Source organism: Falco rusticolus, chromosome 4, assembly GCF_015220075.1.
Source record: "Falco rusticolus isolate bFalRus1 chromosome 4, bFalRus1.pri, whole genome shotgun sequence".
NCBI classification, from domain to species: domain Eukaryota; kingdom Metazoa; phylum Chordata; class Aves; order Falconiformes; family Falconidae; genus Falco; species Falco rusticolus.
In genome coordinates this window covers 64,996,875-65,261,555 of record NC_051190.1, presented here as the reverse complement: position 1 = coordinate 65,261,555, position 264,681 = coordinate 64,996,875, and the positions used below count along the sequence as shown (strand labels likewise).

At 40.1% G+C, this 264,681-nt stretch overlaps 4 protein-coding genes and 2 long non-coding RNA genes across 19 annotated transcripts; 4 read left to right on the top strand and 2 right to left on the bottom strand.

The window, feature by feature from the left end:
* Positions 1-9,079: 9,079 nt before the first annotated feature.
* LOC119147667 lies at positions 9,080-15,042 on the bottom strand. Of its 2 annotated transcripts, XR_005104107.1 has the most exons (4): positions 15,007-15,042; positions 14,440-14,579; positions 10,954-11,047; positions 9,080-9,624 (listed from the first exon to the last, which is right to left on the bottom strand). It is a non-coding gene; the product is annotated as an uncharacterized LOC119147667 (long non-coding RNA). The 2 variants fall into 2 exon arrangements; XR_005104106.1 differs by lacking the exon at positions 15,007-15,042 and having other exon boundaries at positions 14,440-14,984.
* Positions 15,043-15,183: 141 nt separating this feature from the next.
* CREM (cAMP responsive element modulator) lies at positions 15,184-54,634 on the top strand. Of its 10 annotated transcripts, none has more exons than XR_005103590.1 (9): positions 15,218-15,368; positions 20,260-20,370; positions 21,015-21,138; positions 33,434-33,525; positions 33,668-33,813; positions 39,466-39,654; positions 48,099-48,255; positions 49,988-52,497; positions 53,434-54,634. XR_005103590.1 is itself a non-coding variant. In XM_037382853.1 (8 exons), exons 2-8 carry the CDS (start codon positions 20,330-20,332, stop codon positions 48,360-48,362), a joined length of 756 nt encoding a protein of 251 aa, XP_037238750.1. In that variant the 5' UTR covers positions 15,214-15,368; positions 20,260-20,329; the 3' UTR covers positions 48,363-49,981. The 10 variants fall into 10 exon arrangements, 8 of the variants coding, with proteins under 8 accessions (XP_037238749.1, XP_037238750.1, XP_037238748.1 ...); XR_005103591.1 differs by having other exon boundaries at positions 49,988-53,675; positions 53,830-54,634; XM_037382853.1 differs by lacking the exons at positions 49,988-52,497; positions 53,434-54,634 and adding an exon at positions 48,356-49,981 and having other exon boundaries at positions 15,214-15,368.
* A 25,235-nt stretch (positions 54,635-79,869) lies between these two features.
* CCNY (cyclin Y) lies at positions 79,870-208,770 on the top strand. Of its 4 annotated transcripts, none has more exons than XM_037385415.1 (11): positions 79,870-80,364; positions 155,934-156,008; positions 160,670-160,678; positions 161,829-161,863; positions 172,729-172,829; positions 176,395-176,430; positions 180,266-180,323; positions 180,422-180,541; positions 194,861-195,027; positions 199,599-199,761; positions 205,726-208,770. In XM_037385415.1, exons 1-11 carry the CDS (start codon positions 80,211-80,213, stop codon positions 205,840-205,842), a joined length of 1,035 nt encoding a protein of 344 aa, XP_037241312.1. In that variant the 5' UTR covers positions 79,870-80,210; the 3' UTR covers positions 205,843-208,770. The 4 variants fall into 4 exon arrangements, with proteins under 4 accessions (XP_037241312.1, XP_037241313.1, XP_037241314.1 ...); XM_037385417.1 differs by lacking the exon at positions 79,870-80,364 and adding an exon at positions 131,799-132,040; XM_037385416.1 differs by lacking the exon at positions 160,670-160,678 and having other exon boundaries at positions 79,871-80,364.
* A 14,544-nt stretch (positions 208,771-223,314) lies between these two features.
* On the top strand, positions 223,315-229,924 carry GJD4 (gap junction protein delta 4). Its single transcript, XM_037382460.1, has 2 exons — positions 223,315-223,470; positions 226,572-229,924. Exons 1-2 carry the CDS (start codon positions 223,407-223,409, stop codon positions 227,750-227,752), a joined length of 1,245 nt encoding a protein of 414 aa, XP_037238357.1. The 5' UTR covers positions 223,315-223,406; the 3' UTR covers positions 227,753-229,924.
* A 15,258-nt stretch (positions 229,925-245,182) lies between these two features.
* On the bottom strand, positions 245,183-247,972 carry FZD8 (frizzled class receptor 8). Its single transcript, XM_037386817.1, has one exon. The coding sequence runs from the start codon at positions 247,846-247,848 to the stop codon at positions 245,842-245,844; it is 2,007 nt and encodes a 668-aa protein (XP_037242714.1). The 5' UTR covers positions 247,849-247,972; the 3' UTR covers positions 245,183-245,841.
* An 8,080-nt stretch (positions 247,973-256,052) lies between these two features.
* LOC119145822 lies at positions 256,053-260,203 on the top strand. The gene is made up of 2 exons (XR_005103543.1): positions 256,053-256,334; positions 259,136-260,203. It is a non-coding gene; the product is annotated as an uncharacterized LOC119145822 (long non-coding RNA).
* Positions 260,204-264,681: the final 4,478 nt, after the last annotated feature.

Here is a 264,681-nt window from a genome sequence, read left to right as displayed (position 1 = left end):
CCCCTGCTCCAGCTGCCGCGGAAGGGTGCCCGCCCTATGCTCTGCCGTCTTCTCGGCGGAGAGCAGCAACAGAAAGTTTTAAACTCGAAATAACCAAGTGAAATCACTGTGGAGACAAAGTAGTTTAACATCTTCATGTGCCCTGAGCGCACGTATTTTCCGTGCCAGTGATGGCCTCTCTGGTCATGCAGACACCCTTGGAACTTGCACAGAATCAGGGCTAAACGGCAATCTGCTCTTCAGAGAGCGACCACAACTCCTTCTCACTTCTTACCTGGGGTAATTAAATCTGTTTCCTTACATTTTGCAGGAAAATGGAAGCCTGTTTCCTGAGCCTTATCCTAGAGACGAAAGGACAGTGTGCTTTAAAGCTGTCTCTAGTTTTCATGAGAGAAAGGCTGGGGCACTGACAGACAAGGTAGAATGCTTCCGAAGTACAATGAGAAAACACGTAAAACTGTAAAAAGTTAGGTGCAAAAGTGTAACTTTTATCAGTTTACCATGGCTCTGCAAGCTATTTGCCAGAGGGATACCTATTCTAATTTCTAAGAGCAGGAGAAAGACATCTGATTGCTGAAGTCTATTTCTCCCCTTCTCCAAACGAACTGTGGGTTAGTTTAACATGCAATGCCACAGAAAGTCACACTTGAATTTTCTAGGAGCAGTTTCTTGCCTCTTCCCCCTGGAAATCTGCTGCTCATCTTCGAATTCTCCTGAATCCATTCATTCTTAAATATCTGAACGACTTAAGTATTTTCTTTTTAGTAACTGTATCCCTTCCATAAGTAAAGATTGCTCTTCAGAGATCATTAAAAAGACGTTTACTAGATTACAAAAAAAAATGTAATATCTCCTTAGGCTATTGTATAATCTTATTATTTTTCTCTTATGTGCATGTGTAGCACTATATCATACAAAAGTCATATACTTTTAAGTACGGGCTTTTTTTTTTTTCCTTTTTAAAAGGTATCTATTGAGAAAATCTTAAAAATAGCTCACTATATAGCTGTTTGGATTTGGTTTTCTCTTAGGAAGTTCAGGTATGTGAAGCATAGGCCAATATGAAAATTAACCAGAAAAAATACCAAATTCAGTGTAGCAATTATTAATATAATTGCTGCATCACTCAAAACATAACATATTTATAAGTCTAATTTCTTTTTTCTTTTACTTGGAGTATGGTTCCTTCCAGTGGGAAATCTGTGTTTGATTTCAGTCCACATGTTTGTTTGTTTGTTTGTTTGTTTGCTTAATTATGGAAATGCCACACAGCTACTCTTATTACGCAAGGGAGTTTTCATACTTCTATCCTCTTTTACATGCTGTTTAAGTACTCATTTTTTTCCTTTCCAACTGAAAATAGAACACTGGAAATATACAGCTGGTACAGTGAGGTTGTGTTCTTAAAAGAGACTCAAAATTCTTTTATAGTTCTTGTAACTTCCAGAAAAAAATTCTTCAGGCCTGGATGATAGCCAGAGATCTGTTTCTATATATGCATGTATAAAACCACTGGCTTCAAATTCTTAAATATAATTTTTTCCTTGGTTGTGGAAAAATACTGCTTAGGTTATGTTTTTGTTAAAAGTCAAGCCCAGTTCCTCGGTTCTGCAGAAGCAAGCTTAAATACTCTTTAATAAAGAGCCACTGGAAAATCAAGTTCTAAAGACATATGATAAAGAGTGATAACTCTGTAGTCTACATTGAGTAAGAGATTGTCACAGTGCATATTTCTGTATCTTTGTAAGACTGTATGTAGGTATCAGGTTTACATTATTTTGGTATTTAAAAATATCTTAGTTCTATTAATATTCAAAAAGTATCACATCTATTTGACCTTAAGTTTTAAAAGACAGGAATATTTTAGGCTCTCAGTTTGGCAGTGGTCTTCACATGGGCAGCTGAAAAAAAAAATCGGCCAAAATTATGTAATAATCAGGCAATTACATCAGCAGGTAGTCCAGCTGATCAACTGTTAATGCTCACATTATGCTCTGAAGTAAAATTTCCAAAAATTATGTACTGTGGTTAGCAAGTCCTCAGCACAACAGTTCTTTTCTACAGATGTGTTCTATCACATTATTGAATGCAGATATAGCCAAAGTGCATCAAAATACAAAAATGCTTATAACGTGATAAGCACCCAGAATATTTTCTGGAGATCTCCTTACCAGCCATTTATTGCAGAAATTGTTCAGTACATTTGCCTTCAAATAGTGAGTATTATTATGGTGACATATAATTTTAAAAAAAAATGCACCAAGGAGATTTTAAAATAGGCTAATTCTGCACATGCAAAGTAGATTTCTAGAGCTGAGCTAGTCATTTTAAATCTCTTTTTATACTGAGAGATGTAGGCAAGTCATTTACCTCATGCTGGCTGACAGCTGGCTGAACATGAGCCATCAGTGTGCCCAGGTGGCCAAGAAGGCCAACAGCATCCTGGCCTGTATCTGAAACAGCGTGGCCAGCAGGACAAGGGCAGCGATCGTCCCCCTGCACTGGGCACTGCTGAGGCCGCACCTTGATACTGTGTTCAGTTCTGGGCCCCTCACTGCAGGAGGGACGCAGAGGGGCTGGAGCGTGCCCAGAGACGGGCAACGGAGCTGGTGAAGGGTCTGGGGCACAAGTCTGATGAGGACCAGCTGAGGGAACTGGGGTGGTTTGGTCTGGAGAAGAGGAGGCTCGGGGGACCTTATTGCTCCCTACAACTCCCTGACAGGAGGCTGTAGGCAGGTGGGGTCGGTCTCTTCTCTCAGATAACAAGTGACAGGACAAGAGAAAATGGCTGAAGTTGTGCCAGGGGAGGTTTAGATTGGATATTAGTTAAAATTTCACCACCAAAAGGGTGGTGAAGCATTGGAACAGGTTGTCCAGGGAGGCGGTGGGAGCACCATCCTTTGGAGGTGTTTAAAAATGCATAGATGCGGTGTTTAGGAAAATGGTTTAATGTTGGACTTGGCAGTGCTGGACTTGATGATCTCAAAGGTCTTTTCCAACCTAAATGGTTCTATGATTCTATGATTTTAGGTTTCTACATTATGATGGGATAAATAGCATCCAAGGCTCCATATAAAGGAAACCTAGCAAGACTGGTTCAGATAAACTGCACTTTAACTTTAAAACATTGTTTTAAAACATGTATAGTATCAACCTTGAATATGCCTATAGATTGTTGCTGTTAATGTATTTCTTGATACTGTCCAGACTTTAGGACTCTCTAATACCTGCTGCAAAATATAGCTGATCCAGCTTTATTCCTATCAAAGTAGAATAGAATCTTATGTTTCATCTTTGAAAATTTGAATTTCAAATTTTAAAAGTATTTGGGGCAGGTTTTCTGGAAATACCTAAGTGACATAGACAAATTAACCAGGGCAAATACACATGCTTCTACAGCATTTCGCTGAAAAATTAAAACCATGTTAATGTGAAAGATGTTACATAAAACCTATGCATAATAAGGAGGTTCTCCAGAAATGTCTCTGCATCAATGTTTATATTTTATTAAAGCTAAAAAAAAGGATTAATTTAGAGTACACAGTAGAAGTATCCACAGAGATGTAGTTTTCTGGAAAACATGTTTATTTTGGAAAGCTCTCAATTGTTTGAATTACTCAAAACTCGTACCAGAATAGTTGCTTCTCCTGTTTTCAAATCAAGCCCTTGCCCATTTCATTTCCAGTGCTTACAACTTTTTTATTAAGCCTTAATAATTTTCTCTGGTTTTTAATTAGTTATATTAACTCTGGCTAGAAATTTAAATCACCATTTAAACTTTCTCTATTTTCAATGTGAAAACCTTTCTTGTTCTATTTTGCTGGTTTAACTCTCTTGTTTGCTGGAGGGAGAGGGGTTGTAAGTTTTGGCTTTTGATTGCTTGTTGGTTTATGCGAGTGTTACATTGTATCTCTGGCACTTGCCCTGTTTTGTAAGACCAAAGGCTCTTTTTTCAGTGGTAGCATTAGCAACCAGCTTGTAAAAGTAAACTCTCAGAAGTTAAGATATATGCTGGCACAATTAAATAATGCTGTTTAGTTGTGCTCTGTGAATGTATTAATTGCACAAGATCATATTAAATACCTCAAGTTATACAGCAGTTAATGAAAAGCATCCTTATCTGTACACTACCCAAATTTTACACAGCGTATTATTTTCTAAATTTCTGTTATATTAGGAAGTATTACATGAGTTAACTGTTGTGAACTGGAAACATGGATACGGGAAGGAAAGTATTTTCAAATCTAATAATTTTGGGTGTTTAGCATGGAAGAATCTTGCTGATTTTCTGAGATGATAAATATTCGCTGTTCCCACAGACTTTATGTTAGGTATTAAATCCTTACCTCTTCTGCAAATGCTGTCCTGGAAGACTGCAGTTGAGGCACCACGATGATGGAAATATAATTAGGAAGAGGAATATGAACATTCATTATTACTTTTTATGTAAGGTATTTTAAAATTGTTCTCGGATTTAAATGTATTTAGGAAATAACAATTTCTAAGTCCCAAAACTTTGTAAAGTCTGGATACCCTTTTCATCAAGTTATTTTGTCAAGACTGGCCAGAGAATTACCACCTCCTAGAGTGGGCTATTGCAGGAGTCTGAGATAAGCTTTACTGCATGTGCTGCGCTCAGGTCACGCCGTCACTCCCACAGTGCTGCCTGCATATCCAAAAGAACAGAGAGGTTCTCCTGCAGTCCATTGAGAAAAAATTCTAATGTATCCACTCAGAGCAAGACTAAAACTTGTGTGTATGCACCAATACTTTACATTAGTGGATACATCATTTATGCATCAGTGAGTTGAATTCAGTGTTAACTCCACAGTGGAGCTGCTCCTACTTGATGAAACCCAGATGTGGATCAGGTGATTTAAGCCTTACCAGCTAAGAAAGTTGCCATTTGACAAAGCTTAATCAACTAATGGAGTGTTCAGCAACCGTAGCCATGTCTTACCACATTTCCTGATGACAGCAAATGTCCAGACCTACCTTAAATCCTGCTTAACCTCAGCTCAGTGTTACCTTTTAGCAGTTTAGCTAGTGGAGTCACAGATGGGTGATACAGACAGAAACTCTGGAAGTTTTCATAGGATGATCCTATGGACTTGTCAACTTCTCAGTAAATTCCCATAAATTCTTTACCAATTGTTGATTACAGCAGTGAGCTACACAGGTTAATTTGTAGTACATGCATATGCCACCTTAAAACTTTGCCACCATGTATACAAATTTAACATTTCTGTGATTACATCTGCTATCAAGTCTGTTTGTCATTCTAACTAGTACTGCAATATGTCCTGAAATGCCCCTGTTGTTTATATTCATCCATTTTCTCTTATCTGATACTTCTGTTTCTCTGTCTATTTGTATTAATTTGTTTTCTCTTACATAATAAATTCTTTTGGCAGGAGCTTTTTTTTTTTATGTTTATGCTACATCTGACACTGTATTATTCTGGTCCAAAATTAGGAATCCCACAGGCCTATGATAATACAAACACTATACGAATTATGCCACTGTATGATGTACTGCTTTATTTAAAAGCTGTTTTACAGACTACAGTCTGAACTGACAGTAAATGCTCTACATTCCCCACCACCACCATTTCATTTGCAGATGCCTTCCATGATACTATCTGCTCTTTTTGCCTCTGCTTTCAAATCCCATTTTTACAGTAACGGATCCTTTAGCCTTTTTCATGTAGAAAAAGAGAACATTTGCAAAATTCTGAGCAAGTTGCCTGTCCTTCCTTCCTTTGCAACCACACTCTGTGCACAAGGTTTATGCCGGATTATTTATACTATATTCATATTTAATTTTCACTGAATTAGTTACTCTGTATTAATGGTGCAGATAATAATATAAAAAAGCTTCTAAAATTATATTTTTTTCTAAAACCAAGATAAATAAAACCAGGAATTAATCTTTATTTCATTACAGCTCTTTTTAATCTAGACTTTTATTGTGGCTGTTTCATGTAGTGACATACAAAATATGAATATATATTGAACATGCATTTTGTGATGACAAAAATACACAGTGATAAAGTATTATTCTTGTAGCTTTCATTTCTTCAAGTTTATGAAGAATTTTAAATGTGTGATTCTTTTATCTACTTAAACTTCTTTAATTCTTGGTAAGAAATGGAAGCTCAGTGCAATCATGTCCCCTAGATGGCAGTGGTGAATACATAAAAAATAGCAGTTTAAGAGTTTAAATTTGCACAGCCTACACCACGACTAACAAAATCTACGTCTTTTTTATTCATGAAATAGGAAAATAAACAGGAGTTGAGCTCTCCCAATCATTTATTAGTTAGCTATCAACTGCTTAGTTCAACTCCCAGATTTATTATGTCCTTCCCCATGACCTGAGATTGCTTGGGAAAAAAATCACAAATGTAATTTTTATCCTTCATTATTAAAAAGGGCCACAAACTTATTTTCATGTCATTGCAGATAAGAGTTAAATATTCTTTACATATGAGCAACCCTAGATAATTTTCCTTTCCTATTCTAAAAAAAAAAATGTTCTGTAACAGTATTGACAAGTAAAACTGCATATTTAGAACTTGTATTTAAAGATCAATGAGTTGTAAAACTTTTGTAATGGAATAACTCTGAATCTAAATTATCCTGCTTGGAGGACTTTTCAGATATGATATAGCTTTATATGTGAGGTATCAACATAGTAAAAGCTTTTGGAGCTTTCGTTTGTTCCATTGCAAGGTTGTATATCCTTCCTGCTCAGTCAGTGTACTAAATGCAGACAGCTTAGGTACTTACTTGTTATGGGCTGGGTGGAATTAGATACAATAAATTTACTATCAAAAAAGTAATCTGGTATTTAAGAGGTTTCACTGTTCCTATTTATCATATTGCTAATCTAAGAAAAGTTGAAAAAGAATAAAAGAGTTTCTAATGAAGCTCTTATGTGACTTTTTTTCTGACTTGTTGAAAATAGAGTAGTCCTGGCTGGGTCATTACCTGCCTGGGTTTGAATTAATTATTGGGATTTTGCTTTCAGTGTTTTAATACGAATACAAAACTACTCCTGAAGCTTAATATAGTAAATAAGCTATTGTTTGTAGTTTTCATGCTTTAGCTTATGTGCATAAAACCTCAAAGATACTACGTGTTTCAAAAGTATGGTAACAGCGTTGAGTACACAGAACTGTTAAAACAGTGTATGTCATCTCTGTCCGCTGCATTAAGAAAATGAAGAAGCCACGTGGGGGCACTGTACGCAATGGAAGGGAAGCCCACAAGTTCCAGAATAAAGTATTTTACCTCTATAGCTTCATTATTGAGAAATACATTTGTTTACAGTATCAGCAGAGAGCCAAACAAAACGCTTCACCAGGTCAATGTTACTGTAGATCCCTCTCCTTCCCCTTTAACTCAAAAAATTGTGTAATTGCCTTCAGAAAGTGATTCAACCCCCTTTTTTAGCAGTGTGACCACTTTTAATGAAAGATACATAGATCATGTGCACCATAATAGAATGTTATTGAGAATCATATAAAAACAATCCTCACAAGGAGATGCTTCTAACACAATGAAAAGGAATTGCTCAACAGATACTGTGCGAGGAAGAAGCCTGCTTCTTTGCTAGGTAGAGTGTTTTGGAGACAACTGTCGTGTAAATCTTGAGTGGTTCTAACACTATACTAAAACTGTTAATCCCAGCAAACTGCTCTCTGACATCTGTGTGTGGGGTATGTATACATACACATAGATGGAAGAAAAGCATTTGAACTCGGAGACTGCACAGCCCTTAGTGATGATTATTCCTGGACAATACAACGTAGCTTTGAGACAATGTTGAATTTGCAGAGCTGTTGTTTCCAGAAAATAAAAGGACAAAATGCACAGAACGGAGCAAAAATCATATATGTAGAAATCATCTGTGTAGACTTTTATGCTGCGTGGTCTGGTTACTATCAAACTTTGTTAAATCACTGTTTTATACCAATAAGCATATTTCTACTTTTCTCTTACACGAGTGAAGTGCCTCAGTCCATCCATGGCAGCCCATTTCTAAAACATCATGTTCCAAATTAAACTAGACATCATTCCACTGACAGTTTCCTCAGGTTCTCTTTGAGAAATGATGTTAGAAATATATATATTTTTCTCTCAACTAGTTCAATAAAACACATTTTTCATACTCAATGGAGACTGAAACCTCCTGCAATGTGCAAAAGTGGTAGATAAATACAATGAGAAAAAACAGTACATAAATAAGCCAGCTGGCAAAATAGCATAATCAAGGAAGTAGATTAGTTCAGCTAGCATTTGATGAAAGAGATTTCCTCTTCTGGAAAAATATGTTGCTTTAGCCATTTATGTGTACTACTGGTAGTTGAAGAACTAAGAGCTCTTGACATGAAAGAAATAAAAAAGCTCCGTCACATAAACCACACTGTGAATAGCCTGATAATCTCCTGTTATACTGAACATCATTCCATTTAATTATTTTTCACTTGTATCCCTTCCTTCTTTTTAAAGCTCCCAAACACATTTACTTTGCATCTAGTGAACTCAATTTATTCAGTTGGTTTTGCTTTTCATTTTTTATTCTTCATTCTTGCTCTCCACTGCCATCTACAACCATCTACCACTAAGAAAATAATTCTGCTTTCCCGTCGAAAACAACTTACAAGTACTAGAAAATCTAGTCTACAGACAGACTGCTAACCAAATGCAAATTCTTCTCAGTATTTTTTTCATATTTTCATCACATATTTTTGAATGAATATGATATATGCATATGTATTTGTCTTTTATGCATTATCTGAATGGCTGATGGCATTCACATTGTGTGAGGTAGTTTCACGATGTCTTATTACTGCCTGCCACATTATTGCATTGGCTTACCTTGCTACAGGATAAATCTTTTGCAAAGCACCATCATGTGTAAACAGTTTTTGGTATGCGCATTCCCGTGGTACAGTATATTCACATTAAGCTACCTGAGATTTTTTTAAACCTTTCAGGAAGCTTTTCATACTGGCAAACTCCATTTTCTGTGTACTTCTTCTAACACAGCCTATTCAGAAGACTTTTAATAGTGAAGTTTTATGTATTTTAATTTTAAATAGAACTTAAGCAGTTGTTTGAAAAGTGACATCATTAATATTCATAAGTACAAAATAATGTTTTATACAAACCTTATACTTTTCACCAAAGAAGTTCAAAGATCTCTACAAACAGTAATAAATTGTACATGGTTAAGAATACTGTGAAGTACACATTATGTTCATGTTATGAAGAAACTATTATACAGGGTAAGTTCATTATTCAGTAGAGGAAATGAGAAAATTTTATGTAATAGATCTCAGTCACCATTCCTCTTTTCTGCTGCAGCAGAAGTACCGTCATGCATATATCTTGAACTCACCAGTCAATCCTTCAACCATTTCAGCCACCTTACACTGTTACCTAGTCAGAATATTATTTTTCCACTATGATAATTTCTCTCATGAAATGGTTAAGCAACAAATGAGTACACAGCAATTCATAGAATGTCAAGTTATATGCCAGACTATGGGTTTCCCCATTCTTTTCTTCATTCTGGCTCCAGTGTGCAGGGAGAAGACAGTGATGGAGTCCTCACCTAGGAATGGTAGATGAGGAAACACATTGTGAATTGTGTCAGTTTTCCCTCTCATAAAGCTTTTCTTAGAAACACCACACCAAATATCTAACTACACACTCTCAAATCATGTGAGTTGTTTGTGGTGTTGGTTAAGCAGTAATTAATAATGTGACCACAGTTTAGCTGCTAATGTACTCTGGTTTGCTTTGGCACGGTTTGATGCATCCGTAAGTACCCCTCCTTTCAAACTACAGGACATACCAGATAGTAATGTATCACTTGTGATTCCTGTTTAGTATGTATAAAATTAGATTTCTGATTACAAATCCTAAAAAAAGTTAAAAAAAACCCCACCCAAAACCCCAAAAACCAAAACCCACAAATAAACCACATCAAAATTTTGTATTTCAGACTGTACATCTGTGCTTTGGGATATAAAGTATTGTAGCATTACTGCAAGCTATTATCCAAAATCAAATAATTACTGTTGCGACGGAGGGAAGACACAGTCACTCAATATGAGTGATCAGCAGACTTCGTTTATTGTCTCTTACAGTCACCTTTTATGCCTTCTTATAATTAGCTCATACATATTACAAAAGTTAAGCTCATTATTGGTTAGTTGCCTAAATACCAAGCCCACCCCTAGTTTCTCTTCTGTAGTTTTCTGTTCCCACCTGCAACATTCTTTTCCCACCAAAATCTTCCTGTTATTGTGTAACAAGGACAGCCAAAGACAGTGTATTTTGCTTTACTTCAGATAAGCTGAGAGCGATGTGCATTTTTGTCCAGCCAGCTGGACTATGTCTATGTGACCCTTTTCAGCTAGCCAGTTATCCACAAATTACAAACCCAAGAAAATCAAAGTAATGATATTTTAAAAAAATTGAACTAGATTAGTACTTGATACTCCCTTCAACAATAGTGACCTCCTTCCACATAAAGAAGTCCTGTTATTTACATGACATAAGGTAGTGCACAGCTGGCTGAGGTGCTGCAAAGCCCCACAGCTGTTAGGCCAAGCTTCTCACTAAGCCACACCGAGAAATCCTCAAGGCTGCTCCTTGCTGCACTTCTGGCTTCTACAACCCATAAAAGTCAAGGTGGTACCTTAGCACAGCACTAATTTAGGCAGTATCGATTTTCAGGTGGGCAGTAGTGAAAAATAACAATAAAAGGATCAGTAATTTGCTCTTATACTACTTATATGGTCACTCAGTCTTACTTCCATCTTAATGTAGTTTAGGAGAGGAAACGTAACTAAATACTTACAAACCTACTGACGTGTAACATTTTTATAAAGCCTATATGCATTTGAGAAAAAAATACAATTTACAAAGCTTTTACCTTTTACAATATTGTTCAATCTTTGCCTTTTTAAGGGTGTGTCATTTCTTTCTCTATTTGTAAGCCAATGGAAATGGATATTTTTCTTGTGTTGCTAGTGGTTTTTAAAAAAATAATAGGTAAATGATTAGTCTTATGTATTTATTACAGTATTTTATATTTTATACTTTTTACTCATTTATATTTTATAAATATAAATATATATATAAATATATATAAATATATATATATAAATATATATAAATATAAACTTTTTACTCATTACTACTACAAGCGTAGTTCTTGCCTAATCTGTTGTGTTTCAGACAGATAAGTATTCTGTTGCAGCATGAGGATATTGGTTACTTCTGACTTTCATCACACTTACAAAATAAGTTGTGAAAACAGTGGCTATGTGTTGACTGCACTTTCCTGTGACCACTCTACAAGTTCTACACTTGCCCTTCTATGCCTTTAGAGGCAATGAAGGAATAGAGGTAGGGTTATTTAATGATCAGCTAAAACTTGAGTGGCTGCAAAGAGATCTGTGTTCTAAATATTTTATGGTAGTTCAGTCTTTTCTAGGTTCATATACCCAATAAGGAATTACTTTATGAGCTATGACAACAATTATAAACTTGCAGTCTTTAAGGAGACAAAGATGTAGACATCAAATATCAGATTGCATAAGTGAAGAAAAACAGAATGCTGTTAGAAAAGCCTAGCAGTGAGCTTCATTAAGTATTATGTGAGACTACATCTACTGGACATCTTTCAGCTAAGCATTCAGTGCTGGCATAATAAATTACCTATAAGTTATCATTTTCTTTTTATAAATAACAGTTAGGGCATTTCAGACAGAATTTGAATAAAGGTTTTTCTTTAACCTAGAAGTTCTATTTCACCATTCCTAAATGTGTAGGATGTGTAGGTGTGGAATGGGCTGAAAAGAGACGTAACACACCAAATGGCTCTAAGATGAAAAAAAATCACAGAACAAGTATTTAAACAGCAGTCAAGATGTCAATACTGGGATCATGTCTATAATGCATAATCAAAGCAAAAATATTAAATATCAGTATTATTTCAAATAGAATGCCAGTCTATTTTTGTCAGCCTAAACTATATTATCTTCAAATGTCTGAAATGTACAAACAATATAAATAGCGTATCCCTTTTTCTGTCTTATGCCATGACAATCTGTGAACTTTTTAACAAGAAAACTACATATGTATTTCATAAGATTATAACTGAAATGCACCAAGTTCTTTTAACCCTATTCCTTAAAAAAACCTACTCAAAAGACAGCTGTGAAGACCCAATATATAAAATCAGTTGTCTGAAGATTACATAGATGGCATTCATATTGATGTGATATGCATTGGTGAAGTATTTCTGTTCTCTACAAAAAACCATCATGTTTCTTTTGGTGTCAGTGCCAGCTGAAGTTGCTCCAGCTCCCTGCTCATGTATTACCCCTCCCCAGCAGAGGTAGCACAGCTGGTAGTACAGCAGACCAGACCTAAGAATTCATCCAGGTTAAAAGAAACTTTCTTTCCTGACACAGTGTTTCTAACTCTTAATTACTTCCCCAGACAGGGCTCGGGGTTGCCCAAGCAGCTATACCAATGTCACCGAGCGGGTGGGAACTGCCAAGGGCAGCTGCAGGGTGCTGAAATTGACAGTGCTTTTTCAGTTACACTTTGAACTTCTCCTTACAGAACTTCCCACTTTGCCCACCAAAGCCAAAAAAACTATTTAAAAAGTAACTGCTACTGAATGGTTGATACTTCCTTGAATCTGTAGGACGCAGTACCAGGTTGGACATTCCTGCTTACAGAGAAAAAATGACCCAGGTAGTCATTCTGATGGCAGCAAGGTGCCTGGATCTCAAATTTATGTTCAGAATCATCTTACATAAATTATGACAATCATATAGAATCCTGACCTGTGCAGTCTTCTTATGTATTGCTTTTGGTCTTAGTATTTGAAATTAAATTGGTTCATATCAGGGATTGATACCAATTTGATTAGAACCATTTTAAAATGACACACTTTTGTAGCAAAGGTCATTTTGTCCTCAGTTAAAAAATATACTACCCCAACCCTGCTAGAGTAGGAATGCCACACTTCCTTTTCATTGCCCTCCTCTTCCAGCCCAACTTCATTAAGCCATATCAAGAGCTGAAGGTGGCTAGACATCTTTATATTGCCAAGGATTAACTCCCTTTGGCAGTTCACTCACTCCTCTGATACACTTTATTAAATTATCAGAGAGAAGAGGTATAAACAGTAATCAATTCTGAGTTAAACATTTCAAAGCTGCTTATGACACATTTGAAAACTAATAGAAAATACCTGCTTTTCCAAATCCATGCTGTAAGAGTTCCATGGAAATTCTCAGCTTGTTTATAACTAACTCATTCCAGTGGTTTCCTTTAACACACTCATTTGAAATTTCCTCCTGTTTGTAATCCAACTTCTACCTTCAATAATATTTTTGAGGCGCTACTAGTATCTCAACAGCTACTTTTGGCTTTTTGAGTATACTAAGCAAAGACGGAATTTCTTCCAAAGGCTTTAGTAGAGTTATTCTCAGTAGTTTTACACTTGTCTGCTTGTTTGGTTATCTTATTATTCTATCAAATATTTTCTAATTGACCAGAGGTTTTCTAGTAAAGCACATCTTCTGATGAATGGGCATAACATTATTGCACCTAATGGGTTAGCTGTCAAACCAGGAGGTTATTAATCATGGGAGGAGAACCTCCTATTGAAAACCCTGAAGACATGTAAAATATATGCAACAAACAAAAGGAGGGAAGCAGAAGTCAAAACAGGAAGGGGGTGTTGTTCAATATTTCAACAAAGAAAATGTAGGATGAAAACTGACAACTTGCATAAGCAATAAGGAAGATAAAAATTTTGCATTCTTTGAGCTAGATTGTGATTTTGATAGCTGTGTTAAATAACTTTGGTGAGACAAATTAACAAACTTAAATAGTTAAAGGCAAAAACCTTTGCAAATAAATATAACCCATCTTTTATGAAGCCAGAGATAAGAGTTATTTGGCTTTTTTTAAACACAGGAAATCAATACCCAGGTTCTCTTCATTCCATGAATAAGACTGAATATTTGACCTGTACGGACATATCACCAATCCTGACACACACATCCTCCAATTCTTCAATCACAATGAGTCACATGAAATTAACCTCAAGTTCTCATTCTTATTTAGCACACTACTGAATAGCTTCTCACAGACAAAAAACACTAACAATGTAAGAATGGGTAAAAACATTACATAAGTTCAGGATGTAAGTGATGTATAGACATGTAATTTAAAATATACTGTACTACTAAAATACTGAACAGCAGTAAGGCGCATGATGTTAAAACACCACTAGTAACAGAGTTTAGGGCCCAAGCATTTATGGCATTTTAATGTTACTAAAACTGAGAATATGTGCCTTATACTTCCTGGAACAAGAAATGGTCACACATACAGGACCAACCAAACGTGACTCATGACATTTGAATGTATTCTTGTGGTGGTGAGCGGGGAAACACGCACCTAGCTCCTGTTCCTTATCTCTGGGCAATTTCTGATTTATTTAGCCGAATACATACGAAATACGATGTCACACTTCAAAGAGGAAGAGACGCCGTATTAGGAATAACTGATACGAGGGATGTGCTTTCAGTAAATACAAGGATTTACACCAGCTGCGGGCAGTAGCTCCGCGGTGGGGCCTTGCTGCTGCTGGCTGTCCCACCGCCTGGCTGCCTGCGAGGCTTCCTGTCCCTCACTGTGCGGCACCGCCACGGGGGCCGCCTGCGGCCTACGCGGCGCCCCCTTCCCCGGGATGGCGCCAGCCCTGCCTCAGCTGGGCCCCGCGGGCAGGCCTCTCCCCCGGCGCCGGCGCGGCCCACCCAGCCACCCTTATCGAGGAGGCCCAGCCGGCACGGCACGGCGCCGCTACCGCGCCCCTGGGGCACCGAAGAGCGGGACCACCCCCCCCAGCCCGGCCGAGGCAGCCCGGCCCCCCCGGCTGCGCGCGGCTCCGTACGACCTCCGCCAGGAGCTACCCGGGCCACCACCGCCCCCCGCCGGCAGCGGTGTGGCCGCCCCTCCCCCACACCAGCCGGCTCGTCCCGCCCCCCGGCCAATGAGAGGTGCCGCCGGTGGCCCCGCGGCGGCGGTTGGCCAACGCGTCAGCCGTTGGGCGCCCCGTAGCCAACCGGCGGCGCCGCCCGAGCCCCGGCTCCTCCCCTTTCCGCGGCCGCTGGGGCTGGGAGTCACCGCAGACGCCATTTCCTCAGCGCCCCCGCGGCGGCGCGGCTGCATCAGCGCTGACGTGAGGCCGACGTGCGGCTCCGCCCGGCCCAATCCCCCCCACCCACTGTGACGGGGGCAGCACGTACAGGGCGGCGGGTGAGTGCGGGAGGGGGCGGGGACACGTGTGCGCGCAGCCCGACCCCCCGCGGGCCGGGAGCGGGGGAGCGCAGAGGGCAGCGGCCGGCCCCGGCAGCGCGGAGGGCAGGGCAGGGTAGGGCAGGGCAGGGTAGGGTAGGGGGGCGCTGTGTCGCTCGGCTCAGCCCCTGCCGCCGGGAGCGCGCAGGAGGGAGTGGAGGCGCGTCCCCGCCGCCGGCCGGGAGCGCGCTGCGCCCAGGGAGGGCGGCGCAGGCCGGCGGCCTGGCACGGCTCTGTCGGGCGGCCCCGGGACGTCTCCGCAGCCTGGGAAGGGGCGTGTGGGGTGCCTCGCTCCGTCATGGGCCGGGAGCCGAGGTGCCCGCCGGGCCCTGGCAGGTGGTGGCTAGGGCCCTGCCTCCAGAGGGAGGCTGGGGAGGGAGAGCGGCTCGACTCGCCTGTCGGCGGCCGGCGAGGGAGGGGACGGGGCTGCGAGCTTCCCGCTGCGGTCTGGGAGCCCCGGCACGGCAGGTCCCGGCGGCCTCCGGGGTGCTGACCCGGCTGCCGGCGGGGAGAGCGCTGGCCGCGGGAGGGGGTCGGCCGTGGTACCCGGTGGCGTTTTCCCCTTAGTCCCGTAGCCCTGATCACATCCTTGCCTGTAGGGTTTTCCGTGCTGGGACAGGAAAACAGGTCGGAGATGACGACAGTGGGCTTCCCGAGCCCCGGGCCTTGCTCTGGGTTAGTCTACATCCACCACTGCCATGTCAGCATCTTACTCGGCGCTGAGTGGAGATGCACGTTACATGATTCCACAGATACTGATGCTTAAATGATCCTCTTACCTATTCAGGAACTGGTCTGAACAGGGACCGTGTGCCCTTTTTATAGCAGACTCAGCATTGTCTTATCTGGGTTATTGAGGTGGCAGATGCAGCGTGATGGGCAGCATGCTTGTGCTTACAGTAATGGCAGGTTGGGTTTTTAGATTTTCGTTGAGGGCTTTGTTAAGAGATTCTAGGAAGAAAAGGATGGGGAAGAAAATGAGGAAACATAGTTTAGGAGACACAAGAAACAGTATTCTGCTGATACTGAAACCAGAAAAATTACACTTTCAGAATCTGGTCTGTTGCGCTGTCACTTGTTTTATGTGGCTGAATGCTGTGACCACCTTGCCGGCTGGTGTGGTTCACAAAGTAGTGTAATAAAACAGATCATAGACTTCAGACTTGAAAACACAATACTCTTCTAAACTAGTGCATTCTGATAATTTCCACACTTACCATAGGTTCATCAGTAAATGCAAAATAGCTGTTTGTAAATTCACATCCCTGCTTTCTAGTAACTTCCCTCTGAATAAAAGCCTTCAAAGAGGTTTGGAGCAAGGGATGAAACATGTTTCTTAGCCCCTTAAAATTTCCTTTGTGTTAAGCCACCTTTGTAAACAGTCTCTGATGTATAAAGTATTGTTGAAATAAAGAAGTTGTCTTTAAAATGTCTCTGGGTATTTAATTAGACAATCACACATTTTGAATTATGTAAAATACTGTACCAATTTGCTTACGCAGTTTAATTTCACCAAAAGACATTAAATATTTATATCGATATTCAGCGATGTAATTATAAAACTAATAGTGGTGAGGGGGGAGTAAAAGAATTTTTTGTGCTCTTTGTTACACAAGAACACATCTTGATGGGGATGCTATCCTTTGCTTTTTATCTATGGACAAAAATAGAAAAGGTTCACAACTTCAGCTGTAAATGACTTCCAGTTATTTAGGTCACCTGGGCAGCGTTTTCCTCAAGCTAATGCTGCCTGTCAGTATTGCCCTGTTGGGGGTGCTGCTGCTATCAGCTGAAGAAGCTTTTGATGTGCACTATATAGTCTTAATCCTGTTTACCTGTTACTGACCTACTGTACATTAGTCTCAGTGACAGTATTAAATGTGTACTAACATATATTGGAATGTTGCTAGCTAGATAACAGTTAAACCTCCTGCCAGATCCTGAAGATGTATTTGCTATTGTGTAGGAATAAGCAGGTATCTCTTATATGTTACGGAAAAACATTTTTTGTCCCCTTTTTACGAGAGGTGTAACTTGTTTATTAATTCAAAAATCCAGATTAATATTTAAAACTACTGTTCAATGATGGTAGGCAACCAAGGTGGAAAATGTAAGAAATGAATGTCTTGATACTGAATATAAGATTAATTATATTCAAGCTTTAATCTAGGTAACATTTTTCTGTATTGTTACCTGATTTTAAACAGGACCTAAGACCATGTACTTTAAACTGCTTGGTTTTCCTTTAAAAAAATAGAAGGAAGGTAATGTAAACTCTGTGTGACATGTAATACTACTGATACACTTTTTAAAAGTATTTTAAGTGCTTGGCAAAAGGTTTTTCTTACTTTGAAAATTAAAGGCAATAAATATGTTAGAATTTGCTTGCAATGTAGGCTGATTGAATGTGATACATGTGGAAACTTTATGTTTGTAGTTCCTGGATTGATTTAATAACCATTTCTTACCATGGTCCATATTACTGATGTTTTAGAAAAAAACATAATCTTGCTCTGTATTTTTCAGTATATTTATTAAAAACAGTTGGATGCTGAAATGATATATGAGATAAGACAGGAAATACACAAACCTGTACATCTTAGGTTATAGGAATCTGAGAGTTTATGAAAGTGCTAAAGACAGTGATAATCTAGACTGGACCATGAAATTCAGGGGTTTTTTATCATGCATGGTCTTCAGCGGTGCACAGGCCCACATGAATTGACATGGCCCTGTACAGCTATGTCACTTCTAAACCTGTGGGCTCAAGTGACTGCAACTGACCTTCACCTGCAAGTTTAGAAACCCCCTATGGTTACATCTATTGATGTTTCATAATTTTGTAACATATCTGAATTATGATACTAGTGTGCTACATTTTGTAGATAACTAGTGTATCTTTTAAAATTACTTATGCCCTTTGTCATTTTTTGTTTCAGTTTTATAGGCTGTAGTTAGGTTTTTACATTTGAACAGCATTTTTAATTAAGTCTCTGTTTACAAACATACTAGGATTATGAGGTTGTCAAAAAGAAGTTGATTCTAGCCTCTCTAGAAAGAGTATTTTGCTCTGTTCTAGGGTAACAGTTGTATTTTATGGCAGCCAAAAAAAACCTAATTAAAAGCAGTATACAAGTTCTCAGATTTTATTCCACTTTGCTGAAGATTTAAAATAAGCAGTCATTTGTGTTAAGTCAGAATATACACAATTATAGATGGAAAATCTTTAAATTGTTGAGTTTTTTCTGTATGTCATAAGTCTTAACATTACTTGTCATTTTGCTGGCATGTATAATACTTGCTGTTGTTTTTCTGATTTAACATAAATAATCTGAAAAATACAGTCCTTTGTACTGTATTTTGTAAAATACTAGAAATAACTTTTGTTCTGCTGCGCTGACGTTCTTTTCAAAGCTATTTGCTAACTCAGTTACTGGGGCACCGCAGATTAAGACTTTGGGAGAAAAATCCTGATAAAGTAGTAAAAATAAATACTTTTTTTATAGTGTTCTGCGATCAGTGAGTAATTATAAACTAAATTTTTTACAACATGAAGAATGGCTTTTGCCGGCTAAAATTTCAATGGAATGCATTCAGTAGGAATAGAAGTACGTGGGTTTTTTTCCAGTGCTAGATTATCTGTGGCAGATGGCTTTGGAGAAGAAAATACTTCAGAGCCTGTATGAAGTCAATTAATTCTGACTATATACCAATCTTTAGGAAGAGATTGCAATTAATGTGTTGCCAGTACCTATGCAATATTTAATTTTCCTTGGGTTTTCATTACTTCAGCAGTTTTGAAGCTTGTGGAGGCATTCTTACATGAACCAGATAGAGCTTTCGTGTTTGAGACTGTGGATGGTCCTAGTTTACTACGAAGGAACTTTTTTTTTCCTTCTACTTTTTAATTATTATTGTTATATTGAATATTGCATATGCAAACCCAGAATGGTTTAATAACATGTCTTGTTATGGAAAATTATGGTGGAAAGCTTAGTGAAAACATTCTCCACAGAGTGGCTCAGCATTAGTTAATTTCACTAGATCTTTAATTAGATTGTATCTAGAGAAGAAGGTAATTAGTGGTAACTAACAAGACAGAAATGTAGAAGGACTTTAGGTTTAAAATGTCGCCTTATGAATCTAATCCAAATTGATATTGGTATAGAGTATGTAACTTCTATTGGCAGAAATACTAATGTTAACCCATAAAATCTTGAACTGTATACAGCTTGGCAACCAGTAGCTGTAGTACTGTTATGTGTGGTCAGTAGAATACCGTTGGAGGAATATAAGCTAGAAATACACTCCCCTGCATCATTTGACTAGATTCCTTCTCGTATTTTCATGCCTTTATTCTAGGCAAAAAGGGTGATTTTTAGAAAAAATAATTATTTAATCTCCTCAAAGATTGTGGAATGTTCTGTATAATAATGCTGCAAAAGGAGCTGGGTTTACATTTAATTTGATTTAGTATAGGTAACTTAACACGTGGGACTAAATTCAGGAGTCTGAGTCAGGTGCAGAGCAGACTTCCTTCCCTGTCTTTTCCATCTCCGTGTAAGACCTGAGAACTATCAGCCAGCTGAAATAATTGAAGTTTGAGTTCAGACGGGCTTGCCATCCCCTAGTTACAGTAGCTGAACCTGAGGAAGCAAGATCTGTTGCTTCTTAAATTCCACAAGTATATCGCACCTTCCTTTTGCAGCCGCGTTTACTTGTGTGGGTGGGAGCATGCCCACAGGGCATTCTGCCTGCCTCTGCCTGACCCTATCCTGTCTGTTCTGTTTGTAAACTGACCTGTTGCCATGGCAATGTTTGTGACATCACCTGTTCAATGTTGCACCTTCAGTGCAGGGTTTGGTAGGAGAGAAAGGGAGCCAAAGAGAGCCAAACTTCTGTTTTAAAACACACCTTCCATTATGACTAAGTGTGCCAAGAAATACGGAAAAGCAACCATCAGGTAATTGCATTTTTATGTAGCAGATATATTTGGAAGCTTTCTTGGTGGAGTTTAAACTCATAAATTGAGGCTCAGGGAGTTGCTTATTCTTCTATGAAACTTACCCTACTTTTAAATCTGCAAAACAAGAATTGTTGTGGGTCTTGAGCCCAGAGTAGTTCACAGACAATTGAAGTGTAGATCCCAGCCAGGGGTTGGTATCTCAGGAGTTTTGAGAGGGCTGTAGCGGCACATGGCTGCTGGTCAGCTTGAGCCTTGTGCTGTGGGAGATGTGAAGCACAAGGGACCTGCTGTGGGCAGTGCTGGTGGTCCACTCTGGAGTGCTGCACCCCCAGTCCTGCTGTCAACACTGCACGGGACCCAGGGATTCTGTGCTTATCCCTCCCCTGAGAACCATTTCCAGAACTGCCTCTCCTTGCAGCTTTCCAAAGTACTTGTTTTAGAGCTCGTGGCTATATTAAGGAGTATTTTAATATGGGGGAACGGGAAGAAAGGACATCAGTTAATCTGATAGTTTTGAGAAAAAAATTGTATATTTTCTGCTCCAAATATAAAATGGTCTGGAATTGCTCTTTTCTCCATCAGTGCCTGCTGATATACCTCCTTGTACTGCATTATTTAGATGTGTATGTGCTTACTTTTAGGCAGATGACCATGGAAATGGTTGAATCACAACCGGATGACAATGCAGTTGATTCTATGCCAGAGAGAGATGCTGGTCACCTTCAGAATCAGCCAGGCCGAAGTCAGATTTCCCGAGGATCGGAGGTAAGTCAAAATGTGGAAATATAAGAATCAATAAAGTAGTATTCAGAACTGCTATGATTTTTAAATTATCAGTTTGGAGTTCCCATGTTCTGTAAGTCTTGTTATTAAATAGGAAAAACATAGCAAAGCTATACTGAAAACTATGCCTGTAGTATTTAAGGAAGGGCTGATATAACATGAGGTCTGTTAAAGGGTAACACCTGTAGGAGACCAGGCTTTTCAGAGTGATCAGTAGGCACATTTTTGGTTTGTTGTTGTTTTTAGTGGGGTTTTCCCCCTACTTTTCCAAGATGGTCGTGTTTATTATGGAGATGGGAATAGTGTCATGGAGAGCTGGGGTGGCTGAAAGATCAAACATACCTAAAATGTGTGTTCCCTGAAGAGGTATTGTATAAGAAAAATGAAAAATGCATAAAAGTAAGCATGGTTCTTTACTAGTTCCAGTTTTTGTACCAAACATGTTTCATCTTCTTGCAAGTACATTTTTAATGTATGCTTGTTTTGTTTCATCCCTGTGCATCCAATGACAGTGTCTAGAGGTCTGAAAATATACTCTGTATGTTCTGTATGGTAGTTGTACCTGGATTCTTCTTTGGTTAATGGATAAAAAATGACATAGTGCTAATTCTCAGACATTAAAAATACGCACTGAAACGTTCAGCACTTGAGAGAAATAGTGTTCTTGCCAGTATGAAGATTTATGGCTTCAGAAAGCTGTATAGACTCTCTAGAAGGATCGTCAAAACCCCTTTATGAAATAAGGGAACTGATTTTAAAAAACATCTTACAGCATTTTTTCATCATCGGAAGTTAGAAATTAGTAAGTGTTGATGCCATATATTTGGTATGTTAGAAACTTGATTTACATTATAGGTATATTTTCAAGACTGAATACAGCTTTTTGCTGTGTCTTCAGACACAAAATAAACTGCAAAATATTTATAAACACTTGTTATTTTTGTTAGCTATGGTATTTGTTGTGGTTTTGATACCTACAGCATTGGGAATATTGTTTGAGGGTTTTTTTCTTTGAGAATGGAGCATGAAACCAAGAATTTTATTTGGTTTGCTCAGTTGATGTCATCCTCTTACTTGTTCTTTCTTTGATAGCTCTGTTCAAATTCTGCATTTAAACTTTACAAGGATGATTTACATGTAAACTCAGTTGGCTTGTGTAGTAGTCTCTGCAAAGTACCTGTGAATTTTGTCCCTTAGGATGCGTAATGTTGATTTAGAGACAAAGCTTTCACTAATGCTGTAGGATGGCTTCTGCCGGGTCCCCAGGGAAAAGTTTCTATGTTTATTGGCATTTAGTGCTTGAGCAGAGTGTGTGAAGGTTCAGCTGTACTGGCTGTGGGTCTCAGGACTTTCAGTTAAAATTAATAACTGAAGTAATGGTGGGTCTTGGTCAGTTAGCACTGAAATGAAACACACACGCTTCAGTTTGAAGGCTCAGGATAACAGGCTGGAGTGTACGTCTGGGGGTCCCTCTTTTTGGTCCGGCGGCCCAGAGAGCTGCCCTGGACCCGTCAGAGCTGCTGGGCGCCCATAGCTGGAGTCTGTGTCCATCTCCTCGGCTGTCCAGAAAAGTGGGGTTGATGGAGTTGTGGCACTGAAACAGTGCAGCAGCCAGGCCCCCAGCAGACAGGCCTGCCGCAGGCTGCCCCCCTGCCTGGGGCGGCTGCCAGCCCCTGCCCACCCCCTTGCCACCCTGAGGCTCAACTGTCGCACCATTTCTTTTGGTGAAACGGGCCCTGAAGGGAAAGTTTATTGCTGAAAGGCCTTGTCCTGACATTTCTTTGGCTTAAGATGAGGAGGACTTTCCTAGTTTTCATTCCTGCCTGGCAGGCTTAGAAGGTGAGAAGCTGTGCCACGGTGGGGGCTAGAGGCGGGCGCTGGGAGGTTAACCCCTGCGGGGTCCCGGACCTCGCCTGGAACATCTGTCTGATGTTGCTGGTACGGGACAGGCAACCCGGGGTGCCTCTGAGGAACTTGTGCCTGTGGTGCTGGTCAGTGCCTGTGGATTTTGACTGTGTCAGAGGGCACGGATAGCTCCTCCCTTTTTGGCCTCCGGAGCAGTGCAGTTAAGAGAAGACAGCCACTTAAAGGATGCCTGGTCACTGAAAATGAGGGCTCCTTTTCAAACATCTCAGGCTGTTTTTGTTGGTTTGTTGCTTGGTTGTTTTGGTTTTTTTTTTTCCAGACAAATATTTGTTCAACCTTGGTTTTGTTCAGTCATAATAAAGCATTTTAATACGCTCTCTTTCAATACTCAATATGTAGTTTTCTGTCTATTATCAAAGAATTGCAGAATGGTTGAGGTTGGTAGGGACATCTTGAGATCATCTAGTCCAAACCCCCTGTGCCAGCAGGGACGGCCAGAGCAGGTTGTCCAGGGCCTTGTCCAGTTGGGTTGTGAATATCTTCAAGGACGGAGTCTATACAACCTTTCTGGGCATCTGTGCCAGTGGTTAACTGCCCTCACAGTAAAAAAGGTGGAGATTTTTTATGTTGAGGCGGCATTTCACAGTTTTTTATTTGCTCAGGGTTTTTTGTTTAATTATGACTGGCCAGGGACTGACTAGCAAAATGCTGAGGGATGCAACTCCATATGAGGTGGGTGTTTTGTGGGTTTTTTTGTGGTTTTGTTTTTCCCTTTTCTGGAATTCAGGATTTTTAAAGAAATACTTGCCATTTAGTTTTGAAAAGGTGGAAAAGGTGTTCAATAAGGTGGTAATTTTTAGACGGCAGACATTGTTTTGCATTGTTTTGTGCTGAAGCATTCTTAATGTAGTCTCTTCTGTTGGAAGGGAGGGGAGACAGTAAGAATGTCTGGGCTGGAGCACTGTGGTGTGATGCACTAACCTGCAATGCTAAGGAGTACTTATTATACAGTATTAGTAGAGCGAATATAATTTTGTTTTTGTTTTTTTCCCCTGGCTTGTGTAATAGATACTGCTATATACTCATGCAGTTTTTTGGTGCTGAAAATAAAATTACTTTTTCTGCAAAAGCAAAAATTAGTAAATTAGGCATTAGCAAAAATGAGATGCCTATTTCATCCATTGAGGCAAAATCGACACTTGCGGTCTTTAAAGGGTTATTTTAAAAATAAAATAAATTAATGCAGAATAAGATGGCATTTATAGTTTGATTTCTTGCATCCCTTACTTTCAGCCAGTTAAGGGAATTGACACGGTATTAATTTGGTGATCCATCCACCAAAAGAATTGGGTAAGAAAATACAAATTTGTAAAAAATTTGGTCATTGTCTTTAGAAGCTGTTGGAAGTGTACAGAACACCTGTACACAAGTTTGATGCCTTCTCTTCAAGGAAGAACAAAAGTGCAAAGTGGAAGATTTCTCAGCCAGTTTTGAGATGGGGCTCCATGGGTTCTGTCTCACATGCACAGAACTTAGATTAATAAATATAGGGCTGTTTTTAAAAGGAAGTTAATTTGCATTGGAATATTCTGATAATGTTGATGACAGTCAAACTTGTGTCTTGGAACAGTTACATCTGCATTGATATTCAAAGAGAAATTAGACATACCTTTTGCAGGATTTCTAGAGTCCATATTGCATTGTGTTGCCCTGTGCTCAGCTGCACAAAATACAACTATCAACGTAAGAGCAATGTACTTAAGACCTTTTTCAGATTTGACAAAAATACTTTCAGTTATGGGTTTGTTTTTGTTTGGTTGGTTTTTTAATCTTACATCCTTAATGGGTTCTTCTTTGAATCACTTTTTTATGAACTTTGTCATGTTGTATCAGTAGAGCTGTCCGCTGTCTTGGCCTGAGATAGCATTGGTTGACACCTTGGTGCTGGCCATGAACTGAACATGGGTCAGGAGTTACAGTGTGAGAGGTGCTGTCAGAGAGCAGAGGGAGTTTTCCAGAGCCTGGAGTGCACAGCCATTGCAAGCTGGGACTGCTGAGGTTTAGCACTTAAAAGGTATTCTCCTTGTGGGCTCTCAGCTTAAAACTTTGTGTTAAAGCTTGCTCCCAACAGATTGAGTGCTGTAGAAGTTTGCGAGGCCATTGCAGCTCTAAAACCAGCCTGCCAAATGCGAGTCCAGGATATTTAGCAAAGCTGGTGTTTGAGGATTATAAGCTTGCAGCCTTGTTACCATTTTGTGCTTCCTCAAGGGTATGCTGTCACCAAATCGCTGCAGTCAGTCTGACCTTGTCTTCCTTAAAACTGTGTGCAGCTTTTTTGGCATTAGCTTTGGAGTTGACCAAAACTTCCTTGCCTTCAGCTTTTCCTCATAGAGGCTACTTGGTGCCTGAGTGTGGTGAGTCCTTTGCTCTTTTATTAGATGAATCCAGGATGGGTTTGCCTTTGCCTTTTTCAAAAGTACTTTTACTTTACTTCTGGAGACCTTGTATTGTTTAGATTCTACAGCAGGGACAGAAATTAGGTGGAGCTGTGTACTGCATATTTCGTATCTGTAGTACTTTGATAGGGAGAAGTTATCTGACATTGGGTGACAGGAGTGCGTACATCCACAGAGTAATTGTTCAGATGGACAAGGCATCTTGAAGTCAGATAACTGATGAATAACCTCTTTCTCTGAAAGAATGTGCCTCAGTATGAAGATAGTTCATGGTCTTTTTTTTTTGCTGGCTACTTTTCTCTCCCCTCTTGGAAGAGGGAGCACTTATATTTCCAACCGTATGAAGTATGGGACCGTACTGCTGTGGCAGAACGCATGGTTGTTATTTGTTGAAGCTATTAGACTTGGCTGTTGCTTACCTAAAAGGATAGAACCCAGAAGGACATTTCAGCATCTTAAGTCTCTTTGCCATTGCCAGGGACATAGCACTTGGTTAAACAGCGTAAGGGTTTAATGTGTTAAGCCTCCCCTCACCCGCTATGTTCCTGAGTCGCTTCTGTGGATTGTTTCCAGCCATTGTGCCAGACAGCCGTTGAAGTAATGATGTTAAAGGTAGCATTGCTCATCGCTGATGTCAGAAAGTAGGGTTTTTGCCAAGTTCGTTTCAGTCAGCATTTATGCATGGTAGCGTCAAAAGGTTCTAGTGTTTTGCTTAACACGGGAATATGCAATTTTAAAACAAAGCAAAGGGAAATGTGAATAAAAAAAATACTAATACTTTCTCATTATTAATAAATAAATAATTAATAATTTATAAAAGGAGACGCCAAATATGAAATTGGAAAGATCTTTTTCAGTCTTGGTTATAGAAAACAAACCTAATAAAAAGGAATCCTAACATCCAGTCTAAACCTCCTCTGGTGCAATTTGAGGCCGTTTCCTCTTGTCCTGTCAACATTTGCGGAAACTCAGCAAACAGGGATCAAACCAAACGGAGCTGTTTAAAAGAGATACAAATGAAGAAACAAATCACTGTTGGTTTGATCCAGTTTTAAAATATTACTGTCTCCACTTCCCTTAACCCTGCACCCCCATTTAGTCTATTATCTGAATTAATGGGAACAATTTCTCCTGTGATACTGTAAACTTTAGTCTAAAAGGGTATTAGCTGAGTGTTTCTTTTTTTTTCTTCTGTGCTTATACTGAATAAGGAGCTTTTAAATGAATGTAATGTTTCTTAATCTTGAGTACTGGATTACTTCCTGATTATTTGTGCCTGACCCATTGTGTACTAAAAAGAAACTCATAAACTGTTTACCTTGTACTGTTTTGTGTGTGGTTGTATGCAGAAAGTTCTTTCTGATACATACTGTGTCAGGTTGCAGCTCTCACAAAGATAGTAGTAAATCAGAAGGTTTGGTGAAATTGTGATTGTAATATTTTGAAAAGCTAGCATGCTTTGTAAACATTTGGATTTGCTCCATTGCAAAGTATGTGATAAAATTATTTGCAGCTGCTCTGCATGTAATATCCTAATGGCTGTTAACATTCTACAACGTGATTTAGTGTTGGACTTGGCAGTGTTAGGTTTACGGTTGGACTCTGTGATCTAAAAGGTCTTTTCCACCTTAAATGATTTTATGGTCTTTCTGTGAAGTCTGGGTTTAGGATGATGTCAGCTTTGGCACAAAATAGGTCATACTTTTTGGATCTTCAAGACTTTCTAGATCTCAAACTCAGATATCTGTTTCTGATAACCATATTTGTTTTATCTATTGGGAAGAAGGTTTGTATGTCCTATTTACATGTTGCTATTTAATGCCATTTAAAGAATGATTGTTTCCATTTCAGGGTTAGAAATGCCCTCAATTGTTCTATTTCCTGAAAAGCGGTTCAGTTTCCTATAACAATTGAACAATTACATAGTGAATGTTGACAAAGTCCTGTCTCTGTTTCCTAGAAGCATTGTTTCTTTAAGTTAATTGGAGCCAACATCTGGGGTTTTTGATAGCAATGCATCTTAATAGTAACAAAACTTTTTTTTTTTTTTGCCTCAAGAAAGTAATGTTTCATGGACAAGCCATGGTTTATGGATCAGGAATGAAAGAGTCTTTAATATTTGAAATTAAAAAAACCCAAGCCTTCAGTATAAATACAGAAAAATAGAAAACTTCCTTTAACTTTCTTTTGTTGTAGGCAGCATTCATCATGTTTTTCTTCTCACTGTCATTTCTTTTTACCTTTACTGCTCATATCAGATACCTTTGGGGGCTGAGAATAAAGCTATGAAGGGAATAATACCAGAATTTTAGATATAAGTCTGGGTTTATTCTTGTGTGTGCAGAATATTGAAATAAGGGTTTTTTTGTGCAGTTTACTTGGAAAAATCCCTGTTTATTGTATGATTAATATTTGCCATTCTCCTTCTTTCCTGAGTTTAGAGATACTTCATCACACAGAACTTGGGATCAATCATAGTGTTTTCCTTTTGCTTCAGTATTTGTTTCTGTTAATAGACTTAATGGTAATAGCATAAATATTGAACTGTTTCTTAGCCTGTAGTTGTTTTAACTGTTTCTTAACCCATTCATCCTCAGTACTGATAGCTGAGAGCCAAGAGCCGAGGAAAGCTGTGGGTACTCTTAAAATGTCATCAGAAAAAGGGATCGGATTATTCTTAAACAGAACACTTTCTTGAGCTGTGCTAGGCTTAAATAAGGTTCAGCTGTTCTTTATTTTGTTGTTGTATTGAAGCAGTGATACACTCCAGCTCTGTTTTGCTTGATGTATAAATACATATATGTAAAGAGAATTTATTAAACTAAATCACTTTACAAAGCCATGCATTGCTTTATTGAACAGGGTTTTTTTTCTGTCTGAAAAGCTCTGATCTCTTGAGACATCTGTCTGAAAAGCATAACTTCTTGCCTAAAACAAAGCAAAACCAAAGCAGGTCTGGATTTTTTTTTTTTTTTTTAATTTATTAAGAGCATTTTGCCCTGTATGCTGTTGCAGCACCATACTACTTCAGTGAATACTGGTATTTTTGTAACATTTCTTAAGGTTCTTCCTAACCTTCATGCTAGTGAGAGAAAATTTAGTGTGTGGTAGCTTAGAGTTGTTTTTAACTAAAAAAAAAAAACCAATAATGAAGTCCCTGGAGGAAGGAAAAAAAAATATATTTACGGTTTGTTAGGGGACAATTTTAAGCTTTCCATACCATTTGGAATGGGCATACACACCAAACTTTTACTTGATAAAACTAGTTTATCTCTACGTCTGATAATTACACACATTAAGCTATTTTAGATGTGGCATCAAAACCAGTTTGTTTTAGCATCACTTCTAAAAGCATTTGCTGAAGTCTTAAGGCATGTTACTTAAACACGATGATTGTAATTTTTGCAAGTTTCTGTAGCTGTGTCAAGTGCTGGAAGAGTATGCCCAGCTGTAATGCTAGTGCAGTTGCCTTTTGGTCAAACTGTTCATGTCCAGGGTGTCATTCAAGCCACACAGCCCTCAGTCATTCAGTCACCACACATGCTAGCTGTTCAGGTTAGCTCTTCTATTGTTACATTTTCATGAATTATTTGGTGCCTCATAACTCTTCCTCTCAACCCCATCTTTAGTTTCTCTTCATTCCTACCAGTCAGTGCTGCAAAATATACTCGTATGGTGCAGGAAATGGCAGGGGGGAAGGTGGCAAACTGCCAAGCAGTAGCAGCTCTACAAGCATTGTGTAGCGATTCCTTAATGCTTCCTGTTTATCTTTTAAGAAATTGTGTCTTGGAACCCTGAACTTACACAACAGCAAATTTGTGTAATAACATGCCCTTTCTTCAGCATATCTTGCAGTTTTTCAGTTTTCTTAAGTTCTGTGAACATGTTTCTAATGAGTCTACAAACTCATAAATTTGCAAATATCTCATACTCTGTTTTTGAAGATGTAATGTAAGTAAACATATTGTATTCAAGTGAATCCTTGTTGATTTAAGCAGGCCCTGTTAAAGCATCTGCTATTGCTTTTTGTGGGTGTGGATATGTAAAGACCAAAAATAAGAGCAACCTCAAAATAAACATTTGTTTGGCAAATCGTCACATGTTTAAAGTTGCTGATGGATCTGTTGGAGCAAGTCCAGAGGAGGGCCATGAAGATGATTAGGGGGCTGGAGCACCTCCGCTGTGAGGACAGGCTGAGAAAGTTGGAGTTTAGCCTAGAGAAGAGAAGGCTCTGGAGATAACTTGTAGTGGCCTTCCAGTACTGAAAGGGACCCTACAGGAAGGATTGGGGAGGGACTTGTTGTCAAGGCGTGTAGTGATAGTACAAGGGGTAATGGCTTTAAACTCAAAGATTTAAATTAAGATTAGCTAGAAGGAAGAAGTTCTTAACTGTGGAGGGTGGTGAGGCACTGGAGCAGGTTGCCCAGAGAAGCTGTGGATGCCCCATCCCTGGCAGTGTTCAGTCCCAGGCTGGATGGGGCTTTTGGCAACCTGGTCTATTGGAAGGTGCCCCTGACCATGGCAGTGGGGTTGGAACTAGATGATCTTTAAGATCCCTTCCAACCCAAACCATTGTATGAAAACAGGGACCAGTGCAAAATGCTTAAGAGTTTTCACAGCTTTTAAATAGTGAAAAAGACTAGAGAGAAAGAATTTACAGTGTTTTGAAATTGACTTGGCCTCCCATTGGTGTTATTCTTTGTAGCTAGGAATGCTTTTCCTCTAGTTTTCTTAAAACCTGATTGTGAAATGTCAACCGAATTGCTTTTTGCAAATAGAAGTGATATCTCTAGTAAGGGAGACTATACACCTGTTATGTGTGAACTGTTTTACCTGCAGTCATCAACATGTTAAAGAAAAGACGTGTTGTCAGTCTTCTTGAGAAGCTATCTTTAATGTTTGAGACTTCTTAGTAGCTTTCAAGTGTAATAGATACAAAGGCGTATGGAAGTATCATTTATCTCAGAGATTTGAGAAAAAGAATAAAACCTTGGCCAGATACTGAATATTTTATTTGTAAGTTGTAGGTATTGATGGTGGGACCTGGTGAGGTATTGAAACTAGATCACTATTGAAACAGGTGCAGTAGATGTTAAGAGAGTTGGGTTTGGTCAAATTTGAAGTAAAATCAGAGTATTCAAAATAAATATTTTTTAAATAGAATTCTAACTGTAATTTACCAGAGTGAACTTTATCAGGTAAACATATTATAGTCGTTCCCAGTTTCCATCAATGCTTTTCTTCAAGTCAGTATAGTCAGAACTTAGAGGCAAAAACAGAGGTCTCACTCCAAATCTCAGAAGGAGGAGTTTCGCAGGATTCTCTTGCCAGCTGCTGGTGTGTCATCTTAGGGGAGTGGAAGTCAACTATTTGTTGTACTGAGTGAACTCTGTCTGTCTTCCTTTTGCCAGAGGAATAGAGACAGGGAAGCTGTGTCCGATTAATACTGACTAGTTGGTTCCAGGGTTTCGCTTTTGTTATGTTTGAGCATGCTAATGGCAAATAAGGTGATTCTATAAGAAGGACTTGAAGATGCTGTAAAAGACTCCATTACAGAGGTTGTTCAGCCTTCTGTGATCCTCTTAGGTACTATCCTGCCACCTGGCATCTCCTCCAGATAATTTGGCTTTAACTTGATATCCTGTCTCTGCCAGACAGTGGGGAACTTGGGAAGTTATATCAGTTTAAAAAAAAAAAAAAAAAGTATGCTGAAGGTTGACATTAAAACTTGCATGACCTCTCCCTCAAACAGTTGTAGCTTTAAACCAGAAGGTGCTCAAAATTTTTTCTTGTAATGCTGTTGCTTTTTGGATGAAAAAAATGCTTACCTATGTAATGTTCCTTACTGTTCTGTTACTGTCATTTTACTTGTAGGAAGGTTGTTCATATTGTTATTTGACTTTTCTACTTGCTCACCACCCTGTAATGTATAATGTATTGGCAGACTAACATGAGCTCAAAGTTATATTTGTTCAAATGCAGAGCAATATGTTAAAGTTGAAGTCTGAATGATGTCCAGGAGAAAATGACAATGGTTTCCATTGATTAGCATTGTGAATGTGGTTGCTTGCTATCGGAACAAACTGAAATGCTAAATTTATCTTTGTCTTGATGGAAATTACAACTTTCGGAGTTTCGTGCAGAAAATGTCTTCTTCCACATTAAAATGCTTAAATCATCTTGTGATTTCCTTACCTTCTTCCCAAAGTATGACTGTTCCTGGCTTTGGCCATCTTGACAAACTAGTTGTGGCTATTGGTATAACCCTTAGTGGAATGGGAACATTTCAAGGCACTAAGGTCTTGCTTTCCTGCTATTTGTCTTGAGACAAATAGATTTTTATTTTATTTTTTTTCCCCCTGTAGAATGAGAGTTCTGTTTTGAGATAGGATGCCCAGGCTTTTGCCTGTGTAGTACTGTCTTAGTTTGGAAGGTTTATGTATGCCAGAGGCTTGAAGGTTGATCGACAAGCACATTGCCATAGGGCACTGGAGAGAAATGCCTTTCAGAACATCACTGTGCTGTTCAGCATTGGTCCATCCCGCGAAAGGATGCTTACGGACTTCTTGAAGCTTTTGTATTTCTGTCAGTCAGCTCTGGTTTGGTTTGGGGCTATACATCTATAGACATGCAGAAGTACCTCTCATGATTTCTAGGTGGTCTTTGTTGTTAAGCTGGTGTAGAGTTTTAATGTTATTTCCTATGTATTACCCAGCTACATTAAATAATAATATATATATAATAAATAAATGAGGCTACATTAAGTATTTTTTACACAGAACTGGAATGTAATAAAACTAACAAGTGAAGAGACAATGTCATTCTGCAATAACCTGTAGTTCTTTCAAGCGTTCTTTGAGTTGGGGTGACCCAGGCCTTTAAATTTCCAGAACCTTCCAGCCATTTTCTGATGAGGTCAAGCAGGTTTTGTTTCTAGCACCAAGCACTCAGGCCTGGCAGCTGCATTAGTTCTAGAGGTCTTTCTTGTCTTCCCTGAGCTGCAGGGAAGGCTTTGCTGCACCCAGGTCAAACACTTGAGTCTTCTAGTCACATAACTCAAGTTGGTTCAGTGTTAGCTTAACACGGTGCTGAGTCTGAAACTGCAGTCTGGTCTGTCTTTATGTGAAAAGGTCATTTTCCACACTAACTTTACAGCAGTGTTTCAGTTCGGAAATCTTAGACACCAGTAGTTCGGAGAAATTGAATGAATCAAGAAAATAGTGTGTTTTTCTTGTTCAATAATTGCTTTCAGTCATGTGTAATAAGATAGTTGCTGGTAAAGTGTGATTCAGTTCTGGGCCTTAATGTCATCTTGGGTAATTTTAAGAGAAAAAGAACCTGTGAAAACACTGCTAATAAAGGTCTGAGAAAATGAGACATTGTGGACTTGTCAGGGGTTCCTAAAACTTGCAGAGTGTTGCTAAGTGATGTATATGTATTTATGAATATGTGTTGGTAGTGTAATAAATGTATATATTTAAATAAACTTATTTTCAAAATAGCTTTTGTGTGGTTGTGAAGAGGCTTTTGTATTGTATACTATTATTTAAGGTGATGGACTATTGCATTAGTGCAATATTCCATACTTCAAATGTTTAATTTCAGTTTAAAAGCTAATTAAATTGTATATTATATTATACTTAAATCATCTGTTTTCAGTAGTTTTTGTAGGTGTCATTCACAAAAAAGTAACCTGGATCACTTTGATTTTTTTTCTTTTTCAAATGGAAGATGTCATCTAAGTGGCTATGTGTTGCTAACCTCATAATTTGTGATTTGCTTTGGAAAAAGGAAGGCCAAGATCACAATTAGTGATAAAAAAGTGCACAAACTTCCTGTGTGCAAACATGGAAGGAGTTTTTAGATATAATCTTTTACTCTGTTGCAATCTTTTCTTTCTTTTTTTTTTTTTTTTTTTAACGAAGTTACGAATTTCAGAAACTTTGCTATTACAGGTAGCATCGATTGCAGATGAATCTGCAGAATCAGAAGGGATAACTGATTCTCAAAAACGTAGGGAAATACTTTCAAGAAGGCCTTCATACCGGTAAGGGCTTTTAATTTTGGTTTTACTCCTTTTTGAAGGCAGCTTATATATTTTAGCAAATCTGTCTGAGAAAAGCCAGTGACTTAATTTTCTCATGGATATGGAATTTCAAATATATAAAATAATTTACTTTTTTTTTTAGAAAAATTTTGAATGAACTTTCATCAGATGTTCCTGCAATACCAAAGATTGAAGAAGAAGAAAAGTCAGAAGATGAAGGAGCACCTTCTGGAATTTCTCCAATGGACGTGCCAACCAGCCTGTACCATACTAACACAAGGCAATACAGTATGTTTGCAAAGATACTATGTGATGTTGTAGAACACATATAGGAACACCTTTGTTTCTGAGTTCCATATTTAAGTAGACATGTTTGATTTTGGTGAAGAAGAATGAAAACTTCTGTATTTCCAAACAGTTTCAATTTTTATATTTGATTTCTTCTAACATGGGTGTGTTAGACTTTCAGTCTGTTTCTTGTAATGATTGGTTGCTAGATTTTGTCCTAGAACTTGTATACATGAAAAATGTGAAGGTGAGGCTCAAGTGAAATGAAAAATGTTGGCAGTTTTATGTGAATGTTTAGTGTTATAAATCACTGCAGTTTCCAGTTACTGTGATTTGGTATGTATTAGTGCTGTCTGTTATATGGAATGACAATTAGCGACAGGCTTTTTTTTAACTGTAAGGGTGGAGCATCAAATTATTTCTTAACTTTGAATTTTCTTTCTTAAAAGAACTATGTCTTTTCCTCTCCTAGTTATCAAGTATGAGCACTCTAAGTATTAACCTGAATTCAGGTCATCCAACATCTGATAGATCCAAATGCAAGTTAAAAGTTAAGATTCATGCTTCTGTTCTGTAGACCTGTGGGTTTAATACCTTCGTTTATGTTAAAAATATCACGTAACTCGCTCCCCGTAGCTGCTTTGGGCACAATCGTATGTCATCTAAGGGATAACTTTCTAATAACTCTTTTTTTTCTGTTATATATTGGATAAAGCTTCACTCCTACATTTGTTTGGGTTGTGGGTTTTTTTTCATGCCTTTTCATGTGTCAACAGACTGAAATGCAGGTATCTTCCCTTTTGATAATGATGACAGGAAAATTGCAAAAGAAATGTTGTGAGTTTTCTTCCTGAAATGAAAGAACAGAGGAAGTCTGTTAAAACAGTGCAATGACAACTAGAGGGCCATTCTATCCTCTTTTATATGTGTTCTGGTCACCCTCTAGAATTCTTCAGTTATTTTTAATGTATGCAACTAAAGTAATCGTCAACCCTGAGAAAGCAGAATTTGTCTATAATATTATCTACCCCTTCACTATAGACAGTAATTTTACTTGGGCCTCTGAACTGCTTTTCTTACCCTTTCTGTAAGTTATAGACATAATGTCTGCTTCATGATGTCCAGCATCTGAAGTGCTCTCTTCTGTGAACTTGTGGTCATACTAAATTAAAGTGATCCAGTACAGAATCTGGCAGGTATTCTTGACCAAATTAAATTGTTTACTTCTATTTTTTAATTGGTTTGGCTGAGGTTTAGTTAAAATTAAAAATTAAAAAATTTGGCAATTTCAAGGCATAAAAAGAAGTGCTGTGGTGTCTGTACTATGTTCTAGTGAGCCTTCAAACCTTTAGGATTTCTAAACAATTAAGAGTTCAGGCTTCTTCATCATAGGTTGCTCTAGAACACCAGAGTTGTACTTTTACTAGCAATGTCTTGCAGGTGGTGATTATTAACTGAGGATGTTTTAATTGGAACATAGCTATAAGTCATAGTGACAGAGTTCGTATAAAAGAATAATGAAATTCACCATTTTTGCTTTCTTGTTCAATTAGATACTTCTGAAAAATCAAGAAAAAGAGAGCATCACCAACAATGTGCTAGAATTAAGAGTCCACAAAAATTTAATAAAATCTTATTTACCTTAATTTAAACTTGGCTTTCACATGAGCCAAGCATAGATTTCTGGTTTATGCTGCTTTTTCTTTAAGTTGTACTCGTACCTAAAACGTCCTGTGTATTTAAGGTAATTTAACTTGTTAAATAGGTTCTCAGCCCTAATGAGGCATACTTCAGCATGTAATGTCAGCCTTCATGGACTCTCCTGATTGTGGCTCAAAAAATTTGTTTTGAGCACTTTGTCTTCCTGGAAATGTTCTTTCTTACCTAATTTATTAGTTCATTAATTTGATTTTATTTTTTCTTAACTTCAACTCTACAAGTTAAAATATCACACATCTTTTGCTTCAGTGCAGTCTCTGTGTTCTCCCCTAGTTCTGGTTAGGAAAAATTGGTACCAAGAGGTAGCAAGGATGGTCATCTCCTTGTAGTAGAGGGGGTCTTAATTTGAAATTTACCAAAGAGAGCTTGACTGTTGACTTCTAGTCCTCTAGGTGTATAAGGCACAGATTTGCACCATTTCTGAGCAGCCAGCCCGTTGGCTGACTGTGGTCCTCAGGAACTACTGTTAGCTAAAACCAGGAACACAGCATGGGATGCTCCATCTCCTGTGTTGATTCCAGTCTGGATATGATGCAGGTCACTACATGTATCTGTTATCTTTATGTCTTCTGTCAATAGTTCTTTATTTCTACTTATCACTAGTATATCCAAGTTCTGCTCTCTTCTTGGCCAGCACTGATTGTACGGGTTTACTGGTGCAGGCATCCAGCAGCTTATGCATTAAGCTTGTACAGTGTCCATGGCAATGAAGAACTGGTCTTGCAGTGTCACTACAGCCATATATACTGTGCCCTAGTTTAAAACAGATACCATATGTTAGTATGTTTGCTGTTTCCTTGTTTTCTCTACTGTTCTCTCTATTCCTGCATAGCAAAGGCAGTTTAGTTGAAAAGATAATTCTGACTGTATGTTGGTGTCTGGATGTCTGGGATGACTGACTTTTGGAAGAACTTAATGAGTATTTTTTTCTGAAAAATAAATATATTTTTTTCTATTAGCAACATCAATGGCTGTTCTGTACTTTTTACCAGCCAAAATGGTATGTTGCCATGGTTTCCAAATACCTTTTTCCTCTGAGCTTCTTGGCTTTCGCTTAAGGAAGCAGATAGACTGACAGGCAGGACCAGATAGATTTAATGTCTTTCCCAGTTACCTCCGTCAACATACGTGTTATCTTTCTGTAAGGGCAATGCATAGTTTTGCATAAGGTGGTGTCTTGTATAGGAGCCTTTTAGGGTGATCTGACTACAAACCTATTCTGTTGGCTGTAGTTCTGTCATGTTGGTTATTGAATACTGGGAAAAAAACCCAAACCAACTGGTTTGCCTCACCTGTGGTGGTGGTCTAACCATGCAAGAGTTGTTTGTTCAGTTGGAGTGTGTGAATCAGCCACTCCCTCCGAGCCCTTTGCCTACTTGTGCATGTCGTGATGTTCTGTCTGAAACAATGCAGAGGAAATTAAAATTACTAGTTCTTCTGCCATCTGTTTGGGTTGCTTGCTGTCCTAGGACAGGTTTTTAACAATGGGAGAATTAGGAAATCTTTTGGGGTAAAACCTTCAGTTGCTTTTCCCAGTTTTGGAGAGGAAAGAAAGAACAGATTTTTCTGATTAGAGCTGTTAATCATACTCAGAGAATGGTATTAGTATTGTTTTCAGTCCTAGCTGGAAAAGAAGATGCCACTTAGGTACATCCACCTGCATGATGTACAACTCCAGGAACTCTCCAGGAAAGTCCTACACTCTTTGTAGAAAGTCCAGTTTCCAGTAGAGCTCCAGCACAACAGAAGTCTGTGCCGTGGTTGGGATCAGGACAGTGAATGGAGTGGGAGCAGTGTCGTCTTCTGTTAATACGGCAAGACCCAGTCCTGTAAGGGAGGCAGCTGCAGGAGTTAATTCACTTTTGTTTGTCAAGTACTGGATTGAGATCTGAATGAATAATTGCAGGGCAGTTGTGACATAATTGTTTACCCAGGCTTACCGTGGAGCCAAGAACCTTGTATGATTCTGTGCTGATATTTTACTGCTGAGGAACCCAAATGGACTTTTTTTATGTGGTTTGGTACTATGATGGTGTAGACGTACAGTTTTTGATGCTAACTCTGTGAGAGGCAGAGTTCAGCTGTGTATAGCTCCTCTGGGAGGCAAAGGTGCAAACCCTGCTGGGAAGCTCGCATGCTGCTGGGAACCTGCTTTTGTTCTGGATCTCATGAAGAATAGAGGAGACTATTTATTTTTCTTGCTTCTCCCTCTTCCACCCTGCCCCAAAATAGGGCATTTTCTGCTTTGGAGGCCAACTGAAGCATCATGTTGCTCTTTTGTTCTTTCTTCCACACACCCCCACACCCTACCCCAGCCTGGCCTTCCTTAATGCCTTATGGAGCCTTTGTGCTCAGCTGGTTCCTACGTGACATGTTCCCCATTCCAAGGATAGGACTGAAGATCCATGCTGAACCCTGTTCCAGTATTTCAGGTAGGGCTCTGCTTCCTTCAGCATGAGAGGAATTCCCCATTTTCCCCAAAAATAAGCTGATTTGGCAATTTTGGTAGATAACTACTACACTCTGAAAAAATCAGTTACTGTTGTCTAATTTACTAATAAACTGTTAGTATCTCAGTGCTCTTGGAAGTTTTATTATCTGATGATGTACTTTGAAGGTAACTTACTGTTGTCAAGACAGAACATTTGAAATCAGCTGTCTCCAAAACTCACATGGGTGTCTAACAAATCATGTATGCAGATAACCAGAGCTGAACCTTCAAGAATGTCATCAAATACTGTGAATCTGACAGTGAAATCAGAGGAGTTTGCAGTCCTGAATCCATACTTATATATGACTTGTTCCATCTCAGACCACTTTAAATACAGTGTTTGTAGTTTAAATTTCATTTGGGGGAGAAAGAATTTTGTTACTTCTTGGGAATTAGGTTCTCATCTAAAAGTTCCAGGAGTATTTTAATTAACATAAGAGACATGGATTTGACGGGTGGAAAACTTGGTGGATAAGGAATTCGCTGAATGGTCACACTCAAAAGACTAAATGACAAATGATGGCCCTCAGGGGGTTGTATTCAGACCAGTATTATTTAACATCATGACGCCAAGATGAGTGTTGTCACTGATATTCTAGAGAGAAGGGATGCTATCCAGAGGGACCTTGACAGGCTAGAGTGATGGGCCCCTGCAAACGTTGTGAAATTCAACAAGGCCAAGTGCAAGGGCCTGCACATGAGTCAGGGCAATCCCAAACAGGCTGGGCAGTGATTGGATTGAGAGTGGAGAAGAACTTGGGGTACCAGTGGATGAAAAACTGAATGTGAGCTGACAATGTGTGTGCACAGCCCAGAATGCCAGTTGCATCCTGGGCTGTATCAAAAGAAGTGTCAGCAGGTCGAGGGAGATGATTCTGCCCCTCTATTTGGCTCCTGTGAGACCTCCCAGGGAGTACTGTGTGCAGCTCTGTGGCCCCCAGGGTAAGGCAGACACGGACCTGCTTGAGCGGGTACTTCTCTGTGCAACTTGGGCTAGACTTTTTCTTACACTAAGGAAAGAACTGTGAGTTTCAGAGGACTTGCTCTTCCTTTGTCTTCTTTCTTTTTTTTTGTTTTTAATAACATTTTTACATTAGTGTTTAAAAACAACAATGACTCTGTGTAGCTAGGAGCTCTGGTATTAAAATTATTTTGCTCTGGTATTAAAATTATTTTAGGAGAGTTAACGTTTCTGGAAGCACAGGGAGAAAACGTGGAATACTGCTTTATATCTGTTACATGCGTGCCATATACTACACAATAGGCTTTATATTTGTGGAAATCAGTATTAACATTATGAAAGTTTTATTGTACGATTGACCTTTAAGCAAGGAGAGGACCAGGGGTCCTATCAGACTTTATTTTAAGAAGGCAGATGGGCATTTTAACGTGTGTTCTGTTTCTTTCTATTGCTTAACTTTATTTTTCCTTTTTATGTTTAGTTACTATAACTCAACGTGGTACAGTCCAGATTTCTAATCCAATTTCTGATGGTGCCCATGGACTACAGACTTTAACAATGACAAATTCAGGAGCTCCTCAACCAGGTGCTACCATTGTGCAATATGCAGGACAATCACCTGATGGCGCACAACAGTTTTTTGTTCCTGGAAGCCAAGTTGTTGTTCAAGGTATGTTTTATTAGTCTACTGCATTTTGGGTTTTCACATAAAGAATTTTTCTTAAAAGGCTTTTTATTTTGTGTTGACATTATTGCACTATTAAAATATTTATGCATAACAAGATGAAAGACAGTCTTGGAGACTGTTTCTCTGCTCAGTAAAGCAGCTGCTACTAAAGCTTAAAAAGTTATGAGAAGGAAATAACAGTATAAAATCACTTTCTGTTTTGAATTCTGTTGTCCAGACTTTGAGAGAGATGTTTAATTGCAGTAAAGGTGCTGTTACAGTTTGAAATGAGATGCTGAGGATGCATATGAAACTGATTTTTTTTTCAGCAGTTAATCAATTGTAATAAAACAGAAGTTCTAAAGTTCTTTGGATATCTTGAGGGCAGAATTTTCTTGCAACTTATGACTCGTAGTTATTAGAAAGGAGATCCCTTACTGAAACTAGTTTTGTCACAGAACACTTTGTAGATCCTATAAAATGTATGTACACATGTGAATTGAACTGTGAATAGTGAATTCTTTAATCTGACTGTAGTGTATGCAGAACTACTTTTTTTTTTTTTTTTTTTTTTTTCCCCTCCTCCCCCCCACCCACCCCCTGCCCTGTTCCCAGCTTTTGGGAAATGCCAAAGGTATCTTGGATTCTTCTTGATACCAAGGGAAGTAGGGCTGGGATTTGGGTTACACTGAGGAAAACATTTGAAAATGGGGAAGAGATTTCTTTATGGAGACACTAAATCAATGGCTACCAGGAGGACAGAGGGAGTTTATTTTCCCTACTTTTTGTGAATTAGTACACAGAAGTAGGGAGGGGAGGGCTGTGTGAATGCTTTAAACCAAAACAGCTATCTGAAATAAACCATGACTAGAGCTAGGAGGACTTTAAATGTGTATTCATGGAGTGGATGAAAGCCATTGACTAAATGTAGACACAGATATCTGAGTTAGTTTGTGAAGTCCAAGCTGAGGTGCTTTTTTGCCCTAATATGGATGTTTGAAGTAAGTTCTGTCTTTAAATGGCAGTTTCTCTCCCTTTGCTGTAAAGAAAGCCCGGGATGTAAGTAAAGCTAATAGCTTGTAGATACCTGAACTTGTTGAGACAATGCTAAATAATGATACCAAATTTGAATTCTCCCATTGCCTCTGGTTAATTCTTTGCTGAAATACATTGTATTCCCAAGACTTTTCAGAAGCATTTCAAGGAAGCGCTAAAGTTATCATGTGAAAAACCCGTAGCTAAAATGTTAGTTTTCATCACACAGAAAGTACTGTTATAACTTCCCTGAATATTATTATGAATACATTCTTAGCGCAAAGCCTTAAGACTCAAATTTGGCTGTCCCCCAAGCAAATTTCCCACTCTGGTAGTGCATGTTTTCTGAGTATGTCTAATATGTTTTCTATACATGTGCGTACACATCTCTTAAATTAGAGGACTTTTCTGTCTCTCCAGGTTGACTGTAGTATTTTCTATGTATTGCTTTGATTCTTCAGAGCTTCAGGGGCAGAGTGAGTAGCTCCTCAGTTGTTTTGTAAAACCTCCCCAGTCTGTGAAGAAGCACAGGATTTAGGATTGTAGTTGGCAGAATTTCAGTCCTCGGGAATTCCATTTGAATGGCCTTCCTTTACAGACTCGGTGTCACAGCATTATTCTCTGATAGGGCTGTCCTCTAATATCTATTTAATAGTCTCAGTGATGGGCTTGCATAGTCCATTAAGTGTCTTGCCTGTGATGAAAACTTTCAAAACTGATTCAGAGACAGTTACTGAATATCTGCTATACCTGCTTCTGGAAGCTTCTAGATACTTTTAACTAAATTGGTTTGTTCTCTGTCCATGCTTAGAGAAGCTGACTTCCTGGAATTCTCTATTCCTTTGGCCCAAACAAAGCCCAGTGCTTTAGCGATGCTCATAGTTGTTGACACAGAAGAAAAACGCTACATAATATGTACAGGGAAAAATAGAAAGGGAATACTAAGTGTGCATAAACTCGGAGATTATGAGAAGATAAAAGGTTTCAATTTATTGTACATGCTATCAATATGGGAAAATCTTAAACAAAATATTTTATAAAAAGAGCATGAAAGCATCTGACAATGATTATGGGAATATGAATCTCTTTAAGGTAATAATTGCATATTGTCAACAAACCTGACTTGTTTAAGATGGAGTAAGACAATTGAATTAGTTGGATATACAGATTTTTACTATAGGTAATCTTGCCTATGCTAGGAAGTCTGTGGGAATGTAGTTTATGAACATCTGTTATTTACATACGCTTTGTAGTTGATTGTTTACCTAATATTGTGGTAGCATAGATTATAATAGGAAAGCAACATTCCAATTAGTAACCTTTCCACTTATGTATATTTTTATAACTATTTTGGGTAGACAGCATGTAAATTTCATTTGTAATAATTGTAGAAGTACAAGAAAGAAAGAAAATATAAAAAATGTCAGTCCTAGGGTAGAAAAGATGTTTCAGAGTCTTTCAGATACCGTATGTATTTATATTTTTTTCTGAAGTATTTGTTGATGAATTTCATGTAATAATGGATGGCATCACATGAACCCTGTGCTTGATATTTTCTGATAACCTGTGATAGGGAAAAAGCATTAATATAAAAGTGCCAAAGGTGTTGATCCTACTGAGTGGTATTTCATTTGCTACAAGTTTACATTCATAGGCAAAATAAGAGGCAGTTCTGATGCCCTGACAGTTTCCTAATAAGAGATAAGGGGGTTTTTTTGTTAGCTGAAGCAAAAGAAAACGTTCAATTATTAATGGTAATGAGCATAGAAATGTTGTGTCAAAAGTCATTCTGTTGGGATCTATGTGTGTTTTCATAGTATGTCAGTAATATAAAGAGTGATATTTGAGATAGGTGGCTTGAATTTCTTGTGTGTTTCAGTTCTGATCCTCTGTTCATATGATCCTGAAGTGGTCCTGTAATCACAGGGCACTCCTTTTTTGCACCGATGCTTCCATTATTGTTGTCCTTGGCATAGTTTCACAGCTGACAAATCACCAGTCTGAATTTGTTTATTACAGACAAGAGCCTTAGAAGTTTGCGATGACCTACATACAGACCCGTACTTGGACTGTTGGTCTGAATTTCATGTAAATTGATGTAAATAAGGAGTAAATGTGTTAGAACTGAGGTGTTTGGGGTTGGTTGGTTGGTTTGTTACTTTTTAAAATTAAGTCAACCACAACCAGGTCTCTTGGACTTATTTTGAAAAAGGGGGGAACGGGGGAGAGGTAGCCCTTACCCCGAGTTACTGTTCTGCCTGTTACAGCATCTGAAATCACTAGCTTTGGGTTGACTTGCTCTGTTGCAGCTTTCTTTGATCGTTTCTGCAGCTTTTAACTGAAATTAAATGAGTGGGTTGTGGGTTCCCCCCTGCAAAGGAAGGCACTTTAGCCTTTCATTTAGCTGTTTATTATATAGCTTAATAAACTTTCCTGTCTTGCATGTCTGTCTGACAGAGTTCTCTGCCCTTTAGTGGAACTGCTCCAATCAAAACTTTGCATGTCTTTCCAAAATTTCCCTATTTTCTATCCCATCATGACTTTATCATTTGGATTCATTCATGGATTCTAGAGCCACGTTTTAATTTCTGTCTGTCAGTGCTGTGAATTTTCAGGGCTTGCTTTACAGCCAGCTTTGTGGTGAGTGCTTTCTGCAGCTGTATGAATAATTCAGGGCAAAAGAACAAAGCTAGGCTTATAGAAATGTGGCAGAGGGAGGGAAAAGAAAAGGTTTACTGGAAAAGGAGTTCTTTGGGCTGCAGTTTCAGTGAGCTGTTCCAGTGACAGAGCATATTAATGACAGTGGTAAGCAAGTGAGGTCACTGTGATGTCAGTGCTCCTGCTTGTAATCCTGCACATGCTTGCTAGTTTGGAACAGTTCATGCTGAGCTCTCTAGAGGAACAGGAGAATCGTGTATGCACAAGCTGATCATGGCTGTAACAGGAGATGAAACAGGTAAGAATTTTGTTGGTGTCTTACATGATATTTTTTGATGTCTAAGCAGTGCTTGGTTGGTATTTGTTACGTTTTCTTTTGAACCTGTTGCTGTAACTCTCATCTTTCAAAACTGGTGCAAATAGCTTCTGGCTATATCTAATCAGTGTAGGGTTTCAGGGCAATTTTAACAGTTTCATTTGGGGGGAAAAAGATCACTGTTAGTGCATGAGTTCTTGCACAGAATGATTCAGATAACTAATCTTTTTTTGGATTTTGCTGAAGATCCACCACTCTTCCTTTAAATTCTTCTTTATTGTGGAAGTAGTCAGATGTTACTATAATTGGTTTTTTTATTTTGTAAAAATGACAGGGGTTTAGTTCAGCAATAAACACTTCAGATTTGATAGCTAAAATAGGCTTAAACATAGGTGTAAGAGAAAAGGTGTGCATTGTTTCAGTAGTGTAAATAAACCCTGTGCTTTCATTGTTAAAGAAAATACTGAACGCAAGCAAATTTGAGAGGGCAATAATTTTAAGTATTGTAATGCCTGCTTGTTTTCTCCTTCGCTGTTAAAATGGTCTGTTCCTCAGCTAATTGAGTTCAAAAAGCTGACGTCATTAGGTTTCCTGGAATCGTGTTGCAGTAGGGAACTGGAAAAGTTAAACTCCAAACAAGATACACATTGACGTCAGCTCCAAGTCATGCTGCGATTTAGTCAGTTCCTTTCTGCTTCGTCAATTGCCTCCGGCAGATCTGTAATGTTAACCAGTTCACAGCCGGTACCTACGTGCTGTGTCGTTGCTGGTATATATTGTTTCATTAATCCGAAGATAAGTATCTTCTCCAAGTCGACGTTTTGGTTTTTTTAAGCTCACAGGGATAATGATTCATGCCTTGTTTAGCCAGTTTAGTGGTGAAGTTACAAACCCTTTGATAATCTAGTCCCATCGTTATGACTCACAGAAGGGAAGAATAGATGGACTAATTCATAGCATGCATCAGGCTTTTTTTCTCCTGGGTAGTCACTGAAAGAGCTCAAGTGCAGGGATGCTCTCTAGTGTTCAGCAAGTTACTTTTTCCAAGACCCTGCTGATACAAGGTGGTTGATTTTTTGGAACTTATTTTTATTTAATTTCTCACAGAGCTTCATTTACAAGGTTAGTTGTAGTCTTCCAGATGTGGTTTGTTTTTTGTTTGTTTATCTTCCTGTTAATAATTGTCTTTTTATAAGTCTCAATTTACAGGTTTTCAGTGACTTTTTACTCCCTTGTAATTTTGAGGTGGGGGGAGGGAATGGCCTGGGGCAGTGTGTTAGGGAAATACACCATCTTCAGGTTTGTTGCTTTGTTAGTGTCTCAGTCCTGCGTCTGGTAGGTTAGAAATTACTTTAAACGTCCATGGGGTTTCATTAGAAACAACCACAGTGGTTTGACAGTCTGGATCAACGTGTGGGATTTCTGACTCAGATGCTGAAATGGAAGGTACCCTTCTGTGCAACATGTGCTAGACATGTAACATTACTAGGTTTAAACTGATTTTTTTTTTCCAGGGGTATTTGTTTCATCTTTTCTGGGGGAAACAGTGTTTTCTTTACTTTTTGAGATATTATACAAAAATTTGCAGACTTTGAAATAATCTATTTGCCATACCGTATCGTACAGCACATACTACTGCGCAGCTAAAAGATACTTTGTCAGTGCTATCCTTTTTTTCTTTTTAAACCGTGGTGTCTGAATTTACAAGCTCTGTACTGCCAAAATGGTTACTTATCTCTAAAACCTACCACGCTGGTAGGTTTAGAAGTGAGCCAACTGTTAGGCAGGGACAGACACTATTGAAACCTGCTCAAATTATTCATGTAACATGTTGTTACTTACCTGTTGTTTGCTGATCCCAGCCGAGATAGGGACTCACTTTTGTTAAGCTGTGTTGCAGGTACATTATCACACAGAGTCCCCTTAGCAGCAGCAGCAGTAAATCCTGTTAGCTAACATCTGAGTGTAAATCAAACAAAGACAACAAAGTAGTTGGTCTTGCCAGGCTGAGGTGACCTGGGTTATGGGTCTTTCCTCATGACTGACTTGATCTACAAAATGGTTCACTTGGATTTCTAATGCATTGTAGCTAATGCTGAGATAACATCTCTTTTTTTTTTTTAACCTTTTTTTGTTTTTTCCATTAGAAAAAGGTAGTCCTTACCATACAATCTATAAAATGTATGTAATGTGGCCAGCATAAAGGTGAGGCTGAAGTCTTTCTAAAATTCCATTTTTATAAACAGTGAGCAGAGGTATCTATATGTCCCATTGACATAGCTGGGACTGCTAAGAGATGTGGAGAACTTAAAGAAGGGGTTAAGTAATTCTCTTGCAGATGTACAAGAAGACCAAGCCCTGTATTCATAGTGGCTGCCTGTTAGTGCTCACAGGGCTGTCCTGGGCTGAATTCTGTCTCCCTGCCCCCAGCCCCAGGGGTTTATCTGTAACCCAGGTCAGTTCACTGGTCCAGTTCATTTTGTAATATCGCAAACACTTCTACCTGCAGGACTGAGGCAGCGGGGAAGTACGAAATGTTTAAGCTAATAATGATTTCAGGACGTGGTGGTAGAATTGTAGTCTAAACACAGCTTGATCTTTTTTATTTAATTAATAAAGCACTGCATTAACTTAATAATGATAGTTTTTGTATCAAATTTAGATTTGGGGGATTTTCCCCCTGTAGTTGACTGATGTCTCTTTACTGCTTTACCCATCAGTCCCCTCAAAATGTGTTTGGCTACATTTTATTTTTCCAAGTTGTCCTGGTTTTGGCTGAGACAGAGTTAATTTTCTTCCTAGTAGCTGGTATAGTGCTGTCTTTTGGATTTAGAACAAAAATAATGTTGATAACACACTGATGTTCTAGTTATTGCTGAGCAGTGCTTATACCAAGTCAAGGACTTCTCAGCTCCTCATACTGCCTGGCCAGCGAGGAGGCTGGGGGGCACAAGAAGCTGGGAGGGGACACAGCTGGAACAGCTGACCCCAACTGACCAAAGGGATATTCCATACCATATGATGTCGTGCTCAGTACATAAACTAGGGGGAAAGCTGGCTGGGGGGCGCTGATCCAGAACTGGCTGGGCATCTGTCATTTGGTGGTGAGCAATTGTTTTTCATTTGCATCATTTCTTTTTCTGGGGGTTTATTTCTCTTTTTTTGTTGTTGTTATTTTCCTTTTCATTACAGTTTATGATTGTTATTTTTATTTTATTTTCAATTACTGAACTGTTCTCATCTCAATCCATGAGTTTTCTTACTCTAACCTTTCTGATTCTCTCCTCCATCCCACCCCTGGGGTGAGGTGGGGAGTGACTGAGTGGCTGTGTGATGCTTAGCTGCTGGCTGATGTTAAACCATGACACAAGTTTTTCCATTATTTGAATATTGCTTTAAAGACTTCAACTATAACAGCCCCTGAAATTTCATCTTTGAATGTTCAGTTTGTATGTTCATGTTTCAGTATGTTCAGTTGCTTTAATGATAATTTGAAGTTTTGTTCTGTGATAATATAAAATGTTTGTGGAAAGGAGTAGGAAAAATACTTGCTTATAATTTGAAGAGGGATACTTTTTTCTATGTCAGACAAGGTACAAGTACTTAGGACTTTCACAGTGTTTTAAAGTTGGGGTGCATCATGTAGGAATAAAGGTCCTTAGAAATAAAAGAAATAAGGTGAGACTATCAGAAAGGTATTGGTTCCAAATAACGTCAGATTTCAGATCTGCTTGTAGCTTGGGGAGAGCTCAAAACTGGTGGGCTCAGGAGCTGGATCTGCACTTTTGCACTGCAATTTACTGTGTAGCTACATCCCTTCCTGTGCAACCACCACTACCTCCTCTTGCCTGCTAATGCTGTAGCATCCTATATGTGGTCCTTTTGCTCAAAGAACATACTCCTGTTCACCATGAGCACTTGTCTGTTCCTTTTCATTTTAGTAACAGCAGCTCTCACAGGGTTCCAAGGGCTGGTGCTGCTGCTATCATAGCAAAGGAGGAGAAAGTTGACTTCTGAGGCAAGCTGATTCCTAAAACCTCTGTTAGAGGACAGGAGTACCGTATAAAACCTCAGTGGCTGCAACAGCAGGACCTCTTCTCATGGGATTGTGCAAACAGGAAATAAGTGTGGATGCTCTGACAGTGTTTCCCAAACAGCCTTCCCTACGTGGTCTGACGAGAGCCATGTGGAAGCTTTCATAGGCTTCAGACTGGCTGGCTAGTGGGGCCACATACTAGAGCAATTTAGGTAACTTATTTTGCAGCATGGAAGTAAATGCTAGTAAGGTAACAAATACAGTTGTGACATTACAGGCCTGTGAAATATTTTATGTAGCAGGGATGCTGGATGACTCATCAACAGAAATCTTTTATTTCCAGAGAGACTTTTGCTTTGTTCTTTTTTACCATCAAGTTTTAAATATGGTTATTTTATGCAGCTGCCACTGGAGACATGCCGGCTTACCAGATTCGGACTCCCACTACTACCTTACCTCAGGGAGTGGTAATGGCAGCCTCGCCAGGGACTTTGCATAGCCCTCAGCAACTGGCAGAAGAGGCAACACGCAAGAGAGAGCTGAGACTTATGAAAAATAGGTAAGACTGTGCAACATTTAATAGTCAGTGTTGGAAAAAAAAACAACAACAAAAAAACAACCACAAGCCCAAAACATTCTAATGAAGTTTTCTTCTTAAGGTCATGAGCACTGCCTGTGATTGATGAAGGGAAGGCAAGGAATTCTTTGTCAGTCATCCCACATCCTTATAGCATTGAATATTGGCTGTTAACTCTGCAAAGTTAGAGTTGACCGTACCACCATGGATGATTAGTTCAGAAATGTTATGGTAATTCAGAAATCAGTGTTGTCCCTTTCTGATAATTTTTGTGATGATATGGAGGTATACTTATTGTTGAAATTTCTCCCTGCCACTCCTACTGACAGTAAAATGACCGGTAGGGGTTTGGTCATTCTAAAACATCCCAGCAAAAAATTGCTTAGGAAAATATCTGAGAATCTCATTAGCAGCTGTCCATTAATGATGCTGTGAAGAGGACTTATTCAAGGATGGAATGATAATTATAGACTTTCCTAAATAGCTGACTACTGGGATAAGTTATTGTGCAGTGCTTCTGTCATTTTGTGAGGCATGTTGTGTGAGGTGACTATATATTTATTTTTTTTAATAAGTTTACATGGACTTGACTGTATGCTGTAAATGCCAGTCTTTCTCTGTGCATTCTTCTTGTTGTTCTTAGGGAACTCTTTCCTTTTTCGAGTGTGTAGCCACCACTATCAATGGCGGTTAGTTTAATGGAAGAAATAGTCTGTTGTGCAGATCTTAAATTCACTGAATAGCTGTTTGCTTTATGATTGAATTAATGGTATTGCTTTGCTCTCATGCCTGTCCTCTATTTTAAATTACTCATGAGGATCATTGCATTGTTGTGCCTCCCTTTTGTTTCTCCTCTCTTCAGTTTTAGAACTAGTATCTATGTTATCTCTCATATAACTTGCTGGAAAGTTACACACTCACAATTTGTTGCGTTCCAAGATGTTAAAGGAGTGGACTTCCACTTCTAAAACAACTTCTGGAACGAATGCATGTTCAGTGACATGCTTCTGAAAATACTACCTAAAGTGTTTAGTTTCAATATAACAGAAATCTGAGCAGAGCTGTGATAATGGCTTCAGGCTGCCATTTGCCGGCAGCAAAAAAAAACCCCAGACACATGTGACCAAAATGTGCCCAGGTGGAGAGTTCTAAAATGCTAATAAATTATATTTTTTTGGACTTGAACTTTACTGTAGATTGTTACGTTAAGGTAATAAAATTACAGCAAGTTGTAAGATTGGCATCTAGCTTTTTATCTGAAGAGAGTAGTGTTATGCTTGTATTTTCTGAAAGGAAATTCTTTGGCTTTGGTTTTAAGATTTTGATTGCAGATGATGATACTCCTGATAAGCGCACAAAACGGAATGTGACTGGAAGAAGAAATGCTGCTTTCAGTCTTAATGTTTAGTAGAATTCAAGTCAATATGTTATCATTTGCTTGCTGCTTTTCTCAGTTCCTCTGTGTGTTATTAATTCCATCTTTGTATTTGTTGATGCTGAATTTGTTTCGAGTTCTAGTTGTTTTGAATTGTATGTTAACGATGTTATTGCTTATGGCTGTTATTTGCTGTTCTGTTTGTGCAATCAAATGGTGGTTGTTGGTTGTTGTTGGTGGTGTTATTGTGGAACTGCAGGGATTGCAGGTAATTTCATTTATCCAGTCTTTGCCATATTGTGGCTGTTCCTGTAGTCATTTGCCTTGTATTGGTTCCAGGGAAGCTGCCAGAGAATGTCGCAGAAAGAAGAAAGAATATGTCAAATGTCTTGAAAATCGTGTGGCTGTGCTTGAAAACCAAAACAAGACTCTCATTGAGGAACTCAAGGCCCTCAAAGATCTTTATTGTCATAAAGCAGAGTAACTGTCTTTCATTTGGACCTCGTTTATTATGAACTTTAATCAAGGCATGAGAGGAAGCAATTCTACAGATTGCCATATGAACTTGAGAACGAGACACTTGAGGCCCTTGTGGAACCCAGTTTTGCTTAGTGTTTTCAGACTCATTTGGGAGCTATTCCAAAACTTGGAATTCTGTCATAGTCTCCACACTCTGCTGAGCTTTCTAATGGCATGCAAATGGCTTTTTTGTTTGCACTTTTTACTTCTGCTTTTTGCAGGGAAGCTGCTAAAGAATGTCGTCGTCGGAAGAAAGAATACATAAAATGTCTGGAGAGTCGTGTTGCAGTGCTAGAAGTTCAGAACAAGAAACTTACAGAGGAGCTTGAAACCCTAAAAAACATTGGCTCTTCCGAAACAGATTAGTGAAAATATTTATTATACTGTGAACTGACTAAAGTATGTCCAGTTGCTTTATAAGGCAATACATAGCCAACATGAATTATGGCTTTCTCTTTGTGTCATTTATATTATATTCCAACTCCTAACATTCCTGAAATGCATTTCTGCTTTTTGTCAATTCATAGCTCTAATTTCAGGTCTCTCATGCTCCTCCCTTCCATCTCCCAAGGAGCCAAATGTTAAAAAAATGTAACAAAGTGAAAAAGCACGTAATTTCTAAGAGCTGTTTCTTTGCCATATATTTACATACTACTTTTTACATGTTACTGAGCGTCCTGCACATATGAAATATTTTACAATTGTTTTAGATGAATCATAAAAGATAATGCATCCAGTAATACAAGAAAATCAAACAACCCAAGGTATCTCAGGAAAGAGTTTATAAAAGAATGTTATGATTACATGTATGTACTAGTATACTAGTCTAGAGATGATTTTATGGCATATTTTTATATTAGTTGCTTTGCAGAAAAGGAGTATTGTATTGCTGTCACTGAGTGCCATGGTTAAAGATAGTTTTTAATAGAACTATGTTGTTTAACCTGTGTAGTGTCTGATTTCCTTTAAATACCTGGTTATTTGAGATGCTTTAAAACCCATGGGTATTTGGAAGAGGACAAAGGAAAAAGGCATACCTAAACTCGTGACGTGACGCTAAGTATATTGTAAATACTTGAAAGAAGCTGCCTGTTATATGGCTGCTATTTACTGAAATTTTCTGTAGGATATTTGATTTGTTAGAAGTCTGTATTTCAAAATTCAGTTTTGCATCCTGAATATTTTGTGTTCTAGATTCTGAACACTTGCCTATAGTGAAGGCTGATGGTGTAATTCTTCTCACACTGTGCAAAGTACTGAGAGGAAATAAAGGTGACTTAAGAGAAGGAAGCTTTCCAATAAACAGTAACTATCTGCTGATTCACAGGGTTGCAGAATAGCTTATAGGTGAGAGCTGAAGATTTTTTAAAATAAACCCACGCTTAAGCCATATTACAGTTCTGGTAAATGCAGTATGTGCCAACTTTCCATTGTGCTTTGAAAGAAAATAATGCTTATGCAAAATTGATCCTGGGTATTTCTTTAATTCAGGGATGATCTAATTGTTTGTTGGCCGGTACAGTCTTTGAGCAGAGTATTCGGGAGCTTTGCTGGAGCTAGCTTACTGATGTGGTAGGAAGAAAGGCGTAGTTCCTGCTTAACTGGCTTTATAGGGGGAGTGTGTGTGTGTGGAGTGGGGGAGGGATGGAATCATACCATTACTAAAGCCGCTGAAACTTCTTCACTTAATTTAAACTGAACTCACATTTAACCCAGTCTTCACTCTGACATTGTTGGAGTGGGGTGGGGATGTCCTTTTTTTATGTGTGTGTGTGTTTTGTGGTGCTTTTGTTTGTTTGTTTTTGTTGTTCTTGGTTTTTTTTAGGTTTCCCAAATTACTTGAAATACACAGGATAACTTTCTCAAATCTTCTGAAAATCCTGCTAGGTACCCAGTTGAGACCATTTGTAAGAAGAGGTATTCTCTCTCACTTCCCACAGTTGTATCAGTTGGTTTAAAAAGGAAATGGGCTCCCTTTTGGCCCACAATCTTTGCTGCAGGTCTGGAACAAAAGTAAAGTAAACTTTGAAATACCTGTATCACTGTGAGAAAATACATCTTTAACAGAACCTTCGATTTCTGCTGACTTTAGCAGTTAAAGTTGGACAGGATGGGTACAGTCTGCAGGTCCATGTCACAGCCTCTAGACTGCAACAAAAGTGTCCATCAAATTGTTTGTTGTGGCTCTGTCACTAGAATCTTTTTTTCTGTTACAGGTAGTTATTGCTCCTGACTCTCAAGGGATTTTGAAATTTAAGCAGAAAGAAACTTGGGCATGTGGTGGATGTCTCTCCAGTAAAAACTTACCTTTATCTTCCCAACAGTATCTGGTAGTAACTGTAGTTAGAAATTTGAGCTGTGGTACAGACAAGGATTCGTCCTATATGTAGTCTACAGTAATTTCTTTGCTAATACTTCAAAAACATTTGGTTAATAATTAATTTTATATAAATAATGACTTGGGGGTGGTGGTTTGTTAATAATGGGAGCTAAACCCAAATGCTCTTGGCATGTGTCGTTTAGACCAAGACTAGGAAAAAAGAAAAGTTTATGACGTATTATTTCATTCTCAATAATTTAATTTGATATAGCATTAATTTTGACAGAATTAGAAATTTCTGTATTTTAAAGTGACATTGAGTGATTTTGTTGGTGAATAAGAACATTTAAGATGTACAATTGGTACATTAGAACCAAGATGCATCTTGTGGTGAAGGAAATAGCATTTGAAAATGAGCAAAGACAGGTCTGCACAAAGGCCAAGAATTTGTTGTTAAATTGGTACTGCAAGAATTACTACTTAAAACATTAAATTCAGCTCTAAATTGGTTTGGGATGTACATAGAAAACTTTGTGAGAAACTTCCCTGAGATTAAATGAAGATTTAAAGGAAAAGTCAGCGTACCACTGGGATTTATCAGAGAAGTAATACCAAAATCTTACATGAGATACATACCAAAATACTTAGGTGAGGTGGGACTGCTGGAGCCTGGGTCTGTGATATCTCTGATACACTGTTCAAGCAGTGCATCGGATGATTAAAGTGATAGATAAAGATACATGCTAGGGTATACAAATTAGTTTAGATTACAAAGGAAAGTAAATCATATTAAGTCTTCCTTCAGTTTATTTTTTCTCTTTAAAGTGTCATTTTATCCTACGTCAGTATCATGTTTCTAAATGTATGTCAGCACTGGAATCCAGAGTAGATGCACATGTGCTATGAATGAGAAGATAATTTTTCTTTCAACTTGCTGTCCGTCTAGCTTGCATTTGTGCATGTAAGACCTGCACTTGCTAGTGCTCTCTCCAAGGGCAGAAGAAGTGAAGATGGCTGGAACTATTCATCATTACTTATTACTCGTCATGGAAGAAAACTGAAATTTTATTAGGGTCTGAATTCATTAACTGCCAAAGTTCTTGGGAGGGGACACTAGCACATTTTAGGGGCTGTACTGCCTGTGCTTGTATAATGGCACCCACATTCTGGATACCAGACCATGAAAAGGTCAGTTTATAATGATTGTGTTGAGTTTCTTAGGTTTTTATCAAAATCAGTTACTGATCTTTTTTCTGATGATACACATGGATGGGAAAAAGGAAACTGCTTTCTGTATTTTGTTTGTCTCTTCACTTTGTGACTATTTCTCATTCACCCACAGGCCAAACAGTCTGTTTGCAGAGAATTACCAAGTGGATCAGATACTGAGCTCAGAGTGTTTCCTTCATTGACAATGGCTGGAAAACCTGTCCCTTTGAGCATCTTCACCTCTCATTCTTCATGTAAATGATAGATACATCCTTTTTCCTAGAAGTATTATCACCTAAAACTGTACAGTGCAAGTGTGCAAATTAGCTTAATTTTTGTGAAATGTCTGTGATGTGGCCGTCAATCACATACCTAAGGAAACACAGTGTCAGTGGCTGTTGTGCTTCATGTGAGTACTCTGGGGCTTGCCCGCTGTCCCCATCTTACTACTACAGATCTCAAGTTGAACCAGGCTTTGGGTTCAGTTCTCTTTCCAGAGAACTTGACTGCAAGATCAAAAACCACCTTCTGTCTCATGGCATGTGTGTGGTGTTAGTTTTAATGCTTTTTCCCACGATTTGGTGCTGTTTCTACTCTCAGAGTTGCCAAGAGTGTACAAACAGCAATGGAAGAGGTGTTTAGTCTTAATTATCTTACTCAATGGCTGCGTCACAGTCTCATTTGACAAGGCTGGGAAGAATCTACTTCTCTAATAAAAACATAGCTCTGAGCTTTGGATAACCAATATAATTTCCCCAGGAATTTGATTCCAGTTCAGGTCTGTGGAGCAGGGTGCTTGATGCAGTGCAGGAGAGAGGCCTTTTGAACACAGTATTATTCGTAGTGCAGAAATATTAGATGAATCTGATTTTGTTTGTAACAAGAGAATTTGAGCACTGTCCAAGCTTTGATTTATCAGAGCCAGGATTTATTTTTTTTTAAATATGAGAAAAAAAGCTGCAATAACTGTGGTTTGCTTTCTGTAAGAAAACTCTGTCTCTATGGTATGAAACTGTTCTCCCTTCCTGAAACCACACAACTGTTTGCAAATTTTTTTGAGACGGGTAGAGGATCAACCTCTACTTTACACAAGACTGCATGGATTGTGTGGGGGTTTTTTTGTTTTTTGGTTTTTTTTTAAATGTAAAATCTAATGTAGCTCAGGGGAAATGGTCTCTTGAAAAATGTCTTCAACCTCCTAGAGTTGTGGGTGATGAGGAATGTAATATCCAGCTTCCTCTAAAGGTACAGCTTTGAGTCAAGCAGTTTTCTTCCCCAACTAAATGGAGTGGGGAGCAGAGTTATAAAGAGAAATCTCTAGGCTATGCAGGCAGAGCTGTCTCTTGACTGTCTAAAACAGCTTCAGCTGTTGTGATCTGGGAAAAAAAGGATTGAAATAAGTGTATTGTGTGAGTAGGTGCGAGTTAGATTTCTTTGGGTTTTTTTTCAATTGTTAGTTCCCATGGATTTTTCTTTCTGCAAGAATAATTGTAGAATTTTTTTCTGGCATTAATACAATCCTTAGGAGTGCGTGCAAGCTTTATTGTCTCCCACGTTTTCCTTCCATTCTCATAAAACGTATTTGCTGATCTGTCTGCTGATCCTGCAGACATCAGTGTGTGATCTTCTAAATGAAGTATCACTTTGAAGAAAACAAATGGGTCTGCTCAGCTTCTGGTTTGGGTTGACTCATTTTGCCCACACTTTTTTTCTGTTTTATCTACTTTGTGTTTTGTGTGTGGGTGTGTACATGACAAGAATGTGTTGAATGCTGAGCTGTTAAGCAGCTGATAGAAGTAGCTGCATTTTGATTGTCAGCATCCCTGTATAAAATATTGTCTTATAGGGAGTAGGTTTAATGTAGTTGGAGATGAGTATTTTTTTTTCTCAAAGGCACTGTGAAGCTTTTCTGGATGAGGGATAATGATGATTTCATTATTCCAGCAAAATCTGTGTTAGTACTAGTATTTGCTTAATTTAAAATCTGAAAAAAAATGACTTAATTTATAGGGCTATTTGATAGTATCTCATGCAGACTGGCAATGGCAGGCAGCAAAAATCTGTTTATTCTTCTGTCTAATGAATCTTTGCTAGTCTGTTTTCTCAGGTTTCTCTTTTTTGCTGCTTCTCACATAGAGATTTCTTCTTGCAACTCGCTTGTTATAGTTACGAAACAGAAGTTGTGTACAAAGTCTCAAAGTGAAGGAGGGTAATGTGAGAGTTGAATGCTGTGTGTAGACTAAGGAAAAAAATAACTTCATTGTGTTCTGTATGACTTGAATGGAAAAAACAGTGAAGGAAGTGTCATTGTTATGGTAACTGCTGAGGTTTTTCCTCTCCATTAATAGCCATATCAGTGGAATCGGGTGTGATTAATACATCTTGTGAACGGAATTACAACTGTAAAAATGTCACAATTCAGAAATCTGGTTACCTAGCCAAGTCATTGTTTTTCTTTTGTGGTTTCAAAAAATATAATTTCCAAATGGTCTTGAATGAGGCTTTTAATGGTTTCATTTTTATGATCCACCCCCCACCCCCCCCCATCCCCCCCCCAATGTGTTTGTGCTCATACCAGCTAAGGACTGCAGGCTGCAGCAGAGCTGTTTACCAAGACCAGCCTGGACCATAGGATCTGCTTCTTCTAGAGTAGTTCTCTTAAATATATTATTTTTTAAAATTTCAGCAAGGTATTTATTGCATTTCTAGCTTTCATTAATTCTTACGAAGTGAGAGAAACGCAGACAACTTTAATGCATACTGAGGTGTTTTGCTTGATGGAGTTGGTTTTGAAGAACTAGATTCTCAAAGATCCTGGTCATGAACTATAAGCTTTCAGAACTTTGTCAGCTGCTGTACCAACAAGAAAATGCTTAAATCCTTACACACTTGCCTCTCTACCAGTGAAGTTGTCAGTTAATTCAAAGATCTGTGCATGAGCCTGGAGCTGCAGCCTTCTTGACACAAGTGGGTAACAAAATGTGTTGAGATCTCCAAAATAGACATTCTGCTGTTTCTCTCATTTGAAGCCTGACCTAATTAGCTTTTCTGAAGCATGTCTATTAGAAATGGGCCTAACATGTAATAGGTCCAGGGAGAAACAGGAAGAAAAAAATCAGGATAGAGTGAACAAAGTGTTTGAAAGCTGTAGTGTTACAGAGTAACACAAGCAGGCAGGTATTGTCAATTTGCATGTTGGACTTTTTGTTTGTTTTGTTTCTGTATTTTCTGTGTAAGAATCCTCTTGGTCTATGCAGGGGCGAGAGCTCTGCTGTATTGAGCAGAGGCTGAAAAGCATTAACACTTCAAAATTGCTTCCAGTTTCTATTGTATTTTGTGTAAATTGTCACCGATATCTATCTCCCTCATAACAGATCTGTTCCATACATTCTGTGTCTTTTCTCGTAAATATTTTCATTTTCCTGAAATGCTATTCTTGCTTCCTGTGAAATGACAGCTAAACACTCATGTCTGTGTCTGATTTCTTCCAATATGTTTTGAACCTGACGGTCAGGTTCAATTAAAGTTGATAGATGTGTCAAAGCTATCTCACAAGTTCATGAGAATAGGTGATTACCAAAGAAGGCATGGACTTACTAAAGAAAAACCTACAATGTAAGTTTTGTTAGATACAAGAAAACTAACTTGGAATTCTCTCGTTAGATTCCAGAGCATTAATTCACCAACTACAGGTGAACCATGAGCTTTCGTTAGTTTTATCACTGATAACTATTTGTATTTGGGGGAATTTTAAAATTCCTATGGAATACACCATATTTATTTGAAAGGACAATATGTTTATAGAGAAAGTGTGTTTTATTAAAAAGCTTAAATACCTTGCAGACCCAACCCTTTGGGGTCTGAAGTTGTTCTCTGCCTTTTCACTAAGCCAACAGTAGTTGACTGAAGGGCAGTGGAATGTATCCTGATAAAATACTTGCTGGATGTTGTCCCAGATTTTAAACGGTTGCTGACAATTTTTGCACACTTCAGCTAGGCAAATGGGTTAAAAATAGACTGGCTTTGAAATACACTATTTACAAGAAAAAAAACCAACACTGCCTTTACTGTTGCGTTGCAGTAGCTTTGAGTAGAGTCTGGTAGCTCAGTGTTAAATTTGAAATGCTAGTCGTTTCTGACCTTTCGGATTACGTCTGAAACAAAAAGACATGATTTTTTCCAGCTGTTTTACAGTGACACCTTGTGGAGTATAAATGTCTAGACTTTACGTCCAAACCGAGAAACCAAAGGATGTTACAGAAGTATAGAATTTCTTCTGCGTCTGTGTTCTGCGGCTATTAAGGACACAAACTTTTCCTGCTGTTCCTATGTTAATGTAGTTAGTAATAAGTGATTTGTAATTTGATAGCCTTCTAACAGGAAAAAATAATTGTATTGACAGATTTTCCATTTGTAGTGTCTTTTTGACCAAGTCCCATTTAATGAAAGAGAAAATGATAGTTATTTAATCTTGATCTATATAAATTCTAATAGTCATAGAATGTTACCTGAATACTTTAAAATGATACTACAAATGCTGCTATCGAAGCACAGTAGTTACTAATTCTAGGTCACAAAAATGAAATACAATAAAAAATGTAGCTATCTTTTGAAACATCATGGTGTGAAGGGAAAAGCAAATATTACAATTTTAATCCAGACATGGAAATACCGTTTTGGAAATGGAAGGGGGTGCGTTGGATAAAAAGTGGGAATACAAAAACCAGGAAAAGACAAAAGGCACAGTGATGAAGAAAAGCCATTCTTCAGACTAGATAGATTTCACATTTCTAATACATTACTTCTGCATTACAACCACGGATATTTAGTATTCCATTCTATAGTCAAGTCTGCAAGTGTCTGTCTGTATGCATAGACTATGCAAGACTGTGTAGTGTTTTTCCATAAGTCCCATGAACTGAGCACTTAAACAGAATTTTTTTTCCTCATTCAATAGAATTAGCCAAATACATGAGATGTGATCTCAAGATCTAGAACAACAAATAAATCCATATTGTAAGTTAATGGGCCTGTTCTATGAAAAAAGAGATGTGGTTTCAGAGTTGTTGGTACTAAGATACTAATTTACATATTTCTATAATTAACAGTTAAATCAGTTACTAATACCATGCAGTTTCCAGTCATAAATGTAATGTTAATTTGGTCACAGTTTAAAGCTGCTCTTAAAGTTTGTGTTGCAGCTGAGGCAGTCCGAGAAGGGTCAGTATCTGCTCTCGCGGTAGCGTTTGACTGCAGAGCTTACCAAGCTGACCGGCTGTCCCGGCTGCTCTCAGCATAGCTGGCTTGGCCGATGTTAGCTCTGGTTGTGTGTATCTTCCCCAGAGTGGAGCATTCCTGAGGTTGAAACGTTACGCTCGAGCAACATTTAACATCAGCTCTTGCTGTTTGAGTAGATCAGCTGGTTTCACAGACAAAGCCCTTCTGTGTGTGCATCCCCCACCATCTCTTTATTTCTAGAATGAAACAAATGCTGCATTTCTTAAGTGTTTCCAGGACTAAAATATTGGCTAAAGGCTTCTGCTTGGTCTCCTGCATCTCCCATTAGCACCCTAGGGATCAGAAATAGTTTTCTCCCTCATAACACAGCTGAGCTCTTTTCTTTTACTGACAGCAGAGGTCTCACTGTCTGACTTGAAAACGTGCGGGGAGAGCAGAAACCTGTGCAAATAGCACCGCAGGATCTGCAGGCCTCGGGTCAGAGCCATCTCCTAGTGGCACACTGGTACCAGGTCTCCTTAATAAATGACTGACAACAGAACCTCAGCTCTCTGCTGGACGTTCGCCCAAAACCAGAGATAAGGGAACTTGAACAAGTTATATTTATTTCTGCAGGTTTCGCTCTCTATCAACTCCTTTTAGTTGGTTTTTCAAAGTCTTCTCTCAACGTGATGGCTCTTGTAGTATTTAGTCTTCTCTCAAAGTGATGGCTCTTGTAGTATTTGAGCTAGCTGCCTCTAGGTAACAATGTTCAGGTTTGAATTTTTCTCTGGAAAGGGTGTCAGCTTCCACCTTTGGCAATGGAACTTGTTATTCTTTTTCATACACACTTCACACTAAGAGAATGGCTACAGAGATGTTGAAGAGCTTTTTTGAGTGTACGAAGGTAAAATAAAGGCATATGCTCAAAATCGAAAGTAGGAAAAGGTTCTTCCCAGGAGGAAGGGCACCCTCAAAATTATCAAAGCTGTGCTCTAAAGTTTCGTAACAGACTTTCAGTCTGGCCAAAGCATTTCCTCACCCGCTCCTCTGCCCCCTGTAAAGGTTTCAACTGTACAGCCAGTCTAAAGAGTCTGGAAGAATCAGTTTAGAGCAGACTGTGTAACAAATCTGGTATCAATGCCCACCTTTGCTGCAATTCTAAGAAAATAAACCTACTGCTTACCTGGGTTTGTTATGCACTGCATAAAGACTGTTTTTAGGACGCAGGAAAAAGATTAACAGTGTGAACATAAACTTAGGTTTTTTTAGGATACAGGGCAATTTTATCTGTCTGAATTACTCTTGAAAAAATTGTTATATACAGAAAAAATGACTGAAGTATAAGGATTTACACACTTGCACAAGAGAAATTGTGGATAGATCAAACAGAAAATATGATTTAATTAGTGTCCCTTATGAATGAGCACAATGGTTAAGTATGTAGGTCACTTTTTAGAGATTAGTTATCTGGGCTCTTGGATGGATGCCCAGTAAAGTGAAACACACTTAATGAAACTGCTGATATAAAACCAATCCTATTAAAATAAAACATTAAATTTGCAGTAATATAGAGAAGTGGTGTAAAACCAGCAGCTTGTTTTTAAAATACATACTTTATAAGGAAATTAAATCGATCAAATGAGTAAAATCTCTTCATGAACACAATGGCTAAACACATTGAGAATGTGACTAAAGATTATATTTCTGATAAATCTGCTTTGAATTCTTTAGCAATATAATGCCAGGTAAAAGGTGTTAAAAAATAGAGGGGATGTAGCTGATCTGTGAACAGCAGGTGATGCTTGGTATGTGACATGTAGCTCAAATCAGGTTTTGTGTGCTCCAGTCAGTCGATAACCGTAGCAGAAAGCCTAGCTGGACCTGACGGCAGCTTCTTCACATGAACCAACAGGTGCTTTACTGAAGTTGTCTCTAAAGCTACTTATCTAAGCCAAAAAACCCCCACCAAACTAAAACTAAAATGCCCAGACCCAAACCAACACACCAGCTCTTCCCCAGCCACAAAAAAACTCAAAGCCAGGGGGTACCCCAGGCAAAATAGAGTTTACTGGAACAAATGGGATTGAAAAAATGGTAGTGCCTACTGTGTTCAGTGGGAGTGCTGTGACACGAGTCTGGAGTGCCATACCTGGTTCTCCTTCAGCGCTCTGAAGGTCCAATGATGAGAGCAGCAGAACTGCCTGAAGCACAGAGTGCTTCACATCCAGAACCGAAACTGCAGATTTACTTGTGCCTCATCACCGCAGAGGCTCTAGAGGGGGTGAAACCTCAAAGAGCATCCCATGCTGATGGTACTCAAGGGAACTACAATGGCATTTGTGAACCTACTGTGGGAAATAGCATTGCCTTAACAGCCAGGCACTAGATCATACAGTAAAATGTTGTATGTCTAAACTCTAAATTTATCTAAAAGAGATATTGGTCCTGAGTATGGTAATGGGATCTCTCAGTGTGCACAAGCTGTCCACACAATATGTGACTAACATTAAAATTCAGAAATGTTTATAGGAGTAGACATGGAGAGTCCAAAACTTCTTTCTTCAGACTCCTGGCCAGATTTGTTTATTACCTGAAGTAATATGTCTTATCTAACAATGGTAATCTAAAATCTAAGCATTCCTCTGTAGTCTAATTATTTCAGTGGGACAGCAGGTAGCATTTTCACAGTGCAGTCCGTAGCTCTCTGAGGATGCAACTGTTTGTCCTTGATGAAGTCCCTTTCCTTCCACTGAGCATACAAGCGGTTCAGAGAAGAACTGGGAAGAGAGGGCTGACTTTTCAATGGTTAAAATTGTCGAGATACACCTGGCACCAAAGTTATAAATTCCTGACCTTTCTGAAAACACATCAACTTTTATCTCGAAGAAATCATTCCGAGAGGAGCAGCTATGGTAAGGAAGTGGAGATTGTATTGTCCGAAAGCAGGCCCAACTAGCATGGCAGTGAACGGCTCTTCCCAGGAGAGGTGAGGTTGAGTGTTCTTGGGCAGAGGAGGAATCGAATGCGGCTTCCACACATCTGGGAGAGTGATCCAGATTCTGTGCTACAGAAGATGCTCCTTAAGCGTCCCCGGCTTGGATTATGTAATTTTAAAGGGCAGTAATAGCTTTGTTGGCCTCCTACGCAAGTTCAATCTGAAAGCATGAGGTAGGTTTTGCAACTTTGAAGCTAATTGAAACCCCTGTTGGTATCAGGCCGATGTTCTGCATTCTGGTCAGGCTGATGTAAGTGGCCCTATGAGGACGGAAAAAATTGTAGCTGTTACCAGGACCAAGACTGTATCCCATTTATCTGTATCATGTGATGTGATACCCTGTATCATATCCCATTTTAAATAGCAAAACCTTTCTTTAGGTCTGACCTTGTTGCAGTATGGTTCGCCAGATATCTCATCGTGTTCTCATTAATTCTTCTACCTTGGTGAACGTGGATATAAATGCTTTCGTAAGTACATAGATACAGAAAGTACAAAGATACCCATGACCATTACATACTAGATAATGATTATTTTATTTCTCCCTTCTTTACTTTTCCTAATCAGCTAGCATATTTTACCTTATTTAGCGTAACCCATGGTTATTTCTGAGTAGTTCTTAACCTTTTGAATATATTCTACAAGTGTCTTACGGATATTTACAGAGTGGAATTGCAGAAGAATACAAACAGGGCTTAAACTAACGTGTGATTCTGAAACTCTTGGCAGTAAGTCAAATTTTCATTTGGAACTGAAAATACACAATCCCAGAAGAAGATTCTGAAGTGTTGTCAAGCTATTTTTAAAAAAAAAAGTTGGATTTTTTTTCAATAATTAATTGTCAGCAATGGTCTATAAATAAAAATTCACTATTACTAGTGAAACAGTCTCACAGTAAACCCCCAAAACTCTTCACAAGATTTTTTGTTTTGCTTTGTTAGGGAGGAAGGCTTAAAATTGAACTTTGTACAATATACATATTGTATATTTCAACAGAGTTCCCCAACCCATAACTAGTCTAACCTAGATAGTTATTTAGTTTGTTTGGATTCCAGATGTCAACTTCAAAAGTTGTGTTATTCAGATGAACAAAATAAATTAATGATCAGTGCAGATCTGAAAACGTTTGAAGTTATTTTTGTCTTCATTTGCAGTACCACTTGCCACTGATGCTGGCAGCTTTAGGACCTGTGTGATTACTTCTCTGTGCAGACAGAAACCTGTTTGTTATCCTGTATTTAAGCATATGCTTACAGTCTTGCCAGTACCTCACAAAAAAGTCTTGAGTTACAGGTCTTGCTTCTACCATTCTATATGCCTATGACCTATTCGATCCCATCTGGAATCCAGCAGTTGTCTTATGCTCTTGCAGTTTCTGTATGTTGTCCTCTGCACCTCACCGTTGTGTTTACTTACACAATCTGGTTGATTGAAATTAAATTGATTTGCATTAGTTGGTAGGATAGCAAAGTCTTTTTATTGATGGTGCCCAATACACATGGATAAAGAAATACAGATCAGCTCGTTGAATTAAGGCTGTTATGGAAGTTTTCCCTAAAAATGGGTGTTATTTTGGTTCATATAGTCCATAAATTACACACATAATGGGGTTCTGGCATCTATGTGCAGTAAGTGTAGGACTCCTGGATACTCGGTAAGATCAATGATGGAAGTAGCAGTGGTATGAAGTGTTACAAAATTGAGCTTAGTTGCAAAAGGGAGATGGATCCATACACCCCTCCTCCCTCAGAAAATTGTGCAAACACTGAGTTAGTCTCTACTGGGAACCCATCTTTTATTATATCAAGGAAAATGGTTAGTGACAAAGGCAGCTGCTATGGGTGGCTAAAAGTACTTGGTTTGTGATGGAATAATGTTTCATCTTTCAACTAAAAAATAAGTCAAAACAAACAAACAAAAACCCGCACACACAAGAAGCCCCAAACCAAACATATGATATCAGTGAAGGCTTCTGATCTGACAGCCCTGGAGTATGAAACCCCAGAGTGTGTGTAAGAATGTAAAACTTCCCTGTGATATCTCCCATTGGCCTCATTTGACCTGAAGAGACCAGTGGGTGTGATGGTTTATGTTTTTTCATAAAAATGAACTCTGGAAAGTACAAAATGAGATGAACAGGGTACTCTTGTCAGAAACTGGCTTGTTACCACAAATATCATTTAGCTTGCATCCACGGTATCCATAATGCAGGAAGTGAAGGTGGGTGGTTACAGCGCCTGCTCTGTTACAACAATTCATGCATTCCCCTTGGATATATGATGAAAGAATAGGGCTGTGCAATTAACAGGCATTTCAAAATAAGATTGATTGGAACAGAATATCTTGTGTGCACACTGTGCTACATTCTTTAAATGCTGGGAATTGAAGCGAAAAAAAAAAAAAGGCTGAACAGAGATTTTGCTGGAACTCAGGAAAAAAGAGCATTTACAACCTTTGGTAGAAGGGGCAGGCAACTCAGGAGGACTGTAAAGATGTCTGAGGTTAGGCAGAGGGAAGATTAGAAAGGCAAAAGCCCTGCTAGAACTCAGGGTGGCCACTGTTGCAAAGTGATAACAAAAAAACCCCCAACAACCATGCCACCCCCACCCCCCCAAAAAAAAAAACCTGTACACATACATTAGAAACAAAAGGGGGGGCAATGATAATCTTCATCCTTTATTGGAAGGGGAGGAGGGAATATTGCCACAAAGGATGAGGAAAAGGCTGAGGTGCTGTCATGGTTTAACCCCAGGCAGCAACTGAGCCCCACGCAACCGCTCGCTCACTCCCCACAGTGGGATGAGGGGGAGAATCGGAGAAGTAAAAGTGAGAAACTCAGAGGTTGAGATAAGAACAATTTAATAGGTAAAGCAAAAGCTATGCATGCAAACAAAGCAAAACAAGGAATTAATTCACCGCTTCCCACGGGCAGGCAGGGGTTCAGCCATCCCCAGGACAGCCGGGCTCCATCACGCTAATGGTTACTCGGGAAGACAAACGCCATAATGCCAAATGTCCCCCCTTCCTTCTTCTTCCCCCGGTTTACATACTCAGTGTGATGCCATGTGGTATGGAATATCCCTTTGGCTAGTTCAGGTCACCTGTCCTGGCTGTGCCCCCTCCCAGTTTCTTGTGTCCCTCCATCCCTTTGGCTGGCAGGGCCTGAGAAACCGAAAAGTCCTTGACTTAGTGTAAGCATCACCCAGCAACGACTGAAAACATCAGTGTCCTGTCAACATTGTTCTCAGATCAGAGCCAACACCCAGCGCTGCACCAGCTACTGAGGAGAAAATTAACTCTGTCCCAGCTGAAACCAGGACAGGTACTCAATGTTTTCTTTGCTTCAGTCTTTAATAGCAAGACCAGTTACCCTCTGGGTAGTCAGCCCCCTGAGCTGGAAGACAGGGATGAGAAGGAGCAGAATAAAGTCCCCACAGGCCGGGAGATGGTCAGTGACCTGCTGCTCTGCTTAGACGCCACATGTCTATGGGGCCAGATGGAACCCAGCTGAGGGTACTGAGGGAGCTGGCAGAGGAGCTTGCCAAGGTGCTCTCCATCATTTATCAACAGTCCTGGCAAACTGGGGAGGCCCCAGAAGGCTGGAGGTTGGCCAGTGTGACACCCATCTACAAGAAGGGCAGGAAGGAGGATCTGGGAAACTACAGGCCCGTCAGCCTGACCTCGGTGCCAGGGAAGGTTACGGAGCAGATCATCATGTGTGCTATCACACAGCACGTGCAGGACATCCAGGTGATCAGGCCCCACCAATATGGGGTTATGAAAGGCAGGTGCTGCTTGATGAACCTGATCTCCTTCTGTGACAAGATGACCCTCCTAGTGGCTGAGGGAAAGGCTGTGGATGTTGTCTACCTGGACCTTAGTAAAGCCTTTGACACTGTCTCCCACAGCATTCTCCTTGAGAAACTGGCTGCTCCTGGCTTGGATGGGTGTGCTCTGCCCTGGGTTAACAGCTGGATGGACAGCCGAGCCCAAAGAGTGGTAGGGAATGGAGTTACACCCAGCTGGCGGCCGGTCACAAGTGGTGTTCCCCAGGGCTCAGTATTGGGGCCAGTCCTGTTTGATATCTTTATCAACAATCTGGATGAGGGCATCGAGTGCACCCTCAGGTGATGCCAAGCTGGGTGGGAGTGTTGATCTGCTTGAGGGCAGGAAGGCTCTGCAGAGGGGTCTGGGCAGGCTGGACCGATAGGCCGAGGCCAATTGTGTGAGGTTCAACACAGCTCAGTGCCGGGTCCTGCACCTGGGTCACAACAACCCCACGCAACGCTACAGACTTGGGGAAAGGTGGCTGGGAAGCTGCCTGGCAGAAGAGGCCCTGGGGGTGCTGGGTGAGGGCCGCCTGAACATGAGCCAGTGTGTGTACTTGATAATGCTTAGTGGCTTATGCATCTCTCATTGTAATGTTTACTTCTGTGATTTCTATTCTTACCATCTCCAACAACTTCTTGGGTGGATCACAAATATACTGTAAGTGCTACACCAGTACTGAAATCCTGATACCTTAGTTTGTTGCCTAAGCTTCCTGCACAATGCCTGAGGACAACAGTCTTGCAAATAAAATTCCGTAAATCACATGGAGTTCTGCAGAGTTTGGTGGCTAGTGAAGACAGCACATCTTTATGTGCAGGAGCTTGAGCTGAAAGCAGTGTTCTACCGTCAGTCCCACATCTTATATATGGATATCACATGAAAAATGGTAATGCAAGTTGTGCAACACTTCTCTGTTTCAGGCCTTATTAGAGAGCTGGGTTTTGTGTTTATTCAGGCCAAGTGTTTGAATCCACTTTTCTACGTCAGGTTAGGTTTTGTACCACCACAGTCGGAGGGCTTGCATTCTGTCCCTCATTTGTAAAAACTGCATTTTAATTTTCTAGGGGAGTGACTCAGTCTGGTTTCCTTTGACTTTTTGTTGGTTTTGGCTGGGATAGAGTTATTTTCTCCACAGTAGCTGGTACGGGGCTGTGCTTTGGATCCGTGCTGAGAGCAGCGCTGATAACGCGGGGCTGTTCTCGTTCCTGCCGAGCAGGGCTTGCGCAGCCCCAAGGGCTTTTCTGCCTCTCACCCCCCACCAGCGAGTGGGCTGGGAGGGGGGCACATGGGGCTGGGAGGGGGCACAGCCGGGACAGCTGACCCCAGCTGACCGGAGGGACATTCCGTACCACATGGCATCATGCTCAGCACGTAAAGCTGGGGGAAGAAGGGGGAAGGGGAGACATTTGTGTGATGACGTTTGTCTTCCCAGGTAATGGTTACGTGTGATGGAGCCCTGCTCTCCTGGAGATGGCTGAACCATGGGAAGCAGTGAATGAATTCCTTGTTTTGCTTTGCTTCTGCACACGGCTTTTTGCTTTACCTATTAAACTGTCTTTATCTCAGCCCACGAGTTGTCTCAGTTTTACTCTTCTGATTCTCTCCCCATCCCAATGTGGGGGGAGTGAGTGAGCATTTGTGTGGGGCTTAGTTTCTGACTGGGGTTAAACCATGACAGAATTGATAGCTAATTTCACAAATGAGGCAAAGTTCACTTCTAATGTGGGATTCTATTGTATTCCTGAGAGATCTGCGCTAAAGACGGGATGAATACTGGAGGTGGTGGACTCCCGTGCAAAGACAAGGATGGCAATGTGCCTGTGCTGGGAATTCTGTCCCAGGACTGTTGGCCAGTCTCTGCCTTATGCAGCTTCCAAGTTCTGCAGCAGAAATTTGACTGTGAAGGCAGGAATTGTTTCTTTATTAAGTTACATTTATATGGTCCAAAATCATACTGCAGATGGACAAATTTATTCTAAAAGTTTTATTTTTTTTCCAAATAGTATTTTTAACTCTCTTTTTAACTCTACTTTTCTTAGTCTTTATAATTTTTCGTGTATATATAGGGTATGGTAACCAAGACAGCCGCTACCCAGCACTGTATGTACCGTGGGTGAGAGAAGCTTCAAAGATGTGAATGACATTAAGATGAATAAAATAGAGATACTAAAGAGGGCCTGTTTCCCTCCTATGTAAAAGCAAAAGAATTGGAATGCATTAACAGAGAGAAGAAAGGTTTTTCCAGATCTCATGGGCAGGAAGAGGCAAGTATACTTGGTATACACACCTGAAAATGCTGTGAATATCCATGAAATGTGAGAAATTAATGCATGCAGAGTTGACAGGCAGGTGATATGGACAATGCAGTAGTCCTATCTGGACATATCTGGGCCTAGAAATCTTGGACAAAAGCTGAAAACCCTTGACCTCTGCTGATAAAAATATTTCCAGGGGAAGTCCCAAATGTGTATAGTAAAAAGTATGTTTGTAAGTAGAAGTATTAATGAGATACTTGGGATAATATGCAAGTACCCTTATCTCAAAAATACCCAGAACTAAACCTGCCCACTCTTAACCTAGACTTCAAGAACTGAAGGAGTAATTTTTCTGTTCTTTCAGGTGGAATTCAGTAAACTTGCAGACAACTGCAAAGAAGCTAAGATTTAATTCTTCCAGGCTATGCTTCTATGCTTGTTCTGTAAGTGTGTGAAAATTATTTCTCTAGGACTCTCATGCCAATGCTTCTCATAAAAATAATATGGTATGATCTCAAAGGCAATAGTAAGAATTGAGAGAGCTTTGCATTTGTAGGCCCTTCCTCAAAAGGTAGATAACCTCAAATGTATTATAATTGATTGTTTCCTAAGGTAATATATTTTTGTTGGTTTTGTGTAGGGAGCAGCCGTGTAACATCCTTCTCAATCTTCTCTACTGCATCCCCTCCTCTAACTCTCAAGCACATTGCTAGAACTCAAGACTAGCATGACATTGCAACTTTGGATGTAGAATCCAGTAGCTTGCAATTTTCACATGTCTAACCAGTAGTAAGCTGGAGTGGGTGGGTGATGGTGCAGTAGCTGTAAATATTTTCTTTCTGAGAAGTGGCATGAAAACAGACTAAGTTTCACTTGGTTACACAGACTTTCATTTCCAGCTGAACTTTTTTCTGTTGTCAAAAATATGCAACTCCTCCTCTGACAGAACACGACAGTTCTAATTTTCCTTCGACACAGCAGAAAGCATTGCATCTTTTACTTGAAAACACATTTCCAAAATTACAGAAGCAGAGATCCAGCAGCTCCACTTATGAAATGAGATAATTCAGAATTACAATTTCCAGCACAATAGATGAAGATAACAGGATTAATAAAAAGCCAGTGCTTGTTTCAATATCCATATTGTATATATCTGATTCTTAGTCTGTGCTCAACAATGCTGTCTGATGTTCCAGGTTCTTGAGGCAGAAGCAAATGGTATAACCAATATAAAGAGAACAGCACGGTGGAAGATTTCAAATAAAGTGCTGAAGCTACAGTTGTTTGGCACTAGTCAAATTTACTTGATTAAAAATACTGTCCTACTTTTATTTCAGCACCTTTCTTAGAAGAAACATCAAAATGTCCTGCAAAAGGAAGTGGCAGGGTAGGAGTAGTAATAGAGAGGATTGGTGAGAATACATTTGCTCTCAGACCCAATTCCCAAATTTAGGCTGCTGTCTCAGTCACTTAAACCCCTCAAGTGCGACCATGACCCAGAAAAACAGTTCTGTCTTTCCCCAGTTGCATATTTCCACCGCTTCTCTTGAGCTGGTAATAAGGTTAGCGCAACTGCATGGTAAGCTGCGTTAGAAACTGGCTGAGAACTTTTTTGGCTGATGTAGCTTCAACCAGAACAGGCTCCTGATGTAGCTTCCTATTCGGCCACACAAATAATAATACTGGCAGTGGGGAACACACATGAGCACGCATACAGGAAATCAAGACAGCCAGCGTCGTAACAGTGACCACTTCTGGTTCCGAGTGAGTTTCAGATAGCGTATGTTGGCTTTTTGGGGAGATCGGTGTACAAGTTAGGAAACCGCATCCTCAGGGCAGCAGAAGTTCCCAACTCACATGCATGCGTGTGCAGAAGGGAATAACACACAATGATTTTCCTTCCTATGGTTACTTAATATGCTTTGTCCCAGGGAAAATAAAAGAGGGACCGTTTCGTGTCTTTCTGTGTTTGCCATTTTGAAATAATTTCTGTATCATTAGTAGGATCTAGAAGTTCTGTGCATTGGAAATTTCTGTTGTAGAATGAGATTTGCAATGGTGCAAATGAAAGTTAGGCTGTTGGTTCTTGTTTACTTTCACTGGAAAGGAGGCATTTACCTCCAAAGTTCAGGGTGGCAAATCTCCCTTCTGAAATAACCCTCTTAGGTACGTGCAAGTGTTGCTGTCATTGGGCCCGAGTGATTTGACGCAGCATCAGAGGAAATACACTCTTTACAATATGACCTATCCTCTATAAAAAAAAAGGAATATTCTTGATAAATATGGACTTGCTAAAACTGAGCAGTGATCGGTAGAGTGAGGATGAAGGAGCGGTTGGTGAGGTGAGGCTGGTCCTGGAGGTGCTGGGACTCCTCTCCCTGTGGCTGACCTTACCGTTCAGTTTTTAGTGATGCATTATCCTACAGGGGGGCCTGACACTTTTACTACTTTGATAGCATCTGCAGATTTGTACATTAAGTTTAAGCATGTATAAAAGCAGGATATTTGGGGGAGTGAGTGCTTGCACTGAGACAGTTAATTCAGTGATTGTATTTCTGTTTCTTCCAGTGGCTGCTTCTGGGGAGTTTTGGTTTGGTGGTTTGTTTGGTTTTTGTTTGTTTGTTTATTTTTTTTTTGCGGGGGGGTTGTTTGTTTGAATTTTTTTTATTTTCTTTAAGTCTTGTCAATGAGGTTGTGCATGATTAAGGATATAGATCAAACTCAGAGTCTGTGAGGCCCAATGCTCTAGATGAAAGTTGAAAAATGTATTTTGCATTACTTTCATGTGTAATTTTTTCTCTTTTTGTTGGCTACACTGTGGCCAGCAGCGTGATTTATCTTGAACCTAAACACTTTGGCGACATGTATTTGATGAGAAATATTAGCCACCACCAGGACACATACTGTAGCTGTGTAGGCAGTCCCATACCAGCTGTGAATACTTAACATATCTTACTTGAACAACTGGGAATATTATAAAACTGGTGAACAGACTCAGAGAAATCACTGTATTATCATTATGGATAAACTACCATATTTAAACAGTGAGATATATCTTTAGCGACTTCATTAAAGACAGAGACAATGAAGGTTGAGGTTAGAGACTGTATAACTCAAATACATAAAGTCCAAAGACTAGATTTCGCCGCCTTTAAAGCTTTAAGTGGCAACTGCAAACATCTGACCTGAATTGCCTAAGCACTCCAAAGAAAGAATTTTGCTTTGTAATCTTGTGCAAAATGGTGCAATTCATGTAATTCACCTAGTTTCAGAAATTACTTTTAACTCAGGGCTGGCAGAAACAAAAAATCTTTTTTCTATTGTGCGGTTGCTATTTATTGACAAGATCTTGCTGCTATTTTAGAAGTTTTATAATAAAGTTTGAAGAAAAACTGCATATGCTTATAGACAGATATTCTGTCCTGTATTATACAAGATACCTTTGTGTTGTAAAAAATTAATTTGAGGTGGCCAGTCTTCTCAGTTTGGAGCCAGACGTATCTTGGAGAGCTGCCATTTATAGTCATATGTTGTAACAGGCTTTTATGTTATTTATTAGAACTTAATTGTCAAAATATGTGACAGTTCAAAGTTCCTGGAATATGAAAATCTGGTGTCTCTAAATCCTTTCCAGTTAAGTTGCTTTAAAATAAAGGGACACTCATCACCAAATTAGTCAGTGTTTTTGAACTGTCATGTTCATGAGCGCAAAAATATTATGCTACAATAAACCTGGCGATGTAGTGAACTGGGCCTAGGAAAATACCTGTTGGAACGCACATATTTTATTTCCTGTAGCACTCCCCACGGGGTGTTTTATGAGTGACAGATGTCTATCAGCAGAGGACACTTTGGTAAAGTGTTAGCTGAAGTGTTCCAGCAATGAAGGGCAGCATTAAATTAGAAGGAAAACCAGCAAGCTAGATCCTTATTTGAAATGAAAATATCTTCATTAATTACATTCTCTTTAATGTGAAGTATAACTCAAATTGACTAGTCAGCAGTTTTCTACAGAAATTGCTGTGCTGGGTTCCCTGTTGAGCCACGTATTGCTAGTTGCAACGGCAGATCTCAAGGCCGCCTGGCTGGCCAGCTGCTAAAGTTCCAGAGCTGCCACAGGACAACAAGATAGTGAAAATATCTAATAATTTCTGTATTAAAAGTTTAAAAAGTATTCCCTGATTTTTATTTTTATTTAAAAGCAGCTTTAAATAGATAATTTTGCCTTTTGATTATATAGAATAATTGCACAATAGTATTAATGTATTTTTATTACTTCTTCATTTTATTTTCATGATTGCTAGAGCATTCTATTCTTAATTTTACCATATCATCCTGCTTCTTTATCTCCTTTTCTTCTTGTCACTTGGAACTGTGTGAAGTGGATTCACAGACATACAGCGGGAAGCGTTTGTAAGTCAGTGACTAATTTTCCCAGGCCCATTTTGCAGACTCTGGTGATTTATACCAACTCTATTTATAGAGGAAAGATGACTTTTTTAACCTATGAACTTACTATTCTCACGTTGGCATTTCTTCTATCAGCTGATGCATCTGCTTGTTGAGTGATGATGACAGCAAAGTTAATAAGCTACACAAGTGGCAAAATGCATTACAACATACAAGAATTTCTTTCACACTTAATGACAGGTACAGGCACTGTCTGCACCAAGCAGCGTTAGTGTGCACATCGGAAGTACCACGACTGGATAGCGTATCTATGATTACAGAGTAACCTAGCCATTTTATTTATTTGGTCCCCTTTCCCGTAACACAGTAACAACTTGCTGGTTTAAAGATTTTAGTCTTAAAAAATACCCTTTTGTACAGTGAGATTGTATTTTTCCCAGTTCACTGAAAGGGATCTGAGAAACAGGGATGAAGGGATTTTCAAAAGTCTTGCACAGCCTGCAGTGGAGCAGAAAATTGAATTTGGGTTCCTTGACTGTGTGCAGATCAGTGGGTGGTTATTCTCCAAAAATAAAACAAGCAGTACTACTACCTCTGTGATTATGTAGTCTGAAATATAGTAAATGAATAAGCAGGAGTTCAAGCTTTCCCTTCAGATCACTTACGATCCGTCTGACTGAAGGCTTGCTGATAGCAACTGAAGTAAAAAAAAGCTCACTTTACCTGCTTAAAGGAGAAAGCATTCTCTTCCTTTTTTTGCCAAAGTAATGGAAACTGATTCTAATGATTATGTCAGCTTTTGCTGTATTTGAGACAAAATTTTTTAAGTGTTGATGCGGGAGCCTCATTTTTAATTCTGTAGGCTTGCTTATGTCTTGGGTACTTTTTCATTGAGAGGGCAAGGACTTTGGAAATCGTACAAAGAGGTTAACTTTTTTATGACTATTGTAGGCTAGCCTTTCTACTCAAAGGTCATTGATACCAGTGCCCTTTGACAGTGGACACAATTCACTACCCAAATAGAAAATAAAGAAAAAACTTTTGGCCCATTTAGGTGCATAGTTTTCAGTCATATTATTTTTCAAAGGAAAGGGTACTGCCTAATACCATGTAGAACCTGAGGAAGCAGAACAAAATCTTTAAGTACACACTCAAAATTACGTATCTGCTGTTCATTTTTTAAGTGCATTAATTATTTTTTGGTTCTTTACCTCTAAGATCCGTTATTTCCATTTTCTGTATTTTCCAGTCATATACACAGGGAATTTGTCTTGAGAAAGGTGATTTTTGGCCTCTGCAATTCTAGATGAGTTCCTACAGGTTTACAATGGTAGTACCTTCCTAAAAAATCAACAAGGTTCATGCCTGGACACTTCCCTATTGAAAATCTGGACACTTCAAGATATTTAATTTTCATACTGAGAATTTCCTCACTTTTCCATTTCACCTCTTGATTTGAAAATTAACTGAGGAAAGTCTATTTTCACTCAGTATAGATGTTAATACTTAGGAGAACTTTACGCAGTTTGAGAATGTGTTTCGCAGGAACAGTTCTTGAGATGGGTCTGTATGGCTCACCACATTTAGCTTGATTCCCTGCCTCTGAAACATTTAACTTTTTTTTAAAATCTGTTCTTCAAACAAATATCTGAATTATTCTAGTTAAAAAGGCTGGTCTTCTAGGGAGCCGTAGTTTAAAGTATTAAACTTCCCTGATGCTGCTCTTCATATAGATGCCTCAGCCTCAGCAAATGTATGTACAGACACATGGTTTTCTGGTGAGTTATGTTTTGGAATACTTGAATCCCTTGCATATTAACCTATATTAGCTCATATTACAGGACTTGTAAGCTCCTACTACACACAAATGTTTCTAACTGCAAGCTGCCATGACTGATACTCAAAATTGCTAGGTATTGAGAGCTGGGCAGAAGTGGTTTTTTTTTTTATTTTCTTAGGATTAATTTGGGAGAAAATAGTTCTGTCTGAACAGGCTATCTGAAATTGCTGGGCCTGGTTCAGATGTCATTCTTACTGTAAATTAGGACTAGCTTCATTGAAACTAAATACGTTATACTTGCCTAGACTTGTATGAAATCAGAACAGATTAACAGATATCTCTTTGTAGAATGGAATCTTTGACAAGCAGAAAGGACTAAAACACAGTAGGCTTTTATTCATACTCCATATAGACTCTAGCTGGCGAAGTGCTTTGTGGCAACACTGTCTGCTTTTATACATTATTTTGTTTTGTTTAGTTAGGCTTTTCTCTACAAGGGGTTTCATTGTTCAAGAGGGGGCACTCCCACCCTCATTCGTAGTCATCAAGCCATACTATCTGGTAATTATTGCTCTTTACGTGCCAAGATCTCAGGCCAAGGAAAGGCAGCCTATCCTGACATAGAAAGACACACGGTGGCACAAAAAAACTAACTAGGGAGACAATGAAGAGAGAAAAACACAGAAAGGGAGACTGTATGGGATTGTGCTCTGCCTACAACAGTAGCATCAGGGGCAATGTTGGTTTTCCCCAGTAGCTTTCCAATATAGTTACTACATTCACTGATGAATTAAGAGTATGTGAAACTGTGCCAAAGCTAATCAAATCAAATTCCACCCAGCTGGCTAAATCCAATTGCCTGTGCCTTCCTCCACAATGCAAGAGCATCCATGGTACAATTTGCTAAACTGACTCCTCCCCTCCCAATTCTCATGGCAGATCTGTGCTGTATGGGTTATATTACCTCATACGCAGAATGCGTGGGTTTCTGGCTGCTTCCAAGTACAGATCTTATCTGGTTCTATTCCTGAAGAAATAAAAAAAAATATGAGGAGCAGTTATATATGTTTTTTTAATATTATTGCATAGTTGTTCTTGAAGTGCTTCACCTAAAACAATGAACAATCTTTCCCTAGTAAAGGGGAAATTGCCTTTTTCTGCAGTGATTTCAAGCTAGTGAATAACATGGTAATAATAAACATTGTAAGAATATAATAGACACTTATCTGAGCTATGTACATTTAGGGAAGTATTCTAATACCTGTTCTCCAGTGTATCACCTTTGTTCTTCAATCACTTATTTCCTCCTGTATAGTACATGAAAATAGATAGGCTCCTCTAGCTGCCATGCACTTCCGAGCAGGACCTTGACTTTGTGCTCTGAATTACTGCCTAGGATTGTATTTCTTCATCGGCTAGCATGAGATTTATATCCTAATTATTGTACTAAAGTTAAATACATGAACTAGGTACCCCAAATTTCTCCCTTGATCTTCAAAAGAAATCCTGATTTGCTCTTTACATGTTTCTTTCTGCTTCAAAGCAGTTACTTGATTTCTGAAAAACAAGAGTGGTATTCACCAAAGGACTTTCACTGATACCACTTGAGTATTTTTAAGCTAGGTAACGCTAAGCAGTAACTCCCATCTGTTACATACTTCTTGTTAGATCTCCATGTCTTTCCTGTGAGCAGTAGCTGCAGCTATCTGCTAAGCACCACAAGAAACCTCCAAGTATCTCTGACGGCAGCGCCATGGTTAGGGTAGGCACAGAAAGAGCTTCAGGTGACGCGTGACAAGGCTGAAAGGATTTTTTTTTCCATGGAGACTGGATTTCTCCATCCAAGAAAGAGGAGTGCCTTAATCGTAGAAGAATCCACACCTTAGGCAAAGGGGAAATCTGCAACAGTGGCCCGTTCAGATCCATTGGGTGGGAATCTAAGACATGATCCACCAGCACATTCTCTTGAGGGGCACAGCAAAAGTCTTTGCTGTATGGGTTGAATCAGAATCAAGTATGATGCATTCTGGACTTGATTTATGAAAGTCTTTTACTGCTGCTGGAGTTTAGGCTTGTAGCAATAAACGTAAGTAATAACAAATAGAATTATCAGAGGGATAATAATGAACATTCCTCAGTTGGGTTCATCACTGTGGTTTTAATCGATTTGGAATTTAATATTATAGTCAAAAGAAATTTAGCTATTACAATAAACAGGGTTTTGGGTAAGATTACGTTTTACATAGGAACGTTCATTTAAAGCTTATACTTGAACTCCATACAACATTTAGCTCCGTGATAAATTTGACAATATGACATTTTAGAGTGAACGTATGCCCAAGTTGCTAGTAGGATGCCTATTAAACATTAGATGGCGGTGTGGGGAAGGTATTTTGTGACGCAAATTTCTCAGACTGTATTTGAAAGACAAGCAGAATCAAAAGATCTGTTGCCACCAATCATTTACCTTAAGGATATTTTTTTTAAACTGTGCTTCCCATATCATTTGGTTTGCAAGCAGAAAGTAGTTTTGGATAAAATAATATTTATCATTTTTATCTGCTCAAAATAGATAAAAATCTTATCTAAGCAAAACTGTGACCTATATCTGCTGGTTTGAAACACACACATTTTTCTACAATGTTCCAGGAAGATCTGAAGCACAAAATGTAATGGGTCACATCATTAATATTTAACCTACTAAATTAATTGTCTTCCATATAGTGGAGATGCTACAGATTTAAAAATATCTTTGTGCAGGAATAAGGTCTTTGTAAACAGAGGTACCTCAGCGCTGACCAATCTTGAAAGCCATGGCCTGAGTTTAAGGAGCTTTACGATGTTCCTCAGCTGATGCACAAAATTGCTCAGCAGAGCAAACTCATTAAAATACATAATCTTAATCCTCAAGAACAGAATGGTCTCTAATCAAAGACAGACATACATGACATCTAAGCATGCCATTCAGGTACAGTGAGCTCTTCTTGCTTTACTGTAGCAAGATTTATCAGATAATAGAGTAACACTTGCATCATACACTTGACAGAGCTGAAATAAAGTAATCATAACTGGAAGCCAAATATGCTTTCCTGACATATATTTCACCTACGTACTTTTCTCAGCTCTTAGATACCAGCAGGACACTATTATCCTAGAGTAGTGTTCCTTTTCTTTGACTTTATCTTTAAATATATATTGTAGCACCCTTGTCACTGTAATGTACTTCAGCAAGGTCTTAGGGTGACAGGAGGAGGAATAAAGGTATAAGAAAAATTTAGAACAAAAGACTGCAAGTAAGAAAACAGGGAGCGACGTAGTGATTACATGCTCACAACTGACGATCACAAGTTTTAATACTTTATATTTTAAAACACTGTAAATATTTACTTTTAGAATATTAGTTTTAAATATAAACCAAAGTTTTACTCATTCCTTTTTTATGAAGAAAATGTCTTTTTAAGCTCTGCTTACCTACTTTAAGAAGCAGACTTTGCAATTAACCCATCTCCATCATTATATCATTACCTGGGGGTTTTTTTTCGAAGCTTATGAAAATTTTGGAGTAAGTATAAATGGAAAAATTTGACTAAGGATTTGCTACAACAGTTTTAGAGCTGTGAAAAACTTTCTAAATAATTAGGGGTTATGAAATGTTTGCTGTAGGGCCAGAAAATTTACTGGGATTGGTACAGCAAGGAAAGGCAACACAATGGCTTCCCAGATAACACTACCCAAGCATGTACTTAAAAAGACAATGGCACTGATGCCCTAGGAGGAGTCATGCCGGGAGACTATAGGTCAGGAAGGCCATAAATGGGTAAGTGTCCCGGATTCCTACAGGAAGGTAGGATTTAACAGGGAGGGTCAGGGAGCCATGGCAGGCAAGCAAACAGATAATTCTTCCATAGAGGTCTCTCTAGCTCTGTGGCAGTCCTCCTGTGAGATGTGGTAAGCTAGGCATTTCAGTAACACATTATTACATTGTGTATATCTAAAAATATATATATATATATATATACACTAAGATGTTTTGATTGTTACAAAATTGTGGTTGAAATTTTCCGATTGCTGTTTAAGTCCATTTGAGATTACTGAACCCTGCCAGCAAGAGCATGCTTGATGCCCCGGCCTGGTCTGAGCAGAAGGGCGGGCTGCAAGCAGGCTGAGCTGGCAGCTGAAGAGCAGAGTGTGCTCCAAGGGAGAAGCCCAAGGTACCCTCAGCAAGCAATGACCCACGTGGTGGTGGAAAGCACTAGTCAGTATGACATCCTACAAGGTAACGTTTCTAAACCAGAGCACCAGCAAATATTTAATTTCCTTTTGTTTGGATGCAAAGTACTGAAGACACTAATACACAAGAGATGCTAAATCTATTCTTCTTCATCTTGAGTTACGCAAACACAAAAGGACAACGTAACTCATGAACCGTTGCCCATCCACGCTTGTGGGGGTGTCACAAAATTAGCAACAGAAAACATCCTCAAAGGATTTTTTTTTAAAAAACATTTTTTCTTCTTCTTGTTTCTTTGTACTTCACTAGGGTACGTACGCATCAAACAAACATTCAAAGATAGTTGAAAATTAAAAATTAATTTTTCTTTGCAATCTGTGATCTTAAAAAACTGTAGGATGAATACTTGTCTTTCATGTAATCATCTGATTCAAGCAGATCTTACAGAAACATCAGTTATCATGAGATGCCTGGTAGAATAATAAGTAACTGTTCCTTGGACATGGGGCTGTGTTTTATATCTTTTTATAAGAAGCATTTTTTTTAAACATACAAATGTGTTTTTCTGTTATCAAATTATCAGTGTAACCAACTACCATGACTCAGACCTCCAGCAGTCACGAGATATGCTTAGATTACAGAGATTTTACAAATGAAACAAACCACCAACCGCTAATGGAAAGCATCCCATCTTTAGCATTACCCCGACACCAAAAAAAGCAGAATGTGGCTGGGAAAGCTGTGCGCACAGGGCGCGCGGCACGCAGGGGCACACTGCACACCCCCCTTCCCCTACGGCCAGTTGTCTTTGACACCCTCAGCCTCACGGAGTTCTTAACAGCAACTTCTCAAAGGAGAATTCGTACGTTCCGTACAAAAATCTAAGACGCACCGGTGCCAGCTCCCTGCCGGGGCTGCCGGCAGCGCCCAGCTGCGGGGCGGGCCGGGCGGCGCTCCCCAGGCCCAGCCCAGGGCCAGGCTGGGCACGGCCGGCGGCGGGCGGCAGCAGCGGCCCCTGCGGGCCCGGCCTGCGCCGCCCTGAGGGGAGCGCCCCGCGCCCCGCCGCCGCCGCGCCTGCCTCCGCGAACAACGCGCTCTGCGCTCCGCTCGGGTCAAAACGCTCCTCCGTGCGCGCAGGGCGACCGGGGCCGCTCCGAGCCGGGGGGTGGGCTCCCGCCAGCCCGTAGCCCCCTCCGCGCCCCGGGCGGCCCGAGGGCGGCCTCTGCCAGCGCTGCCTGCCGGGGCGGCCCGCTCCGCCGAGCCGGGCACCGGCGTCCCCCGGGAGCGGGCACGGCTACCGCCGGCTCTCTCGCAGCCCGCCCGGTGGGCGGTGTTACCGCCCCCTTGAACCGGAACCGGTTCGCGGGGGCCGCCCGGGGCGGCTGTTGCTGCTGCTGCTGCTGCTGCTGCGGCTGCCGCTGCCGCGGGGGCTGCGGCGCTGCCGCGTGGGTGCGTGCGTGGAGCGGGCGCGGCGGCCGCGCGGGGGCGGGGGAGGAGCGCGGCGGCCCCGCCGCCGGCGATGGGGCTGTGCCTCGGCGGGCCCTGCGCTGCCTGCCCGCGGAGGAGGGCTTAGCCTGCCGCAGCCCACGCCGGCGGGCCGCGCTGCGGGGCCGCCTCCGCGGATGAACCGCCGGGGGAACCCGCCAGCGAGCGCAGCCGCAGGGCGCCGCAGCAGCCGCCTCTTCCCCCGCCGCACCCCCTCGTCTCCGCCGCTGCCCATGGCTTCCCGCCGCCCCTGCTGACCGGCCGCCCCTCGCCTCCTCCCGGGCCGGGCCGGGGCCGGGCCGAGAAGATGGGGAACACCACCTCCTGCTGCGTCTCCTCCAGCCCCAAGCTGCGCAGGAATGCCCACTCCCGGCTGGAGTCCTACCGCCCCGAGGCCGAGCTGAGCCGGGAGGACACGGGCTGCAACCTGCAGCACATCAGCGACCGGGAGAACATCGACGGTGAGGGCGGGCGGCCGGCCCGGGGAGCCCCCGCTTCCCCTCCCCTCCCCGCGGCAGGGCCGGGCTCTGCCCCGAGCGGCTCCCCCGCGGGTGGGGCCGGCCCCGCCGCCTTGGCACCGCGCCCCTCCCGCCGCTGCGGCCTCGCTGGGTCCCCGTGGGGCTGGCGGGGCCGTGGACCCAGAGCTGCCGCCTGCCCCGGGGAGCGGCGTGCGGGACCCTTCCCCGCCGGGAGGGCTGGGCGGCGGCCCCCGCCGCGTCCCCTGGCGAGGTGCAGGGGTTGGCGCGGGCCCGCGCCGCCAGCACCCTTCTCCCTGCAGGGCGGCGTGGAGGCCCGGCTGGCCCGGGCACAGCGCTGGGGGCTGGGACGGGGCCCGGGGGAGCTCCGCGTTCCGGCAGGGCCGGGCAGCGCCGTCGGGCGGGCGTCACCTGCCGGGCATGTCACCTGCCGGGCCGCTGCGGGGGTGGGCACGTAAAGGACAAACCCAGGCAGCAGTTAAACTGGGAGAAGTGTCTCCCATGACAACCTTCTTTTCCAGTGACTTTTTTCCTTCCCCCGTTGCTGTCACGGCGCGGCGCTGCTCCAGGGAGCCGTGGGCGCCTCCTCGCCCGCTCTCGCCGCAGCGGTGCTCAGGCAGCCGCGTTCGGGGGCTCGGGGTGACGGAACGTGCGGCTGTTCTGGCTAACCAGAATGCAGCTTAGTCTGAAGGATGCGGCTTAATGTATACGTGTAATTTAGTTTTTGATTAGCTGAAGGATTTAGGTTTAAAATTTTGCTTGGTAAAAGGTCGGCTGTATCGTGCGTTAGTTTAGGTGAACTGCCTTTGCTAGAAAGCCAGGAAGAGGGACCTCGGTGTGCTTTGGTTCAACTTGCACCTATTTTTCATAGCTTACTCCATCGTGATTTTATTAGACTTTTACGTTAACTCAGTTTTTGATGCTGGCAAAGTTAGGAAGCCCGTGGGAGCCGATAGATTCCCTCTCTGGTTAAGATTATTTCTTTTAATGAGATACATTCTGGAAATTCGAATGTTTTTCAGATGTCTTTGCTACATGCAGCTGAAAAATTGGAGTGTAACAGGATCAGGAGGTGGAAAAAAAATACATAATGGTCTGGTCTGAGAAAGCCAGGGAGATGAAAGAACCAATTGTTGATCTATGAATGATTACTTCTTCCAACACCAGTGTTGTCCAGCATAGCAGCATGCAGCTCTCTCTGATGGTACCAATTTCTCCATCTATACCAACACAGTCTGCAGTAAAGTTTCTGGTCAGAGATGCATGGCTTTTGTGCCTTGTTCCTGATGTGGGGTTTTTTTCTGGATGGGAAGAAGGGCACAGGTGGAAATAGTAAATGCATGTGTGCCTGTTAAGATGTGCACGTAATGCAGATAAATTCCTGCATCTTAGTAGTTGTTTGCAAAAAAAATAAAAGAATAATATTGGTTAGTTGGCTCATTTGTTGGATCAAGGCATGTGTGTGCGCTGTTTCCCTTTTCCGTTAAACTGTGGCGTGTGTCAAGCCTAGAGTTATGACCTGTTAGAACACGGAAAATAACTTGTTCTATTTATTCTTAAATTTTCCTGGTTTTGATCTGGGATTATTGTCAGTGCAATGCTGCATTTTCAAATGGGAAAGCTGTCTTTTAATTCCAAAAAAGAGCAAGCAGTTTTGGGTTTCCTTTTTGTGCCTTACTCTAATCTTTCCCCTTTTTATGGAGAGAGTCTGAGAAATAAGTTTTCACTGGGGTGACTGATGTACAGTAAATGTATGTTTGCACAAAACAACTGGAGATGCTTTGGGTAAAACAGCTTTTTGAAGTCTCCTTTGTTGCAGGTCTGTTAACCTTCATTGAAAATCTTTCGGTCAAAGATGACAGACTGATTACTAAATGTAATAAGATGGTAACTGTGTTTCTAAATTTCTGTTTCCTGTTAGACTAGCTATTATGTTTTTGTTGTTAGGTTGTTTGAAGTTGTATGGCATACAAATGTTTACAGATGGGATAGTGGGGTGGGAAAAACCCTTTACAACAGAGAACTCTTTAACAATATTTTTACCATTTTACAATTATGTTCAATGAAAGAACAATAGTCTGGTTATCTGTGTCGTGAAGAGAAAATGCTGGATGTTGATTCTTTAGTGTTCCTACAAGTCATAAAGTGTTTCCAAGAGTTTCTCAAATTGGTGGCGTTGCTAAATGTGCTTATTAATTTCAAAAACCCCAAACAAACACTAAGCGATGACAGACTGATGTACTGAAAGGCAACTTTTTTGACACTTCAGACTTAAGTTTCTCATCATTCTTCAAGAGAGAGCCCTTCCATCAGGCTCAGTACACGTGGCTGTGACAGGCTCTTGAAGTGCAGATTCGTGTCCCTAGTTATGAGTGGTGCTTATGGGGACTGTGGCAAATCATGACATAATAGTGTCTGAGCTAGTATGTTTCATGTGCAAGTGGCTTTCATGGTCATATTCATGGAAATGCGTGAAGTGTTTTATCTTTTTATAGTGAGTAAAGCTGCTTGAATAAAATAAGAACTTTTGGAACCTTTAAACCAACTGTGGGCTGTTTAAGCTTTTAAAAGAAATGAGTGGTTTTCACTGTTACAGGCCCTGTTCCTGGCAGTATGAAAAGGTGACAGAAAAAGAGTGGAACTGTTTTACATTTGTCAGCCTTATGTACTTCATAAAGAAATACTCGTCAATATTGGCCTTCAAGATCACGCCTTTGAATTGTCTTCTGTAATTCAAGTACAATAGCCAGTCCAGTAGCGGTTTTTCAAAGAATGGTTGGAAGAATTCTGCTTCAGTAGGAGTGGGTTTTACAGCAAGATTTTACCTCTGTCTCTGGTACCTTGTCAGAAAATCTCAATTTCTGTAATATTTCACAACTGTTCATGAAGTGGTGTCTGAAACAGGAGGGAATTTTGAATGAGGTTTGATTAGGAGGAATTTATCAAATCACATATTCTGGAGAATGATAAAGGTGAATTTCTTTCTTTCTCATTTTTTTGCTTCTAAAATTTCTGAGAAGATAATGGCCTTCTATAAAAATCCACACGTGCAAAATTGCCTTTATGCATATTGTGCAGTCACCAGAATGCTTCCCCCTCCCCTTAATTTTTTTTGTTTGTACAGGCTCATGGTAATGAAGAACACCTAACAGATTTTTACTTCTGGGTTTTGTGTTTTTTTTTGAGAAAGAGCAAGAGGGTATTTGTAATATACAGAGGTTACCGTCTATTTTTGATGATTTATTGCTAAGTGCTTCACTTATAAAAATCTGAGAAAATTATGGCAGCGGATCCAAGACTTGCAGATTCCTAGCTCTATCAGTTTGCCATCAAGACATTTTTTTTACATAAGTTAATGATAACAATAAGTAAAACTGGTAGAAACCTTTATGTATGATATTCTGTATCTTGTTTGCATATAATTTTTTGTATGTGCAAGCTGTGTAAGCATCTTGTTGTATGCATTATTTAAATCCTGGCTAGCTGGACTGACTGTAGTCTAGACTGCGCTTAACTCTTTACATCAGTAGGTCACACAGTCAGACCCACTGTTGGTTCAACTTGTGAAAAAGCAACGTGTGCTTATGTGGTCAAATATGGCTTCTCTGTTTGAAGCATGATTTCTGTAGTAAGCTTTTCAAGTATGGAGCTGTAGGGAGAGGGCAAAGGGGATGTCTTATGACAAGTATGATGGCATGAAGCAAAGCTGATACTCTGTAATGAAATTGGCCAAGAGGCTGTTCTTGAAATAGAGACTAGATGGAGAGTTCCTAGGCTGTGTCTGACTGTGCCCCCCCTGCAAAAATCAGATTTAGTTTATTTCTACCTCTTTGTAAACTCCTGCTAAGTCACTAGGTCGTTTTTCATTGCTAGCTCAGATAATGTCATACTGTGCAACTGTGCATCACTGATAAACCTCTTCGGGCCTTTTCATGATGGGCCAATCCTTAATTTTTTTGCTGCGTAATATACAGGCTCTTAAGAATGGATGGCCTCTTAAAAAGCCATTTATTTATTAATTTACATATTTTTTTTTCTCTACCTTCTTGAAACTGGCATATGGGAGTCTCTGAAATGAGATTAGTTAGTATTTGTGTGGCTCTGTCTACTGGGATTTATAAGACTTGTGAGATTTTAGCAAAATACAGGAAAGTTGTAAAATGTCTGCCCCATATACCTAATGAAATTTTGCTGAAATGGGATATTGGTGTTTTCAAGAGTGGGGGCATGATGGGTTGCGTGTTGTAAAGGCACTGACCTACATTCACAGAAGTCAAGATAAAAGCACTTCAGAAGCAAATTAAAGATCTAATATGTTGCATACACATTCCTGCTAATACCTGGGTTGTGAAAGAATAGACCTTCTTAAAAAAAAAAAAAATTATCTTGTAGAAAAACCTCTTTCAAAAATTTTCTTGTTCCCTATGCCAGAATTGCAACACAGAGGTGATCTGTATGCTTTTCAGCACTGTTGGTCGCGTTGCCTATCTAAGCGTTTGTCAGAGGTCACGTATTGAGGTACCACTGCAGCCTTGTGCCTCAAAAAATTAAAAATAGAGCCTGCTCTGGCCTACATTGCTGAACTTAGCCCTGTACTGCATGCTGCTAGTGATGCATACCTCACAGCTTGGGTTTTTTTCTTCCACTATCAGCTTTGTGTTTATGCTGTGCTATGCCCCGCTTCTCCTAAGCGGCATGGTCGTGTTGTACAAAGCCTCACTTTCACATTGTTCACATCAAATCACTAAATTTACACCTTTTATAAAGTCAGTATTTTCAAATTTAGCTATAGAAGCTTTCAGATGCTAGCTTAGCACGCTTAGACTAATCATATTGGAACTTATTTCAAACAAATTTTATTAGTGCACTGCCATCTGATTAACATTTTCTTTGAAAGCGAGTTACACAAGATCAGCAATCTTGGCTGACTAAATTGGTACTTGAAGCAGAATGACAAGACTTAAAATTATAGGTCTCTGAAAATGGAAGGACTGCTGTATTTTGAGGTGGTCCCCTCTGTGTCCCCCCCCCCTTTGATTTTACATGTAATGTATTTAAAAGAAGTGAAAACCTCTCTACTGTGTGGCCATAGCTGTTTTACCTCATTTGATGGGTTTACTGAAGGTTTTTCAGACTTTCAGGGTGTGCTTACTGCATCTTCAGGCCTTGTTCAAGGTCAGACAGTACAAAAAGGAGCCCTATAGTTGAGCACTTGAGTGGTGGCACACCATTTTCTGAAACATGTGAGATGCTGTTTGCTGCAACTTACTGACACTGTGAATGCCTTTTTCTAAGCTGCTCTCTGTAATGTGTCATAATGTTGGAAGGGGAGTAAGTGAGCAGTGCCCAGCGCTACCTAACAGCTGTCCTTGTCCTGCCAGCCAGCTGCAGGCATAAATATCTTAAGTGTTCGATTTCTTTGCAAGAATATGAAATACACTTTACGAGCTGAACACATAAACAATGTGTAGCTTTTCTCTGAGCTTTCTATGCAGAAATGAGTCAGCGTTACTTTTGCTTCTTTACTTTTCCTTTGAACTTGGATAAATAGAGCTTTTAAAATCTATTTATTTTCTATGTGCGTTCTGACATATGGAGTGATCTTTTTTACTTCATCCTGCAGGATATTTAATATATGTGCCACACATCTCTGAAATGTATGTGAAAAGCTAAGTAAATGTTAATAAACTTTTTACATTTAGCAATTTGTTATTTAGATAGAATACTCCCAGTGGTATGCTTAGGTGGTACCTCCACTAGAGTAGTTTCTGCTTCCTACATATCTTCTGTAACAGTTTTGTCTCCTTACAATCCAACTTTAAAAGCAAATATTCCAGGATTGCTGAAATGGACTGTTGGGATTTTCATGTTTCCCAAGCTGAAACTTTTTGCCAAAGTTGACCAGAGTTCAGAGATGGTTTTCTTGAGCTCAGCTGAAACTACTTTTGTTGCTGATAGTGTAGACCCCATATGTTACTGTAGCCCATCTCCCAGGCAATTCAGTTTGAACATCATTAGCTCATGAGCTTCTTCTGGGAGGACTAGCTTACATTTAGAGCACTCATTAGCCTGAACTGGGTGGAGAAAGAATTTACAAGCAGCAGCATTGTCCTGAAGAGTAGCCCTTAGCCTAGTATAGAAGCTGGCCAGGGGGCTCTGATTGGCATTAATAGGAAATTACTAGTGAAAGCTGGCTGGAGAATTTGCATTAAATCTCTGTTTCCCCCCTTTTTGTTTTGGTTTTTTCCTTTCTCATCATGCTTTTAACATTTTGGGCCTGCAAACTGTAAAGGATTTATTAGACCAACTACCATTCAGCTAAGACAGATTTCTCAGATCAGAACGTACATTTTCCATTAACTGGTGTTATTTACTTCTCCCTTTATGTCCCTGCAAACTATTCTATTTCGGTTAAGTCAGGCTACTGTTGTAACTGTTCTACTGAAATACCTTTGCCGTCATAGGTGCGGTTTGCACTGCAAAAGCTGTGCTCCTGTCCTAGCCTATAGCTTATGACAGTTTGGACAAAATGTATCAATAAAAGCAATGGTGTTTTTTTTTTTTTTTTTACTGCCTTTACTTTATTGCTATCTTTGGTATAAAAACATTGCAGAAAATTGTATTATGTGAATCCTAAGACAAGTTTGTGGAACAGAGCTATTCGTAGGATTAAAAGTGAATTGTCATCCATTTCACATAACGTTTCTGACACTTCTCCAATGTGACTCTTAAGGGGGAAGATATCTGCGCTGGTACCTGTGTAATAGCCTTCTCTTTGCAAGAAGGGTCAGCCTTCAACTAGTCATTCATAATTTTCTTTAAAAAAAAATCCCACCCAACTTTAGTTAAAAAAATTGTGTCTCAGACTTCTTGCTTGCTTGTTTTTGTGTCCCCAAAATGATTCTTATACACCTGTGGCTGAGATCCAGAAGATACCAGATTGGAAGTGAATAGGTTTTCTTTCAATAGTATTGAAACCAGTATGAGACCGTGTTGAAATTTTAAAAGCTTCTTATCTTTGCTGTATTGGTATTTCATTAAGTGTGGGAATTGATGAGTTATTCCTGAATCCAAAAGTTGGATTGTAAGGAGGCAAAACAGAAACAAACAGATGATACAGAGGAAGTGTGAACTGCTCCAGGTTTTTGTAAAGCCAGGCTACCCAAAATGTCATGATAAGGTGCATTGTTATTAAATGAAGGTGTCAGACTGGTGGTACAGGGATCCTTTTCTAGATTTGGAGCAAAATTAGCAAGTTATTGGCATGCTTAAATTTTTTTCTGGTGTGCAGTTTACCCCTGCATATTAGTGTTCTGGGAAATGGTACCTTTTTGTAGCTGTGGCATTATTTGTGCTATGACGTTTTACTGAATGCTTCCAGCTGATAAAGAAACTTAGGACCATCTTTGTTCCTGGAAAGAATGCATTGATTTCAGATATTGAAAGACAGGAGAAAGAAGTTATACTTGATCAGCAAAGATTTTTTGAAATACTGGCCTACATTTTCTCACTTCTGTGCAGACTCTCTAAGGAGGGGGTAATTTAGGAGTTGTGAGTATATGTGAGGTTGTGTATGTGAAGTGACTGGCACTAGTTACGCATCTGTGCTTGTAGTTGTTTTGGTGGTGTTTTTTTTTTTTAGTATTATCAGTAGTTCTGTTTTACACCTAAATATACTGTGGTTTCTTAATCCTTTTTTCTGACCTTCCTAAGGAAGGAGATTGCGTTGATCCGAGTTCCAAAATTTGGGAACTGTAACTGGTGTTCAGCAAGGCAGGACATGCTTCCCTGCTGTGGCTGAAAGAAACTTTCTGGCTGTGGTCAGTGAGCTTTGCGAGCAGTAATTACATCTCTGAAGTACTTTGTGAGCTGTGTTATTCTGTAAAATGATGCAAGTGATGTAAAGACCTTGAAGAAAGTCTTTCAGCATTTGAAATTAATTAGACCTGTTGATTCCTAGGCTGATGTTCAGAGTTTTAGACCTCATCTGATTTTCGAGCTTGAAAAAAAAGGTGTCTGTGTTACACAGTCATATATAAAGTTTACATTCAGTAGCTGTAGTTTCTAATTTGGTATGTGTCCCTGACTTCCTTCTCCTCAAAGAATGCTGTTAAAATAACCCATGTGAAATACAAGTTAGAAAAAGTTAAGATCAAGAACATGCAGACAATCCTAATAGAAATAGTTATTTCTAGGCTGTTGGTTGGTTTGCTTATTATAGAATTGCAGTCTCCTGTGTGTCCGGGAGATTGTATCACAGCTGTTAGGAATCAGGATCTTTATAATCTGTTCTGATAACTGTTTGTTTTGTTTGGAGGAGTTCAAAGGGCTCGTTTTGGTTTAATTAATTAAGTTTATGGAACTATGTAACTGAAAATAACAGAGATAAAATTCATAATAGTAGGTCCGGTTATTGCAGAATGTTTTGCTGAACTGTTCAGTGCATTATTCTGCTGTGTATGTACTTAGGAAAAAACCAGTTTCAGATCTTTTTAGAAAGAATTTTATTTCTAGTTGCTAACATAGTTTCAACCACAGCTATAGGCAGGATCTTCAATTTATTGGATCCCCAAACTTGGTAAAGTCTGTTGAGGATGATCTTACTTCAATTTCAAATTAATCTGCCCTATTCGCTATCCCTATTATAATAGGGAGTGTAATTAACCTCTTGACATAGTTGTTCATATATATGGTTTAAAATTCTAGTGTTTTGACTATTATATAGTAATAGATTTATTTGCATTTGGAGTGAACAGTTCCTGAAAGGGGATTCTGAAATGAGTATATGTGAGCTTTCTTCTGATCAGTATTTTGATATTTCTTGCTGGTCATACGTAGTAAATCTGAAGTTCAGATGTTAAACATCAAGATGAAATCCAGCTTCATGAGTGAATACCATCTTTTGCATATGTGTCATATGCAAGTCCCACCTCTTGCTCCCTATGAATGCATAGCTCTCGGTGATACTTGCGAGGCTTTTTGTTGTGACTATTCCTACCTGGCAGAAATCTCTATGGATTTTATTCAGTCAGTCAGTGGAGGTGGAAAGGGAGTGAACAGTTTGGAAGTGAAATTTTGTTTTAAGCTTTCAAGTCATGCTTCCTGCGGCTAAATGTCCTCCTTCCTTTTAGGATAATTAATTTGGGATGGTAAGTGTCTAGTATATTGCATCGGCAATATACAGTTATCCTCTCTGTGTCAGACAGAAATTGGTATTTTAATTTTGCAAAGGGGTGTGTGTACTTTTTCAAGAGTTTAGGTAGGAGGATTCCTGTAACTGAGATAGTCCTAGAGATCCAATCTGTGTTAAAAATAATATGCAGTAGGAGGGATTTAACTGGTGGTCTTGTGGAGAAAACCAAAGTAATACCAACTTTGAACGCTAAGGCAAACGAAAAATATCGTTTAAAATTCCGTATATAAGCAGTGATGTAAATTCTACATCTAGGAACTTGTTTCCCCTTGGCAAAATGGATATTTAAGTGAAAGGGACGTTGCCAAGTTGAACTGGAAATGAATGTTTTGTGAAAAGTAAGCTTGCGTTAAGTCACGTTTCTTTAAAAAATAGTACAGTAAAGAGTTATTTTTATAACAAGTATTTGAATCACAGTTTATGCAATCCAAACACTGAATCTTTATGTTACTGCATGAGAACCTGAACTTAAATTGAGTAACTGGTCTTTATTTTCACATATCTGGTTATGTTGGGTTTTTGGTTGTTCCCCCCCCCCCTTTTTCTTCCTGCTTCATGCTTTAATTTTTGAATATACATTTGTCATTCAACAGCAGTGACATTATGCATGGGTACGGGTAGAAAAGGAGGAGAGATTTTAAAGGAACACATCAGTCATTCTTTCGTTTCTGATTGTGTGGGTTATCTCAAAACGGGTTCACATGTATCTCAACATATTTGTTACTCTAGGAAAAAAAAAGTGTATTAATAGTGGCTTATACGCAGTGTTTGTTCTAGTGAAGTATGGTACTTTCTGAGATTGTGACTTCTGCCAAACATTGCATGCTAAAGAGAGGATAGTTGCTCGCTGTGGGTAAGCCACTGCGTGATGGAGCTGGCGTGTGCAGTAAGGTCGTGGGTGGGCACGCTGCTGCTGTCTTTGTTTCTTCCTGGTAGCTGAGGTTAGCTGAGGGCCTCTTCTGTTAGCCGGTTGCTGGATACCTGTGATGTAAACCCAATGTGGCATATGTCCTTAGGATATTTGTGAGCTTCAGGAAGTTTCAGAAGAGAAGGCTAGACCTCCTGGCTTTGTTGGAAACACAGACTAGGGTTAGGTAGCAGGGTCTCCCCGAATTATTATTATTTTTTTTAATTTTCTTGAATGAAATCTTTGTACCTAAGACTATATTTAACAAATGTTTTGGAAAAGAGCATTTTTTCAGTAAAATGTTATTTTCTCTTTTTTCGTCTGGTTGCTAGCATAATGTTAAAACTAGCATTGATCTGAAAGATACATATATTCCTTTTTGCTCATTGCTGTCCTCCATCTGTGTAGATTTAGCAAGACTGTCAGATTTTTCTCTTCTTTCCCCACTCCTGCTTTTTTTTACATCTCATAGTCCCTCTTACTTGCCTCCTGCCTGTGCTTCTCTGCCCAGCCTTTGTCTACCCACAACATACAGAAGTTCCTGTCTCTGATCTCATCTGCTCTTATTTGACCCTCTCTGTTTTGCTGTGCTTTTTGAGTGGAGTACACAATACATACAGTGTGTTTTAGAGCAGGGTCTGTGTGATGACTCCAGGATGGCATCATAACTTTTGGTGTTGATTTCAAAACCCTGTTTTAGATTGCATCATGTTTGCATTGCTGCAAACAATTAGTTTCCTACTTCTCCTGTGTGTTTGACAGTCAAGCAAATAAAATAATCCTTGTTCTCCCAGATCTGTGTGACAATTATCCACATATTGGTAAGATTTCTGTGTTTCCTCAGTCTATCTTTGGACTTTTAAGTAGCATTGAATATGTTTTTTGATCTCTACAGTTTTCTTTGTGACTTTTGGAAATGCGTGCCTTACGATGAATTCATGTCCTGGATTACAAATGAACCATGGTGCATGAGTTGTAATTCTTAAAATAGGTTTTGAGGCTGTGTAGGTTTTTTTCTTTTTAAAGAGTAGTGGAATGCATATACAGTGCTTTCTTCTAAATAAAAAGCTGAAAAGAGATTTAGTAGCAGGATTAAGATTTGCAATTTATGGCAGAAATTTCTTGGTAATTACAATCTCTGTAATTGATACTCTTCCGATGCTTCAATGTGTCCAGCTGTATGTAAATATTCTCTTGACTACACATTTTTGCATTTCTTTCTTCATGTAAATGAGGAATCTCCTTGGTTTCTATTTGGGGACTCAAATGTGATTAATTTAGCATGTCTCATTGAAAGGCAGGATCTGTTGCTGGAAAAGGTTTTCCCTTCTGTTGAGGGTGTGGGAATGCATGACTTCTGAGCTCAGAGGTGGTTGTTGGGACTGGCAAGCAGCCTTTCTGGCCAGGGTTACCTGGCAAACCAGGTGGCTTCCAGAGGGTGAGCAGAGTGAGAAGGGCTGTTGTGCTGTCACTGTTGGGTTGCAGGGACCCCGTCCTGCTGGGTAATGGTGGAACCAAGAGGGAGTTTTCATCTCCCACCTGTGGCCCATGTTGGGTACTTTTCCTTCCCTTGCTTCTGTTGGTCTGTGGCTCTTATCCACGTGAAGGTTTTAGTTTGTAGCTCTGTAGGTCAGAAAGGCTCTCCAGCCCTGCTGTCTATTTTCATTAAAAAGTGTTTTACAGAAAGTGACTGAAATGGTCATGAGTGCTTCTTGTGCTCTGCTTGCTGGCCATGCCACAAGCAGCTCTGTCAGTCTAATCATGCTATGCTAATCAGACCTGTAGGGAATGTCACGTGTTAAGTCAGCATACTGCCAAGTGTTGCTGTAGCTGTATGACTTATTTATGTGATGAAAATTAGTGAGGTCTCAAGGGAGTGTGCTGACTTGCTTGAGCCTTTGTCAGTTCTTACGTGGGGATTTTAGTGCTGTTTTTCATCCCAGAAAAATAATGCAGGTATACCAGAAAAAATGATGCAGGTATACCAGCAAGAGCTGTTAAAGGTAACTTACCAAAAGGGGCAGGGGGGATAACACCCAATATAACCACTTCGGCAGGGGTGCAGCAGTATATAATTAAGTATTGTGAAGCTTCAGTTCAGCAGTGCATGTAAACTGTATGCTCGAATCTGTTGCTAGCTGTAAAGCATTTATTTGCAAGGGTATTAAAACATCTGAGCTTGTTTTCTTGCAGTTATGTCCTATGATAAGTTTGTGCTGGACAGGACCTGTGTGAGAATAATGCTGGTTAAAGTGATTCAAAACCGGGAGCCTGCTCTTGCAAGATGCTTAGTATTCAGTTGTCTGTTCAGCAAAGCACTTGAGATAGGATATTGCATCCGATTTATAAATAGTCCTGTTAACTTCCTGCTGCTTGCTGCTTGCTACAGTTGTCTTTCCGCAAGTAACTCAGGTACTTCTTGTTCTATATCTGTTAAAAAACAATAGGGAAGGTGTGTGCTGATAAAGTTTTATTGTTGATGTCTTCTGGACAGTTGGTAATACCTAGCTGTAATCTGGGAAATAATTTGACCCAGGAGCCTGTTTGTTCTCTGGAAAGGTCTTTGCAGCATCTTTCAAGTAAGTGTCTGACAATATTTACTTACCGTTTGGAGAGAAAACCCGAGGCTTGGGTCAAGAAACCAGTTTTGTGTCATTGCTAAATGGCATTACCTCTGTCTATCTTGCTGTCTGGATCTGGTTTCTTTGTTCACCCACTATATTTTCATTGGGTCCTTCTCTTTTGTCTTCTGTTTATCCCTTTCTGGCAGGGTTTATTGTTTTGCAACAAGTAAGCTTTCTTATCCTAGCAGGCTGAAATTATTATCCAGGATTTGGTCATGATACCATTTTTTGATCCCATAAATAAACTTGTCGTTAATGTATTTTCTTGATGGAGCTTAAAACAGATGGGAGGAAAAAGCTGCAGTTTCCTTATGACAATATATAGCCGTTAGCCCCTGGCACATACCTATATATCTTAAATAAATAGCTAATACATTGATAGTTACCATTAATTATTTCCATTAACTTCATTCCTTTGATTAAAAGGTGTCATTATCATCTCCATGGTGGTACGTTTACCTAGTAAACAATGGAGAATCAAAAGGTACTTGCAAATGAAAGTTGTTGTGATGAACAACACTCTTTAGGTGTTTATGCCTGTGCTTATTGATATATTAATAATGGGTGACTTACTGTGTTTTCAAGCTCGGACAGCAGTAAAGAAATGTCCTCAGCTCTCTGTTTACCAGAAAGATGGAATTAAACACAAAGGATTGATAAGATTTACAAAGAAAGGTGGAAGCGATTTGGATATTAAATAATCATGCAAATACTGTGCCTGACTCTTGGGAACAGAATGTATTTTTAAGTTAATACATGTGCCCTTCCCCTTAATGGAAATTCTTTTATTTCCCTGTTATAAAAGATATTTTTTTTTAAGACAGTTATCTTGATGCCACAAGCTAGCATTAAAAATAACAGTAGACATTTTTCAAGCAAAGCAATCTCCCTGTCAACAGGTAATATTTGTGAGAATTACAAGCCCTTGAAACTCATTAGAAGACATAGGGTGAATGGGTAGGGAAATACTCTTTTATTCATTGGTACTAGATACTGTGGTAGGAATTTCAGTGTTCCTAAATTGCTTCCTTAAATACCCTTCTCTCAGCTTTAAAACTTGCATAGGGTTAAATACTAATCTATTTTAAAGAAGCTTAACTGAACTCAGTGGAACTACATTTAAGAAAATGTATCTCTTTATTTTCTAAGGTGATGTATCAAGACACCTCTTAAAATCAAATCCAAGGTTTTGGAGTTCCTTCAGGCTGTGTCAGTTTTCTGAGGACTGTAAGAAAAATACAGTTTTCTGCCAGTTGAGACCAGGTTAAGAGTTAATCTAGTTCTTGTAGTAAAATTGCTTCCTTGAAAGTAAAATAATGCTGTAAGATTTATGGAATAGGTTTGGTTTTAGTTATGGGCTTGTGGTGGGTGGTTTTTCTTTGTGTGTATATATATATATATATATATATATGAATATATATTAAAAAAACACAGCTAAAACCTTTCTGTAAAGGAAAACAGTGATTCTGTGAATGTAGAAGCCATTGAGACATTGGTTTCTACCAGGAGCATGCAAATCAAATAGAGCTGATATTGGCAAAATAAGTCTTTGGCTATTTTCTTTATGTCTCTGTACAATAGTCTTCTTGACTCTTATTCTAAAAAAAAAAAAAAAAAAAAGGTGAAAAATGACCTTCCTGTTTGCAGTCAGAAACTTGGTATCCTTCTGGGTTTTGGTCCTTGGTTCATGGATCACACCAGAGTTTTTCACTCCAAGCTGAAAGCTTTATTCAGTGGAGCGTGTCCAGAGACGGGCAATGGAGCGGGTGAAGGGTCTGGAGCACAAGTCTGGTGAGGAGCGGCTGAGGGAACTGGGGGTGTTTAGTCTGGAGAAAAGGAGGCTCAGGAGGGATGTTATTGTCCTCTATAATTGCCTGAAGGGAGGTTGTAGCGAGGTGCGTGTTGCTCTCTCTTCCCAAGTAACAAGTGATAAAACGACAGGGAATGGCCTCAAGTTGTGCCAGGGAGCTTTAGATTGGATATTAGGAAAAAATTCTTCACTGAAGAAAGCACTGGAACAGGCTGCCCAGGGAAGTGTAGGTATTTTAAAGATGATGTAGATGTGGCACTTAGGGAGGTGGTTTAGTGGTGGACTTGGCAGTGCTAGGTTCACAGTTGGATTTGATGATCTTAAAGGTCTTTTCCAACCTAAACAATTCTAAGATTCTACCGCTGAGGTGTGCAGGATGGATACTGAAAAGTGCCTTACAGGACCTGCAAGGTCAACAGCATGTGGTGTGCTTGTTAGGGCAGTTGGTTGGGATGTATGTAAGGCAAGATCAGCAACTTTGCTCTCCTGTTGAAGGTGAATTTAGCATTAAATGATACATCTGACATGCTGTTCTCTTTTGAGTGAAGTTCAGCAGTGTCTCTGCTTAGAGCTTAATTTATAGTTGCTTTAGTAATAGTTACAACCTTGAGCTATGGAAATCCTTTCTCACCTTTTCAACTCCCTGTGGGTTTTAGCCATGGACAGATTTTTTTTTCCCGTCTCAAGTATTTTCTCTGTGAAAAGCATATTTAAAGTGGAGCTGTCCATCAGCTCTTCTGTCTCCCTTCCTTCAGACTACGCGTCTGTTACTGCCTACATTATTTTTTGATGAGTACTTGTATGTGTGTAGTATGCTATGTTATTCACTATACAAGACTGACTTTCAGAAAGGCAAGCCACTTGATTAAGATTAAAAAAAAATATGTAAAGCGAGCCTTTATTAAATTTTGCCTCCTTCCAAAAAGTGTTTTACGTACTTGTCTTCAAGTGTTGTATCAGCGTGTAGCAGAGAATTGGAGAAATCCCACAGCTGGTGAAGCTGATGCCCCTGACAGCAGTGGCTGCTCAGAGAATGTGCGTGGCAACATCTGCACTGTGCTCGGCTAAGGAAGAGCCTTACAGAAGTGAAGAATACCTGTAAACATGTAAAAGACAGAGACAAGGAATAGAACTGTCCTTGGATGTGGCCGCATTTTTAAAGGAGAGGTAGTACTGGCCTAAACAAAAAATAATAATAATATTACATTGCTTGTTTATGAACTTTTGTATTAGATTTGGATTACTTCTGGTACAGGAAAGTAAGTTTGTCCGTGGGATTGTTTTGGAGTGGGCTGCTGTTGTTTCCCAGGCAGAAGGGCACATGCTGGAGCCCTACAGAAATGCGCTGGTACGTGAGCAGCAGATGTCCTTGGTTGCTTGATGCTTCCATTTTGCTGGGCCTAGGCTGCGCTGAGGGTCTGTGAGCACACTGTGACAAGTTTTCAGAGTCAACTAGAATGTTGAAAAACACCAATTGTTTTTTGTTTGCTTAATTTTTTTAACAAAAAAAGTGATTCTGAAATACAGGTACACCATACCGATAGATTTTATAAAGACATGCAGATTTAAAGTTAGATTTTAATGTGAAATATGATTTTAGTGCTTATACAATTGCATGCCCTTACAGATTGACATTTGCTTTTAGCCTTAAAGGGAGGAGCAAGGGGTCAATGTTCTCAGTCAGTTACGGAGATGGCATAGGCTTTCCAAAACGAAGTTATTAGGCGGCCAGAACTGAAGTAAACTAATTTCTGAAGGAGCTACAGAAAGCCTTATGGTGTCTATAGTTCTTAACTTTTTCTATATAGAATACTGGGGATGATTTGGGTATGACATGGCCTACAAATACAGTTTGGTAAAAAAGGCAGTGAAGCCATCAGCTGTGCTTCATAGTCTGGGTTTTCCTTGACTGGTAGCAGTGTGCATAGGGGAAAAGAAACTGGAAACATGGAACTTTTTTTTAAGAGTTCAATTTTTGCTGCTTTGTGTATTGGAGAGCATTGTTAGCACACTGAAAAGAAAATTGGATTTATGTTAGAAAATAAATTACTACTGGATATAAGGAAGTGCTTTCTTCTGGAAAGGATGTCTTCCAGAATATACTGTACTTGATTATATAGGCAGATTTAGTGGTTGCAAAAATTAAAATTGAAAGGTTAAACTAAAGCTGAGGACTAGCCATATGGTGAAAATAAGTGTGGATATCAAATCTGATGGTGCCTTAATATATTAGGGGCAAAACCAATTCTAACATTCCCCTCCACACTCCCCATTCCGTACTGCACTTACTCACAAGATATTCAAGGAGGAAGCAATATTGCAATTTGAGACCACAGTCAAGTGTTCATGCATTTGTGGTATTAGCGTTTCAGTTCCCTTTAATTTCCAATGAATAGAAGAACCTTTTAAAAGATTGCATTTCACTAAAGATTAGTGTTCACAATATTCGGTTTAGGATAGTCAACAGGTGACATTCTAAGACCATAAATTTTATGTCTTTCATCTAAAGCCTATCCAGTACACTGATCAAGAAAATACTTTTACTTTCACCTTTTACCCCAGCAATTTTGGGCTAGTTAAGAAAAAAATTCATTTCTGGACGTGTCTGTTTGCGTATCTTGATTTGAAGTCTAATGAGGAACTCAACAGATAAAACCTACAAAATGTTATGCTCTCAGTATTTTTGAAACTGCTCCTTACCCAGCTCAAATTCTGAGGTTTCAAATCTTGGCCATTTTTAATATAGTTTCTGTCATTGTTTTAAAACCCTCCCCAGTAATTTCTGAAATAGCAATAAAGTCTCTGCATTGTCTGATATTACTTTTCCAAGTCTGGATATGAAAGTAAATAGGCAGAAGGTGATACTATTCTGTCATCTCTCTGTTACTGCTTGCTGCTACATGCTTCTAGCCACTGCCTGTGACTTCACTGATGTCTCTGATGCTCCTTTGTGCTTGTTTCCTCAAAGTAAAAGTTTTATGCACACGTAACAAACAACTGTTTGGTCTTCTGCAGTTTCTTGTATCTAAAGATGAAACCAGCTGGTAAGTACTTTGGGTGCAAGTGTACAGTGTGACATGGAGTATTATATGCAAAATGGCCATTTTTGCAGAGTAATGCCTGCCCAGTGGTGGGTATTCTCAGTTGCTTTTGATGGAAGGACGGCAGAGAAGGCTTTTAGATTTAACAACATGAAAGTCTTTGCTTTGGCATTTATCATCTCACTTCTTTCTTCTGTTTTAACTTTGTTATTAGGGAGTGGAAGAAGGTTGTTCGAATTAAAGAAAAATAATTGCAATCAGATGTTAACACTGTTAGTTCTGGTTTGTGTTTATCCTTTCAGCTGTATCTGCTAACCACAATATATAAGCATTTTTTTTGTGAGGCTGCTCTTCTGTCATTTTGATAAGATTAAGTTAGCTCTTAGACTATTAGTAAGTAATTCCAGTTTTATTTGTATTGCCATTGAAATATTCTTCATTCATTCATTACAGAAGAAATTTTTCTGTTATTCATGAACACTGCTTATTTTCTGATTCAAGTGGACTTCCTTACCTCATGCTGATTGATGTATAGAAATCCCTATACACTACTGAAGACTTGTCTGCTTTCTAGAGTGCTGTTCTTGGGTTTTTTTCTTGTTCTCAATAGTTGAATATTCTGGTTTTGAAATGAATATATTTTCAGAAGCTTCTTGTTATAATAGAAATCCTACCAATTTACGTTGACTATTTTCCATTTCAAGTGATCCTTTATAGTCCTCTTACTTATTTTCTGCTTTTCTTTTTTCTCTGTTGCTATGTGAAAAATGTCCTTTTGCATAGGGTAAATTCACTGTTTGTTGATATGCCTAGCTGTGTTACAATATGCTTGTTTTTAATGTATTAAAAATTTGAATACTCTAGTAACACTGGCAATTCCTACATATGCTATTTGCATACATGCATATATATATATATATATGCTTAAGATAATGGAGAATGGTTTTGGGCTTCTGATAGTTTATATACTGCGGGATATTGAGAACTGTAGGGTTACATGCAGAACACAGCAAAGTTGTGCAGAAGCCAGAAATACTGTTACAGAGTTTCTGAGTAAATATAGTGTCTCTGTCCCTCCCTTTCTGTCCTCTCTGTTTATGTATTACCCATTGCTTATTAAATGTTTGATATAGAAAGTTAATATTTAGAAAACAGATGCATCACCTTGAAATGTAAGTGTGCTAGAAAGTGAGATTAACAGTGTTTAAATGTCATATTAAGAAACTGATCTGAACTAAGAAATATTCTTTTAATTTTAAATTTGATTAAAGAATTGATGCCTAATAATGCAAATTAAATTTTTTTACGACTGTGAATCTGCTGTTTCATTATCATAATTTTGATTGATTAGTTATCTGAATTAAAACTTTAAAAAGTAGTTACATTGTATTTCCAGTTTTGAAGGGGAACACAGTTAGGAAAGGCCAGGTACATGTGCCATTTCTAACAAGTGCTAAATCAGAGTGATTGGGGTCTCGTTTTTTCAAATAGAATTTTCTCATTTTCTTCTGTTGTGCTTCAGCATTCATAAAATACATGTCTGCAAAGGGAGGAATCAAAATCTCTCAGTAAGGAGTGCAAATCAGCAAGAACAATACAAGTCTATTATTAGACGTTGGAGAGGACCTGCTGTCTTAAGAGATGCTTATTAATGAATTTAAGTAACTTGCTGGGATGGCACTGTGAAATTAAGACACAGAATTCAATCTTTAAAACGTCTGTTAAAGCATTTAATTACGTGAAAGATCTGACTGGGTTATTTCCCTGTCCCCTTTGAAGAAGGCAAATGATTCAATAGGCTTCAAGCATACAATTGAATGTTTTTGGTTTTTTTTCAGGGAATTTCAGATATGTTATTTTTAGGGTAACACCAGATCACATCTGTATGCCTTCATGTTTAAGTGTTTAAAATACTAGTTTTGTATCAATTAATAGTATTGCTGGAAAATACTTTTTTCCATTGCAAAGAAATGAAATTTCTCTCTTTAAGGCTGATTTAGCGTGATGCTCCATGCTGTAGTGCAGAGATTGTTCATTTCCTAGCAAAACTGAAGTCAGAACAGAATTGCAAGTGTGCTGAGAACAAAAAAGCTTCAGGGTTAACCCTGGTCTCTGTGGGCACATTGATCCCTTGGAAGGAGTATCTTTGTGTGTTTTGTCTAGCTCTAATCTTTGCTTCTGTGGTGGAGAAACTTTACCCTTGAGTAATGAAGTTCTTTAACAGGTTATTTTCCTTCACTAAATTACTTTATTTACAGACTTTTAAACATTCTAAGTTTTTGGAAGTCCCAAATTCTGATGCTGATTTCAGATAAACTGGTTACACCTGTGCTCATTTATCTCAACACTGTAATCCCATTTAAGGGCCTGAATTTTCCTTTTTAATCTGCAGCCTCATGGCATAGTGTCTCCTTTCAAAGCCACTCATGCATCCACTGAAGTTGGTCACTGATAGCATCTGAGGCCATGGCAGGCTGGAGCCTGATGAGTTTTATCGCTGTCTGCCATAATGTGCCCATAGTAGGCAAGATTTCTGGTGTAATCATTTTACATTTGTATTCTAAATATATTGTGCCATTCAAATAACCAATAAAGAAACAATACAAACCTGTATTTTTAAAATAATGTTTCTTGTGCGGTTCATACAAGGCTGCCATGTAAATACTGGACTTTAGAAATGTGTGAAAGGCTTCAGATTTTATAATATTTCTGAAATGACTATGCTGTTTATCAAGCAGTGGTACGGTAGGGCATAAAATGTATAGCATGCTTTGGTTTTGTCTTGGGAGCGCGTTTGCAGATTCAGGTCGTGTATATTTGTTCCCAGAGTTTTATGAGGTGAATGAGACAGTGGGCTTGGAGTCTGCAGCCTCATGGAGAATTCCCTGCCGCAAACCCAGCAGGATAGAAATACAGCACATTTGCATCCTCTGTGTGTGTGTGTTGGTCCTGCTGCTTGGAGATAACAAGGGTCTTTCAGTCCCTAGAAATACTAGCAAATCAGAGCTGGCCTTAAGATCTTGGCAAAATGGAAAGGGGACTCTGGCATGCTCTAAGAGAGAAATTGGATATTTTTTCTTTACTTTGCAGTTGAAAGCTCCTTCACATTCGTCGGTGAAGTCATGGTGTTGGTGTTGTAGGAAAAGAGCAGTTATTTTCTCTTTTTTTTTGCCACTATGAATGTTGAGTTATTGCTGCTTCCCTTCTGGGAATCAGTTGAGGGTGGACTTGAAGGGGAGACCCTGGAAAGGTCCACATTTAGGGTTCCCCATATCCGAGTCTTTATCGGAAGGGAACTATATAGGTTCTAAAGTTCATGTAAACCAAGAACAAATCCTAAAGCAGTTACATCTTTTTACAAAGGTGAATGGATAACTAGTAGAGGCTGTATTTTATGTTGTAAAGCAACACTCTTGTCTAACAGAGGGGGGTGAATAAATAATTTCTAACAGATATACAGCTTTTAGGTAGAGAGGAACTGTAGTATCCTGCTTGGGGCAAAAGTAGATACTGACCATTAAAATATATGGCAGATATGATAACCACAATGTTAAAAAATTCTCAAAAAATTATATTGGATTTGTGGGTTTTTAATGTGTTTTCTGGGGTGGATTTTTTTGGTTGGTTTCAGTAGTTGTAAAAACAACCAGGGATCCAAAAAGTGTGTAAGTGGCCTCTGAATGAGCAGTAGTGTGTGCCTTTTCTTAAGAGATCTTCTGCATTTAGTCATCTATGTTTGTTTTCCATGTGTTAGAGAGAAATATTTTCAGAGGCTTTTTCTAGGGCTATATAACTCCTGAATTTTTCTTCTACCCAGAACAATGCTGTTAAAGCTAAGCAGCGAACAATCTCCAGTCTGATTTGTGGAGTCAGTTTGTTTCATGCCAGAACTTGTTTAATTCTGAGATATTTCAGGTGTAGGACCCCATCAATCTTTCAGTTTTAACATAAATGAAATTTTTAATGGTTTGGTAGATCATGCATATATTATGGCATGTTGCACATCGAGAGGGTTGAAAACTGCCATCAGCGAGCTGACTATGAGAAGGACGTTTTTTGAAATAACTCTTTATACAGCTGAGACTGCTGCAAAATAGACCTGAGTGTAGCTGGCACTAAAATGGAAATGTTGGAGCTCTGTAACAATCTGTGTTTCAGCTTTGTGCGAATAAGCATGGGCAACTACTGAACAAATGGGAAGAAAACTGTCTAAATCACAAACCTCTTGCACAAGTGTGATATAGTGTCTTACATGATACGAATTTACTGTTGCTTTTACTTAATCTTCCTAAAACTTACCTTCTGATTTGAGGATTTTAACTTTCTTGTGTTTTTCTTGGTCATTGATTTGTGGGTATCAGAGGTGTATAACTCGTGCCTGTGAAGTTACATCAGGCCTAATGGGACAGGTCACGTTAACTTTTGGCTTGCCTTTGGCTGCCCTCTTTTCTGAGGATTTTGCGAAGTCCCTGCCAGATTTCCACCGGTTTGAATAGGTAGTTATTAAGGCCACATGAGTTGTGTGTGCTTTTGAGTTCCTCAGGTAGGATGTTCCTGTATACAGGAACATTCTGCTGCACCTGTGTAGAGAAATAGGAAATACTGTGTCCTCAGTGATGTGAAACTGAGATTTTGTTACATACTTGATGCTTAAAATCAAGTTACATTGCTCTAGCATATTTATTTACTTAGTTGTACTCAAAATTACAAACATTTAATATTCTCTGAACTAATGTGGTTGACGAGCTTTCTTCTTTTTTTCACTCTGAATAAAAGGTCATTGAAGTAAAAAACTTGCCCTGATTCTTTTGCTGTTGCATTGAAATGTAACCAGTGCACTAGAAATACCTTTGAATTCTGATTCTGAATCAAGGTATGTTGTCATCTTATAGTTTATTTTCCTCCAGTTATTGTGTCTTCTGAAAACAAAAGTGCTACATAATTAGATTTCAGGAGTTATCCAATGGAGAACTCTGCATAGCTTATTCTTTAAATTTGACGAGGTTGTTATAATTTTTAAGAATGAGCAATTTGAAGCTGAATCTGTTTCCGATAGGCTGGTCATGTTGGGAGGTAAGTGACTCAGTTCCAGCCTTTCTGCTGAATTTGTATTTTCTACATGTTTATATCACTGGGAAAGAATAATATAGAATTATTTGCTGGTTGCAGAAATGCTTATTGTTGTTTCGTAAATCAGTTTAGCTTTTTACCAAATTACTTTGAATATGTATCCTCCTTCTCTCCCCTGTCCTCAGATAATCCCTCTTCCAACTTTGGTGCATTTTAACTTCATTTTTGATGTCAGTCTTAGTAAGAAATAGTATTTATTTCAATGCTACAGTGACAGGACTGTTATATTTTAACTTACTGGTCATGCTTCCCTTGGCTGAGCACTTTGTGACGGGGAAGAAAACTGTCATGTTTGTGCCTGGCTGATCAAGCGTGCTTAACCAAAGTGGACCAGTAGCCTGAGCAAGCCGCATTCTTCTGTTTCTTAGGGATGTGCTCAGTGCTGATGCAAATCTTGGAGACTTCTGCTATGGGCTAACTTTTGGTAACATCATAAGGATATCTCAGGTGCCCAGTGGCACGTTACATACACTTGGAAGATTGTAGCTGTATCGTGTTTTTACAGGGGGAGATTGTAATTGGGAAGACGTTTGCCATTAGGAAGTGTTTGTCTGGAGAGGTCCCCTCCTCCAGCAAGTTTGTTCAGATGTTTGACCTTTTTTGCCTGCAAATGGTCACCCTTCCCAGTGTTTGCTCTTCCCTGTGTTGAAGTTTGTTTTTCTTTTGGGTTGAAATAAAGCCAAGTGTTGATTTGGCCTTGGCTGTCATTTTGTTACAAGTATTTTTTTAGTTTGTCCTCTCCTCTGGTTTTTGTATACAGTTTCAGCAGTAGTGTGATCTTGGAGGAGAAAGAGCAAAATAAAACATTTCTTGCATTTTTGTCTGTAAGATTATAGCTTGGATTCCAGTATCTGAAGCACCCATCCCTTCTTGGCCTCTCTTTTGTCCTTTGGTTCTCTGGTTAAACTCACTGTCAATGATGGATGAACTTTTTCCTTCTTTATCAGGGTAGCCTGACAAAAGAGAGGAGCAGAAATTAATAAATTTTTACTGTTTTCTAGTATGATAAAGTTGAAAACAAAGGAGGAATAAATATGTGCTGTGTGGTGGAAGTGAAGGACTTACATCACCGATCAGCATGTATCTTACTGATAAGCAGAGAACTATTCCTGTAGCTCGAGGGCGGTGTATAGCATAATTCAACATATATATATTTTCCAGTGGATGTCAACTACTGAAAATCACTGTTGTGCAACATCAAAAGTAGGATGCTGAAGGTACTATGTAATACATAAAGCAGGGTCCTCTCTTTCTTGCTTTGTTATAGCTAAAGCAGTTTTGGGGATGGTTTTGATTCAAGCATGGCCCCACTGTATACAGATGTTCTCCTGTGGGTCAACTGCTTCTTATTTCTTGTGGTTAAACCACAAAGTGTGTGGCAAACTGGACTGTTGTCTTGGTTTCCTTCATACTTAGAGAAATGTACTGTCAATATTTTACTTCGTTAAAAGTAGCCTACAAATTAAGAGATGTCTTGGCTCCCAAAACCTTTTCTGTACCTGAAAATGTCCTCAAATGGGAAGTATTTTTGTCGTATTGTGTTTAAATCCTGTTGAGTCCTATAATATCCTGGAAATGTGAATGTCTCCTGCCCCATCTTGAGTGGGAAAACAGAACAAACTGGAAGTCTAGTTTATCATGCTGTCTGAGATTGAAAGGAAACTCTTTAAGAGCAAGTCAAAGCTTAGTAACTACAGTCATATGATAATGGCAAGTATTCATAGCTTGTTGCGGTAATTTTCCTTTTGACAAGAGTTTTGGTATTTGCTCTTAATTCATGCACTTTGCCATGTGCAGTTTAACTGAAATGGCTTTCGTTACACTAGATAATAATCATCCTGAAGGGAATGATGTGATTGTTCTCTGTTCCCTAAACCAATGCAGACGGAGACCTCCTCTACGATCATTAGCTGTGCTGTAAAGTTATTGGTGCTTTTTTTTTCCTACCACCAGTCTTCAGAGAAACGCAGTTTCTTCTTTCACGCATCCTACCAGAAAGTCAGCTGGTCCAGATTAAATGAGATGAGTTTTAGTGGCATTTGGAGGGACTTGGGCTGAGACCACCACGCTTACTCGATTTTAGACTTCAAAGTAGACTCTCAGAAGTGAAATACCTTTCCACCCACACAGGTCCTGCCATATGGATTGGGCTTTTTCATTATTAAGTTAATCCAGAGGAGCTAGTTGCAATTATTTTTCTCTTCTAAATGGCTGACCACTGTGTTTCTGTACTCAGAATTGCAAAGTGAGCACTAACACACTTTAGTATCACAGACCATTTTTCATGCTTGAAGGTGCTTTTCTAACATTTACTTTGGTAAACGTAGGATTTGGGGTTAGTAACTCAAGGTTACATAAGGTTGGTAGATGCTTTTTAGTTACCTCTTTGTTTTTATTCCTTAGTAGCAGGTATGATGAGTACAACAGGGTGCTACTGTCCTTCAGAAAAACAGAAAACCTGTTACGTTTTAAAATCTCCCATGAGTTACATATCTACAATGGTTTTAATTCCATTTTTTTGTAACAACAGTCTTCCCTCTTCTCCTCCTGTTTTCATTCTCCACAAGCTTTTGTTGTTGTCAGAGCCTGTATTGGGTTTTAATGTTGCTTTTGCTTGTGTATGAGAGAAGCCAGTTTCGAATCTGTCATATAAATAGAGATTCATGCTTTCAAAGCCGGGTGCTTGAAATTAATCTTTTATTTAAAAGAAGCCCAGTTATTAATGGTGTGCTGAGTGTACATTACTTCTGTGGAAGCTGTGTATGACCAGCACGTTATCCCTTTTTGATTTACGATACTGATCTTAGGAAAGTATTCAACTTTGAAGCAGCTTGTTATGGTTACGTTTTAATGATGCTGAATATCAACTGTATTTTTGTTCCTATTTTTAAAATGCATAAATACTACAAAGGCTGTGCTTTTAAGTCATTTAAAGCTCTCTGTGATGAGGCCTTTAATCGTTTCCCTTTTACCTTGATTTGATAATGAGTCTCTGGGTTGTTTGGTGGAATCTGCTTAAATGTTAGTGTGCAGCAGGAGTAATATATGTAAATTTTTACAAATGATAATTTGTAGGCTTAACTCGGGGAAGCCTAGACCTGCTTCTGCTGAGTGGGACTAGGATGTCACCTCCCGTTCTTAGTCTGCTGTTTCTGTGTGTCAGGTGGCTGGTAATGTCTTTGGTGAGTGGTCTACCCACAAGATCGCAATGTAAACTACTCCATTAAGACAAAAGGAGGAATAGAATTACAACATCTTCTGTCTATTCACAGTAACATAATTTGGCTGTTACGGTTCTTTCTTAATGTACAGCAGCTAAGAAAGTCTCCTAATGCCCTCTGCAGCCTGGGAATTTTGTCTCCTGTCCTTTCTCATGATAGATTAATGGAAATGGGCTTTCCAAGAGCTGTGAAACAGATGTCAAAAATGGAGCTAAGAACAGTGACAAACTCTGCATTCTGTGTTTCTTGTTATCGTTGGATCTCAGCATGGTTTCAAATCGGGATGAAAGAAACCACGTCAATATAACAATTCCTTTTGCTTGTGGTGAGTGTTTACTGTAAGTGTTGCCTTCAGAATATTTTTGGTACATTCAGAAATATGTCAGTTGGAGCAGCGGGAGAAAGCTGGTTCGGGTGCATAGCTGTAGTGCAGTGAGTACACTGAGGGGAGTCTCTTGCCTTACAACTGCTAATGTGCATGGTAGTGTATAGGACATAAAAGTGCTGCCTGCGCTTCTCCAGCCTTACTTTCTTCTTGACTCTGGAAATGAAAAAAATTTTGGGAACTTTGAAAAAGAAATTCTTTCTAGAGTGACTTACATCTTAAACGTTTATTAAAAGCTACCATACAACAAAGTGAAGATAGAGCTCAGATCTTAAGGGATTTGTTAGTTTGGGAGTTTGCCGTTTGGAAAACATGCAAAGTGTAAAAAATACACTGCAAATTTGTCTCACTATTAGAGAATGCTTTTTCCTTGCATCCCCTTCAGCCCAATTTGTTCTTCATATATTATTCTGAAGCTAATGTTTGTAGGGCTTTGGGAAGCCCTTAAAAAGTATTCATGAAGTGTGTTCTGTTGTGAATAGCCTGAATTTGCACAGTGTTTTGATTTGTGGAACATTTGCACATACGTTACAATTATGGGCTAGATCATTGAAAGATATTTTTGTCCTTTGAGTCAATATTCAGTGTCTTGTTTCTCTTATAGTATTAGAACGTGTGAGTTGTTACACTGAAGTATATCTAAACAGAGAATTCCTGCAGTTGCTCAGTTTTATGTTCCAGCTAAAAGCAGCTCCATTATAATTTTATTTCTTGCCATGACTCTGTTCTCATTTACAGTTTATTTATTTTTAATTAAGATGCAAGATTTTCTGAGCCTGTTCAGTTTCAGTGGAATTTTTGCCGTTTCTGTCAGTCTGAGCAGGCACAGGCTTTTAAGTAGTGTTATGTTTGATGGAGATTAGATTGAGTTAATTTACCAAGAAGGAAAAATAATGCTGCAGAATTTACCACCCTTGCTGGTTCTCCATAGCCTTTAACTGAAACAGAACCATGCTACTAATAGGTTTGCAAAGATCTTCAGAGAGCCTGCAGATAAACATTGGATTATTAAACAGGTTTATGACTTGAGTCATGAAAGTCAGTCTCTGTGGTCCTGTATTGGTCACTAAGGGATGTGCCATGTTTTCCCAAATAAAATAAAGCATCAGTTTGAATTTATAGTATAACAGATTGTTTATATCCATTACTTGGATTTTATTGTTTTTAAATTAGTTTCTAAATTCCTGCCTTAAGAAAGAATGTTTTGAACCCATGTGGTACCAGGAAATACGTCAGTGGCAAGTGCATGGGAGGGAACCTCCTGAAAGTGTCTTACTGTTGTATTTCTAAAATCTTGAAGCCTGGATATAGGACCCGCACCTGCTTGATCGTCCTGTCAGGGGGTTGGCATAGAGGTGACTCGCTGCTAATAATTTAGTGATTCACTCTTGGTATGCAAATGGCTCAGGTTTTCTGAGGTGCTTTTTCTTCAGGCATCCCCATACCGTGTGGCAGACCCAGATGCTTTGAGGCTGTTTAGGAAATCCCTCTATCAGCTGAGAGGTCAGAAATACCAGTGTTGCCCCAGGTATACTTCTCTAACATGCAGTTACAATTCTTATATAGAAAAATACGTCTAAGTTCATATCATTTAATGGAGAAAGATTTTTGTGGCAGCACCATGTTCAGGTTGAGTCTGGATCAAGGATCTCATTTAAACAAAATGATTTAGTTTACTGTGCAGATCCAAGCGTGTATCCTCATACATTCCCTTTTTTCTTTGTCGTAGCAAACCAAAACTGAAGAAAGTGTTTACCCTTAAAATACATTGAGATGTTCAACTTTAATTTGAACACTTAGAAAAATCACCACATCAATAAATTGTTAAAGGTTAATGATTCTTCCAGTGAAGTTATATCTAAATTTATTTGTCACTGCTTCCAGCTATTGAGTTTTACTGTGGCTTTAATAACACATTGTATTGCATCTACTATGTACTTATGTGCCCCTTCAATTTCTGCTTAATTTTATTTTCCTTAAGAATTTTAGTGCTCGTCAAAATACTGCTGTCAGTGGTTCTTGGGCACTGTGCTTTCTCACGTACCAACCTGACTGGTAGATCTAACTAGTACCAGAATGGTAAATTATATTTTTTATTTCCTAGTCTTTTATTCCGTTAAGTAATCGGTAATCCGTTTGAAACATGATCAGTAATCTTTTCCATCCAGCCCATTTATTCAACTGCCTTTTCCCCCCACTCTTCCCGAAGGTGATGGCTGTATTCTGCACTTTTTCTGTCCTGTGTGCGCTGCTGTGATGATAACGGAGGGGAAGTTGTCTCATCCAGCCTCTGGGATGGCACTGGTCCATCGTCAGGCCTGTCTGTGCTCTCTCTTGTGCCAGTCTGCCCTTCATGTTCGTGCATTATGTCTGCCGGGTGTGCCGTAAACCCAACAAAACCTGTGAGAGCCTTGATGGCAAGAAACCAGTCCAATTTATTATTTTCTAGTTCTTAAAGGGAGCTGAAGAGGGTTTTGTGGAAGAATGCTTGTAAATGGCTTTGGGGGGATCCCGGAGACACACTGGAAGTGGTGCTCATGGGGCAGGTGGGAGCAGCCGGAGTGCTGTTGGCTGCCGCCGGGGCTGGGAGGGCTGGCACCGCGAGAATTTGGCCTTTTGGTGTTGGACTCTGGTTTGTTGTGTGAATAACCCTTGTCAGCCACGAAATGCACGGTAGCATCATGGGCACCTGCATCTCACATCTGGCGAGCCCTCAGCACAGCGGGGTTCTGGGCAGCGGTACCTGGGGCGCAGAGCTGCGGCTCGCTGTGCCCTGGGGAGCTGTTGGCTCAGTTCAAGCCGTAAACACCATTTCAAACGACTTGGTAAGGCAAGCTGCCAGAGGTGAGGTGGGCTCAGTCATACCTCTCAGGAGCGCCAGAAGCCATCCACGATCTTTGCCATTTGCACCGTTTTCAGCAGCAGTCAGGGCACTGAGGCGCTTACGGCACAGCACGTTTCGTCTGCTCTTTTGTGTAAGCCCGTGCACCACAGTCCTGAGAGGGAAATACGGTGGCAGCGGGCTCTTCCTCTGTTGTTATGCGTTCACACGGTTGGGAAGAAATCCAGATATTTGAATCTGTTTTCTGGCAGATTGCCCAGGAGGGAAGTTTGGTATTTTAACAGTGTTTCTGCCTTGTTCTGGAGGGAGGTTTTATCTTTAAGTGCACTTCTGATCAGGTGGGAATTAATTGCGCAAATAAATGCAGCAATATTGAGATTACACAGCTTTTTAAAAAAAAAAGAATAAAAGAATGAAGACATATGCAATGCTAATTTGGCTTTATTTTTAAATTTTCTCAGGTGTAGGGTTTTTTTTACTGCGTTCTTTGCTTGAGATGCTTTTAATTTTATTTTTTTTTCCTAACAAACTTTGGTACATGAAGAGTATGCAGCATAGACAAGCACAAAGCTTTTTGCTTTTCCTAACCCTGTACAAGTTTATATTAAGCTTTGATAGACCTTTGGGATTAATTAGTTTTCTTCAATAGGATACGATTATTACACTTGGTTTGAATTTTGCACTGAGGTTTCATTTTAATAAGGTGACTGAGGTGTAGAAGGAAGACATCTCTGATATCTGTCCCAGCTATGTTTTCTATAAATACAGTTCTTACAGGGCTAAACTGCAGATTGAGGCAATATGCAGGTTGGATCTGCTATATCAGCTATATATTTTTCATTTTAAAAGAGTTGGAACAAAAGCTACATTTTTCTTGAACGTTAAAGCAAAATTTTGCATTCTGAACATGCTTGCATTTTTCTGTTTAACTTTGGTATTTTTTTACATGTCTTTGTTGCTTGTATATTGGTTTTAGTTTGGAAAACCATGCTACATACATACATGATGCTTCACTGTTGTGTGATTCTGTGATCTTTCTGATATGATGTGGATACGTGGCCCATGATGATGCTGTTTTTAAGGTGTACATTAACTGCACATAGCAGGTGGTAGTTGTGGTTTCTGTTACTTACCTTGCAAACGACACCTGAATTGGCGTTCTTATCATTTTGTAGCGTCTTTGCTTGTTGCGCTGTAGACGAGAAGGTTGAGGAATACTATGCCTCTTGTGCTGTGAATTTCTGTCCTGCTTTGTTGAGTATGCCCGAGACTAAAGAAGTACCTAATTTTTGAAAAATGCTTGTCTCGTTTTCTGAAAATGTTAGACCCTAATATATAGCGTTCTAGCAGCAGTTGCCTTTCTGGTAAAGATGAGCAGTGATTACTGAGAAGGACAAAAGCTATCATAAATTCTATTAAGATCAGAACAAATGCTTGTAAGTGTTCTTGGAAATTAAAAAAAAAAAAATAATACCCCCTATTACTTACCATATGGCATTGTTTTAGATGTTTCTGGGAGGTCTTGACTGTTTTATTTTAATGATTGCATAACCCCTCACTTCAGAAGCTTGTTCTCATTAATAGCTGGCTGAGGAAAGGATGGACCTGTATCATCTTTAGGGTATATGGACTTTAAATTTTTGCTTTAATGTGATTCACAGCAAGAATTCAAAATAGCTTTCCTTCCCAGCTTTTTTGCTGAAAGCAGGGGTACTCTTCATCTGAGTAACCAATAGTTGATTTCTCTCTCTTCCCCACCCCCTGATTCTGGATGGGCTTGAGAGTATTTTAAGAAAAAATTAGGGTCTGAGATTTCAAAATTGTTTTTTTCTTTTCTTTAAAGGTGGGTTGACTTATATGCAAATAGTTGACGTAAGGTATGTGTAAAGGAATGAAGGCAGTGGGTTGGTTAGCATTGATAATATGCAGCTGGGGCCTTACCTTGAAGGCAGTGGGTTGATTGACATGGATGATGTGCAGCTGTAGCTCGTTCCTGCTAAGTAGTTAAATAGCCCTGAGGAGTGTGGGAGAGGGGGTTGGATGGAGGAGGAGCAGAGTGGTCTGGCCTCTGGAGGAAGGAGAAGTGGCACAGACAGTAGAATCTGGCCAACGGTAAAGGCTTGTTGCAGCCTGATAGCTTGCTTGTGCTGCAACAGGTATGGTTAATAGCCTCAGGTGGTTGACGTTTGCCTCAAAGGAAGAGAGATCAAAATGGCTTTTGTAGAATTATTACCTGCTAATTGTCTACTTTGTGTGTTTGTAGATGTCATATACAGCCTATTACTAGTGTTTTTACAGGAACTGCTAACAAAGAGGGTTTTGGTGAAGCTTGGGGAAAAAAACCCAAACAACTCTTCCAGTTCAGGGTGTTAAATCTTTTTGGCACTGGTATGTTTATCATCCTCCTTGGAGATGCTTTTCATAATTTTGAAGCATAATTAGTGAAATATTTTTTAAAGATTCCCCCCAACATCTTCTCTCCATCTTGCTCTCTACATACATCTTTTATAACTTGAATAGTGTTAGGAGTTGCCCTCGCGATCAAAAAAGCGCCCAAAAAGAGCACGTTGTAGGAGGAAGTGAACTGCAAATTACTACATAACTATATGCCTTTAATGGTAATATGGAATGTGGTTTCAGAGTCTGAGAAGACACTACACTAATTGTTGCATTATTTACTTTTAGATTGAGTGGTCCTGTGAAATGTAGACCAGGTGGCTGGGGTGGGAGTGTGTGTGATTTGTTCTTAGGGGACATTTAGTATCATTTCTTTTTTGCTCAGTGAAGAAGCCTTTGCTTCCATAACACAGATGTACATCAAAGCAGCATTCTCATTAGAAGTGCAATTATTGTATTCTTGATTTACTGCAGATTTTTTTTGTTGTTGGACTTTTTTTTTAAATAAAATATTTAGTAGCCTAGATACATAATACATTTTTACTTTGCAAGGCTGATAAATCTGCCACTCTGACTCTTGTTGAATAATTCACTTTCTCAGTAAGTGTAACTTTTTTTATTTAGTTTATACAGTTTATTTTGTAGAAATGCTTGCATGGTAAGGTACTTTCTAACATGACTAAACTTGCAAAAAATAAATCCAATGCCGTATTAGATTCACTCTTTATTATATGGGGAAAATACTTATTACAATTCCTCCCCTACTATCACACCTGCTTTTATTGATGTATATCAATTTCTTTAATGGAGTTTCATGATTCAGATTGTTTCAGAATTACACTCATGTCAGTAGGGATCTCTTCACCTCAGTCACTGCCAGCTACTGCAAGGCTTTTCCTGGGTGAAAATCACTAGCCATTGCAGGAACACCAATGACGAAGCAGTTTGAAGATTTGGGTGAATGTACCATGGGCTTCTAAGGCTGCGTGACTGGGCTTTTTAGCCCAGTGCTAAATCTATGCTTAAGTCTACGTCTAGTCATAAATTATATTTTAATCCTCATTGCCCACCATCTTAGACCTAGATTTAATGCAGAAGCTTGCGTAGGTGGAAGCTTGACTCTGAAAATGAATTAAACGGGCTCATCCACTACAATATGAGGCCAAGTAAGCAGTATATTGCTTCCTTATGTCTTGGGACTAAAATCTGTATTTACTTCCCTAGCAAGCTTCATGCTTCCCGCTTTTTCAGACCTACATTACTTGTACTCCTAGTGTGGACAGCGTTAGTGTGCCTGCTGTTTTATGTTGTGGCTCAGGAAACTGTTGGCCAACACCAAAATACAGGCTTGTGGTTGGATTGATTTCTTTTAGCAGAGAGGTTCCACTTGGCATGTTGTGTTTCCTAATGCTTGGGGGTTGATGCTATTTATAGTTAGCGACAGAAGAGAGAGACAGATTACAGTTAGTGGAAATCTTTCTGATGTAATAGTACCCAGCAGTGTTGTTACATCCATCCTGTTGTCATGCTTTGTCTGCTCTGTAAAAGCCATAGCCTTTCAGAGCGGCTTTGTGTTGAACCTTGATGTCTGCTCAGAGAGTCTCAATCTGTGAATATTGCTATTGTATTACTCTTAGGCCTTCAAGAACATCAAGTCACCTAAGTACTCTTGATGCGGAATTTTTATCTATTTTAGCTGGATTATGCAAAATCTTGAATAAGCCTTCATCCTAAGGAGCTGTTTTTCGTTTAAAATACTGAATCGGGCAGAAAAATCAACCTGAGGCAGGCAAATATGCCAGCATCCCATGCCATAGACCAAGATGATTCTTCAGAACATTCAGCGTTCTTTAAATTTCCGCATGCCTTAAAGGCTGTTCAAAGATCTCATTAAAAATTGATAGGGTTTTGTGGCTTCCCATGCTTCAGAATAAAGTGCAGGTAAGTATATAAATGTTACATTTGATTTTGTAAGACAAACCTTAGTTGTGTTGTTATTTTCCTGATTATTTTCTCCTTCTGTAAGGGTTATTCAGGTAACTGATCTTCCTTTTCTTCTCCCTTGTCCAAAGTGAATCTAACGTTGGGTGAAATGGACTGTGGCTGCCCACGCATTCTGGGGCTTACTTGAACCCACATTTCTCATTGGGTAGTTACTCTTATTACTGTTTTAAAGGAAGAATGAGAGTTGGGGGATTGGAAACATATACTTACTTGGTTATGGAATGTGTTACTCTAAAGAAAATTGACTTAATAGCAAGATAATTATATTGAATTATTGATATTTAGAAATAATCATTTATAGTGGAAACGATTGCAATAATTAATACCCATTTTTTTCTCCTTCTTACACCTTTTTGGACAGTTAAGTTCAAAGTTGTTCATTTGTTTGTATTTATGTTCTCATTTTATGTTTCTAATTATTTTCATCATCAGTTTTTCCCTGACTAAATCACTCTGTGAAGTATTTCTATCCCCAAACGTGTGATTTTTACGTGACATCCATAAATAGATATTTTACACATCAATTATGGGCCAGAGTAGATACTCGGTTCCGTTGGCTTTTGTATATTAGCAGTAGTTGAGCGGTGGTGTTGCTGGTTAGCTTCAGCACACTGCCAAGGGACAAAGCGGGTGTGGGGGGTTCTGAACTTGTGTAATTATTCTAGGGAATTGCTGTGTTCTGTGCTTTAATGGAAGTGCGGGTGAAGTCTTGTTGCATAAAATGCATGGAAAAAGAAAAAAGCATGAGGGCTCAGTGGGCTTCCTGAACGTTTACTTCTGTCCTTCAGTTTTCAAAAAAGGTCTCGCTGTTCACGGACGGAGGAGCGGGCTGTACAGCAGCGACTGGGTTGTGTCTCCCTGTGAACCCGTGCATATGTAATGCCTTGCGTTAGAGCCAGCGTGTGCTGGCATGAACTGATTTATTCATCGGGACTTGGCAGCAGTGGGGAAAGGGATGGTGTTCATTCTCCAAATAATGGGGTTTGGGTTTTTGGGTGTAGAGTTTGGTTTTTCTTGGTTTCCAGCTTCTCTTGGGAGAGAGGTGCGCCTGTTGTGGGTTTCCAACAACTATTTCCTATAAATAATTGAAAAATGTTGCGTGCAAACAGTGCCCTGTTTATAGCTGCTCTTCATTCTTTGGCTGTGACAAAACCCTACTGCTTTGGCTTTGTTGTGTTATTTGTTCTCCTATCTTCTGAGTTGTCTAGAAAAATGAATTAAGTGGTATTGATAGAATTGAATAGTCTGTGTCTTGGGCTTATGGATTTGGGGTGCTAGAGAAGATGCATATATTTCCCTTCAGCATGGGTTCCTTGTAGAAGTGTGTGTTGTCTGGGGAGACATCCTTCTGGAGAGGCTGTTTGGGCACTGCTGCAGAAGGTACTCTGCTTCAGGGAGAAGCTACACAATTTGGTTTCTCACCCTGCTGATAGAATGAGACAAAACACTTGGGTTCCCTTTTGATGCCAGTTGTTATTTGAAAATTTTTAAACTAAAAAAACTCCCAACAAACCACCCAGAGTGTTTTTTTCCATTGTTGTTCTGAAGTCTTGGAGTGTATTTATCTTCATTTCCACCAGCAGAAGACCACAGATGGAAGTGTTCCTTCAGGGCAGCACAGAGCCTCTGAAAATTCAGTCTCCAATTGCCTGTCTGCATTCGCATCTCCCAGGAGTTTCAGAAGGGGTATCTGTCATCCAGACCCCTTATTTATTTATTTATTTTATTCCCTTTCCTGACTGCTTTTCCTTTATATTTGTATGTGGACTGTACGTTCTGTCTGATATTCTCCATTTTTTCAGCAGTGCTGCCTGCTCTATGGAGTGGAGCTCAGCAGAGCTGGCTGGAGAGAGCTGTGTGGGTGTTGGCTCTGTGCAGTTTATTGCCACAAATACTTTTTGAAACATTTGCTTTCTGCTGCATGACGGGTTTGCTTCCCTTGGGCATTTTTCCATTATTAGAATGTTAATGGAAAACAGTTCCTGTCCTCTCCTGGTGAAGTTGGTATATCTGGAAGCTATGTATGTCTTTCCTCCTTCAGGTTTTTGTAAGAAAAGGTTTAAACTCTCCTGTGCTGCTCAACAAAATTTTCTGTGCTGCCTTTCTCTGCTTTTCCATAGATTTCCCATTGCTACCGTTTGCTCTTTCGTTTTGGTAATGTAGCTCCATTTTAGTAAGAAAGTGATCGCTCCTACCAATAGCCCCAGATGTTTTTGTCTACAGCCATTTCCTTCAGAAAGGGATCTTTAATTTTGCATAAAGATTGTTCCTAAAATAAACACTGCATTTCTGTGGATTAATTTGTTTGATTTCTTGTTGTCAGTAGTAATTCTTCTTGCGTTAAGATGTGAAATGGCGTGTGGGTAAGTGTTGTTCTTCCGTTTTGTTACTTTTTAAAATTTCAGTTGTGCAGAGCTCAGTATTTGACTTTACACAACATTCTCGATAGGTTTTTAATTTCATAATTTCATTTCTCATATATTCAAAGATGCTAGTCATCTTATTCTGACTCTTAAGTAGAAGAAAATTACCTTAAATATATATCTCTGACAAAGATCTTGTGCCTGTTTGCTTTACGCAGCCTGTAGTGCCCTAAAGAATGGGCCATGGTGCATGCCAGGTGGCAGAGATCTGTAGAGGTTCAGTGATATGTAAGATGAAATGTATTTTAAAAAAATATTAAATGCTTCTGCTTATAGGAAGGGGAGTGATAGAACTAGAACAAGAGGAATTGCTGGTGGGGTAATATATCTCTTTCCTCAGTTTGCCTCGTTGAAGCAAGGGCTTGTCCTAGGAGTTTGTGGCTGCTGTATGAAGCACGTGTTGCATACACCTTAGGTCTTCGATTTTTGCCTCTATTTGGTCAGTCAGTGCATCCTGCTGAAGGACAGCAGAGGGACAAACCAGTTCTATTTAGTAATTTCAAGTTTATGGTCCCCCTTTTTGCATCTGGTATGCACAGTTTCCTTCCTGTCTTTTAAAATCAGTATCTAATTTGGGTACATGTATATTCCATTTTCGGCTGAAAAAATGTTGAAGTTCCTTTTGACATCATTTAACAACTGAGCTAATTAAATTTGTTTTCTCTCAACTTTAGAGGCACTCTTAGCTCATTAGGAATATTTTTCAGTGGTTTAACATAGTGCTCTCTTACTCTGTTTTAAGCAGGCAGCATACAGAGTGTATTTGAAGTAATGTCTGCTCTTACCTCTGTAGAAGAACATGTTTTGTGGTTCAATAGTTAGTGTCTGGAGAATAACAAATCTGCCATTTCAAGTGAAGCTTGGTATAAAGACTGAGTTAAAGGAGTAGATTAAATGAGATAAACCCACGCTTGTTTGTTTAATGCAGCAATAAAATATATTTTTTTAAATGGTTCAGAAAGGACTTGACTGAACTTCAGTACACTCATATATTTTGGAATATATATATATTGAAAATACACTTTCAATACAGAATCTCAAAGGTGAGCTCTCTGAAGCAGTGATTTGTCGCCTCTGTTTTTCACTACTTGGTGAACACTGAGAGCAGGCAGCCTGGCTTTTGTAAGAAAAACTAAATATTAAAGTGATTTGTGACATGTGCGAAGTAGTAACAGAAGATGGATAGAATTAAGTCAGAATAGTACAAAACAAAAATATAAGCAGAAACTTTTTTTATGTGGTCTGCAAAATGCTTACTTTCAAGGCTTCTATTTTCTAGTCCAGGACTATGTTTATTGTGACTATTTTCTGGAAGGGTTTGTGAGATGAAGTTTTTAGCTCTGTTTGAGACACAGCTGCCACTAAAGTCTCTTGTCACCCCCAATGAGGTAACATTATTTAATCTTAGCGTGTGGAATTGCTACTCTGAAAGGTAAAAAGGTGAATCGAAATTGCTGAAAAATGTATTTTATGCTGCAGTATAGTATTCTGTGTCAGGTGGAAAACCTTGCAGAGCTAGTTAACCTTTTGACCAATTTATTAAAATGTCATTGGGCATTGTTCAAAGCAAACTACAACAGTAACCTAGATTATTATGGTAGTGGATACTAGTTTACAGCATTGTGTTTTCTTTTTCTTAAGATAGGCTACTGCCTTTATCCAGTATTTGCTCTCCTATTGTGATCTTCATCTGCCCTATGAAAGGTCTTCGTTGCTTTTTCCCCTCCTTTACCATCCTTTTGTGCAAGTTCCCAGCTGTGGATATGCATCCCTGCATGCCCACCTGCAGCGTGCCAGGCGGTGGTGGCTTTGGTGGGGAGTCCATACTCATCCTTGGTTTGTGTGGGGGCTTTGTTTGTAATCCAGTTGGCAGACTGAGCTGTGTACCAATTTCTGGTTCACAGACCTTGCTGAACGGGTGTGTTTTTCCTATTCTAAACAAAAGTCCGGTTTGATTTTGCTGTGTGCCTCAGGGTGTCCCCCTGTGGTTGGCAGTAGGAGGTGCTGGCGCCCATCTCTGCCTGCAGGACCAAACCCCGGTGGCTGGGTAGCACGATCATGTCTGTAGCTACCAGTGGGGCTGTACTGGGTCTGGCTGAGGCCCACAGCAGCCCTCATAGTGCTGTGCTTGTACTGGCAGCTAGAAAGGTGGTGATAACACACTTTTGGCTACTGCCCAGTAGCACTCACGCAGCACCAAGGCTGTCTCTCCAACCTTCCCCCCAGTAGGCTGGGGGTGGGCAAGGTCTTGGGAGGAGGGGACATAGCCAGGACAGCTGACCCAAAGTGACCAAAGGGATATTCTGTACCATATGATGTCAGCTCAGATAGAAAAGCTAAGGGAAAGGGGGAGGAAGGGGGGGGGGGGGGGCATTTGTATTTATGATGTTTGTCTTCTGGAGCATCTGCTAAGCTTACTGAAGCCCTGGAAGTGGCCAAACATAACCAGCTGATGGGAAGTAGAGAATAACATCTTCTCTTTTCTTTCACTTCTGCACACATGACTTTTGCTATTGTTTCGTTAAACTGCCTTTATCTTGACCCACAAGGGCTTTTTTCTGTCGTATTTTGTACCCCCCTGTTCTGCTGAGGGAGGGGAGTGATAGAGCAGCTTGGTGGGCACCTGGTGTCCAGCCAAGGTCAACGCACCACAGGGGCATTAGTCTTCTGCTGAGCCTGCTTGCTGTTGTAGGGAGATATTTATTGCAGGCCAAGTCTGCATGTGTACTGCCTCCTATTTAAGTGAAAAATGCAGTTTTAAATTTCATTAAATAATTTTGCTGGATTGTAACTCCCTTCAGAAGCAGAGAGTAGGAGTGACTTTGGAAGAGTCTTCTGCACCCGCTGCTGTTGAAGGGAGCAGTTAAAACCACATTGCTAGGCACAAGGAGGGGGGCAGGGACACTTCCCTTCCCTTGTTCGGCGGTAGTAACCTGTCAGTGTGTTTAATTCGTCTGCCAACAGGCTGTTACACAGTGACATTTCTAGTTCTCTTTATTTCCTGAGCAGTATGTGTTTTGGATAAAATTGGGTCTGGGTCCAGGTTTACAGTGCCTTGAACTTAATGTGGGATATTTAGGTCTGAGGTTTCCAGTTAGTGGGTTTTTATTTCTTTTTTGCAGTTTTCCACCAGTGGTGCTGTCCAGGCAAGGTCAAGTAGTGAAGACTGGTTTGGGTAGGCGTCATGTGTGCTGACATGCTGTTTGTGTGCCTGTCAAGGGCGATTATGTGAAATCTCTTAAATGAACAGAGCAGGTATGACTTCTGACGTAGCCTTTTGCAGCCTAGGAGGAAAAATGTAGAATAAAGGCTGATCTTAGACTTCTGGATGTACATCGTAAAGCGCGTAAATACACCTCTAGCAAAAAAATAGCAGAGGGACTCTGGAGCTGTCAGCTCTTTGCCACAGTCTCAGGGCCGCTTCGGGGCTTTCTCTGAGTTTTTCCCACTGGCCCATGATGGATTTCACCTCTCTATGTAGGAGAATACCTGCGGGACAGTGCTGTCACTTGCTCGTCACCTCTGTCAGTGACCTGGTAACAGGGGTGACAGTTCAGAGTAGATGCCCTGTGCTGTGAATGTTCAGTCTGTCCCAGAGCTGGTCTGAGATGGAGGACTGATTCCATGGCTACTTGTGTAATCCTTTTGGTAGGGGTACTTTGTTGTTGTAATTCCCCGTGTCACTCAATTTTAACCCTTTTGCTGAGTAAACAGGCTCCTTTTTGCTATGTAAGGTGTAGTGGTTCTCCTGCTGGTATTAATGTTCTAGCTTCATTGAAGCCGCTGACCAGCTGCTATAGAGCTAATAACTGGGACTGAATGTGAATGCAAGCCAAATCTTTATTTCCCTCATAAATGGGTAAGGAAATACTGGGGGGGGGGAAGCTTTTGTTTTTAGAGGAAAATCAGTAAAGATCGGATTTTTCTTTTTGTTTATTTTCTTTATAGCCAAAGTTTTGCCCTATGTAGTGCAAAAATGCAGTTGACATTTATGTGCTTGTACATTTTTTTAACTTATTATTTTGAAACCAGTGGGAGGTAGTTCTCCAGCTTTTATCGCTGCATTACAGACCATAATGCAAAACTTCCCCAGCCCTTGAGAGATTCATAGGATAAAAATGGTTTGAAACAGTAATTCCTCTTACAGGTCTGAAGCTTACCTGTTTCAATACAGTGTTGAACGTTGTTTTATCTGCTCTTTTGTATACAGAAAGCCATTATTAGATTGCATTAAGCTCAAAATTCATAACTATTTCCTAAAAATAGATTGTGGAAAATATCCTTGCAAGAGATCATCAGGTCTGTATTCATCCCACCTGATGAGGTTGCACAGGTGCCTCTGTCATCCCTAGTGTGACTTATTTTTAAGTGCCCATTTGTCTTGTTCAGAGTATTTTTCTCATTTCCCTTTAAAATAAGCAAACATTTCAGTCTACAGAACCTTTGCTGTTTTTATCCGTAACAAATACTTATGTGGATCTACATATATCTCCTAAAAATTTAACTACTAATTTAATAAAAAATATTGTCTTACAAAGATGCGAACTTTTTCTAATAAAGGTATTGTGACCAGTTTTAGTTGTTTGGAGGATTGTCAGTGAAATGCTAAAAGAAAATAAAATTTGAACGATGTATTTCAGTATTGCAGTAGTTGTTTCATCAGGGATAGGTAGGGTCTGTCCCCAAGCAGAGCTTTAAACCTCACTAAGGTGTTTGCTCTTCTGTCTCTACAGTCATGTTTAGCAACCTTCTGTAAATAGATTTTTTTCACCAGCAAACACATTAGAGTGGTTGTGAGTTCATAGGCGGCATGTGTGGTGTTTATTTCCCCCATGCATGGATGATGCACGTGTCAGCATGCAGAAGAAATGGCAGAAGACTCATCCCCAAGACTTGTGTTTCTTGATTTGTTTTTCCGATTGAGGGATTTGGCATTATAATATACAGCTGAAATACTCTGCCCAAGCATTAAGTTTTAATTCTGCATATGTTTTGTGGTACAGAACAGGAAAATGTTTCTGGAGCAGTATAATAAACCTGTCGTAATTCAGGGCTGTTTACTTGCCCTACAATTAGTTCAGAGTCCTTGTAGGTGTAACCCTCTATACTGTTTTCTTTCCCAAAGCAATTAGTTGTTGAGTACATGCCTTCTCAAATGTGCCCCTGATGAGTTTGCAGCCTGTCTGCTGTGTACGTGTGATTCTGTCTTGTTTGTACCAGTCTTTGTGCACAAAGCAGAGAAGGAAACAGTAACGTAATCTGGGACTTGCAGGATTTTTCTATGCATGCATTTATATGGTAACTTATTTTTTTTCTAGCTTCTGTTTAGTGTGTTCCAGCACTGAAAAAGAAAGTATTTGGAGACTTAAATACAGAAAAGCTTTTTTGTCAGAAGATCATATGGTGATAGATGCCTTAGAAATGTGGATAGGTATTCTGCAAAAGTACCTGTCACTCAGAAAACCATTTAGTTCTGCTCATCCAGTGGTGTATAAAACCCTTTAATTTAGCTTGATGTTTAGGCTTGCATTGTGAGTATAGAATGCTGGGAAATGCTATTGCTCTGTCTTCGCACTGAGAAAATCAGGAGGGTTCTAATTAAGATGACAAAACAGCAGTGAGTTGAAAGCTTGCAAAGTTTTGGACAGGAAGAAAGGTCTAGCGCTTTGCTGTTTGACACAGTTTGTAACTTGAGTGATGCCTGTGGAGGTGAAAACCTACATCTGCCTCTCTTATTTATTTATTCTCTCTTTTGGCTCCCTCTTTTCACTTTCCCCTGAAATTTTTAATGCTACTATCTACAAGATTAAAGTCTTGGTTAAGCGGGTAGTGTATCTGATGGTGCAGAGCAGCTCCCAGCTCTAGGCTGAGATATTTGGGAGGGGAAAAGCACCTGAAAATTTTCCTGAGCCATCTGTGTGAAGTTCTTACCAAGACAGGAGACAGATAATAAAATTGAATTATCAGGTTATAGTGATTTTGAATGCCTGCCTCCCTTTGTGTGAGATATATGAATTATATAAAGTATATATGCATAATATACACATTAAATCAAATATACAGTTTACCATCATATTTTATAAATGAAACATACTTGCGTCTCATTCTTTCTCTCAGGTATATTTTTTTTTCTAAATGTACTCAAGCACTCTTCTTCGAGGTATAGCGCATAACATGCGCAAGGGATACACGTTTGGTAGGTGCGTTCTGACTTGCCGTGTACCCACGGTAAGAGTGCAGGCAGTGTGGGAAGACTGGGAGCTTGCTAGAGAAATCGGAGCTGGGTAGGAGGCAAGGATCAGTCAGATCCACTGGGAAGAAAAGCGAAGGTGCTGCCAGCTGTCTAGGAGGAATTAAATTGATCTTTTTGGTCTTGGGTTGGGTTTTTAGAAGTAACTCTTCTCTAAATGTAGTCAATTTCTGTTTTGTATCTCCATGTTGGAATGTATGCAGAATTACACATAGGCGTTGGATTCATCTCTGTCAACTGTTTGCAGGGAGGCTGAGGTGAGCAGCTGATAATTTAGGCTTTATTTAGCAGGATGGGCTGAGTGTGTGGGAGCCTAGCAAAGGGATTTTGTTCTTTTTTGGGAAAACTAGTGATGTTTTAAGTGCAATTTAGTATTAGTGTGTTCTCTGTTCTCATGCATGTTCTTACTGTTCTCATGCAAGCCCCTTTAACCTCTATTTTTCTAGGCCACAACCCTCCTTTAAAGCTGCTTTATGCTTTAGCGTGCTTCCCCTACATAGCAACCTTCTATTTTAGCAACTGCATTTCTTATATTGAGAAGATACATATCTTGTCACCTTTCTTTGTGAAAGAATTGATGAGGCTTCCCTTGTGCCACCCAGCTTTGACATCCATGAGGCTCTCCACAGTTGATACATGCTCCTGTCTTTTTTTTCCAGAGTTGATCATGGTGTCCTGGGTCACCTCCTCTCCTTCACTCTGGGCCTTTTTGGCTACCTGAAGCCATCTGGCCTCTGCAGTAAAGGCGTTGCCCATAGACTGAGCGCACCAGTGCCTAAGAAATCATTGCCACTTCACCTTCTGCATGCTGTGGCCATTCCTGCCATTCTTCTCAGCGTTGAAGCCCTCGAGTGAGCCTTGCTAGATTAGTTCAGACTCTGATTTTGGTGCTGGATTAATGGATATCCAGGTAGCTCACCTGCTGTAGAGTGGGCAGCCACTGGTGAAGCTGCTTTTTGTTTGTTCAGTGCTACATGTAATGCTGGATGGGTGGAAGTTGGTAAAGAAAACATAGGAAGTAAATGTACCTAGTGAGGAAATAACTGATGAGTGCTCAATGTTGATGTTGGAGGAGCAGAGAGAAGCAAAGTTGTCTCCAGTTTCTTTTCTGCTAGGGAAGAGGAAAGAGAGAAAATATAGTAAATATTAAAAACGAAGCCCTGGGGCGAGAGGAATAAATACAAAAAAGGGATAAGATAAAAAATGTAACTTTGAGAAAAAATATCTGGAGGGGGAAAAATTGAATTGTGTAACTACAGAGCAGGAAACCTAAAATCAGAGAGAGAGATGTACAGATAGATAATACTGTAAGTTACTGTAGCATTAGTTTGTTGCAGAAGAAAATCAAACATCTGGAAAGTGAAGGAAAACTAGCACTAGGAGCAGGTTAATGGAAGTAGACACGTGGTGGTGTGACTTCCTAGTTGATGATAAAAAAGTAATTTATGGTGGTTACCAGCAATAAGGCCACTGACACAGAGGAAAACCAGATGCCGTTAGTTAAGTTCTCCCCTGTCTTTGCATCTGGAGATTTTGTTAAGACAGATCACCTTTATGACTTTGTTCCTACAGGATGTAAGAATAAACATGTAATTGCTGTTCAGAATGGGCATTTGTATGAAATAGCCTAATACAGTTTACCTCAATTTTTTTAATTCTATCTGAACATCATTTAGCCTTCATCATAAAATTATTAGTGCTAAGGGACATATTTTGAAGATTGTAAGGAGCACTTAGGGTCATTTTAGTTGGGGATGGATAAGTCCCCTTAAACAATTGAACTAATCTTCCTGCCAAGACAGAGCGTAGCATGCTATATGCAGATGTATATATGGTGTTTTATGAGCAGCAAGTCTAATGAAGTCTCTCTCTGCTCTGCCTCCCTCTTTCTTTGTCTCTTAATAGGTGCCTTTTACATGTGCCCTGTGCTGCTGTGCTCCATCTTCCTCCCTCTTTGACTTGACACAACTGCTGTCCCTGGGCTGGAAATGGCAGGGTGTCGGCCAGCCACCGCACCTTGGAGTGAGCCATCATGCCCTCCTTCCTTTTAACGAGGGCTTTAGTACACTGTCTTCCTACGCTGGCCTGTCAGCTTTCCCAAAATGTGCAGGCAGGTTGTATGTATGAGATATTTAGCTTTTTAACAAAATTTGTTGAAGCTGGTTGTGGGCTCAACAAATAGTAGGAGAGAAGGCTGAGTGTTAACAGAGCTGCATATGCCTGATTTCCTTAGGAAGTTAGCTAAAAATAGTATTATGCTTTAATACTTATCTACAAGCCAAGAAGCTGACATCATCTATTGTCTGTGAGCCCTGTTTGTGGACAATAAAAATAAGCAAGTATGGCGCTTCTCTATGTGTCAATTTAGAAGAGAGAGAGCTGAAATTTCCTAACCATTGGTTACTTAGAGGTAGTATGCGTCTCAGTACTTTCGTACTTACTTTTTTTACCCAAATGCATCCTATCTTTTTTGGTTTTAGGGGTTTTTTGCCTTTTTTTTTTTGCCCTTTCTTCTTTCTCTTTTTTTTTTGTTTTCTTTTTTTAAATAGATAACAACTGTTTTGATGTAGTTGACTACTTAGGACCTGATTTGTATATTAAAAATATTTTAATAAATGTGCAGAAATTGTGTGAGAACTAATCTAAATACACGCCCAATTAGAAGCACATCTAGAAAATAGTATGTTGCGTATATTAAATACTCTGCTATCATTATTTTATGTTGTGGTAGACTGCTTGGGCCTTTGGGGTAGGTATTGTACTCTGCATGCCATGTAGCACTTTGCCAAGTGGCCCGAGTTTCACTGAGTTCTAATGAAAGTTTCCCTATGGCAGCCAGTTTTAGCAGCATAATAATGAAAACTCTCTTCAGATAGTTCATACCTCTCCCTGTTTGTGTTACCCAAATCCAGAGCCTCCTTATGTGCATGTAGCTGCTGCTTTATTGCCAAGATGAATACAGCTGCTGTTTGAGCAACAGCCCTCATACAAACACTTAGATTTCCATGTAACTAGGCTTTTTGTCTAATGTTCTCTATTAAATACCTGCTAGTTCACAAACAGTGGAAAAATTGATCTCTTCAAGGGCAGTTCTACTACTAGTGTGAAAATATAGCACTTAATGGAACAAGCAATAATAAAATACTGTCTCTGGTACAGTTTTGTAATTCAGGTGCTTATTTTTATGCCTTGAATATTACCTTTGTGTGTTGTTCCAATCTTCTCTGTTGTCAGTGTCCTATTAGATGATTATAAAAAACATTTTTAAAATAGCCACATATTTTGGTTATAAGATTTAAAAGAAGGCTGCATTTTATCAATGCGATAATAGTGTTTGGTGATTTGAAGTGTGATTCCATGTTGAAATCTGCAGACATAAGCAGCTCCTCTATCAGCACAACTTAGCTGTTTATTCAGTCACTCTTCTGATGCCAGTCATCTTCTTATGAGTTCTAGCTGTTGTTAATAATGCTTAACTGTAAGCTTAGGGCAAATCAGTTTTAGCTGTTTAACCCCATCACAGGCAACAGATTTCTGATTTGATTAGAAATATTTGCAGTCGAACTGGAAGACGCATTTAAAGCCCTGCATGTTGCTGTTTAGTCTGGCACTTGCCACAAAGATGCAGAACAGAATAGCGATGATCTTGGTAGGCTTATAGGTGTGTTTACACAATATAACAGCAACATAACAGGCTTTGCTGTGCTTTGAGTGGATGGGATGCTAACATAGTCACAGTGCCCCTGGAGATGAGGTTGAGCAATCCTGCATCTGCCCCAGACATTCTATGTAGTTAAGTACAATCTTTAGTGGAACAAAACTCACAGGGAAATGAGCGCTGCTTGATATTTAATGAAGAACTGGAGATTAATGAGACCAACAGCTTAGCTACTTCATTTACTTGGTAAACACACAGTAGAGTAAGAGAGAACACATTAATGGATTTGAAAATACAGCATTGAAAATCTGTTCTGACAGCTTCATGGTTTTTGTTCTTCGTTGCAGACCAAATGATCCTGGGCAATCATTTGCCTATCTCAACTGATACTAAGACTTGATGTACTTAGGGTTTATTCAGAGTAAGTGTCTGTAATAGTTGCTCACTTAGCATAGTATGTTTCATCATTTACAAACAAGTAGTTCACAGACGTTTTAAAGAACTGTGTCAGTTATTGCATGCCTGGGAAGCTGACAGCCAGTAGCTTTTGTTGTGATGCTCTACCCCTGAATTCTAGAGCAGGAACCACTTCTTCTCTTGAACATCTTATTGCACCTGACAATAAAACCAAATACATATTTATCTCATCATTCTTGCCTTCTGGAGACAATAAATAGATAATCTAGAATGAAGTTTAAAAACTGTTTTCAGGGTTGAGCTTGTAATGAAGGATCTTGAATTCACGGTGAATATTAGAAAAATTATTTCAATTATTTTTTAGTAGTATTATGAAAAAATGCAGTGGGGAATTATTTACTTAATTTCATTCTGAACTAAGACAGCTTTTTTATTTCAGGCCGATACTTAAATAGAAAGAATTGTTCAGCTGGAAAACCAAAAGAGAAGAACGTGCTTTTAAAATCAGATAGTGGTCAGCCCTGAAGCACAGTTCCTGTTCCTCTAAATTTTTTTGTATAAAGCACATACAGTATAACATATCTTGAACATGTTACGAAGCAAGTGGGCGGTGGACATTCTCTGTATTAATTGTGTTATAAATGGTGCGTTCAAAGAATATTAAAGTCCCCAAATTGAACCCTCGAAAAGTAGGAAATGTCAGGAATTAAAGTTCCCTTTCAAACTTAATTCATCTTGCCATTCCCCTCGTGTTACACAAATTCCAGAACTACAGATTCTTTCCTGCCTTATCAAGTAGCACTGGGCACATAATGGGCAGCTTCTCAGCGTCTTTCTCATCTCTTCTTTGTTTTGTGGGCTCAGGTCTTCTGCTATTCAAATCTTGTTGCAAGGTAAGTTGCACAGTAGTGCTTGTGGACCTCAGTGTTTTTCCTAGTCTGTCAGGAGGTTTCTCAGGTTTATCCTTGCACTGCAGATGGTGAGTTGATATACAGAGTCATTTTGCAAAGGGCTGCTAATCTAGTGCTCTTTTCTAAGTGCCCAGATAATACTGAGCATTATCATAGAATTATGTACTGGTTCATTTTCTTAGCAAAGCTGCTGTTGTTGATTGAGGGTTGTAATTCTTGATTACTCCAGCAGTCTTTAAATCAAGCCTTAGTTAGAGTTGGATGTGCAGAGTATTGGGAACTTGCAGCCAAGGATTCCCTATGTAAAATTTGTGTTTTGCCTCACAGTGAACAAGCACTGTCTGGAGGCAGAGGAACCATTTTTTTTTTTCTGCTGTCATGAGAGACTTGATTTCACTTTTTACAGTCTACTGCACACCTTGTGTTCTGTCACGAAAGGAAGAGATCCTTCAAATAACTGTTATCTTCATTTCGTGCTGCAGATTTGCTCCTACAGCTAGCATATTTTATGCATTCCATCTAGTGCCCCTGTAAGCACTGGGGAGAGAGAGAAGTTTGTACTTCGGGTAAGTAAAGACTTGTCAGAATGAAGGAGGTCTGATTAAAGTTGCACATGGACTATGCTGCTTTGGCTGAACTTCCCAAAGTTTGAGCGCTGTGCGGAAAGTTTTCGAACCACGTAAAGTTTTCCAAAGTTGTTAGTAGTAGGTTAAAGTCTGCATATTGGAAACATAAACTGATTAGCTGAGAGCGTTGGGGAGGCTACTAGCCTAGCCAAATACAAGTTTTTTGGAATATAGTACATAAAAAAAAATTCATACATAGAACAGTACCTTGTGTATTGATTTCAGTTGTGAGACCGTACCTTCAGTTCAAAGAGTGGTGAAAGTTAGTCCAATGAATGGGAGGTACCTGAATATGTCAGGATATTTAGGGTAATAATTTAGAATATAATGATTAGGATAATGATCCAGAATATTTCAGGATAATAGAAATTAACTGGAACCTCATGCCATATACTTTGCACTTTTCACTTGTAGTGCCACATGCCAATTACTTATAATCCCATTACTGTATATTTTCTTGGCTCCCTTCAGAGAGAGGAGCCTGTTGTGCCATGTGTCCTGATCTGCAGATGCACAGAACAACGGCTTGAGGACAACCTCAGAGAGGTAGTTCATTAAATCCCCCTTGGCTGTGGTGTGGGTGTTATTCCTGAATTATTGAGAATTGTGAGTTGTCTAGTAACCATCCCTACTCCAAAATCCCTGTCCTGATCCTGATGTCATAACTGGCAACAAGTAAACGAACCATTCATTCTTTAGTCACAGAATAACACGGTTTGGCTCTGTTGGACTTTCCTCTATCCTTGTGAGAACTAGTTTTCTAGGTTCCTGCTCTTAATATTTCATATAAAGAAAATAGTAATTTCAGTACGGGAATATGGGGAAGTGTGATAGGAAGCAGGTGAAGAAATAATGAGGGAAAGCAGAATGGAAAGGAGCATTTATGAGTTTTGGGCATGCATCTAGTGCAGAACTTGGTTTTAGTAACAAAAGCATTCAGTAGTGTAATATTCCTTCTTGATTTCATCCCTATTGTGGAACAGAAATCTTTACTAGGGTGGTGTTGACCTCTAAGTGATGACCTTTTAAGACTTCATTAGCATGTCATCAGCCTCCTGACTGGCACCTCTGAGAGCAAAATTAGCTGTGCCACATCTTATCAGTCTGCCAGCCTGGGAACCCTTCTGCAGCAGCTGCTTAGTACTTCAGGGTTCGGAGTAAAATGAATATATGGTGTTCTAGCTAGAATATGTGACAAGTCAAGGGGAACTCTCTCCTGAATTTATGTCCTGTAGTGTGGTGCTCAGGTTTCCGGCAAAACATTCGTAACTGTAAATGTTATTAGCCTTCAGAGTATTTCATCTGCCTGAGCTGTGCTGCATTTATTTAGTTTAAATAGAAAATATGTGCATGTAGTGATTATGTCATGCATTAGGAATATTGAATTGTGTTTGAAATTCTGTTACACTAGCAGGTATTAAATGTGATTGTGAAATGACCCATGCAGGCTGTGTGAAATCACAAACAACTTTTTTTTTTTTTTTTACCAGTGAAATTGATATTGTTGTAGTATACTAATACTTACTCAGAATGAACGCAGAACATATCTGGAGAAATCTCAGATAATATTAGTTATTTCTGATTCTAAAGGCAAAAAGGATCCAGGTTCTCGCTGTGTATTATAAATATATATATATTTCCACTATAAAAATATGGAAAAAATTTCCTCTTAGTCTTATCAACTATATCTCTCATTTTAGAACAGAATTTTTTATTGTATTACAGTTTTGTAGAAAAATCTGTGTGGTTTGGCTGAGTCTGACATGCTCTACCAGTAGCGTTTATTTACTTCATTATGGAATAAAAAAATAAAATACACAGTTTGCCCTACTTAATGCATTTATACTTAAGGTATTAAAAATATTCTTAATATTCCTTACCAGTTTACATTGCCTTAAAATATTTTAACAATAAGGAGAAAAAAATTATTAGTTGTTGTTCAGAATATTTTTAAGCCAAGCTGTTAGAGTTTAACTCTTATGGAGATAAAAGTCACAGAGAGAATAGTGACATCTCAGTGTAATCTAGACAGTTATTTCAGCCTGTGTATTTAAGGAGTACTGTCCTGATTTGGCATGAAGGAGAAAGCGTTGCTACCTAGAACAGGGTAGCAGCTAAAAGAAAATAACCAAGCTACCCTGACAGCAGCCAAACCAGCTGACTTTTTATTAATTATTAATGAAGAATACATTCATGTGAAGTCCTTCATTGTCTGAAGTGTCAGACTTCTTGCTATTTCAAAATGAAATATAATAAACCTCTCAGTGAAAAGTTTCTATTTATATACCTTCAAGCTCCAGAAGGGATAATTGTGGTAAATAAGAGCCAGTATCTTTTTGAGTGCCTGATTTGTTATTTTTTTATAAAATCTGGTTTGTAATTGTTTTCCCTGATGTACTGTTAGTCTTTTGATTGTCCAACTAATCAACTGAATCTGTATAAATCTGAATAATTTCAGAATTATTCAATTGGGAATAATTCTGAAAAATTATTTTATGTTATTCCTTATTATTCTAAAAGGAACAGCTGTGCTGAGATAGTTTAGTATAAATTTTTTTCCCTGATGGCCAAAGGTGTTCTTTGTTCTTTATTTTTCTTAAGACCAAACCCCACTACAAGCAAGTGAAATTGTATTGTGAGGGGTTTTTGTGTTGTGTCAAAAAGACTTTGTCCATTAGAATAGCAATTTCTTCATTTCATTTTTGTCCTACTTTATTTCTTTATTAGCATCTTTGACATTTTTCCTTCTTTTAATATTGAAAACAAGTTAGTTCAGCTTCAGGTTTGTTTTATCTATCACCTGGCATATCGTATAAAAAAAGTCAATGAAAAAAGGAAGGAAAAAAAGAGGGAATGTTGGTGGATCTCCAGGTTAACTGCTTTCCTCAGTAACTGACTGTCCTAAATAGCTAAGTTACTTCTAAATTCTACTGTCATGGTTGTCTGATATTTTTTCTGTGGTGCCTCATTTGCTGTCTTCCACTTCTAAAATGGGAGGGGGGTTGGGGGGGAAGGTGAGATTCGGTAGAATATTGGTTTCTTTGAGTTTGTGTTCCAGATTCCAAGGCTGCATTTTCTTACAAGCAGAGCGGCAGGATGCAAGATTTTCTCAACCTTTGTGAGATAACCCAAAGTTTTAATTTTTGTGGCACTGAGAAGGCATATGACAGTCTTTAAATGTAGTGAGACGTGTAGTGAGAGCCACTGGCAGAACAGAGAGGGTGACTCGGGAGCAGTCCAGTGCTCTGTCCCGTGGGGAGTCTTTGCATTGTTGTTGGATCTAGTAGAGTGAGCCAAAAGCAAAGCTTTTAATTGCATCAGGAGAATGGGCAATGTTTCTTCATTTGCATTTTCGGTCACTGCAGCCTATTACGAGCTATCAGGATGATGAAAAAATTCAATTATTACAGAAAAGCTTGATAAGAGTTACAAATGAACCTCTTTTTTCCATTTTCCTTCATCCAGTCAGCCTCTGTTCTCTGTTGATTTTGTTCCTCCTGCTGTTCCTGTATATTGCAGGCACTTGTAATTTTCCTCTTGAGCTGTCTCTGCATACTTCTTGCGAAAAATAAAACAGAATGGAGAAAGCCCTCTCAATGCCTTTTTTTCTTTTTTTTTTTTAACTTAATATACTGTTGTTCTTCAGAGCTAATAGACGTGTGGGAATTCAAGCAAGATGAAAAGAAAACACCTAACAGGAAGACTATGTCATTTTTGATTGAAAAATGTTCCTGAACTAACTTGAAGATTTAATGATAGTTCCATTAAAACAAGGAGTAAAGAACATCTTTCACCAACACCTAAAGGGTCTAAAATGTTTTGGTGAGTAAACAAAAAAAGAAAAAAATATCAAGGTACCAGAGCTGGAAAGTGAGAACACCAGATATTTCTACTAATTTTCACTAATGGTTGGTGGCATCTCCCTATGAAATAACAAAGCCACAACGTGTTTTTTGCGATTTAAAAGTAGAACTGTTTGCCAGTCTACTGACATAGTAATTCATGTCATTGATCATTGCAGATCAAAACCAACAGCCTGTTCTCTAGTTGGTAATGCAGTATGGCAGAATGATAGTAGAATATCAGTTCATTTGATGCAAATTAAAATTAACAGGGAATTTGATGGTGTGGTACTGGTTGTAATGCATGATAAATTTCAAAGGTGCAATACAAGAAATGAGGTTCTAAATGGCAAGCTTTGTTTTCAACTGTATATTAATAGAAACTTGATTTTGGGGCAAAATGTCTTCTCTGGTAGCAACTGTAGCTAGTGGTAAAAATGTTTGAATAGGCTTTTCTGTGGTAGTTCTGAAGAAGGGTGTTGTGATCATTGAAGCTGTGTTGCAATGAACTTCTTCAAAGCCTGAACAAAGTCTAGAACGGAGTAATTAAAAATTGGGTGTTAGTTTGAGTAAGGCTTATTCTTATTCAAATAAGGAAGTAGGAAACTTGGATTTAGATTCATGTTTTACATTTTCAGTTTTCCAAGGGAGAATTGGTTAGATCTGGTTTATATAGTAAATCTTTTTGTTGGCCAGAGAAGAAAGTTCTACAGGTTAGATAAGCAGCTGTAGTTTTATCTTTATTTGGTTACATAGGTTAATCTTTATATTTCTGTTAGAAGGTGCTAAATGATTCTTCTTTTTATTTACATGAGAATAAGGTTTCCCAAATATGTGCATCACTCATGCATATTTTACTAATATTATCATATTATACTAATATTATAATCATTAATTCAGAATGGTGGCCTGTCTGATGTATAGCAAGGATAACCACTAGTAATATTTCATGCTGTCTTCCAAGGTGTCAGTAGGGCTAGCTGTGCTTGATAAAAATAAAAATGTATACTTGAAACACTGTGCTAACACATAACTCACTTTTAAATGTGATGTATTTCAGGCTCTACTTGCAAGGGATTTAGGATTTAAAAGAAATAGACAAACCTGTCACAGCACTCTCCAAACTATCAAGCTTCAACAAGGTCTTTTACCATCTCACACCAACATACTCTTCATGCCAGTCCCTCTGCTGCCTTCTCTTCATCTCACCTCATCCAGTGCTTGCTCTCTCAGTTCTCTTGCATCTTCCTCGGCTGCTCTCTCTTCATTGACTCTCAACCACTTAACTTAGCCAGTCACACCTGCACCTTATCTACATCAGCCAACCCGCTGGCCCTGAAGCCAGCCCACAGCTGTATATTATCAATGTTAATTAACCCAGCTTCATTCCTCTACACAAACCAAGTTAAAACTGTCTTACTGAATAAAGTAACCCATATACTAAGAATGGTAAGAAAGGGAAAGTATTAATATATTTCTTTAACTTGATAAGGAGGGAGATACAGCAAATATTATTGTCCTGTTTTAAGACCCTTTATCCTTCTGGATTTTTGAGCTAATGATTTAATCTCTGCTGGTTTTATTAATAGATTATGCAAGCTTTCCTATTTCAAATTGAATTTGACTTGTTCACTTGGTTTTATTAATGAAAATAGCTTCTGCACTGGCAGAAGAAGCAGTTATTGACAGAAACTAGTTGAACGTTTGGTCAGCAACTCGCATCAATTGAACCTTTTTAAAGCATCGGTTGAAAATATAAGGGAAAACTTAAACAAACACCCTGAGGGCTAAGCCCAGGACAGACAAAACTCTCAAGTTATTTAATAGTTAATTTTTTGAAGGAAAAATTCTTAATTTAAACACCTTCCTTTGACCCTTCCTTCCGCTCCCATTTATCTTGCACAGATTTCTGCCCCAGCTTTGACTAGGAGCAGCACTGCAGGAGTTCATTGTGGTGGTCGGAGGAGACTGTAGCATAATATTATTCACTGGCTTTTGGAAGTACGAAATTTATTCTTGCCAAACACCAGTCCCTGGCTTTAGAGCTGTATTAACAGCTGTGTTTCTGGACTTGTATCTAGCACTGAACAGGAGCAGTTTTATGTTCTGCTTAGACTTTTTTCCTTTCTGTTATTCTCCCTTCTATTCTCATTTGCACCTCACCTTGAATTTTAGGAGGATCATGGATTTTTTTTCTGAGTTTCTTCTCTGCAGGAGGTCTTTGTGAGGGCCTGTGCTAGAGCATCCTATCTTGCAGGCAGCCCTTTTGCAGAGCCCTGAGTGCTTCCCCACAGCAGCTGAGCAGAAAATCCTGGAAAAACCTCCAGGATGTAGCTGCTAGTGTAAGTTATATGGAATTTGTTCCAAATAGTCATCTGCTGTTGTTTGGCACCCTCTGACCGTCTTGAAAACGTATTTTCTACCAACTTATAACTGTTTACTTGTTTGATTTTCTCAGGTTTTTCCCTGACAAAATCAAGGCTGAGGTTGAGGTAATGGGGACTTGCAAAGTGCATGTTCCTCTTTTTGGTGCGGAGTGGAATCTTCTGGCTAAGATTCTCTGGCCCATCACGGTCCAGACTGTATTTAGAGGCACATTCTCCAAATGTTTTATTAGCTAGTAAGATGTGATCAGAAAAAAACATTCAAAGCCTGGCAGCGTTGGAAACTATTGTGAAAAGATGTACTAGAGCACATGCTTGAATGGAATGGGACATTCGTAAGGGGGAGAATGGTGAGGGTTTGGATGAAGTAACAGAGCAGCAAGTGATGGATGGTCGCCAGCTGCTACTAGTAAGACAAGTTAGTTGTACTTGGAGAAGTTATTGTATCGGTTGCAGAAGGGGTTACTTTTGATGACTTGAGTAAGGTCATCCTTTTATAATTTTTCTTGTCCGCTTTACTGAAGACCAAGTAATAATGTAGTCCTGTTTGAAGGGTAACTTAGCCAAAACACGTTGTTCTGCTGTCGGTAGTGTAGATTTAAAGAGTTATTTTTTCCAAGTGTGATAATATTTCTACTTCCCAAAATAATACGTATATACAAATGTCTTAAGATGGAGGACAGCAGCTGTGTGGACACCAGGCTGCACCAGTAGTGTTGAGAATGTAAATATTTTCAAGGAACGTTGGTGTGAACTAGAAAGAAGGTATTCTATAGCAAAATGCAAAATATTTCTTGAAGCTCTGCTTTTGGGCTGAGTAGAAGTTAAATAATAATGGGAAGATAGGCTTTTCTTTTAATTTAGATATAATCAAGGGTCTTTATTGATAATCTTTATGAACTTTTGTCTGCCTGTAAGTAGTGAAGGCTTGAGATAACTGACTGTGGTGGAATTCAGTTCTCTGTGCAGTGGTCTATCATTTCTTATGCCTTTACTGTTGAGTTCTTCCCTTTATAAACAGAAGATAATCGAAGCTTGGAGTTGCCAGTGTTGAAATGAGGAAGTCAGAAATGAAGTGAGAAAATGGGAAGTGGGGGTTAGATTCTGTGAGTGTAGTGAAGACTAGTGCAGCCTGGATTACTGATTTACATAAACTGACAGTATTCGCTGTTTTAAGGCTTTTGCACTTCATTTGCTGACATGTTCATTTGTAATTTTTTAAAACTTCTGTTGAGAGTTTTGTTCAACAGAAAAGTGTGCATCTTCAGGAAAACTAATATGCAATCAGTCATCTGTGTACACGGTGAAATTTGTAATGCTACAGAGGTTATACATAGCTGGCAAAAACTTGCATTCACATGCTTTTTTTCATTCCAGGAAATATGAAGTTGGCTTTAAGAATGCTCTTGGTGGTGTTAACTATTTTATTTTTTATTGGAGAAATCCAATAAGATATATTGATCCTTGTAAAAGAAAGGGAGGTAGATAAGGATATTTTGCAAGCTGCTGCTCTGTTCTAATCATTCCTTTTTTTTTTTTTTTTTTCTATTGCTTATTGCTTTCTGTGGTGGCTTGAAGGAAATGATTTTCCACTTGATTGTGTATGTGTTATTTTATGACAGTTGGAGACATACTAATTTATTACAGAATGGATATGAAATTTTTCTAGTGATGAGAAGTGGGAGGAAGAGCATAGAGAAAGTTTTCCTTATGACAGTTAAAAATAACGAGAAAAATTTGCTTGGGAAAAAAACCCAACATTTTGGCAGAACTTTAAGGCTATTTTGAGACACCAGCTTGTCTTCTCTTTGTTTGTTAAGGTCCCCTTGGAATCAGAAGTGAACAAAGCGGTGGCTTTTCTGGATGCCCTCTGTTAGTAAAAATATGATTCTTCTGACACTAATGTGACAAACTCAGAACAAAAGTGAAAAGAAATAGTTTATGTCTTATCAGAAGAAAAAAGGTGTAATTCTGTTAGATTTTCAGGGAAATAGGGAACAGTTTTCTGCTGTGGTCTGGTCTCACAAGTGTAAAAAAAAAATAAATAAATAATGGGAGTATGCCAACACGGGCTGCCTGTATAGTTACTTAACCCATAAGAGTAGCTCTTAGAGTGTCAGCAAAACAGAAAGTGGAAATTTACTTACATCATGATGGATTCACCCAATGGCAGAAATACAGTAAGTTTTTTTTGTAGCATCCAGTCTTTTCCAGAGCCGATTTGACTGATCAGATCTGTGGAGCTGACACCATTCTACTTGAACACTCCTTAGCCTGCTGTCTGAGGGTCTCAGCAGTGCTGGGACACCTGCTATGCTTTCTGTGTCTCCGGAGACTATGGCATTGCTTCTTTCTTGGCAGGTCTGAAAGATTTCCTGGGTTTAGGCTTTTTATTACTTTGTCCAAAATGGAGCTTCACATCCTGACTGCCTTAGACTCTCAGATCTGTGCTAACTTCCAGGGTATTTCAGGGCTTAAACACTACAGTGTCCTAGATCTCCATCCGTATTGGCTTTCTGGGGCACCCACTGCGTGTATAGGTGTGTGTTATGTGTCACCCTGTTTTAGGATGTCATTGCTATTTACTTAGTAGTATAAAATACACACAAATTAGGCAAAATTGTATACTCTCTGCTCTGTTTCCTCTTCTGGAATGTTGTTTGGCTCAGGAGGAAGATCCAGGATTCTTTTGTGAGAGCACATATGTTCATTCCTTCTCCACCTCAAACCCGCCCAAAGCCTGCCTGCACCAGCTCTGTCCTCTTGCCTCCTTTGGTAGCTTCCAGTCCCCAGTCTTCTTTTCTTAGACAGCTAAGTAGCTTTTTCAACTTTCGTTAGTCCTTAAAATATTTGGTTTAAGTACAGATGTTTTAGTTGGCTTAATTTGGTGGGTACATGCTAAGGTCATGTTTAGAAAGGATAGACTAAGGCACTCCAAGATGTGGCAGCTTTCTTAGTAGCAACTTCTTAAAATCTGAAGGTTTTCATAGGCTCTGTGTAAACTCTTTCCCTGAATCGTTACACATGGCTATTGATTTGAAATTAATTTGTGTTGCTAAGTGCAAACGGTCTCTTACAGACTGCTGTGTGAGCCTTAAGGTGTTATGTGGCGTACAGGAAGAAACAATCATTCTTCTAAAATGTTTTGAGTCTGAGTCGATACACTGAGGTTAGGAATTCAGGAGAATAACTTATGTAAATTCACATAGTAAGTTTGTGGCAGGGTTGGGTAACGCTTACCCTGAATCTCAGGGGTCTCAGCCTTTTGCCTCAACTATAATTACAACCTTCCCTTTGTCATGCTGAAGAAAAGACAATACCAGAAATACCAGTAGCTGATGGCCTGCGGGTGCTGTGGAATACAATGTATGTACCCAAAGCCAAGGCATGAAGCAAACCTTTTGAGATGAGGGTCTCAAAAATTGTTTTTTACTTTGTTCATCTTGGTATTTTGAAGAAATGAAGTACTGTGAACTCACAGAATATATTTCCATATTCAGTTGATCAAAATAATTTAGAGCATCTCCTGTCAGCATTGGTGAAAATTGACTAAGATCTTAAAAAGACTTCAGGAATGGATTGACTGTTTTCCACTTATTCATGTGGGAGCAAGGTGGTGTCCAGTTGTGGGAGTTTCATCTGCATATCTCAAACAAGAAACGTAAGGTAAACCACGGAAAAAAATTAAAAACTCTCATTAACTGATTTTCAGTATGCAGGTATAATCGTATTGAGGACAAATCATTGTCGTCTTTGAAGTTGCACAGATTGGAGACAGTGTCAAGTTCTAAAAGTTGAAAAAGAGAAAATAAAGTTGACGCTAATGATTTTTTCAAAGGCTGATAACTTTCAGCCAGATTCACCTTGCTAGTACTTGTGCTATAAAAATATGTCAAATTGAACCTTGTCTCCTTTCTGTGCTGTTCTTCAGTTCTGTGAGTCTTCAAATAGCATATTTGGAACTTTCCTTAATGTTGCAAAAAGTGAATTTTAAAACTTTTTTCCTGTGGTATTTTTGAGTATCATAGCCTGTTGCTGGTAAATGAAAACAGACTGACTCTGCTGATACCTGGAAGACTTCCAGTTGCCTTAAGACCAAGGCAGGCTGAAGAGTGATAAAGGGAACAGGCAGACCTGTCCAGTGCTGCTGTCACTTAACTACTGATGTGTTACGTGCCTGAGTGTTTATTGAAAAAAGGCTAAGGTTCAGGCGGGTCACAGATTCTCAGAAAAAGCTGCCAACAGCAATGACGTCAATGCCAGTTCTGATGCTTGTATTTTATGGTGACTGATCTGCTGGTATTTGGACTGAAACTACTGAGGTTATTGAATAGTATAAATTGGTATAAATCTATTAACTTCTTTGGAGCTCCTCTCATTTATGACAGGACCATAGCCCGAGTTATTGAATAGATGTCCTATATATTTTTAATTTTTTTTATTTTATCTTTTTTGCCTGTGTGGCTTTTGGATTTTTGGTGATTTTTTTGACAATAAAAAGTGAAGGAACTCAATTGTGATTTCAGCTACATGGATGTGTACTTTGGAAAAATATGCTGTCGAGCTTTTGAATGCATTAGAAGTGGCAGGTTTTCCGGCAAGCCTTCAAATCCCTCCCACATATCTGGACATTATATAATCAAATCCTCGGTGTGTTTCATGTCGCTAGGACAAAGTACAAACAGCAAAGTGAAATTAATTCTTGTCCTTATATAAAAGGAGGTTGTGAGCTGCCGAATTTTGCAACGTTATTACAGCAAAAGTAGCAAGGAATTTTTGGTGTTGGTGATGAGGACCAAGTACAGATTGGATCCAAAGTAAACGCGGGCAGCAGGTGGAACTGGTGATACAAGTAATTTTTCTGCACAACTAGGATGCAGATGAGGGGCAGGCAGAGTAAGGCAGCCATTGTCTTTTTGGAGGTGGTCAGAGGCCAGTTGGGTCTTCAAATCATAAGACGTCATTGTACCTTCACACATTTGAAGAAATTTAAGACAATGAGGGAACACTTAAACATCATAGTTTAATAAGAGTATTTTTTTATTCGCTTTGTTATGTTCCATTTTGTAGTTTGTCTCTCTCGCTGGCAATGGTCATGATTTACAAAGTGTGGGAAATCTCTATTTTTAAAAGTGTGTATAGAATGAAGATGTTACATTGAACATTTCTCTGCATCCAAAACCTGTTACTTTTTAGAAATGTGAGCTTGTGGTATTTTGACCAAAAAAATCATTCCACCAAGGTCTTGGGGTGTATAAAAAGTGATGGTGTTTTTGATCTGCATTTACTGAAGGGTTAGAAGTTTCTGTGGCTTTCACTGAGCAGTGATGTGCTTCAGGTGTGGCAGGCAGCCTGGTAGGCACTGGTGGCATCAGGATCCAGTCCCTCCTTACAGCCAAGGCTTTTTCAAAACCTCACTTTGTTGTATAAATGTGTGATAAGCTGTGTTGAATAACATATTTAATAAATATTTTCAAAAGTGTTCAACAAAGTTGTTAGATGCTAACTCATGAACTATTGCTTTGCCATCCCGTGATTTGGTGGTCTCCCCTGCCTGTTTCTGAGTAGGCTTTCAGGTTTTGGATATTTTCTTTTACTAGCTGTTGCAGCTCTTCTTTTCCCTGTGCTTTACACAGTATTGCCTGTCCAGTATAGTACCTCTTTTTTTTTTTCCAATTTCTGATACTGTGTTTCTCTTCTTTATTTCATACTGTGTTTTCCTGTTTCTCATGCTATTCCACATACCTGAAGTAACTGCCCACTGCAAAATGTAGGAACCATAATAAGCAAAGCAACAGAAATGAAAGCTGAAATCCCTCTTGTGTTCCTTTTGAAGACAGCAAGGGCCTACAAAATCCTCTGCATTTAGTCCATCTGCAAAGTGGAAGAAGAAAACTAGACCACCAAACCCTAAAGCCTCCATTTGTCTCTACCAAAAAGTACTGTAAATTTTTCCTGCAGAGCTAGCAACTCGTAATAATTGGTTTACAAATCGGAGATGTATGGTTTTTAATGTATAGCTTCAGTCTAGATATACACCAGTAGGAAAAAGAAAAGGTTAATGACCAGTTCTTCCTGGACTGGTCCAGATCCTTAGGCAGTTCTCAGTGGATCGATTTGTGTATAGTGTTGGATGGGACATGAGCATTATTCCAACCAGAAAAACTGCAACGTGGCAATCTGCTGACCTGGGAGTTAACTAAAGCTGTAGCATGGCCTGGAGCAGATGAATAATTGGGCCCTTACTGAAAATTTTGTTTGGACTTGCTTCACTTCTGACTCATCTGTATTTTGGTTCCTGTGGTTGATGCACCAGGCATGCCATACTGCCCTTTCCCGCTGCTTTCTAGACCCAGAAAGGCAGATGCATGTCCAGTTGGTGCTCTCTGAGGATGAAAGTCCATATGCTGCAATAAATCTCATGCTGGAAAACTGACAGAACTACAGCAGTGGAGGAAAGTTAGTTAATGTTAAACTACTAGGCAATGACAGCTTTTCTCCATACTTAAAAAGCACATGCTGGTCTAGTAAATTCGCTGCTTGGAGTTTAGTTAATTCAGATATTTTTAATAGCTCTCAAAGGACCTATTTAGTTTAATTTAATCTGTTTATTTTGGTAGTGTATCGGATTACAATGTAACAGGATTTTAATGTGAGAAGTGTTGGTTATACCAGAGTTCTGTCCAGCCCTCTCTCCTGTCTCCTGCAGGAGCTGATGCCAGAATGTAAAACAGAGAAGCGTAACAATATTTCTTCAGAATACCTAGTTGCCCTGAAATTGCATCCTGAGAACTTCCTGAGCAGTCACTGTGTATTTTGCAATTCTTAGTGAATTTGTCTTCCAGGAACCTGACTAATCCCTTTTGAACACTTCAGTAGAAGCTTCAGTGTCATGTGGAAGGCAGTTCCACAGCATTAACGTGGCTGAAGTGCCTCCTCCTTTTGTGTGGTTTGAATCTGTCTGTACTAGTTGCGTTTGTTCCCAATTCCTACAACATATTTTCTGAGCATATTTGAAGCTTGTAATTTTTGAAGATGAATTTAGATATTTTTTTCCTGTGTGCCCCAGTTTTTTGGCATTTATTTGCTGTTTTGTTGACCAGTAACTAAGACATTTTTTGTAGCCGATACTAGTATGCTATGTTATATCATCTGTAGACTTTGCCATCTTAGTAAATTTACTTCGTGGTTTTGAATGTGTTGAAAAACAACTGAGAACAGTTGTTGAAAAGTGGCCATTTCATCCTGTGCTTCATTTCCTATCTTTTAAGCAATTAGTGCCTGGCCTTTTTAAGCACTGAATGTCTGCTTAGTTTCAAAAGCAGGTGACCTTGTAAAGCCTTCTGGAAGCCCAGGTAGGTTGTATCTACCCAATCTCCCTTATGCAAATGTTTGTCATTCCTTTAAGGAACTTCAGAAAGTCTGAGAGACATTCCGTCCCATTACAAAAACCTGTTTAGCTTTCCCTCTGTGTATCCAGGTACTTTAAATATAGGACACTATTGTTAAAAATAGGTTCTTCAGGAGAGTTGGACCTTCAGGTAAATAACACGTTCACTTTATGTGGTTGTTCCTGAGTGTATGAAATTGTTTTGGTTTGGTTTTTTTCACTTTTATAGCACAGTCAGAGTTGGACTGGATATCTGTTTCTATACATACAGCACTTGCCAGTAAGACCTCTCCTGTGATGTCTGCTGTCCGTCGTGTTTTAATGAAAAAACCTCTGATGAGATTTGAAGTGAGGAACTGCTGTCTGGAGTGGAATGACTTGCCATGTTTAATTTTTTTATTGGCAGATTAGACATGGCCTTCAGATTGGAAAATTTCACGTCTGCTTAGCAATTGCTTAAAGATTTAATCTATGGTGTGACTAAATGCATTCCTGACAAGACTACAAATTGCTAATGATGCGGTTATTCTTCCCTGTCGGTAGATTCCCTCAGTAGATTGTCTTGGAGGAGACTTGATGAAATCATTCTGATTAGCATACTGCATTAGACGTTATCTTTTCTGATTCAGTATATTGTTTTTTTGATTCTCTTTTGTCGTAGCAACTCTGAAAGCAGTATTGTAGACTGACATGAGGTGATTTTAACTGTTCTGTGGTAGCAATTCACTGTTGTTACTTTCAGTTGGTTGAGGACAGGTCTGAATTTGGCAATGAACCTTTGAAAGTGTTGAGCTATTTAAGGCAAAAGAAGCTCAAAAGAGTTGAACTTGGTGAGTTAAATTAGCATTTCCCTGCCAGGCAATAATATGAAGTGTTTGTCCAAAACTCTTACGTTATGTATGATCTGACACTTGCATGTGTCTCTGCAGTAGCCTTAGTACATGAAACAATTCCCATAATCTGGAAATAAGCTACTGCTTAATAAATAAGCAGCACATAGTGTCAGTGTGAATGATTAAAAGCAGACTATAGCAAACTATGGCCACGTTAGTGTAGTGCTTTATTTTTTTGTATATTTTGAATGAATTCCCTGGTACCTTTGTCAAGAAATGTATTGGGAAAGGTGAGGGGAGGCCTAGTATGGCCATCTCTGACATGCCTGAGGAACAGCAGAGACCAAACTGTTTGATGACATTACTTGGCGCTTTAGGTCCTCTCCTGAATCTGGTCTGAGACTACAGCTTCTCAGGGCAGCAGGTTTTCCGAAGAAAACGATCCATGTGTTCAAGCAAACTTAATTTGTATTCATGGTTTTGAGAAAAGTCTTAGAAGATTAAGGAAGAAAAACTGATTCTGGAACTTTCAAGATTACACGGAATCGAGGAAATTTACTCTGCCTTTCTCAGTTTCCTTAGACTGGTGACCATCCACTGTTCTGGGTTTGATCTGGTGAGGTTTTGTCTGCCTGATTTTAGAATGGCTGCGGTACTTGTAGCTGATCAGGTCAGCCTCAAGACTTGAATATTATATGCAGTAGCTGTGTCCACATGACTGTGAAAAGAACAAATAAGTTGCTTTTATCTCTTTTTTCAGTTGCCCAGAGCTGATATTAAGAGCTAGAGACTGGATCTGAAACTAATTAGTGCTCTGGGGCTGAACGTTACTTGTCCCACGTATTGAGCCAATGTAATTTTGGGAATAAGTCCATGTTTGGGACAAGAACAAACCATTTTTGTATGATTTTAATTTAAAAGTAAATTTAAGACTTCTCTGTGACTGTTTAGAGCTAATCACATGTTGAGATTAATACGGTAAATCACAATGAAGATGGATAGCAGTGTTTTAGATCATTATAAATTCACAGCAAATAACAAGATATCGATATACTGCTTTTTATTACTCTGGAAATGGTACCTCCTGTAGCGACAGTTTTTGCAACATACTCAGTTGTTACAAGGTGGTGCTTCAAGATCAGCAATTAATAGTCTGATCTGACTGTTCTAAGAACAAATGTCAATTAAAGAACTCAAACACTGAGAATAAATGTCAATTAAAGATCTGCAATTGTTTTCTTCAAAGTTTAATGTATCCTTTTCCCTCTTCTTTGCCTGTTATGTAGGACATGTGTGAGTTAAGGGGAGTTTGAGAACAGGCAAAATACGTGGAGGTTGTAGGTTTTCAGGTTTCGGAAGCTGTAGTGTCTGGAGTCTGGGCAAGAATTACGTGGCTGCATCTGTAGTAAATATGTTTTGAGCAAGGTATATTGTATGCATTCTGTCGTAAGACTTTTAAGGAGACCAAGCCTCCTGGGCTTAGGGACAGCACTACAAGTTGGTAACGGAAGTGCTGAGTGGCTCATATACACGCGTATATACATGCACATGTGCTTTAGCTGTATGTGTTTGCATGTATGCATAAGTACAGAGTTTCAGTGATGAGAGAGTTTTTCATTTTATGTCAGTTGCTTTTCAGTTTTAGGTGGCAATCTGCATGCAGTACTGATTTTAATGCTGTACCTCGGTTGCATGTTAATTTGGTTGCCATGTGAATGCAAATCTGCAAGGGAAAAATCGAAAACCTATTATTGTAGTTTACCAAGTATCCTGTGGTGTTCCTCAAAAAAGATTGCAAATTTTTGCATATTAAAAAAGCAGCTGCTGCCCTTGGAGTCACAGATTTACCCTTACTTGTGCTAAATTTTCTGAGAAACCAGGATAGGGTTTTTTTGGTGGGTTTTTTTTTTTTTTCTCTTTCCTGTTTGTATTTCATGCATTACCTACTTTCACTTTAGGTCACACAGTTCAGTAGGGAGGCAAAAGGAAAAAGAAGAGACCCTGGAAAGATGCAGTTTTAATAGGCATTTATTAAAATAATTTCTGTAAGGTAATTAGGAAGGGTAAGCTTGTCCTGCTTTGCTGGGCTGGTGTGATGGCTCCTCAGAACTTGAGTCACTATTGTGAAGTGATTTATTTTTTTTACAGATGAAGAGTTGAGCTACAGCTTAAGGTCCTGTACCCTGATTTGCAGAACATAACATAAGGTCATTCTGTTCCTTACCAATTTGCATGGAGATAATGTCTGGTTTTTGAGGTATGGTGAAACGCATACACCTTGGTGCAAAGCTGCAGGTAATGCTTCCATCTAAGATTCCAGTTTGTAAAGTCCGCTCATCTGTGAAATGATGGTGATTATGCTGCTGACGTTCTATTGATCTGTATCTTCGTGTAAAATTGGTTCGCTTTGCCGTAGGTTAATTGGAAATTTCTGTTGACTGGTATTGTGTGTTTGACTCTGTGACAAATAATTTCCTGCCAGCTGCTAACCTCTGGGTTAAATTAGTGGCAAGGTTGGCTGAGGTCACAGCAAGCCTCACTTGGGGCATTGATGGCTTGATGGCTCTTTTGGTGTAGAATGTGGTAGTTTTGAAATGACAAGTAAAATAATTTGGTATGGCAATCATCTGTTTCGGTCTGTAATGGTACTGTGTTTATATCTCTAAAAGATTTTACATTTACCATGTTAAATTATTATCATAATGAGTGGTAAGTGCATTGTCACATAATTTTTTGATACATATATGGGAAGAAAAAGAAGATTTTTTTAAATTATTAATATTTTTTGAGTCATTTGCAACTGTATAGATTCCATTCTGTCTGCCTTTGGATCTAATAGGGTAAAGGAAACTTTCTTTGAAGTGCTACATATGTGCAGTAAAAATACATTGGGGAAAAAGTGTTTGTGGTGCTCAGTGTCACTGGGACATTAGAGAAATGCATAAATTTCAGTTTGAGGTTAATAGGACAGCAGCTTTGTTCCTTTTGTTGCCACACATGCTGTAAGTGGGGCACGAGTGCCATTGACAAAAGCAGGCAGTAGTTAGGGTGTTAATAAAACCAGCTGGAAACAGCTGATGAAGCAGTCCAGGTGGTGACATTCTGCTGCCTTGCATAGAAATGCACTTGGAATAGGGAGATGCCAGCCCATGTTTCTGAAGGGCTGTATGCCAGTACAATCACATCTACCATGTATTAGCTGGCTCTGCATCCTTTAATGGAGGAAGGTTATTAAGAGAAGGTGGAACTGGGAAACTGACGAAAAAGTGGTGTTTAGCAACAGAATGTAAAGATCAGCAGTGAGAAAATGAGAATGATGGGAGATACACAGCAAAGTGAAGAAGTGCAAAGCAAGATACTCTTTTTAATAGTCCGCTGCAGTTCCTCTCCGTCTTGCATTACTTGAGGGCAACCTTATCACATCCGATTATTGAAAAAAGAGGTTCTGTGGGAATAACGTATTCATATTATTGTTTATATTACTTAAAATATTCAGAGCAGACCATGCTTCTGAAAAAATGATGGCAAGCTTCGCCCCATCTTTGTATTCCAGCAGCAGAACTGAAACATCATGTGCATTTCCTTGCCTTTTGGTGAGAAGAATTAGACCAGCTTCACTTGGCTTCAGCTTTGTTTCCCAGACAGTGTATTCATCTGGATGAGCTGAGGCAGGTGGTTGGTTGTAGACCTGTGACCTCTGAGGGAGGCTGCTGTGTCTTGCTGTGGCTGCCTGAATCTGCTGGGCTGAAACCTGTTTCCAACTTGATGCCAAGGCGTCAGAAGCAATGTGAGTGAGCTCTTATGTATGCTGGACTCGCAGGGCTCCACTTGCTGTTCCAATGTAATTTTGTTCATTCTAGAAGACTGGTTATGCTCTCAGTATAATGAAAATTGTGTTTAAATGAAATTTTTGTCCATGAAAACCAGTAATGTCATAGGGAATGTTGTCCTCATCTATGGAGTCAGTTTGTCTGCATTCTGGCACGTGCCTGCTTTGATATCCTTGGATATCCCATGTGTGAACAGGTTTTGGGTCCAGTTGTAGTTCTTGGGCTGGATTCTGTTGAACGTGTCATGAAAAAGAATTTAATTCCTTTTGAAACATTAGTGGGAGACTTTCTGGGAGGATGGTTTTCAACTGAATACTTATCAGTGCTCTTGTGCTGTACCATATCTTGAGCACACTGGCAGGAAGGCAGGGAGACATGCTCATGCATGTGCTTGTCCTCACTCTTGCAGATTTTAACAGAAAACTGGAAAAATCTTAAAGGTAGCATATTTGAGTTGTTCCTCTTTGCTGACCTTAGATTTCCATTCAGGTAAGTGTAGGGAAAGTGATACTCTTTATGTCAAGATACTTTGATATCAAGAACTGGCTTTTAGAGTAGACTGCATTCCGCATTCCATTATTATTATATTAATCTATTAATATATTATTATTTACACTCAACAAGAAGTACAGGGTCCTGCACTTGGGTCGCAACAACCCCACACAACGCTACAGGCTGGGGGAAGAGTGACTGGGAAGCTGCCTGGTGGAAAAGGACCTGGGGGTGTTGGCCAACAGCCAGCTAACATGAGCCATCAGTGTGCCCAGGTGGCCAAGAAGGCCAACAGCATCCTGGCCTGCATCTGAAACAGCGTGCCCAACGGAACAAGGGCAGCGATCGTCCCCCTGCACTGGGCACTGCTGAGGCCGCACCTCGATCCTGTGTTCAGTTCTGGGCCCCTCACTGCAGGAGGGACACAGAGGGGCTGGAGCGTGTCCAGAGACGGGCAGCGGGGCTGGTGAAGGGTCTGGGGCACAAGTCTGATGAGGAACAGCTGAGGGAACTGGGGTTGTTTGGTCTGGAGAAAAGGAGGTTCAGGGGGGAACCTTACCACTCCCTACAACTCCCTGACAGGAGGCTGTAGGCAGGTGGGGTCGGTCTCTTCTCCCAGATAACAAGTGACAGGACAAGAGGAAACTGCCCCAAGTTGCACCAGGGGAGGTTTAGTTTGGATGTTGATAAAAATTTCTTCACCGAAGGGATGGTCGAGCATTGGAACAGGTTGTCCAGGGAGGCGGTGGGAGCACCGTCCCTGGAGTTGCTTAAAAAATGCATAGATGTGGCACTCGGGGACATGGTTTAGTGATGGACTTGGCAGTTCTGGGTTAATGGTTAGACTTGATGTTCTCTAAGGTCTTTTCCAACATAAATGATTCTATGTTTATATTTTATTTACACTTCAGGTGTTTTAGCGTACTGTAATGAAGAATCATGCTCTACGTTATACTCAAAGCCAGGAAAGCAGTATTTGAGTATGATGTAAATATAGAAGTGTATAGCCATGTATTTTGCATTAGGCACTTTTTACAGTGGAAAATTCTATTTAAAGGTGATGATGCTTCTGAATTAATAATAGCACAGAATTGTTGCTATCAAAGTCTGTGCTGAATTCTTCATTTAATGTGGAGTAATTGTCTTTTCCTCTCTGTTTTCCTGATGGGGGAGGAGGGAGGGAAATAGATATGTGTTTGCCTTTGTTTTTTTTCCTTATCTTCTGCTATCTTACGTATAAATAAAACTTTTAAACTTCGTTTTCATTACAGTTAAGCAAAAACTAATAAATGCAGTACTGGAATATCTGAAAGACATTCATGAGATGAACTTGAGAGGGAAAAGATTTCTTAATTGGCATCTTTTTCTAAAAGAATTTTTTTTAATCAAAAATTTTAATAAAAGAGACATGTCACATAATGTTAGATGATACAATTTGCTATTGAGATGTGTCTAGTTGGGGGAGACTGCTGTGAAAGGGACTGTAAATACTGAAAAATGATACAGAAGTGAAAATCCTGGATACAAACCTTGTTCAGCCTTGTTCTGTGAAAAGTTCTGTATGTGATTTTCCTTCTAGAAGAGAAGATAAATACAGCTGTGTCCATGAGAACTGCTCTGTGTTGTAACTTGGCTGACTGGTCAGGAATAGCTGTACAGAAATGAGCATTATTTGATACAGAGGGCTGCTTTTATTCGTGAACTATCTCTGTCTCCCTCGAAGACCAAGAGCAGAGCAGAGCCTGGAACAGAGTCACTGTGTAATTGGAGCTTGCTGAGAAATGTCATGCCTGTTGTTTGCTTGGCATGGTATGCAGAGAAAACCACAACTCCAGGGTAGCAAAGATCACATCCAAGTTTTTCCAGCGACCTAGCCAAACCTGAAGGAGTTTACCCTTCCAGCCAATTGCCTCTTGAAAGCCTTCCAATTTCCAACTTTCTTTTCTTTTCATAATCACTGTTAAAATATACTGGAACATCTTCATTAACATTTGTTCTTACAAGAATACTGCAGGCAGTAACACAACTGAGAGGCATTTTCATTTGGGGTAGGTTAGTTACTGGTTACACGTAACATGAAGTACTGTACAAAGGTACAGATAAACCTTGTGGTCTGACACTGATAAATCTTCATGCTGTGATTATGTGATGTTTGAATGGCATGAGCTGAAACTTCTATTGTAGACCTCACATCTTGGAAGCTTTAGTGTAAAAGCAGATGCAGTTATTGTGATTATCCTGTGAAATCAGCCTATACAATTCAGTCTTATTTTGGCTTGAAAGCTGTAAAAACTTCTGAACAGAAAGCATCCAAGTGCTTGCTTTATATATTCATCCCAGGGAATTATTTCAGTCCCAGTGCTTGGCACATCCCACGTTTTAGAGACATTAATGTACAGAAGTCTCAAATGGAAATTTTAGTACTAGATTTAGTCATACGGTTTTCCAAATGTAAGATTTTATCGTGGTTCCTCTGCATAAATTATAGTGATCTAAAATGAAGTCTGAGGAAATGGATAATAAAGGTGAGAGATTGTTTTCTTCAGTCTTGTTTCTTTGGCCTCTGCTCTTTTTCAGTCTTTGTTTTTTTCCTTCGTTTGACTAGAGAGAGATGAGGGTGATCCTCTTAGCTAAGGTATCCATTTAACTCTTACCATCTCCTGAGGGAATTATAATAACATAATGATATTTAAGGGAGTATTTTCATTACTGTACATTTAAATGGTGCTAACTGCTGTTAATAGAGGGGAGCAGCCCAGCAGAGTAAAAGAGAAGCAGAAATGCATAAGGTGTTATGAGACTTTTGAAATGATTTCATTTTGAAAACTATTTGAAGTCTACTTTTTTTCGAGGTTCGGTGTTGGACAAACTTATCTTCTGGTCTGTGCCTAGAGAGTACTGTTCCCGTTTCTCTTCTCACGGATGACGTCAGCTCATTCGTATGGGCTGGTACATGCAGAGCTGGAGCAACAACTTCACTCTTTCTGCCAGCCAGAGAAATAATGTCTCAGGTCTTGCCGGTATCCTGGAGGTGGCATAGGCAAGGGAGGCATAGCTATACTGTTATGCACCTGCATCATGGCACCGTGAAAGCCCTGCCCTTGACGTTTCAGTAAAAACCTTTCCCTTCCCTCGGGTCACCTCTGCTTCCCTTTCTGTCTGCTCCCCTGGCGATTGTTTTTTGTTTTCTCTTCCCTTTTGACATGTTTCCTGCAAGCATGTAGGGCTTAAACATTGCTTGTTTGCATTCTTTGGATTCCTCAACAAAACAACCTTTGTGGTGGTTTTGTTTTCCACCCACCAGGCCATATCAGACAGTTGCTCTGTAACATCAGGCTGTGGGTGGAGAAAAGACGGCACAGAAGTAATTTGTGTAGTGCCCAGTCAGCTGCAGTTTCCTCCGTGACGTGCCCTGGACAGGTCTATTCTCTTCTTACCTGAAATCCCTTTAAATAACTTAAAAAAACCCCCAAACTTCTGGGATGAAGAAACATGGATTTATTTCATTTCTGAGCATATGGTAGGTCATTAAACTGATGTGTGACACTATCTCTTTCCTTAATGACAGCAGTGGTTGTAGAGTGGTAGTGGTAGCCTGTGGTCCCAGGAGTGAAGGGGGGGAAGGAAAGTAATCTCACCAGATTATTTCAGAACTATTTAAATCCAAAACGAGTGTTTTACTCAGTTTAGACTTCAGTCCACTATTGAATCAGCATCAGAGCTTTGGCAGTGCAAACTTACCTGACTGTCATTGTTCAAAGGGAAGGAAGTAACGTCTTATTTTTCTGACAGAATTAACACATTTTCAGACCTGCTGCCTGTGCTGCAGCCCGTGTGCACTGTTATAAAAGCAGCAGCTTAGTTTTTCCTGTTTGTGTCATGGCATAAGCTTTGATGTGTGTTGCTCAGAAGATGGTTGCTACAGCACCCGTCCTTTATCCCCTTGTGATGCCTGTTTCTGTCTCGATAGACTCAGAAGTAGAAGCTTTTATTATTTTTGTTAAAATTTTGCTGTTAAAGATTTAGTCTCATTCTTTTGTGTTTTCCTATTGCATAAGGTGTACTGACCACAAGTCTGAAAGTGTAGCCCTTTCTGAAGAACTGCAGCAGAGTTCGGTGCAGTTTTAGAAAATTTACAGATGTGCCACTGGGATTTGCTGAGGTTTTGTGCTTAATAATTTAAGTATTGCTATTTCTGAAGACTTTCTAGACGTTAGGCTAGAGGCCCCTGGGATCATCTGATCTGACCTGCATATGAATCATAAGCCAGTAACTTGCATGTAGTTATTCTTAAATTGAGCCTAAATACTCATGCTGGACTAAAGCCTAGTTTTTTGGCTGAAACGATCTTCTAGAAAAGGAAAACATTAAAATAAGTTGAGTGCACGTTCCATGGGTGTGGAGCATCAATGCCTAATTACCCTCCCTTTTTTTTTTTTTTTCATCCAAGTTTGTAATGAAGATATTTCTGCTTTCATTTCCCACTGTTTTTGTTGTGTGGTGGGCTAGATTAAAGAAAGCTTTTAGTACGTACTTGTCTCCCCCTGTGAAGGTACATGGGAACTACAGACACCTCCTAGTTTTCCTTCTTGACCAGCTCAGCGGCTTGAACTCAGGCTCTCATTTGAAGTTTTTTTCTCCAGTCTCCAGTCATTCTTGTAGTTCTCTTCTACACTTACCTGAACTTTATTCTTACACTTTTAAAAAGTGCATACTGAGGCTGTATTCAGTGTTTTTGGTCTCAGTAATGCTTTTTAAGATCTTGTTTTGAGATTTAAAATCTTGGCTGGGCTTTAGCCCAAGTCTGAAACTGAACTGTTTTACAATTTGCTTCTTTTTATGGCTATATATGAATGTAGCTACTGCGGCTTTAGGAAGTAAATTTCTCACAGCATGCAGGATGAATCTCATTGTGGTCTTCTGGTGGTTGTCTTACACTTCAGCAGTTATGTACCAATTTGTTATATGCAACGTGCAAAATCTACTTTTTTTTTTTCCTTGGAGAGAGAGTGAATTTATTTTGACATGATAAACCAGAATGCCCATTATAACAACTGTTACTTTGGCATGCTAATAAGCAAGGAAGAAAATGCAGTCTTAAGTATATTTGCATGCATTTGTAACTGCTGTCACCCAAATCCTCCAAAGATGTGTGGAATCTGTTAGACAAACTATCTCTTAGCTGAAGTTTACCTGAGGCTGACTTTCCTTTGGCTAATCAATAATTAGGTTTGATTTAAATATACATCAATATAGATATATGCACATGTATGTATATATGTATTTATAGACACATACCTTTGGTTCCTAATCCTGAGATGAAAAAAAACCCTGAAATTTTTGTGGAGTATCACGTATTTAGGTGTTTACAGGATGGGAGTTATATTTTGCATAACCTGATAGTCTTTTGATACTGAAAAAAAGAAAATGTGATCTTTGAACAATGAAAAGATGTAGGAAAATACTCCACATTTAGGTGGAAGGAACTTCTATAGTGAAAGAGTTTTGACTTGGTTTGTCTATGAGAAGTGACTTTTTTCTTAAAAGCTGATTTTGGAGTGCAGGGTAACTGCTAGGAGAAGTACCCACTTTAAATCTTTCCTTGGTAAGGCGATGATGAGTCACAGCAGACCTAGCAATGGAGAAAATTTTTGTGCAGATTTCCATATTGAAATTCATTTTCCTCTCTTGAATAGTAGAGTGTTGCTTGTGAGTTTAAATCTTTCTTTATCTCTGACTATTCCATTACAAAATGCATAAACCTTTCATATTATGGCTGGTTTTCATGATACTTTTCTAATACTAGGCAGAACTACTGGTAACACTAAAGCAGTATGAATGTAGTATTTTCTTTAGGGTGGAGGTGACCTTTTGATGGATAACGTCCTTTGGTGATGAGTTACTAGCTTCAGATATTTGTATGTCATTTGATCTCTCTGTAACATGTTTTCTAGTGTCAGATTTGTATGTAAGTGTTGCCATATTGAAAAAGGCATTTGTTTTCAAGTTGTACAATAAATGAAGACATCTAAGATCAACCAGATTGAAATCTTACTTGTGTGTCGTGAAAGTTAATCCATTCTAATGCTCGTGTGTGCTAGCATTGGTGGCTTGATGTGATCCCACAGGTAGCCTGTGGGATGCTCGGATTTGCCTGATGCTTTTCGCTGGAGGGGCTGGGAGTGGATAGCGTTGCAGGTACAGGCAGTTAGTGCTTTCTTCTGCCTGCAAACCCATAAGACCTGTGCTGTTCCTCAGAGGGAGGTCGGGAGGCAGCCTCTCTCAGCATCACTTGTGTTCTTCTGGGTGCCTCTTGCTGGGTAACCTGCACTGTGGTGGGCTTTGCCACTCCCCATACCCATGTTCTGCTCCTCCAGTCTTTGTGCAGACAGTTTGAGAAAGACAGATGGATGTGTTCGATCGCTGTTGTTGCTGGGGAGGACGTGGGAGAAGGGATGTGGAGAGAAGAGGACTTGTGGTGCTTTGTGGAGTTCAGCAGTGGGAAGGAGCCACAGCCACTGCCTGGCAGTAGGTAGCTGCCTCTCCAGAGATGGTGCGGAATTCCTGGTCTGGCCTCTGCAGCTGCTGAGATTGGATTTTGCTGGCCTTTCAGCTCCTGTCAGAAGAATAACAGTTCAAGAGCTAGTGCTTTTTGGTAGTTCGTGCTTTTTTCCAGAAAGGCTTTTGAAGTCCTCTGTTGGTTTGTTGCTTCTGCGTAACAGACTTTCTTAAATAGTTGCAACTTGACTGCAAGATGTGGCAATTGGTTTTCCTTTCTATTCAGCCCTGCAAGCAGACTGTAAGCCTGTACCGGGTTGTTGTTACTCCCTGAACAGATAATTTTCTAGGCCTGAAGGAAAGGAATGTGTCTGTTCAGTGTTTTGTAAATTGAGTTCAGTTTCGTGTTGCTAGACCTATTTTGTTGACTGAATTTACGTTGCTGTACTTTAAAAGATTTGTAAAAAAATAATCTGTAGTGGTTTAAAAAAAGTCAGTTTTTGTTTGTGGTGATGTGCTGTTTGATAGAAGATAAAGAGGATGGTAGAAGACAATGTATTTTGCCATTTTAAAATGCTGATTACTCTTAATGAATTGCATCTTGAATTCAGCTTAATGGAAAAACTATCCTGAAATGGAAAACTATCTTTACCAGCACTGTCTGTCACAATGACTGATTTTTTTGTCGTCTTCTCTATGTCTAAATAAGATGCAGAAAGTAACATGAAAACATTCCTTCTGATTCACAGTCCTTTCAAGTCAGAACTCCTAGTAGTAAGATGACATTCCTAGAATCTTCTTCAAATTTGGTTGCAAACCGTGGTTTCTGGAAGAATCAAAATGGCTTTCCTTTGAAATTCCTAGATTTCTTTTCCATTGTGGCTTTGATAATAATAATAATAATAAGCCCCTTTTCCAACTGAGGAATTGCTCTTCTGTGTTTCTGGGCTCTTCCTTGTATGAAAGATCATTTTTATTTCAGAAGTTATGTCCTGGTAGCAACAGCATGTTGAGTTGATCATCTCATGGGCTGCAGAATGCAGGGAGGTGAAAAGGAAACCAAGAGAGCATAAAGGGGGAAAATACAAGTAGAAAGTACGTTTGTAGAGAGGTGTGTGGTCAGGAGAAAAAAGCAGGGAAGTGAAAGACCTAGTAAATCAGTAAATAAAAGGGAAAGGGATGGTGATGGATGGTGAAGGAACAGGGAAAGCTCTAGACAGGAGAACTTGACCCCTGGGCAAAAAGTCTTTGTTTTGTTTTTGTAAGACCTGGGGCTTGATTTCCAGTTTTGCTGAGCTTTCACAGAGGTATGAAAGGGGAGTGAGAGAAATGTAGAAAGCCTGGGATAATCACAGAAGAGAAACTTATCAGTGCTCGTATGTAGTCTCACATAAATGTCTGCTTCAAATGCAAAAGAATGTGTATCTAGAGGTCAGGAGAATGTAAGAGAACTAAGGCTGAGATAGCCACACTGGGAGAGCAAGAAAATGCTGAACAATTATGTGCTGTTTTTAGTGGCACGCTTTGAAGTGGATGTGGGCATGGAAGTTTTGACAAATTGATAAAGGAATGTAATCTGGGAACAAATAAATTCAATGGATTTTAACCTTGTTAGGGAAAATAACATTCATAGAAGTTTATATATAATATAAATTATACATTAATATTATATAAATTATACATTAACTTTGAAGGCCCCTTTATAACTGCCATAACTTAAGATTTCTTTAACTTTTTGACTGGGTATGGTTATAGTCTTTAATACAGATACAGGTATTTTAGTCAGACATATCATCATAGTGATGACTATGTGCAATAGATTAGAATCTTTAACCTGGTAAATGTTTTGTAGGACTGGTTTGGTTTCGGTTTTTTGTGGTTTTTTTAGAAGTTGTCACAGCAAGGAATATGTTCATCTGTGAACTATCAGGAAAGTTTCAGGTTTTTTGTAATTGTGACCGCTCTGGCCTAGACTTAGCTTGTTTACATTCAGCTGCAATAACTGCTTATTTTAATCACATCTAATCTTGGAAACCCATCTATCTACAGAGGGTTGCATATGTAATGCTTAATTCTTCTATAATTACATATAACAAGCTGTGTTCCTGTGCTTGGCAGTAGCTTTGGGGCATGGTGCGAAGAAATTGATTGTAAATGGATAATTCCTGACTTCTTGTTTACAGACTTCTCAAGCGGCTTTATCTGTTTTAATCCAAAAAGCAGCCCTTAGAACTGAAGTCTAATCCCAAAGCTGTGTTGATGTAAATGATTTGCATGCCAAAAGAACCACTTACGTGAAGGATAAAAAAGTGGGCCTCAAGATGGATTTTGTTTTAGAATAGCTGCTTAAGTATGTAAACTTGGTCTTATTAAAAATAATGAGAGAATCTGTGTATGCCATTGGATAATCATAAATGTTTTTGTGCTATTTTTTTTTTCTTTCCAGATTTGAACATGGAATTCAACCCATCAGATCATCCACGGGCCAGTACGATATTTCTCAGTAAATCGCAAACAGATGGTAGGTTACTGAATTTATTACAGTATTTGCTATTGCAGTTATCTCTAAACCCTTTGTTAGAATGTGTGTGATAGTCTTTTAATATATGTCCCTTGCCAAAAAAGAGGCTTTTAGAGGCATCATGTTAGAGTTTAAAAAGTCACACCTCTAATTAATTGTTTTGTCAGACCAGTAATAGAAGGTACAGATTTTGAGTCCTGTCATGTACTGAAATTGTGAATTCCAAGTAGTCATCATATCAGAACTACATATATGGAAAGGCTTAGTATAATTATAATTAAAAAATACTTTCCCGAAATCCAAAGTTTTCTGTGTAACTGTTTGTTTTTGTTTTTTAAACTGAACATTAGGCTAGGCTTCTGGAAAATGTGTGGAAAGTATTTTCTTGAGAAAATGCCAGTTTACATTAGCTAAGAAGACAGTCCAGAGTTTCCTCTAATATAGCTGATACTGTAAATGATCTCAGCAGTAGATTTTAATAATAAAACAACCCCCATCCCACCCAAACAGTCTCTCTTCTTCTCTCATTATGAATGATATATAATCATATATTTTCTGGAGGATTGTTTTTTTTATTCATAGACAAAATGATCTCTCTGGAATTACATCTGTTAAACAAGCTTCTTGATAGAGTTAGTAGAATAGAAGCCATTTATTCTGGCTCTCTCATTCTGTGTCGGACATGTATGATGCGTTGGTTTAGAAGTAGATGAATAATCTATGCAAAACACATAATTTTCTACTAAGACTTTTAAAGCTTTTTCTACATGGTAATTCTGACTGTTCAGTATGAATTCTTTGTCCTTCTTTCTGCTGCCTATAAATGCCATTTTTTATTTATGTAGTAAATTGCAGTGTCAAACACATCACTTAAAAATAATGTAGTTTTCACGTACTGTATATTTTTTGCTAAGTTTTGAGCATGACTAGAACAAAGAGGATGTACATTTAGGCTGTAACTGAAGAGTTGATTATGTGAGTACCTCTTTTGTCCTTCAGATTGTCCTTCTGAATTCAGCCCTGGTTCTGTCAATGCCTTATTACGTGGTTTTGGATGTGATTTACTATCTAATCTGGTTTGGTAGTCTGTAAAATGAATATGATAATATTTCTATAGTACACTGTATTATGAAGATTGATGTCTATTTTACAGTGGTTTTATAGTGTTTTGAGACTGTATAATCCCATATGGATGCCACCTGCTTCTAGTTAAAGCTTGTTGAAGGAAGGGACAAAAAAAAATTAAATCTGAAGTCCGAGAACTAAAATTTTGATCAGACCTGTTGATTATTCTTACTTGTAGTAATAGCAGTTAATTTATTATAGTATGGAGTTAAGTGTAAGCAGTTTTTAAAATGACAGTTTACACCCATGCTAAAGTTGGTCTATAAAACTTTGTTCTAGTTTAAATAATATGCAGGACATATTTTTCGAGTGAGAACAATGAATTTACTGAAAAAATATAAATGTTATCGATAGGAGTTTAAGATCTGTTCAGCTATCCTTCATCACAGTGGAAAAATTCCAAAGACTATTCTGCTTGTACAAAAGAAAAAAGATTCTGCAAACATTCAACTGCTGATGTATTGCCAAGAACCATCCTGTTCTGGAGGGACAGTTCACAGCAGTAAGCATTGTGCTTGGCTGTACTTTGGGCCTCTTGTGGATGGAACCAAGTGAGCTGTAGGAGTTATTACAGGAGTTACAACATTCAAGGATGTTGCCTAACACCAAAATGCAATAAAATGCTTGTTAAGGGGAAAACATAAGGGTTTTTTTTGTGGTCTGTGGTGGTGTATTCTGACAGCCTGCTGTGTAGTCTAGGGGACCTCCCAAGACTTCTTAAGACAATGTAGAAAGGGACAGCTGAGCTGGCAATGTTGGAAATGCCAAACTTGGGCATGTAACTACCTCTCTCCATTGCTTGTATAGTATTGGACTGGCAAACCTTCCTGTTGACAGTAAGTGAAAATATTTCTGTAGGTAAGACCTACAGACATTTGAAATATGCGTATTGGAGAGTTGAGGGGCATCAGGACTCAAGGTTTCATCTAGGATCTGCCTGTGACTCTGAAGTGTATGTCACGTGTTTGCACAATAGGAAATGGCCAAGTCCATTGCTACATGCTAGAGTGACTTGGCAACATTACCTTCAGGCAGTTCCATGTTTGGCTTTCTAGTAGCCCTGTATTCTTTCAGCCTCCCTAGTAATCTTGTAGTAGTGTCCTAGCATAGGAGCTGTGCTTGAGCTGCTTGCGATCGACATGTGAGTGAAGAGCAACAAGCTGACTACCCCAGATATAATGAGACGGGATACGGCACCTCTGGATATTATGTGGTCTGAATTTCCCGTTGTTGTGTGAAGCCTGGGTGCCATGCTAAGCATCTAATCTGTCCAGTCCCTCTCAGTCAGTAGTCTGAATGCATCCTTAATTACCTGAGAGTTTAATTAATCTGTAGAAAAGTTGAAAACACCGTAAATGTTAATTCAATTCCTAAATAAAGTAGCTCTTCCAAATGTTTCCAACTCTTTGTGGGAATTTTCTAGGTGCTAAATCTTGCATGAGTAATTCTCCCTGTTTAGGGAGCTAGTAAAGCATTTCACCTTTTATGTCATTTAATTTCTGTGAGAGCTTTATGGAAGTTCTCTTTTGTTTGCTTACTTTGGCCTGTAAGCAGCATGGTCTAGGTGACTACAAAGCCATGCACTATTTATTGTGTGGTTGTGGTTAAGCCAGGCTTTCCAAACCTTAGCACTCCAATTATGTAACTTCTTTTCCTTACAATAGCAAGAAGGCAACTTATAATAGCAAGTTGCAGCTTCAGGGGGCTGGTAATGGTCTTTCCTGTTAAGTGGGTTACAACTCTCCACCTCTCCTAACTTACATTAGGCTTTTACACTTTCAATGCGCTGGCTAAATTTTGGAGTATCCGTGCAACAATGGGCTTCAGACAAAGAGAATTTTGAATACTGATTTATATAATGGATGGAAGTGAAGTAAGCTACACTTACTCTTTAATGTTAACTAGGATTAGTCTCCTGTCTTGGACAAAACAAAAAGAAATTATTTACAAACTCCCAAAATGCAAGAAATTTTCATTGATATAATCGTTAAGGAGTGTGTCTTTGATCCTAATATGGGCAACCTTAAGATAGCGTATAGGAATTGCACAAAGTTTCTATTACAGCTCAATGAAAAATACATACATACACACACACGTACATATATGTATGTGTGTATTTCCTCACTCCCTTTTGTTTCAGGATAATGTATTTTCCTACTGTTGTAAAGTTTCAACAGTAACAGTTGAAAGTGCCTCCAGAAATAGGAGCAAGTCATTGACCTCAACATTAGCAAAACCAAGACAATTTGGCAGGATCTCAGTCTCCACTTGAAAAGTTCCATTCCAACTTTCGAGTTTTAAAATGTTAGAAAGAACGTAGAGGTCTAATTGTTTAAACTGACTCTAAATCTGTTCAGCTTCGTTTTGTCAAAAGCTCATGCTTGAAAGCCCAAAGCCTGGCATTGCAGTTAAGAGTTTATGCTACAGAATGGTGGTTAATTATAATACTATGGGCTGGTCTGCTGAAGACCATACTGTGCTGTGTGAGCAGCCAAGTGACAGAATTACCTCTTTATGGTCATTTTAGCTTGGCAGAAGTGGCCTTTTGCCTTGTGCAATAGTTGTCTTTCCCTTGTTTGGAGGGAGGGTTGTGATCACAAAAGAGAGCAGTTGTGACAAAATGGGTTTCTGCTGTGCCCAATTTCCCATTGGCATATGTTCTAGAAAGAGCTGAGCCTTACGCCATGGCAGAGAGCGCCAGTAGCACAAAAGCGCAGCTGCCTTCTTGTAGTCTATCACCTGAGAATCCAGGCTAACTGAATTTCTGTTATATGGGGAAAATAACAGAAAGGAGGTCAACATGGTGCTTAGAGGAATGTGCAGCATTAGCAGTGCTTGAGCAGGAAGAAGTGAGGGGTGCGTATAAATAAGTTAACATATTCTTCTGGAGATTGGAAATAGCAAATGGGAATGATCTGTGAGTGTTATTCTTGCTTGGATAAATAGATAATTGTACTTTCACGAGGAATTGAATAATAGATACAAGGGAAAATACAGAAGATAAAAACTAAGATAGGAGAAAAAAGGTGATTAAAATGGAATTTGGAGTGTATGTGCAGGCTGTCTTTATAGGATTTTGTCCATAAGAACTTTGTGGTATAATTGCGATTAAAACACTTAAATACTTAACTGTCTTCAAAATTTTGCAGTTAATAGGTGTTAATTTTCAGTTATGTACTCTTATTAGGTTTATATGCAGCTTATCAGAATTGTTACTGCCCTTATGTTGCAATATGCAATACTAGACAAATACTTTGGCTGTTCTTAGAAGTGAGTATCTACCATCATTTCGTTGTTTCCCTTTAGATCACTTATGTCCCTTGCTGGTGATAAATGCAGTGTGTGGAGCTTAAGTGTAGTGCAGTGTTTTAGAAGGATTTTAAGCAGTTTAACTCTTTACTAGACAATCAGAATTTTCCTGATGTTCCTGTTTAATTCTGTTTCTTATACAATGTCCGTAATTGTGGATCTGAGCATGTACTAAGTGACATGGCTAACATCTGTCATGTGTGATTCTCCTTTCTGCTCCCTGGGAGGAAAATTATGTAAGGATTTTTATAAGTTTTTTCTTACTTTCTTTTCATTTTATGTCTGCATTAAACATAGTTATTTCACAATATTCACACATACAGCCTTGTTTATGTGAGATTGCTTGCTTATAATAAATCACGAGTAATGGCTTCTCATCCAACAGGGAATGGACAGGCTATCCTACCATTATGAACACTCTTACTTTGCTGAGTGCGTTGGGTTGCATAGCTTTCAAATCATGGTGCACCAAAGTGCATTTAATCACCTACAGCATGAAACCATTATTATTTTAATCCTGCAGTTTGATTTATGTGTTAGTTGCCTCCAGACTTATATCCTAAATGCTGTGGTATTTTCACTGGAACAGAGCTCCACAGGCTCTCTATGGGGTGAGTTAATTGGGAAAGTGCTTTAAAAAAATTAAATACAGTATATTTTATCAGCTGTAATAAACATTTGCCTGACAATTAAGACTCTATACATCTGTCTCCCTTGTTGCTGTTTACTTTCTGAATATTTTGGCTAATTGTGGCTTTGACTTGCAAGCCTTGCTTGTGGTGACTGGTTCATACTCACCAAAGTTATCTATTTTCATTGTTATGTGCGACATGAGTAATAGTTTCAGGCTTGCATCTGATCATTATAGAAGGCAGTGGTCTAATGCATATGGTTTCAAGGCTCCTCTATGGGAGTTAGTGCACAGTAAGCTATGATGGGAATTTGCTAACTCCATGGTGTAGCTTTTTAGGTGCTTTCATACCTGCAAGGTAGCGTAGGTCACTTTGCAACAAGGTACCTTGCATGAAGGCACTGGTGGCTCAGGAGTACCTACACAGAGAACTGGTGAAGGATGGCTAATCCATTGCTGACTTGGACCGTAGCTTACTGCATATTAACTTTCCCATGCGGACCAACGCCTGGTGAAGTACCCAAATGGATGAGAATTTTAATCCATCACCACACTAGTGAGCATAAATGCCTTTATGCATACAAATATATATGTTCCTTCTGTGTTTGATATATAAATATACCTGGTTAGTGCAAAAGCAGTTATAATGTTGCTCATAGATAGCCTCCTGTTCTTTTTGTTATAAATAGTGTATAAGAAGCTTGATCGGGAAAAATAGTCATGTAATATTTCTATCATATTTTGTGTTTTTGCAGTGAGAGAAAAACGCAAGAGTCTCTATATAAACCACGTAAGTGAAAATGCCTCGCTATGCAGCTTTCTCCTTGTTGTCTATATTATACAGTAAATAAGAGTTATCACACGTGATTTCTGTATTGGTGAGAAGGTGCTGATGCTTCAAATGTCTGTTCTGCATCAGGATCCAGAAGTATAGGTCTCGGCTATTGAGTTAGTGGAACGGATCTGTTGGTTTGAAGACAGTATCATGCTCACTACCAGTGTACAGAGGTAACTAGTACCTGGGACAAAGAGCTGCACACATTAGTATGATTTCTAAAATTATATACAAAATAATTTTACTCCCAAAACTTCAAATGACGTTTGTATGCAAGTTTGCTTTGCCAGAGAGCTGCAGCACTGGATATTTACAAAGAAGTTCTGAAGTGCCTGACCAGTGTTGATGCGACATAAATGTGGATGACACGTGGTACATGCCGAGTATGAAGATGGGATTTTGATAGGCTTGTGTACCCCAGGCATTTTTCTGTGCAGTTCTCTTCTGTTTGAATCAAATTCTCAGTGAAGCTGAGAGCAAATTCTCTGTAGCCTGCTTTGGGTGCAGGACCAGGCTCTTTGCCCCAGTTAGTATTGTTTTGTACTACTGAAGCACCTGGAACCAGTGCGGTTGCCAGTTATTTAAGCCTTGTGCCGAAACGTCTGGAGTCATGCCTCAGTAAAATTGAGTAGGGGAAGAACTAATTGTCTTCTAAATGGTATTTACCTTCAGGGTGAAATGAGGAAAAGTTCTTAAACTTCCCTCTGTCTGCAAATATAGGCCATCATTTCATGAATCATTTTTAAGCTGGTACAGCTGTTGAAAAAAACAGATGTGGTTTATAGCCTCTGCAGCCCTTTGTGCGGCTCCAGGTAAACTAGATTGGGGCATGAATGCAGGTAGATTCAGCACAGCTAAAAGCTAAAACGAATATGCTCCTCAATGTGATTCACTTCAGGGCTTGTACTTGTAGAAAGGGAGGGAGGCACGGAAGCAGGAACGAGCCACTGAGTGGGGTGAGAAGGCAGGACTGCTTCATTTGTTGGCAGAAGTGGTTTGTGCTGAGTGTTTCTGGAACTACTGCCTGGCTTCAAAAGCAAGCTGAAATTTTTTGGTTTCTCTAGAGTTAAGATTTTGAGAAGTTGTGAGACTTATAAAAGCCTTAAAGTTGGCCCCACTAGGTTAGCGGATATTCTTAGTGCTTCTCGCCCTGTAAAACATTTCCATTGTTCACAGTGCATGTGAGGGTGGTTTCCAGTGCACTTGTGTTGTTACAGAATTACTTGCAAAGCTAATGCACTGGGTTCCTGCAAACTTAATAATGTATGCTCAGTAATTTCCAGGATGCTTTTTAGCCTCAAATTTGGAGGGTTCAGTGCAAAAAAAGTGAGGATTTAGGCAATGCAAAGCAAGGTACTAACTGAGATTCTGTGACTACCTTATGACATAGATGAAATTATCACATATCCAGAATCTTTTCATGCCATGTAAAAGATGTGTGCTGCATTAGGCAGACTGAGAGTGGATTCCTCTGGAAGACTGAACAAAGATGACTATTACAAATGCTGCTGGAAGCACAGTGCTGCAGACTCTGGTATGAAATATTTTTAGGCAGTGCTGGACTTGTTGCAGAAAAGGGAAGGGTGATCATGTCACGAAGGGGCTGTATTGTTGGGAGCGCAATACAGCAGCTTACACAGTTGGTGCCCTAAGCACTGTACCTCTTCCTAATTTTTTTGTTTTTTTCAAGTATTGTTCAAAGCATTGGCTAAGGTTGCAGCAGTGTAAACTTCCCGCAGTAGTCTGCTTTATTGCTACCTTAAGTCTGAACTCTTTGTACTGACAAAGTACTTCATTTGAGTTACAAAGCTAAAAATAAGCTTTATGAAGCTGAAGTCCTAACCATGGCTTTCTTTGTATGTCTTTACAAGTCAGTTAATTTTTTTTTTTTTAGACAATACTCATAGCTTGTTTTCAAACGTGCCCTGTGATATTTAAGTTGTTACTTCAGCACACCTGTGAGTATTCATTCAGCACCTCCTTAATATTCAGTCTGCTAAAGCTGACGCACAAACTGGTGATCGTTTTTGAAATGATTGCTGTGGCCTTTAACTGACAACTGTGTTTAGGTTTGTAGACTGCAGGGACCCATCCTAATTTTCCTAGACTGCCTTGTCTGGAGGAATTTGAGGAAATAGATTTAATGATTGTAATGTGACAAATAATGGGTAAAATTTACATGATAACGGAATTTATGGTATACCCTATTGGTTGTTCTGTTCTTTTCCACCATTTTTCAGTGTGTGCTAAGTGCATTTTGAACAGGAGCTATTGCTAGTTATGTGTTTCCCTGTTGATGTGAAGTGCTGGGTCTCCACATCTGCTCTGGAGGAAGCAAGCCAGCGGACATAAATTTTGGGGCATTGTTTTTTGTCTTCCTTTTACAAGAACTCCTCGCCATAATGCAGCACTCCTGTGGTTTTTCCATAACATCATCTTTCTTTTTTTTTCTCTTCTAATTCTTTTATACTTACTCTCCTTTTGTGATAAATAACCAAGATGAGCAACAAAATATTTTTATCCCTTTGTGCGGTATCTTACTGGTTACTTTGTAGGCAGAGTTGAACATCTCCCAAGTGATTAGGGTGGCTAGCAAAGAGAAATATCGAGAAGAGTTGTGCTTTTTCTTTTTTAACTGCTTGCCTAGTTCTGTGTAGTAGCAGATGAGAATAGCAGTTTATATAAACACAGTTTCAGAATGTTACCTATGAAAAAAAAATATTGAATTAATATTGACTCTTCCTCATTTTAAAATGCATTTTCTCAGTATGATCATGCCATTTTTCTTTTCCTTTCTTTCTTCCTTTTGTTTCTAGAATATTTTAATTGGCTGGATAGTTTCCTTTGATCCTGAATACAGATACTAGGTTCCTGCTTTGATGTGTTGCTCTTTGTCAAGGGCTGGCAGTTGCCATGTTTCTGATTCACCTTGTCAGTGAATGTCAGGTATGATGGAGGAAGCCAGCAGCTGTTCTGGTTTTGGGGTGGGGAAGGCAAGGGGGAGGGAATAGAAGTGGGGGGTGACAGGGTGCTATGAGAATGCTGTCATCAGTCTCCCCACAGAGCCCAGGGAGACAGACGCCAGTTTGGGGATGGTGCTGGAACCTTTGCATCCTTGTAGGTGCTGGAAGTTACCTACCCACAGTGTACCTGGCGTGTTTGCTTTCTTCCAGCCTATTTTAATTTCTGAACAGTTGCAGCAGACTCCCCTTTCCTGTTGAACTGGCAGTTGCAGTTTTTTGTTACGGCTTTAATGCTGCTTCAGTGTGCGCTTGTCTTTTAATCTTCTTGGTCAAGCTGCTGAGGGGATAAAGATGCAGACTGATACAGAGGCATTTCCTCTTGCAGAGAGGAGAGATTGCATCAGTATCTCTGTACAAGGAAAGCAAACAGGAAGACGTATTTTACGTTTTTTGAGGGGGTGGGTGAAGAAAGAGTGAAATTTTTATTATTGTTTGCAGTATCTGGTTCTTTGTACTGGGTGATTATTTTTTTGCAGGGAAGGAAGCAGGACAGGGGAGGCAAAAGTAATCTTGTCTGAAAGGGAAAACTTCTAGAAAAACTCGATGGAGATAAAAGTTCTCTGTTTGCCAAAGTACTTTCTCTTCTTGACAAGATATGCTCTTAAAGTCGAATCTGTGTTTATGAGCAGTAATGTCCAGTAAAAATAAGGAATATTTTTTGGACATTGGAATATTTCTGAAGGAGGATAAAGGGAAGGAAAAGGGAGGGAAGAAAAAGGGAAGGAAGATAAAGGGAAATTATAACTGTCTTTTTTTTTTTTTTTTTTTTTCTGGAGACTTTTCCTCAGCCTTGTAGAATCAGCTTCCTTTCAGCATCATCTTCTACTGTCTGCTACTCGGCAACTGGATGTTCAAATCCCAGCAGCCTAATACTGGTTTTATCATTTCAATTAGAAAAACTAACACCTATGTATAGACCAAAATTTTTTCAGCATCTTGGGAAGAAGTTTCTGGGCATCATTCATGTCAGAACCCCTTGGTCCCTGTAGTGATTCGCAACAGGGGAAGCTTCTTTCCAGGCAGTCCTGCTGATGGGGACTGGCAGAGGACAGAGGGGTCCTTTGCTGTACGTGATGTGGCACAAGCAATTTCTGTGAGCCTTTTTGTATGCTTGAAATGATATATGGTATTTGTTCTTGTGTAGTCCCCAAATTTTCTTGTCAGGTTGGATAATGAGGCTGTTCTGCTTCTCTATTGTAAAACCACTAGGGATGTGACTGATAATCAAAAACTTCCAGCTAGTGATTGAGAGTCAATAAGGAACATGCTGAAATGGGAACAAAGCCTGAAAAGTAGTTTAATCTGTGAAAAATGCAAAAGCACAACATAAAATGTGAAATGTTGGTTTTAAGCAGACTGCCTGAGGCTGGGTATTGTAAAGGTTTATAATTGCTGTCCAAATTCCTTAAGGTATTTTAATTAACATTCCTTAATCAAAGAGAAGGAAAAAGATAAACTGGAAGATAGATTAGAGGCTCCTCAGGTGCTCTTGAAGCTCTCCTAGAGATTGCTTAATGTAGTCTTTGCTCCTCTCCATTGCAAGATCACAAAGAAGCAGGTCTAGAGGGGGCCTCTATAGGCCATCTGGCCCATCCAGCAGATTCCCTATGCTGATGCTGTTCCTAACAGATGCTGTCTAAGAAGCTTTTTCAGGTTTCCAGTAAGTTGGAATGAGCAAGTTTTCTTTAATGGCTTACCTAAGCTTACTGTTTGAAATGTTTTTTTTTCTAGTATCTTTCAGCCCCTTGCTTTTTTCCTGTTTTCTGAAGAATTTTACCTTTTCTATCAGCCTCAAGGCAATAAGTTATATGAAGTGACAAACTTGTTGTAGGGGGAGGAACACAAGATAACTTTTGGGGTAGAATGAGAACATGTGGGAGGGTTTTTTTACAAGGTTGCTATACAATACTTGCTGTGCTGGGAGCCTAGTGAAGTCCCTCTGGTCAAATTGCACAACACTAGCAATTATATGCTATGTAAATACAAGCCTTTGAGCTGCTTTTAGCATTCAGAGAAATATTTAATCTTGCAGGTTTGTAAAGCAGAGCACTTTATCAGTGGTTAAGTAGGGCCTGTGGTGTGCTGCAGAATTTACCAGCGGTTGCTGAGCCCCCCAGGAGCTCAGTGGTATGCTGACATAGTTTTCCATAACTGACATGTGTAAGGACAAGCTTTGAGAGCAAAAAATGTGCAGGTACAGATCTAGGCTGAGGCATCAGTTTTGGACATTATCAAACACTGGTGAAGCTCATCAATTGAGGACAAGTTTGAATCATGCCGTGACTGGTGAGGTACAATGAGTGTTATTCAAGAGTGGCTGGACTAGATCTTTTTTTTAAATTATTGTTGTAGATGTTGGCAGAGAAAGGTAAGCATACAATGCTGCAGTTTCCTATGGCTTTTGTTTGGGTGCATATATCCAGATCGAGCCACTAAATGTAGACAATTGTGCTGTAGTATCAAATTATGCAAGATGAAGAAGATAAATGCAGAGCTTTGCAGAGCCGTGCAGAGAATTGTGTTGCATGGCTTGCTTGATTTTGGAAGCACTTTGTTGACCTGTAAAGTCATGTTTCTTCAGTGAAAAATGTTGTCAGAACTAAATCATGTCCAGAAGCAACAGAAGATTCCCAGGATAGGAGCCTCCCTTTTCCAAGTCAGCAGCAGTCCTGGTATTTTTGCTTGCTGTTGTAATTTGGCTCCATGTGTACTTGTACATGCCAGTTTTGCCTATTAGCATTTTGGCCAGCCTCTGCTGCCTGGAAGCTAACAGGCATGTCTCCACAGACGGGTGCAAGCCAGCCTCAATTTTTTCGATGGAGGGAGCTACTATTAAATGGTTAAAATCATGCAGTAACTTACACCTGGTTTGATGGAAGAGGAGACAGTACTATCATTATTTAGGACAGAAGCTGCAAATTATCTTTTGATGGACAAAAGCAAAAGAACACTGGAAAAGGCCAAAGCACCTCTGCCAAACTGGAAGCTGACTGGCTGAAGGCCAGCTCTGGTACAAAAGCTCTGTATAGCTTCATTAGGGGAGCGTTGCACCCAAATGAACAAATCCTGCTGAGCATCAGGGCAGAGTGCCATACTAGTGTTGCTAAAGAGCTTCCAGGACACAGCTAGCTGGCTAGTACAGTTCTGAGAGTGGCTTTTTGGTCCGCGTGTTTCTACCCCAGAACACCCTGAAATAACTATTTTAACAAAAGAAATAGTAGTGCTTCCCCTTTCCCCACAAATTTAATTTCTGAGTGATGCTAAAATGAAAGCTGAGAGAAATTAATCCTTTTGTGTATTCTCATTGTAAATTAGTTAGGAATTTGTTGTGATTCCTTTCACAGCAGGTAGATAGAAACAGTTCTGTGGAGCGAGTATGATTTTGATGGCAAACTAAGCCATTCTGCTTCTGGTAAGATGTATTTTATGTAAACTTTCAGTAAATCCTGTTGTTCACACATCTGAAAACAAATGTCATTTGGAAAGTTGGAAGGTTTCAGAATGAAGCATGGAGAAAAATGAAGCAGTGATAATTCCTTAGTACTAGTTGTACGAGAGGGAAAACCGGCTGTTTTTAAGAGCTAGAAACACCTGGCATTAATTTGAGGTATGTTGAATCTTGATTTCTTGGAGCCTGTTCTGTAACACATGTAAAAGCTTAGCAAGTTATAAAGCAACTTTTTCCATTTTACATCTTTTTCTGTAAAGAAAGAAGTTCCACGGAACAGGAATTATGCATTTATTGTAACCTATAATCCCTGAATTTCTTAATGAACATCTCTGTTCAAATGCGGAAAAATAACAACTGCTTCTGGAGTAAAGAGCTACAAATCCTCCCCACAAAAAAAAAAAATAAAAAAAATCACAGAAGTGATAGAGAACTGGTCCAGAATTCATCTCAAGAGGTTGTTCAGTCTGGTTTCCAGCCTAAGAGCAGAATCCTCAATCGAAGGTGTTCCTGGCATATGTTTGTTTTATGTCTTCTTTACAACTTTCAGTGATGGAGATTCTATCATGGCTCAAGTCACTCAAGGTGTCCCTGCTATTAGAAAAAAGTGGTGATTTGGGTTTGCTTTGGGGGTTTTTTGCCATCACCTCCTCTCACACTTTCATGTCCAATCTTAATTTTCCCTAGTTCACTATAAGCTTTCTCTTTCTTATCCCATCTGCAAAAGTCATGGAGAACAACGTTCTCTTCTTTGGAACTCCCTTCAACATGACTTAAGGTCATTATTGTTCCACTGTTCCTGGAGAAAACCTCTCCAGTCTTTTGGTTTTCCTTTAAGTCAGGTTTTTCAAACCTCTGATTAATCTTGCTGCTCTCTCCTCCTGACTCTCTGAAATCAGTTCATCTTTCTTGAACTGCAGTGGTCCAAACTGGACATAAAATTCCAGCTAAGCAGAGTGGAAGGGTGCTCTGCTTTGTTGTATGCATGGTAAATCTGTAAAACCTATGTGATATTTTCCTGTTCTATGAAAGAGTCTTCTGCAAGTTAATGCCACTGCAAATTGAGTAAAAAATACTATGGTTCTTATAACTTATCAAAGTTATTGCTCAAAATTTTACATTGAGTAGACCAGACCTCTTTGGAATGTCCCTTACTTCAGCCTTCTAATTTGAAAGTGATCCCTGGGTAACCAGAGTACAGTTTTCCAAGTAGTTTTTACCTGCTGTTTTGCCCTTTCCTTGTTTTGCCCTTTGGGAATTTTATGCAAGATGAAATCAGAGGCCTTGCTGAAGTTGAGAAGCATGATATCTACTGAATCTCAGCTCGGGTACAAAAATATCACTACTACAAGTTAAAGTATGTATAAAGTGAATCCACTTCATATCAGTACTTTTAATTTGTAAATACTTGTGATGGCAGAGATTGTCCAAGGCCCCACGTGTGTCCTACGCTCGCTGTCATGTTTTGTATGTCAAGACTTGCAAAGGAGCTATACCACTCCTTTCTTTCCGACATCAGCCCTGATGGTGGGGGCAGAACCTGAGAAGGGATCCCATTAATGTTTAGGGGGTTTTGCTAGTTCTTCAAAGGGTCTATATTCTTTCTCAGCTCATCCATATTCTTCTTGTTTAAAGCGTCTCTGACTTGTCTAAGTGGAAGGTTTTTTGTGGTCAGCCATGGTGGATTCAAAATGTGAATTCATTTAAGCTTCTGTACGATTTTGGATATGGACTTACCCCGTTGAAATGGACCCAGAAAGGGGTTTCTCTACAGGACAGCGCTGAATACTGAGGTGATGATGCTCAGTAACCTCTCTTGCCCTTTGCCAGGGTGGGGAAGGTTCCTGTGCAGGATTTTATGGAGGTTCAGAAAAGACTATTTGACTGGACTGTGGGACTTTAGATGTCTTCCAGCTTAGTCAAGGTAAAATATGAAACAGAGTGTTTTCCAGTAATTTGGAAAAGGCAGAAAATCTGTTACCTGGCATACTGTATGGCTGCAGTTGGATGTCAGGGTAGAAGCTGGGAATGTTGATCTACCCATAGGTTGGTTATTCACATGGCACAAATGTGTGTATCTACCCGTGATAGTAGGTTTACACTTGGCACCATTCTTCAGACTGGGAGAGGTACCCCTTCCTGCCAAACTGTTATGAACAGAAAGTGAGGCATGAGACACCACATATTTTTCTGAAGTGTGAAAAGTTCTAAGCTGAATGAAGTGTGATGTGGGCTGAAAACAGTGAGGAGTTCTGTGAGATGGTGGTTTCAGAAAGAAGGTGTGTGGTCCTCATTATTGAGTTAGAGTGTGTTTACATAAGAAAATTTAAATTGGATGGTGGTGTTGCTAGAGTTGTTTTCTGTTTTTACTCATATTACCGTAAATGAAATCCGGTCCATTATCTTAAATTTTATTTAAACCTTTAAGACTGTTGACACTTAAAATGTAGAATAAAACTTTCCATGTGCTTTTTTTTTTTTTTTTTATAATGATGCTGAAATGCCTGTACCTCTCCCTTTTTTTCAACCACTGGACAGCCTGATTTTTCAGTTGGGTTTAAGTTGATTTGCGTTTATCATGCCTGTGGAAGGTACTCAACAGACTAATCCAGAAATTTGAACTAAACTGTGGCAAATAAAAGCTATAAATCACCAGTCCCCTTGTAATTCTCTTTGTATACATCAGTGCTAGATAATACATTTAATGGCATTAATGCTTCCAGTGCTTTTACATTTTGTTTGTAACCTTGCTTAACATATAATAGTTGGAAGGTAGATGGATTGTGAGCTTCCAAAGTGTTGAAGTATCTTTCCAGACTTTTGAGAATTTTGGGAGGGAATAGTTCTCATTTTCTCAGTAAACTTTTTTCACTTCCAAGAAAAGCAGCTCAACCTACTACTTTATTGGGTCATGTGAGGGACCTTGACAGAATTTGTTGATGAGCTTTCAAATATTTGAACATAATGTTTCTGCAATTGTAACAGCTTCAGAAATTATGTGGTTTTTCAATGAACAGAAGACTTTGAATGCTCTTTCACCGATAGCTGGGAGAATTAGAAAGATGACTCAGATGCATGTAGGTTTTACCAGGAATCTATCTGTTCTCTGTCTAATGAGTACTGCTAAGAACTCTCTTGCCTATGGAAAATGAAACATTAGTGAGATGATGGAGTGCTGGGACTTGTGATAATATTTGTTTTGGAAATTAGGCAGGGAAAGATACGCTGAGGTAATAGTCACAGGACTTAGATAATACTCAGTTGCTCTGAGCTGGAAATGCCGGTGGATTCCCCCAATGGTATTGGCATTGGTCCTCGCCGCTGAAATGCTTGGAAACAACACTCATTGTAAGGCAAATTAAAATCTCCATGTTGATGTGCCAACTGAATTTTAAACCTATTCTGTTGTAAGTTAAACATGTAATTTGACTGGTCTTAACTTTCTTGACACAGGTTCTTGGTCAAGTTATTCACCTAGTGTAGTTAGAATAAGCAATCAAAGGGCATTAATGACTGTCAACTAGCTATAGCTGGAATGATGAAGCTATTCTCTTTAGACCAGTGAGTGCTGGCTGCTCTAAAGAGCTGAAGGAGAAGCCTTCTCAACAAAAAATCTCAGAAATAACTAAAGTTGTCAAAATACAGTTTTTGTGGCTGAGCTTTCCAATGTTTTCCTATGAGAGAGCAGAAATAGGATTGAAATCTGTTGAAAACTTTCTCTGTTAAGAAATCTATTTCTTCTTTATTTGCATATCCACTTTCTCTTATATCCTTTGATCAGTTTTCTTCCTGTCTAATAACAATTCATTCCTGTTTAATTTTTCTGATTTTTTTCCCTGTTAATTTTTAGAGGGTTTAGTAGTTTTAATGTAAAGACCTCTTTCCCCTACTTCATTCTGTTAAAATTTGTTTGGGTTTTTTTTAATCTTCTTTCCTCCAAGCATGGTTTTGCATCTGTTTCTAAATCAACCTTCATTGTTAACATGATTTCTTTTTCACTCTTCCATTTACTCTTTTGGAATGAGGACAGAAACAGATCATGTTCATATTTGCTTTCCAAATGTATGTATGTATGTGAGTAAATCTGCACATTTTTTGCATGGCTTTGGGGAATGAGGGATGGAGGGGAGACTGGAACTTGAAAGCACTAGTCAAGGTTCAGGTGGTGATTGTTGTGACTTTTCACTGGTGATTATTTCTGAACTTTCTGAACTGCTTCAAAACATGATCACATTACTCTGTGTGTCACTGTAAAAGACAGAGAAATTTGTTTTTTCTAAATTCTTACATCTCAGAAAAATGCTTTGGTATTACATAATTGCCATTGTTCTTTTGCATATTTTTCACAGCATCCTCCTGGGCAGTTGAGAAGGAAGTACAGTTCCTGCTCCACTATTTTCCTGGATGACAGCACAGTCAGTCAACCAAACCTCAAGTATACCATCAAATGGTGGGTTTTATAATTCCTTTTTTTTTTTTATTAGGACCTACATTATATATGTATTTATACATACCTATTTCTGAACCTTTACTAAGCAAGCTTCAAAGGTTTTAGGTTTTGAAGTAGTAAATTTATTTAATCCAGTTGTGTTCCAGAGGCAAGGAATAGGATGAACAAAGGGCATTACTCTTACTTTGGGTCCATGCAGAATCAACTTCCCAATACTGCCTATCTCAAAAGAAAGCACAGCAGTTAAGGGTCTGATCCAGCAGCTGAAATCCTTGTGCTTCAGTGTTCAACCGGGTGCTTGCTTTGCATGAGTCCTCAAAACTTACTTGGGTACTTGTTTATTCAGAAGTTTGGAATTATCTGAAATTGGAGAGCTCTTTTCTGTTCATGAGAAAATGCTCATTTGCTAAGTTTTCTTTCCAATTTTCTGTTTGAAATGGAAATTAATTGCTTCCAGATTCATTTCCTTATTGAGTACAGCAGCACTAACAGTTTATTACACAGCAGTGGGGAGCCTTGTATGTGGTGTGCACATTGGCTTACCTTTTTGTGACATCTCAGGTGATTGTTTCAGGTTCCACTGGTGCCTTTTTACATTTGGAGAGAAATTAAATTGGTATTTATAGAATATTGTTCTTTATATTTTGTACAGTAAGGGGAAAAATGAGAAAATGAATGGTCAGGCATTTTATGCTGTTTGTTTATTATGATTGCTGGTATACTCCCTTGAGTTGTTTGTAGGTCAGTTACCTTGGTGTACTCAAATGTAAAACTGCAGAGGAACTTACATGAGAGACAAATGTATTCAGACTAATGTGTCCAAAAGAGTTAGTAATGTTGATAGTCACCAAAGCATGTTCTTAATTTTTCTGTTTAAGGAAAAAAGAAGGGAGTGGAGAAGGGATTTGCAGTCAGACTGGCACCTAAGTCCTCATCAGCTCTTTCTCTCTGAAATACAATCTTGCTTTTCCTCAAGTTTCTTTAATCAGTAACTTAAAAATTATTCAGATTAACACTTGGAAAAAGTTTTTTTGGTTTTGAGGGGTTTTTTTACTCCTGGAATCTCAATACTTTTCTGCTCTAAAATCCTTGGAATGCAGATTTTGGTGAGTGCAGCCTTTTGGGTGGGTTTCAGGTCCATTTTTGCATCAGAACTGAACCTGCTCCTGGAAAGAAGAGATGGGTTCAGTTGGCTGCAGCAGCGGAGAGGCATTTTCAGCAGGCCATGGTGGCCAGCAGCAGCCTTATGAAAGAGGAGACAGAAAGATAAGCTGGGGGGAGCAAGGTGGGGACCTCTGGGAGAGGCTCAGGGTGTGTGTCGGGGGTGGGGGGGGGTGGGGGGGTGGGGAGGGGCATGTGGGCAGAGCTGTAGGGAGGGGAGGGAACATGTCAGGCTGGAAAAACTGGCTCTGGGTCTGGGCAGGAGGAGTTGTGCAGGGCTGGGGCCAGGATGCCAGCATGGGAAGGGCTGGAAGCTGCAAGGGGTCACAGGGTTTGAAAAGGGGTCATGTAGGGTGAGAAACTGCCCTCTGGCACATTAAGCCTCTGGGTGAGGAGTCTTTTTGTCCTCTTCTTGCCTGTCTGGCTGCACATTTAACAGGTTTAAGGGGTGGGGAGATTGTAGGGTTATTGCTTTTCCAGTACAGCTTCCTTTCTTGCCCCCATCCTGGCAGACTCTGCAGATGAATGGCTATTGCCTGTAGATATATCAATGAGGGATGTCTCTTGGCCAGCTCGTTTATTTCTTCTGGGTCACGTTATGCACTGGTGTGTTTAAAATATTAGCACATCAGCTGGAGATCTGCAGCATCAGTGGGGTGACCAGGGTAGGTGAGGGGAAAGCTCCATAGGATTCTTTCATGCACAGCAAGTGCTAGCTGAACCGGCATATGAAAAGCAGAATGAAGCTTGGATCTGAGTTAATCTAGTACAGCTCTGAAAGACTTGCAAATTCTGATACAGATGTCTAAATAGTAAATATTTTCTAAACTCGGTTTTACATTTTGTTACAAAAGCAACCATATGGGCACCAAGCAGAGCTCTGAATGTAGATTCTTGCATCTGCTTTCATAAAGTGAACTGGAGCTGCAAGTGTGTTCCTAGGGGCATAATTTAAAATTAAATTTTAGGGCTAATTCATTTTGTGAATAGCTTTCCGTCAAATTAAATTAATTCATAAATGTATTTTTTGTGTTCAGTGAAGACTTTGTCCTTGAAATGTCCATGGTACGCTGTATCTCTTAATTCCTTAAATACATATCTATAGAAAAAATAAAATTTAAAAAGCATTTGTGTTCTAAAAACTTCTAATGCAGCCAGGTAAAAGCTATAATGCTGATACAAAATTAGTAAAATATATTTACTTTCAAGTAAGAAAAAATATTTTTGAACAGTCATGTAGTGGAAAATACTCAAAAACCAAACCAACCAAAACCAAACCAAAGCAGAAATAAAATTCTGTTAACAGAGTAGCTCAAAGATACTGTTTTCCCAACACTCAAGTGTACCAGTTTTAATGTAAAAATTCTGGAATAAAATTACAGAGCAACCAGTTGACTTTCTTTTTAAAAGGCCTTTTATGGAGAAGAAAAGGTGGGGGTGGAATTTTGTGTCAGTGTAAGACATAAGCATCTTTATAGTGAATCACTGACAAGGCAAATGGTCAACAGATTGAACTGGCGAACTCCCTCCCTCCTCCTCCCCCTTTAGCTTTGACTGGGTTTTATGCTGCTGGAACAAGTAGGGAGGGTGCTGCTTCTGCCTTACCCTACTATAAAACTCATGTCATGAGTAAAGCATGCATCCTTTGATAATGCTGGAGTCATGAGTTGGAAACTGGAAAATGACCATTAGAAACTACGTCTTAATTTTCTTCAGATTCAAATGTGAATGAGATCAGTTAGTTGTATACATAGGTAAAATCTTAGCTTTCTGTGTACATAAGGACGCTTTTTGTCTTTATGCAGAATCTAAATGGAGGTACTTCAGTGTGTGGTTTGAGAACATGGGAAATGTATAATGCAGTAAGTTATTCAGGGAGTCATCTTTCCTGAGTTAAAACAAGTAACTTGATGACATAAAAATGTAGGAGCCTGGTGTTCAAGTCTGGTATGTAAGTAACTACATAGAAAGACAGCCAAAAGTTAATGGATTTAAATATAAAATCATAAGACAACAGTGATTAAAACCTTTCATGTTAGCCTGGCAGCATTAGCAAACAATAAAAGAGAAGATCTAATACCAGTGGTGCTTTGTCTTCAACCTTGGACATCAGTAGTTTTATCATTGACTTTAGTGGAGTAGGGCATTAAATGAAAGGTATGTTCAGCTTGGTATGTGGATTATGAGTATTTTTGTAAGTTCCTTTGTTACTATAGTGAAAAGGAGGTGCTTATAAAATTGTCTGTTTACAGCAGTTTTCTGGGTATCTAAGAGCAAACAGAAGAAAATAGCCTGTTGAGCATACTTTGTCACGCATTGTGTTAGGTTTTAAATTTACATGTTAATATGAAAAATAATATAATTTGACAGTCCTGAGATATTAACGTTGTATTTTTCTTTACAGTGTAGCTCTTGCAATATATTACCACATCAAAAACAGGTATGTTAATCAAATCTTGTACTGAAGATATCTCAGTTTTTTCATATAATCAAAACAAATGAACTGCCCAAACGCTAAAAATCCATGCTCTGTTTCTTTCAAAATGTTTTTGGGTGGTAGTTTTCTTATTTCCCATGCTAGAAATGAGAAACATATTCTTTTATTTTATATATTATTTTGCTTAGAAAAATAAAAATTAGAGGGTTATGTACCATAAAATCTGCAAGTACAGCTCAGCATTGAAAAACTGTGATGTTTCAGTGTTTGATTTTATGTGCATGGGTCACTTCTGCGTTGTTACATGTGTTGCAAAAAGAAATCTGAATTGGTCTTCCAGATTTATTTTTTTAGCTACGGTTTGTAAAGTTAGCTGTGTAAATCAGTGATCAGTTAATGTTAATGGATTTTGAAGTAAAAAACATTAATTATATGGTAAGAGTGACATTGAATAGATGTAATTCAAGATGCCTCCGAAACAGAGCAGCTCCTTGGTTTATCTCCTCTGGTGTAGTATGGTTTAGATCTCTGCTCAGTCAAGCTGATTGATATTGAGTAGAAAATAGTTTCTCTAAAAAGTAACTTAGTACATAAATTAGCTCTCCTCATGTTGAATTGGGGTTTTGTATCTTAAATTCCCTGTCCTCATGATATGTCACAGTATCATAAAATAATATATCCTGACATTTCTAAGGAGAGAGTGTATAAATACTTTTTTAAAAGACTTTTGTATCCATAGCGCTTCAAAGTGTCTTTTTAGAGAACTTGGCTTAGATCTTGATCTAACAAGCCACTTACTCGTTTTTAATTCTGGACTGTAAGGAGTCCAACTAGAACAAAAGGAATTATTTCTAAGTTTAAAGTTAAGCTGGTACATCATTTGAGACCACGTTTCAGGTCACTGGAACACATCATGCTTCTTGAAACAAGGCTGACATCTAAAGAGAAACCTTTAGAAGTGCACAAGGGCAGAAAGGCTTAGGGCTTGATCCCTGCTGAAAGCACCTAGAAGACTTTCCAAGACGTCAGTAGGCCTTGGACTGAAATGCATATGGCAATGTGCAAAGCAAAAGTTGGAGTGAATTCTTTTCACAAACTTTTAATCTTGTTTCCTAGGAAATGAGACATTGGTGATGATGCTTGGATTACTTGTTTATCCATCTGTGGTTCCTTTTTTCCCCCTTCCTTCCATTGTTCCTGGGTTAGTTTGCCTAACTAGTCAATTTTTACTACGCTTGACTAAATACTAGAGATCTCAAAGACAATCAGACTCTAAAGTTTGGTGGAAATAAGTTATTGTTAAATGCTCTGTTAAGTGTCATGCCAACTGAGTAAAAGGCTCAGGAGGATGGTGCACATTAGGAACTACAAAGGGTAAGAAACCGCAGAAAGAGCAGGAGGAATCCAGAGCCATTGCTTTGTGCCGATTGCCAAGGAGCTGATTTCTGTCTGCAGTACAATAATGCCCATTCGTGAGCCTACAGAACTTGATGTCAATTTGACGTACAACTAGCAGATAGAGAGGTTAAACCTTTATAAAATAAAATAGTGTTCCATATCAGTGTCTTGAAAACAAATACATGCCAAATACTATCTGCTTGGGAAACTTGCTATCTGTCCTTTCGCTTCTGAGATGGAGAGGTGGCTTATTCCAGAAGAACTGGTGGCTGCTTCTCCCTCTGAAGCTGCCCGGGGCGTGGAGGTGTGTTGTCTATGTGCCCTGTGCTGCACTCAGGACAGATGGTCTCAGCACTGATGCTGGAGCAGGCTTGCGTGTGTCAATTAACAACTGTGAAATCACTGTTCTGTCTTCGGTTGTCTTTGATTTAGGAACAGAGGGACAATGTGATAACAGCATTCAGTTGTACTGGCTGCTGAAAGAGCAATAGCAAAATATACGTTCTCTTTCCTGCCATTACAGGCAAAAAGGAAGTTGTTGATGAATGTGGTAGATTTTGGTTCATTAGGGAGGCTGGGGAGTAAGAAACCACTGCAACTCTTATATCGACTCGGGGTTGATTTTGACAGAAAACGAGTCAAGCATCTGCTGCACAGGAGAAGAATTCTTTTCAGACAGTATTTAGTTGTTCCATTTTTTTCGTGCACAGTAGACTTAAAACTAAATTACTTCATAATATTCCAAACTCTCAGCAGTCCCAGTGTTTTGAGAAACAATACAAGAAATAGAATATTCCTTCATATGTTTCCCAGATTTCATTTGACTGTAACATTCTAATTAGTTCTCATTCCTTCTTCTCCCAGTGTCTCCTATCATTGTTACATTGATTGGCTTTCTGCAGCTTTTGTTGTGTTTAGCTATTCAGCAACGTGATGTGGTAAAAGACACATCTATCTTGGTTTTGGAGGAATGCATAAGTATTGGTGCATTTGCTAAATAAATAAACAAAATAATATAAACCCCAACAAACTAACTGTGAAAAACAATGCTTAGATCAACTAGCAGATGGTTCATTTTTAAAAGATAACAATGTGAATTTGTTCTAATGAAGATGAAAACCTATGAGCTTTTTTTTCTGTGGAATAGATTTTCTTTAGGGTATTCAAATGTGCCTTCATAGCATGCAGCAGCTACAGCATAAAGAAATAAAATAGGAGATTTTTGTTTTGTCTCTTCTCATTGTGAAGGGCCGCAGTTTACTGTAGCAAATCTCAGTGACTCCAGTGAAACTACTTCTGCATTAAGATACTAGCCTTTTTATGTAAGGGTAAAAGAGTCTGGCATAAAATCCTTCCTGATGAGGATTTTTCTATCTCAATTATCTCAATCTGGTTTCCTGTTTTAATTTAGGAACTCCTTTTTTTAACAAAAAAACCACCAAAAAACCCCGTCTATTTCCAGTGTTAGCAGGCTTTATAGCAGAAAAAATGTTGCCATCAGATGTTGAGGTTTGAATGTTGGCTGCTAATAAATACATTTTGTAGATATCAATCCACTGTAAAACTCATGTTTGCATGCTGTGAGTCACGTGCTGTGAGCAGAAAACACATTCGGTGGTTTTTCTCTGAAGAACTCTATGACCAAAGTACCAGAGATGCTATAAATAAAGATGGGATTGTAATAAGTAGGTCACATGGATGCATCTGTCCAGAAAGTGTCCATTTCTAACTGGTACTGTTATACCACTCACTTTTGTGTTCCTGCCAAGATTACACACAGGAGAAATCTTACATTGCATCCTGGATGTTCGGCTTGTGAAGCTGCATCAGCTTGCATGCCGATCTTGAGCAACAGGGGGACCTGAGAGAGAAATAGCAAATAAAACCAATGAATAGGAATGTTATTTTGTCTGATTTATTTTTGTATGTACTACTTTTTGCTTTCAGAAATCATTAGTAGAATAACTTTTTCCAAATAAATAAAAAGTAAGTCTGTATGAACTAAAGGGTAACTGTAAAAATAGTATTGCACATTTGTAAATGTTCACAATGTTGGCAATAAAGTAGGAGGAGGAGGAATGAAGAGATTGCAAGGATTGACCTGATGAAGTTAAAAGGAGAGTAAGCTGGGCTGATTTCGTTATGGTTTATAGGAGTACTGCTTAGGCTGTGAAGAAGCCTTACAGCAGAGAGCAGAAGAGCTATGTATCTTTGGCATTGAAAGCTTTTTTTTTATTACTTTGTAACATGGATTTCATATTACATGTGAACCTTATGGCAGAACAGGTCCAACTTCAATTTGAAAATCACATCTCTGCAGTGTTTCTAAGCACCCCACAGCATGAGGAGTATCGGAATTTTAATGATACGCTAGTGTGTATGAGAGCTGCGTGCTGTTGTGTTCAGATAATGACACTACTTTGGTTTTAATACTTTTTAGGGACACAGACGGAAGAATGCTCTTAGATATTTTTGATGAAAACCTTCATCCCCTTTCGGTAAGTACATCTGCCTCTTCTTCCCTTTCATGTGAACTGTCTGTCTTTGTCTGCTTCGTTTTGTTTCAGTCACATATTTGGAAGTATTTCTTCCTTAGAAATCCGAAGTGCCACCAGACTATGACAAACATGACCCGGAGCAGAAACAGATTTACCGCTTTGTTCGGACGTTGTTCAGTGCTGCTCAACTGACTGCTGAATGTGCCATTGTCACCCTGGTGAGTGTCTGAGCGATGACATCAACCATCTGATAGACCCAGTTTTGTTCTCAAAGGCTGGGTTTGTATGATTTAATAAATCTAGGTGTTACCAGGGATTTCTTTCTCACCACGGAGACCAAGGAAATTTCTTGATGGGAAGAGATACCACAGTTCATTTTCTTGGGGAGATTAGGTGATGGAAGAAGAGATTGGGTGACGTGCAACACAAAAGCTGGGGTTACATCTTGCCCTCACAAAGTGATAATGTTACAGGCCACTAAGGTGAGTGATAGAAAATGCAGATGGCATAAGTGGTCTGAACAGGAGGGAATGTTAAAAGCAGAAAGGCTTCCACTTTTGGGGGGTTTGCTCTGTATCATTGTAGCTCCCAGCAGAGACTCGGGAACAGCTGTAGGTAATTTGATAGCACTAATAAGGATTGACGGGCACATGAAGGATTCAGTGAATGACTGGGACACGTTAGTGATGGCTCTTTTTTTACTTGGCCTGTACTTGTCTTTCAGGACCACATCATAGGATTGAACAATTGTACTCAAGGCTGACGTTTAGCTACTTTAAAAATAGCATGACACGAAAGAAGGCTCAGATTTTCAGTTGGTGTGGGTCAGCATAACAGTGTGGATTAAAGGAGCTAAAGTGAGCTCCGCCAGCTGAGAATGTCTTAATTTTCCTGAAATTTGTATCCTGCCAGCTCTGACAAGCCTCTTCAGCTTTCAGACACAATTTTGCCCGTGTTCTTGACTTGGAGATTTTAAAAGAACAAAATGGGGTTTTTTACCGCTACAGCATGTGGTTTCATAACCACTTTGTTATGCACTTCAGATAGAAGGAGGGGAAATTGGAGAAGGTGGATTTTGAAGCCCAGACCTACTCATTTCCTCTGTTAATCTCTCTCCCTTGGCTTCTAAGATTAGTTGGCAGGCTTTTCTCCTTCAGACAGTCAGAATTAATCGTACTAGCCAGTACAGAACAGGAATATGAGAGAAATAGGGCAAGAAACACCCTGCAGTGCTCCACCCTTACATTTTGAAGTATTGCTCTACCTAATTATTTGACCCAACCATTACTTTTCTAAAATGACATTTTGTCTCTCTCTTATGCATAATTGCACTAAGTACTTGTCCTTCTCCCTTTTCGTCCTAAGTGTTTTCTGCTGGAGGCAAGATATGTTGTGTGGTCAGTATGTTCTTCTATAATGTAATTAATCCACTGTCAAGTACAGTGGAACCTTCTTGCAGTTATTTGTTGTTTGGTCTTAGGTTATTTGATGAATGAGGGCAATATTTAGTAGAAAGGAAGAGGGCTCTTTTTATTAACAATATCTTCCTGTTAACTGCTGTGCATGGAAAGTTCTTCCCCACGAATAGTTAACCCAGGCATATATTTCAGTATCTTTCATTTGTAACTGCTTCCTTGCCTCTGCTGGTTCATACGTGGTTTCCCCGCAAGTAACTTCTGGTGTGATCTGCAATGAAGTATAAATGTTTTTAACTCATTTGTTGTATTGCAGAGGCCATTTCCATAGTTGTTAGTGCTTGAAAACTTAGCTGGCTTGGTTTTTTTACCCAGCACAATGGTAACAGATAAGCTGTTTTATAGCTTAGTTCTCAAAGCAGTCATGCAGATGTTTGTGGATAGGTTTGGTGCAAGTGATCAGCATTACTGTTCTGCTGTTCTTGCCCATGTTTTCAGCACCTACCTGACCCCTCTTCCCAGAAGGTTTCAGTTTTTAAATAAATAGTGGATTACAAGTATAAAATTTTTCTACTGCTGTTCTCAGTTTCCTCTCTACTTCTAAGTCCTATTTCTTTATTTGTTAGTGTCATCAGAAGGGGCCCCAGAGACAGATTGTGGTGTTTCTGAAACATTCAAATGTGGAAATGAATCTGTTAAAAAGCAATCAACCCTTCCCCCCTCCCCACACTCCTGAAATCTTAATAGTGTTGATATTGCTATTTATGAACCTTCCAAGTGCTTTCGATTTTGATACCCCGTCTGGGGAAGAAGAGAGCAGCATTCCCTGCTGGAGCTTATGTTTTCCTATAGTCTATCGGGCCATCCGTCAGAGAGCAATCTGATAGCCCTGTCTGTCACTTACTCCTGGTGGGATGGTTGCCAGAAGGCAGGAAGTCCATCTGTGGAGATCACAGTGCATTTTGAACAAGATGCTACAACTATACCTTTCTTTCGCTCGCCTCATTATTTTAAAATAGTCCTAACCGCTGCTTTTTACTGCCCAACTTATTACCACAGTTTAAGGTGTGTAGTTGAATGCACTCGCTGTTTGTCTTTTTACATGTCATTAGCCAGCTAGAAGCAGCAGTTACAGTTGGTTATATAGCAGTCTGTGTGTTCAGCACAGGAGCTGAGTAAATGTGAAACTTCAGACTGTTAGATAAGCTAGTCTCCAGCAAAAAGCCGGCATTGTGTTGCTTCAAGCACTTAATTAAAACATTTCAATTAAAGCCTCCACTATTACAGCAAAACCAATTTATAATTAAACAAAAAAAATTTAATCTTCACACAGCCTCCAGAGCTGCCAAGAGATTTCCCATACTGATAGGTGAAAAATTAAAATCTCAGGTTGAAACAATTAAATACTAATTCACATTATTTATTTATAAAATAATACCATAAGAATAGAATTAGTTTTAAGAATTGTGTTCTGATTTAAAGTCTTGTAGATAATGTTTTTTGGCCCAGTGAATAGCTGAACTGTATTCAGTGACCTGACTTTGTGAGAAAAATAATGTACAGGTGCTTCTTCGTCGACCCAGAGTATTCCCACCCTTGCTAAAACTGGGAAGTGCCTGTCTCATTTACATGTCTCCTCAAATACAGGGGTGGCAAGTTGTAATTACGTTCATCTACTGATTGAATAGCAATTAAAAACGTGAACAGGAGTATTATCCATACCAATAAGAAAACAATACAGTGTTTGCATATCGTGAAAATTAAATACTTATGCTTTGTTCTTTTGTTCTGTAAAAACAATCCTATTAACTAGACCTGAAGAGGAGACTGGTCCACGTTTTCTGCTTTGCCTTGGTATGACTTTCTGAGGGTTTTTTGCAAATAGTCTAAATCTATGGCTCCTGATACACTTCTGTGTCCTTAGTAGCTTCAGAGGATAACTTTTGCATCTGCAAATAGGCAAAGGTGCTAGGTCTGTATGCTGTAGACTGATCAGATACCGTGATATGTAAATACGTGCAGTACGTGAGCTGAATGATTTCTGTGAAGTTGAGAGGAGCATGCTTTTGAAGTATGTTGCAAAGTTCATACTGTGACTGAGAGGATTTGATACTGAGAAATTTGAAATTTGAAGTTCGTAAGAATAAATTCTGCTTATGAAAAATAGGGTTTTAATTAAATCCAGCCAGATGTTCCTGAGTTCTTATTGTACTGTTCAGTCGCATTTTCAGCAACTAGGACTAGGTAGAGAGAGAATTTTGAACTGTGTTGTGAAAATTACACTGTTTGAGGAAAATTTTGTTTTCTGTGTTTGTGGAGGAAAGGAGAAAGCTTTTATCTGAGTTTCTTTCGCTGAGATGTTTTTACTTTTACATGGTGATAAAAACCTTTCTTTTCCTATTTCAACTGAAGTACCAAAAATCTGATACTTTAAAAGAAAACAAAAACAGGAAAGTGATTAGAGTCCGTGGAGACACTTGATCTGCAGCCAGAGGTCTCTTTCAGCTGGCCCAGAATGAATACCAACCCTCGTGCATCTAAGAGAAGATGCAGATTCCTCTGAAGACCTTAGAGTACAATGCAAAATACTGTTTATTGCCTGGTTTGACGTTGTCATTCTCCAACCAGCGACTGTAAGGGATCATGAGAGCGGTTGGGTGAGCAAAGCAAAGCGTTGGAAGCTGGGCTCCACCTTGGTAAGAAACCATGGGGAAAGTTGGGTATCCAGTATTGTTGGTGTCACCTTTGTCCTGGGCTTCAAGCATTCCTGGGAGGTGGCCGAAGCCACCACTTTGCCACATTGAAGAAGGTCTCCAGGCACAGAGAGAAGGTCTCTCCACCTGTGCTGTGGACCTGAGCCCGGCAGTGGCCATGTGTCAGGGTATGCTCCAGAGAAGACCGAGAGGACCAGGGGCTTCATACTTGTGTTCCAAGCACTGGTGGGCGCAGAAAACTCAGATTCTGGTCCCTGGTTTTACGGCTGTTCTCATCTTTTGACTACAGTGTAACATGCAACACATGAATGATTATCAGTTAATACTTAAATGTCTGTTTAGTCAAGCCTTGCTTTAGGCCTGCTAAGCCTACACTTCATAAAAACAGAACGTTCAAGCTGGAGATTGCGAGGGAATTTTTTTTTAAATCCTCAAGAGAAGAGAACGTTCAGTTACAGAATAAGTGTCTGTTTTCTGATGCATCTCTAAAGGTTTCTGTGTAGGCAAGGAATGAATACTGATCCTGGTTTTAGACTGGAAAGTCAATGTTGCCTAGTAGTTTGAGAGCATTTTATTTGTATTGTACAACTGCGTCTTAAAATGAGTGAATCGGGGGGTAAACCTGGAGATGGGTGACTTTTCTCTCAGTTCCATTAGTGTTTCCTATAAATATCTGCAGTGGTACTTCGCAGTTGTTCACATTTTCAGAGTTTTGTGACTCTCTTATTCTTTTTCAACATTTGGTCTCAAAAATAAAAATTGGATGAATTTGCAGGGACCACGATGATGTGATGTCCTTTTCCACCGAACGGATGGCACCAGACTTCTGTGGAACATTTTAAATACCCAGCTGGGCAACTGCAAAGCACAGTTATTTCTGGAGAGTTGTGGTAGGGAACTGGCTGTTTGCTTAGAACAGCACATATGGCAATTTAGTGATTGGATGTGAGCAGTAATTTGGCTATATGGCACCCACTACCAATTATATTTTTTTTCTGTACAAGTATCTTCTTAGGTTCAAGGCATTGTGGCACACACTGAAGTTTTCTCATTAAAGAGGGAGGACTGTGTATTTCTTCATGATGTCTTGGGATGGAAACTGTCTCTGTTAGTTATTCTGTGCTCCTGCAGCTTGTGTGGGTTAGCTAGTGGATACATATGGAGTTTAAATGGGAGAGGCTGGGAATGAGGTTATTGCAAATACACGTTCATTTGCACATTTTCAGTTATGGTAACTAAAATACTGAGACCATAGTCTCCTTCCTGTCAGTGTAAATCCGGTGAGAAATAATTAAAGCCACTAGCGTTTTATTGGTAAAATAGAGACAGAATTTGACATAAAGCAATATAAAAGCAGCATAAGAAAAGATGTTTTCCTGTTGCTGCTGCCTCAAAATTCAGAAGTATTCTAGAAATGTCAGTGACATACCTTGGTGATTGCCCATTTCTTTAGTGTGCTGAGATTTACTGAAACTCCACTTAGCCTCCTTGGAGGCAGTGCACAGCTTCTGACCTCTCCATGTTGCACCACAGGAAACTCTAGTACTTCAGACAGATATAATTACAGAATAATTTAGGTTGGAAGGGACCTCTGGAGTTCACATCTGGTCTGGCCTCTTCTAAAAGCATGACCAGCTGGATCAGGCTTATTAGGGCCTGACCAGTTGAGTTCTGAATTTCTCCAAGGATGGAAATTTCATAACTTTCACAGAAAACCTGCTCCACTGTTTTAGGGAAGCCTAAAAAACTTACTACCATATTTTGGATGCTTAGACTGCATTGGAAGTTAATGTTGAACAAGATTCAGAATGAAGTAAGAAAGAGAAACAAAACTTCTGTAAGACTCCACAGCAAGATTTTGATAAAATTTTAGTATTCCTTTGGATTATGAAATATTGAATGAAATTATTTGATGCTTTCATATTTGGTATATATCCTCCTGAAGGGGTGGGAGTGAGTGGGGGAGGAAATAAACCTTCTCCAATGTTTTAACCTTTCTTTCTACTTGAGATTATTATATAATATACAAAGTATGCTGTAATGTCCCCTGAGATGGAAAAAAATGAGATCCTGTTTCATACTAATTAAAACTGAACTCGTAAATACTATCTTTAGTTTTCAATTTCTTCAAACGGATTCATGTTCTGTTGATGGGGATGTTGTGTAACCAACACTCTGCTATCCAGGATCATGGGGAGCGGGACATCTAGATAACTGGGACAACACTGGTTACTATCAGACACTTGGAAAATCTAGGATGGATGCACCCAACTGCAAATAATCATACCGGGGTTTAGTTCTGGCTCAGCAGTGGCTCTGCTCAAGCAGCGCTGCTGGAGCTTGGATGCTGTTGCTGATCCTGTTAGTTTGTGCCATGTAGCCATTCTGTGTCTGGATAAAAAGGGCCCCCCAGGACTAGCGGTGATAATGGATGGCTAAATGTTTCTCTACCGTGCTATTGCAAGTCCAAGTCCTGGGAGTTAACATCAGAGGCTGTAAACTAAGTCAGCATGGAGTCAGTTTGGGTCTGGCAGATTTATGAGCTCAAGATACATGCTGAAACGAATTGGTTCTGGACCTGAAATGGCATTGGAAGCCATTTAACTACATTCCTGTGGTGCTGCGTTTAAGTTAATGGACCTCTCCAGAGTTCATTGAACTCGAAGCAAATTTGGGATTATCTATACCCACAGAGTGGTAGTTTTGTTTAATTATTAGAATTAAATTCTTCTTAAGTCAGGTAAATGAATTCTTAACAAAAGCAGATCACCCAATTGGTTTCACTTATTATTAAATAATAATTTGCTGATATTCCAAGTGTAAAGGTCAATTGTTGCAAAATCTTGGTGTGAATCTGTGGGAAGTGATGGAAAATAATAATCCAGTATTGCTCTTCTGAAATCTTAATTCTGTGCAGTGTATCCTCTGATGTGTACTCAGGTTATTAAAATGTTGCCCATGAGGTGCAAGTGTTGTCCATGAAAGCTTGTTAGACTGACAGTCATGTAAAACCGTGTGGTTCATTCACAAGCACAGTAGACTAACAATGGAGGTATCAGACTCTGAGGTATTGTTTGTAAGTAAAAATGTATTGATGGACCAATGTCCATTGGTATTTTCCAGATCAGAATTGCATTTCCTTTTCAGCTAGGAATTATGTTAGAAATTAGTTTTGAAGATTGTAGTGTTGTTGGTATTAACACTGAGTTATACTTGTTCTTTGCAAGGTGTGAAAAATTCAGAATGTTACGTTTGACTGAAGCCACTGAGTGTTTCTGCTAATGTCACATCAGTTACTTTCATCTTTTATTTAAATAGTCTTGTTATCATTCTGTGAAAAATCTATAAACATAACAGTCATAGAATTAAGTGGGTCAATGATACGTGTGATGAAGATGGCTCTTGGAAGCTATTGAAGTGGTTGAGGAGAACAAGGTGTATTAAGGCAGAATAAATCTCTTGTCCTTTTGGGATTCGACTTCTGGATGTTTAATAGAGAAGTGCGCAAAAGTTTTGCCACAAAAGCTTGCTTTCAGAAGAGGCGCTGCAAAGGATATATTAAATTGTAAACAAGTAATATTGAGATAACAGCTTCAATTTGTTTTAAGCTTTAATTTCATTTTTAAGCATGGGTACAGCTGCTAAAAGTGGGTGATGGCAAATCATGGCATTTATTTTAACTTATGTCTTCTAGATACTAAAATCTTATTAGATCTGGTTCTATAAAGGAACACCTGCTGAAATAATCCAGAGGAGATGAGGTTTTCAGACTTGTTTAAAAAATAAAAATAAAATAAAAGGCTTGTCACATTTTCTTCTGCATTTTTTGGACTTTTGATGTATAAGTAAATTTCTTACATCATTCGGGGATACAAGTTACAATATTCTTTTCTATGCTGAGCTTTTAACATTCAGCTTTATTATATGACTTTACAGGAGCTAGTCCTGAAGAAAATGCAGAAAGTGTTTTGCTTTTGAAAATTAAGCCAGTGAAATTCATTACAACACACAATTATACTGAACCGCATAGTGTACACAGAATCCCAAGTTTGTTTGATACAAACCCCATATTTAAGAAGATGACCCCTGTACTTAAATACACTGTTCAATGTATAGACATAATTGCATACAAATGGCATTTCCATATGTCACACTTAGACAGAGGGTCAACATTTTCAGTGATTTTTTTTTTTTTTTTTTTTTTTTTTTAAATGAGGTGGAGCATGCCTGCCCCTGTGTGTGGGAAGACTTGCTCGCTTTTGCCAGCAAAAGCAGGTGCTGTTCTCCCACCAGCCACGAGTTTGTTTGGGATGAGTAGCGTAGTGACTAACCACGCACCAGCCTTCCTCTTCAAACAGGCTGAGAGCCACCTGGCCCTTCTCCAACAGTCTGCACCGATTCAGCACATCTTTGCAGCAGCCAGAAGCATCCCCCTGCAGTAGTGTAGGCTGCCAAGTGTGTGGCAGACTCTACCTCTCCTTTTTACTCTGATGTCTCATCAAAGTCAAAATCTTGGTGTCTGGGCCTAGTATACTGAAATGCTCTGAGATGGAAACAGTGCTCAAGAGCTCCATTTGTTAGCGATAATGAACTTTCTCACATTTGCATAGGAGACAGGGCTCGCTTGGCTGTGTGTATACTGCTCTACATCAGTACGGCGAGAGCTCCAGTACGTACCAGCCTTTTCTCTGTAGAGTCACCTTGTTCTCTCCAAACTGGAGCTAGGGAGAACTAGAATGAAGACTCTGTGCAACTGAGTGAGCTTGGTTGAAAGTTGAAGAACTACACCAATGTGACAGTAGGTGTATCTTTGGGATATTCCCACATTAGCCGAGGACCTCAATACACTTTTACAAATGTTTGGTGCAGGAAGAAGTCTTGTTCTTTTTCTGGCTTCTTTTAGTTGAACACACACACTTAAAACCCAAGACTGAGTCAGGGAGGACACTGCAAGTGAACAAAACATAATGCTGTCTTTTAAAGCATTTTCAAGAAAGGAGCCAAAAACCTCTCTCCTTGCGAGGTATTTATCATTTCCAGTTTCTTTGGATGATGATACAGAGCCTCCAGCAAACAGTATGTCTGGAGTTAAGCCCAAGTTATCACCAAGGACTCAAGAGTGATTATTCATATCCCTCAACATACTACTAGAAGATGCTCAAATATGGTAACAAAGGTGGTATAAGAATAGTCTCTTATCAAGCTCCTATTTATTTGAGAAACTAGCTTTAAAAATTCTTTGCTGGTGGGAAGGTAGTAGCAAGTGTTTGCTCCCTTTTTACTTCGGTGTGTAAGGTCATCTGCCATCCAGAGGGACCTTGACAGGCTTGAGTGGTGGGCACATGTGAGCCTCATGAAGTTCGACAAGGCCAAGTGCAAGGTCCAATGTCCTGCACCTGGGACGGGGCAATCCCAAGCACAAATACGAGCTGGATGGAGAATGGATTGAGAGCAGCCCTGAGGAGGACTTGGGGATGTTGGTTGATGAGAAGCTCAACATGACCCCGCAATGTGCCCTTGCAGCCCAAAAAGCCAACCGTATCCTGGGGTGCATCAAAAGAAGTGTGACCAGCTGGTTGAGGGAGGTGATTCTCCCTCTCCACTCTGCTCTCATGAGACCCCGCGTGGAGTACTGCATTCAGCTCTGGGGTCCCCAGCATAAAAACGACATGGACCTGTTGGAGCGAGTCCAGAGCAGGGCCATGAAGATGATCAGGGGGCTGGAGCACCTCTCCCATGAAGACAGGCTGAGAGAGTTGGGGTTGTTCAGCCTGGAGAAGAGAAGGCTCCGGGGAGACCTTATAGCACCTTCCAGTACCTAAAGGGGCCTGCAAGAAAGCTGGAGAGGGACTTTTTACAAGGGCATGTAGTGACAGGACAAGGGCGGAAACTGAGAAAGGGTAGATGTTAGATTAGATTTTAGGAAGAAATTCTTCACTGTGAGGATAGTGAGGCACTGGCACAGGTTGCCCAGAGAAGCTGTGGATGCCCCATCCCTGGCAGTGTCCAAGGCCAGGCTGGATGGGGCTTTGAGCAACCTGGGCTGGTGGGAGGTGTCCTTGCCCATGGCCGGGGGGTTGGAACTAGGTGATCTTTACCATTCTGTGATTGTCTGATTCTCTGATCTGTTATAAATTATTCTCCTTCATGTCCTTCCTTACAATATAATTCTTATTTGTTCTTATCGTTTACTTTTTCCTATCTAAATGCCTTTGAATTTGAGCCCAGAACAAAATCCTTACTTGTTTTTTTTCTACCACCACTTTTTTTTTTCTTTCTCTTTCTAAGCTGGAGCTGTACCTAAGAAAGGATGTTATTTTCTGATTTTTGTATGCTTTATGTATCTGTTCAATATTACTAAAGCTGCTTGTGGGAAGTTGAAATTTAAGAGGTTTGCATTGACAATAAAGGGTTAAATTCAGCACTGATGTGAAGCAAATTAAGTTAATCTCCTAATTTAAGAGTGGAATGATACTATGGTTTCCATATACTTTCTGCTTACAAAGCTCCCTGCATTAGTATGGTGTATTGCTTTAAAAGAAGTCTTTTGCTTCCTAGGGACAATTCCAGGGAATGCTGTTTGTTCGTAATTTAAGGAGCAGTTTAGCTTGCTAAGTTAAACACATTTTTTTCTGTGGTATAGTATGTAAGGGGTTTGTTTACACAGGCTGCCTGGAAAGCAAAAGGCGGCCTTTTAAACGGAATGGTCAGGTAGTGCAGCCTCTGGTGAGATCCTTGTGCCACCATTTTACTAAGCTTTGTGTTTCTGTGGTCTCCCAATACCAAATTTTATACACCAAAATTTTTTCAGAGTGATGCTTTAACTGAAAAGTCAAACTGTTTTTAAATAATGAGCTTGACATATAATTTGGAATTTTTGATTTTGTGCTTAAATAGCGTTTTGCCTTCCTTATGAAGGGAAATAAATCTTTGAACAATTAGTGATATTGTGTTTTACAGTATTATAGGATAATGTTATGGTTTTCTTCAGCTTTAGAATGGCAGGCGGGGCAAACTGTAACTAAAGAAGAAGTGGTGTATTCGGGAGTCTGGCATCTGGCCTTTTGAAAAAATGAGCTTTAGTTTTATGATACCTTGCTACTTAAATGTTTCTAATTTTTTAAGGAACAAAACTTAAAAGCAACAGTTCCATCTGTGAGGTTTTATGCTGTAAATATTCTGATTTTGTAGCTGAGTATAACTTTGTTTTCATAGATTTTTGAATGTTTATTATGCTTGTCTTTTTGTGCCTAGTGATGTAGCTTGAGTTCAACAAAGTGTCATAAACAAGATTAAGGTTAATGCCTCATTAACACAGAAAAATAGAGAACCTTTTGGGAAGTGAGAACACCAGAGGTCTTTTACTGATACGTTTTTTTTATTTGACCAGTCTGTAGTATCCAATATACTGTAACTATTCAGACTTTTTGAATATTCTGTGATTTCAAAAATTTGTTGAAACTATTTTGGCATTAGTAGTATCAGTGAAATCACGATTTTCAAATAAGATTTCTGTACATCTGCTATTTTGTATGTACACTCCTTTTACGTTAGTAGTTGTGACTTGTTTAAAGTTAGTCCAGTATTTTTTGAAGGTACAGATACCCCAAAACTTAGGATAAATCTTTTCTAAATGTTTTGTGGGTTTTAGTAATTACCTATAAATCATTCATAATTCATCTTAAAAATGTTTTAAATTGGTAAGTACAAAACATTATTTTAAAACAATGTTTTCAGTTTTCTTAGCAGCCCTGTATTTCTTCTGTTAGAGCAGAAGCAAATTTCCTTCAGTGTCTATAGAAGAATAGGTTAAGGTATTTAAAATTTAAAACAAAATGCTGGCCCTTCAGAATCTCAAGCAGTATTCTGTTTTTATAAAATATACAGTCTTTCAGGTAGGTGTAGTATTTTGCATGTATATTGTACTTTCATCAGAGTATCTCATAAAACCTGCTAGTTTGTCAGTCAGTGTAGACTTTTTTAGTAAGAGTTCTAGCAGCCTATGTAACCACCTAATTACTTTTTATCACAATGCAATGAAGAGGGTATTATAAGATGTATTACAAGGTGTGAAGAATAGGTTGGTTTTCAGTAAATGCAAACCCGTATTTTTATAGAGTAGCGTATCGGGACTAATTGTTGGTTTCGGTAAGTGTGTCTGTGTTGTCATGTTGAAGCACTTACAGTTTCAAGTTCTGCTCCTTCATGCACAGCAAGTTGTTCCACGGGTGAGAAGCAAAACTGCAGAACAACTCCACTTCCTTGATGCTAGTGGAGGCAGTAAAAAAAATTTGTTTCTGAATCAGAGCAGAATTTGCTAACTCAATAAATGACTGCACCTGTTTTTCCTTAAATCATTGCCAGAAGAGTGCAGTGAAACCTGTTTGGAACAACCTCACAGTGGACTGAGAAGCCTGTCGCTTGGGAGAGATTGGTCTGTTGAGGAGAAAAAATTTTATACTTACTACACATGAATTCATTGTAATACAACTGTATTAGTGACCATTACAGACACCGTAACTCGAGTTTTATTTTCCTTCAGTAAGAGTAGGAAGCAAAGAACTAATACTTTGTGGTGAGCACTTTGAATGAAAGTTGTCTAATACTGTGTATTTTTTCCCGTGATTATCTTGCTCAATACACCATTTATACTGCAGAGTGTCTGGGACAGTTCATTTTGTGGGCTGAATATCTGTGTACACATATTCAGATGTTTAATATTTTTTTCATAAAATGTATTTTTTTCTGTAAAACTTTAAATTATACAACAGCTGTCTACTGTTTTTTATGATCTTGTACCAAACTCTTAATTACTTGTACAAATTGTAATTGTGAAAATCAGTGAACAAAACCATACGAAGGATATAATTGGCCTTGATATTACTGTTGACTCATAAAAATACATGAGCTTCAAAATACATTAATTATTATTTTTTAAGTATGTAATATTTTCTGCTACTGCTAGACTTTCCAGAAGCACAATCCACTGAAAGACCTCTGTGTGCTTGTGTGAGTGTGCATCCTTATAGAAAATTACAAGTGAGGTGTTCTGGGTTGTAAAAGTTTTTCCCCTACGTCCCCCCCTTTCCCCTTCCCATCAAATCCCTACCAGCCTGCATCCTACGCTGAATTTTGGATATATTAGCTATTCTTTGGGTTTAGGTGCTAATAAACATTAACTTAGACTGCAGGGGATTTATTATGTGTCCCCTCAGGTAGTATATGAAGTGTTTAAATGTTGTGGCTTGCAGAAGTATTGGGTATTGTTCACCTGGCATGTAAGCATTCAGAATTGTTATTTCCCCGTCCCTAACTGGGGATAGGGTAGGGGGGCACACAGATCACCCCCAACCACTGTTTCTTCGAATGCATTTGGTTTGTCAGTCTGGTATTACTAATGTAATTGAGCTGCTGTTACTGATAGCAGGTACTGTTCACACAGCCCGTTGACGTAATGGCTCCCGTGAATCCCTGACAGATTCCCCCGGAATCCCCCCAGCGAATTCCCCCCAGCGGGGGGGCCAGCCTAACTCTGGGTTTGGAAGCAGAGGGTCGTGCTATACACCCTGCCTCCCCAGCAGCTTATTGGTGGGCCTTCAGAAAGTCCCTCCAGCGTCCCTTGTTTCATCAGGTGTGCATATTTAATCCTGTAGTTTTTGTAAGTGGTGCCCACCCCCCTCCTGGATGAGGTGTGGGCTATGTGAGTTCTGGTGGTGCTCGCCTGTGGTGGTGGCCTTGGGCAGGCGGTGGTGTCCCGAGGCTGTCGGTTCTTGTAGGTCCAGCAGGATTACTGTTATTTGTCTTTAGATCTTAACGATCCAGAGGGAACTGTTATGAATTACCTTCTTAGCACACACTTTTCCTCTCTCTTCAGCTTGCTGTTTCTGTGGTAGCTCTTTCTCCACCTGTCCCATAGGTGCCTGTAGAATCTCTTCACACTGGCTCGCCAGAGGGGCCCTGCATGACATGATGCCGTATCTGATAACTGTCTGTAAATTACAAGTATAGTTGTTTGTACGATAGCTAGTAACTTATACTGCTAGTGTACCCTTGCCTTCCTCATTAGTAATTAGCATTTTATTGTTTACATTTTTATTTTAATAATTTAGTTAAGCTATCATTTGAATTCATTCTAATATGTGCCTACGTTACCAACAGTTACAAGCAGAAAAATAGCAGGGGTTTTTAGTAGTATGATCAGAAGGCGACAGCCAACTAAAAAATGAATTTATCACTCCCAGTCTTGAGCTTGGCACAAATGTATGTATTGAAACCTACATCTTTCATAAAAGAGTCTTCCTGAGAGCAGATTACCGTTTTAAAATTACTGTAACGGGTTTATAAGAATGATTTTCATTTCTACCTAATAGCAAAATAATTAAGTCTTGATTTTAATGTGTTTCCACAGGTATATCTTGAAAGGCTTTTAACTTATGCAGAGATAGATATTTGTCCAGCAAACTGGAAGCGAATTGTACTGGGTGCAATTCTGCTGGCATCCAAAGTTTGGGATGACCAGGCAGTGTGGAACGTGGATTACTGCCAGATCCTGAAAGATATCACAGTCGAAGACATGTGAGTGCAATATGTTTATCTTTGTCAATGAATGCTATGATCTGTGTGTATGAGGGGGACAGGAAATTCTTTCATAAATTATATGAAGTTTGTATATTTGCATTGTATCTAAACATGGTGGATACTGATAGATGGCATGAGGTCTCCTTGACAGTTGCTTACACAGAAGACATGAATTATTTTTGTTTTCTCGTTGAAGTGTATTTTACCACTGGATGTTCATGCACAGTGATGAAAACAGACCTGCAGAATATTTAAATGTATGAGTTGACAAAAAAACCCACGCCCAGTGAGCCTGCATATATTCACTTCAGCAACATTTACTCTTGTGCTGGTTCTTCATACAGACAGTAGACTAACATGTAAGGCAGGAAAAAATATTGTTGTAATCCTAATAACCTTTAGATGATCACCCACCTATTTATTGCGATTATTCAAAATTAGTGCTTTTGGGATTTCCCCCCGTCCCCATATCCTGCTGAGTTCATTTCCAAGATGTTAAAAATCCAGTATTTTAACTTGCAAAGAGAAATTTCCATGTTTTTTTATCCGATGGCATTTTTAAGAAGTGCATATTTTAACAGCACAGGGCGTTGTGATATCTGGCTGGTTATTCCTGAGTCGTAGTAAAAGTATATTCCAGCAGTAATAAAAAGAACTTTGGTAGCAATAAACACAATTAAAAACCTGATGTTTACAAACACTAAAATGAATGCTCATGTTGCTAAATAATCAAGTGCTTTTTTTGTTGGGTTGGCTGGCTGGTATCACATACATTGGCTGAAGTGCCTGGTGTTTGTATCATTTGTGCATTCAGGGCGGAGTCACACACCACGGACACTTTCCGAAGTCCCCTTCCCTGAGCTGGTGCGCGTGCGAGAGCGGTACTGGGAGGGCTGCAGGTGGAATTGGCGCTGGGATGGTGCCAGGATGGGGGCAGATGCCTCAACAGGCCACTGTAGCTCATGCATTTGGAGAGTCATGTTTTCAGTCTACTGTTGCACATCATTTTTTATAAGAAGTAATAACGATAAAGTTATTAAAAAGATGTTCTGGTACAGTATCTGTGTGTTTCAAAGCTCTTAAGCAAAGTGTAGTGAGAAGTATATAGACTTGTGTTGGCTTTAACTCAACTGAAGTCAGGATCGCAGCCACTGAAGAGACTTTGCTGTGGATGACCACTCTGGGAGGAGGGAATTAAATGAGGAGAAATGTTTGTACAGACAGAATGTTTTGTGAATCTCAGTTTGCAATCTCAAAGTAGTGAAAGGCCAAGCATTTCTGCTAAAGCAGACTTAATTTAGTTTCTTAATAGTTCACTGTTTGTCAGATTTATAGCTAGTCCAAAAATAATCTGTGAGGGAAAGGTTGAATGTTAGGAGTCAGCTGATTGCTTTAAATTAAGCATGCTTGTACACAGCCAGGTAAGACATAAATTGTGAGTAGCTGTCATTGTTCAAATATTGTTATCTCTAAATCTTGTGTTAACAAGCAATTTGTAATAAGGTGGGGTTTTTTTTCCCTAAGTCAAAGTGAAAAACACGAGTCTTGCGTTTCTGTGGTATGCTGTAGGTACTCTCATTAGTTTCGGGTAAAACTCTCATTTCAAAATAGAGGTGGGAAATACCACATAATGCCATTTCAGTATCTGCTTTAAATATGTAAGCTACTTTAAGGATGGTTGAAGATACTTCTTTTGCCACATAACCCAGACAGAATGAGGTTTCCAAGATAAAAGGGGTAGGGGGGTGGGGGTGGTCAAGAAGCTAAAATAAGGCCCTTCACATTTCTGTGTGCAATGTTACTCCATGCAAAACAATGTGATAATGCTTCTTTGACTGTTTTGAGCGTTTTCGGAATGATTTTGCTAAGCCAGTTTTCCCTTGATCCTTTTTTCATGCTGTTGGTGGCTATAAGGGCCTCCTTCCATTCACTTCTCCTCCAAGGGAAATCTGGGAGATTTTAAAGTGTTTCTGAAGCTGGGACAAGCTGAAGTAGAGTAGTGAACAGCTTGAAGCATACTGACAGGTTTGACTGTGCTGTATGACAGTATTAATCAGGAATGGTTATAAATACAACTTTGGAAATCGCTGATTCTCAGGGCTTTTTTTGAAGGCAGGTGATGAGGCATACTGTGATGGCGTGAAAGGAAACAAAAAAAGAGGTTATTGTTTTTGACAAACACATGTGATGGTGCTACTGTTAGGAGTTGCACTTGAGCTATATAACACCATTACTCACATGGCAGACCCGTGCTCCCATGCTAACATCAGCCCTCTTTCTGCACTGCGCATTCCCTAAGCCAGACTGTGATGAGTCCTTGCCCTCAAAGTTTTTAGCTTCTTAACTTTTTCTTCAAGATTCGAGGTTTCTCACAAACTGCAAAACCAGAAACCTTAGGGGAGCCTGTGCTCTCTATATGGTGCTTGGTGATTCGGCTCATTGGGCTTTGTGTTTGGGGCTCCTTTTGTATCCTGTAGTAAAGATTTTGGTGCTTGATGACCTGATGTTTATATTCCTGCTGACAGTTTTTCCATTTTTTTTTTCCCTCCTTTGCCTAGTGTGTTGGATTTTTTTTTTCCTTCCTCATTTTTCAGGTAGTTGGGATAGTACAGTATTGTGGTTTTGAAGGGTCTAGTTCTGTATAAGATGGGGGCTTCTGTTGTTTGTATTAATAACACAGAAAAACTCTAGGTCAAAATCTTCAAGTGCTGTGAATCATCCAGCATAAGTGTATCTTAAAAAACATCGTGCAGACTTTTCAGTGTTTTGTAAGTCACCAGCAGTGCATTCAACTGTGCCTAAAAGCTAACAGAGGATTTGGGAGGATGAAGTGCAGTATGTATCTATAGTCATGTATGTATCATTACCTTAAATTTTTGTGTGAATTTGAAGAGAGGGTGTGGGAAAGCACGTGCTGAAGCAGCCTACTGTAGATGTGTGGGGGAAGAAGGATATGGTGGTTAGTTAAATCACATTAGTTCAAATAAGAAATACGTGGCGGGGGTTTTGTTCTTTCTCAGCTGTAGTTAGTGTGCTGATCTTAACCTTCAATCTGGGAGCTAGAGGATAGTAAGAATCTGAGGCTATGTGTTTTTCTTAAAGATTTGGGGAAGGTCTTCAGAAGAGGTGCAGCCAATGTTTTTCTCCATTAAAATAGGCTTTACATTATCCATTAACATAGATCTCTAGGCTTAGTTTGCAGAAAATAAAATCTTGGCAGTATAAAAGGATATTTAAAGATAATCTTCTGTATTTATTGATAGACGTCTTAAAATGTAACTTTTTTAATTTGGATTTTTTAAAAGCTAGAATCTTCCAACAATGTGAATTCTTGCCAAAGAGTCCATATTCAACTTTTGGATAGTCTTTTAATGTTAATATTTATCATTACGTAAACACAGAACTCTGGCAGAGAGTGTGTGAAGGTAACGAAGGACAATGCTTATGATGTAAGTGTGATGTAAGAGTAAAGAGTGAGAAGGTGAAAAATCGGTGTTGAAAAACTGCTGTACCAGTACTTTTTATTTTTATCCTCAGATCCTTCCTCTTCTGTTGTCAACTGCCTGCACATTCTTTGCACATTTACACTGCAGTCAAAATGTAATTTAAATGCAGTATCGTAGTCAGTCAATACCTGCTGGTAACACAGCTGTGCAGTCCTATACTTTTCAGCAAATATGTACAGCTTTTACCACACATTTATTTTTTTTATTTCTTATATCTTGAAATCACTGTTTGAATATATCCTATGTCCCTGTATAATTATTATGTAGGATGTGTAGTTACCATACAGTTTATGAAGATTTCCAGTCCTTGATTTTGTTAATTAGATTAATTCTTAGCTTCCTTTTTAATCTACTGGTGTAGGTAATAATGTATTGCTATACCAAAGTATTCATAGGGTGGGAGCTCAAACAGAACCTCTGTTCCTACAGGTATTTTGACAGACACATTTGTTGTAGGTACTGAAAAACAGCAATCACCACCATGAATTTTGATTGCACGACCTAGAGAAAAATTGCTTCGTTCTTTTCATAAAGACAAGACAGTATGCTGAAATATTCAGGTTTCCTGTGACTAGTTCTGAATGATTGATTATGAAAGGTTGAAGAAAGTAAATAAGTTATCCAGTGATTTAGGTGTTAGAGTAATTTGCAGCATTTATGAGAGACAAATTTAGGGCATGTCTGCATTTCGTGATTGCATAGGTGTGTGTGCAGATCCACCTAGTGGAGGCACAGCAGTAACTACAAGAAATTTTTTTTCCTGCTAGCTTTTCTTGCCCTGATTTTATGAGCTAAACTGATAAAGGTGCCCTTCCACTAGCAAAAGTTTGTGTCTGGATTTAATTGGCATCACAGTAGCAGCTGCAAGGTGCATCATCTTTCATACTCATTGGCATATGTACATCAATGGAACTTGGTAGACTAGGTCAGACCTTAGGCTAAGATAATTGCATCTAGCAAGAATAAGAAATGAATTTACTTTATACCATTTGCAATTTAAAGTAAATTACATTCAGAATGCACAGCCTGAAATATGTTTCCATATTTATCTTCTTTCTACAGGAATGAGCTGGAACGCCAGTTTCTTGAGCTGTTGCAGTTCAATATTAATGTTCCCTCCAGTGTTTATGCCAAGTATTATTTTGATTTGCGTTCCCTGGCAGAAGCGAACAACCTGAGTTTTCCTTTGGAGCCCCTCAGCAGGGACAGGGCATATAAACTTGAGGTAAGACACCTTCTTTTTAGATTGCTGAGTTGAATATATAAGGGGATTTGGGATTTTTCCATTGTTTCTTCCCTCTCTTCCAAAATATTCCCATGAGATATATTAGAATATCATATGCCCCAATTTTCATGACTCTTTGATTTGTGCTTTGGGTATTTGTGGACATGGGAACAGCTTTTTGGCCCAATTTGCTTCATACCTTTTCTTGCTTTCCAATTCTTTTTCAGTTCCAGTTGTCTGAACTGGCCTTGTGGAAGTACCCACAAGTTTTACAGTAACTTTATTCACGGTCTGGGTTTTGTGTGTTCATTTGGTTTCTTAGAACTGATTTTCAGCCTTAAAGGACAGAATATTAACAAGTACTGCTGAGAATAACTATTCCACGTGTTTGTTATCTGCTACTGCTCCGCTTCATGTGGATCCAAATCTGTTATCTCCTGTGGTGTTTTTCTCAGTAATGGAAAGCCAGAAATGAGCACACATCTTTAGTGAATAAGTCATGAATGCTGATGAGACCTGAATAGACCATGTGCAGAAAGCACTATGTGGGATGGTCTGGACCTGTGAAGTGCAGGGCACTATGAATTCCCACAGACACAGGAGGAATTTAAAATCATCAGCTAAGTGTGGACTTTTTGCAAGACTGGAATCTGTTTTTCCTGATAGGAAGTTTTTCAAATAAGGGCATTGTTGTATGAGTATGTACGCATTTTGTTACTAATTTTGAAATTTGTCATTAGATGCTAACTACTTTTAACATCGCACATCTTTAATTATGTAACAGCTTTGCACTGGAGGTGGTTTGCCTGTGGGTTAGAGTGAGCTTTGCATGTTCTGAAACTCCTAGCACTCCTGTAAAATAGGCAGGCAGGCAGAACTATACACGTTTTTGTGGGAGGAAATGGTGCGTGGGAAGGTTAATTGACTTGTTTGTGACTGTAATGGAAGCAGAAAGTGGTGGAGAAAGAATTAAAGCAGATTTCACTGAAGTTGTATTTCTCATTTTTTCTAAATATTCTTTCTAAATCTTACGGATAGCTTCAATAGGAATGTAACTTTGTGTATGGAGTATGGTGTAAATTTGCATCAGATTTTGTTTCTGTTGAAGAGAATCTTAAAAAATGAAAAGTAATTAGTATTGTAATCTTAAAGGAAGAGAGGTGGTTTACTGAGTTATGGGGGTCTTGAGAATAAGTGCCATTACATATATTAAAATTGAGGGAAGAGAACTTTTTTAAGAGCATTTAGTACACAGTTTCCCAACACTGTCAGCCTGCATCGTACACGATGTATAACAGTGGGGTACAAATGAAGGTAACAATGATAGATCCTAACACCTTAGAAGACAAGAAAATGGGAAATAATTGTAAATACCCAGAGAATACTGGTGAATTTTCTGTACTAACTAAAGAGAAGGCAAATTAAAAAATAAATAATGGAATATTTTTCATTAAACCCATATTATTAAACATTTTCTATGTTGGGGATTCTTTGTGCTGCTAGCAGAAGTAGGCCGTAAGCAAAACAGGCCGCTAGCCAAAAGGATGTCTTCAGGGAAGAGGAAGCATATCTGCTATGAAACCAGCTTGGTCTACCACCTCTTTGCCTCTGTTCCGTGGCCAGGAGGGAGGGAACTCCCTTGTTCCCTGTCAATACTTCATTTTCATTAGTGTCCCCTTGAAACCAGTTGACAGTATAATTTATAGCCTAGTTCCTTGAGCACAGTTAAGCATTTAGCTTGCCAAGAGTTATCAATGCACTTGCCACACTTTTCTAGGTCTCTCATGTGCCGTTCAGCCCAGAGTTCTCTGTTTTTAAAGCAATTGCCTGTATTGTCAAGTGGAGTAGATGTAGTACCACACAGGCTGTGATATTTTTGATACTGAGAGAAAAAGCTGCAGTCTGTGATGAAAGGCAGCAGACTCATAGCAAATGTATGTATGCAGGGAAAGGATTTGCCTTCTGTGGTAAACTGAAAGGACCTTGCTCAGTCCTAAGATTTAAAACAACTTATTTACTGGCATTTGAGATCACAAAAGGTCTTGCATAGAGGAATGGTTATATTACAACACATTTTTGCTACTTTTGCGTTTTCAAGCTGGTTTGTGTATGCAAATACCATGAGGTTGACGTACCTGTGATGAAAAAAAAGCCCCAAGAGGACTAGTAAATACTGTTCCTCATCAAATGGAAATGCTGGAAAAGATCCATAAGCTTAGAGGTGAAATGATACCGCTTTCTGGAGCATCTGCAGTGAACGTTTTTTCTTGTCTAATGTTCCCACAATTGACACTTAAGAGGCAGCTTTGTCTTTTAAATGACTAAATGAAAGTAATTTTTTCTTTCTTTTCATCAGCTTGTGGCCTTAAAGTGTCCTGAATTTGTTATACCAGTGCACCTAGTAGCCAGAAACCACTTTCTTGATGCCTCTGGGTTTTTTTTTCCCATTGAATGGAATCATGCAAGTTAAAAATGACAAATACCCTTTCATTAGATCATGTAGTCTCTCCACCTGCTGGTGCTGTTTGTTCCAACCAGCATATGTTGTAATGTGTTTTCTCCTTCCTTTTAATTATGTCTGTATTTTTTTCCCATTGTATGGAATCGTGCAAGTTAAAAATGACAAATACCCTTTCATTAGATCATGTAGTCTGTCCACCTGCCGGTACTGTTTGTTCCAACCAGCATATGTTGTAGTGTGTTTTCTCCTTCCTTTTAATTATGTCAAATGTCAAGGCTTCCTTTGCTTCTCCTGAGAACTGTTTTCTAATATGGGAGATTTTTCTGCCAAGAAGGTTGTTGGATATCCAACCTTAATCCACTATTTTGTAATTTCCTACTCTTGCACCTGGTTACTCTCCTGTGTGCTGAGCTAAATATGTCAGATTCTGCTCTTTGGGGTAAGTGTACAAAACGTGTCTACCTTACTTCTGCTTGTGATCTTAGCACTGTGATCGTTTCAAAGCTAGATTTTGTAAGGGCATTCATTAGCACACTCCCTGTCTGACTGTATGTTGTCTGAGCTTTTTATTGTTAGGATAGTGCTTGAGCACACAGTTCAAACCCTTTGAACTATGTGCTGTATTTTCTTGACCCTAAAGAGGTACAGCCCCATGGATCAAACAGACAAAAAAGAGGAGAAAAATAGTAAGTTACAAGTAGAGAGGTATCTTTATATTCCTCCAGCTTCCCATGGTCGCAGTGATTGATTGCAATCCTGTGGGTTTTGTATGTTCAGAACCTTCTTAGCCAGGAAGCAAAGGGAGAGCAAAACTCGCCTGCTCTTTTGTCAGGAGTAACCTGATTGCTGCTCTTGTCATTCTCCATAAATTAAGGAGAACCCCCATCATCACAACTTCTAGTTGTTCTAGCTATTTTAAAAATTTATTTTATTTTATTTTTTTACATCTTCCTTATATACAACCCTTCCAGACTTAGACTTAGAACTGTCTGCCCCTGCTAAGTTCTCAGTGGTTTGCCCATTGGGGTGTTGCAGCAGTCATGGTTGTGTGCCTTTGTGCATCCCATAGCCAGCCCTGATGCATTCCTGCCCTGCACAAACATGTACATGCAGCCAAAATTTATACTTCTACTACTGCCTTTCTCCCCGCTCCCTGTTCCTTACTCAGCCCCTTCACCAGTAACAGTCTCATCTAGAGTCATATAATTCAGCAGAGGAATGGACCTCTAGTTCTGTATGCATATATATAATGGAAGAATGTATACATATGCATTTTTATAGCTGATTACATGATACTACAACCAAGTCCAAAAAAAATTTCACAGTTGGGTAGTGTTGATGTTTTTAAGAACATTTTGATTTCATATGGGAAGCGGTCACTTGCAACTGCCAAAAATTAGTTTCTTTTTCCAGCAATAAAAGCAACTGAAATACCAGATGTCAGAAAGGTGTTTATAAGCTATTTGGATTTATTTTAACTGAAAGACAATAATAAATATTTACAATTTTCTGCTTTTGTCTTGTTTCCCCATATGTTATGCTAAAGTTGATTAACTTGCCAGGTAGGCTGCAAATGTCAATTTTGTAAATTATTTGCAAATGAAGAGGTGTCTTTAGATACAGGATTGCTTTAAACAGCAGCTAGTGTGTTTCATATCCATATGATTAATCACCAGAGCCTAGAGATGCCAGATATTGTGTCATTTCCAAGCAAAATTTCATCTTGTCTGACCAAGTGCCAGAACAGAAATTTTCCTTGTGAACCAGACAATTCTGAAGTCATTACCTTCTCTGGTTGTTTGGTGCCTAAGGTAACAGCTTGATACGGCAGCTGAAAGAAGCTGGGCTCCACCTCAGTACACCTATTTGCCAAGCCATACCTTGGTGTGTTATTTCATGGTTAAATGCTTTTCATCTGTTGCAATTCAGTCATATTTAGGATTCACAAACTTTCTTAGTTCATTGAGTTCCTTGTTAAATTAAACAAAGTGGTGTTAAGCAGTTTTAAGTGAGTTAAGTTATGGTCTACAAACCAGCGGGAGTATTTGCATTATTATAGTCTGTTGTTCTCTTCATGTGCACCAAGAAAGAAAACTGAGTTCAAGAATGGTCTTAACAAAAGGAAATTAAGTTTCCAGCTAAGAAGTTACAGCTGGTCAGCTGGTTTCTTGGTGGTGGTGGTGTGCTTTGTGTTGTTTTGGTTTTGGTTTTCGGTTTGGTTTGGTGGGTTTTTTTTTACCAATGTTTTGTGGCTGAATTGACCAAAGCATTAGGTGAACTTGCTCTCAGATGTATGAGTAGTGTACTTCTGTCATACCTGCCCCTGGTCTTTGCAGGACTATTAAAAAAGGACTCTTCAGTGCTACAATTTGGTGTGCTGTAAAAATAAAGATCAAGAAAGAAACTGATGATCAGCAGAGTCAGGCTGTTTATTTGTACTGCCTTGTTTTATAATCAAACACTTGTACTGGTTTTGTTTGTACAGTACTTTTTATTAAATGCCTTATCTTAAGACACCACTCAAAAGCATACCTGAGTAAATAAAAATCCTGGTTTAGTTCACCTTATTTTTTAATTTGACCTTGAGTACTCCTTGCAGTGAGCTTTCTCTGCAGTTCTGCATGTTTGATCACCAGAGTTAACACCCCTACTGATGCCAGCCATAGCCTGTCCCAACCATATGAACTCTATAACAGACATGCTATTTTAGGGCAGAGTATATTTGTGCATACGAGGTCCATAATAAATATTTGTTTTAAACTTGGCTAAAAACAGTAGAAGAAACGTAAAGCACTAACTCCAGTGTAGTATAATGGGAGTTGACATTTAAATAATGTTTTTCTCTCTCTTTAAATGGTTTTTAACATTTCTGTGTATTTTCAATGCAAATTAATTTGTTCTGAATGTGAGTTATGTTTCCCACTGGCACCACATAAGATAGCCTGATCACACAGAAATCACCATCTCCTTCTGAAAGGCAAGTAAACATCAGCTCTGTAAGCAAAGCAGGGCGAGTATTCTGACAGACCATTTATCAGTAGAGAATACAATCACTACAAAACATTTTAGGAAATAAAAAAACCAATAATCATCCTCTTTATAAATTCTCCAAATATCCTTACAATTTCTATAGTTGTTTTTCTGAGTTTTCCATGATTTTTCACCAATGAAGTGCTATATAAGTTACCATATAGCAGTGGGTAACCATCATCAGCTACCTCGATGAGATTTGTGATGGTTAGCCTGTAAAGAAAAAGCTTGGAATATGCTCACTGAGTCCTTCAAAAGCAGCTGTGACGAACAGTGCAGTGCCAGTGTGTTTCTTTCTTTTAGATTAATGAAATGAGAAAGACGATTTGTGAAGAAGCTCTCTGTGTGTTTCGCCTAATGAAGTGATTTTTTTTTTTAGTTCTACCTATATGTAGAAATCTGCATTTAGTTTTAATTCCCCTGTATAGCTGTGGTCAATGCTATTGAGGTTTTTTCATTCTTTTGTCTTACAGGCCATTTCCCGCCTGTGTGAAGATAAATATAAGGACTTCAGGAAAGCTGCAAAGAAACGGTCAGTCAGTGCTGACAATCTAACTGTGGTTAGATGGTCCCCTGCTATTATCTCCTAACAGAGGAGACTGGAATATTCCTACGGACGTACTGTTTCATCCATCCATTTTTTTTTGGGGGGGGGGCGGGGGGATAAAGAAAAAAGACTTTTGATTTTTTTATTTTTAGATCTGTCAAGCTGCCTTTACAGTGCCTCCCCATTGTGTAGCACACGAGTAAAATACCTAGTGGAAGGAGAAATGGAGAAATCGCTGTTTGGGAGAGAAGATGGGCAACAATTTTTTTTTTCTCACTTTTGCTAACAGCTTTACCCTTTTTATGAGGAAACAGCAAATCAGGTGCTTGGAAGAAACAAAAAAATGAAGTAGAGGCAGAAAAATATTTAAGAACTCTGTGCCATTTTCCAATGTGCTGTACTCATGAAGAGAAATGGCAGCATGAAAGCAAACCATGTAGTCAGATAACTGCACTAGAGGAATGAAGTTGTGAGAGTTCCATCTTAAAGGCTTTTCTTAGTATCTTTTTTATTTTTTGTTGTTCTTTGCATTCCTCATTGCTGCTTCCCAGGTTAAATTCTTCCCCTTGCACAGCAGGAAATACAAAGTCTGTATTTACAGTAGCACAAGCCCCTAGATAAATAGTGTTGGGTTTTTTCACTGCACTTTTCTCTGTAAGCTGTCTTACTAGCATTATTCTTCGTAATTATTATGCATATGTTATTTCTTGTATGCCTTTTATTGTATTTCAAAAGAGAGAACTTGACCATAGTGCTGAACCAAAAGTATGTACAGGGATCAGAAGATCTTCATAATTTCACGATGTGTTTTATTTATAGTATACTTGGGTGCGTGTGCCTTCCTGAGTTCTTGGAATCATTTATTTTTCCTTAATATAAAGATACAGTTATTAAAGTGTTCAGATGATGATGATAAGACTTGGGCCAAATCTCTGAAATTTGCAACAGATCTTGTGATTCTTTTTGCAGATTTTCATAGCGTTAGAAGTTTAGCAGAATTCATTTTGAGGGACTTGTTTGTTGGGTTGTTGTTTTTTTTTCTTCGTATGGCCTGACTAGTTCATTCCTTCACCTCCAGGTCCATTGTTGCAAGCAATATTCTCAATTTTTATATGTTTACTTTAAATCAAAGTGAGTCTGTTTGTATAAAATAAAAAATAATAAAAAAAATTGTTCCAGTGAGAAGGCCTGTAGAAGAGCAGAATGGAAATCTTAACAAGGTATTTGTCACAAGTAGAATCAATTTTGAAGCTAAAATACAAACCCTTGTGTTTTTCAGCATAGGTGCTTATAGAAACTAAAAGTAACTGAACTGTGAACATGATTTTCAACTCTGATTATTAAGCTCTTCTGTGGTTGTTACTAGTTCCCTCTTACTGTGGCTGTTGCCCCCTTGGAATTTGTAAGAACCTTTTATAGCAAATAACTTGTCAGTATAAGCATATGTGCTTTATAACGCCCCAGGGTGATTTCCCCACTCCCACCCCCACTCCCTTTTTTTTTTCTTTTTTCTTTTTTTTTCACAGTTTAGGAAAATATAGCGGAAAACTCTCAGTTCCCTGAAATATTTTCTTTGCAACTATCATTGAAATGAATGGCAACAGACGTCCCTGATTTATGCACTACTGTGGTAAACCATAAAGATTCTGTATTTGTTTTATTAAGCCCTATGGGCTTGTAGCAGACCCAGGGGCCCAGAGATACACACTTGATTTCCAGTGCAATGCTAATTGGATGCCTCCAGGTGGAGAGGCACTGACAGGATTGAAGTAGTAATACCAAACAGTTTTCTGTTAACTTTCTAATGTGATTTCTGTGGTTTGAGATATGAAGGCTTTGTCCATAAATTCTACTGATGTCTTTGGGCCTTTAAAATAATCTTATTCTCATCACTTCTTGTTGTGCCAATGCATCAGAACTGTGAGTATCCAAGTCCATTTTTCCCTTGAACATGGAATGTAAGGAAAGTGTTTATAACAATATAAATGCAAATTACAGCATTTGAAACCTCTTTACAGATAGTATCAAAAGAAACATTTTCAGAGCATTTGAAATTCATCCTTTATAAGCGTAAATTTAGGCTTTAAAATATGTAAGATATTTTGATTTATCAACACTTTGCTAAACTATTTTCCATTTAACTTGATATCAGGAATATTGGTTTTATCCATTTTGGGTGATAGAGATATGAACTTTGGATTATGTAAAGATCTCAATGCATCTACTATAATTTTTGTGAAGTTTATTAAACTACTTTAAAGATTGTATAGTCTATTTATTGTATGTATGTACATACAGCTGATACTTTAAAAAGTGGATTCCATAAAACCTGGCTCAGTCTTGTTTAGACTATTGAATATCGTTTTAGCCTTGTGCACTGGACTCTACCTCTGTATAGGATAATTTTCCATATTCTTAATTAGTACTGATTCTGTGATTAACTTGGTTATGTTTCTTGCACTAAGAATTAAAAAAAAATCTGCTGTAAGTGTGGATTTTTTCTTTAGTTTGAGTTTTGAGGTATGAATCCTCTACAATTAGATGGACATTTCTTTCCCTCATGTGGTTATAAAATGATTCTTTGCTTTTTCTTCTGGGTTGTTCCATGGTTGCCAAAAGATACAGTACCTGTCAGTAAATCGTAATTGAGTGTCTTTTGTTTGCAAGTTATTCTATACCATGTAATTAAAAATGAATTATTATTTAGGATTATGTTGTGTTTAGTGCAGTTTTTTAAGCATTACTGTATGGAAAATGCCATTGCAAGGTTAGAGACTCACCCGAGGTGTGAGAAGGGAGAAGAACCAAATAGTGTTTTAATTAACACCACAAATACATTGTGTTTTTCACTTCAGAACCTGAAACTAAGTTTGCTGTAAATGTTTTCTGTTTTGAGGTTTTCTTTACTGCTTTGGTCACCGGCTCAGAAATGAAAAGGTGTAGGAGATGTAATAAACCTGTCCCTTCAAGCCTCATTGTCTTAATGAATTATTTGCATATGTTGAGCCAGCGGGCCATTCATTTGGTCATTTATGCATTGGTAACTGGTTGAATATTATCTTGTAAGGGTTTCTATTCATGCATCCCTCTGCAGCCCAGACATGTTTGCCTAATTCCTGTTTCCATTTGCAGACTTGTTTGTGTTTCATTTTTTGTCAGTGATACGTGTCATTTTGACAGACACTGTTCTTTGGGACTGAGAACGCTGGAGTCACGTGATCAAGTGCAAAAAGAATTAAAAAGTCAAATTACCTTTTCCACCTTCCACAAACCCTATCAGTCTTTCAAAGGATACATTTTTTTTCTGTTGCTAAAAACATACAAAATTCTGTCCCATAGGAGGGTAATGGTATCCTTTTCAGGAATTGTCTGTATTATTTATCTTTCCTTACCTGTTTTTGAGAGAGAGATTGGCATATATGGCTTAGTTTCCCTTAGCTTATTTAGCTCAGTTTATCAGGTAAACTAAAACCATGATGGAAGAACTGTTTACGTTTATGGAGTCTTAGCTCAGACTTTGTTTTTCAACACCTTTTTCTCTACTTCCTAGCTTTCCTAATGCCAGAAACCTTAGATATAACCTAAAGATTAGAACTAGCAAAAACTTCATCCGGAAAGAGTGATGGTGTATTGGTGGCAGATGACAGTGACATCTGGAAGTGTTGGCTATATATAAAAATAACAGTATGTGGGAGGGGATAGAGGAACTGAAGGGCAGAACCAGAAAAAAGCCAAAACCTTAACAGCTGAAGCAAAACGTTATTTACAGTCATCCTTTGTGGTAATGAGCATTGCATTTTCCAATGACACGTTTAAACTACTAACTGAAGCGCTACACATCCACTTGCAGACTCCTGTTACTCTCCTTATGAAGACTTCTACGTGGTCTTCGTAAGGAATTCACTCAGCCTAGCTTTTAGCACTTTCCTCACTTTTGTTTGCAATACATTTCTGGAATCAGAATATATGTATATTTATATATATAATTATATATATATATTTTATTTTTTTTTTCACTCGAGTTGACAGTTGTTGATAACGTCTGCCTACCTCTGCAGTGGAGTGCCCACTTCATGTCTCTAACAGGTTGTGAGAAAACAAATATAAACACCAATGTACCTGCATGAATATGAGCTAGATGTATACAGAGTTGTTAGTATTGCACTTTGGGTGTCAATACTAAATTTGTGCAATACTAACAAAGTGCAATAAGTGTCTTTCTGCTGTTTCTGTTTTTTCTCAACTGAACTACATATTGGGGAAACCGTGAGAGTTTGAATTGCGTAAACTAAAGGTAATGTCAGAAGGTAAGCAGTGACAACTGTTAGGAGAAAATGCTTGAAAAAAGGAAACAAGATTTAGAAGAAAAGCTGCTGATCCTACACTAACCAAAAGTGATAGCAGAAATAGATTATGATGCTTAAAATGATTGTTTCACAGTGTGTATGAACTTGCTTTTGTGGGTCTTCTTATGAGAATCCATAAAAAGTGACTGGCGATTCCCAGAACCACAGCTTGAAAATGACTGCACACCTTAGCCAAGAAGACATGCGTGAGTTTACTTCTGTTGCCTGGGCTGGCTCATCAGGCTCTTCCCATTAAAGAAGGAGCAACAGCATGGCAGATTGAAGAAAGGCAGGTGACAGAGCAGTACAAATAGACCGTGTTGTGTTCCTTCTAAAATGGCTGGTCTGATGCAATTTGATGTGAAAAGAGAGAGTTGCTTTTTCATGCACTCTACACCACGTGTAATGTGCTTCAGTTTTATCAGCGGAGACTTTCAACTGTTATAGCTGGAGATACTCTTCAGTAGCGGTATGCTGAGCAAGCTGCTTGGTGTGGCGATAGTTGACAGTTTACCTACCTTTTCCATGAGTTGTCCAGAATCTCTGCAGAGTTTCTAAAGCTCGCGCAAGGCACTGGACAGTATTTTTTGTGAAGCAGTTGATGGTCTCTACAGATTGACAGCCACAAATGACAACAAAATGTCAAAAATTGTGTTTGTGAAATACAATTCACAATATACTTACGTAATTTAGTTTCAAACCTTTTTTCTTTGCATCTCTGACACTTAGACTGGGGTGCTGTGGTAACTAATGCAGTAAAACTATGAAGCTCGAAAATCTTTGGAACTAGCACTGCTGCCCCCTTTTAATTCACTGGCAGTGAAGTACATCCTCAAAAGGCAGATGAAGGCTGACTTGTCACACGAGGGCTTTACTAACCAGGCGTTAGGACACCTAAGAGATTCTGCAGCACACTTAAGTATAGAGCTAATTCTTCTCTTATCTGTATGTTTTCTTGCTTCACTGCCTCTGGGTTTTCATGCCCTTTTATCTTAGACATTAGTACAAATTATTCTCCATGGAAACCGTATCTTGGGAACTGGCAGCTGTGATACACTTACTGCCTTATATTGAAACAATACGGATCATCCTGTGACCACATACTTCTCTTTCCTGTATTTCAGGCAAGCTAAGCATTCTGTGGAAAAAATGGAGATGCCAAAGAGATGGGGATTGGTGTGCTAGAAGGATTATGAGGCAGAATTAGGTGTGCATAGTTTTAAAATAAACCGGGAAATAAAGACAAGCAAATGTATTTGTATCTTCTGTGGTGTTGATACCAAAAAGCACTGATGATGCTTTAGCGTGATGATGTTAAATTTCTTTGGCAAGGAGTTTGAGGGATAATTGTTTCCCTTCAATGGGACTGGATATGCAGGTTGTATTGCCATAAATCCTAGGAGGAGGAAGACCGGGTTGCGCGGAGCAAAGTGGCACAGAAGCAACACGTAAAATACATAAACCAAATAGTCTTGAATATCATGCATCAGAATTGCCGGCTCAGCAGTGTTTAGAAAGCATTGGTGGTCACCTTACATAATGTCATCCTGTTCCTTTTGTGGCCTTAAGTAAAAGGTCATCTTGTACATGCAAAAAGCATGGCAGACTTTATCAAGTACTAGAATGTAATCAACAATATTTGGAGGTAGACTTTTGGAGGTAGACTTTACAGAAAAAAAAGTAGAAAAGCTGCTGGGGGTAATTTGGCAGTGCTGTGGGCCTTCATCAGTATGAACACTGTGCAGAAAGAGTGGTAAAGAGAGTCTCATGCTTGTGACACCTCCCAGTACACGTTAGTGACACTTGTGAGGTCACAGGTTGGAAGGGTGAGAAAAGTTGCAGACCACCCCCCACCCCTGGAAAAAAGAAAGAGCAAATCCAAGTCCATTGCTGCAGTTACCGTAATTCTGCATTAGCCCTAGCTGAGCTGTGAACAGAGATGGAAAATTATCTTCCAACTCCTTTATCTAGTCACTCTGCACAAAATGGTATAAATATCCAGATAGCCTCCAGCATTTGTAACATTAAGTATTTCACTCACGTATTACTGCCAACAAGTATCTGCCTTACATTTTACCATAGGAATGACACCACAGTTGGAATGTGTACTTTTACAGTGCTTTATAGGGCACCAGTTCTAAATCTGTCCTCTAAGAAACTAGAGGAATGGTTCTTGTAACCTGGGAAAACAGTGGGGTAAATCTTGGAATTTTTTCATGCTGTCAGGTAAAGTGATTTTCCAGATCTGCTTGGATTTAAGGCTTGGAATCAACGATTTCTTCAGCTGAACAGAAATAAATACTACAAAGCATAAAGTGGAAGAATTTACTTCATCTAGAGAAATTATGGTCATGTCACCCTGACACTGAGCTTAGTGATCAAAGGACTGGCCTGATTCTTCTGCTTTCCCATTTAATAACAAATCTACTTCTGAATCTCAGCGAAAACATCTTCAGTGTATCTGACCTGTGAGAAACCTAGACCATGAAATCATTGCTTTTCTGTTGTGGCCTGGCATTATGGTACCTCAGAAACACTCTTCTTGTTCTGCTCTGTTTTGCTGGAATGTGGCAGAACAAAGTTGTTCTGCTCTGTAAAGCATGCAGATAGCCAAACCATGCGTTAGCTGGATCTGTGTGCTTAGATATCTGATTCACAGCTGTGACATTTTCCCTTTAACTTCTCTAAAAGCATTTTCTTTTGGAAAAAGAAAGGAGGGCAATGTATCAGTTGTGAATTGTCTCTGAAACACATAGATTGCAAACCAGCATCTAATTTTTCCTTTTCAGATTCTCTTTTATAATTTCAGACTCAAGCTGTGAATGTTCCTGGATGGTTTCAGGATGTGAGTGAGTGCGCAACCATTTATTTTTGGTATTAATTGCATTAGATAAGGAATTTTCTATGGCAGTTGCTAATAGAAAAAGCAATTATTTTAAATGTCATTTGAACCTGTTGTTTGCCCCCCTGAGGAACGCATCTGTCTGGATTCTTCGACTTACTAAGAATAGGTGAATCCGATGATACAAGATGGCAGGTTTTGGCACTGTCCCCTTAGTATTGTAACATGAACAATGAACTTGTTACAAATCAACAATATAAATGGGAAGCTTCAGAGGACTGGGGGGGCAGGGAACAGAAGAAAACTGGGGCTTCAATTTCTTCAGCAGGCTTTAATACCTGTCTCCCTCGGCTTTTCTTCCTTATAAAGTGTCCTTAAAATAGTTTCAGCACCTATTGCTGAACGTACTGTATTCTCCTGATTGGGTTTGAACAGAAATCCCCAACCTCATCAGCCCATTTTAGGACTTGAGGTATGCTCCCAGGGAAGTCAAGCTGAAATACAATCTAAAGTGGGAATACGGGGTAGAGGGTCTCTTGGGGCGGTGGAAAGCACCTGCAGGCTGAGCACCAGCACCCGGGCCAGGGAAGCAGGAGAGGAGGGCAGGCCACCCCACAGGCTGCTCACCCTTGTCCTTGCAGCTGAAATCCTGAGCTGGCACCCAGCTCCCTCTCCTGGGGACTGAAAACAGCTAATTCCACAGGTCCACGCAGGTCTGTGGTTACGGACGCGGTGCCTCTCAGTGAAACGGGGTCTGTATAATCGGGCAGCCCCAGCGCATCTCCAACCTGACACATATTTACAGCTGTTTCTCTCTGCTTGGGTCTGCAGAGATCCCCTGTGCACACCGGGCCACCAGGCGCCGTGGGCTGTGCTGGGGCCACAGTACCCTACGAGCTGGCCGGAGCTCCTGGCCTTTTTGAGCAGACCCAGTCTGGTCTGCTCCCTGCTCCAGTAGCTGATGTTTGCGTTAGCAGCAGTGCTGCTCTATGATCTCATATAGATCGTTGGTAATGCTGAATTTGGAGGTTAATCAGGAATTTTGAAATCTTGCTTTTGCATTTCAGAGCAGAGCAAGATTGTTAGCCGGTGGGTTCTCTTTGGTTTTTCATCTGCACGTACATCAGCAGTGTGTATAGCGTTTGTGCATTACATCAGTGAAAGTCCAGGGATGATGGAAGTCTCGTCGAGTACGATTGTGTGAGAGCCACCTGCCCCAAGAGCCGAGGGAGAGCTGAACTGAAACACCCAGCTCAGGGGAGCTGACACCTCTGAACCTGGAGGGTGGCCATGTCATTGCTGAAGGCAGGAAGAACAAGAAGGGCACGTGCCTTGAAAAGTACTGTTGCCTACTTCTGAGCATCGCAGTCTGGGACAGAAATTCCTGTAGGTCAGAAACTGGTGTCTAGGGGATTCAGCCACAAACAACTAAACGAAGCTTTAGTCAATATGTGAGTAACCATAATATTGAACAGTAAGTGAAAAACTTGAAGTCCTCCGGACTGTCTTCAGTGTGGAGAAACAACAGCATTACTGGGGGTGGTGGGTGGTGAGGGAATGCAGTTCAAACACATCCTAAAGGGACTCATGCTGATTTTCAAATATTTAAGATGTTAAAACCTTCCAACATTCTTTATTTTTTCAGATAAATTAATCTGGTCATTGAAGGAAAGATTGTCTAGACATACATAAGCATGCTGTAACTTCATTTGTCACATACAAAAGAGAATACAGGTATACTCAGGAACGCAGGTATTTAGTAATTTATAGGATTCATTTCAGAAGTGAAAATATCAGGGGCTTAAATACTTAAACACCTGTTTTTGAGATGTGGCCTAAGACTTTTTGGATGCCCTAAATATTTTTTTTCTCCTGAAGGGAAATGAAGGCAGCAAAAAGAGACAACAGCAAAATGTAACAAATTGGGGGGGCGGGAGGGGAAAGATAGGGAAACTGAAATGGTACCAGCAGTTGGGAGGTACGATGCAGTTCACAAAGGCATATATCAATAAATATCTGTGGCCAGTTAAAAGAACTAATGCAATTTTTAGATGTGTCAGAAACACAGTAATTGGTAGCAATTTTGTAGATTAGGTTGAAATGGGAAACTATCTGTCATAATGCAGAAGAGGCAGAAAGATTGAGCTAATAGTCCTGTTCTGTCTTTGCGTGCTCTTGCCTTGCCGCAGTAATGAAATTTCATTTCTGTTATTGGTATTAAAAGATCCTTCAGTGAAAGCTGTTTGATATCTTGGGGGTGGGCAAAATCACTTTACCCAGGTGAACTGAAAGGTTTTGCTGAGGCAAAACTGAGTTGGTTGGAGACATTTCTGAGGTCTGGGAGGAAACTACCTTTGGAGCAAAGCTATAGAAGAGTAAGTCTAGAGATGCAAAGTCATTTAGTCTGCATTTGTCGTTGGCACAGCTAATGGAAAGACTGAAGTGCTCTGCAAGTGGTGGGTAAATAAATGGAGCACAATCAGTAATCCCTGCTGTTTCATGGAAAATAGGCTGTCAAACTATCATTTAAAAACAGAACGCATTATTAATAGGGATGGTAGAGAACAAATTCTTATACGCTTATGGGTAAGGCTACTGATATATTCTGTTGAATCACATTTGAAGTATTTGTTATGTGTTTTCTTACATGTTATAGCCTAGACTGTGTCTCCAGAAGCTGTTATGTTTCTTGGCCTCCTCCAGTAGCGTGAACCATGTAGCACTTGAGGAATCACGCGCTTTTCCACCCAATTCTCCAGTAATCAGCTAGTGGACATCTACAGCAGTGCATTCCCAAGAGCTTTGATTGTAAAAGCTTTGATAGCTAAAAACAAAATAGCTGCTACCAATAAAAATAGCTGCTACCAGCACGAAGCCAACAATTATGTGCATCAGCACTAAAGCCAACAATTATATGTATCAGCACTGTCGGTCAGCAGCTCCATGGCAGACTGAACACAGGAATGGGACAGGCTGTGTTTCAGCTCCCCTTGCCTAAACAGGACCTGAAGCAGGACCTAAATTGGCCTCCTCCATTTATGCCCTGGTTTACTTTCCTGGAAGAATCTTACAATGTTTGAAGGTGAACGTACCGTGTGAAATTTCCCTGCCCCTGGGACCACACTGGGAGCTGGCCCCAGGGAGGCAGGCAGTGCCACTGGGCTCCCAGCTACAGCCTGCCTTGGGGATGGGGTCCTGCAAGGAGATCCACTCTTGGTTTTCTTTCGCTCTATGAAACATCAGAATAAATCCTTCAGGATCCAGGCTACCTTTTTGGGGTTATGGTAAACATTTGCAATAGCGTAAGCAAGAGTCAGGTATTGAACTCCTATTCATTTTATTGAGGACTGGCAATCTAGCGGAAGCTTATGGTGCTTTTCTCTTTAGAAGAAGTAGTCCTGGTTGATACAATATATGAAGTATGAATACTATTTCAGTTTAACAAGGGAATTCCTTGTGTACTTCCCAGTGTATTTCAAGTACATTAATGATGATCGTTGTTAAAAGTGCTCTTTGGGAGAAAACAAAACAGAAACAATGGGAACTGCAGACAACCAGCAAGGTAGGTCTGTATTGTAAAGCAAAGGGGGAGGTGCGGGGGGAGGGGAATTCAAATCCTGAAATTATAATTTGGGGGGTTTTTCCCAATGTTGTGGAGCTTAGCCTAGCTACAGTTTGCTTTAAGTGCTTTTTACAAGGCCACATTAAACTTAAATAAACAGACTATTAGCAGGTCACAGATTAAGGTCAAATCTTATAAAATCAAGATGACCTTTAAAAACTTATTTATGTATTGTCCTATAAATGATATCCTATGGCTAGATGTACATACATAAGTTGTACATCCTGATATCGATGCAAGAAATCTACTAATTTTTTTCCCTAGTAAGTTGCGAGTAGCAGCTCTGAGAAATATTAGATTTTTCCTTCATTGTTCTTTAAACACAGCTGAGGATCAAAGTCTCTCATTGTGAAATAGTATGACAAAAGTACACATTCTTTTTAGACAGAAATACTCTTTTGGATAAGGATTTTATTATGCGCAGGGTACAGCTTATTGGGGGATTTAAAGTCATCTTTTCAAGATGTAGATGAGATTTAAAAGAATGTGCCTTTTGATTCCTGCATGAGAATAAATTTAACTTAAAAATGACATTTCTTCACATGCAAGAAGAAATCCAGAGTCTGTACTGCCTGCAGTGATTCCTGAGGTTTAACACGTATGTGAAATAGAGTGGGGGAAAAAAAAATCACATTTCTCTTTTCAGCTCCTCTCTTTCATTTCTGTGTTAGTTTAGCCTTTTCTCCGTGGTGCCAAGTGCTTGGTTTGCATGACCACGTAGTTACAATTCATCTGTCCACGGTGAAAAAGAAAGCAGTGTCAGTGTTCAGTAACAGAGACAACAGTATAGGTTTTGTTTCTTAAAATGATCAGCCACAAAATACAAGAAGGTGTAAAGACCTCATGTTTTAATTCCACAGTGGCTGCCTGTATGTTAAATCTGAGATGAAAGATTTATTTACTGGTATCATGAACCGACACAATAACTCCTTTTGTTGTGCATGTTGAAAACAGGGATCTATTTGCTCTCCACATACCTAGCAATGTTTGTAGCCATAGCATGTAAATACTAAATTTAAAGCAGTCAGCCAAAGATATTCTTGCCATCCTCTGATTGTTATGGAATCTATTTCCCAGTTACTTAAGGCATTTTTTCTTATTTAAACAATTTCCATTATATCAGCACACCATGCTTTGTGCCTGCCTGACCATTGCTAGGTCCGGACCTGCTGAGCCAAGAACTCAGCCTTTCATTAATGTCAGGTGTTGGGCACTAATAAAACATGCAGTCATCAGTTTCATCATAAAATACAGGATCCCAATACTTTCCAAACCTTCAGATTTGTATTTGTGCTGTGCAAAAAGGTAAGTGTAAAACTCTGTGTCAAATGTTAAGTGAAAAATTTTTAAAAAAGCTGGAACCTCTCTTATACTACATTCATTTTTTTAGTTATAGCAGAGCAAATTTCAGTAATAATGGCATGGACTCATGTAGCTACCTATTTCAGTGGGTGTAAATCAGATACTAATAACGTGCTTTTGAAAATCCCATGGACTCGCTCGGTACTTTTACTGCTTAGTAAAATTAAATACTTTTGAAGGGCCCTGAGCTCCTGAATGAGCATATACTTCCCATTACTTAATCTCCCTTCAGATCAGTCTTGAAATGTTTATAAAGTTCTTGGTTGAATAGCTTTGAGGTTGCTGAACCAAAGTGTGAAGGAGAGCTGCTTTTTCCACTTGTTGTCATCTTAGAAGGAGGATCCCTTTAGAAAGATGACCTTGCTGAAGCTTAAAATATTTATAGTAAGGGAATCTGTTTGAGGCGAAGTAAGAGAATAGTCTAAATCCTTAAAAGCATGCAGTAAACCAGTCTTTTTTTTTAGATTTACTAAATTAGCAGAGGAAAAGGGAGACAACAAGACGTATGCCAGGCACTATAGGAACCAGGCTTAAGTATCGGGGACAGCCAAGCTGGTGTGGAAGTTCACGTCCAATCAATATGAGCAGTTAAAAGTGAGTGGAACGTCACTGTTCTGAATGTCCTTCTGTACTGTTTCACACATTCAGGTATAGGCATTTATATATATTTGAGCATGTGTGTGTGTACCTCCTTCCTGGGAGTGGAAGGTAGACAGAAACCGAAGTGGACGAGGGACATGTTCTTTGAAACTTCCCTAAAAGACCTTCTGAACTATGCCACTTCTGGGGACCAGTGGCTGTGAGGCTGAGCAGTGGCACACTGTTTAAGCTCCCCATTGAACAGTTCATGATGGAAAACATTCACCACTCCCCTGCCTCAGGGTGTGTAGGCTCCTCAGCCCTAATTCTGGAGCTGTAATTTTCTTGCTTTCTCCTTGCCTCTATAGCTACAATAGCTGCTTTGGGGAGAGGCCACTTTTGAACATATTCCGCCTGCAATGATACCCGAGTGGCAGACAGACAGAGGTCCCAGGGAATGCAAAGTGCACAAGTGCTGTGTGTGCCTGCAATAAAGCAAGGGCTTTCCACTCTGTGCTGGCTCCTTCACTCTGTGTACGCCATAATAGGCTTTTACATGCACTGTGGGATTACTTTGAAGATTGTCTGACATGTTTATGTGCATGCATATGCACTATGTTTGTCTTGGAAAGAACATTTGTTCCGGGCAGCTTTTCCTACTACATTTTTCCTGTTGTCCTTCATGGCTAACTTGTTTCCCTTCTCTCATCCTTCTGCTGTATTTCACAAATTTTAAAAATAAGGCCATCAAGATTAACTGCCTTTTGATGTTTACTGTCCCTTCTGAATATATTGTTTTTTCCCCTGAATTTACAGATCACCTTCTGAAGACTTAGATTTACTGCAAGATTGGTCACTAATATGTCACTTTTACTAAGTAGAAAAGTTTTAAACAGATTTTCAAGTTAGACTTTAAAATATTAGCTATGCATTTGTGTTTTTCTTTCTTAAATAATAATCTGCCAAAGAACCTGGACTGAAATGCCAGATCCCCTTCTATATTAGGGAAGCTGCTATGCTGACCCATTTTGCCTTAACATTAAGTAAATTGGTAGAGGGAGGTTGCTTTATTGTTGGGTGCTGTGTAGGGTGCAATCTCCTGTAGTAACTCCCACTTCACTGTACGTAGATGTCATTAGTGTAGGTGTTGCTGGGTAAGACAGATGTGGTTGGGATTTGCTGTACCAGATGAATGCCTCTAGTTTCTGGAGGCTTTGGATGTGTGCTGTAGACTGTGGCACCCTTCAGGTGACTGATTTGGTCCTGGATTGGGAAGCCCCGAAGTGGCTTGAAGCTAACTGTACCTTACCTCTGGATGTCATTCTGAGCCAAGGTCTAGGTGAAGTGTGCTGGGCATTGTGCCAAGCAGCCTGCATCTTAGCTTAGGGACGTGACACAGGTCCACAGTGAGATGCAGTTCCAGCAATTCAGAAAGCTTCAGTGGGTCACGCACAGTGACAGAGTCACATCTGTGAATTTTTGCAGGATCAAGCCCTGGATCTGCGGTAAGGGGTTAGAAATGTGCACAGCAGTTGTGAATTTTAAAATAGATTTAATTGCATCTTCTTATGTTTCATTGTTGCACTCTGAAAGTTTTCCAGTGGCTTTTAGGACCCCTCCTAAAATCAGACGTGATGAGATACCGCTGGATTTAAAAGTTTAGCTTAACTCAAAACCATGTCAGTGTTTTCTGCCAGCCTCTCTTATTTAACTAGAATTCAGTGCAAGTTTACAGATTTGACAGCTTTATAGCCTAGGAGTACTTGTCTGTGAGATTCTAGCACTGGAAGTGTGTATGGAGGGGTGGGGCTGTTCTCTGATGTGCAGGCGGTGCTGTGCTAACTGGTGGCACTGGAGCTGGAGTCCCTCTGCTACTATATCCGTGTCTGTGACATTGCTCTCCCTGTGTACTTACAGTCTTTACAGGCAAACAGGGAATACAGGGAACAGCTAAAGATAAATAATAAACAAGGAGAATTGTATGCTGAGTATCTCCAGGTACAATATGGAATACCTTCAGGTGGGAACCCTGGCCTGAAAGATAGTGCCAAGGCGTGAAGAAACTATGGTCTGTGTTTGGGCAGAGACCAAACGCTTTACGATGACCACCTCAGCCCACAGCCCAAAGCTGGACCGATGACAGGAACTTGCAGAGCAGAGCCAGCCCATGACCTGCGTTTTTGTCCTTCTACAGACACATTGCTGCTTCAGAGGCAGTTTTTGTCACTGCAGTGCCCCTGAGGGCCACGTCCTGACATTGGCGATGTTTATGTTCCTGCCCTTCCTTTACCAGACTGCTCCAGGTCACAGGCAAAGGAGGCCTCCAGGTGCCATAAATCAAAGTTTGCTCTGAAGTGTCCTCGACTGCTGGACAGGCTGGGTCTCCTCCAAGTTTAAGGAAGAGGACAAACCACATCATGGAGAAGTGTTGGACTGAACTAAGATACTAGCTGTCTGGAAAAGCTAAAGTAGAATTTAGGCTTTCTCATGTTGTTCCAGCCCTAAGTCAGGCTGCACAGTGACTCTGGAGGGTGATGCTGCTTGCTTTCTTTTAGAAGAAAATGGCCATCCTACCTCAGCACATCCATGCTGTGGGATCAGATGTTGTTGCCTGGTATAGTTCTGCAGGCAAGTTTGGGGGCTTAAAGCCCTAGCTGCTGTTCTTTCACAAATGGCAGAGGTCTTGCAGCAACAACGAGCAAGGATATTTTAACTGGCAGTGTTGACAGAGACCATTTATAGCCTATTGTGTGGATGCAGCTGCTGAGCATTCATATCCTGCCACCGTCTTGGCATTCCTGACTCTATTTTTGACAAAGGAAGTTTAACCAGGAATTCCTTCATATATCAGCATAATTTATATCTTGTCCATTTGCATCTTTTCTCTGTTCCCTTCCTCCAGCTTTCCCTCCATCCCATCCCTCTCCTCACACACACATCCCAGGGGGGAAGGGGTTGGAGGGGCAGGGCAAGAATCTAAATCTAAAATCTAAAACAAAATCATCATCACATACCATAAATAAAACTTGGTAAAAGAAGAAACAGTTGTTTAGCAAATACTTTACATAATTCTGAAACCAAGAAAACTCCTGTATTTACTACTGCAATTAAAAATCTCTTTTTGCCGTTAATGGATAAAGAGTTTTTCATTGCCATCCTTTCAAACTCTGCTTTTAGGGTTTCCTTAGGATGGGGCTTACTACAGAAAGGATGCTCAGTGTGTTCTGCCAAGGCATTGCATACCCTGTGAGCAGACAGCTGGGGAGAAAGTCTTTGTACAGTTACATTTTACTTTATTAAATTAGTTTTACCTTTTTTCCAGGTAACATGTGTTCAGTCACAAAGCTTAGTCTAGTCACACTGACTGTAACTCGTGCAGTGTCAGCACGCAGCTCCCTGTCTGACCTGACTGACCTTGTTCCCCCAGGAACAAAGTTGTGGGTTGTGGCACATGAGCAGGGTTGCAGTGCCAAGCCTGTGCCTGGACTGCTGGCAGCCCTCAGGTGTCAGGTCGTCACATCACTTTTCTCCTTTGCTAGATCACATGCACACTCATTTTTCAGCTGTTTTTCTGGTTACTGATACTATTTCCTGACTACGTGTTCACATAATGTTTGTCCCTGTCACAGCACAGACTAAAAAGAACAGAGTAATACCCCGTAAGTAGTTGAACAGTGGATGGAAAATGGTAGTAGGTTACTTTCTCAAAGGGAATTGGGTATGGTGGGCGTTAGGAAAGAAAAGTTTAGAGTCATCTTTACATCCATGCTTTTTTCCTGGGATACAACACAGTCACACAGTGTCTAGGACGTGCTGTGCAATTGCACCCAGCAGTCAAGGAGCATTTACCTCGTGGAGCATCCTGCTCCTAGGAGGCAGCTTGCTCCATCATTGCTGCAGCGGCTTGCTGGGGTTTCAGAATGCTGGGCAATCAGCCCTAGGATCCTTTGAGTGATGTCCAGGGTACCAAGCAGTTTAGGCAGGAAGAACTGATACAAATTAAAAGTAAGTGACTTTGGCATCTTGGAAACCAGCCCCACTATCCCCACGTTTTTGGGGTTTTTTTTTGTTTGTTTTTTTTTTCTTTAAAGCTTCTCCTGTTTTTCATCATGCTTTCTGGGAGGCTTGGCCCCCTGCCTGGCTCAGCACACAGGAGAAAATTTGGTGTGGCTGTGATTGACAGGGCCATGATGTCCTGTCAGGGAGGCTGTGTTTTAGAAACAAAATTGCTTTGGGAAATTGCAATGGGATAGCTCCCAGTGATCTAATCTGAAAGTGCCTTTCAAACATAGGGGTGCTCATCCTTTTCTATCTCGTTTCCTTTTATTACCCATCTGCCATTATTGTGGGGAGACAAAGAGGTCTCTGTTATTTCCTGGTCTATCCTTTTCTTCCCTCTCTCCCCGCACCCTGTCTTTCACCACTGAAATATCTCAGCAATGCCAGGAGGCTGGTATGCCCCGGGAGGGTAAGAATAGTCTACAATGGCAGAGATCACTCCTGTTGTTGTTTGTCTACTTGAAGTTGTCTGGAACAGAGGATCCCCACAAGAGGTAGGAGCAATCAGATTTGAGAAGCTAGAGCTTTTGCAAGACAAACTGTTAAAGCCTTAAGGAGATTTGTTCCAACATCCAAAACTAAAGTCCTGTTGAAATCATCAAAATAATCCTACATCCATACATTGTTGTGGCCAGGTTTCTCATTTCCATGCTTGACCCTTACCAAAAATTCCTTTTCCCCCCACCCCCCACCCTCACCCCCCCTTTTTTTTCTTCCCTGTCTAGGTCTGATCTCCTTTGGAAATGCCAAACTCATTAGGACGTCAGGAGCTGGAAGTGTTCTGAGCCGGTTCAAACATGGAGCGCTGGGACTCACTGGGATTTTTGGTTGTCACGCTGAACTATAATGTGACTATTGTTGGTAAGTGCTTTAAAACAGCTCTCTTCTTTCTTTTGCTGCTCCATATCCTAAAGCCACCCAAGTGTCCTACTGATAATCAACTTTAATTTCTAGCTATGCCTCTGTGATCCTTACAATAAGAAGTTGTTTTCTAGGTAAGTGGCATGAGTGGTTAATTATTGCTTTTCTTGTTAAACAGTTTCCTACACCTTCTCTGATATATGTTTTCTGAACTTCACGTAAAATATTCCGGCAAGGTTTTCAAATTCGTTTTTTCTCAGTGCCTGAGCTTCCATTCAGCTCTAATGGCTGTCATAGGGGTCCCGTTGAAAACACACAGAAGTAGCGCTTTATTTATACCACATTAAGTGAACAGTAGAATGCATGCAATAGCTTTAGTGATGAATTTAAAAGTTTGAGGAAGGGGGAAAAAACCCCTCTCTTTTATATGAAGAAGTTTGTGGTTTATTCTCGTTGAAGTTAATTACCATTGCTTTTCATTCTCTATTATTAACAAACAAAGTTAACATGCATTTAAAGACAAACAGACGAAATACAATAAGACACTGTTCCTTTTTCATGGGCTACTTTGAGCAAAGTGTGAGTCAGAGGAAAACTTCCAAGGGCCTTTCAAATCCCCTTTACCTCCAGTTTGCTGGCGGACAGTTTGCTGTAGCTGGTGCTGCACATCACAGGGACTATCCAACTAAGCCGCAGGGGGTCAGTGAAGGGGCTTGTTCTACTATGTTTAATCAAGATTGAGTCATTGGGGAAGGTGATGGGTGGAGGGGTTATCTTTAAAATGTATGTCATACTAAACTACTTCCTAAGGAGCCATTGATTTTTCTTAAGCAGCACTCCCTATTGTACATGTTCTAATTAAAAATTGATAGTGAAATAGCATGTAGTATTTTGAGCTTAATTAACTAATGTGGTTGAAACACTTTGAGGTCCTCACAGGGGAAAAAATGCTACCTAAGGATGAAACATCGCTTGCTAAAGATGACTGACTCTGTACAGCTGGTGCTTTCTTTTGACCCACACTGTGTCAAAAAGACACTAACAGTACAGCCTGTCACCCGAGATGCAGGAAGCTGAAAACAAAGCAAAACTACTGCTAAAGTTCGGGCGATTGAAGATAAAATGCAAAAGCCTCTATTTATTTATGGTTAGATAATATAGTCTTTTGTCAGGAGCAGCAGGTTTGTCTGATGATCTCTCATATACCTTATGTCTCCTTAACCTTTTTTCCATGCTGAAGTTTTTCCACTTCAGAGTGCAGTTTTACTGTTGTAGCCCATAATCAGTCTACTAGCCACAAATGGTTTATGTGGGGCATTCAAACTGCATGTTCAGTACAATAATAGGTATCACTCAATGTTGTAGTAATATTTGAATTTTTAACTCACACCAACTCCAGGGAAACAGTTTTATGGGAAATAGAAAAGAATGTTTTTCAAGACAATACCTGTTAATAATCATGTCTTTTTAAAAACTCAAGCATGGTTTTTTTTCTATAAAACCCTTTAGAATGTGCTGTTTCCCAGACTACATTTAAAACCTTGTGTGTATGTTAGATCACAATCACTATTAATGATGAGGTTTTCAGTGCATTTCTCAGCCAGTAACTCCATGTAACATGCTTCTCTTTAGTCACTGAGTCTTGCTGTTTGTTTGTGGTTACAGCTGGTTTCATAACCATTCCTGAAAGCACATAATTCTTTTCTGGGCTTTTTGTGGGGTTTTGTTTTTTGGTTTTGGTTTTTTTTTCCTTTTTGTTCCTAAGTGGGTTTTTTTTTCTGTTTTCTTGGCATATTTTAAAAATATGTGAAACTAAAGTAGGGGATTATTAAATTAAATTATTACTTTTTCAAAAAACATATAGGGAACTAGTGACAGGACTCAAAAGGAAACTTGAGAAATTCACATGCTGAACTTAACTTCAGGTGTTGAATTTTTCCATGTGTTTGTACAGATATTTGTATGTCAATATTTTTAATATTTGTCAATATAACAGTATATCTTTAGACTTTCCTGTCCTGCCCAGGAAAAGGATTTCTTTTTTATTTTCTTCTTTTTATTTTTTTTTTTATAAATAATTTTGTCAGTAATACAAAATAAAAACTTGTAATGAAATCCTACTCCATCCAAAAGTCTTCCAAGAAACTGTCAGGAACAATAGTCTCATTCAAAAGATATACATAAGGTACCAGTGCCTGATCTTTCACTGGTGTTGATGTAATAAAATAAGGATAAGGCCCGATCTTTCCAACCAAAGTGGATTAAAGCAAGCCCTACCTAAAGAAACCATGTGAAAGAATTCAGGGGAAGACTAAGTAAGAAGTGCATGAAAATGCCAAACTTCTAAAGCTTCACTTGGTGTTGGTATCAAGACAGAAGGGAGCTTTGGGTCTGAATAGAGAGAGAAGCTGTGCACCAAGGTGAACAAAGATTGAAAGACGTGATCAAGATGGGGCAACCAAAGAAGTAGCAGAGAGAAATGCCTGGGATACACATGTGCACACACAAATGTACATTTGTAGAACATTTTGCATGTTTCCTAGTAGCACCTCTCAACTAGCTCACTAGTGAATACTACTCCAGGCACAACAGAGAGATTTTGTTGGCTATAATAAACTTCACATACAATTTCATTGGCCAAGACCAAGAAGAAATGCTATGTCATGAAAAACTCTTTTGTATCTAGAACAGTTTCATATTGTATTAGCTGATCTATAGTATTGAAAAATTGACAAAATTCTGGTACAGAGGTATGACATCAACAGAAAGGAAGAACTGTAAGTAAAATAGAGTTATTAATTTTGAATTCTTTATCAGATCTGGACATGTTCAGAGTGGTTTTGTTAGTCTGAGGTTTTAGTTGGCATGGCCCATTGTATGCCAAACTCCTGTGCTGTCGAGTCTAGATGGTTATGGAATGTGTCAGCTAACATATTTTCAGTCCCAGTCAAAACAAAGCCAAAGACGAGCTTTTAGAGGGGAGATTAATTACAGAGGCTATTTCTTCAAATGCCTTGTATATAGAAAGCGCATCACTACAGTGCCTACCTTCCTTTCTTTCTCAGTGCTGACTCTTTTTCTCACCTTTTCCTCTCTTCTAGGAAAGATCTGGCTAATGTTAATAATTCTGCTGCGAATGGCAGTGGTAGTGTTAGCAGGCTACCCACTCTACCAAGATGAGCAGGAGCGCTTCATCTGCAACACCCTGCAACCAGGATGCTCCAACGTTTGCTATGACTTGTTCTCTCCTGTATCTCACTTTAGATTCTGGCTCATTCAGACTGTGTCCATCCTGCTACCTTATGCTGCATTCAGCATTTATGTTTTGCACAAGGTAGCTATGTACATTGTAAGAATGCACTGTTTGGTACATGGATGCAAAGGGAATAAGGGTTTATCAAGCCCCAAAGACCTGAAGGAGCTCTGTAGAAGTACCCTTGTCAGTAGATTAGATTGTGGTGCAGACAACCTAAGTGTCCTTAATTTTTCTGGGGCGTATACTATTCATCTCTTTATTAGGACCCTACTTGAGGCTGCCTTTGCAGCTGTGCAGTATTTTCTTTTTGGATTTTTTGTTCCTGAGCGCTTTTCCTGCTACCACTCACCTTGTACAAGCACAGTTGATTGTTACATCTCCCGGCCCACCGAGAAATCCATCATGATGATTTTCATCTGGGGAGTCAGCAGTCTATCCTTTCTGCTTAGCCTAGCTGATCTTGTCTGTGCTCTCCGGAGAAGGACAGAAAGAAACCAAAAGAACAAGCTGCTGGCAAACCTCCATGTAGAGAATGAATGCATTTTAAATCTTCCCCCTGTACAGCATGGTAGTTCTTCACCTCAAAATCAAGACTGTCCAATATCAAATAGCAGCCAGACCAGTGATGGCTCCTGCTCACTTCTCTCTGAGGAGGAAGGAGAGGTGGCTGTTCTTCATCCTGAAGTGGTCTCTCAGCAAACTGCCAGCACTAACCTCAACAGCAATAGCAACAAGCCCTGTATAGCAGGAGATCTTGCTGCTAAGCAAGATAGCACTGAAGAACCTTCCTGTACTGGAGACCATCAAGGAGCTACGTGCGGGCAAGTCAGACCCAGTCTTCAGCAAGACTTCATTAAAGATACTGCCCTGAGACCTCAGATCAAGTCTCACCTTAGAGGTTCTTCCTCTGTAGTTCAGAGCAAGCTTTTAGGATACTACCCTTCAGCTGAGCTAAAAACCCTTGATGCACAATCAAATTATAGCAGTACTAGTTGCTTGAGGTCAAAAAAGTCAGAATGGGTATAGAGCCCTGAGTGAACACTACCCTATGACCCTGGCAGAACAAATCATTTCATCACTGAGGAGGTTTCATGTAGTTCCAGCTGGATCCCTCAGCTGTGGTTATACTGCAAGGACACTCTACTATGCTGTGTTCCCCCATGGACAAGGAAGTGCAAACCATGGATAAGAGTTTGAAAGATATTATATATTATGTTTTTCTGAGTGCAAGTGACTTAAAAAAGCTGTGGACTGTCGCTGAGGTGACTGACCTGGCTTTCCAGGAGTATGTGTGAACATTTGTTTACCCTAACCTAGTTTTATTCAGAGGGTCGCAAGAACTGCTATTTGTAGATACTGCTTACCTACGTAGCACCTACAATGCTGTTTAGACACAGCACAGATCTAGTCTTGCTCTTAGTCTGCCATGTAGCAAGTTTCTGTAATGACTTAATGTCTGGCTCTTCTGTGCAGAACATCAAGGGACAACAGCTTTCACGTTCTTCCTTTTCTCTCCTATGGGTGCAGAAGTCTTTAAGACAGTTTGGCTCATAACATCTGTGTATCATTTCTCACATATGCAAGGTAAAGACTACTACTTAATCATCCCTCATCTTCTGCATCCCCTCAGAAATTATGTAGCTTAATAGATGGATGCAACAGAACTGCTCTTTGTGTCGGGAAGCAGAATTTACTTCTGCCACCAAAGTACTTTGGGATCCTGAGGTATGCTACAGAGGTTTTTAATTACTACCATCTAAGTAAAATGTTCCTCTCTATTAGCTGTGTTTGTTTCTTTTATCATACATGCTTGTTGTATGATTTGTCATTTCCAGGGTAGGAAATTAAATTTTAAACTTATCACAGGCAGAAAAAAACATTAAATATTTAAACCTCTCATCCTCCAAAGCCTCCTTAACGGGGCCTGGGCTGATTACACATACCATGACAAAACATTGCAACAATGAAACCTTTTATGATTCATTGCGTCTTCTCAGCTGTGAGAAGGAATGCAAGGAACAAATGTGGATTCAGTCTATCGCATACATCCCCCAGCGTGAGATATAAATAGGGTAGGATAAATAATAAATGTGTTATGGCTGGATACAGTTTGCTTTTTTGTGCCTCTAGTTAGGCATCTTATAATGACTGAGTAGTCTCATTCCAAATCAGAAAGATCCTGTTTGTGTTTGAAATGGGAAGTGAAATTAATTAACTTCTTTATTCTATTTGCAGTTTCTTCTTGTGAGATTGTGGCCTTTGGTTTGTGTCCCTCAGCTGCAAACTTTGCTGCTTTTAGGACTTGTGGACCCTTTGACTCATAATTCAGAGTCAGTGTAATAAACACTTAATGTGTTTATAAAAACTGTATATTAAAAGAGCAGGATTTGTATAGGCTTTTCACTGGGGAGTGAATAGAAACTTCTGGCATCAACAACCTGCTCCTAAGGGAATGTCTCTGAGTCTCTTCTAACAATTATATCCAAGTCACATTCATTAATTACAAACACATGGTTTTACAAACTGGGTGGATCTACTAGGAGGGGAAGATGAAAGGAAGATGTGCAAATGTGTTTGAACTATTCTGGGTTTCCACAGTGATCATTGGTAGGGGCATCCACAGTGGGGAGGAGAAAATGGAAAAGAAGATCTGTTTGAAAGAACAAAAAGGATCACCTCTAATTTGTCCTTATATTCAATATCACTGAACGTTAAGGTACTGTGAAGATATCTAGATGTCCTAGAAAGAGTGAGTGAAAGAAGTAATAGACGTGGAGCAAGGAAGCAGCATGATTTTCTGCTGTTTAAGCAAACATTTAATCTTTTAAATTTGTGAATTGGTTTTGTAAGTCCTTCCAGAACATATTTCATACTCAGGAAAATGTTACAATGTTATGTTTGCCAGTGCATCTTTCTATCATTTCTTAACCCATCTACTTCAGAAAAGCATCTTGGAAGAAGGGCTGAAAACACAATACTCCTAATACTGCCCTCAGGGAGCTTTGTCATGCCTTCAGACAAGTCTGCCATAGCTGCAGGTACCACTTGCACTCTGAGGTGGGTTTATGGAATGATACATAGGATACATATACTGCTCATCTAGTGTCGTGTGGTACTGAACATGAGACTACACAGAAAGGAATTGAGCTCCCTGGCAACAAGAGTTGGAACTGAGTAGGAAATCTGTGATAAAATAGCTTTCACATGGGAAATAAAATTTCTGTTGGAAAATTATAAATTGCCTAAAAAAATGTTTTTTCTTAGTATCTTCAACTACATCATAGGACTTCTTTTGCTAAACAGGTATCTATTGGGCTGCTGGTGACCTGGAATTTCCACGCTTTCCATGCAGCAAAATCAAGTATCACTGGGAGTTTCTGCAGTATCAGCATGATTTAAAGAAAAAAAAAATATCCATTTTTTTTACCCCTAAATAAGACAGATTTAAAAAAAAACTTTCTTCAAAACATAATTTTTCGATTTCTTTATTTTAGCTTGAAATATGAGGTTTTTTAATACCAAAATACAAGCCAAAGCCCAAGTTTCAATCAGTTATAAACACTTTATTCTCTTTCCTCACAGTCTAGGTTGGGTCACTTTGATTTATTCTCATCAGCATAATGGAAAGCCGTGACTCTCTCTTCTCCTCTGAAATACACTGTAGACAGGTGTCTAGGGAATGCATAATTTCCAATTAGCAGCAGTTGTTCTCCATGCATCTCTCAATTCAGACCAGAATAAGTATTAATCTGAAGTTAACAATGTAGAGAGATCATCAGTGTATTCTTTCAAGTTATTAAAATTATCTGCCCTTATGCGATACATCGTTATTGCAGTGACTGTCTTTCTAAAAGGGATCATTAAAGAGGATATTAATTGCACATTATTTTATTTTAATGTCATGATTACAATGGAAAGCAGATAAATTATTACTGCTTGTAGTATTTTAGGATAATAAAGAAATGCATCTCCAAAAATAGGGAAGTAGAGCAGTTGAAAAGACTGCTTTTTATCTTCTGTCTTTTGTACTACTTTTAATAGCCTGATGTTCAACTGATAAAGACATAATTTTACAATGTAATGCTCTTACATTGTAATTGAGTTGCTAAAATGTTCTGCAAATTAGATGGTCTCTGTTCAAAGTCATAGCATGAATTCTTGGCTCGTGATGCACAGCAATGATTGTTCTGAAAAATGAGTTCACCAAGGCAGAAATCTGATCGGAAAGTATGAACTGTATCTCTACAATTAAAATTATCCATCATACATATAGCTAGATTATAATCACAATCTACTTCACTAGCTTTTGCCTTCTCCCACTTTCCCTTCTGTTTTCTTCCATTGGGTTGGACAGGCAGGATGTCCCAGGCCATCTCCATGACTATAATTTAATTATGGGTACACATACAGTGATAACTCCAAGGACTCTTTTATGATCCTGTGCTATTCACAACACGGAAATGCCAGGAGATGGAGAGCTGTCTCTAATTCAGGTTCTGCAGCTAACACTGTAGGCTGAGTAGTGGATTAGCTTTGAAAAGCTTTCACTGATGAACAATTTACTGCGCAAAGACGATGACAGATTCTGAGCTATTTTTTAGAAACTTAAATTTATATACGATGCCCTCAAGAAAGATGGAGGTTTTGAGGTCAGCAATTAGGAGCAAGTCCTTTCACTTCTGGCTTTCCTATGTGTTTAACATTTTTTTTTGCCTGTGAGACTTCAGGCACCACACACCAGAGTGTGTTTGAGCATTTTCTTTCACTGGACATGTTACTTTCGGCAAAGAACTAACAATAATGAAGAGAGGCAGAATATTTTATATGGAATGCAAATGAAGTTTTGCATTTTTCTTTGTGATTTCCTGCTTTTTCCTCGTACTGAAGATAGACCTTTGCCCACCCCCCCCCCCCTTTTTTTTTTTTGGTAAGAAAATGCAGGATAAAATGCTTTTAGAGCCCCACTAGGCTTGTTAAGCAATGCCTTCCTTGTCCTGACGAATTAGACAGCCATTTAGACACCCACTCCTGCTCATTTCTCTAGAAGTCAGCGTAAATGATTCTTGCTTCTGACAAACCATATACAGTGCAATAAGCTCCTTTTTTTCTGGTACTTGTGTTTCCCTAAAGCTCTGTGCTTTCCTTGAAGGTCTAGTGGAGATATTCAAAGGTAAGCAGATGGACAACATGTATACATTGGCTAAGAAATGCAAGCTTTTTTCTGCCTCAACAAGCTTCTTTCTAAAGCTTGCTTTTTTTTTTTTTTTTTAAACATGAACATGGAATATCTAATGTGATGGACAGATACCTGTTTGTACAGGTTCACCAGAGACTTAAACGTACATTTTGGTGCACAGTCTGGAATCTTTGAATGACTGGAGAAAACCACAAAATTTGCATTGCAGCCCCACTCCTGTCTCCGACCAGTCACGCAGAACTGCTCCTACAGAGTGCAAACCTGTATGAAATTCAAAAGACAACCCTAAATTAAGGAATGATCTAAACACATATTTATTTATTTTTTAATAAAGATAGATAGACAGATAGAGGTGGTAACAATTATCCACCAATTACCCACCCCATGGCCTGGAGTTATGGGAAACACAGCTACTTCAGTTTAGAAGAGATCCATCTCAATTTTCAGAGTTCATAACAACAGACTCTGAAATGCGCAGATAAATAGGAAATAATTACTCCAAATTACCCATGTCTTAGAAACATATTTCATTACTTCTGCACAGTTATTGACAGCGCCTTAGAATAACTGTCCTGTGTTTCCCATTTAGTTAGCTCTCTGTACTTCAGCACAAATTCTTAAAATGGTACCAGCGTGGTTTAAAAATGGCAGCTGACATTTAATTCCTCCTCAGGACAGTACTTCTCTCACAAAAAACAAAAAGGAGTTGACTAAAACATCCAAGCAGTTGTTATAGGCTTATGTGACATTCCTAAAATATACAAGGCTCACTTACAGAAACAATTTGGCTCAGCGCACCTTAACTTTTGACAGTTTTTGCTGGTATGACCCAAAGATCCTAAAGATAAAGGCTTCAGTAAACATTTAGGTTGTTCACTTCTGTTGAAATGCTTGCTGATACCAGTAGGTAATATCCTCATTGTGTGGGACCTGGGGTCCAGCCTACTGGAAGCTAGGTACCAGCTCAGTTTAAACACTGTCCTGCACTGTTTCTGACACCAAATTCTACATAAATTTTGCCCTCATTTTGGAGTGTATGCACAGACTTCATAAGAGTAGTTCAGATGGGGCGCCGAAATACAAGTCTCAGGGCCTTCCAGTCCCTACAGAGCTGCCCACTGCATCTCTGCAGGCCCCTGCCAATACAGACTGAACACCTTAAACGTGAGGTACTTCTTCTGTTGATTCACAAGAAATTAGCAGATTATTTAAAATTAATCCTATGTTATGAGGTTACATTGAGAAACTGTTGCAAAGCTATAACTCCATCCGGCAACCAAGAACCAACGCAGCCACTTGCTCACTCCCCCTCACCCAGAGGGATGGGGAGAAGAATCGGAAAGGAATGTAAAACTTGAGGGTTGAGATAAGAACAATTTAATAGGTAAAGCAAAAGCCACACGTGCAAACAAGGCAAAACAAGGAATTCATTCATTGCTTCCCATCGGCACGCAGTTGTTCAGCCATCTCCAGGACAGCAGGGCTCCATCGTGCGTAATGGTTTCTCGGGAAGAAAAAACATCATAATGTTGGATGCCCTCCCTCCTTCTTCCCCCAGTTTATATACTCAGCATGGTGTCATATGGTATGGAATATCCCTTTGGCTAGCTAGGGTCACCTGACCTGGCTGTGTCGCCTCCCAGTTTCCCATGCCCCTCCAGCCCGCTGGCTGGCAGGGCCCAAGAAACTGAAAAGTCTAGTGTAAGCATCACCCAGCAACAATTGAAAATATCAGTGTCCTGTCAACATTGTTCTCACATCAGAGCCAAAATACAGCACTGTACTAGCTACTGAGGAGAAAACTAACTCTATCCCAGCTGAAACCAGACAAAAGCTAAGGCCACCTTGCAGCATAACCCTTTAGTAGATATGTAATACAAATGCACGCACCCCCCTGTGTCTGCAAAGTTAACTATAGATAAATTTATTTGAACTGGAGAATCAGCAGGATCTTCCTTGAAACTGGACTATATAAAGAATATAATGAGGGTATGGGTGCCTCAGTCAACACCTGACAGAAGACCTCACCTACTAGCTCTGTGAGGATTGAGCTCCCTTGGTTGAATCTTCCTCGCAGCTTGGCCCACCACTATGCAATGTGCATGCAAATGTTTGCAGGAATTAGTTTGTAAAGAGAAAACGTTAGTGAGTGTCAGCTGCTTCAGGTTTTGTCACTGTCTCTACGTTTTGTCTGCCTCAGTACCGGGGGGGGGTCTCATGGTGCAGAAGTCTGTGGTTTTCTAGTGCACCAGCTGGAGCCCACGTGGGGCTGCCCCAGCTACCAGCACGCATGTCAAAAAGCAAAAATGCCTCCACCACCCGCCTGGAGTACCGCTTCCACCATTTCCAGGATCTTCAGCCAAGTCTGTTTCCAAAAATGAGGCAGCACTTGTTTACCAACTTGCCTGTGCTGCTGTACTAGTTGTATCCCACTGTGCTGCCTCTACTTCCCAGCCTACCAGCAGAAGCTAGCCAGTGCCATGAAGAGGCAGTTCCTGGCATAACAGATGACCCAGGAATGGGAGAAATGTGGTGATAAGCACGGTTGTTAGCTGCATATGACGTACTCCCTCCTGCTGTCTTTCCCCTCTTTACCCAACTTGACCCGTCTCCTTCACATTCCACTGCCATGCCGAGATGAGGTGAGCGTCCTTGAGCTAAGCCATGGGAGGTATGTGGGCCCTATCTATCCACTTGTCAGCTCTTCTGGCCGCCTCCTCGTGGCAGGCCAGCCTGCCTGTACCCTGGCCTAGCCCCCCATATGCCCCAGCCCATGGCAAGTCCATTTTCCAGAAGGGATTTCAGCCCCTTGCTTCGGTGTGGCCTCAGCAGTAGCTCTTACACCGGCGATGTTCTCTGTCCACCCAGAGCTGTCTCCCAGTGCTCCTTTTAGCACGTTTGGCAGAGCTCGGGTGGTGGTTTTGGGGCAGAAGGTTCCCACTCGTACCGCAGTGCCGGGCAGTTTGAAGTGAGTGCCGCCAGGAGGGCTGGCAGCGGCGGTGAGATGTAGCGTGGGTCACAAAACTAAGGAAAAGCTGCTCTGCTTGCAGCCATAGGCCTTCTGCAGATCCTGGGTGACTTAAATTGGCTCAGTTGGCCAGGCTTACAGCTGAAAGGAACACTTTTGCTTGCAAAAGGTGCTTTAGACAGTTTTTAAGCATAGGCCAAGAAGCTTTACAGGCAGAAAACCTTGACCAGTGGCAAGCCTGCGAACACGAGCGTGTTTTTGAAAGCTCTTTTCTATGGGTTTGCCCCTTGGAACGAGTTTGTCTCGCTGTTAGGTCTGTCAGCTGTGCCAGTGCTTGGGCAGGCAGCTGGCAGTCTTGCTTTGGAGACCGACCTTCACGAATGGAGGGACCTTTGTCCTTCTTTAGAAGATTTATGCGTTATTTAGGTCCAAACACATGGTGGTATTAGTCTGAAGAGCTGAGAAGACCTTTCATTACTTTGACTGGTTTTCTTTAAAAAGAAATAATTGTGGCTTGCTGCCAGGTGCCAAGTTCCCTTAAACTCTAGTGCACAGCAGGAGACCGAGCCCCATCTGCTAAACGCTTACTGATGGCCATAAGGAACAGAGAATTTGCGGGTGTTTTTCAGAAAGTGAGTGCTTCCTCTTGGCTGACAGTCCTGTGTGAGTAAGGACGGGAAGCTTTACAGCCCACGGATCTGGTGGGCATCCAAGTCTAGTCCCTGGCCCAGGCTGCACCCCCGTTGCCTTCCTTCTCCTCTCTGATGTACCATGTTGGTTGGTGTGGGCTGGGCTCAAGCAGGGCTTTTAGAGGGCATCAGGGGCTCCATCCCCGCTAAATGCCAGGGCTAGGACAGTTCTCAGACAATGTCTGAAAATGCCGGCCTTGGGTATAGGACTTCCATTCCTCATAGTTCTTTGTTCTTTATCAGTACTTCGCTAGCTTAGTTAATAAAGATTGTGTGTTTCAGGGAACATTAGGCTGAAGCTGTTACTATTTTATTTGAACATATTTGCTGCTCTCTAGAGGAGCTGATGGAACTTGCATGGTTTAAGGATACGTGGTTATGCATTTTAAGCAGTCCTAAAATCTGGATAAATGAAGAAAACTGAAGAAAGGAAGGAAACCAAAGTATACAATAGCCTCCCTAAAATGTTGCCAGGGAATTAAGAAGCAGCAAAATAAATTTTCAAGTGTAAAGAACAGACAAGTTAATATACTGCAAAGAGGTAGAAGAAAGCACATGGATATCATTACAGGTGAGGGGACTGCCAAAAGAGGCCATACTAAAACAACACCTTTTTAATAAATTATGATTATACTGAATAAATTGTAATTATACCAATCAAAGGCCTTGTCAAGAATAACCCCTCCCAAATCCTTAGCAGGCAATGTGCAGAGTGCTTTTAAGGGAGTCAAAGATACCAGACCTGTGGCTAAGAAACAACCTCCCTATTGAACAATCAAATTGTACCAGCTTGTACGAGGACATAATAGAACCCAGAAAAAAGTTTAAAACTTGATGAAACAGCAATTAAGGAATACACCACTGAGAAAATATGGAAATCTTGCAACACAGATGTAACTGATGATAAAAAGAATCACCAGACTGTCTTGGCAGGGTTCAGCTCAGGATTAAGTCACCTACATTTTGTCGCGTAGCTCTGACGTAGGTGTCCAAACTCCCACTCCTCTTCAAGGACACCTGGTCAAATCCAGTCCTGGGCTCCGAACAGTCGTCCACAAAAGGTGTCCCATGTTACTAGAGTTGGCAGAGGGTAAATGAGCTATTTACCTGGGGCTTTCAGACATGACAGAAAATTACAGGAAATCCATGCTCTTTTGGAAAGGCAGGTAGAAACTGGGTAGGAGTTTCCAGGACCATCTGGAGCTTATGTCTGGGCAACTGATTTAAGGCCCGCAAGTTTGCTTTAAGAGGAAATGGACACACATTTCAGGACTCACTGAGTACATTACTAACACTGCTGACTGCAACAGGAGTTTATGTAATAGATTACCTTTACAAAGACCATATTTAGATACCTACCTGCATTTAGACGTCTTAATCTTGAGCTGAACCTCAGCTTTCACGCAAACGTGGCATTTGCAAGGTGGGAGAAAAACAGAAGGAAGAAAAAATGAAAGTATGAAAATATCAAGAAATATTTAATCAATGATCACAGCTGAAGTACTACTGTAGAAATTGTTAATTTTCACCAAATGTGGTATTGGTTTTGCTCAACAAAAGGACAGAGAAAATAAAGCCAGGAGAAGTATTGCTGTTGAACTGGAATATCGTATGATGTCAAACATTTTCACAGTAGAATTATTTAGAAAAAGAGCAGGAAAAACAAAACCACACTGGTCATATCTTTCATAGATTTCAAAAAGATATCTTGCAAGTCACCACTGCAACACTGTGAAATCTTCTAAAATGCCAAAAGAAAAATTGACGCTGAAGTTTAACTTTCAGAAGTGTAGCCATACAGCTGTAGACTGAGTTCTTTGAATTCTCATGTGTATTGCTGTTAATGACTTACTTAAGAGAAGTGCATAAAAAGAAGCGCTGTAGTTCCACAGCAATATGCTAGGAGATGTAAATACACAGTTGTACCTATGCTTCAATAGAAAGAAAAAGATTGTCCAGTGTTGACAGAGATATATGATCTCTTTATTATCAGAAAACACAGCACAGCAGAAGCTGATACCTCAACCATTGCTTCAAAAGGCAAAATATTTAAAGGTAGACACATTGCATTTTAGGAGGCATTAAATATAAAGAAAAGTTTGTTCTGCCCACTGTTTGCGACAACTGACTGAAAATGAAGAACAGCAGGAGTTTCTTAAAAGCAATTATCTTTTCTCAAAGACATAATACCAATTAATGTAAAACAGCATATCCATTTCCTTGCAAGAGACTGCTGTTATCTATAGAATACCTTATATTCAAAATCTTCCATAATTCAGTTGGGATGAAACCAGCAGAGTGTCTATGAATGTTCCTCTATGAACATCATTCACTTTCAATTTCCACAGAGTTTTTGGTGTTGGGTTTTGGACCTTACAGAAAATTCTACCCTGAATAATTCTATCCAGAATAATTCTCCATTACCTTATTTTAATAAATGCAGAAATATATTTTTTTTTTTTATTCTCATCTATCCTATTTTCCCAGAAGGAATTATGTTTGAAAGCACTGTATAAATTCATGAGGTAAACCCTAATTCAGAAAAGGACTCTTGTTCAGGAAAACATTTACGTGTATGCTTACTTTAAGCATCTTATAAAATCTCTCTGAAATCAATAGGCCTTTGGCATGGACTTAAATAGTCCTTACCACCCTACATGCTTATGATCCACTTCTATTCAAGAAAGCAATCAAGCACAAGTTTCTGAATCAGGATCTAAAGGTATTCTGTGAAAACCATTTCTATTCCAAGCCCTACTAATAAATTAGGGGTTTTGTGATTTTGCTTTTTTTTTTTCATTAAGAATGATTAATGTGAATGTGCTTTGCTTCATTTTAAGCTGCAAAGGCCCATTTTATATACTGCTTGTTAAATCAGATTCTAATGATTCTTTCCCTCATGCAAATCTTTCCTCTCATTCATGGATTGTATTTAAATTCTGCTCAGCTTGCATTCATGATGCCTTGTCAGTGATTTGCATTGCTCTGATGCGTTTGCCCTGGTTGCACCCCTCACTCACTTTGGCTTGAGAACATAGAAGCCATAAATAACTCTTTAGCTGCTAAAAACAACACACACAATTCTTGTACACTAATGAGCTAGAGGATGGCAGCAATGAAGCTCCTTGTGGGTCTCTGTGGTTTCCTGATCTGACTCCTTCCTATGCACTGCCCCGTATCCTGGAAAACTATGATTTTCCAAATTGTTATAGGCAAAATACAGCTTCCCTAGAGTTTTGCAAAAAAGTAACTTCAGCTTAAAAATCACAGCGGTAAATGTGTTTTCTGCCCAGCAGGTCTGGGAAAAGAACACAGCACAGCTCCCTGCGGTGGGGCTGGTCTCCCCTCTGCAATGCTGGGAGGCTGTCGCTCTGGATGGCAGCAATGCACAGCTGCAGGTTCTGCAGCTGGATGAGAAACATTTCCCTCTCCCTTCCAAAAAGGCAGTTTTCATTTTGTTCCTACCCTACATTTGGAGAGAAAGCCAAAGCAAGTAATTAGTTTCGTAAGCCAGATTGCTACATTATCTGATTTACATTGAAGGACACCATTTGGATTTCAACCACTGAGAAACGATGAAGGCATCATGTCTAACATACATTTTGAATCGTCAGTTCATAGCACGAAAATTATTCTTTCTAATTTCAGAAGGTGTGAAAATGGGACATTCTAGCTGTAGGCTTGTTTTCTGGCAAAAAATCAAGTAGAAAAAACAAGTGAGACTAATGCTTCTTTGTGAAAAATGTTAGGTGTAAGTTAGCAACCACAAGCATCTGGAGGAAAGAGCATATTGCTAACGCATTTAAAACATACATGAAAGCATCTAACAAGTTGTACATATGGCAAATATGATTGGGAAAGAACCATTTTCTTTCTGCAACATATTAAAACACCGAAAGAGCATCCAAGAGAGTCCAGCTTTCTCCTCTGTAATATAGCGGGTACGCATGTTAACTTGCCCACGTCTCTCTGACCAGTATTTTCTTGGAACGCTATGTTTAAGGAAGGCCACCACAGCTCCCTGTGTTCCCCCGCTGGGTGCGGTGGCTGTCACCCCCGCGCGGAGGTGACAGCACGGCGGCGGTGCCGCCAGCCGGCAGCGGGCAGGAGCCCGGGGCGCGCTGCCCCCCCGCAGGCCCGGGTGGGGGGTGGGGGTCGGCATCGCCCCCGCCCCGCGCCAGAGCGGGCGTGGGGGGGGGAGAAAAGGCGGCAAACGTTGGCTGCAGTGCCCTGCCGGAGCGGGGACCGGGACGGGCCTCGGCGTGATATTCCCAGTCTCTCCCAGTTGAGGGCAGTGCTGGCTGGCGCGCGGAGCCCGACCCGTCCTGCCGCCGCCCCGCTCCGCATTGCTGCAGGAGTTCCTCCCTTTGCCGGGGTTCCCTTCCCGCTGCGACTCCAAACCTGCTGTAAGCCCCCTCTTCCATGCCTGCTTGCCTTAGAGAATGGGAATAATGGCTCATTTTCCTCTAAGCTTTTAAAAGCCCATTAAGCTTTAGCCCTTCAGCACAGACAGCCCTGTGGCGAAGCCCAAGGCGATGGCCTCAAGCTGGCCTGTTTCTTTTCCCCCAGCTCCCTCAAATCTCTCGGTGCCTTCCTGCTGAAGAGGTTCCCGTCTCTCGCCCGGGCCCCATGCAAGAGCCAGGGTCTGTTATAGGTTGTAAAGGTTGCAGTGGCACTGGTGCTGGAGAGTACTGGCTTTGCTGGCAACCGGTGACACGGGTCTGGTGCTGTGCCTGGAAAACTGCGTACGGCCTGGGCGTGGGGGACCATGGCCTTTGGGGGGTTTGTTGGGGGGAAATTGGGGGGCACATCATAGGAAGCTTCATCAAGAGGAAGCACTTGTAAAATGGAGTGTTACTGAAAACACAGGACAGAGTCAGGAAATCCAGGGGGTTTCCCCGGACTTGCATTTAAGTGTCATTAGCCTGAGTATTACTATTATAGTTTTTGCCTCCCAAGAAAAAAAATTACTATTAATTCACAAGTGAATGTAAAGTGTTTTGAGATCAGAGATAAGAGACTTATAGGAGGGCAAAAGTATTATCTCAGCCTTCAAAAAGCTTGGTTCAGCATTTGACCTTGGGTACTAGTTTCTGAAGTGATTTGACTATCCTTAGTCACCTCAGATTATGGCTCCACATTTTAATACCAGACACTAGTTATTTCCATACCATCACAACATTTATGACATGTGATCCTTTCTGCTGAACTAGTTAAATTCATATACCTGATTACAGTAATGGGCATTTATAAAAGCTAAAAAAAATAGAGCAGTCTGAACATTTGTAATTGGGTCCTCTTAAAGGCTGCCTGCAACTCATCATGACCATGTGCAGGGAGTCTGTCCTGTTCGGTATTTCTTCCTTGGACCATCATCTGTAAATCACTTTCTTCTTCTTAGGCTTATCTTGTTGCTTTCAGTGCGTGACCTTTGTTGCCCAGCCTCTTTAATTCTAGGAAAAGCTGTGCTATCTTTTCCATACCATCGTTTTGGTATGCAGGACTAGAAAGGAGGGAACATGGCCAGGACGGGCAACAAAAAGAGATTTTTCCTCACTTGCTTCCTTGATGGGCCAGAAGCTGGGTTGGCCATGGTGGGAAGGAATGGAAGAAGTGTGTGTCTAGAGAAACACAAGGCCATGTGGCTCTGGAAATGGGGTGCAGGAGCAGGGCATGCTACAGGCAGGTTCTAACAGGCAGTTTGGAAACTGGTTGTGATTCTGCAAGCTGGTTTGACGGGCCCGCATTGAGCTTTCCTCCAACATGACCTTGAGTGTAGGTGAGCTTTCACTCCAGAAGCATCTTTTGTCATTTTTTCAACCTTCATTATCACCAGTTCTCTTTTTCCCTGTATTAGGCAGCCTGTCTATCCCATATAAAATTCCATGTCTTTATTGGTTAAGAATGGTAACTTACTGTGCAGGCTAGGTTTGGCTTTTGCATGGCATGTAGTGTTTGCAAAAGAAGTGTGTTGAGCACAGTCACTGGGATCAAACAGTGGTCTTACTTGTACTGAAGTTTTTATGTTTCAAAGCAGACCTGAGATTCTCCCAGGGACTCTGGTATTTCTCAGCTACTGATTCCATTTTAAATGTGGGCATTCTGCTTTGGCTCCCAGCACTGGTTTCCTCTTGTGAAAAATGGTTGTCAAATTTTCCTACGAGCCAACTTCAGCTGTCTGCCTGAGTGAATCTGGAAAGAACCTGGGCTCTGAAGCTGGGGTGAAGCACACTGTGGGTAGGGTGTAACATCCTGGCCTCCAGCTTTCCTACCCTACCTGGGAGACCTCTTAAGACTAGTCCAGCCCATTTGAATTACTCTTTAATGGGTGAGCACCTCAACACTCTGATTTTGAAATATTGTGTAAGAAAGAAGGAAAAAAGCCTCCTCGTGTGGCAGTCTTCATAGCCTTCCCAGAAAGTCTAGCCACACTGAGAGTATTTCAATATATAAGAATTTCCCTATTCCTCCCTGTTTGAAGTCCCTTCCATAACTAATTATCAAAGCTCCAGGGAAGCTTCTCCTGAACAAGGAAAACTTTGGAGCAGGTTGCAGGACACTTCCAGGTAGCTCCCAGGGACTCAGCAGCAGGGCCCAGGGGAGATGTGATGTCCCTCCTGAGACTCTGCAACACACCTGTGCTGCTCTGCCTCTTTTTAAAAGGCCTGCTGGCAGCTGGGCCAGCTCCTTTGGAGGCTGCAGGATTATTCAGCCATTACAGCAGCAGGAGAATAATCCATAGGATTTCCTTATGAAGCAGGAACATGTAAAGCAGAGAAGGGTCCTGGAAAGAAAAGGAACATTCTAAAGGTATGTTGTTTACTAGAGAAGAAAAAAAAATCCCAAACCATGTTTCTCTGCTAGCTTAGTCCCTCTCCTCAGCAGAGCAGTTAGACCTTTCTGTGTGCTGCAGGAGGCTCTTAGTTGCCCATCTATCCAGCTCTCCAAATGTCGCCATACAAGTCGTGCTACAGAGCCACATCAGTGATAACAGAGCTTTCCCTTAGCTCTGCAGAGCCAGTGTGGCTACTGGGGTGCTGCCCTATGCCAGCAGGGATACCAAGGGCACTCCTGCTCTGCAGGCAAGAGCACGGGCCACAGATCTGCTGTGACTATTTTTAGTAGCTCCCTGGCAAATTTAGGGAGAAGGCAGTTTATCATCAGACCTTGAAAGTTTACATTTAACTCCTACCACCTCACCTGTATCTTTTGGATCTTCATAGCAAATTTGTCTTTGAAGTCTAATAAAGGTTATCATAATAATGTGAAGTTCTGTGTAGCTGTAGATGTTTATTTCTTGTATACCTAAATGCCTTGCTGTTGGGTTTTCTGGCTGTTTTTTCCCCTTAACACAAATTTTATGTTGATTCACAAAAATCTGCACTTGTAAGTTAATTTCTCTAGCACCATTTCCTCAGGTTTGTGTTTCCAGTGATTTCAATGTTCCTTTTTGTTTAACCTTTGTGTTATTACTCAAGTCACTTCCAAAGCAGGTACCTTGTTAACCTCACTAGCTCTGAGACTGCTTTCCTGACCAAGTCCACCTGCAGCACCTCTTAGCTCATTCTAGGGTAGATGAAGCCACAGGGCTACTTCCTATCTTTTACTAGAAAAGCTTTTATCTCTGCACTAGCAACCTGCACCAGCAACCTGCGAGAAACTTACCTAAACAAATTCTCACAGAATAGTTGTGACTGTACCACCCCTCAGTCATCCTTGCTAGAACCTGCTGGAGGGGAAGGAACACAGATTTTTATCTGAAGAAGCGATTGTGTGATTGTGCTTCCATAGGTGGGACTTCCCCAGCAGGAAGAAGGTAGAGACCTTAGCCCCATTGACAGCAGGGAAAATTGCTTGATTGGTTTAAATGTTTCAACAACTGTTAAAAATTTAGTTTCCCAGCAATACAGGAAAATACTAGGGCCTTTCAATTTACAGGTATGTTAATATTCTGATCCTGGTCAATTGGTGTATAAACAGGCACCATGCATAAATCCTAGTGAAACATCCTTTACATTTGAGAAGTTAAAATTATTTTTCCCTCCATTGGCATTTTAAGTTCCTCCTTTTCATGATCCTGGTAACTTTGTAGAAGTGGAGGAGTCTATTAAGTTATGGGATCTTTGAAAGGGATACCAGTAATCAAGTCAGTGCTCAATGGAACAAGGTTTTTCCCACAAATCATGACTGATATCTGTGTCATTAGTAGGGTAGCTGCCCATCTCTTATCATGATTGACAGGTTAATAAGGGACCTGGGGCTATCTTTTCACTGCTAGCACACAACCCAACCAATTGCATTTAAATGATTGCTAATTTGACAGAATATAAGCAGACAGCATAAAAATATCTGGAATAATGTCTAATGCAGTTTTTACTTCTGGTATTCTGAGCAATTTTAGAAAGCAGATTAGAATGTAGTTGATAGATTTTAAATTTTTTTTTAGACACTGTTTTGAAAGAAAATCTTGTAGTTGTTCTTTGGTTCAATTAGGAGCAAAAGAGAAGGGAGTTTTGTAATGCAATTGTCCTGTAAAGGAAAATGTTTTAAATTGGGGAGATTATGTGAGCAGACCACCTGTAGGGCATTCATAGCTCTTTTCTATAATGCTCCAAGCTATGCCTTGCTGCCTGCAGTCTGGCTAACAATGCAGGGGAAAGCTGTTTAAAAGGCTGTTCTCCCTTTTCCCTCTGGTGTTCACTAACTGTTACAAGTCTTCCTCTTAAAAAAAAAAAAAAAAAAAAAAAAGTCCCATGTCCCTTTAATTGAAGAACTTTAAGGCTCCATGGTGGCCAATTGGTCTGCAACAAGAGGAACCAGGCAGCAGGGAAAGAAACTTCAGACTATACATCACGTTTGGTGAAGAGAAAAGATCAAAGTTTTCCCAAACTCAAAAGAAACCAAGTTCCCTACAGATTAACCCTATTCATTTAGCTCCTCTTAAAGGAATGATGTTCTGAGCCACTGGGCAGACAGGTAAAAAGTTCAACAATTGCCAAAGCATTCTTCTGTTAATTCAACAGCCTTCTGCTCAAATAAATTAGCTTAGTCCTGACAGAAGAACAATACCTTTTCTCTTGAAAAAGGACCATATTTGATATACAAAAGTTAAGATGTTAGTTTAATCTGTTAAGAAGAGATTGATCTAACAAATCTCAACTCTATGTTCCACTGTAGTATATGATCTATGAATTTAAAACATTAACATTTTACACTTCAGTACGCATCCCTGGAAAGGCAGGTGCTTATGGAAGTGTAGACCACAGATATGAGAGGTGTGTGTGCACATTCCTAAAATAACACCCATTTTAAAAGGATACTTAACATGCCATGTAAGATGACTCTTTTGTAAAGGCTCAGTTTAAAGGCACTGTCAGCTTTCAAAAAGCTGAGAACTATGGTAAGGCACCTCCCAGTTCTAGCAAACACTTTTTTAGAACAACTTGTTGAATGACTTGTTTTCCTTGTGTCTACCGATCTCGCCTCTTTAACAGCGGCAGCCATCTATTACACGGGGATGACTGGAACATGAATGTAGCTCATAGTTTACAAAAACCACCTAAAGACACAGCAGCTGGAATAACCAGGGCAGGAGTAGTGGGAAAGCTTGAAAAAGTCATTTATCAAAAGTCATTTTATTGTCAAAATAGAATACTCATATTTGCTCTTACAGGGGTAGCCTCTAAACTTTTTTACAAAAAAATTTACAGACTGTATAGCTTTGGATATATACATATTTTACACATCTGTACAAGGTAACAAATAATTATATAAATACATCATTTAATGTAGGAAACCCGTATTTAGCTGGGGTGTATAATTAAGACATGTTTTGATTCAGTCTGTACTGTAAGGCATCTGCCTGGTCATCAATATCCCAAAACCTGCAGTCCCAGCAGACTCCCACCTCAGGACGGTGGGGTGGAGAGGAAGACTCCCCTTCTCACAAGCAAAAAGCTGCTGTTAGTCCAGAGTGAATCAGAAGCTGCCGCACCTTGCCCTCTGCAAGACACGGGTGAGCCTCTACCCTCCTCTGCCAGCAAAATAATAAGCTGGCTCCTTGAAGTACATGCTCCCTGCATATGAATGGAGGGAAAGGAGGAGGGGGCTGGAGCCTGGGGCCTCTGCTAGCTGCATTGTTCTATACAAGCTGTGGCTAATAAGGACCATTAGGGGTTCATTAATGGCACCAAACAGTGAGGGGGCATTTTAGGCAGGCCAGTGTCCCTCATTCCTTAACCTTTGGCCTCCTTCCCCCTCCTCACACTTGAGACAGGGGCATCTGCTTGGGGTAGGAGACAGAGCTGGCAGTGCCCGATCTCCACGTCAGGCCAGTGCTGACGTCGCTGTAGAGGGAGCCACCGCCTCCAGCCCCAAGTCCCCCTGCTGCAGCGATTGCAGCCTGGCCACCTGCTCCTGCCCCTGTGCCCCCGGCCACGGCAGCACCTTTGCTGGCCCAGCAGCAGCGGGTGCAGAGGGCCCTCCAGGATTCCAGGGTCTTGCCAGACCAGACCCAGACACCAGAGGTGATGCCCACCACCAGGCACATGAAGTACTTGAGCATGAAGACTGCATAGTCCGGGCGGCGGGCCTGATCAGGCTGCTGGTCACGCAGGCAGGGGCAGTTGTGTGTGGCCTCCCAGCGGGGCCGGTTGTGCTGCTCATAGAAGAGGCAGGCAACCACGCTGGCAGCTGGCACAGTGTAGAGCACGGTGAAGAGCCCCAGGCGTATCATCAGCTTCTCCAGCTTGTGAGTCTTGGTGGGGCCGCCCTGCTGCTTGATGACACTGCGGATGCGGAAGAGCGAGACAAAGCCAGCAAGCAGGAACATTGAGCCGATGGCCAAGTAGATGAGCAGCGGCGCCAACACGAAGCCCCTCAAGTTCTCCAGGCTCTGGTTGCCCACGTAGCAGATGCCAGCGACGGGGTCCCCGTCCACGGAACTGAGCGCCAGCACTGCGATGGACTTGACGCTGGGCAGCAGCCAGGCGGCCAGGTGGAAGTACTGTGCGTAGCCAGCGATGGCCTCGTTGCCCCACTTCATGCCGGCGGCGAGGAACCAGGTGAGGGAGAGGATGACCCACCAGATGGAGCTCGCCATGCCGAAGAAGTAGACGAGCAGGAAGACCACGGTGCACAGCGCCGGGCCGGTGCTCTCATAGCGCACGTGCTCGGCCCCCGCCAGCTCGGGCTGCAGCTCGGCCGCGCCGCCCGCCGCGCCGCGCCCCCCCGCCGCCGCAGCCCCCGCCGCCGCGCCGCCGCCGGCCCCCGCCGCCCCGGCCCCCGCGCCGCCCGCCCCCGCGCCGCCGCTGCACGCCACCTTCTCGTGTCCGGCCACCAGGCGCACCAGGTAGCCGAGGGAGACGAAGAGGTAGCAGGCGGCCAGGAAGATGATGGGGCGCTCGGGGTACTTGAAGCGCTCCATGTCGATGAGGAAGGTGGAGACGGTGGCGAAGGTGGAGAGGAAGCAGAGCACGGACCAGAGCCCGATCCAGAAGGCGGTGAAGGCGCGCTCGTCGGGGCTGAAGTAGGGGTTGTGGCAGGGCAGGGCGCAGTTGGCGATCTGCCCCGTCTTGACGCGGTTGTAGAGCGGGTGCCGCTCGCTGGACACGGACACCATGGGCGCCCGGCACTGGCAGCCCGGCTCGCAGGGCGGCGGCGGCCGCGGCTTGCGCGGGGCCTCGGCCGGCGGAGCGGCGGCGGCGGGGGGCGCCTTGGCGGGGCCGCCGGGCTTGGCGCCGCGGAGCGGGGGCTTGGCGGGCGGCGGGGCGGCCGTGGTGAGGTCCGTGCGGTTGTAGTCCATGCAGAGCGTGTCCGGGCTGCCCTGCTCGGGGAGGCGGTCGCAGCGCATCCTGTCGGGCCAGGCGAAGCCGTACTGGCGCATGAGCGGGGCGCAGCCGGCCTTGGCCCGCTCGCAGACGCTGCGGCAGGGCGGCAGCGGCTTCTTGTAGTCCTCCAGGCAGATGGGGGTGTACATGCTGCAGAGGAAGAAGCGCAGGTCGCTGGAGCACTGGATCTCCACCAGCGGCCAGAACTGGTGCACCTCCAGCCCGGCCTCGTCCTGCGTGTCGTGGTTGAACTGGTTGGGCATGTAGGTGTAGTTGTAGCCGATGCCTTTGCAGAGGGGCACGGTGATCTCCTGGCACGACAGCTCCTTGGCGGAGGAGGACGACGCGGCGGCGGCCGAGGCGGCGGCGCAGCCGGCGCGCTGCAGCAGGGACAGGGCGGCGAGCAGCGAGGTGATTTCCAACAGGTAACTCCACTCCATGCTCGGCGGCGGGCGGCGGCCCCGGCTCCTCTCCCGTCCCGCTCAGCAGCCACGGGGAGCGCGGCGCCACAGCAGCCCCCCGCCCCGGCTACCGCTCGGGGGGGGCGGAGGGCGGCCCCCTCCGTGCCGGCCGCAGGTGAGAGGTCTCGCAGCCCCCGCGGGGCTCCGTCGCCCAGGAGGAAGGCGGCCCCGCGGGCACCCGGAGAGGGGAGCCGGCGAGCCCCCGCGCCGCGCCGAGGGAGGGAGGTCCGCTCAGGGAAGGCCCCTCAGCCGCCGTCGCATCGCTCCTGGCGGGGCTGGCTGCGCAGGGGGGGTCGCCGCTTCCCTCGCTGCTGCTCCAGCGCCGGCGGGGCACGGAGTGGCGGCTGCAGAGAAGTTTCGCCGTCAGCCCCCGCGCGGCGCGGTCAAGATGGCTGAGGCGTCCCGGGGACCAGGCGGTGCACTCCGCGGCGCCCGGCTCCCACCGCCCCGAGCGAGCGGGCAGCGGAGCGGCCGGTGCTGGGGCGGCCGGAGCGGCTCCTCCCGCCGCCCGCCCAAGCGCCCAGCTTTGCGGGAGACCGCCAGCCGGCCGGCCCTCGCTCGCCGCCGCCGCCTCCTCCTCCTGCCCTTCCGCCGCCGGCGGGGCGAGCCGGAGCCCCCGGCCGCGATCGTGCCACCTGAGCCGCGGGGCGAGCGCGGCAGCGCCTCCGCGCAACTTCTCGCGCCCCGGCAGCGCCACTCCGGCCGCCGCGCTCTCATAAATATTTATAGCGAGCGCCGCCAGGCCCCGCCCCCATCGCCTCGGCCGCCTATCAGTCCGACCCGGGCGGGGGGCGGGGGGCCGGCCCCAGCCCTCCTTAAGGTGGAGCCGGCGCCCCGGCTGCGGCGCGGCGGGCGCTCCTCGGTGCCCCGGAGCTGCCGGGGACGTGGCGGTAGTTTGGTTGTTGTCTATTTCCCCTGCGTTGCACGGGGTGCTGGCCGTGCGGAAAAGGCACGGTTCTGCAGTGTCAGACGCTCCCTGCCCGGTGCATGGGGAGCGGCACAGTACTTCTTTCCCCCTTTCAAGGGTTCCCGGTCACGTCAGGTTCGCTCCGGGAGCAGCAGTAGTTCTGCCACTGCCCGGAGTCCCCTCGAACGCGGTTTCCTTCCAAACGTTTGGGATCCGCGGGAGTCTGCAGCGATGCCGGTCTGAGCATCGCAAGCGCGGACCGTCTCCCGGCGTGTGCCGGGTGTTGTGCACCGCGCCGCTGATGCCGCGTGCGGAGCGGCTGCCGCACGTGCGCGCGTGGGAGGTGGCAGCGCGGGCAGGCGAGGGACCCGGCCGACACCTGGCCTCTGCTGCCCGGGCTGCCCGCGCCGCCGGAGCCGCCCGCCGCACGGCTGGCAGCACAGCCGCGGGCAGCGCTTCAGCCCGAGACGCGGCGCCGGCCTGCGAGGGGTCACGGCCCGAGCCGAACAGCGGGAGGGGAAGCGCGACATCAGCGACCGCGGGAGTCCTGGCGCGCGGGCAGCTGCGAGCGGAACGCGCCGGCCACGCGCGGCGCCTCGCGCAGCGGCACGCGCACGGACCCGCGCCGGCGGTGGGCGCGCACCGAGGAGCGGCCGGCGGGGAGCAGCCCCGCGCCCCGGCAGGTGAACGCGCTCCCGCGGCCGCCGACGGCGCAGCTCCCGCCGCAGGGGTGGGTGCGCGGCCACTCGGTTTGAGCCGCCGCCCCCCTGGCAGCGACCTGCGGCCCAGCCGGAGCCCGGTGCGGCTGGGCCGCGGCTGCCCCAGCTTTCGCGTCGGCGCGGCGCCGGAGGCGGCGACTCGCTGAGGAGCCGCGTGCAGCCGCCGAGGCCCGGGGGACCCGCCCGGGCCGGCTCCCGAGGGAACAGCGCCGGGCCCCGGCGCAGCTCTGGGCTGCGGCGCAGCGCGGTGGAGCCGCGAGGACCCGCCGGTGGCACCGCGCCGCGGGCAGCCCTGAGGGCGCTGGACGGGGCCTCGCTCCCCGCGCAGGCGCCGCCGCGCAAGGCCGCTAGCTGCCCCCTGCCCCGCCGCGCCGCTGGGGGAGTGGGGCGGCCCTGGGGGCGCTCGCCGCTCTCCCGCGCCCGCCCCGGGGAAGGGGGGAGGAGGGCGTTCCGGCGGCTCCGGCGAGGCCGGACCACCTTAAGGGGAGCGGCGGCGGGCGCGGGGTCGGTGCGCGGCAGGGCCGTCCCGGGGGGTTGTCGTCCTCCCAGGACGGGGCGTTTGTTTCTTAATTGACGCGCTGTTGCGCTTCGCGCTTGTGTGGAGCTCATGCTGGGGCTGTAATGACTGTAATCTCGGGAACACGCCGCTCGGGGAGCCGGCGGGGTGGCGACGCGGCGGGACTTATCTTTCGGCGGCGTGAAATTCGGTGATTCGCCGCCTTTGAAAAGCGGCAGCCGCGGGGCGGGGGCCGGGGGCAGCGGGCCCGCCCCAGGGGCGGTGCGGGAGCGGCGGAGCGGGCGCCGGCGGGCAGCGGAACGCGTGAGGCAAAACAACAAAAAGCAATCCCAAGTTTGTTGGCTGTGCTAACAGGATCCTCCCCGCTGCTGCCTGTCTCTCAGTTGAAACGAGCGCACGGATTACCCAGTTCGGAGGAAATGGGCAATCAGAGGGCGATAAACGCGCTCGCTGTGTAATCGCGGCGGTAATTTGCAAAACGCGTCCCCCGGCCCCGGCGCCCAGCTGGGGGCTCTGCGCTCCCCCGGGGTTCGCGCCCCGGCCGTGAAAGCGGCCCCGCTGCTGCATAGGTGCTGTTAGCTCTGCTCACAGTCAGAACTCCGAAAGGAGGCGGTTATTGCAGTGCTAGTTTAGTTAATACCCTGCTGAAAAGTGTCAGGAGGTGGAACAATGCCCAGTGAAGAGAACGGAATAAAAAAATTGTCATCTAGCTGAGATCTCCCTGACTGACAGAGGTTTATAAAGTCGCTTTCCAGTCCTGGATGTGATGCTCCGTTTTAAGCAGTGACTGCTATGCTGGTGACTGCTTGAAGAGTCCCTTATTTAAAAACCTTATGTAAAAATCTCCACAGAATGTAAAAAGGAGCAAGCCTAGTCAGGAGAGCTGGGTGAGCCTGTAAATTACCGCTGTCAGGATTCCTGTTGCCTATTACAAAGTACCTTTTTACGCTGAACTTAAGCTCTGCACTACAGAGACAGCAGATGTGAGGTTGATGGCTTCCAAAAGCAACACAGATGCTGTAAAATTTCCATTGCAATATTTCAGAAAGGAAACTCAGGAGACATGGTGAATGCTACAGTTTAGGATTACACTATAGCTCTCCTAGAAATAAGAGAATACCAAGTTTCTCAACAGTACGCTTGGCTTTGTTTTTATTTCGTTCATGTGCTCATTTTCTTACAGTGTAAAAAGATGCAGCACAAAGATGCTGTGTGTCTTGAAGCTGTTCAGTAATGACAAAGTTGGTAATACGGAACTTTATGCCAATTTAGTAATGACTGCATGTCCAAATTCCCTAGTAAGACCATGATAATTTTTGAAATTGTCTTTCAGGTATATAAAACAGCACAGCTGTGGGGAGGCTGCTTTACTTCATTTGACTGAAAAGCAGCCTGGGTAGCTCAAGGCTGTGGAGTCACAGCCCATTGTGTGTTGCTCATATGCCTAGACTTCCCTGAAGTCAGTAGAAGTACTGAGATGAAGGAATCAAGGGTCAAGCCTTTAAAATGGTTTGTGTGTTTATTCCAGAAAATACAGCAGCTGCTTTTTCTGAAAAGCTGAGCTTTGCTGTAGCAATACAGATTACTTTAAAGCACTTTTTGCAGGGGTTTGAAAACAGATGTCCAGTCATCAAATCATGCAGAAATATAAAGCCGGCAAGAGCGTTGCAGATAGTACAACCTTTTGCAAACCTATAGATGTGACAAGTAGGTAACACTTCTACAAGTCTTTGCTGCCACAGATGTTCATGCCTCTCTTATTCAAACATTTAGGTTTGTCACTGGCCGCTCTAATGTAAACTTAATTTTTGTGTGCATCTAAGGCTTTGCATTTAGGATTACATGGATCACACCAAACCAGATGGTGGTAACAAGAAGGCATTTTTTTTTAAGATCAGTAAATTGGCTCTTGATTTTTTTTTAATTATTATTATTATTTTGAAAGGGTATTTTGTTTGTTTAAAAATACAGGTGTGTTTTAGATTGAAAAATGGCTTTTTAATTCCTACCCAATGTTCTCCAGTACATTTTAGTGTGGCATTGTCTGCATTGGATAGGTCAATGAATGGTGCTTTTATAAAAATGTTTGAAAAGAAGAACTCAGTCCATGGAAATTGTTCAAATAATCTTGTTAGAATGAAGCCTTGACTGAAGGCAGTAATTTCATGGATTAAGCCCAGAAGGGGCTGTCCAGGCTGATCTCCTTTCTATGGCAGATCACAGAGCTTTATCCAGAGACTGTCTACGCAAATACTGGTTAGCTGCAAGACACAGGGGATTTTGCATGGCCAATACATTGAACAACACCATGAAACTCGAAATTGTGGAACTTTTTGAGGACAGGGTAAATGGGAGCAGGGAGCAAGAGTGTTTTTACAGGCAAGTTAGTAGGTAGCGTGAGGTGGAGTTATGGCACCTTACTGTGTTTCAGCGTTTGCCTAAAAGTAAGAGAAACTTTTTTCTAATCCATAATTTTCTCTTGCATGCCACGTAGTTCAGAAGGCAGCAACATGATGGGCAGTCCAAGTATGGGAAGGAACACATTGATTTGTACTTCTGCAAGTCTGCAAAGCAGAAATTCTAAGTCTAGCACTGCAAAACCTGCAAAGAAATAGGGGTGGGAGGGTGCAGCGTCACAGAAAATTAAATGGCCTTGACCCATCTTCTGAGGCAGCCTGTATTTTACTGTGATTTGTGAGAACCTTTTGTAGACAAGAAGAACAATGTTCTGCTTACATCTTCTCAGGGGTGTCAGAGCTGGTCGTGGGTAGGCACAGTACCGTGACACTACTGTTGGTCGGTGAGATGTGAGAGAGCCTTTCAGCCAAAAGAAAATAGGGTGGATACAACCTGCTGCAGTAGCTACTTCTGGAGTGCAGTAAGCAGGTGGTAGAGAAGAAGGAGGAACTGCTGGAAGAGTACTTTGCTATCCCTTTACCATAAAGGAGGATGACAAAGTGATTGATCAGTGCTGTGTTCTGAGGATTGCTCCAACAGTGAAGCTGCAGGTTGTGGCCCTGAATGTAGCTGGAGAATTTTCTGCTGCACGTAGGAGCAGACCATCGTTAGACTTCTTCTGGAGGCTGCTTTGGATGTGTAGGCTTCACTAGGGAAGCAGCACAGGCAGGAGAATTGAGCGTAAGAAGTCAGTGGGAACAGCAGTTTAGCATGAGGGCAACATAAGATCACTGTGTATGGAAGGGCTTCCTTTTGTTCTGCCACACTATGCAGTTGATGATTGGGCTGCAATGTATTGGCTCACTCAGTGTAATTGTATATTGCTTCATTTCTCATTAGTGAAACGATGCAGGAGGAAGGAGTGCAAGAAAATATGGATTATAAGGATTACGAAAGAAAATAAGTGTTCTCGAGGACAAGCTTTTTCATTTTCCTTTTTCCTGATTTTTTACTTTTTTCTCATTATTTAGCAAGCTTTATTGATAATCTACCTGTGCTACAGATTGCAATAGCTCATGGTGCGATGGTTCACACATGATAAATCATGACTTTCGAAGACAAATTGTCCTGAGTTAAACAATCCATTGATTCATTGTCACCATATTTGGTGCATAATACAAATACCATGCAGTTGCAATGCATTGCCACCTGACTGAGCCATAGCCATCTGGGGTAGGCAGCTTCCAAATAAAAATTAAAATCTGGCCTTAAGATGGTATGGCATGCATGCATCTGGTCTTTGATGTCAGATCTACTGGAGTAGTTGAGGGGGCTCTGTATATTGACCTACGTAACTTTGTGGCATCTATATCTGGTTTAGTGGTAGCAGACAGGTAATAACACAAGTAACTCTTACCAACTCTTGAGTATGGATGCTAACAGGGTGTAAGGAAGAACCGCAACACAGAAGCTGTGGAGTGCAGGGTTCTCTGTCGTATACTGTAAATCAGAATCAGAGTGGCTCGGTTGCCACACTGCAAGGAGCCGTGGGACTCCTTGGCAAGACATCGAGCCCAGCCTGTGCGCAGCTCTCTGCTAGTCGATCCAGCCTGGTGGAAGCAGACATGAAAGAAGTAGATATGAAAGGCTTTGAGCTGAGGATGCCACATCCACAGTAGGCTAGTCTGGGCTGAGTTGATGCATAGACAAGATTAGGCAGTGCAGTCCACTTTGATTTACTAAGTTTTGCATAAGCTGTATGGAGACATTAGCTTACATGTATGCCCTCTCACGTGTTGTAAATTAAATGAGAATGAGGTGATGCACTTACGAGTAAGAAGTGAGCCAAAGAAAAAATGACACTTTGTGTTGAAAGGCATGGTCCAGGATAAAACCCAGATATGAGGAAGTGAAGCTTTGTATACCTGATTTGAAGAGGAATGTGTGTCATTAAATCCTTGAACAATACAAAGTTGTTCATAAATTCTGGCACTACTTCTTGCAGCTCGTAAGTCAGTACTGGCATAATTTAAGGGAATAATGTTTTGCATACTTGTTTGAAGTGGACTTTTTTTTTAAGCTTCATTGTTTCCAATCCCAACATTTGATGCAGGATGCACAGTAGTAATTTTTAAAATATTGAATGATAAAAATCACACTGAGAAATTCTTACTGAAATTACTCATTGCCCTGGAGTTAAAATGGAAATAACCCCCATATATTTCATCACTCACTTGGAATATTTATTCTTTTTATTTCACTTACTCTAAACAAATTTTTTATCTCTAGGGTTATATCCTGACTAATCCTTCACTGCACTAATTTTGCTGGGACAACGCGTAAGTGGCTGGTGATTCCAAATATGAATAAGGACAGCAGGCTTGGGCTTGTGCTAATTTAGATGAATAAATTGGCCTTGAGAATGACAAGTTGTGTTAGCACTTTTCACTTTATAACATTAGTCAAAGATGTTAACTCTGTGCAGGGAATCAGCATTAGGCAGGGTTTGGAACGGCTTTTAGGGAACTCTCAGGTGCCTAGTCTCAGCAGAAACTTGCTCTTAAAAACCTTTCTCTGTTTTCATTTCAGTAAGAGGTGTGATTGAAAAGCGAAGTGTTGAGAGGAATTTCACTGTAATAGCAAAACGTCCTTCCTTTCGTTTCACCCACTGAGTTTTTAATAAGGGTATTCCTTTGCCAGTTCCTTTGGGTTTTCTTGGTTCTTAGTTGGTGCTAATGATGTCAGTGATAGTCCGCTGTGTGTGTGGTGGGGGAAGAGAAAATAGTGCCCTTTGGTATGAGTTTTTTTGCAGTTGTCTTTTGTGGGCTCACAATAGTGTTGCAAAAGATGCAGTCTTGATAAAAATTTCTTTAATTCATAAATTTATTTTGCCTTGGGGGGGGGGGGGCATACACATGATTGTATGGCAGGAAACAGCCACACGGGAATAAATGGATACTAAAAATTAAGTTCTAACATTGTCCCTGTTAGTACTAGTTGGGTGCTTCTCTCTCTTGGTCTGGTCAGGGCCTGTTTCTGGATGAGAGGCTTTCAGTTCTTCCAGTGGATTGTGGAGTTCCAAGAAAAGCAGCGATAACAGCCGTAACAGGACAGCTGTTACTCTCACTTTTTATTGCATTAGCCTTATCAAATGTATTCCTCCTGGTTAATTCACTGACTTAAGGGAGCCCTGTGAAGGAATAATAAATTGAATATCTCATTTTCTTGCCACTTTGCCAGTTTTGCTGTACAGATTTTTTTATATTACAGATTTCCTACCTAGGAAGTGTATCAATTATTTAGATCTTACCTTCGTTCTTTGCTTTTGTATGTTAGGCTGGTTGGTCTTTTATAACTTAGAGCTCATACACTAAGTTATCCCATCTAATGAGCCCTTATTGGCTTTGTTTGGTTTTAGCTCCTTGGCTTTTGAACAGTCCTGCTAACAGGACTGCTATGGAAAATTTGAAACATTTTACTGCTGTTTAAAGTTTTTCTAATTTGTGTATGGCTGGATCTAGATACTAGTTCAAAACTGCAGGTTAATGAATAAGACTTTGTTTGACCCATAAAATTTCCTGCATGAATTTTTTATAAAAGATACAAAGCTTTTTTCCATTTTTGTTTTAATTTTCCAGGAAAAACTACATGCTTTGACAGAATTCAGAGAACTGGAAGGCTTTGTCTGAAAACTAAAGCTTCTTGATTTGAAAAGTGTTACTGTAGTCCTCCAATGTTATAATCTGGATGCCTGCTGGTCCAATTCTGCAAGCCTGAAGCTGCCTACCACCTTTGACACTGTGCCATGATCTTTCCTCTTTGAAAGGAGTGCTGGAAGTAGGGAATACCTCAAAGTGATCTATTATCAGAGTTGTTATTTAAACGGGAAGTCTAGTTGATAGAGGAGATCTGCCACATAAAGCAGGTAAGCCACAGATTTAATGAGATGCTATACTAGCATTTCTTAATAACATTTTTATTTTCAATCAAAATATTTTGGTTTGTAAGTTTGGCTTTTTGGTAAGAAAAGTATATTTGCAGAAGCACATACTTAGACGTGCCAAAAAAGAAAAACCCAACCAAAAAGTATTTAGCTGAAAGCCTCGTTTCCCATCAAAAATAGATGCAGTGGAAAATTTTCAAGCAGCCCTATATTTAACTTCCTTGGATCAAAAATCAGTTGTTGGACTGAAGAAGGTGCACAGAGGATTTTTTGCTGCTTTTGTTAGGGTGTCTGTTTTTTCAGTGATCACATCTGCCTGCCTTTCTAGCTATATTCAACCTTATAATTCTTAATATAATTCTTATAATTCTTGCTATTGTAGCATTTTACTGTGCTCAGAATGCTAGTTCTCACTGGACTCAACTTGTGGGATAATGTGCAAATTCAAATTTTCTTTCAAGGGGTGCATCAGTCTTGCTTTTTCATTTTGGCTGGATTTTAATAAGTAAATATGAGTAGCTGTATCCACTGAGCACTGGATATGCACAGAACATAGCATCAATGTGATATAGTTCTCAGTTCTTTGCCCAAGGTAGCTTTGCTTTGGGATGTTTGTGGATGCAAACAGTATATGTGAGTTTAAGGGGTAACGGGCTAAGTCATTGAAAGGGAAGACCCATAGGCAAGCTAAACAGATAAATCACATCAGTTTCAGGGATTCCTGAACGGAATATAGTAGAAGGCTGGGGAGTTATTCTGTGAAAATATTGTATTTTATTTCTTTGCTCATGCTTTCTTGGCTCTGACTTGTGGCTGCTTTTGGAAGCAGGATGCTGAGCCAAATGGACCTTCGATCTGAATTGGCGTAGCCATCATTGGGTAAGGAGAGGTGCACTGATAAGTAAGTGGGCTTTGGCAATCTGGAATTCAGCAAAATTTATCAGAAATGAAACATCTTCCTCCAGGAAAAGTGTAAGCCCCTCACAAAAGATATGAAGATGAGGATAATTTCACCTGAATAGGTTGTGACTCTGGAGTCTCAAGCTTTCTGTTGATTTTTGAATTTTTGGTTGCTTTTTTTTTTTTTTGCTTTTGCAACTTCCATTTCTCTTTCATTTCTTTTTGTAGCCATAAAGAATTTTCTACAACTGTGTCTTAAATATAGCTGTGAGCTTTTTTGGGTGTACTTCCAAAGTTGGTGGGTAAAACATTAGTGTAAGCCTCCTGCAGCGTTCACTGGACTTTGTATTAAAACAAGAGGAGAAAACAGAGCAAATATTGAAATTTGGGGAGGAAAATTGTTAATATGACCTACATCGGTTTTAGTATGTGTTATGTTCTGTGATTAGTTCAGTGTTAGAATGCAGTTTGTAGCCAGAATCTATCAGCAACTGGTAATGTGGTGTTTCTTAAGCAAAAGCTGATTGTTATTTTTTATTGCTTGTTTTGCATCTTAGCACTTTTACAGAAATATCTTTCCAGATATTTTTAACTTTGTTTTCATGGCAATTTTATTTATATTGCTTCATAACTGCTAAGCAATATTACGGTCTTTTAGCCTTTACAGGCATTAATGTTCAAATCTGTAAATGAGCTTTGTAAGACAGCAGCTCATTTTTTTCTGTATTTTTCATAAACTCATCAGAAGTTTTACAATTACCTGAAAATAGATATATCTGGTTATACTCCTGTGTACTTAAGTTTACTTGGTACTTATATTGACCACAATAGGTGGGGTCTCTTTTATTACTTTTCCTGACAGAGTATACATTATTCCTTCAAATTTCAGTCAGCAGAATTTGATTATAGTACATTGTCAGTAGGTGATCCGTAATTTCCATCTTCCCTGTTATTATTTTAGAATGATTTTACATAAATATTTGCAAGAACAGATAATAGCCAGGCAATGCCTGAAAGAAAGAAATAGTTTGAGTACTGATGAGAAAGACATTCATCATTCTAGTACCAAAATTGTGGCAGGAAGGAAGACAGCGAGAGGAAAGTGCAATATTGAAGTATAAGAGTGAGCTCCTATGGTACTACTTTCCAGCTGTTTATGTGTGGAAGCATAGTGCTACACAGTCAATTAGCTGTACCTCACATAATCATTGTATGAGGAAGAAGTTTTAGTACATTAGAATCCACGAGATGGAAAAAGTAGTGAAAAAATTATGTCCATGTTTTCCTAAAAATGCAGTGAAAATATGTATACATTCTTTTAAAATTAACTTAGAAATTTTGTGAAGTGAGAGATTTTAATCCTGTCTCCAAAGTATGTCAAGAATAGCGAGAATAGCACAACCTCTCTCACATCATTTGTATGCATTAATCTGAATCTTAATGATAGTGTCAAGAAGTGAGAAGCAAGCAGAGTTGCCAAATCTGTCCACTCTTTTGAAACTGGAAGAATTGTGGGAAGTAATTGGGTGTGAAGTAAACGTGTTCACAAGTAATTGGACTGAGACTATTAAATTTCTTTTATTTAAGTAATAGGTAGCAACTACTTAAACTTCAAGGAAAAGAGAAGATTACATCCTGCAAAACTTTCTCATGCAAAATAGTCTATCCTCATGTCAGGGATCCTGGTTACTTTAAGGTGTCTGCTTGCTTGAGAAAAGGTTTGTCAAATTGGGTCTTTAAATGGGAGAGGGGATTAGGAAACAACAAACAAAATCCAGCTTGCAGTGGGAGTTAACTTTTGGGGGTGTGGGGCAGGGAATGGACAATGAATATCACCATCTTTTCAATGTTCAGTACTATCACTAAGACTGTTTTTTTTACAGGTAGCCCTTTATTGGCAGAAAATTCATGAAAGTCAGTGAAGGAAGAATGCTGCGGTAAAATGCATATAAAGAATCTCATGCCAAAACCCAGGGAGTTAAGGGATATATCTTTTACAGGTTTAGGAAATGATGAGGGTAAAATTGAAAAAGTGTTTCTGTGCTTAAAAAGCCTAATTGTTGTTGTGTGTGTCAGTCTCTTATCTGTTTTATACAGCTGTTTGGGCTATCTCCCTGGTGTTTTTGAAACAAGCAGTATTTTTACAAAGGTCACTAATTTGGATTGGGATATAAGAAATGGTTGTTAGTTTTATGGTTAGTAAAGCTGAGTATCATACTTTGCACTTTTAAACAAGCTGCTTCATTCTGTATGTAAAACAAATTCACTACAGTATGCTTGGTTTTGTAATTAATTAATGTAGACTTGATAAAAAATATCTTCCCTAGTATGATGCCTGGTGATCAGGTTAGACTGTGTTACAGAATAATGCGATAATAATGATTTCCTTAAGAGAGTACAAAAGCAGCATCTAAGTTTCAGCTGACGTTTATTGACACACAGCATCAGTTGGGAGTCCCATCAAACTTCCTATTCTTTTCTGTTTACCACCTCCTGCTTTTATTTACAGTCAGCATATCTGTTAATTAGCCTCTGGTAGATCTGGTTCTTCTAAGAAGATCTCTTGTTTTCCTGGCTATGGCCCCATGAGGTGACCAAGTACACACAATCTGGGAGTGACTTAAACTTTAACTCATTAATTTCAGTGCCTGATTCTGAAATGTTTAACTGCTGGCTTGGTTTACTGCTTAGCACTTTGTATTTGGAGAACTGTGGGCCTTGACTCCCATTGATTTCAATGTCATGGACAGACCCAAGTGTGCTCTCAGCATCTCATGGTTACCTCACTGGAAGCCATATTTTCTTGTAGTTTTTTCATTTGCTGTGATTGTGCCAGAATGCAGATAGCTCATTGGTGACTTCCAGGTAAATGCTCTGTATCGCTTTAGGTTAATTACCTAGTTGTCATTGTACTTTTGCAGAATAAAAGTACTCCTCCGCTTCGTCAGTTATGTCTGTCACACAATATCTTAATGCAACATTTTTCAAAAAATCTGATGTAACGGTGCAACACCGTCTCACAAGGGGGTACTTTGTAGGGAACCAACTGTTTTACAGAGTCTCACCAACCTCAGTTAGACCTTGTGATGATATGAAGCTGTTTATAGCCACAGCTTGAATGCTAGAGGTGGTGGCTGTAGTGCACTTCTCTCACAGCACAGCTTGTTTGTTAGAAAAGAAAAAAGTTGCAGTTACATTTGCAGGAAAAATTCAGGAGCATGATTCAGAGATCTCCTGCCCAAGTCTGCAAGGTATGCTAGAAGTGCTCTGAGAGGTGTGAGTTGATCTGTGCATCTCACTGGGGTGTTAGGAATCTTGTGGTTTCAGTGTTAATGGTTCTGTTTCTTTCATCTGAAACCTAAGAAAAGAAAGACTGGGCCACTTATCTGCACAGTCAACTGTAGGTAATGTCTTAAAGCAATGACCGGGTTCCTCACTTTTGCCAGAATGCCATTTATTCCTTCTCCATCCTCCAGGTGAGGAGTAGCCGAACAGTAAAGACCTAAGCATAGGTTACAGGTGCCCTTGAAATCTTGCCCAGAGCAAGGGCAGGTATGGAAAGCCATAAAGTACACACTGTGGTAGTGTGAGTATTTTCATAACTTAATGAGAAATTTACTGATAAAATTTCAGTCCTTCAGCTTAAAAAACCCCAAAACAATAATAATAATAATAATAATAATAAATGAAAAAACCCCACCCACCGACCCAACAGTGTAACCCCTGGAATACATCTACCTTTTATACTTTAAAAGTACCTCAAAGTAGAATGACTTCCTTCAGTGTGGAAGTATTTGTGCTGATCTAAAACATTTTGTGCTAGCACAACTGCATCCCAATGTCTAATTTTTGTGGATAGGCACTCAGGTGGAGTAACTTAGTTTTAAAGCAATTAGAAACCCTGATTAATTTAAATCAAATTCCTAAGACATCCAGGTGTCCTGGATACTGTGAGAAGAGACATAAAAATCAAGAAAGAGAAGGTGAATATTTGCTTTGGAGGGTTAGTAGTGGTGCAGTGTTGTGACAAAAAAATAATTGAAAAAGTATCAACGAAAGTTTCTGCCATCTTTAATTGTAAGAAGCCAATGCTGACTGATCTGTCAATGTTTCATCGGGAAAGTTGACACAGAGGGGAAAAGGTGGGTGATATTTCTTCAAAACATGTTAACTGCTTCTTTGTATTTTGTGGTTGAAGGACAGAGGGATGCTGGAAGTGTTTTCTAGAAGCAAGTGGCCCTTCATCGGTATTTTATAGGTACTGTTTAAGCCATCATTGTTAAGGAGAAGCTTCTTTACTATTAGTGTGCTGTCATTTTTCAAATCTCATCAAGGCAGCACCAGGATATTTTTGCACAGATTTCCTTTGACATATAGCCTCAATAAATATGGAAATTACAACTTAAATCTCTTTTTTTTTCCTTGCAAAGCAGTGCAGTGCCCAAATTCGTTGAATTTCAACTTTTATTTTTTCTTAATGTTGAAAGACAGATATGCAAATTTAACTAATGATATGCATGGTTAAATTTAGCTGTAAATTCCAGTCAGGGATTTCTGCTTTGTTTATTGTCCAAGTCAATATGTCTGTGCAGAAAACCTCCTGCTGTGCAGGAATACACAGTCAGCTACTTGGAAAAGTGGAAAGTTTAATTATGAGAGTTTTTTCTGGAAAAAGGTAAAGCAAGCCCTATTTTTAGGGGTTTTTCTTGTTTATTTGTTTGTTTTTTATTGTGACTTCAGCTAACAGAAATACAATGTATATAGTTTGGTTTTGACGATAAATGTTATCGAACAAACCATTTGATTTTTCTTTAACCTGGTCATCTGTGTGAAAGAAGGTAGAGGTCATGAATAAATGATGCATTTCTTAAACTTGCAAGGTAGATCATGAAATAAATGAAATAAAATCCAAGTGTGAAGGGAAAAAAAGTATAAACACATGTATTGCTGAGAATATCTTCATAAAAATATAGTTTACCCTATGAAGATATTAGTGTCAGGTTGCCTGAAAGATGCAAATTTCCAGTGTTGCTTTCTTGTAAGTAATTTTGATTTTTGTTTGTGGTAACAGTGAAGTATCTTTACACAAGGTTTCTGAGTGGAAACCCAAGCGTTGCTGGGGAATATGTGTTATAAATGATACACAAACCTATTCTCATGTTTATAACAAAAAACTCTCCAAGATTTTACTGGAGTGGTTCCCATTTCTTCAGTTTTTATAAGTCATTTATATGGAATACATTTTTATCTAGCTATCTATGAAAAAAAGACACTGCATACAAAGAAGGCGTTTCTTCTAGAATGTATGTAATACTGCAACAATCTGTATTCTTCCTTGTGGTTCAATGCATATTTCTCCTTTCTTAGCCTGTTCAGCTCTAATATGAAGAATGTTTTTATGATAATTCTACAATGGATGATAGTTATTAGATTTACTCTAAACCAAAAAAAAATTCAGAATTGTGTTATGGCTAGTATTTGGGCTGCATGACTTCCATAGTAAGTGTAGACATATTCTTTTTTTCTTTGCATCTGCGTAGGGATGATTGATGACCTGAGCTTGTAGGTTCTACAGTAATACAAATGGTACATGATAATTGTGTGTGAAGAAAGGCTGGCAGCTTTATAGAGGAAATTTTTGAACCTGTAGGTAGGTTCATGATAAGCAATTGTCTGTAACTTCCCTTCCCCCATACTCTGCATTTCTACAGTACAAGTGCTTTTCTAATGCTTTTACTGAGTCTCATTAAATGGTCCTGTGTGTAGGACATTAAATGTATGTATAGCAGGGTGGGAGTTTTGTTCAGAGTCACTGGTGCATCAAGAGTTTCTTCATAATGTTCTTCTCGTTGCCTAATACAGCAAGACAGGCACCAGAGAGGCATGTACACTGATGCCTTATGGTAGCGATCCTTGAGCCTGAATCCTAAGAGATGTGGTGGCTAATTTTGTGTGGAACTGAGTGGGAATTTAAGTTCATAAGTAGGATTTAGAAACCTAAATACCTTGGAGTTCTCTATGAATAAAGCTTGATTGCAATATAGCCCCTTAATTCTCCACACATCCCTGCATTCTTCGATACATGTTCCTCATTGGCTATTTACTCTTAATTGGCAATTTGGATGCTTAATGATGCTTTTGTTTTGGGATATGTTTCTTCCTAGTCTTATCCTGTATTTCTGTGGACTGTCTGTTCCTTTTCAGTTCTTTCCACTCTTACACTTTGTGTGTAATAATAGTGTGCTAATAATTAAGTGTGCTAGTGCCTAACAAAGGCACTAGCACACTTAATTTCTAGTGACTAGCTTCCCTCTCACATTGACATGTAAGACCTTTGGACTTAATAAACATAAGACCTTTGGTATTAATAGAGGTAGCTACCATGTAAAGATGCTATACAAGAGATCATTAAGGCTAAAAATCAACAGGGATTTGACTATATTGTCTACTCAGTCTGTTTTTTGACCAGTGTGTATGCCTAAGTTGCATATTAGCCAGATTCTACTTAATTTGACAGACAAAAAGGGTAAGGCTAGGGATATGTGCCACAGGTAGTTAAATAATGCAAAACCTTTTGTCAGTCTAATGCTTTTGTCACTGGAATGACTCTGCCGGTTGCTCTTCTGAAATTAGTAATAGTAAATCAGGGCATAAATCTTTCCCCTGGCTGTGTATGATCTGACTGCTCCATTCGTCAGTTCATTACACAGGTTATCTTTAACTGAAGTGCACAATGAAAGCATAACACTTTCTTCCCGTGCTAGACTTTTAACTTCCAGGGTACAATTTTCTTTAAAGTGTAGCAGAAGTGGAAAGGAATGAAAGCAGACTTAAACAAGGACTGTAGTGTTAAATAATGCTCTGTAGAATCTACTGTCCTGCAATCACAGTGCATCTTTTTTCATGTGATCGTGAACCCAGTTTTCCTCAGGACCACAGTGGTCATTGGCAAGAGGGATGCCTTGCCCTGCATCCTGGTAGATGGAAGTGACTGGAAGAAAGCAAATAATCTATAGATATTAGCTTCTGCTGCTGCCCAAATGATGACCTAGAGAAGCATCAGTAGCTGCTCTAGGGGGGATGGTGAGGGAAAGAGAAAGCTTCTAGGCCTAGGAGGTGAATGAGTGGAGGGGTGAGGAGGTATCCTGATTCTTTCAACACAGTTGGAATTGTACCACACTTTGTTGTTTGTTTGTTTGTTTTTTTTCAAAGGTCAGTAGAGTTATACCAGGGGAAGGAGAATGCAGGGAGTAGTTTCCAGCCCCTGAGTGGGCTGGCAGCATTGTCATGGCTATGTGGCTTATGGACTTAGACCGAGAAAGCCTAAGAGTACACCGTGCTGAGGGTGCATAGGCCACCAGTCATGTAGAAAAGAGGAAATCACCCGGTCAAGGACTGGTGTCCAGGGTTATACGATTTTTGGATTGTG

Bases quoted from the DNA above. Each gene is read 5' to 3' on its own strand.
- CCNY (XM_037385415.1), top strand. From the start codon at position 80,211: ATGGGGAACACCACCTCCTGCTGCGTCTCCTCCAGCCCCAAGCTGCGC. The intron at 172,830-176,394 runs GTGGGTTTTATA...TTTTCTTTACAG, and splicing joins CTCAAGTATACCATCAAATG to TGTAGCTCTTGCAATATATT. The intron at 180,324-180,421 runs GTAAGTACATCT...TTTCTTCCTTAG, and splicing joins AAAACCTTCATCCCCTTTCG to AAATCCGAAGTGCCACCAGA.
- GJD4 (XM_037382460.1), top strand. From the start codon at position 223,407: ATGGAGCGCTGGGACTCACTGGGATTTTTGGTTGTCACGCTGAACTAT. The intron at 223,471-226,571 runs GTAAGTGCTTTA...CCTCTCTTCTAG, and splicing joins CTATAATGTGACTATTGTTG to GAAAGATCTGGCTAATGTTA.
- CREM (XM_037382851.1), top strand. From the start codon at position 20,330: ATGACTAAGTGTGCCAAGAAATACGGAAAAGCAACCATCAG. The intron at 33,526-33,667 runs GTAAGGGCTTTT...TTTTTTTTTTAG, and splicing joins TCAAGAAGGCCTTCATACCG to AAAAATTTTGAATGAACTTT. The intron at 33,814-39,465 runs GTATGTTTGCAA...TTTTATGTTTAG, and splicing joins TACTAACACAAGGCAATACA to TTACTATAACTCAACGTGGT.
- FZD8 (XM_037386817.1), bottom strand. From the start codon at position 247,848: ATGGAGTGGAGTTACCTGTTGGAAATCACCTCGCTGCTCGCCGCCCTG.